Source organism: Caretta caretta, chromosome 17 (genome assembly GCF_965140235.1).
Source record: "Caretta caretta isolate rCarCar2 chromosome 17, rCarCar1.hap1, whole genome shotgun sequence".
Taxonomy (NCBI): Eukaryota; Metazoa; Chordata; order Testudines; family Cheloniidae; genus Caretta; species Caretta caretta.
This window is the reverse complement of record NC_134222.1, coordinates 16,516,696-16,746,121: the sequence shown is the minus strand read 5'-3', so window position 1 is coordinate 16,746,121 and position 229,426 is coordinate 16,516,696. Positions and strand designations below refer to the sequence as shown.

At 45.7% G+C, this 229,426-nt stretch overlaps 1 protein-coding gene across 9 annotated transcripts; it reads left to right on the top strand.

Annotated features, from left to right (window-relative positions):
• The first annotated feature begins 38,578 nt into the window (after positions 1-38,578).
• GTF2IRD1 (GTF2I repeat domain containing 1) lies at positions 38,579-212,932 on the top strand. Of its 9 annotated transcripts, XM_075120866.1 has the most exons (30): positions 38,579-38,834; positions 73,834-73,931; positions 110,903-111,031; positions 119,714-119,855; positions 132,579-132,725; positions 140,552-140,735; positions 142,530-142,840; positions 144,206-144,295; positions 145,526-145,609; positions 146,846-147,029; positions 150,858-150,883; positions 154,043-154,163; positions 161,146-161,183; positions 162,599-162,679; positions 166,545-166,634; positions 168,029-168,082; positions 170,804-170,869; positions 173,520-173,703; positions 175,829-175,887; positions 176,130-176,192; positions 178,378-178,461; positions 179,796-179,979; positions 181,437-181,465; positions 188,149-188,169; positions 197,048-197,095; positions 201,803-201,880; positions 207,832-208,024; positions 210,340-210,377; positions 211,319-211,455; positions 212,687-212,932. In XM_075120866.1, exons 3-30 carry the CDS (start codon positions 110,909-110,911, stop codon positions 212,753-212,755), a joined length of 2,928 nt encoding a protein of 975 aa, XP_074976967.1. In that variant the 5' UTR covers positions 38,579-38,834; positions 73,834-73,931; positions 110,903-110,908; the 3' UTR covers positions 212,756-212,932. The 9 variants fall into 9 exon arrangements, with proteins under 9 accessions (XP_074976967.1, XP_074976966.1, XP_074976968.1 ...); XM_075120865.1 differs by lacking the exon at positions 73,834-73,931; XM_075120867.1 differs by lacking the exons at positions 38,579-38,834; positions 73,834-73,931 and adding an exon at positions 38,880-38,981.
• Positions 212,933-229,426: the final 16,494 nt, after the last annotated feature.

Genomic DNA, 229,426 nt, shown 5'->3' with positions numbered 1-229,426 from the left:
GCCCAGCTCCTCCAGTGGGTGTTAGGTGCCTACATACCTTTGAGGGTCTGGGCCGGAGTGACTTTGCTGAGGGGGTAGGGAGTAAAGTCCTAGGTAATAATCAGTTTAACGGGCTGCAAAGATTGTTATTTTAGGTCATTGAAGCTCTGAAATTCTTCTTCTTTATATTCCTGTAGCACCTAGCGGCCCCAAGCAAGACTGGGATCCCATTGTGCTAGGAGCTGCATGCACACCTAGACGAGACAGACAAAGATGAGAGAGGAAACAGGTACACAGAGACGATGTGACTCGGTACCCTGAGTTCACATCAAAGGTCCTGCCCACTGGGCCACAAGCCCAGCTCACGTGGCCAGCTGTGAAAGGGGGACACACATGCTACAGGACGGGGGAGGTGCCCTAGCCGCATTGCTCCCCCGGGTCCGCACTTCTGGACAGGGCCCAGGCATCACCCACAGCAGCAGACTCCCCAAAGAGGGTCTGTAGAAGCCCAGGAGCCATCTCCCCCGATGCAGGGCTGGGCAGGCACACTGCATCTTTGGAAAAGGCCAAATCAGCAGGCCGCAGAGCAATACGTCAGGGTGCCGACCTCAGCACGGGCAGCGATGTAAAGCCATGACTCACCCTGTGGGTTTTGGTGCCAATGGGATTTTTGCAAACAGCCCTCCTGAGCCTCTACAATTGGTTGCAGCACTCCCGCCCATCACCCCCTTGTAGTTGTAGTCAGTGGGCCAAAGAACATGGATAACGCTTTCAAGATTTGGCACTAAAGGGAAGGAAGAGGGGCTTGCCCAGCTTGTGGATTGGTGTGATTGCTGCCAGCTTCTCAGGTGTGTGCATTGGCTCGGTGGTGCGATGCCGCTCACTAGGCAGGCATCTTACTGCAAAAAAACCCAGCTCGTTCTGTTGCGTGACCTCGGAAAGATGATTGGGCTGAGAGACCTGAGTGCCAGTGGGACTTCCTCACCCCATCGGCTTCAATTAACTGGTCTGATGGAACCCCAGGCCGGGCTGGAACAGCTCCCAAAGGATCAGGCTGGCGTTCGCAGAAGGGCTCAGGATGCTGAGCATGGTGGAGCATCGCAATGGAGCTGCCAAAGACCGAGCTCTTCTAACATCTGGCCTCTGCCGTGAGCCCCATGGGCACTGCCTGGGCTCGGGGCTGTGTCACGACGGCGCTCGCGGGAATGCCAAGGGAGGGGAAACGCCCGTGAGCCGTGACAGTCTCTTACGCTCACGGTGAAGAACGAGCCGTCAGCAAAGAACGCCCAGGAGAAAATCTGCTACATTCAAACATCAGCAGCCCCCTCCCCATCTAACCAAAGGCTCGTCAGAGAACCCGGCATCCAGTTGTGACTGAACCTCCTCTGTGCAGCCTAATGCGCCGTTTAGAAACTTGGGCTTGCCAATGCTCTGAATAGCCACTGGGGGGCGCTGTGGCCCTTCATAAACTAGAGCCCTTGTTTTCGAAGGGATAACAGGGCAGCCCCATGTGTAAAATCCCAGCCCTGGGTGATGCTACATGCCGCTATAGCCTTAGAAGGAAGCTGATTAAGTCGTTACTAGCAGAACCTTTCCATACACTTTTAGTTTGAAAAGACTTGCTCTTCCGTTATCTTAATCTCGGAAGGATCCTGGAGCATGTAAACTTCTCTTTGTAAAACAGCTACAGCATGAGAAGAACGGGGGTAACTGCCACCTCGTTACCCTATCTCTCTGCCTCAGCCCTGCGTTGAAACAGCAGCTGGGGCCCCATGGGTGCTCGCCCTCCAGGCCCCATTCAGCCGACGGCTTCTCTGCTGGAGCTGCTGACATGGTGGGTAGGGTTCACTGGAGAATACTGATGGAGATTCTCCATTGTGTGGACAGCTGTCCCCTAGGTAGACTTGACATCACCAATTCCCTCCCCTACCACCCCCCCATCAAACAGCCATCAATGCTCCCCAGAGCAGGGTAGGGCCATTATGTAACCTCCCCAACATCTCTGGATAGATAGGTGTGATCAGGTTTGGCAAACCTACAGCCAGATTTCAGGGGAAAGGACTTCAGGAGGGCAGAATAGCAAAGGGCAAGAATCACCAACACCCTGCTCAGGGGAAGGTGACTTAAAATCTCGTCCTTTATTTAACTCTGCTTTGCAATTCATCAAGTGCCTATTTACCGTTCAGGGCCTGTGCACTTGGCAGTCCTTACGGATAATGCTGTCGCACAAGCCGTTGTTTGCAGACATGCGTTTCAGTGCTGTTAATCGAACAGGGAAGATAAATAAAACATGAGGTTTAAAGATGCCTAAATCACAGTGGAGGAGTAGATAAGCTCCTCAAACAAAAATATTTCATTTTATTTTCATTATAGCATCAAGCCAAGGAGCTCGAGCCTTCTGCCTGTTAAGATAAGTATGGCATTACCCAGTTTAACGATGCAGGGCCCAAGTGCACATGAACAATGGTGCATTCCCATGGCTAGATAGGCTGCAGGATCAGATACTGCGGTGATGGGCAGCAATACAAAATCCTAAGGCAGACGATAGGATTGGGTAGGTGTACGTGGGATGGCTCCTTGCTAGAGAACCACCCTGCTGCAGTGCCTATAAACATTCCCAAACCACCTCTGCTTGGGCACGAGAATGAGGCACAAGTGCTAGCATGCAGGGCCGGGCATGAACAGGGCGTGTTTCGTAATCAGCGTGCCAACCCTCTGTTTAAAGGGCACCTTTTTAAATCATCCCCGCGCAAAGGTACGTTCCTGCCCCTCGTTTAGCAGCCTTCCATGTATACCTTTGCAGGATCAATCCCTTTCGCTTCCGTGCCCCCCAGATCAATCATATTGGTAATGATTATGTCAACCTGCTGGGGAAGGCCAATGGGCCCTCTGACTCTGCTTGGGAATGAGTTTAACACACTGCTAGGATCAGGCTGTAAAGCGTCTGGATCTGGAGCCCAGTTTGTGGTTGAATAGCAGATACGGCTGCTGGGGTAGGGAGAGAGCCATATCCTGCGCCTTCTCAGGGGGCCAGACTCCATAAGCCACTAGGGTTTTCCAACACTCATCTGCAGGATACCATGAAGAAGGAGAGCCTGTAGCTGATAGTCGGATGAACACAAGAAGTCTGATCTGTCCCAACCCTCACTGGCAGTCCCGCTGGGTTGGCGGCTCTGTGCAAAGGCCAGCTCTGGGATTCGCAGGTCCGTTGTTGCTGTCATAGGGTGAAATGGCACAGGCCCTGCTCAGCTGCCATCCACCAGCACCAAACCACCCCAGACTGACTCTGTATTGAGACATTGTTCGGCCCAGAGGGTTGTACAGGAGAGTGTAGGTAAGAGCTGAACTATCGTTACATTAAATAAGGCCCACTAGACCAGCGAGCCGCTAGAGTCCATGGGCTTTTTATGTAACCCCTTTGGGGTTTAGAGAGCATGGCCCCTTTAAATCTTTTTCCAGGGGTGGGGGGCAGTGCTGCTTGTTACAGAAGGAGGAAGTGTTGTGAGACAAAGAGAGAGGGGGGAGACAGGGTGTGTGGCTGGAGCTGCAGACAGAAGGGCTGCAGCAAGCAGGCCCTCACAGGGTGAAGCAGCGAGAACCTGCCCAAAGCCCGGGAGGGACAGAGCGGCAGCCAGGAGGAGCACTGTGCCAGGGAGGAATCGCCTGAGAAGGACAAACCGGAGCTGAAGCCAGTATCACTGCTGCCCAGAGCTGCAGGGGGCTGCCAGTACTGGTGACCTTCATTGGGCAAAAGGAGGGAGGCTGTTAGCTAGTTAAGTGGGGACGTGGTCTCTGGGTGTGGCTTTGCAGAGAGTGGCAGAAGAGGGCACCAGAGGGGTTTGGTGGGGAAAGATGACTGGGAGCACCCAAGACTCACCACCGGACTGGAACTCTGCCCAGGACTCCTGAACTCTGTGTGCAGACACATTGCTCGGTGTCTGCCCTTTCAGACTGCGGTACCACGGGGCCTGTGGGAGCTTGTGTTGAATGCAACCCTGTTCTACTGCTCCCCCTATATATCCCCCTGTTGTTTTTCCCCCTCTCATTCCCCTGTGAATAAATATTTCCCTTTCCCATATTCCTTTTCATAGAATCATAGAATATCAGGGTTGGAAGGGACCTCAGGAGGTCATCTAGTCCAACCCCCTGCTCAAAGCAGGACCAAGCCCCAATTTTTGCCCCAGATCCCTAAATGGCCCCCTCAAGGATTGAACTCACAATCCTGTGTTTAGCAGGGCAATGCTCAAACCACTGAGGTGTGTGTGTGTGTGTTCTGAGGGGTTTGGAACAGGTGCCCCTGGAGTGGAAGAAACTTTCACTCCTGCACGTGCTTTTTCATTTCCAGAGCTGCCTGCAGAGCAGACTCCATCTTGGCCATGACAGCGCTAAAGTTACAGTTAATATACATAGCCTGAATTTTACAGCAAAAATACTATTACCAAAGAGGCAGAGTGATCTAGTGGAGTGAGCACAGGGCTAGTCACCATGAAGTCCCGAGTTCTAATCCCAGCTCTGCTGCTAACTCACTGGATGGCATTTAGGAGTTTAAATCCCATTGACTGCCAATGGGACTTTGGCTCTTAAGTCCCGAAATCCCTTTGGAAAAATGAGATTTTAGGCTCCTAAATCAGGTGTTGCAATGCTGAGTGCAGCAACCCCTAAACACCTTTACAGATCCAGGCCTTAACCCCTCTTTAAAATGGGGACAATGAGCCTGCACTGGGTTTGTTCTCCTTCCCTAGCAGGGTTGCGATAGGTGGCACTGGAGAGAAGATAAAAAGGCAATTGTGATCAACTGCTACTGTGCCTTACTGGAGCTAGAGCTGCCTTAGGGCTTGGTGGGGCGTAAAGACATGGTCTCATCGTCTAGGTTCTTATGTCTGTGATGATGCATCAGAACTTGTCTGCTGCGCATGGGCATTAATATTGCGATTTATTATTGGTGTTGTGGTAACTTCTAGGAGCCCCAACATGGCCCAGGACCCCATTGCGCTAGGCGCTGTACAAATACAGAGCAAAAAGATTGTGCCCACCCCAGACAGTGTCCACGCTAAGTAAATTGTGAGGCTCATGTTTCTGCAGCAGTTTGCGGGTAAGGGGGAAGTATTATTATTAAAATAGTTTAAAGAGACACCTGGCACAAAAAGGGATGATTTGATGCATCTGAAAGCAATGGGCCTAATTCTGATCTCACCCACGCTGGTTTCCCTCAGTGTAACTCTACTGACTGTGGAGTTACTCCTGATCTACACTGGGGTACGTGGGATCAGAATGAGGCCCGGTGTTTCCAAAGAGATGAAACTGGTCAAGTCCCATTCCAGATCCATTAACAGGGCAGCCGCTGCTTTCCCTTCTAACCTGAACTCCCAGGTCCTGCTAGCTGGGAAGCAGCTCCTGTGAAAGGTACCGGTGCCTCCTAGCTGGCAGGGTGAAGTCCTGTTCTGGATGCAAGCTCTATCTGTGTGGGGGTGTTGGCATTCCTCTGAGCCCTGTCAGGCTGGCTTAGCCAAAGTGCCAGGGGCTGCCCTGCCCTCTCTTTCCAGGATACCACTTGGTGACCAAGAGCTGGCTGGCTCAGGCCATGGCAGCGACTCGGACGCTCTCAAACGCACACCAAGCTGTGCTCACCTGGCAAGCCAGGGCTGTCAGTCCGAGTGATGGAGTCACGTTGGCTCAGAGCACAAGGTTCAGGTCGGGACTAGAGGTGGATGTGGAAGTGGTGCGTGAGGTGAAATGGCCTGAATTGGCCATTTGGGGGTGACTACACCTGCCTAGAGAGAGACCTGCTGGGAAGGGGCCGAGAGCATAGACCCAGCAGAGTATGAGGCGCCGCCCCGGGGAGGTGGCAGGGTGTTCGGCTGTCTCCTGTCAGAGGCATGGCACAAGTGTGTGCAAGCAGGACACGTATCCAAACCAACCCAAGAGGCGTTTCCCGCCTGAAACGCACACATGACCCATTGGCAATGCCCTGCCTGTGCACTACGGGGCCGGTGCAAGTGGCATCACATCTTGGAAAGAGCAGGGAATTTAGGGGAGAATATTCCAGGGCGGGGTGTCAAGGGCGTACCCCTTTTTCCATTCAGAAAGCGCTGCTTCAGGATGAACTGCAGCAGCCCCTCAGAGGTCCCTGATACCCTGGCCAGGTCTGTGCCTCTAGGCCGTGAGTCTGTGTCAGGGGTATCAAACATCAGCCTAACTGACAGCCCTCACGAGCTAGCTGGATTCTGCAGAATCTAATTTCAGGGTTGCCAAGAAACCCTTCCAAATGTGACCCAGGCCTAACTGATGCAGTGCGGCCCTACCTACTCAGGGAGTTTTTGCACTGATGTAGCTATGCCAATCTAGCTGCTCCAATGCAAACCTCTAGTGTAGAGGACTTGCACTGTGCAAAAAAGTGACTTGCACAAGTGCCATTTATGTGAGCCACACTGATAATGGTGCTGGTCAAGTCTTATACCTGCACTAGGGGATGCCTGCACAAGGGGTTTGCACTAGTGTAGCTACACCAGTGCAAAGAGCTCCCGGATAGGACCAGGCCTGAGTCTGCAGGCAGCCTGAAGCAATGACTTGCTGAGGTGTGAACTCCCCCCACAACTGTTTATCTCAATAGGGTGTTAACTCTAATAACAGATAACACAAACACAGATGTAGTGACCACAGAAAGGTCATATTCTCCCCTTGATCTTTGAACAGTGCTTCGTTTGGTATGGATAGAGGGTTGTATGAGCCCTAAATATATACCTAGGGCCATGGACCAGAATTAAAAATACAGTTCAGCCCTCTCCACAGACTGAATTTGACATCCCTGGGCTATATATTGAAAACGCAGGGGCTGAGGAGTTTGGATTGATTAAGCACAGCAGAATTTAGGGCCTAATACTTAAATCACAGCGCGAAGAGCTGCCCTCACCATTGTGAGTGTATTTCTTCCCTCGCCCTCCACCACTCTCTAATGAGCATCCGTGCCAAAAGAGCTAATTTCCTTGCAGAACAAAAAAGTTGCCTGAATACATTTGGAAGCTGTGTTGCACTATCAGAGTAATCAGAATTTAATTTGATGTAGTCAGGGCTCCAAAAGATGTTATCAGGGGGAACATCAAAGATAGATTCCTGTGCTTGGAAATGCTGCTGGAATACTTAGTCTGGATTTCTCATTGTATGGAGGACTTCGAAAATATCCCTCTGAATAACAAACAAAAAAAAAGAATATTAAGTGTATTTGCAAATTAATGCCTTTTGTAGCTGAACAAAAGCCACTGTCAAACTACCTGTTTTACATGTCTGGGACTTTCTCTAATTAAACCATAATTATACAGTTTTGTTGTGTCTCATCATTTCTACACTTGGAAGAATTAAAACTGAGATTTATTTCCATGCGTGTTGCACAACTTCAGGCTGGAGGTCTCTGATCCTGCAATGAGAACCTGAGCCCATTTAAGTCCCTGGGGCTCCGAAGGGTATGCAGGGATCTGCCCATGCTGAACTCATTGCAGGAGTGGGGCCTATATTTTTATTTGACATCTTGTTTCTGTGTCATGTCATAGAATCATAGAAATGTAGGGCTGGAAGGGACCTCAAGAAGTCAGCTAGTCTATCCACCTGTGCTGAGGCTGGATTAAGTAAACCTAGACCCAAAGTTCTCAAACTTCATTGCACCGTGATCCCCTTCGGACAACAAAAATTATTACAGGATCCCAGGATGGGGGGACTGAAGCCTGAGCCTGCCCAAGCCAGGGCTGGGGGGGGTTAAAGCCAAAGCCCAAACGCCACCACCCTGGGCAGGGGGACCAAAGCTGAAACCCAAGAGCTTCAGCCCCAGGCGGGAGGCCTGTAATCTGAGCCCCACCACACAGGGCTGAAACACTTGGTCTTCAGCTTCGGCCCAGGGTGGTGGGTTTGGGCTTTGGCCCTGGGCCCCAGCAAATCTAACACCATCCCTGGTGACCTGATTAAAATGGGATCACGATGCAGTTTGGCGTCCTGACCCACAGTTTGAGAATCACTGACCTAGACCATCCCTGACAGGAGTTTGTTTAATCTGCTCTTCAAAACCTCCACTGACAGGGATTTCATGACCTCCCTAGGTTACCTCTTCCAGTGCTTAACTCTCCTTACAGCTAGAAAGTTTTTCCTAATATCCAGCCTACATCTGCCTTGTCGCAAACTGAGCCCATTACCTCCTTGCTGCTATACACCATCAACAGCTCTCATGATATTGGCAGTGAAGCCTCAGTTCCCCTGAACAAATGATTTGATCAGAATCTCAACTTTTGTTTTTTGAAAAAGCAAGTTTCTAGCCCTGGTGGTTGCAGAGAAAGGCTTGGAAACGCGACCCAAGTGCACTCTAATGGCTCAACCTCTTGTTAGATGTAGTCACGGTTTTGTAGTAAAAATAAAAATATAATTGAAAACAAAAATCAGGAAGGAAATCAAACGAGCCCTACATTTATTTGTTTACTTATTGTAAATATTAGGGTTTTTAAGCCAATCTTGTGGCTTCTCTGTAGCCGAACTTCTGCTTCTTGAACACTGGCAGTTGTCAATGCGGTTTATGAGCTTTTTTTAAAGTGCAGTTCTGCCCTGAAAAGTGAAAAGGTAAAAATGGGATCAGTTTACCTCCCTTTATTTGCAAAAACCAATCTGCTTAGAGTTTTTATCCCTTTCATTTCCAGTTAGCCCTGCAAAGCTGACCCAGCTCTGGGTGGCAAAGCTGAGCTCTATTTCTCCTTGTGCTCATCAGCAGAGCTGTTTATTAATTCCTGTCAGGGACAACTGTGCGAACCCAGCAATGGCAAACGGACTGGAAGTGTGTCAGTCAGGGCACCGCTGGGAGATAATGGAGCCCAGGGGTAATCTTTAGGAACAGTGCTGGTGCAGCTAAAGGGAAGAACCCAGTTTGACCACTACAGTCGAGGCTGAGTTCGCAGGCCCAGGCACCTCGTAAAACAGCAACATCCAGGTCCTTTCACTTGCGAACAGAGCGCACTTGCTCTGGACCCATCGGCAGATGATAAACAGGGAACGTTCTAGAACATTTTCTCAGAGCAGACCCGTGCTTGACCCCCTCGCCCTCCCACAGCCTTGATTGTCCCAAGCAGACAGCACTCAGATGCCATGCTTCAAACGGCTGCTTTCCCTGATCTGCCTGGAGCTCCGGGTGTTGTGTGTCAAGATGGCAATGGGAGGGGAGGCTCTGGCTTCTGTGAGGGAAGAGCAGAATAGGTGGCAGGCAGCTTCTGTCTCCTGCGTGCCTGCCGCGGCCGCCCTCTTCCGCTCTCCGTAGGGGTGCCGCAGCCCCTTGTTACAAGGGACATCCCTGATTTTTTCACATCTTTACAACGAGATTGGGAGTTGCTGAGTGCTGGAAAAAGCGCCAAGAAACACCCCTGGCTTGTTGTTTGTTTGTTGAGTAGGGCTTGTTGTTATTGATAATATAGTATCGGGAGGAGGCGTGGGGCGGGGCACTAAGAAAAGTCCCTTATTTTTGAAATACAGTGTTGGCAACTCTACCACGGCCGGGGCTCAGTCCGTGTGGGGCCAGTCAGCTGCCGGTGTAGGTGTGCCAGGCTGCTTGGGTTCTTTTCCTTGCCCTCCAACTTCTCAGCACCCCTAGCTGCTGCTGACTCCCGCCAGCCTCCCTCTGCTCCTGAAACGTAGCCAGCGGTTAGCGGGTTAGCGTGGCAGACAGCAGTGCTTTGGCTCCCGGTCGCCCATGGATTTAAATCTTCTCCCCACCAAAACTAACTCAGTAACAATGAGGGCGGGGCATTTCCTGCTGTGGCAATAGAGAACGGGGCTGGACAGGCATCGGGGCTTCTGCTTTCTCTCCAGCGGTTCTCAGCTGTGTGCTATTCCACTTACCAGGCAGAAGTCAGGGAGGGTTGATGTCTCGTGGTGGGGGAAGGTCAGTCTGCTCAGGGTTTGGGTGCCCTTCTCTGTGTCAGCACGCTTTCTTATTTGTCTTCTGGTGGCACCTAGGAGCCCTAATCATGGCCCGCATTGGTCTCGGCACTGTACAGACCGAGAACACAAAGACGGCCAGCGCCCTGAGGTGCTTGTAGCTTGAGCTGCTTATTCAGGGCCTGCAATGCTAACAATCCCGTTCACTTCAGTAAACTTTGCATCAAGTCCCCGGTGAGGAGCTTCACTGGCACAGGGCCCATCTGGGTCAGATTTTAAAGGCATTTAGGCACCTAAAGGCGGATGGGTGCCCAGGCACTTTTGAAAAATCTCCTGAGGTGTCTAACGCCTGTTGAAACCCACCTGCTTCCTGCCCCAGCCAGATGCAGTAAGGGCAGGGGCACACACTGGAAAACATTCCCCGAACACTGTTTCTTTTAAAAGTTTGGTTCCAGGTTCAGTTAGAGATCAGATTTGGGTGACGGTTCAGGATAAGGGTATAACGCTTTTGGAACAGATCTCCGCTCCCAGCTGGGATTTCTGTGAGGTAAGGAGCATGTCTAATAGTTCAGTCAGGAGAGGGGCAGACCAGAGATTCACATTCTGTTCCTGGCTCTGCCACAAACGTAATGTGTAACCTGGAACAAGTCTTTCAACCACCTTATGCCTCGGTGTCCCCACTCTGTTAAGGGGGGGGTGACAGTTCCCTGGGTCCACAGGCATGTTTGAGAGGTTTACAGAGTTAATATTTGTAGCGAAGCTTGAAATCTTTTGCTGCAAGTTGCTAGAAAAGTGTGACTCACTAAACGTTATTACCAATGTCTATCATAATTCATACCCCACCTTCTGTGTTAGCCCGAGGGCTGCTGCTTCTCCACTGTAAACTGAGACGTGAACATTTTATATTGGGGTTGATATTACTGTATATTATTTCATTGGGTCCTTCATGGAATTACTGCCTTGATCATGAACTACTGAATAAACATAGACTCTGCTCCTTGGAAGGACCTAGTTCCTTTTCCTAAAGTGAAACCTGTAGCGTAGTAACTAACCCAATAAAACAATTCTTAACAGGAGTTCGGCTCAATGCAAGTTAGGAGCCTAAATACTTTTGACCAGCTGGGCCCATCACTCTGCATTCAGGAGCCAGGAGAGCTGGGTTCAGTTTTTGGTTTTGCTATAGAATCACTGTATCACCTTATGTTTGCTGCCTGGTGCCTCAGTTTCCCCACCTCTTAAAACAGGAATATTGATACTAACCTTCTTTTGTAAAGGTTTCAGAGTAGCAGCCATGTTACTCTGTATCCGCAAAAAGAAAAGGAGGACTTGTGGCACCTTAGAGACGAACAAATTTATTTCATCGGATCCAATGAAGTGAGCTGTAGCTCACAAAAGCTTATGCTCAGATAAATTTGTTAGTCTCTAAGGTGCCACAAGTCCTCCTTTGCTTCTTTTGTAAAGTGCTTAGTGAGCGGTGCATGAAAGCACTATGCATGTGCCGAGTATTTGGTCGGACTTTAGCATCTCCTAATTACCCCACCCCCACCCCAAGGTGGATAGATAATGAACTGCTCCTAATTCTAGCTCTTATGCAATCTCTGAACATATGTGGGTGTGGGTAATGTTCTAGCTTCTCCATGTCTGAAGACAAGAAACATTCCTGATGATACCATTCTGAGTGCTTAGAGAGAGAGAGAGAACTGTGCTTTGCTGAGTATGACTAGCTCTGTTCACACAAAGAGATTTTTCACACTTCTTGCTTTGTATTGTCATGCTATTGACTTTCTGATTGTGAAGAGAAGTGTAAAATCCAGATCACACCATGTAGAGAGAGAGTGTGTGTGTGCGTGCGGGGTGGGTGTTGTAAGATACTTATGTTGCTCTAGCCCCCAGAACTGTAGAGGGGAAGCTTTGGGGTAAGTGAGGTTCAGTAGAACTTCCTTAGGGAAATAGCACAGATCTTGTATTTAAACCTTTGAAGTGTTAATTAAAAAGAATTATGCAAAGGAGCCAGGATTTGAAACATTCATTTGAATCTCAATAAGGCATCTATTAAAAATAGCAATGGGATCAACTCGAGATACAGCCATTTTATAATAAAATAAAACCATGGGAAGCACCTTCTCTCTCTCCAGTCGATATAATATACAGCACTGGTGTAGGTAGACTGCCGTGTGCCAGGGAACCCAGGTGGATTGGCAAGACTACATTTTGCCCTCTCCTTTGTGAGACACACAACACAGTTGAAAGTTTTGAAATGCAGCATATTGAGGGTCTGGGAAAAACACTATTCACCCCTAATATTTAAAGAACTTGAAAGCAGTTCATTTAGAAGACCCCGGGGGACTGGATGGGTCATGGAATTAACAGACAGTTGCAAAGGGCTTGGCTCTCTATTCATCACACCCTCTTAGACTAGTGACTCTATTGGAATTACCCTTGATTCTCAGCTGTGTGAGTGGGTGGAGAATGGGGCCTGGACCCTCTCCTCTATAGTTCAAATCTAGCAGAGGTAGAAACTGAAGGCCATTGAGTGGCCTAAGTGAAGTGAGCTGTTGACCTCTAGAAATCTGGCTTCGTGCCCATGGAGTCCGGTTTACCCACAGAACCCTGCTGACCTCAGTGGGATTCTGCCCGCACAGAGCAGCATGCAGTCAGGGTGCCAGTTTCTGCCCTGTTCCTCGAAGGCACCAGCTTTTTTCACATAGGCTGTTCCATCGTGTCCATGTCACAGCTGGCCGTCTCCTCGGGACTGCATGGAGAATGACCTGCCCTCTGGCCCTTGTGGTGTCCTTCCAACGCAAGGCTGAGGTGCATTAGCAGGGCACTGTGGGTAAAGTTCATCAGCTTTTCCATTGGCCTGTGCAAATGGCTCGGTCCAGTCTTACTGCTCTCAATACCTGTGGGGAGAAGACCCAGTCCATGACTTTCGTTGTTTCAAAGAAACCTCAGTATCTAGAGAGCTCCTCTCTGTGAAGGCACCTGCTGGCTGCACGCGGACTGGACTGGCTGCTTCCCGACCCGCATACGGCCGTGCAGAAGGGGACACCCAGTGCATCCCTTGATGTGCTTGCACAGGGCTAGCCACAGTCTCGCACTGGATGCTCTTTAAGCACATGCTCTCTGTAGCCAGCATATTCCTACATGCTGATGGGGCTGGCTATTCATTAAAACACAAGGCATGCCCTAGTCCCATCTCACGCTAATAAAAAGCGTCCAGGGTATTAATTACCAGACTGAGATGATGTAGACATGATTTTTATCTTTGGCATTGTGAAGATCCGATCGGAATATCGATGTGCTACTTTTGAACCATGGCTGCTCAGTACCTATCCCTTTGCAAGGGCGCAAGCAGGGACAGAAATGTCCTTTGGAAGACTTCAAGCAGCTTTTGGCTGGCTGCATAAAGGCTAGTGAAGCCTTTCACCTCGGAGTCACTAGTTCAAGTCCGGCCTAGACCATCACCACCCGATGGACACTTGATGGCCAGTAAGGTGTGCAATGAGCCTCGGGCATGAGTGTCCACATCGAACTGTCACGCTTGCTGGCAGTCATAACACAGAGACCAAAAATTACATGGACCACAGAGAGTGGGGGCGGGACAGGGGGCAAAATAGGGCTTGAGGCATATTGGTGGAGCAACGTGGGGGAAGCGTGTACTGAATGGCCTGTTCTGTCCTGGCTAGGTGGATAAGGAAACCCTGGGAGCTGATCTTCACAGGTGTTGAGTGTCCACAACTCCAGGAGAAGCCAATGGGAGCTGCCAGGGCTCAGCATCTCTGAAAACTTGGCTATTGTTCTCTAAGCCTACTTCTTTCACCAGCACCTAGGGACAGATTGTTTAAAGGTAGTCAGGTGCCTAAGTCCCATTGAAAGCAATGGGCATTTGGTGTCTAATATCTTTAAAATTCTGGCCCAGTCCTGCTGCCTTTGGTTTCATTCATGTTGGGTTAGACCCTGATAACTCAATCCTTTATTCCTGCTGTTAACAATGACCCACAAAATAGAACCTGGTAATTAAAGATCAAAGAAGGGATTTGTTCTCAGGAAAACTAGTAGGGGAAGGAGTAGGAAAGCAGAAGAAATGTTAGGGATGCCCTCCTCATCCTTCTTTGATACCACAGTGTAGAGGGTGCTTCTGTATCTTCCCTATCCAATCTCTAACCTTTTGTGGCAGCTTTAAATAGCACAGAGTCACAAGGAAGCATGTGAATTGTACCTTCATAAATTGCTCCAGTCAGGGGGTAGGAAGGGGAAAGCCCCTGTCTTGTTTACGGTCAATTTTGGCAAATCTCCTGCCTTCCCTCTAGGATGTGGCTGTTAATTACATGGAGATTTTAAAGGAGCGAAGGAAACTTCAGCTGTAACCTTAACTGCAGGCTTTATTAAAAATGTATCAATATCATGCCGACCTTGGGTGCTTTTTTTTTTTTTTTTTTTTAATTCCAGAGCCTCATCATCAAGGCTTTTCCATCTGGAAGTAAAAGCCACCTTCAGCAACAACTTGGCGTCTTTGCTTAAAGCGCCATTTCGAGAAAAATCCCGGCTGCAGCTTCATTCTCTGTTTGTTGTATTTCAAAAGTGTCATACTTTCAAGCTGGGTTTGCGGAGCTAGAATCTTCTCTGCCCCTTCCCCCTCACCTCCAGCTTGCCTGGATTTTTTTTTAGTGGGGCGGTGAGGTAAAGTCTCTGCCTTTAGCCCCACATGCTTCCTTCCTGTTGCAAGACAGCACTGTCCTTGGAATAGCCTCCCATCCCCACCAGAGCTCAGTGGCCTTCTCAACCCCAGGTAGAGGGGTCACTCTCAACCCCAGCTGGTAAGAGTGCCAAGCTCAATTTCTGCTTCCTTAGGATGGCTAAAGAAGGCCTGAAGGGTAAGGTTCCATTAGCAATCCCGGTCTTAGGTCACCTGGAGAACTCCGTGGTGGCTGGAGAACAGGACAAATCAACTTTGCTAGTGACTGTAAGCTGAGTGACAGAGAGGTTTGTCAGACCATTTAAAACTCTTTTGGTTCCTGGTTAATAACGACAGTATTTAACTCTCCCTCTACCACAAACGTGGGAGAAAGGAGGGTCTTTGTTAACAAGAATAAAAGGAGGACTTGTGGCACCTTAGAGACTAACCAATTTATTTGAGTGAACTTTATGCATCCGATGAAGTGAGCTGTAGCTCACGAAAGCTTATGCTCAAATAAATTGGTTAGTCTCTAAGGTGCCACAAGTACTCCTTTTCGTTTTGCGAATACAGACTAACACGGCTGCTACTCTGAAATTTGTTAACAAGTCAAACCTCCCCTCTCCCCGTCCTTTCAATAAAGGTGTGAGAGCTCACAAGCCGCACGCTCTGAAACATCCATGGAAATCTTCCAGCAAAAGTAGGACAAAGCAGACATGATGTTCCTGATACTTAAAGGGGAAATGACCCCCATGCATTCACACCATAAAGAAGCAGAAAAAACCACAGCTCCTGTCCCCCATTCTCCGACACTCACCCCATGTAGACAAGTGCAGCAGGCTACCTGCAGTTAAGCCCAAATTTTCAAAATGCCCACTGAGATGGAGAGCCTCGGTTCTGTTCGGTGTGAGATGCTCTGGGTCTGATCGGAACCCCTGCAGCAGCTATGGAGTGGAGCTGAAGTCACGAGTGCTCAGCGCTTCTGGAAACCAGGCTCAAGTGTCTCAAGTTGGGCACCCAAAATCTGAAGCATTCAAAATTAGAGGCCACTTGCCTCTGCCTCTCCATGCTTTGCTTTCCCTTGGGGACAGGATCTAACGTCTGAGCCGTTGTAAACTCCTTGGAGGTTCTCAGGTGGAAGGTGCTTTAGAAATGTGCAAAGTATTGTAAGTTTGTAAATGCCAAGACTGCTCCCCGCACTGTCTGGCTTTCAGTTTGCCTCTTTCGTCTCACACTGGTATCCTATTTACGGAGTTAGCATCAGGCACCTAATCTGCTCTCCTGCCTTATCCCTCGGAATTACTCTTGTATCTGGGGGATTTAAAGTTGGATAATGATCAACTGCCTTAGTTGTAAGCTGATGTTCCAAAGCATCTCAGGATGCAACTCCCGTGACACCCGGGGCTGGCTCCTCAGGCATGGCAGCACTTTTCTGGCTGGGCCTCGGCAGCTTTTCCTGCAGGTTTATCTGCTTATGTTGAGAAATGGCTCACTCTGAATTATTCACCAGTCTACTTCAAAATGCAGATAATTCATTGCTGGCACCTCACATGGCTCAGGACCATTTTAGATGTTTTCTCTCTCTCTCTCTCTGAGAGAAACGGGCTGCATACAAATGGGTCCTTTGCAGAAGTCCAAGCGAGAAGAATGGGATCCTAGTTACCTGCCAGGACAGACAGAGCTCTGCACAGGATAAATACCTTTCTTTAAAATAATTGCTCGTGCTGGGGTGACAGAATGAGTGCGGCCTGCTTTCTAAGTCCCTGGCAGCAAACAGAGACAGAATCCTCTTGCTTAGAACAGAGGACACCCTCCCTAGTGCCAGATGATGAGCATCTCACTGCATTCCAAAGGTAACATCCAAATGATGGCAACTTTTAAAAAACAACAACAAAAACCCAAAATCTTACTGCTAATGGCACCGTTCTCCATGAATATTTCTTCCTAGGTGACCTAAAGCTGCCGTATTGTTTCTGTAGGAACCTCATTAGCATGGAAATAATTCAGCCAAGTTAATGCAACACAGTGTGGAAGAAAACATTTATCCATAGGAGTAAAACAAACTAACTTTGCGCAGTAGTGTACAAACAGCTGAGCACTGCGACAGGTGGCAGTTGTAGATAGAGATGCCAAGGATTAAATGGAGGCAGCCCAGGAAGGTGGCAGGCAGTGGAATTGAGGGGCCTTTTCTGATCCCTTATTTCTCCGAACTCCCATTGCGTTCAAGAGTGAAGAGCTGTTCTGTTGGGGAGGTTTTTCTTGCTAATTTTTCTTGCTAATCTTTTGGCCCCAAATTATTCTCCTTTTTCTGGGGTTATAAATCACAGCAATGAGGAACCCCAACTGGAGATGTTGACAGCATACAGAAAGCATTGCAAATGTGATCCTGGAAAGAAATATATCCTATCATCTTGACAGACTCAATGCGGTGCATCCAAGCACTCTTTCTTTGTGGACAAGTGCCACGGAGAAAGCACATGTAACGTTAATCACCATTCTGACCTCGGCCCTATCCAAGGCGTAGCATGTATCTGTGTGGCGTTCCACTATAAGAGAGAGAAGAAATTTTCATGACGTTACTTTGACCCCTTCATTGACACACTAAGGCCTCTAGAAAAGCAATGGATAAGATGAGCAAGATGTGAACTGGCATTCTGTTGTATCAACCAGGCAAGGTACTAACAAGCTTCAACAGGACTCTATTTTCAAAGTGGAAACCTCTTTACCAAGCTGCTGCTGCACCCTCTGTAGCTTTCTCCCAGCCTCTCAACTCCTCCCCACTCCTTCCAGTTTCCTGTCCTTTCAGACTCCCAACAGCCAGTGCTCCCAGTTCTAATAATTTCAAGCAACATCTAAACACCACACATTCCAATGCAGGAAGCTAGAGTCACCTCTTCAAATGCAGATGGTGTTAACCTGTCTTTGAACTTTTAAGAGATTGCCAGACCAATCATCTCACCTTTCTGCATGCACACCAAGGCCCCTGGCCTGAAATGAGACAGGCACGTGGTATGAGCCAGCTGCAGAAGAAAGCCAGTGTCTGGACTCTGGATTAGAACCTGGATCACAATGAGCTTTGCCATTGAGTTAAACGTGGTAGGGTCAGGGTGCGAAATGGGAAGAACCTCCATCCCCTCTCCTTCCGGCTGCATCTTGGTTTTGGCGTGCACCCTTGGGACCTCTAGGGGGGAGCATTCTGTAGTGCATAGGTGGCATAACTTTAGCCATCCTGGGCTTAAGCCAATAAGGCAGTGTTGTTTTCACTCTCCAGTGGCATCCACCATGACTGGGGGCCGGAGGCCAGGGCGAGTGAACAGGAGGGAGAGAGAAGCTGCCCAAGGCTGGCTAAGTCCTGACCTTGCTGTAGTAAAAGACAGCATCCCTATCCTAAGCTGCAGGAGTGGAATGGCTGATCCACTCTGTTCAGGTGGGAGTAAAAGCTTGCACTGTGCTTCCTTGGTAAGGAGGCGACTGGTGCTGGAATGCTCTTCAGTGGCCTCTCTTAAGAGAGCCTGTCTCAGCAGTGACTTAAACTGCAGCCAGTGTCCCACCCAACTTCCCTTTAGCTTGAGCATCTCCATTCCCAGGAATGGGCCCCACTTTTCCAGCGAGATGGATACTCTTACAATAACCGGTCTCTAGCCTGCCAGCGTGACAGCTGCGATCCGCATTCTGATATAAGTGATGCGACTGGCCGTAAGGATGGCTTGGAGGGCCCTTGCAGGGTTTTTAAGCATCCTAAGTGCATTAAGGGAAAAAAAAACACAAAAGCATTTCCCTGCATCCACAAACCAAGCTTTGGGAAAGAGACCAAACTCCCTTTTACAAGAGTGCTGTCTGCCAACCTGTACACCTCCCTGGATCTGGCTGAGGGTTCTTCCTGTTTGGTGGTTCAGTTGTAGCCTGGACCAGCATTGATCCAAGTCACTTTAGCCACAAAGATCATTTCGATTTTTTTTCTTCTTTTTATGCAAAAGCAAATCAACCAACACTACACCAGCAAAGCTCTGCTAATCCTGTGTGAAAGTTACAGATTGCTGATCAGATCCCAGTGCCAGCTGGCTGCTTTGTCTAGTGTGTGTTAATGCAGAACACTCCCTGAGGCAGAAGTGGGCAGGTCAGGGGAGGCAGAAATAGTCTCCAGCTTGGTATCTAAATACTATTTTGGGAGCCTGGGGCTATGTTCTTACCATCACTCTTAACTCCTGAGCATGGACAAGTTGAAACCAGATGTGCAGACTTCTGACCGCAGCTCCCTCGATGACGACAGCTGTTGAAGCTGCCGTTATGACTTTCCTTGTCTAGCATAAGGATTACAGGAAGCCGAGTTGCCTGTGGAGTTGAGCGTGGGGCAGGAGCCATGGCCCAGCTAGCCAGTGTTACCAGGCAAGTCAAGGAATGGGATGGCTGGGAGGCAAACCAGCGACAATGTCAACACAGCGTGACGCTCAACAGTGAATTTGGCAGGTGCCTTGCTCTTAAACTGCCTTGTGTATTCAAACCCAGCACAGCCAATTGGTTATAGCCAGGCAAACCAGCTGAGACCACTGAGGATCCTTGGCTGTGACTGAGCGGAGAATCTGGCCCCAAGACACAGCAGAGGAGAGTCTATCAGCCTGAAGTAGGAATTGTTTGGCTCTTGGTGATTTGCATCTTGGCAAGAGAGACTGGAAAAGCCAAATTGGAGCTCCTCCTAAACTCAGCTGGGTTTAGAGCCAAGGTTTATAGCTGGGTCTATCTCTAGTCACAACCTCAGGCAAATTTCTGCCTCTGGGCCTCAGGCCGGATGCCTTTTGGTGTGACACCATGCAATAGCCATATGACAACGATTAAGATATCTCCGTGTTTGTGGGTTAGGGGGAACCTGATTTTCAAAGATACAGAGGAGATGCCGCCATTTTGAAGAAGGACATTTCTTCATGGAATCATCTGAAGAACATGATTCTGCTGAAGGATAAACTTTCAGTTATGGAGAATAACTGGAAAAAGTCCATTAATGAAAATAAACAAAAAAAAAACAATCAAATGTAGCCTGCGCACAAGATTTCAGTGAGTTTTAACTAGCTGGGGAGTTTGAAGAGACTATTCTTTTATTAAGCTCGTTAGCGATAAAAAAGGGTTGACACAGTAGCTAAATTTCTTAAAGGAGCTAATTTTTAATTTTGACTAATAAACTAGCAGCTGTCCTTGTTCATTTTTCAGACAATTCATTCAGTACTCAGGAACTGCTGTAACTTTGGGGGGGATACGTTGCATTTTTTTCATGTGTAACAAGGAGGCTGAATCCCCTGCTTTAAATGCAACACTCAAGTAAGTCTTAGCGATGGAGCTGCAGCTGGTGCCTCTATAATGAACCTGCTACTGCTGCCCGCTAAGGGAGTTATTCCTTCTAGCTCAAGCAATAGCAAGAACCCCGCTGTATCACTGCAAGGGGGCAGGAGCTATTTCCTACTTGTGTCCTTGCTTTTTAGGAATGAAGGTCCTGGGTTCTAACCTCACTGGCAGCCGAAGTGGGGTCAGATATGTATAGGTAGGAATGGCACTTGCAGGCGTTCTATGTGTTAGACCGGCTCACCAGGGAGTGGGATGGCAGGTCTGAGTGGCAGGAAGAGAGGATCTGAGAGGCTCAGTCATTCCCAGCCTCGCCTCCAGGAGGGTTGTGGTCCCCAGCGAGCACTCTGACCCCTTCGCAGACATACATTCCCACCTAAAATGCTTTCAATCTCGCAAAAACTACTGGTCCCAGCTTCCGTGAGTGGCCCAAGAGAAGCTGGTAGAAAATAGCACCTGCCTCCTTGCGCTGGTACAACAGGGGGTTTGCATCCTTCCATGCCCTGGGCAGGGATTTGTGAAGTGACTGATTTGAAATCACATGGCTCCTCCGTGTTTCATTCCACCCTGGCATGCTTTGTTCCGTAAGAACACAGGCGTTGCTCCTGGCGACAGGCCGTTGGCCAATCCTGCCTAGTGTCTTGAGTCTGAGGGGGCTGGCTGCTTCAGAAGATCTTCCAAAAGATCTCCTATTGAGCACTTATCTGTGCTACTGACTAATCCTCACACCTGGGGAGCTAGGTACTCTCTCCAGTAGAAAGACAGGGAAATGTGGGAGGGTAACTTGGCCAAGGCCACAGGGTTGGTTTGTCTCAGAGCCCGGTGACAAACACAGGAGCTCCTGGCTCCTGTTTCTAAACTGTGAATCATTTTGCATTTACTGTTGATGGAGAGTGAATCCTTTCCCGGTCTAAGATCAGCACATCCTGAACTAGGAGGACTGATAGCCCTGGGAATGTAATCCCCTCAGCAAGGAATAACTACACACACTGTTCCTAGTCTCAGAGATCCTGATATTCAAAGGAGACAAGCAGCCAGCAGTTCCCACTGCGATGGCTATGGCTAGACCTTAAAAAGTGTAGAGTATGTTTTTGACAATCTGTCCACGTGTGTTGCAATGGCAGCTGTTTGTATGTCTATATCATGGGGTACGTCAACACTGCAAAGAAGCAGGCCATGGCAGCGAGTCTGAGTCTGCATCAGTTGACTTGGGCTGGAGCTCCGGCGCTAACCTAGCCATGTAGATGTTCCCATTTGGGCTGGACCCCGAGCTCCAAGACCCTTTGCCCCCACCCGGGCTCTGCCCCATGCCTGAATGTCTATGCTGCTATTTTTAGCCCCGTAGCATGAGCCCCACAAGCCTGAGTTGCCTCGAGCTTGGAAACTTGCTGCTGTGGGTCTTTTTTTGCAGTGTAGCTGTCCCCTGTGGGTTTTATTCTGCTGCCTCTGAGCCTCTTCCCTGTGCAAATGGCAGCAATAGCAAAGTCTGCTGAGCTTTAGTGAAAATGTGGCCTTGATCCTGGGTACTGAGCTCTTTGGAAAATGGAGTCCACACTGCAGATCTTGCCTCACTAGTATCCAGTGTGGTGAGGTCCACAGGCCTTTTTAGAAAGGCCTTAATGAGTTTGGTGTATAACTGGAATGCCATTCTGTTTCAAGCTGATGACTTTGGCCAGCAACTTGCTATAGAAAAAGAACACTGCTCCCTTTTATAGAAGAATAAAAACTTCACTATTTTAATTAAATTCCTCATGAACTTACTAACACGTTCCCCCCTATTCCCTGTTCTAAAGAAGCAGTTTTTTTATGATCTCAAACTCCACTGAGAGACAGAATAAATCAGCATATCAGAGAAAACAACTATCCTTGTGATGCCCAGTAGTCGCTAATTAACAAATTGTTTAAAAAAAAAATCTTCATGAAGATATAATTGTTTTCTGGCTATGTTGCTTTTTGTCAGCATTGTGACAAGGAAATTCTTTAATTTTACAGATAGACCAGATGAAGACAGCACTATCAAGCAGAATTTTTCTAGTTCAATGTTTTTGTACGGCTCATTGTTTCAGACTGGTATTTCTCTCTGTAGCTAGTAGAATTGCAAGAGACTGCCTGAGCCACCTAGCACATCTTCCGGGTGTACTGGTTACAAACAGGACATTTAAACAGAGGAAAGATGCTTTTGTGGTTAAGACACCGGCCTGGGACTCAGGACCAGAGCTGGGTGAAGTTTTGGGGGCACACAGTTTATTAGTTGAAAAATGCCGTTTTGGTTGATCCAAAACTATTTGCAAATTTGACACAAATTTGCAAATGGTTTCAACCAAAAAAAAAACCTGGGGACTAAGGTGCCATTCGCAAAATGGTTAGAAGAGGAGGAAGGAGTGGTGCTGTCTGCCCCAAAATGTATTTTTTATGGACTTGTTAAATTCACTGGCATTTTTGTGGGGGAGGGGGAAATATTTGGAATTGGATCAGCCCAAATTGAATTTTTTTCTTTTACCCGAACTGCCAGCAAACTGAAAAATTAGCTGTTTGCCCAGCTCTGGGTTAAACTCCCAGCTCTGCTACAGAGGTCCGGTCTGATCTTGGCCAAGTCACTTAATTTTGCAGGGCCTCAGTTCCGGTGTAATAGTACTTCCCATCTAACTTGTCTATTTAAATTGTTTGTTCCGCAGGGCAGGGACAGTTTTTTACTATGTGTGTATAAAGAGCTTAGCACAACAGGGCCCTGATCTTGACTGAGGCCTCCAGGTTCTGTTGTGATATATAAATAACAAACAATAATAAGGATGTTTTTAACATCTACTTGTCATCTATAGCACCAGAGTCATGAGAAGGCATTTAATGTAATGAATGATTTCAGCACAGCTCTGGGAACAACATTTGCATATTAGTGTCTGTAGCAGAGCCACCAATCGGAGCAAAAAAAAGCACTGATGTCTTTATTTTGTATGGTTTCAACGACTTGTGGTTAGTGGTTTTTCTTCATGTCAGAAATGTAAAGAGCTTCATTATTGAATATTTGTATGAGAGTAGTGCCTAATATCGAGCTCTGATACTGCACTTTTCATCCATGGATCTCAAAACACTTTACAAAGGAGGTCAAGATCTATAGATGGGGAAACTGAGGCACAGAGCAGACAGTGACTCGCCCAAGGTCACCCAGTAGGGAGAGCCTGACAAAAAAACCCTGTCTCATGCACGCTTGTCAAGTACTCTATTCACTAGGCCGCCACACTGCCTCCAAGAGGTGTCAGTCAGGCTCAGGGCTCCTTTTGAACAATGGTGACAAATACATCAGATGACATGGGCCCTGCCCCAAGGAGCTTTCAATCTAAGGCCTCAATTCTGCAATTTCTCCACAGAATCAGGGCATAAGAGGAGTTCACACTGCAGAACAGAACAATTGTAAAGGTAGGTCAAATGTTGGGCCTGTGGCTAAAGTACTGGGTAATGTGGCTTTCTAAATGCTCATGTTCTTAAAAGAACCTCAGAAAAGTGTTGATGCTGCAGGATATTTACACTGATGATGAATCAAATACATATGAGAGTTTGTTTAATAACAAGAATATTGGTACCTTCTTGTTTGTCTAACTAGTATGTAAATGTTTGCTTAGAAATATTTACCTCCTATTGCTAAATGTTCCAGCAATGCTGTTCGTACTAGTGGAGCTAAATTGCTGTTCGGAAGCAAAGGTCGTGCAAACCCATGATGGGACCCAGCAGCACAGATTAAAAACGATGGGTCAGATTTTTCAAAAGCACCTCTAAGTGGCTCAGGAGCACCACTTTCATTACTTCCCTGGCCAACCACTTTCTGTTTTAGGCAGACAGAGCTAAGATGGGACAATTAAGTCACACCAATGTGCTAAGGAGTGTGAACCTCTGAAGCAGTTGAACAATATTAAAGGAATCAATGGAGGAAGTCCAAAACAGGAACAGCGTAAACCACAGCTTTGAAGCCCCTTGCAGATGTCTCTCTGTGTCGTTAGGCTCCCATGTTCTGATGACCTAATTAAATTAAATTTGTTTTTTGCTCTGGCTTTAAGATAATTAGCCAAAAAGATGCCCTGGTTTCTTCCTTCTGAGTAAGATCTTTCATTTCATTATGCAGACACTCGCCTTCATATTGTAATTAGAGCTTATGGGTAGCAGCCATCTTTGTGCTGTACAGTGTTAATCTCCCAGCCTTGTACGTACAATCACACTCCTGGCTTCAGATTTTCTTGTTCTAGGTTGTATACATCATTATAGTCCATTGATTTGAATGGCTATACACCCGTCATGAATTAGTCCCCCTAGATGTGTTCTGTTGTTCCTCTCCCATTCTTGACGCTCTAAAGAGCATTCCAAATTGAGCTAATGAACCTACTTAGTGATCTCATGGGGAGGGAGTTGTTGTAGCAACCAGGCAAGGTACTAACAAACTTCAACAGGACTTTATTTTTAAAGTGGAAATCTCTTAACAAGCGGCTGCTGCACCCTCGGTAGCTCTCACTCCGCTCTCCTCCACTTCCCCCCCCTTCCTGTTTCCTGTCCTTTCAGACTCCTATCAGCCAGTGCTCCCAGTTCTAATAATTATCTAAGCATCATCTAAACACCACATTCCCTTCTCTCTCAAGAAACTCTTCCAATTTAAAATAAACATTGCTGTTCTAACCACAGGAACAAATATGGAACAAGACACTATACTGTTGGCAGTAATATTACATTGAAAACAGTCTCTTGTCCAGACAGGTGGTCGTCTGAGTCTGACAGGCCATGTCTCAAGCCCTGGTTCCAGTGCAATGTTTCGGTGTGTTGATACTATGGTGAAGTCCTCCAATGCAGACTGGGTGTTGGCATAATCTCCTCTTGGTGCATAGGCAAGTGCAAGATAAGAACATTCCAGACCCGCCTATCAGAAAGTCGATAGGTGTAAGGTCCCTTCTTCTTGATGATTTTAAGAGGAGCTGTGAATGTATGGTCCCCTTTGCATAAAATTCTAGGTTTTCGTATTCTAACGAAGGAACTACACTCAAACTTGGATTCCTTAGCACCCCGCCGCTTGTCTGTGAAAGCCTTAGACTTTACTTGGTTCTATTCAACTGTTTTCCTCACATCATCCTCAGTTGGGGCATCAGGTCATACCTCTAACAATCCAGCAATGTTCAGTTTAGTATTCATCTGTTTCCCATGCAGTAATTCTGCGGGTGATCTTTGCACTGTGGCATGTCATGTAGCCCGGTATGCTTGCAAGAACTCAGTAGTGAAGGTTATCTACAGTCGCCCTTCCAGTTTAGCCGTTTGCAAACTCTCTCTTTCAAACTTCTGTTAAATGGTTCGATTTCCCCATTGGCTTGAGGGCAATATAGGGATGACCTTCTGTGTAAAATGTTCTTCTGTGCTAGAAAAGTTTCAAACTCCAGGGAAGTAAATTGACTACTATTATCTGAAACCAGTTCTTTGGGGTTACCTTCCCTGCTAAAAACTGAAGAGAGGAAATTAATTACTGTAGCAGAAGAGATTTGCAATGTAAACGCTACCTCAGGCCATTTACTGAAATAGTCTACTAAAGCGATGGCATAACGGCAGTCACTTGGAGCAGTATCAAAGGGTCCTACAGTGTCAATCGCCACTTTTTCCCATGCAGATTCAGGAAGAGGAACAGGCTGTAATGGAGGGGTACGTGTTACTGCTGTCTTATCATGCATTTGGCAAGTGACACAGGATTTTATGAGTGCTTCAGTTTGAGAGTCCATCCCTGGCCACCAATACAGCTCCCATAGTCGTTGTTTGGTTCTGACAATTCCTTGATGAGTATCGTGTGCCAGTTGTATGAGTTTTGACTGTCATTCTTCTGGCACAAGTAGCCGGTGTATACTTTGTAGCACACAGCCGTCAAGCAAAGAAAGTTCATCCCGAGCTCTAAAATGAGGCAGCAAAATGGGGTTAAGGTTTTTAGGGTGACTGGATCATCTCTTTGTCAGAAATTCCCGTAGTTTTTGTTGAATTGGACACGGCTGAACAAGCAGCTTGAAATTGTTCTTTTGTAACTGTGGTAAGAGCGCTTGTAATAAGCGCAACTACTACACCCTCATCCTCCGGTGGACCATCTGGTGAAGGCAAAGGCAGGCGAGAGAGGCAATCAGCTACCACATTTTGGTTTCCAGGCTTATATTCCAGTTCATAACTGAAAGAGAGTAGTCTTGCAGACCACCGAGCAATACGATCTCCTGCTCTTCCCAGTCCTTTCATGGTGAGCAGCGTCGTCAAAGGAGTGTGGTCTGTGCGCAACTTCAACGTGCAGCCCCATGGGTAAGTTCTCCATTTTTCAGTAGCCCAGACACAAGCAAGTGCTTCTTTTTTGACTGTAGAATATTTCCTCTCAGCATTACTTAGTGCCCTTGAAGCAAATGCAACAGTCCTCTCTGTGTTGTCCTCATGAAGTTGTGTGAGGACAGCCCCAAGTCCATAATCAGAAGCATCAGTAGTTACAATTGTGGGCAATGCAGGACTGAATAGTGCAAGTACTGGACTATGTACAATCAAGTCTTTCACCGTTTTGAAACTAGCTTGTGCATCCATTGTCCACACTAAGGTTGAACTTCTCCGTAGTCATTCTCGTAACGGTTCAATGACAGAAGCATAATTGGGAATGAAGTTGGCATACCAGGAGGTAAGAGTCAAGAAGGAATGTAAGGTTTGCAAATCTGTTGGAGGAGGAGCATTTGAAATTGCCAGGATATGATCTGGATCAGGTTTTAGTCCAGCCTGTGAAATTGTATGCCCCAGAAAGGAGAGTTCAGTTTGTCTAAATTTGCATTTGGACCTATTGAGCTTGAGGCCTGCTTTGCTGATGCAGTTTAGTACAGACTGCAGGTTCTTGTCATGCTCCTCAGAAGTATTTCCAATGATAACATGATAATATCATCCAGATAGCACTGAACTTCATGCTGATTCTTCAGAATCAATGACATCATTTTTTGGAAGGCACTTGGGGCAGATACAAGGCCGTATGGAAGACGTTTAAAATGAAATAGTCCCTCGTGTGTAACAAATGCTGTGAGGTCTCTACAGTCTTCATGCAACATAACCTGGTAGTATGCGGTCTGCAAATAAAGAGTAGAAAATATCTTTGCTCCACGGAGTTCTGCAAATATTTCTTCTATGTGAGGAAGAGGATGGCTGTCAATCGCAATAGCTTTATTTGGCTCCCTTAAGTCCACACAAAGGCGAATGCCTCCACCCTTCTTCTGCGTCACTACTATAGGTGAAACCCATTCCGAGGAGTCAATCTCTTCAATAATGTCCTTTTGAACAAATTTTCTAATTTCCTCTGAAACGGCTTCCCTGACTGAAAATGGTAAGCACCATAACTGCTGTTGTACAGGCATCACATTATTCCGCATTTTAACTTTATGCAGAAACCCATAAGCACAGCTGAGTTTCTCCTCAACCTGGTGTTGGGTCCCAGCTGAAACTGGTGTGTTTACAGCAAGAGTGCTTTGCTGAGGAAGATCAATTCGCCCATTAACTACCCTGAGATTTAAAGCAGCCAATAAATCTCTGCCAAGGATAGGAGTGCCTTTGTGGACAATGTAGAACTCTGCAGTTACACATCAATCACCAAAAGTAACTATTGCTGGCGGGCAGCCATGAACTGGAATATGGTTTTTCAGATAGCACACCAAGTGAAGTTTGGGTTCAGTAAGAGGCACATCTTTAAAGTAATGCAAATAGATGGAATCAGGTAGTATAGATACTGCTGAGCCAGTGTCCAACATTAGCTGCATCGAGTGTGATTTGCTTGAGGGTATGGCGGAAACGTTTACAGTGCACTTTATTTGTTCTGGAATATGTGCAGTAGTGATTTTGTCCACGCTCAGCACAGTAACACCTGGTATTGTAACTGCATGCACCCGTTGATTGAACTGGCTGCTGCGACATACTTTAGCAAAATGCCCAATCTTTTTGCAATGATTGCACTGAGCTACTTTTACCAGACATCCTGTGTCGCTTGCAAGGTGTTGTGGGGATCCACAGCGAAAGCATGCTTTTACTGTATTTTGAATTTGCTGATTCGGTGGTTTTCCATTCGTTTTCCTCTTGTAATCGTTTGTCTGCAGCGATAGTGAACTTTTCTGCAAAGGAGTCACAGCCTGGACTGTGCCTCCTGTACCCAGGCTCATTATTTTGGCTTCAGCTGTAGCTGACTCTATCTGAGTAGCAATGGTTATTGCTTTTTCTAGTGTAAGTTGTGGTTCTAGAAGTAAGCACTCTCTTACACGAAGCATGGTTGTTTTCTCAATGAGCTGGTCTCTAATCATCTCATCTGCCATATTCCCAAAGTCACAAGTTACAATCAGACTCCTCAGGGAAGCAATATGCTGCATTATAGTCTCCCCTGTTTACTGCTCACGCTGGTGAAATCTGGAGCGATTAGCTACTACGTTCACTTCTGGCACAAAAGAGTTCTTTAATGCCATGAGTGCAGTCTCATATTTATCATCTGCAAGTGTATAAAATATACACTGCCCTTCTGCTCCAAGGCAGTGGATTAGCAGAGCATGCTTTCTTACTTCAGAAATCTCTGTAGCACTGATTGCAAGCAGATAAGTCTCAGACATATGGATCCAGGCAGTAAAAGCAATTGGAGGCTCACCTGGGCTTTGCAGAAAGGGTGCAGGTGGGTTCAGAGGCAGAAGATCCATCCTTGTCGCCAAAATGCTGTAGCAACCAGGCAAGGTACTAACAAACTTCAAAGGCCTTTATTTTTAAAGTGGAAACCTCTTTACTAAGCTGCTGCTGCAGCCTCGGTAGCTCTCTCTCCGCCTCTTCCACTCCCCCTCCCTTCCTGTTTCCTGTCCTTTCAGACTCCCAACAGCCTGTGCTCCCAGTTCTAATAATTACAAGCAGCATCTAAACACCACAGGAGTCCGGGGGGTAGAAATGTTGAGGCCAATCCTGCACTGAAGCAAACTCCTGAAGCCTTTGCAGATCCAATTGCAAGAGACTAAGATGGCACAATTTTCAGAAGTGACTCATGATTTTTGGGAGGGTGGAGGGGACCCAACTTGAGACAGCTTAAGGGGCCTTACTTCTAGAAGGCGGGTGCTCAGTCCATTCAGAAAATCAGGACCTTAAAGGTGGCTCAAGCTGGGCACCCAAAATCACAAGTCACTTGTGAAAATCTTGGCCTGAATCATTTTGTCCCTTAAGATCCTGCAGAGTTCTAGTGACTTTAGGGCAGACTTAAGGGTCCATGCAAATTGATCCTGGTTACAAACACTGAATTTCCATCTTCTGAACAGGGTTCCTGGCAATTGTAGTGAAGTAGACCAGCTGGACACAGCTGGTAAGAGATGCCCTGTGGATGAGATATGTCTTCAGAAGTAGTCCTAGTGTGATGTTAAGGAGTGGGAGCAACAGGATTTCCCTTCCTTATGGCATCAGTGATCTGCTGGGTCTGAGAGATTTGCTTTACACTGTTCACAATCCTCACAGGTGATCTCAGGAACCTGACACTTGCTTTTGAATATCTGTCCCTTCCTGGATACAGTATCCCAGTGAACCATCTATCCGTGACAATGACTGGGTTTCCTCGTGGCTTTGTAGCTGATTTGCAATGTCTTTGAAAGACATGTGAGCCGTCAGATGGGATGGAAATGTCACCCATGAAAAGGTCTCTGACCTTGTAGTTTCAAGCTGTGCACTACCTTTATCTGAGCTGTGAATGAAAATCTACGCTTTTACAACTCATGCTGCTGATCTGAAGAGAGTGGAAGGTTTCGGCTATGACTGTAGGAGAGCTGAAGCTGTGTTTTGATGGTAGGATAAAACCCTTAATTTTTTACAGGAATTGCTACCCCTCCTCTGTCTCTTTCACAGATTCTTCTGAAGCAGAACTCACGTGAGCTCACCCATGGGTCTAGAGAAAATGAACATAGGATTATAGGTCAGAATCTCCTATAATATGATCCTGCCTCTGCCACTGACTTGCTGTGTGACCTCAGGCAAGTTCCTTAACCTCTCTGCTCCTTACTTTTCTAATACTGTATGCAAAATAATAATACTGGCTCTGCCAGTGACCTGCTAGGTGACCCTGGGAAAATCACCCTCAGTAGCACCAGTCGTATGCATGGTGCTCTGCTGACAAGACAATGCGTGTGCTGTCAAAGCCCAGCCTTTTGCAATCTAACTTCCGGAGAAAATACAACAGACCTGGGAGGCAGGAAAGGCAGCGAGAAAGCAAGGGAAAAGTGCTTTTGCGAAGGAAATGAATTCCAGGCTCTGTGTCATGCTGTCATTGTTTGCGCTTTTTTTTTTTTAACATGCTAAGGGAGGAGGATGATCCCGAAGCAAAGATTAGCGAGTGAATGCAAGACGAAGGGAGCAAGCATTTTGGGGGGGACATAAAAGGGGCAAAAGGAGAAGCTGTAGGGTGCAGAGGTGGTGTGGAAAAGGCCACCCAAGCAGACTAGCCACACGTGGGCACCAAAGCTGAAAACTCCCTGTATTGATTTGTTATTCTTAACACAGCATCCACTTGAGAATCACATTTCCATCTGAAAATATTGCACCTGCTACACACAACCCCTAAAAATGACCAGAATGGACAGAGCTCAGAGAAAAGCAGACTTCCTCTTTCCCAGTTTCCTCTGAGTAACAGACAGCACTCTGGGAACCATCCGTTTTGCTGATGGCCAACTGTGTTGTCTGTGGGTTGCCCAGGACTCCCGTGGAGAACGTGGAGCAGTACCAGCCATGGCACAGCTGACACTGAAGAAGGAGCCTGTGCACAGAGAGGAGAAGAAGGAGCCTGCACCTGAGTGTGTCTGGTAGTGGTGATCTAGTGCACAACCAGAAAGTCTGGGGAGCAGCAGGGGAGCAGAAAATCCCTTCCTTTGTTTTAGGGAATAAAAACCAAGTGGGACACAACGTTTAAACGATGCTATACCAGAAGTTTGGGTCAGTCAGGATCAGGGCCCTGTTGTGCTCGGGACTGTCCAAACAAAGTTACAGTTGCTGCCTCAGAGCACCTACAGTCTAAGGCCGGGTCTATACTACAATGGCTCGGATGTGAAAAATCCGCCCCTCTAAGCAACGATTGTGCCGACCAAAGCCCCCGTGCAGACAGCGCCGTGTCGCTGGGAGAGCGTCTCCCGGCAATGTGGCTGTCACCTCTTGAGGAGGTGGATTAACTACGCCCACGGGAGACGCTCTCCTATTAGCACAGGAGTGTCTTCACTTAAGCGCTACAGCAGCGCTTAAGTGTAACCTGCCCTAAGAAAAGTGACGTGAAAAGCTGTGGAAGGAGGGATATAATCAAATGGGTACAATTCTCATTTACGTTTCCTTTTTTAAAAAAAGAATTGTAATGTGTAGCACTTTTCACCCACGCATCTCCAGTCACTTTAAAGAAGAGGCAGAAGGCGGCAAAGCGACTTGCTGAAGGTAACACAGCAAATAGTGGCAGAACCCAGGTCTCCTGAGTTATAGTCCTTCACCCTAGCCACTACTCCACACTGCCTCTCATATAGAGACTTTTTCCTATTTTCTTCTCCTGTATCCATACTTTCCTTGACATCTCCCTTCTCCCTGTCCTGTTTCTTGATGGGCCTAAGTTACCCTTCTTGTTTACAATCGTTCTTCATTACTAGGTTGTCCTTGTCTCGGGCTTAGTCCTGCCTAGACGCCATTGTCCTTTTCTAAATGTTATCGATGCCTTTGAGGCCAAAGGGCATAACTTACTCTGACAGCACTAATGGCCACAGTTACCCCTGAAGCAGTATGAAATAAGAGCTGGAATGGCAGGATGGAACCTCACCATATTTCTGCAGAGATCGAGAGAGGCTCAGTTGTGCCAGGCAGGAGACTTATGCAAGAGCTATTGAGCCAGGGAGAATTTGGTTGCCATTTTTGGCTGTTGGGTCCATCTGACAGTACCTCTTAAAGACCCACTTCTGCTGTGCGGCTCACAGTGAATCCAGTTCCACACGGTGACGACCGTTCCCCAGCCACCTACCTTTTGTCTACGTGTCTATCCTTCGGGTCTGAGCTCTATAGTGCGGGGAGAGCACCATCCCTCCTGAAGGCATGCAAAACACCTATCACGTAGCCGCTTGTACCGTAAATAACTGGCTGTCAGATGGGGCATGAATGAAATGGTGCAACTGCTTGAATGATTTTCCTGTTTGAATGGTGACTGTAACTTATTTTTTTGGTAATAAAGAAGCAATTAGCTAAACCATAAGCAACGGATAAGAGATCAAGCAGAGTGTGTTTAAAAAAAATGGAAAAGACTGAGTACAATAAAACAGGGGCAAATGATCCATTATATCGGATCACAGCTCCCTAGGTCTAGAGCACCTTTCATCCTGAAGGATCGCCATGTGTGTGTCTAGCGAGACAGCTTCCCACCTGCACTGAAATGTAGCCATCTCTGGGCAGATTGTCACTAAGTGATCTCTAAAATGGGGCAAACCCAGTGGGAACTCTTGGCTGCTTTGTTCCTCAGCTGTCATGGGCCAGAGGGGATCCTGTACAACCTTGGAAAGGGGGCAGCGTGTATTTTCCCTTGTCTGATGCCAAGAAAACGGGGAGCAATTGCTCTTCCTTACGAGCTTTGGAGAAGTTATTCCCCATGGTAGCCCTTGAGCACTGGGAGTGCAAGGACCATAGCACCTTTATGTGTGGAGGCAGAAATAAGGCTTTCCCTCTTAACAGGCATGCCCTATGTCTATATACATAGAGTAGTGTAGAGTTAGTTAATAGATCAAGCACCATTCACTGGCACCATATGTGAAGCATAGTTCCTAGCATTTGTAGGACCAGTAGATGGCTTCCTTAATGCAGCTCTTAACACTATGCGCCAGGCCTGGGCACTGTGCAGGAGAGCTGTGTGTGCATGACCCTTGCCAGCTTGTCCGGCTGTTTCTATCAGCATGTTGGTCACACTGTGTTAATGGCTGTTTATCGGTGTGTGGTTTTATTCCAGATGACACACAACACCTTCAAAAATCACCTATTCCTTAGGCACTGTGGGCAAATGTCTCAATCATGGTCCTTGTGAACAGCTGTGAATCCTGGCACCTGGATTCACCCTTGGAGCCACAATGAGCCAAGCAGAGAATTGAAAACAACAAAACCACCCTCGCCCAAATCCCCTCCTCTCATCACTCTCCCACACCCAGGAACTACACAGGCATTGCAGCGTGTCCTCGGGGGTCAATAAATAGGGGCTAGTTCAGACCAAGGCGGTGGTAGTGGGCAGGTGAATTCAGGTCCAGGGGGCCTCGAAAATGTCCTCGCATGAGCCACCTTCCTCTGATCCCAACAGCTCTGGCAGCATGGCACAGGGGCAAGGGTGGTCGTCCTGATAGGTGAGTCCCAGGCCAGGCAGGGCGATAGAGCACAAAGCCAACACCAGCACTGCCAACTCTCATGACTTCAGGGGTCCTCCTTAAAGCCCCCACCCCTTGGGGGGCCAGGAGTAGGTGAGAAGTTCAGCCCTCACTTCAAGTGTCTAGACCTCCTGGTTGCAGAGAAAAGTTTGAAATCGTCACCCTCAAGTGTCCTCTATACTTAGGCTCAAAAACCCCAAAGGCAAATCAAAAGGACCAAATGCCTTTTTTTTTTTTTTGTCTCATGATTTTCAAACACTTGGGCTGACAAAACTGCAATCCCACAAACACCCTCCTGAAACCCGTAGGCTGCTGGGGTGGATAAGGGGCCTGATGTGCCTGGCGTCTACACCTGTGCAAAGTGCTGGGCTTTACATGCTCTCTGCGCGGCTCGGAATGAGAAGAATGCAAAGCAGAAGGCGGTCGAGAATCAAAGCTCTTGTGTCGTGCATGTCCTGTCGGATGCCTCTCAAAGCAAGCAGGCTGCTATGTTCCGCACCAGCTTCAGGCTCGGAATGGATCTGAGGTGCGTCTCTGCCCAGAATGTATTGCAGAAGCTTAATGTCAACGTCCTGGCCAGCTGTAGATGGGGATGGTGAGGGGAAAGCCACTTTGCTACTGCTGTACATCAAACAGCAGCTAGGGATCGAACGACTGTAACAGGTAACACACACTCCTCTATACAAGGGCCAGAGAGAATCCTCTCCCTGTCTCTAGGCTGCTCCCCACAAGACAGCAACATCCCTCCCATCTAATCCCACTTCAGATGGACCCTCCACTGGCTCCTCCTGGTGGGAGAGGCTGCTTACTTAATGGCAAAAACCTCTTGAGCATGTTCTGGTAAGTTGCAGAGAGGTTGGATTGCATGGTGCCCCTCTGCCCTGCAGCTCTTGAGGGTTCCTGGTGAAAAATCTTGACTCCCTGGGGTTGCACAGCAAAGCTGTTTGCGTATTCTAGTTGGGTTTGCACAGGGCGAGTGAGGTTGGGTTGCTGGAGTATTTCTCCGAGCTGATGGAACTGCACTCCAGGCAGAGTTGTTAACAGCTTCGTGGAGACTAAAAAAACCTTCCATGCTTCAGAAACGTAAATTCATTTCTCTTAAAATGTTTTTTTCCCTCCCTTTGGCCCTGGAGCACTAGTAAATCATCACGTATTTAAAACAAAATCCAGCTAATGGAGCAGCTGCATAATATACGTTTGGAAGAAAAAAAAGTCAGCAGTTTTTAAACTTGAGAGGTTAAAACACTGTCAATTTATTTTTTTAAATAGTTTTTGATTTGTTTTAACTTCCCATCACTTAATACCCAGTGAGATGCTTGAACATAGTAATTTCCCCCCCAACAGAGAGTCCTTCCCCATTTGGCAAACACTTACTTATTTTTTCTTGTGGGTTTTTTTTTCAAAAGGAACGTGGCATTGGATCAAAGAGGAACTCCGAGGACCTCCTTAGGGCATTACAAAACAAATCACACCTTCCCACTCCTCGCTGATCTGAATAAGCATCACTTAGTAAGAATTAGCAGCTTCCATCCCAAGCCTCTCAATATTTGTACTGCAGGGAGCACCTAGGCGCTGCACACACACACAGCCAGAGAGAGTCCCTGCCTGGAAGAGCATGCAATCTGAATAGACAAGACAAACAAAAAGTGGGAGGGGAACAGAGGTGCAGAGAGGGGACAAGACTTGTCCAGGGTCACCCAGCAGATCAGTGGTAGAGGCAGGTATAGATTCCTAGATTTTAAGGTCAGGAGGGACCATTATGTTCCTATAACCCAGGCCAAAGGACTTCACCCAGTAACTTCTGCAACAAGCCAGTAACTTCCATAGCGTCTCCTTTAGAAATCTACCCAGGCTTGATGTAAAGACTTCAAGTGATGGAGAATTCACCACAGCCCTGAGTAAGTTGTTCCCCTGGTTGATTTCCCCTCACTGTTAAAAATGTCCTGATTTTCTTGTCCTGTGCCCTATCCACTCCCTCCCTAATATGCCACGCTATCCCGGCGGCGGTCGTTTTTCACTTCAAGGAGTCTCTTCTCGTCCAGTCTTAGCCTCTTCCAGCTCCTACTTCCCACAAAGAGGTGACTAGTTGGCATTTTGTTTTCACCTCCCACCATCCCAGCTCCTCCCCGTCTCCGCCAGGTGTGTGTTCCCCTCTGGCACCATAGGATGGTCATGTTTGTGTAATATGACTGCTTATCAGCAGATGGACGCAAGGAACAGACTAACTGATGTTGGCCCCCTACAAAGAGACCTGTAGTGGCTACATGGAGCAATTCATTCTCTGCCTCCCAGCTGCTGGTCGTCCCTATGCTGCTCTTGAGGATTTCACTGTGTCATTATTGTCTCTCTCTCTCCAATGCTAACGATGGGGGTAATTTCAGGTTAGGGCTCGGTTACATTTCTTTCCCCTTGGGTTTTCTGGAGCTCTGTGTGCAGCTGCTCCCTGATCTGGTGGTGTTTCCTTTATAGGTAATGAACCTCTGTCAGTAAACCCCCTAATCTTGGGGGAAGGAACCTGTTTAAGGCACAGGTTTATAGACCCCTCTCTGATTTACCTGTGTAAAACTGAGGGCTGTATCTGAGCAAGATCTCTAGTTACCCACCTTGCTGGAAATGCCTTACTGCTGGTTGGCCAAAGGAGAGATCTGTCATTTGAGACAGAACCCAAGACATCCCAAGGGAGTCAATGATTCTGCCTATTCTGCTCTTGGAAGATAAAAGACTTGTGATCCCATGGTCCCTGAGCTGCGAGAAGGCTAATATCATCCAGGGCACATGGAAGCAGAGAAGTGTAAGCATGCAGAGCTGGAGAACGGCTGTTTGACCTGCTGTGAATATATGAATGGAAGTGTTCCGGGTTGCTTACAGAGTTGCATGGGGGAGCTTTCATGATATGGCATCTTGCCTGCGGGTTTTCAGGCCTTTGCACGCTGGATAACGACACTACAGACTTGGAGTGGACTGTTCTGGTCATCCCTTTGAGCTACAGCGACTAAGAAATGCTACCTTTCCCATGACTGGGAAGCACAGAGGCATCTTTGTTCAACTTGAGGAGCTGGTATATAGGTAGTTAATCTTAGGAAATGACAGGGTGTTTAGTTGTGATGTGATGTTCATGTGAAGCTTGTATCAGCTTTGAAACCAGCAAAGGTTTATTCATGGCCAGTGTCTGACAAGAATAATTCCCTGTAAGGTGCAGAGTTGTTTCCAAGATATATCCCAGCAGTCAAATATATTTGTGCTAGAGTAAACCTTAGATGGATGCTGGGGTCTCCTCTCTGAGTGTGGATCATGCAGGAGTTATTCAAGCCTTTGCTGTAATCCAATCCTCAAATAATACTGTATGGGACTATCCTTCAAGACAACTTGGAAGTTAGGACAGAATGTGACAGCTTGCTTGCTCCAAGGTGTTTCTGGGTGTAATAGAAAGTGACGGCTTGGATCTCAAACACCAAACAACTTTAAGCCCAGGCTACCTGAAATACCTGCCTATCCTCCTTTTCCAGCTGCGGTCAGTTGAACTATTGCTAATGGTTTCTTTTGATACCCCAGTACTGGAGCTGCAGGGCGTTTGGCAGGAGAGCAGGAGCCTCTGGACTTGAAATTGTTTCGGCTGTTAGCCTGGTAGAGCCTGATTTCCTTCGTATGCAAGAACTGTTCAAGGCTTCCCTGTTGACTTATTCTCTCCCTGTTGGACAGAGGAGGCTGTTTGCAGGAGGGATGGAGTACTGAGGGTGTGGGTTTGTGGGGAGATTGCTTCCTGAGGTCTTGCGACGAGTTGCTGTTTCAAGCTAGGAGCCTTATGTGATTTTTAAGGACTGTGTAAATGCACCGAGAGGTGGCGATAGACACACTGTGAAACAATAAATAGATACGTGCATTTGCACCAAAGCACTCTAGCTATAGCTACCCTGCTGTCTGTCACTTCACAGCATCTGCTTTCCCTGCAGAGGCAGGGCTGGCCCAGAGCTGCTTCAGCCCATCGGTGCTGTACAAACCCAGAGCTCGGTGGTCGCTGCTTGGATTCCAGTGCAGGCAGGGCCGCTCCCCCGGGAAAGGGAGGCGAGAGCTGGGAGCATGTTGTGTTCTGGAGCCACTCCCTGTGCCCATACCCTGCAATCTGGAGAAGGGCTGGTATGTCCCCTCGGCGCTGCCCTGCGATCTCTAATCTGGAGGGGCAGCCCTGCTCACAGTGGAGGCACAAGATGTGCGGGCAGAAGAGCTGTGGCCACGACAGTGTCCCTCCAGAGGCCTGGCCGATGCTGCAGAACACCTCTCCTGAGATCCTTTTATACCCGACTGACTCCTTTCCCAGAGGTTAAAGCAGACTGACCAAGGAGATGGGACACACCCCAGCTGCTGGGGATCCCTGCTCCCACAGGTCAGGGAGAGGAGGGGAGCCTGCAATGTGAATCCCTCCCCTCCTGCTGTTGAGGCCGGGTGACTGCATCTCCCTGTTTTCAGGGCCAGCTGGAGGTCCCTGTTGGAGTTACAAGCCACCCCCCCCCGAACACCTGACTGCCTGCAGGAGGGGGCGGCCAGCTGGACTGTTGGCAGTGGCAACACGCTGGCTGAGTGCAGGGGCGCCTCAGGGATCCCTGCCAGCCCCCCTAAAAAGCACTGCCTCCCTAAAGAGCACTGCCCTCCCCCCTAAAACAGTAGGGTGACCCGATTCCCAGAAAACCTGGGAGTCGCAATAGCTGAGCCTGGCTCGAGGCTTATACACAAAGCACCACCCCACTTCTCCCTGTTTCTCTTTGCAAGTCGGTGCACCCCCCCACGCCGCCGGGCTGGGCAAGGGGGAAGAGGCCAGGAGACCAGCAGGCGCCCTTCCAAGGTGCCACAGGCCACCTGCAGCCTCCCGGCGCCCCACCATGTGCTTCTCTGCCATGACTCCCCTCCTCCCCCTGGTGCCCTCAGTCTAGGGCTTCTCACACCTGGGGGGGGGGGGGGGGAGGAGTCGCGAGCTGTCAGCCTCCCAACCCCACTTCCCCTCCAGTGTTTATAATAGCGTTAAATATGAATTAATTCATATTAAATAAAAATTGTGGTTTAAATGCAGAAGGGGGGGTCCACACTCAGCGGCTTGCTGGGGGAAAGGGGGTCCCCAGTACAAAAGTTTGAGACCCGCTGTCCTATTCTCCACCAGGCTCCCCGTGTCGCCTTTCTCCACCATGCCCCTGTTCTCTGCTCCCCGGGGCCCCTCCCCGTGGCGCCGGGCCATGCCCAGGCCCCCCCCCCGGCCGGGCTGGCTAATCCTGTATGTAAATGGCAGCCAATGGATGCTGCTGTTGAGCGGGGCTGGGATTAGCGCCGGGGCGAATGGCTGGCAATCTTACTGGGATTACAGAACAAAGAGCCTCTCTCGGCAGCCCCCGGGAGCAGGGGGCCCCGGCCGGCCCGCCCGCCCAGCCAGGCCGGCAGGGAATTAGCCCTCCCCCACGCTCCGCTCCGCGCGGATTACAGCCAGGGGCGGCAGGAGCCGGGCGGGAGCAGCCGGGCGAGGCTGCGCCCCGCCACCCCGGGCGGGAGGAGCCGGGCTGCGGGCGAGGCTGAGCCCTGCGGTAAGAGAGAAACTTTCCCTGCCCCCCCCCCCCCCAGCCCAGCCGCGGGCTACATTGTATCGGGGCAGGCGGGGATTCGAATCCGCGGGTCGGGCCCCCCCTTCCCCCGTCTCCCCGGGGACGGGACCTGCCGCTGCTGGGAATGAGGTCAGTGACCGGGAGGACAGCGGGGGTTGGGGGGGTTTGCTGGTCCCGCTGCAGACCACTGCCCCCCACCCCCAGTGCTGCTCCCCCGGCTCCTTGCCGCGCCTGCTTCCTCCCCTGCGGTGGGGCGCTAAGGTGACTTTGTCACGCAGGGACCCTTCCCCGTGGAGGGCCGGAGTTGGGGACACAGAATCTCCCGGGGGATCGGCTTTGTTGTTGTTATTTCGGGGTGTGTGTGTGTGTGGGGGGGTGTCGTCTTTGCTCCCGTCTGCTTCGAGCTGGCGTTTACACCGGCTGGCTTGGCGTCTGTCAGAGCTGGGCCTTGAGAGCCGGAGTTCCCACCCGCTGGGGGGGGGGCATGATGGGCAGATGCTGAGGGGACGTCACCTGCCCCAGGTAGGTTTGGCCTCCCCGGCGGTGGCTGGGACTGCTGGGCTTGCCCCGAGAGGAAGCTGCTAAAAATGGACTGACCCGCCCGCGGAGGGCGGCGTTTTTCCCACCCTCCGCGCGGTGGAAGGCAGCCGCAGAGTTTAAACTAACAGTGCCCCCCCCCCCCCCCCCGAGGTTACCTGGCTGGACACGCCAGGCTTTGGCAAAGCCAGGAACCGAACGCAGATACCTGTAGGGAAGAGGCTTTTACCCTTTCCAAGTGAAGCGACCAGTGAGCTCCCTTGGCGCTGCTGCATGAAGGGGGGGCAGTTCTCTCTCTGCATGGGGATCAAGCCAGGTGCGGGACAGAAAAGTGTTGCATGGTGGGGAGGCTTGTGCCCTGTCCCTCCAGTTCCTGGGGATGGCGAGGAATCCACTCAGGATAAGCTGGACATCCGAGTGGTCCCACTGATCGGTCTCGTGCTGGAGCCGGCTGGCTTCATGCGTGGATGGTGGTGACTCTTGCCACTGTTGGAAGTCTCCTGAGTAATTCCCCCTCTGGGTCGAGTTGTTTGTTGGTGGGCGGTGGACTTGCAGTCGGGAAGCACAGAGGTGGCGTTTCTCTGTGGCCGGAAGGCAGGAGCGACCGGAGGATCCAGGAACTGAATGCAAGGTGGATTCATTGTGGAATTGAGAATCTGTGTTGAAGAGGCAATGTGGTCTGGTGGAGAGGGAGTCGGGAGTCTATATCTGGCTCTGCTACTGACCCGCTGCATGACCTCAGATGAGTCCCTTCATCCTTCTGTTCCTTCCTCCTCCATCCCTTGTCTGTCTTTGTCTATTTAGAAAATAAGCTCTACTTCCTCTTAAGATGTCTATACAGCGCCTAGTACAATGAGGTTCCTGAGCTTGGTTGGGGCCTCTAGGTGTGACCATTATGCTCCTACCAGTACTACCAGATGAACCCTATGTAAGTACTCTTGGGGAAACTGACATCTTATTGTACATCATGCCTTTAATCAAAAAGGATCCCAAAACTTTAAAATCTGACCTGTTGTTGCTGGGCCAGTTAGGACAGCTCTTTGACTCATCAAGGTTCCATGTACTCTGTAGCTCTGTGAAATCTGCTGTGGCATTTGCCTTTTGCTACCGAATTGTGCTCCAGATTCTTAGTTTCCATTTTAAAAATGATCCAGAGCCTAATCCTTTATGTTTGGGAAGGAGACCTTCCAGACGAGAGCAGGGTGTCAGATGATGTGGTCTTGTCTTGATGAGTTTTCAGAGAACCTGAAACAATAGCTCTGAGAGTCATGAATTGTCCTGTTTATATCTGTGACATGCTGACTCTGAAGCCTAATGATGGCAACATTGTTACTTATTTCACTGATGAATCTTAGCAAAAACTTTGCTAATGTGTTTGTCCCACAATGTCCAATTACCTCTCATTCCTCTCCAGTTTCTGAAAGCCCTTACCATCCATTATCCAGCTGCCAAAACTTCAGCTGTCTGCTCCTGATCATGTATCTGATACAGTTATGCAGGACATCAATTGCCTCATTAGGGACAATGCAAAGTAAACTTAAGTTAACATGAAATTTAATGCAAGGCATAATGTACGGATTACATTACTGATTCATAGTTTAATTCCAGGAGAACCTCAGTTTTAAAAACTTTGTATAAACCTGCCACAGTGTTTCCTGCATGCTGCCTCAGTTTACCATGGAATACCTCTGAGAAGGGGGAATTTGCCACAGAAAGCTGGCTAAGAGTGCTACACACTGTGTGGGGCTGGAGCTACTGTACATGTTACCTGTTACTTTTCTTTCCCTTCTTCCCTAAGACACTCATTGCTTGGGTCTCAATCCTGCAAAGACCAAGTGTGAGTGTAACTGTATGCCTTGATTTCAGTGAGGCTACTTGTGTGTAATATTGTTTGTGGACTTAAGTCCTTTGCCAACTTGGGGGCCTTAGTGAGAAAATAACTCTTGGGAGATGCCAAAAGTGTTTGAGGCTTGTCACGGGCTAAGTCCTTGCTTATCTGCAAGGTTGAGCCTTTAGTTCTGTTGGTGCAAGGATTCCAGGTGAAATTTAGCTGTGTGGCATTGCTGGGACATCTGAGGTACTGAGCGCCAGGACAGACCTTTCCTGTGTCTTTACACATGACAGGAGCTCCTGGGATGCTCAGCCCACCTGGGGGAAATTTTCCTGGAGAGTCTGAGTGGAACCAGGGTACCCATCTCCAGTTTCAGATGTTCTGTTTCTAGAGTATTGTTTGGTTGTTGAGGGGGGAGTATGGGTAGCCTACTGCTTCATCTTACTATTGATTAAAACAGGAAAGTCTGCAGTGGGGTGATATTTATCCTTGTGAGCAGCAGAATCAATCCCAGAACATTGTTCAATGGGGCTATCGCTGAGAACTCTGGGGAGACTGAGGCACGTAAGAATTGTACCTTTCCTTTCTTTGGGACCTGCCAGGTCGTATCAAGTCAGTGGTCCGGCTAGTCTCCTATCCTGGCTCTGAGAGCTGCCTGTGCCAGTTGCTCTAGAGCAGTGGTTCTCAACCTTTTCCATAATAGGATATCCCCAACTCATCTAGCTTGGATCCTCCTCCATTTAGCACTATTGGAAGGACACTGTGCCTAGAGGATGCTATGTGAGCTGGGCATTGGCTTCCCAGGGGCTAGCACTTATGAGTTCGTTGTGTAAGTAGAAATTCTTGCCCCTTGAAGTTAGACTCCATGACAGAATCGTTTATGGGTCTCCTGCCGTCTTTCAGCTTGGTACAGTTTGCTAATGTTTTTAAATGTCTTGTAGCCTATTTAATATAGTTGAAAATCGTGATCCTACACAGGTTGCATCCCCAGGTTGGAAGATCTGTAACCCTACTTGAGCCTACTGAGGTTTAAAGGAAAAAATGGAATACCTAAATAAAGCACACTCAACCTCCAGACTGCCCTCGACCAGAATGCTTGACCAAGTTTCCCCACAAGATGAGAAGACTAGATGCATTTGTGGATGCAGTCCTTGTCCCCTGGATTCTCATCTTCTCCTCCCCATCCCTCATATTGTCTTCGGGTGCCAGCTTGTCCCTAGAAATAGAGTCCTGTGTTTGTGCCTCCTCTTTTGTCTCCTTTGCTGCCGTCTTCCCTGCTAGGCTTTACCTCCAGTTCAGAGGGTCTCATGCCCGTCTTCACTTAGATTGGCCTAGACTAGAGTCGGAGTAGGAGGGAGGAAACATTTTTAACTCCTCTCCTGGATTTGGAGAAATAAAGAGCTCGGTATGAGTGGAGCTTGATGAAATCGTAGGCTCACCTATGTGCAACACCTTGTGTGATTGGGGCCTTAGACTGAAACCATCTGCTGGTCTATATGATCATGCAATCATCCACTAGAAATAGCTCTGCCACCCTATCTCCCAAGTATCACTGTAGGTTTAATCAAAATTCATACAAACTCTCTTGCAGTCCAGCTATGGGTCAAGAAGAATGAGACCAGATAGGGCTTCTGCAAAAGTGTTTTCTGTGGTCCTCCACCTGTAAGGAATATGCTTGCTGCCTCACCAATAGGACAGGCTCGTGTGTTGCAGCATGAATGCATAAAGTTGCTCTTCCAGTGGAAACGTTTGTCAGATTACACACAGAACTCCATGCTTAGAAAATTTTTTTTTGAAGCTAGCTGCTTATCCTTGAAAGCATCCTATATATATTCATCATATTAATTAAATCTCTTCAAAAGGAGCTGGGGCAAAAATACTATTCAATCTTACCCCTCCTCAGTCTGCCACTTCTTCTGAGCTCTCTGACAATACTATTAATTCTGCACACTTCAGTAGTGCCATACTGACTTGCAAACTTCAGTTCGGCTGGGGGTAATTAGTCCAGTGTAGAGGCTTCTGAACATTTATAGCTACAAAATTGCATTGTCCGGGCTGAACTCTGCATCCAAAGGGAGGAATTCTTTGATGCTGTGCTAAATAATGGTAGCATGAATCCAGATCCAAAGTTTAGTCTAAAACTGTTTGGTTCTCATGCTCCTCCTGATGAGGCAAAGGTTTTTTATTCCACCAGTTTTGCAGCACTGAAAAGACACAGGCCTAGGATTGCTCCTGAATTGACCCCTCAGCCAAATTCCTCATGAAATGTCATTGTTAATATAGCTACTGTTCATTTAAATCTAAACCTCAGTGCTCCAAAAAAAAATTTTTTTTTCTCCATATCCCAACATGCTGTTCCCACAGAAAATAGATAAAAAAATTTTAGGCCCTTATCAATACAGTGTACTTCCTTTGGGAATCTTGTCAGTTGAATCCAGAAAGCCACGTTCTGCTCTGTGACACTGCAGTAAAATCTGGAGAAACTTCATCCAAACCAGTGGATTTACACCAGTGAAACTGAGTACAGACTTGGGCCCAAAGCGTTCACAAAAAGCTTAGTGTTAACAGTGGACAGCTCGGAGATCAGTAGCCAGCGTGTAAAGCAGACACCAAGGTTTTCCATGTCTAAATGAGTTTATTCCCCTTGGTCAGGGAAGATGGTATCCAATCAAACAGTGTGTGGAAATATCGTTGTTACAATTCTTTCTCCAAAGCCGACTGATTATGGGTGTGGAGAAATGCTGATTGCTGTTAGTACACTGGCCCAAGTGTCTTGTGCTACCTTCTGGGATAGGTTCAACCTACAGGTCAGTTGGTTACACCCACGCATACTGCAGTTTAGAAATGTGGCACAGAAGAAAGCCTGTGTGATAGCGGTTGCTACAGGGCCCTGTGTGGGGGTGTGTGAGAGATTTCTGAAGCACCTCTATGTATTAGTGTCCTTTTCCAGTGCTAACCCACTTTCTGAAACTTCTGGGTGAAAAGCAGTATAAAGGTTAGGTTTTCAAGCTACCGAAATTGTCCATGTGACAGATTCCACCAGACAGAATTGTAAGGGAGGGGTGCAGGGGACATGGTTACAAAGCGCTATCTATGTTGGAAGTCTTCGTGTTGAGAACGTGAGGGATGGGGTTTTCAGACGCACTCTGTGTTGGCCTCGCTGTACCCAGTTGAAATCAGTGGGCGTTTTACCGCAAAGTGAAGCCACTGCTTGAAAAATCCCAGATGAAAGCTGTAGAATGGCCTTCAGCTGTTTGTAATGGCCACCAAACAGTTCATAACCCAAAACAACAGGAGCCCATGCCACCCCACAAGGGGGTGTTGAGAAGGGCAGCCTGGCAATAGCACTGTTAGCAGGAAGTGTAAATGCTCTTATAAACTAGACAAAGCGTGACCTGAACTCCATCTTGGTTCCAGATACCACAGTGACAGACACAATATAAATAGCTGGATGAAATTTATAGACCGTGGCTTCCCCTGGTTTCTTTGTCCACCTCACCCAACATATGGGCTCCCTCTGGCTGACTCTATTTGCTTGCAGCCTCAAAAGAGAATTCCAAGTTATTGCAGGAGCAATATGTTTGATGTCTGGGCTGTATCGTGCAGAACCTGCTGAGGTTCTGATCTTTCCTACATTTTACCACCTCGTGCCTGCTCCCAAGCCCGCAAAAGCTCCTATTGACTTCACTAGGCTTTGGCTCGAACTCCTCTTCCTTCGACCTGAGAGCCAGCATTTTCAGAAGGGCTCGTCGCCTGCAGTCAGGCCCAGATTTTCCAGAAGAGCTCTGCCTGTTCTGGCGGTAGGAGTCATTCAGAAAATCAAGCAGGTCGCCCTGGATTGTCCGGCAGTGCCCTCGTACATTGTGGGCACTACTGGAAACACATAAATAATCCATTAGGGTACAGCGCTTTTTTTTTTTTTTTTTTTTGATGGCCTATGGAAGAGCAGGTCTGAACAGCTCAAGTGCCTTTTAGAGCAAGGGCCGCTTGCTTCTACTCCTCCCTCGTGTCTTACAGTAGGATCCACTCCATCCCATCAGCCCTAAGACGTAGCAGTATGGAGACTGGTTAGGCCCTGCAAAACTGGGATAATTCTCATTGGTGTCTAAGACTCTACAGCTCTATATTGTGGTTCTCATTCAGTGGGGTACTTAGGCATGTGCCTCGCTCTGTGTGAATAATCCCATGGCCTGACACTGGACCAGTCACGTGATTGAAGCAGGGTCACTAGCTTAAGTAGCTTGCTAAAGCGCAAATGGAGAGAGAAATGTGTAGCTTATGGTTTGGAAAGTCTTTACATCAGGGTTGTTCTAAGGCCGGAAGTTTCCACTCCCTCTCAAGAGTCGTTGCAGCCATATTTTGAAGAGGACATCCAGATACTGCAGTCATTTCCAAGGGATCTTACAAACTCCACCAGTAAAGATTTTTTTCCCCCTTCGGTACAAATATTACTACTGCAGGAAACACCTTTCCAAAAGCTGGCTGCATCATACTGGGATTTACAGTTATTTCTACAAGCAGTCACTGATCAAACTTTCTTATATTCTATGGTTTTTGTCTCTGCTTGGGGCTAAAATCCTACTATGCCCATTTAAAAAAGAAAATTAACTTCAGCCAGATGAATAGGGGACCACAGGGCACTAAGCACCATTCTCCTGCCTTTGCTAATTCACAAAGGTAAAGTGGTCCTTTATCCAGGACTCACTTCATCAAGGTAATCTGTGCCCTTCACTTGAATCATGAGGCTACTTTCTCTTTATTTTCTCCAGACCCGCAACATCATAAGGATAAAATATCTGTTCACTCACAGGCTTATAAAAACCAGGCAGGGACTGAGTGAGGTGTGTGTGGGTTTTGTTTTTGTTTTTAATAAATATTTAATGAAGACCCCTCAGCAAGTTTTACTGTCTTTGGTCTTCACAATAACCGCTTCACTCTTTCCCACAGAAGGTTATGAAGGACAAAATCAACCTCCCTTTATTTCCTCCTCCTTACCTTGGGTCTTTGTCCAGTTGGGTCTGCCTATGGAATTGGCATTGTCAAGGTTCCTCCCCCACTCTGAACTCTAGGGTACAGATGTGGGGACCTGCATGAAAAAACCCCCTAAGCTTATCTTTACCAGCTTAGGTCAAAACTTCCCCAAGGTACAAAATATTACACCCGTTATCCTTGGAATGGCCGCTACCACCACCAAACTAATACTGGTTACTGGGGAAGAGCTGTTTGGACGCGTCTTTCCCCCCAAAATACTTCCCCAAAACCTTGCACCCCACTTCCTGGACAAGGTTTGGTAAAAAGCCTCACCAATTTGCCTAGGTGACTACAGACCCAGACCCTTGGATCTTAAGAACAATGAACAATCCTCCCAACACTTGCACCCCCCCCTCTCCTGGGAAATGTTGGATAAAAAGCCTCACCAATTTGCATAGGTGACCACAGACCCAAACCCTTGGATCTGAGAACAACGAAAAAGCATTCAGTTTTTTAAAAGAAGACTTTTAATAAAAAATAGCAGTAAATAAAAATAAAGAAATCCCCCCTGTAAAATCAGGATGGTAGATATCTTACAGGGTAATTAGATTCAAAACATAGAGAACCCCTCTAGGCAAAACCTTAAGTTACAAAAAAAGTACACAGACAGAAATAGTTATTCTATTCAGCACAATGCTTTTCTCAGCCATTTAAAGGAATCATAATCTAACACATACCTAGCTAGATTACTTACTAAAAGTTCTAAGACTCCATTCCTGTTCTGTCTCTGGCAAGAGCAGCACACAGACAGACACAGACCCTTTGTTCCTCTCCCTCCTCCCAGCTTTTGAAAGTATCTTGTCTCCTCATTGGTCATTTTGGTCAGGTGCCAGCGAGGTTACCTTTAGCTTCTTAACCCTTTACAGGTGAGAGGAGCTTTCCCCTGGCCAGGAGGGATTTCAAAGGGGTTTACCCTTCCCTTTATATTTATGACAGGCATCATGGGCCAGATTCGCAAAAGAGCTCAATTCCCATTTAGGCCAGATTTTTTTCTTTTTTCTTTTTTTTAAGAAAAGCTCTGTGTGTTGGGTGCATGGGCTCTTCTGAAAATCTGGCCCTTGTTTAGGACAGCTAGAGCTACATTAGTAAGGATTTAAAAACAAAAACAAAAACCCCAAACATCCCTCTCCACCCCCCTCCCCCCTTCAAAAAATGTTTGGAAGGGTTACCAACTCTGATGCTTCAGGGCATAAATCAATCTATAGTAGGTGAAGGTTAGGAAGACACTTTCTCTATGGGCCAATTATTCCATAACTACCTTATACAGTGTTCCTTGCGCCTTTCTTTGTAGCATCTGGTACCAGCTGCTGTCAGAGGCTAGATTGGCCAGGGCACTGTTATGGTCCTGTCTTTCTAGGAAAATAATGCTCCCACTAGAATGCTTGGGAGCAGGGGCTTTCAAAGTTGCAAGATAATTTCTTTTGGGAGAGTACCATCTTTCTGTTCTGTGGTTGTACAGTGTCTTAATGCAGGGAGCCCCTGATCCATGTCCGAGGCTCCTAGGTAGTACAGCACTAGAAATAACTAGCTATGCTCATTTTAACAAATGAGTTCATTTTAAAGAGGCTGAGTCCTATCTGTGAAACAGGAAGGAGAGTTTTGGAGACTGTTTATTCAGCTCCCTACGAAAGGGAGGCAAGAAGAATTTTTCCCCTTATCTCTGATTCTTCCTCCAACAGAGAAAGGGGCAGAGTGGATCTGATTGTAACCGCAAACATCTATTGAAAAAACAAAACAGCATCACACTTCCTCATTCTGTCTCCTAAATAACACTGCTGCAAAGAATGGTGCCCCGAAATGATAAACTCCATTGCAAACTATTTCCACTTAAAAAACCCCCAACCCTACACAAACCCAAACCATTCTGTCTATTAATAATCCTCTGACACCACACCCGTGCACACACGTGCTCTAAAAATCTACCCCTGCCCTACACACGTGTCCACATACTTCAACCTATAACTGGTTTGCGTTGTTTAAAACATCCACTTCTAACTGCTTTCCCCTGGGTCAGAGTTAAAGGTTGTATGTTTTGCGTGGAGAGGAAGGGAAATGTGGCAGGGTCTGTGTGGTTGTGGGTGAGATAATCTGGGGAAGACAATATCATGGTGGTTGTAGATTACAAGGGATACATGAGGACTTTCTGGCTTTGTGGTGGTTGCATTGGGCGTATATGCCAGGGGTGGCCAAATTTACTAATCCTCCAAGCTGCATATGATAATCTTCAGAAGTTCAGGAGCCGGGCTTACCTGCTGGGGCTCGGCACTTCTCACAGGGCAGAAACCCCTAGCCCCACCACCCTGTCACAGGGCAGAAGTCCTGAGCTCACGCCGCCCCAGTCTGGTAGATGGAGAATGCCTCCGTGAGCCACATTTTAACTGTGAAAGATGTGGCTTGCAAGCTGTGGTTTGGCCACCCCAGTATATGCCCTTGAACGATCTTAATAGTTTAAATGGGGGTGGTCTGTGTGTGTCTTGGAAAAACTTTCTTTTAATTATTCATCTCTAGCTATGTTTAATTAGAGGGATCTCTGACCTTACCCAGTGAATTTGCTCTGATGCCACAAATCCATTCATCTTTTTACTGTTTTGTGACCAAGTCCTTCCATTACGTGGAAGACTCACATTGTGATACTGTACGAGTGAACAATCAGTCACTTGTTTGTGGCATCAAAGCTGGTCATTGTAGCATTTAAGGAGTGGCCCTGTAAGCCTTGTCATCACTGGTGAGCACCAAAGTCCGTAACTCAGGAAAGGATCTGTGCTGTTCGCTGTGTGGGAAGATGATTTATGGGAGGGGCCAAAGGTGAGCTGTTTTAGGGTAGTCAAGGGAGTGCTGATCGTGGCTAGGTTTGAGTATTGGTGCAAAGTTATGCACAGATGAAAGATGGAAACAAGGTTTTGTTTCTAATTAATGGTAGCCTTGGATGTCGAAATTATGCCCAGCCAGCTATTAAAGTCCTGTACAAATTTCAGGATATGTAAGGTCCCTTCACCCAGAGACTTCTGAGGTCTTGAGAGCCCATGACACACCGCATTGATGGCTGCATTTAGGAACAGTGATTCCCATCCACTAGTTCACAACTTCAGTGTGTGAGTAGTCCCACTGAAGCCAACAGGACTACTTGTGAGTGTGAAGTTAAGCATGTGCACAAGTCTTTGCAAGGTTGACGCGTATCTTGTAAGCCCTTGGAGCAGGGGCTTTGTCCATTTTTATGCACAATTTCCCCCCCAGTGGTGTTACTTGAATAACAGTGCAACCCTAGCGCCGTTTTTAATGCAGGATTCTCCAGCCCAGGCACAGAATCAACCGGCCTGCTCTTCTGCTATGATGAAATAAGTAATATTTTACATACTTGTCAAAGAAAATTACTTACCCTGGGCGAGTGAGTGGACAGAATTTTGCGAGGTGGTTATAATATTCTGTGGTAAATAACTGGGCAGGGTGGGGGTGGTCTCAGGGATGACAGTGAGTGTAGAAAATAAAAGGTGACATTTCTCTATCTAATTTCTAAGGGCCTGATTCCCATATACACTAAATATACAGTATAAAATCCCTTTATGTTGATCTGGCAGTGTAGTGTGGAAATTACACCCATTATTGCAGTGCTTCCTGGGATCCTCAGTCATGAATCGGGACCCTCCTGTACAAGCACAGAACAAAAAGACAGTCCCTGCCTCCAAGATATTACAGTTTAAATGCACCTACGCGAAGGCCCTGGCCACTGTAATTGAGAAACTCCATGTTTTCATACTATGCTAGCTGACTTGCAGCCTTCTGTGTTTTAGGGCTTAGTGGTGAATGAGGATATAATAGCTCAGTGGTTTGAGCATTGGCCTGCTAAACCCAGGGTTGTGAGTTCAATCCTTGAGGGGGCCATTTAGGGATCTGGGGCAAAAATTGGGGATTGGTCCTGCTTTGAGCAGGGGGTTGGACTAGATGACCTCCTGAGGTCCCTTCCAACTCTGATGTTCGATGTTCTATATATGTAACATTTCAGGGACGTATATAATTCACAAGATTTTTAAAGTTTTAAAATAAAGTAGCTGTGTTAATGTGATCTATACAGGTATAACTTTAAAAAAAACCATCCCTCTCCTGCTGCATCTTATTTGATTTTGGATTGTTGAAGCACAGGAAGTGGCTACTGTCTTTGGAGTTCTGCCTCATACTTGTGAGGTAAATAATGACCCTATAATATACCATCTGTTAAAGCGCTCCTGAACACAGAATTAATACAATCAGTGCACTGAGGGATAGTGATTGGCTATGCTATGCCATTTCTCAATAACGGCTTTGTTTGTGCTAATGAAAAGTAACCAAACTCACTGTGGCGGTCTGGAGACCTGGTGCCTGATCTTGCTTTTACTGGTGTACATTGAGTTAAACCAGCGTACAAATTCTGTAAGAAAAGAGCCCAGGCCCATGGACTTGGGCACACCCAGCTGGCTGTCCAGGATACCTGTTTGACAACATGTGCTGGGGTAGAACTGGGCTTTTCCTGTGGCCATCGGTGAGAACACAAAGCGTGACAGGAATGCTACTATACTGTGTGTTGCATTGAATTTCAGGTCAGAAAGGAGCCTGCAGCTCATCTAGTCTGGCCTCCTACCCATCACAAGCCATTAAACACCACCCAGTTACCCCTTTCAGAGCTATTCTACCACCAGCTGGCGTTGACAATAGGCAGACCTGCACGTTTATTCCTTTACCAATTAAGGGCTTGTCTACCCTTAAAACGCTACAGAAGCACGGCTATGTTGCTGTAGCACTTTTGTGTTGACAGGATGGGGAGGTATTCACTTGTCACTGTTGTAGGTATTCCACCTCCCTGAGAAGTGGGAGCTCTGTCAACCTGGCACTGTCTACACGGGGAATTAGGTCGGCTTAACTACATCACTCGGGGGCGGATTTTTCACACCCCTGACAGATGTTAAACTGACCTAATTTTCTAGTGTGGACCAGGCCTACGTCCTGGTGATCACTGGACAGCAGAATGAGGGGAGAGCTACACCTTTCATTTTGTGGGACAGATAAATCTACTGCTTTACTTATTTAAAGACATGTTTGGCAGATTGGTACAAGAAGAAATCACAATGCAGCAGTGGCCTGGGGTGTGTGCAAGAGGTGCTCATTGATGACAAGCTGACCTATACTATTCTGTATACAAAATCCAGTGGCACAGGGTGCAGTCTTACAATACTGACAGCCAAGGATCTCAAAGATCCTTTTGTGCATTAATGAATGAAGCCTTACAAGCTCCCATGATGCAACGAAGTGGCATTATCCCCATTATATAGAAGGGGAAAACTGGGGCACAGAGGATTTGTCAGAACCTATGAGCACCTGTAGCTCCAACAGAAATCAACGGTGCTCAGTTCCTCTGCAGATCAGGCCCCAAGTGACTTGTCAAAAGTCAGTGAGTCAGTGGCAGAGCCAGGAGTAGAATACAGAGAGGCCGACTCGGCTCTAACCATAAGTCCACGTTCCCTCCCCTATAATTTTGTGTGTTCCTGTATGGGCTATAATGTAACATTAATCCTTTGTAAACCGGTACTCAAGTAGGACCAGAATCAACTTGCATTGTAGTCTATGGAATGATCTGGGAGCTGGATTGCACCCATTTGGTAAATTCTTGGCACGTATGGCAGCTGGTGTAGACAGGAGAGGCTCACAGAGCGATAGGGTGGAAGGGACCATGAGGGTCATCTGGTCTAACCCCCCTGCCAACATGCAGGGTTTGTTGTGTCTAAACATTAATCATCCAAGACAGATGGCTATCCAGCATCTTTCTGAATGCCTCTAGTGAAGGAGCTTCCATGACTTCCTCAGGCAGTTTCTTCCATTGTCCTGCTGTTCCTACGCTTAGGAAGTTTTTCCTGAGATTTAATCTAAAACCGCTATGCTGTAGTTTGAACCCGACGCCTCTTGTCCTGCCCACTGTGGTGAGGGAGAACAACTTTTCTCCCTCTTATGGCAGCTCTTCAAGTATCTGAAGACTGCTATCATATCTCCTTTTTTCCAAACTAAACATACCCAGTTCCTTCAGCCTCTGCTCACGTGGTGTGCATTCCGTTCCGTCGATCATCTTTGTCACTCACCTCTGGATCCTTTCTAGTTTCTCTGCATCCTTTCTATACAGTGGTTGCTTCTCCTTCCCCCATCCTTACCTTGCAGCCCTCGCCACAGAGGGCTGTCAGATGTGTGGATTTCAGTTTCTTGCGATCAAAGTTTCTAGTAAAGCAGGGAAGGGCTGATTTCAAACTCTGCTTTGCCAGCCCTTCTGTTCAGGTTCTGCCTTAGGTTTGGAAATGACTGTCTTCCCCCTAGTTGGGGCCCTCTGTAGTGCTCTTGCATGGTGTATTGAAAATGGGAGCCGCTCTGAGCAAGAGGACAGGGGACTGACTGCCTGACAGACCAGCTGCATCCCAGCATATGGGAGCAGTTCTGAAGGTATCCATCCCTCTTCCAGATAATTACATCAGGTGATGAGCATGTAAGAAAAGACAGGAGGGGAGCCAGTCTGGGATAATAAGGAGCTCTGCGTCCCTACCCTGGCTGAGGCAGATGATATATCCTGCTGAAAGGGCCCTGTTAGAAGCCTGTGTGCCATCACTGGGAGGGAAAAATGGCCTTTCAGTTTGTAAAATATGGGAGGAACTTTAAAGAGCCTTCTGGCATTGGGCTTTTAAATAAACATCCTTATTGGGGCATGGGCTCTGCATCCAGCACAATGCAGATTGGGGGTGTGACTGTATCGGTGCCCTGAGTGCACACATTGACAAGGTTATAGATTAGCTTCATCAGAGGAGGCTTGCTGAAAATAAATTACTCTGTACCCTTTAGGGGGTATCACAAGCTGTAATTTCGTCTTGAGTTTCTGGGGATGAACACCTAGAAAACCCCCTTGATGAAATTACATCCAGCCTCCCTGAAGGGGATGTTTTGTTTTGATGTATATTTTATTATTACTATCCGGTTTTAGTCTTTATCTATAAAACAAGTTGGTTACAGGAATTGGTAGGCACTTGCTACGGCAGTGTTAAAACCACTGTGTAGACTGTGATGCTAAAAGCAGGATTAGTTTGGATTTATTGCTGGTTTTTAGTAAGAATCTGTACGGGCTTATTAACTCTCTAATGCATGCACCAAATAGGCCATCTTTTTTCTTTGTGTCCATGTTAATCTGTATGTTTCCCCTGCCATTGCGCTGACTGGCTGTTTGCCATTGTTCTCCTTGACAGTTTATTATGTAGTGCATTGTGTGTTTCTTCTTTAAATACATCACTTGGGAGAAGTGTATGCCAAACATTTGAAATGCTGATGAAACACAGTTAAAACCAAGTGGCCCATGTGCTATTAATACAAATCTGCAGTGAGAACAGTAGGCGGGCGACCTTTAACAAGACATTAAACATTTATTAAAACCATTAGAATTAGTGTCAGGTTGTATTTATTTTAAAAAGTCAACTCGGCTAGCACAGAAACATGAGTGTGAAATGACAGTCTTGAAAGATGCTTGAATTGGTTTAGTTTATTTCCCTGCCTGCGTCCGATGCACACTGCCGGCATGGCAACTTGCCAATCTCCAGTGGGTAAATTGGCACAGTGCTGGATGGCTTCCAGTTTAATAACGGACCCAATCCTAGAAGAAGCTGAACGCCTCATGAAGACAGTGCTGAGTGTCTCCCTGAAACAAATGGGTACTCAGCGGCACCTCACAGGACTGGGCCCTGCAATTCCATAGGAAAGTGCCATGGCATCAGACCCAAACTGGAGGTGATTATCTTGCTCCTGTCTTTTGACCTTGGAGCATAACTGTCAGAAGGGCAGAGAACCCTAGCTCCAGCTGTCAGTGGTATTGGCAGGCACTCAGCACCTCTGAAAAATTAACTCCACAGTATCTGATGATGATATTGTTCCCCCTTCCCCTCTCCCCCAATTATATTTGCAGAAGGAACATGCTTTTCAGGTGCCACAGCTTCTCAGTGGAAAGGCATGATGGGGAAAACACAACTGAGCTCTGTGAGCTGTGTCCTCTTCACCCCCTTCTGTTGCACAACATTGCTGGCAGTTGGGAGAACTTCCTTCTGCTCTCGACATGGGAGGAGAAAATGCATCAGAACACACGTTGCAGGGAACAGCTTTTCCCTGGCAGGGTGGGGATAGATTTGAAGATGAAGTAGGCCTTGTCCAACTCTGATTTTTGTGTCGGTGCACAGACGTTCTGTAGCAAAACACTGGGCATGACCTGGAATAGGTCAAGGATGCTCAGATCCACTGATCTAGGGCCCGGAGAACTAAACTCCTGTCCCCAGGTCACTGTGCTGCAGCAACCGAAGCTGCTGCACTTGTTTGCTTGGTGCAGTGGCTGGCTCTGCAGGCCTTCCTCTCTGAGATCGCTCTAGCAGTCTGGGCAGTGTTTCTCTGAGCTGGGGGCTGGCTTAGCCTGTTAGATAAGCCCTATACAAATAACACCTGACTTGGTCCCTGCACAATAATACTGAATACCAAAAAATATACTGCCAGTTTAAAATGGCCACACACATTAAGGGAATAAGTATCAGAGGGGTAGCTGTGCATGCATCCGACGAAGTGGGTATTCGCCCGCGAAAGCTTATGCTCCAATACGTCTGTAAGGTGTCACAGGACTCTTTGCCGCTATTAAGGGACTAAATAACACCCTGAGGGCGGAGGTCTTGTGAAAAGCATGACTCATTAACCCACTGTGCTTTCATAGATCAGGTAAATCCTATCTCCCACACTGAATCTGAGCGTGTGGGCTCAGTGCATAAGCACTACAAGATGAGGAGGAGGAGGGAGGCATCTTTCCTCCTGGGTACTCCATGGCCTTTGCTGCATCCTCCAGGATGCAGTAGACGCCACTTGTGTCACAACCCTCCTCCACAGAGAGGAAGTGTCAGTGAATCCACTGACCCGGTCACACCTCGAAGTTCTGCTCTGGGGTGTGGCTGTGGGCTCTTAGGTGGCCTAGTGGATAGAAGACTGTGACTCGGGCGACCTGGGTTCTGCTACTGGCCTGCTGGGTGACCCTGGGCATTTCACCTCTCTGTGCTTCAGGCTCAGTCTGCACTGAGAAGTTACGTCAACATAGCTACTCATGTCAGGGGTGTGACTGTCACACTATGCCGACAGAACCCCAGTGTAGACACGGCTGTGTTGATGGAAGAGGGCTTCCACTGACGTAGCTAATCTCATTCAGGGAGAGGGTGTTCCCACGCTGACTAGGGGGCTGTTCTGGCATAGCTATACCAGTATAATCTCTAGTGTAGACATACTCATCTATCCCATCGATGAAATAGGGATGATAATGACCTACTTTTTGAGACCCACTGATGAAAAGTGCTCTATAAGAGCTAGGGAATGATGTTATATTAAATGCTGGCCTCCCACCCGTGCTTTCCTTACCCACACCGCAGCATTCAGGGCACCTGTTGTGTCCAGGAGGATAGTAGTTCTTTATAAATTAAGAAGCCTACTCTGTGTGCGAAAAGATCTAATCCTTAGTATCCTCAGCCTTACACCAGGTGTCTCTCTGCTCTTTCTAGCAACCATCTCCGTGTTGCCCCACACTTGTGATTTTGTCACGGTACTTGGAGGTTTCTCGTAAAGCCCTAGCTTCAGGAGTCCTGTGAATACGTGACAGTCTCAGCTTTGCTCTGTTTTATTAAGGGTTCTAGCTTTATAGTTGCAGAGAAAAGCTTGCTAGCATGATGTGAGTGTGTCCTAAAGGCTCAGAAACCCCTATTAAAAGCAAATGTATTGATTTGTTTTTTGTAAAATCTCAGGGTTTTTAAGCCCTTTCCTAACTTCGGGAGATGTGACTCCAAGCTCAATTTTGAATGCTTGGGGTTGGCAATGCTGCATCTGCTGGCCAGGCTGTGATAACAAACCAGTCCCATAGCTCTTGACATTGCGGCCCTTAAGGTACAGCTAAACTGCAAAAAAAACCAAACCAAACAAAAACAAAAACCCCACCTGTGGCCGGCCACAAGTCTCTGAGCCCGGGTCTACAGATGTGGGCTCGCACTTCGGTGCTAAAATTGTCCGTGTAGATGTTCCTACTTGGGCTCTGAGACCCAACCCCTCACTGGGTTTCAGAGCCTCAGTGGGAACGTCCATACCGCGAGGTTTAGCGCCATAGCTCAAGCTCCACGAGCCCAAGTCTGTAGGCCCAGGTTATGAGACTTGCTGCCGTGTGGTGTTTTTTTTGCCTGCAGTTTGTGTAGACATACTGAGCTAGCTTGAATCTCCCTGCCTTGGGCACTGCAGCTACTCGCCCAAGTAATTACCCAGCCCACACTAAAAAAACCCATGATTCTCTGGCTTCACTACTCTAGTACCCAAGCCAGCTGGATTAAAGCTAGTTTGGGTCCGTCTCCACTAGCCACGATCACCCCCGTGATTACAGTGTAGGCATACCCGTAGTGGGCCGCACTCAGACGCTGTCTGCATACACTGCTCCTCTGAGGAAGAGGAAATGAGTCTGGACCAAGCAGTGCTTCTCACGTTCTGTGGTCTGTAGAGTACTTGCACGCGGCCCGTGGAGCAATGGCTGGCCACGTGGTGCTGGCTCCTCCTTGCTCCCTGCAGCTCAGTCACATTAAAAACAGCTGAAACGACATGCAGCACTTGGCTCATGGCACTTTTGCCTCACGTAGCCAATGGCTGTCGGTGCAACGGGGATGTCGTGCGATTGGCACAAACTCGCTAAAAGGGAGGGGAAGTGGTTTGCACAAGCCCGAATGCGAGCTGAGTTGTCCAGCAGACAGTCTGTCTAGGAGCCTGTGTTTTCACACTGTGAGAGAGCATGTGAAGCCCTGGACTAGGGGGAGGTGCTCTCTCTTATTATAGGTTAGGTCCAGTTAAGCAGACATTAATTGTATTTTGTTGATCCTGCTTCTGTGCCCTTTGCCTCAGCTAAGCAGACCCCAGATGGAGCTAAAGTCCAGCTCTGAGGGATTACTACTTCACCCCGTGCATTGGCCGTCCCCAGACGGCTAGACTTTGAGTTGGGGTTCCCATCCTTTAGTTGTCTCCTCCTTTGCTGGAATCGAAGAGGGAGAAAAGCAAAAGGCAGCGCCGTGATAGAAAGATCAGCCACAATGTATGAGTCTGTTCAGGGAATCATAATTCCATGGCTATGCCATTGAAAGGCTCAGTGGGTCTGCCCTCCTCCTCCGAAAGGCAGCAGAATGGGAAAGGGCCCAGGAAAGTCATGTAGAGCAAGAAACAACTGCTGACATGCTGTAAAATAACAAGCGCTGATTGAAATGCCTTTTGACTTTACGGGGCTTCTGAGGCGTGAAATACTGAGCCGTTTCCCGGACCCCTCAAATGCATGTTGTGGTTACCCCAGCAATATTTTTCCAACCCTAGGATTGTGTACAAGATGGGGGGGAGATTTGAGAGCATTCCTTGGTCATAGGCAAACTGCCTGCTTCCTTTTTATGCTCTCTGCCATCCGCCTCCTCACAGTCAGTACCGTCCTTTAGGTTCTGATTTACCAGGCAGCTACCCCAAGGATTAAGCGCTCTCTCGAAAAGTCTTTGTTTTCTGATGTTTGCTATTGTAATGTATGTATGATGCTGCTGCTTTTTTGAAAAACAAGGTCTTTATCTCTGTGGGAATTACACCTGCCTAAATATAGAGGTATCAATGGATACACTCGCAAGGCACTTCACGACAAAAGCAGCCTTTGCTGCCATTGCAGGGATACAAAAGTTTACTCTGCCTTAGCTGCCAGCTAGACTGGAGATCTCCTCTACTCCATACTTAGGAGCATACAAATACCTGGCTCTCAAGGGCTCTTTGAAAGCAGATGGGGATGCTTTATTATCTCAATGCAGTTAAGATGTATTTATTTTTTTGTTTACTAGTGGTTCCCCCCCCACCCCCCCAAGATCATTGTTGTTACAACTGGTCAGTATTTTGTTACCAGTTGATTTTATGATTTGGTGGTGGTTTTTTGGTTTGTTTGTTTTTTTGTTTGTTTTTTTTTGCCTGTGTTTGGTGACCTTCCAGGCACACTGCACTAGGCCTCGTTTGATAGGATTTTTGGTGAGCGCTGAGGATACGCATCCCATAACAATGAAGGGGAGGAGAGGAGTGTATTTGTACTCAAAGCAATAAAATCCCAGCATCATTCATCAGTGATGTGTTAGGGCACCTAGAACCTTGGCTAGGCATCTATTTTAAATCTCAATAAATAAATAGAAAATAAATAACCCGACAATCTTAGATCCTTTGGCTGGTCATTGTTTTGATGTGGTGGCAGGCAAGTTTTTCCAAAGAACGCAGATCCAGATTTTCAAAGGTATTTAGGTTCCTAACTTCCACTGAAATCCAATGGGAGTAAGAGCCTACGTACCTTTTGAGGATCTGGGACTCAGCTCCCATTCAGACATAAGTGTCAGGTTTTCCAAAGCACCCACCATCCAGCAGCTCCCTCTGGGCACTCAGGGTCTGTCTATGCTGCACACGCAGCCTGGGTCTGCAGGACCCACACTTGTAGGCTCTGTGCTTGAGTGTCCACACTGCATCCTGGGTCCATGCTCCACCAGGCAGACCTTCTGACTTGGGTCTGCAGCTTCAACTGCATCCACGCTGCAGAATGACAGCGCTTGGATCCTGTTCACTGTGGGACTTGAGCTCTGACCCATCCCCCTAGCTGGGTCCTAGAACCCAGGTCCTGAGTGCTTGCTGATCTTAGACAGGTTTGCGTGTGGACTTACGGAAGAGATTCAAACCTGAGTCTGAGCCCATGCTTCGTGTGCAGCGTAGACACAATCTCATGGGGCAGATTCTCAGAAGAGCTCTGCACCCAACGTTTTATACGCTCAGCACAGGGAGCTCTTTTGAAAATCTAACCCAGTGGTTCTCAACCCATGGTCCCATCAGCATACCGCTGAGGGCCATGTGACGTCCTCAGGGCCAGGCAGGTAGTATATCTATTGTGTGAATGCAGCCCATGTAACAGAGAGCTGCATATGCGACCCACAATGGTAAATACTGCATATCGTGTCTTTTGTCTGGCGAAAAAAAATTCCCTGAAACCTTCTCTTCCCCTCCCCCCCCCTTTACATTAATTCTTATGGGGAAATTGGATTCGCTTTACATCATTTCGCTTCAGGTTCCATTTTTCAGGAACATAACCGCAATGTTAAGCGAGAACCACTGACCCTGCCCCATTTGAGGCCTTTTTTCACAATTCTGGCCATAATGGCTCAAGCCGTCCTCTCCTTTTTAAACTCCATCCCTTTCCCATCAGGGAAGGTGCTTTCACTGATTTGCCGTGCTGCAGTTCTTAATGTGCAGCCCCACCGTGGAGCAAAGCACGGTTATTTTGTTAGGCAGGAAACACTGCGCTCGTGTAGCCAGTTATTCGAGCAGCCGTTCGAGTGTCCATCGGCAATTGGAGGGAGTCGTTTAAAGACTTAAAAGACGCAGCGGAAGGTGGGGGCCGGGCGGGGGGGGAAGAGATTAGAGGAACAGGAAAGAAAATATCTACCGGATGACAGCCACAGAGAGCGGGGGTTGGGGGTGGGAAGCTCCCCTCCTGAAGATCTTGCTGCTGGGAAGAGTGGGGGGGGGGGTCTGGTGCATGAGCGCAGAAGTTAGTATCAGAGGAAACAAAGAACATGCTTGCCTGGCTCCCTGCTTCCCCTGTAGCTAATCAGCAATGGCTGTATCTCATTCAGAAGGGAATGGCAAGACTTAGAGTCTTTGAATGACAAATGTGCGGAGCGTCTGAAGTCCCCTGCCTGTTCCTAGGCCGTAAATTTGTAGCTATATTTCTGAAAAGCCTAACAGCAAATGCAGTTCTTCTTAAACTGCTGTGTGTTGTGGGTGTGTGTTTTTTTTTGTTTGTTTGTTCCCCCCTCCCCCACTAACCTGCTCTTAGCTAGAGATGTTCCAAAAAAGCATTTAAGGCCAGAACGTTCACTTTGGGTATTGATTTTTCTGTCTGGCTTGAATCTGTTGCCCTTGCTCTTCTGCGTGTGTTTGAAAAGGGAATGGGGAGGACTAGACTTTAATGGGTGCTTCTGTATGAGCTGAGTGTTGCTGGACTATGTGTAGTGCTGTCTGGAACGGTGGCTTTGTTCTTTGATTAACCTTGAAAGTTAGTAGTTGGAGCCAGATGTACAAAAAAGCTCAGGGTTAGATATTCCAAGGCTCAGCATCCATAACGGTGGCCAAACTTTTCCAAAATGCTCAGCAGCAGCTACCGTTGTGACTCCTACAGCCAGACTTTCAGAGAGCTGGTCACCCAATTCGGTGAGCTTTTTTTGAAAACCCTGCTGCTTACTTCGGTACCTAAATGGGAACTGAGATGGCTTGAAAATCAGGCCTACAAGTGCTTAATTCTTAGTATAGTGTTGTCAGCAACTGATGTTTGTGGGGGGCAGAGAGACTGGAGGAGGACTGGTCACTGGGGCAGCTTGTGTTTAGGTGTTGATACTTGCAATAGTGTCCTGTCTTCTCGGCTGCCGGGGAAAGGGGAAACCAAAACTCATTTTGTAAAAGCAGAAGAAGAAGAAATAGGACCATGGAGATCTTTCTCTCTCCTCTCCCACCCCCTGAGGTAGATGGGGGGGAATGTAACAGAATGTAGAATGACATTAAACCAAGGAAAATGTAGTCTGAATATCGGGGAAGACCTATTCACAATGACCTCTTTGGATTACAATGGTCCTCCAAGAAAAGTGATGGAGGCCCTGGCACTTGGGCCATTTAAAATTGGGTTGCAGGGAACAGTCCTTCACTGGCAGAGGATCTTCTGCGTCTGTCCCATCAGACCCTAGAGCACCTGTTGCACTAGTAATTAGCAGGGTTCTGCTGTCATATCTGTGAGAATACATTTTTAGTAATAAGTCCTAACCACTGTATTTTGGACTCAATTCAGTTCCAGATCTCTGCTTGGATTCCTGTCCTCTGCCACTATGGAGAGCCTTGGTCTGATCCTTCCCAGGGCAGGGACCCTCCCAACGAAGCACTGACCTGACAAATACAGAGCTCACGTCTGCAATGGACTAGGCTACTTGTTTAAAGGTGCTTTGGTTGTAATTTGAGTTTTGGGCTACTCCCTTGTCTCCCCACCTCCCATCTTTCTAAGGTCAGGTTATTTTACATAAGAACGGCCATAGTGGGTTAGACCAAAGGTCCATCGAGCCCAGTATCCTGTCTTCCAACAATGGCCAATGTCTGGTGCTTCATAGGAAATTAACAGAACGGTAACGATCTAGTGAGCCATCATCTGCTGTCACCCATTCCCAGCTTCCGTAAAACAGAGGCCAGAGACACCATCCCTGCCCTGGCTAATAGCCATTGATGGATCAGGTCAGGTTGTTTAAAACTTGAGCTAACGAAAGCCAGAGATGCAAACAACGAGGTGATGATGCGTGAACGCAAGCCCTGTGTGGGTTTTCACCCAAGGCACATAATAGCAGGACAGCTAGTCGGCTGCCTTGCCTGCTCCTGAGATTTCTAAAGAGGACAAGGTGTTGCAGCTGAGCAGATGAAATAAATGACTCTTTAAATATTTACTTTTACATTATAAAGTAGCTTTGTGTTTACCCACTTTGAGGCTCTGTGTTGTGTGTGTGAAGAGCTTAGCAAAGAGCTCTCTAGCTTCCTTTGGAATGACTCCCTGAGGCTCCCGCTGCAGTATCTTGGGCTTGAAAGCAGATTGGCAACATCGCTGATGGGTGACTCACTCAGATTACCTAATTGCTTGCAACCCATTTAAGGGGAGCTGATTAAGAAATTAATTCACAGTCTTAGGCTACATAGATCCAGATTTGAATGCTTTGATCACAGCGGAATAGGAAGGGATACAGGCAAACATCACTTTCCATCCATCTCTCGGAAGCAAGGGTAATTAAGGTGCTTCTGATGTTTGGATGGTCAAGACTCTGGTGTTCAGATTTACATAGAGAGAGGCAGACACGTTTACATTAAGGTTATCCCTTTTGGACTGGATTCCCTCTAGAAATGGATTGGAGACACCTTCACTTCAAGTTTAGGTGAGCCCTCAGCTCTGCTCTCAATGAAAGATATAATTTGCCACAGTATCTCTGTTCTCCCCTCCACGGCAGCTGTGATTCTTGCCCAAGGTCCAAATCTGATCAGACCGTTGGTAGAGGACATTCTTGGTTAAGGAGTGCCTTCTCTGATATTTTCCAGGTCCTCCTCATTGTTTTAGGTTTCAGAGTAACAGCCGTGTTAGTCTGTATTCACAAAAAGAAAAGGAGTACTTGTGGCACCTTAGAGACTAACCAATTTATTCGAGCATAAGCTTTCGTGAGCTACATCCGATGAAGTGAGCTATAGCTCACGAAAGCTTATGTTCAAATAAATTGGTTAGTCTCTAAGGTGCCACAAGTACTCCTTTTCTCATTATTTTAGAGCCTTTAGGCAAGGTCTTTTCCTTCAGCTCATTGTATCTAACCTAATCTGTCTAATTCCATGCTCCTCACACAGCGCTTGAGTGCCTAATGAAATTTTCATTGCCACAACATAAAGGCCCAAATGTTTGTGCCCTTCTAGGTCCTGTAGAACTTGATAGAAAGTGATAACCTGACTATAGAGCTTTGTACTATTCTGCAGGTTTAACAGAGAGTTATGGCCATGCTCTAGAATTTTATTGGGGATCTTAAAAACCCTATGGAAGGGATCTCTTTGTTTTCTATAAAATTCGATAGGTTTTTGGAATAATTTATATGGTGCCATATCCCATTTCTCTAGAACGCTAATGGTTTCATCTCTCTAAGATTCTGTAGGACTTTCCCATAGGGCTGCTCATGAATGGCCAGAGCCTTGTTTTCTCTGGGACTCTTATTTGTATTACAAACATCCCTCACAGTGTACAGAGGGACTTACTGAGACTAGACCCCCATTGTGCTAGGTGCTGCACAGATGCATAATAAGAGTGTCAAAGAGCTCACAATCTAAATAGACGAGACCAAGAACGGGGAAACAAGGCACTGGGAGGTGAAGCAAGTTGGCGGGGATCACCCAGCAGGTCAGTGGCAGAGCCAGGAATAAAACCCAGGTCTCTGGAGTCCCACTCCAGTGCCTTGTCAGACAGTGCTGCCTGTCAATGCAGCATGTGTGCACATGCGCACATAATAAAATTTAGTACCTCCCACCCATTCTGTGATTTGCCTTTATTGTTACCTTTGGCAAAACTTGGCCTAAACTTGGTCAAAAATATCCTGTCCAAGTCTGTCATTTATGTCAAATGTTCACTGTCTTGGGGTGGGGTTTGGTTTTGTTTTTTTAAACCCTGCTACTTCTGCTGACAAGAATGAGGTAGTTCTGCACAAACAAGCTGTAGACATCCAGCAAATTCAGAATTAAGACTAAAGCAAGAAGAAACCCAAACATTAGAAAGGACGGAAATGCACAGTGCAGGCCCCCAGTCCACCTAAACTCTGCTTCTCTGGTGAGGCACTGAAGGCAAAACAAACAATGAGAGGGGTCCATTGCGAACAATGTAATCTCAGTAGTGACCACAAACACTTGAATGTCTGCTCTTAATCGGTCAGCAGTTGAGCAAACACCAGTCTTTGATGAGCTGGGATTCTATGGATTGAAAGGCGCTATATTCTCAGCGGTTGCATTCTACCCCAATATTGGTTTTGTTCCATTGTGTTAAAAAGGAAGTAAAATGGACTTACCCCTGGTTTAGGGGGAAAGGGGCAGTAAATGGAAAAAATAGGCTTTCTTTTTCTTTTCTATTCTATTCTGCTTGTGTGTACAAAAATAAGGCCAAATTTTTGAAAGGACGGCCTCTCTTGACCATGCAACGTGCGTCGGTAACGTTTGCACTTGCCTTTTCGCATCTGCATTCACAAGTGAATTGTGAGAGCCATTTATATTACGGTAACTGTTATAGGCCCCATTTGCCAGGCATGTGCACGCATGCGCACACACACAGTAAGAGCCGGCCCCGGCCCTGAAGATCTTGCAGTCTAAACATGTGACATACAAAGGGTGGGAGGAGAAACAGAGGCAAAGTGATGTGCCCAAGGTCACCCAGGAGGACAGTGACCGAGCCAGAAACAGAGCCTAGGACTCCTGCCTCCCAGTTCAGTGCCCTGTCCACTAGACTATGCTGCATTCCTGTTTTCAGCATGCTCCATTTAATATATGGTAGTGGGTACTAGTCTGCAATTGACTTGATCTCACCCTGCCCCCTTAAGGAGGCACTGAATTTGAGATGCTGTTTCTGTTTTCACTTTTCAAGAGCCTAAAACGCCCAATTAAAACGGTGCAGTTGCTGCTTAAAAAGAAATGTGCCCCAAGGCAGGTTTGCTTTGCAGGATTAAAAGCAAATAAATATTTATACAATATGCAAATCGGACTCGATAAGATATGCATGTCAGTGAGAATTTGAAGTGGTTTAGTTTTGGGTCCAAGGTTAGGGTGTGTTTGTATCAGTACATTTATATAATTATAAAGTAACGTTTTTCTCCCCAAACGAAACCTAGTCAGTTTTTCGCTTCTTGTGCTCTAGTTTTAGGTTTCCTGATTTACATACTCCCCCATATCTTGGAACAGTGACCTAGATGGATTGATTGGATTGGAAAAAAGAAGCCATAGAGGGAGTAACACAAGCTGCATTTCTTATGCAAATACAACATTGGTGCAGCTCCTAATATTCAGCGTGTTTACACTTAAGTGCAAACAACTGCCGACTTAGTTTCAACAAATACTGTGTTTCACAGTGAGTGAGAATTACATCTGATCTGGAATTTAATGCAACATACGTATGTGTATGGAAATGGCCCACCTTGATTATCATACACATTGTATGGAGAGTGATCACTTTAGATAAGCTATTACCAGCAGGAGGGTGGGGTGGGAGGAGAGAAAACCTTTTGTAGTGATAAACACCCATTTTTTCATGGTTTGTGTGTATAAAAACATCTTATATATTTTCCACAGTATGCATCCAATGAAGTGAGCTGTAGCTCACGAAAGCTTATGCTCAAATAAATTGGTTAGTCTCTAAGATGCCACAAGTACTCCTTTTCTACATATGTGTATGCAGAACCCAAGGCTCAGAGTCAACCTGTCACCTGCCACAGTTACAACTCCCCCACCGCTGCTGCTGTTTGCTAGTGGAAGAATTCCGCAGACGGGGCCTGAATCTCTGTTGTCCTGTGCGATCATTCACACCGGTGTGTAACTCTGCCAAGTCAGAGCTCTAGCACTGGTGTAAATGATGGCACATGGAGAGCCCAGGGCCAGTGGGTAGCTTCCCCCACGACTATGTTTACAGCGATAGAAGCTAATTTAAGTACATGAACCAATGTTCTGCGATTATCAGCCCAGATTAGGTCTGAACCAGTGAACCTGGGGTTCTGGATCCTGTTGCCAGTCCTCTCTGCCATCCATTTGCCCCTTATTGCTGAGGTTTAAGTGCCGGCCTTTGTCTTTGATGACCCAAATTTAGAAAAATGCGGAGGGAAGGTTTAAAACAGCAACAGAAAATTCACGGCAACTCAAAAGAGGGTGGGGAGTTTGACTTCCTAAAGCTCAAGCATTTTCCTGTGTGTGTGCGTGTGAATGTTCTGGATGATTTTTATGATGGGCCTGGAACTCCGTTCCCTTGCACCTTGTGGAGTCATCCAGGGCCTGGTCCCAAAGCCCTTTGGATTCAGTGAGAGTCTTTCTGATCACTCAATTGGGCTTTGGGTCAGAGTTAAGGCTGGGTAGCATTTCACACTCTAGTTGCACAGCTTGATGTCCTTACAAGGTGCAATGCTGGAAGGGGGACCAGGCCTAGTGAGGTTCAAGAAGCTCCACATGAATTTCTCCCTCCCTTTTCTAAAGCTCTCTTTGGGAGCGCGGCAGATCCATGTTCCTGGAAGGGGGGGCTGATATAAACACTTTTGAGCCTCCCTGGGAACATCTATTGTGTAGGACACCATCTACAGGTAGCCTAGAGTGGCTCCATTTGTTTCCCTGTGTGGGACCCAGGGATGTGGCGTTCAGTGATCTCCCATTAGAGTAGAACTTTCCAAATGCAGCATACAAGAGTGTCCAGCCCTAGTGAGTTTGGGACAGCACTAGCATGTGCCAGTCGGGATTTGGGCATGCCCTGGCTGCTTGGGACAGACAGGCATGAGGGCAGCCTGCTCCATTTGTGTGGACGCTGGGTGGCTGTGGGCTGATTCAAGAGGGAACTCTGTTTGGCTTTCTCTGGGCAAGTTGCTAGCCTGATGTGATGTGCAGGAGTCTGAAGGGGGAGACAATGAGGGACAATGGGGTTTCAGTGACGCCCAGCTCTGCACCCTCACCAACAACCAAAAACCTGTATCTACAGGAAGAGGCTGCTTCCTTTCACAACTGTGTTGTACAGTCCTGATTGCCATCCTTCCTTCAACAGCACAGAGGTCACCTTATCTCTTGGGAACAGGGGAGAGCAGAGTTGTCAGGGCACAGGGCTGAATTCCATTTTAGTGGTGGATTATGGGCTTAGGCCTACACACTCCCCTGGATCCACAGCAGGTCTCCCAGTGATTTGCCCAGAGATCAAGCATGGAGTATGGCCTTCTGCAGGAAAAAGGATTAAAGCCTTCTGAGGGATTTGGACACCCAATTTCCTCCTTCAAACCCCTTAGCTGGCTTTGAACATCTCTGCCTAAACAGTTAGTTATCATTGTTTACTATTTACATGCCTTATTGTCTCATTCAGCCGCACTCATAGGGAAAATACACTGACAACTACTGCCATGGCTACTTCTTGGAATTACTTCCTTCCCCACCCTCCATTCTGTTTCTCTCCCTTTGAGTTTCTCCTCCCCCCCACCTTACAATATTACCCCCTGCAGCTTCCCACTGTTCCATGTCTGAACTTCCCTCCTGCCACTTGGACTGCTGATCATTTGAGTAGGTAGGATGAATAAGTAGTCAATGCTGATATTTGAAATGTCCTCTTTAGGCTCTGTCACCAGCCCCATCATGAGATGATTGAGGGCAGGGACACCTCTGAGAGCTGTTGTTTCAGGCAGTGTGTCTGCAGACTCAGGCAGACTGCTATGACATCAGCTTGCACTTGGAAGTTTTTTCTTTGCCGCCACAAGGGCTAGAAACTCAATTTTTGCTTAAATGAAAGCTGAAATTCTGTGTCAGGAGGGTCTGATAATAACAGTAAATGAGTTGGATCTGACTGGTCCATATGGTCTGGTATGAGTTCCTCAGCAGTGCAACTGTTCAGCCATCCTGTGAGGGCAGGCAATAAAGTCTAGGATTCTAAGAAAGGGGGAAAATTTCTCCCAACTGCACTTATGATTTCTGACAAATGATTTCAGATGAAGACAGTGCTACTCCGTATGCATAGGTATTTGTGTCTGACAGGCGTGGGGTGATGGAGACTTCAGTACAGTCAGTGGAAAAAAGGCTGAATTTTTTCATGAGGAATAATAAACTAGCAGATGGTGCTGCTGTGTCCATAAACTGCCTCTGAGCTAGAGGAAAAGAACTGATGATCTTGTCCTATCATGGCTAGTTTGATCCTTTCTCCTTGTTACAGGAGACTTGAGAGATCAATCAGGAGACTGTAAAAGTCTGGTCTACAGTAGGGCAATGTTTCAAAATATTTCCCACTGTTATTAATGCCGTCTCAGCTGTGCCTGTGTTAGGAAAGTGTTGTAGCAACCAGGCAAGATACTAACAAACTTCAACAGGACTTTATTTTTAAAGTGGAAATCTCTTAACAAGCGGCTGCTGCACCCTCGGTAGCTCTCACTCCGCCTCCTCCACTTCACTTCCCCCTGCCTCCTGTTTCCTGTCCTTTCAGACTCCTATCAGCCAGTGCTCCCAGTTCTAATAATTACAAGTATCATCTAAACACCACATTCCCTTCTCTCTTAAGAAACCCTTCCAATTTAAAGTAAACATTGCTGTTCTAACCACAGGAACAAATATGGAACAAGACACTATACTGTTGGCAGAAATATTACACTGAAAACAGTCTCTTGTCCAGACAGGTGGTTGTCTGAGTCTGACAGGCCATGTCTCAAGCCCTGGTTCCAGTGCAATGTCTTGTTGTGTTGATACTACGGTGAAGTCCTCCAATGCAGACTGGGTGTTGGCATAATCTCCTCTTGGTGCATAGGCAAGTGCAAGATAAGAACATTCCATACACGCCCATCAGAAAGTCGATAGGTGTAAGGTCCCTTCTTCTTGATTTTAAGAGGAGCTGTGAATGTATGGTCCCCTTTGCGTAACATTCCAGATTTTCGTATGCTAACAAAGGAACTACACGCAAACTTGAGTTCCTTAGCACCCCGCCGCTTGTCTGTGAAAGCCTTTGACTTTGCTTGGTTCTATTCAACTGTTTTTCTCACATCGTCCTCGGTTGGAGCATCAAGTCATACCTCTAACAATCCAGCAATGTTCAGTTTAGGATTCATCTGTTTCCCATGCAGTAACTCTGCGGGTGATCTTTGCGCTGTGGCATGTCATGTAGCCCGGTATGCTTGCAAGAACTCAGTAGTGAAGGTTATCTACAGTCGCCCTTCCAGTTTAGCCGTTTGCAAACTCTCTCTTTCAAACTTCTGTTAAATGGTTCGATTTCCCCATTGGCTTGAGGGCAATATAGGGATGACCTTCTGTGCAAAATGTTCCTCTGTGCTAGAAAAGTTTCAAACTCCAGGGAAGTAAATTGACTACTATTATCTGAAACCAGTTCTTTGGGGTTACCTTCCCTGCTAAAAACTGAAGAGAGGAAATTAATTACTGTAGCAGAAGAGATTTGCAATGTAAACGCTACCTCAGGCCATTTACTGAAATGGTCTACTAAAGTGATGGCATAACGGCAGTCACTTGGAGCAGTATCAATCGCCACTTTTTCCCATGCAGATTCAGGAAGAGGAACAGGCTGTAATGGAGGGGTACGTGTTACTGCTGTCTTATCATGCATTTGGCAAGTGACACAGGATTTTATGAGTGCTTCAGTTTGAGAGTCCATCCCTGGCCACCAATACAGCTCCCCTAGTCATTGTTTGGTTCTGACAATTCCTTGAGTATCGTGTGCCAGTTGTATGAGTTTTGACTGTCATTCTTCTGGCACAAGTAGCCGGTGTATACTTTGTAGCACACAGCCGTCAAGCAAAGAAAGTTCATCCCGAACTCTAAAATGAGGCAGCAAAATGGGGTTAAGGTTTTTAGGGTGACTGGACCATCTCTTTGTCAGAAATTCCCGTAGTTTTTGTTGAATTGGACACGGCTGAACAAGCAGCTTGAAATTGTTCTTTTGTAACTGTGGTAAGAGCGCTTGTAATAAGCGCAACTACTACACCCTCATCCTCCGGTGGACCATCTGGTGAAGGCAAAGGCAGGCGAGAGAGGCAATCAGCTACCACATTTTGGTTTCCAGGCTTATATTCCAGTTCATAACTGAAAGAGAGTAGTCTTGCAGACCATCTAGCAGTATGATATCCTTCTCTTCCCAGTCCTTTCGTGGTGAGCAGCTTTGTTGAGTTTCTCCTCAACCTGGTGTTGGGTCCCAGCTGAAACTGGTGTGTGTACAGCAAGAGTGCTTTGCTGAGGAAGATCAATTCGCCCATTAACTACCCTGAGATTTAAAGCAGCCAATAAATCTCTGCCAAGGATAGGAGTGCCTTTGTGGACAATGTAGAACTCTGCAGTTACACATCAATCACCAAAAGTAACTATTGCTGGCGGGCAGCCATGTACTGGAATATGGTTTTTCAGATAGCACACTAAGTGAAGTTTGGGCTCAGTAAGAGGCACATCTTTAAAGGAATGCAAATAGATGGAATCAGGTAGTATAGACACTGCTGAGCCAGTTTCCAACATTAGCTGAATAGAGTGTGGTTTGCCTGAGGATATGGCGGAAACGTTTACAGTGCACTTTATTTGTTCTGGAATATGTGCAGTAGTGATTTTGTCCACGCTCAGCACAGTAACATCTGGTATTGTAACTGCATGCACCTGTTGATTGAACTGGCTGCTGCGACATACTTTGGCAAAATGCCCAATCTTTTTGCAATGATTGCACTGAGCTACTTTTGCCAGACATCCTGTGTCGCTTGCAAGGTGTTGTGGGGATCCACAGCGAAAGCATGCTTTTACTGTATTTTGAATTTGCTGATTCGGTGGTTTTCCATTCGTTTTCCTCTTGTAATCGTTTGTCTGCAGCGATAGTGAACTTTTCTGCAAAGGAGTCACAGCCTGGACTGTGCCTCCTGTATCCAGGCTCATTATTTTGGCTTCAGCTGTAGCTGACTCAATCTGAGTAGCAATGGTTATTGCTTTTTCTAGTGTAAGTTGTGGTTCTAGAAGTAAGCATTCTCTTACACGAAGCATGGTTGTTTTCTCAATGAGCTGGTCTCTAATCATCTCATCTGCCATATTCCCAAAGTCACAAGTTACAATCAGACTCCTCAGGGAAGCATTATGCTGCATTATAGTCTCCCCTGTTTTCTGCTCACGCTGGTGAAATCTGGAGCGATTAGCTACTACGTTCACTTTTGGCACAAAAGAGTTCTTTAATGCCATGAGTGCAGTCTCATATTTATCATCTGCAAGCGTATAAAATATACACTGCCCTTCTGCTCCAAGGCAGTGGATTAGCAGAGCACGCTTTCTTACTTCAGAAATCTCTGAGGCACTGATTGCAAGCAGATAAGTCTCAGACATATGGATCCAGGCAGTAAAAGCAATTGGAGGCTCACCTGGGCTTTGCAGAAAGGGTGCAGGTGGGTTCAGAGGCAGAAGATCCATCCTTGTCGCCAAAATGTTGTAGCAACCAGGCAAGATACTAAGAAACTTCAACAGGCCTTTTATTTTTAAAGTGGAAACCTCTTTACTAAGCTGCTGCTGCACCCTCGGTAGCTCTCTCTCCGCCTCCTCCACTCCCCCCCCCCTTCCTGTTTCCTGTCTTTTCAGACTCCCAACAGCCAGTGCTCCTAGTTCTAATAATTACAAGCAGCATCTAAACACCACAGAAATCTTTGAGTCCCTCATGCAGACAGACTGCTGGTGTTTTAAACACTGTCAATTGGGTCTGCTCTGAGTATGGTTGGATGACAGGTGTTTCAAACGCTGGTGGGCTTTCTGCCCAGAGATCCCAGCACTGGAGCTGAACCAGTGTTCATGACTGAAGAGGATGTTTGCAGATGTGTAGACAAGGCTTTAGGCTGGGACTTTCAAACCAGCCTAAAGGAGTTAGGCACTCAACTTCCTTTGAAATTCCAGGGGATTAGGGCACCTTGCTCTCTTTGGGACTTGCCGGCCTTGTAGTATGCACGAAAGAGGCTGTGTCATCCCCGTAGGTGCATCTGAGGACAGATGTGTATATTTTTAATCCAGCTCACTGATCTCAAAACATTGCTCCCCTTTTGGCTTTTCCTTTGGGTCATCAAGAAGCAGATCTCTGCTTCGTAGCAGGAGCTGTCTGGCTTTCTGCCATGCTTGCGGCGTAGCTCAGAGTAAGGCCCTTCCTCTCTGATTTCCATTGGACACGTGGCATTCTGAGCCTTAAGAACAGTTGACCCCCTCACGGCACATTGTAAAGAGGTTAACAACGTTGAGCTATCCTATTGCTTCTGGGGGAGACTTTCAAAGATGCAAAGGATCAGGGAGGTAGGCACCTGACTCTCCTTTTCTGTCTTTGGAAATCTCGCCGTCATTTTGAAAGTGGTTTGGAAACCTTTCTTAGGCCAGGATCCAGCGAGCTTGTGGTTAAGAAGCAATTGGCTGGTTGTGAGCCTCAGAATTAGCACAGTTGCAGCCAGCTGTGTGTCTTGTGACTTGTAAGTCCTGTAAACATTTCTAAATGTCTTGGTGGTGGTTCCCGGGTTGAGTGACCTGTTAAAAACACAGCTGCACCTTTCTCCCATGTCTCTCGAGGTTTGCATATCCTGCCTTTTGGCCAAAGCCACAGCTTCGCGATTCACTTTGGTGCCATATATGTTTCTGGTAGTCCATGCTGGAGCATTGTTTATGCATTTACCTTTCTAGCCTGTCCCTTTAAATAAACTGAGCAGAGAAACATAACAGAAATACACAGAGGGTCAGAGAGATCAAATAAATATTGCTATATTTAATTCACAAACCTTCTGCCAGTTGATATTGGTGGCCAGCTGCCATGAGTTGGGAAGGGCAAAAATGGCAGCACCTACCTTGCCGAGAGAGAGAAATCTGTCCCTTTCTTAAGAGGTGGTGCTGTGAGTGCCTCCTAGATTAACAGACTGTGTTGGGGGCTCCGCCATGCAAGTAGCTGAGGACTTGTGCTTAATTTTAAGCATCTGAATAGTCCAACTGATTTCATAGATGCTGTAGCACACAGCCCTTGAGGGGCCAGCAGGGCTAGTGGTCAGTCTGCAGCCGAACAGTCTCTTCAAGCCTTGAGGTGGCTCTTTTGGGCAGTCTGGGGGCCTGGCAGCCATATCACTGTGTGTTCCAGCCTCCATCCTCCAGCCCTGAGTCCCCTTGGATCTCTCGAGCAGCAAGGGGGAGGAGGGAAGGGTAGCAGGACCCAGGCCCTCCCTCTCTCCGCTTGGGCCCTGGGCAGGACCTGGTGGAGAGACAAGGTGTGGATCAGTGTCTTTTGACTGCTCCTCCAGGTCAGTCTGCCCTGGAGTGCTTCCTGCCTTGCCTTTGGGGTGTGGCCCCAGTCTACTGCTGACAGTCTTGGGAGTTCAGGGCTTCAGCTGAGCATGTGTGAGTGAGGGGGACAGGGAGGAACGGGGGGACAGGGACACTTCCCAGCTCATGCTCAGAGTCCAGTTGCCCCCCCCTTTAATCAAGGAATCCCAGCCGAGTCTTACTCGCATTCTCTGTGTTTCTGCCTCCGTGGCTGCAGTCTGTCCGCCTTTCTGCACTCCATGCGCCCTCTGCCAGAGCTCTCTTTTAAACAGGTCCTCCACAGGGAGCATGCTGCTGAGGGATGGGGTCTTCCTGGCCTGACAGAGTTGCACCACTCCTTGTACCTTTAGTGTGGGGTCTGTAAACCCCATCACACATGCTCAGAGCTAAGCATATGCTTGAGAGTGCTGTTGGATGGGAGTGCTCAGCACCTTGCAAGACTGAACCCATACCAAGGTTCCCAGTGGACTGCATGGAAACTTGAGCTCTTCCTCCTCTCCTGGTTCTAGGGTGCTCGGCTTGGCTTTGGGTTTTGGGGCGAGTTGTTGTCGACATTTATCGTCTGCGTCTGTGGCCAAGCCAAGCATGTTGCTTTTAAATGTGTCCTTTGTGTTACGGTTAGGCTGGCGGCCATGCGTGGGAGCCATGGAGCTGTTCAGCTTTGTTTAATCGCTTTGGAAATCTTTGGATAGAGGGCTTCACGAAGGCTAGAAACAAGGTTCAGTTCCATTAATAGCACTTACCATAACATAGTGATGTCCCAGTATCACATCTACTATGCTGAAACCAGACATATATTAAAGAAAAGATTAAACCATAGTAAAAACATTTAGTAGTGGTTTTTTTTGTTTAGAGACCTCGTTATGCAGCTCTAATTTACCTGGAAAGCACTTGATGATTGATTGATTGATTATTTATTTATTTATATTGCAGTAGTGCCCAGGAACTCCTGTCATGGACCAGGACCATGTTATGCTAGGTGCTGTACAAACACAGACCAAAAAGATTATCCCTGCCCTTAAGAGTTTGCGGTAAGTGCTGTCCTGATTAGTGATGCTCTCCTGAACCGGGGCCTACGCTACGACACTCCTAGTACTATTCAGAAACATCCCTAAGATGGCTGGCTAGATGGCAGTGCAATCATGGTGCTGAGTGCAGTGTTGCCAACATTGTATTTCAAAAATAAGGGACTGTTTTCTTAGCACCCCGGTTCCACCCCACCTCCCAGTATTTATTTATTTATTTATTTTATTTATTAAGCAGTATTCACCTACGTTCGCTGTGATATTTCTTGCTGCTTTTTGCATCACTCAGCAGCTCTCGATCTCATTGTACGGAGATGAAGTACAGGACAGGTAATTTTCTATTTAAATAAGGGACAGCCCTTGTAATACGGGGTTGTTGGTAGCCTTACCTGAGTGGATATAATTATCTAAGAACCAGGCTGTACCACCCATAGTTGTACCCTATTTTCCTATTGATTTCAGTATGAGTAATGGTCCACAACCAATGAGAATTAGGGGGTAAAAAGTCTGGCCTTAATTTGGTGCCTGATTCTGTTATCTATACTCAGACAAAACATATGTTGACTTTGCCTGAATAAAGATTGCAGGATCGGGCCTTAAAGAATTAAATAAGACTAGTGAAGAGAGAAATACTTATAGAATACTGTACTACATCACACCCAATGCAGTGCCATGGAGGGAAAACTGCATTGAGAGGGATATCAGCATGGAAAAGAAAGAGAGATGACAAGTTGGAAGGATGCAGGAAGGATGCTCAGGGGGCAGCAGCTGCAGAGAAAAAGGGACGGGTGCCAGGTGTATGAATGGACAGAGCAGAGCCTGGGAGAGGGGCGTAAAGAGAGAGGGTCTGTGTTACTTTTCTGTACACAGTTGAGAATTATTTTCAGGGCTTTTCCAGTCCCCTGGCCCTTCTCCGGTAACATACAAGCAAATTACATCTTTCTTTTTTTTCTTTTCTTTGTAAATGTAAAGTTTTAAGTCCTTTAAACTAAACTCTGTCCTGGTGAAACTAGAGATGTAATGCAGGTAGGGGCTGGTTGGGAAGAAGGCCCCCCACTTCAGTCTGTGCTTTTGAAGCAGTCTTGATTTTTCTGAAAGGAGGGACAGTTGTACTGGGGTGCCCCGTCCATGGAATTAGAGGTGCATGCGTAGCAGAGGGGAGGGATGAAGGGCTGGGGAATGAGTCCGTGATTTGTTTGGGGGTTTTTTCCCCCAAAGGGGAGATGTACATATTTGTCTTTACTGGTGAAGGAAATTCTCCTTTCAATGCACTTTCTGCCCTTTGTTGTCCCTAAATCTATCCAGCCATCCCAGCAGTGTTCAGCTGGAGTAATTTGCAGAGGGGGATCTGGGCATCTTCTCTAGGAAATTTTAAAAACAAAGGTTTCAGAGTAGCAGCCATGTTAGTCTGTATTCGCAAAAAGAAAAGGAGTACTTGTGGCACCTTGGTGAGCTACAGCTCATGAAAGCTCATGCTCAGATAAATTGGTTAGTCTCTAAGGTGCCACAAGTACTCCTTTTCTTTTTTTTTTTTTTTAAAAACCAAAGCAGAACAAAAAAACCCCATGCTATCTTGCAGAGGCATAGGTCTCCAGCTCATAGAAAACATCTTTATGAGCTGGGGATGACTCTGGAGCCTCCAGAGAGGCGCTGAATTCCTTTAGGGGCAGAGAACTCCCCCTTTCCCCTCCGGCCCCTCAGATCAGTTTGAACAGGATAAACAGAATTTTCAATCCAGGAGACAGTTGCTTCTGCCCTCCTGTTTCTCACACCCTCAGGGAACGGGGTATGTAGCCTAGCTTCAGTTAGAGCAGGTCAGAAAATGGACATTTCATAGAATCACAGAAATGAAGGGCTGGATGGGACCTTAGGGTCCTCTAATCCATCCTCCCTTTGCTGACAGAGGCTTTATTCTACCTAGACCATTCTGACAGGGTTTCTCTAACTTGCTCTTAAACCTTCAATGACAGGGATTCCAGAAACTCCTCAGGTAACCTGTTCAAGTGCTTAATTATCCTTATCATTAGAACGTTTTTCCTAATATCTAACCTGAATCTCCCTTGCTGCAAATGAAGTCGATTATTTCTTGTCCTACCCTTGCTGGTCATGGAGAACAATTGATCACCGTCCTCTTTAACCGTTTTCAAATTTGTAAAAGGTTGTTGTAATGGCCCTCCTCAGCCTTCTCTTCTGTAGACTGAACAGGCCCAGTTCTTTCAACCTTTCTTCCGAAGTCGTTTTCCAAACCTCTTATCACTTTTGTTGCTCTCCTCCAGACGCTCTCATCCAATGAAAGAACACACAAGGTAACATGTGACAACACTGACCAACCACAGCGCATGGTGCATTGAAACCATATTTCCATGTCAAGTTGAAACGAAATGAAAGTCAAAACACAATCAAATGCTCTGTTTCGTTTTCAATTGCTCTTCCACCTCTAAACGTTCTCGTCTGAAATTTTTGTTGTTGAAATTGACACATTGCCACGAAACATTTGCATTTTAACAAAACAGCATTTTTCAACCAGAAACTGTTCCATTTAAAACATTATACCTGTCCTTTAGCTGTCTGATATTGCCTAATATAGAATAGTAGAGTATAATGGTATGCTTTGGACCAGACTGTCCTAGGTTTTACACTCCTGGGGATTGCTGTGACCTGTGGGAATATTAACAGCAATAATAATACATAATTATATAGCACTTTTCCTCAGTAGATCTCAAAGCCCTTTATAAATGAGGTCAGTATCATCTCCATTTTACAGCGGGGGAAACTGAGGCACTGAGCAGGAACAAAAAAGGCCAGTGGTGGAACTGGGCATAGAACCCAGGTTTTCAGAGTCCCAGCCTGGTGCTCTATCCACTAGGTCACAATGCCTCCTGGGGGGTGGGCTGGTCTCAGCCTTTGCTGCTCCCCTTGCAGGCTGTTTCAGCTCAGAGCAGAGAGGAGCTGCAGCAGGCTGGGTGCGTAACTGAGCATTGTGCACCCTCTTCTCTTGCTAAAGGTGTGTGGGTGAGTGAGAGGGTGGGGCAGTTGGCCTGACAAGGTGCCAGCCCTGAGGGGGACAGGGGACGCGCAGAGAAGGGAAAGAGGCAAGCTTAGCAATGCTTCCTCCCACACCATGAGAGCTTTAATCTAGCTCGTGTGGGGAACAATAGCCATGTAGACATGGTAGCACAAGCAACTTGCATACATTCCCGGGGTCCCTGGAGGGCTTGCACTTGGGTGGCTAGCCCATGGATAGCTCAGTGGTTTGAGCATTGGTCTGCTAAACCCAGGGTTGTGAGTTCAATCTTTGAGGGGGCCATTTAGGGATCTGGGGCAAACACTGGGGACTGGTCCTGCTTTGAGCAGGGGGTTGGACTAAATGACCTCTTGAGGTCCCTTCCAACCCTGATATTCTATGGTTCTATGTGTACTGCTGTTACGCTGGCTAGACGAAGCTCGCAGGGGTATGCCTGTCTGGGCTGCAAACACACCTTCCTTTGCAGCGTAGACCCAGCCTGAGACACAAGATTCCTGGGTTCTGTTCCCATTTCTGACACCAAGTTACTATGGGACAAGTCACTTAATTACTCTGTGTGTTGGTTTCCCCTTCTGTAAAACGAGGCTAGTCCTACCATACCCGCTGGCACAGGGGTTGGGAGGTTCAACCCCTTAGTGTCTGTAGAGAGAGGCCTGAGAGATCCTGGGCTGGAAGGTGCTATGCAAGGCAAGTGCTAAGTTGTAGCATTATTTTGTTATGAACTAATAAAACCCCACAGCTGGACAACAGCGTACAATGTCAGGCAGTGTCAGAGCTCATACTTCTTTGAAACACCTCTAAGCTCTGACTAGCAACCATGTTCTTCCCTCCTCCTCCCCCCCCGCCAGTCCCTATAGCTACTGTATTATGATTTCCCAGTAACATTGAGATCTGATACAGCTTCTTCATTTGTAATGCTAGTCACGCTGCAGCATGCAAAATACCTTTTCCTTTTTCTCTGCTAATAGCTTTTGATTGAGTTTTGGATGCAGTTTATAAACCAGTTACTGGTGATTTTTTTCTGCCAGTTCTACCGAGAAACCTATTTTAAACTGTGTCCAGTGCAGCTGTCTGATGTCATTTCAGGGTGCAAAAGGATGAGGGCGGAACAAGCCAAGCTCTGAGGCCTTGGGACACCTGGAAACCAACCTGCTTTGATGATTTGGATCAGGCACAAAAGCATTTCTGCTCACCAGACTTGTTTTTAGCAGGCTGTTAGTAGAGACGTAGCCATCCCTTGTGTGGCTTTTTTGAGGGGGAGGGAGTGGGTGATGGATGTATCTTTTTTTCCCTTTCATCTGGGTGAAAAAAAGCTTTTGTCTGTAATTGTCAGTGTGAGTTCTCCCTGCCTGAGGAACAGATTCTTAAGTTATGTGAATCATGAGTAATTATTTACCTGTAGGGCTTCTGAACATAGACCCCTTTTTAATTTTAAAGAAGTATGTGTAATGGAAAATTGCAGTTAGGATCTCCCTAACTGTGCAGAAAACAAGAAGCTTTTTATGTTGGCTCCTCCTACTAGAAAAGCAGGGTAGAATAAAGATTTACAGTGTTTGGGAGATTAAAGGCCCTTGTTACATTGTTCAAATACCACGAGATTAGTTTCCAAGGAGACAGATACCAGTTGTCATAGGCACCAGGAGGCCAGGAATTAGGATTGCGATTTTTTTTTTTTATCCTGATCACGCAAACAGTAGCTGAATGCTGTTAAAACTCTGGCTTTAAATAACATGAGTGTTAGCTTACATACCAAGAAACCAGACTCTGGAAACTTTTTTTTCCCACCCCCCCGGTTTCTTTTTGAGGAGTCTTGGCTTGAACTCTGCTCCACGAATGTAGTAAATCAACATTTAAAAAATAAAAATAGCCCCCTTTCCCCATGCCACTGAGAGTGTTAATTTCCCTTTTTGGTCTCTGTTGCCAGAAGAGTCACTCACCTTCCTCTTCCCTCCTCCCGTTTGCCTTGGTAAATTAAGAAATACAGCTCCATTTTAGAGCTAAAACACTCCTGATCCTCCTGACCCGCTTTCCCTTGCTCTGTGAACATGAAGTTACATAAATTAGCAGAGAGGTCACCCCTGGGGCATTTTCATTTTGTTCATCAATATGGGGGGTGTGGGCTGGCAAAGAACTTGAGTTTCAAAACTGCACCCCACCTCTGAGCCATTAGCCAGTGTCTGGCTGTAATGCAGCAGAGAGCAGAGGCTTTTATTTTTCAAGCCCTGCAGAAGAGGAGACAAAATTCCTTTGACTGATACCGATGCTAGATACATTTTAATGTGGGACTTCATCCCAAAGGGGAAATAAACTAGAGCAAGAGTTGTCAATCTCGTCTATGACCTCCCATGTAGGCAGGAACTATCTAGGAACTCCTTCCTATTCAGAAATATGAGAAGGGCGGAGGGGTGCTTATCTCTAATTTGAGAACCCCTGAACCAGGAGCATTAGGTCCCAATTCCATAAGGTGCTGGACAGCACCTCAACCCTGACTTCAGTGGCAGTTGAAGGCGCAGGATCAACCCTGGTCTTATTTACAACCAAATTTTGTGTAACAGTAGGCGGAAAAATAAGGGCGGCTGTTGACCCTGGTAAAATATGGTGCCTGTGAGTTTATTACTTAGGGGAGAAGCTGTTATTTCCAAGTGCAGTAGCAGGGTCTTTGTACTCCTGTTAAATACATTATATTACAAACTGTACGTGAGGGATAGGATTTGCTGCATCACTAATACAGAAGCACATTTCTCTGTAACCCACAGCACAATGCATCAAATTCTGCTTTCATTTACATCAATGTAAATCCGTGTCATTTAGCTGAAGCCAGTGGGGTCTTCGGGGATAACACACATGCAGAATTTGGCACTATATTTCTCAAAAAAATCTTTGTTCAAAAATTCCTCTTTCGGGAGCACATGGCTAACAAAAGCTTATCCCTGATGCCGTACAATGAGCTGTTTGATCTGTCTGTGTTTCTGTTGCTGGTCTGTCTAGTTGTGCCTACACAAAACTGAAATACCTACCACTGTTGGTACCCCTGAAAGAGTCCTGTGACTTCTGAGGGTAACTTTTTTTTCTTTTTCATGGTAGGTAGGTAATCATCTCTTGAGCTAGCTAGTGATAAACATTCCTGATTAGTGATCAGAATGGTACAGGGAAAGGCAGCAAACCCACAGGGAGATGGGATTAGTCACTTAGCAAACGCTACTAATTTTAGTCTTCTGGACCCTTGGGTTCTGAGAAGAGTGATTTGAGTCCTTTCATCACTCCCTACTGTCAAACTATTTTTTTTTATTTTTATTTTTATTGCTCTCGTGGTGGAGGGGGCTGTAATACTGGACTTCGGTATTGCTGGCAGTTTCTGTTACTAGGAAATGGGAAATGCCGTATTGTTTCCACCCTTCTAGGAATGACAGAAGAAACGTATCCTCGTTCCTATGATTAAATCTTACGGTTTGTAGATTCATTTTCCCCCTTCCTGGGGTGCATATAGGGTGGGTTAGAAGTGTAGGTGTCGGAAGAGGGAGCTTCGCTACTATTGAACTTCAAAGTCTGGGGTTTATGATCTGAAACCTCCAAGATGTCAAAAGGAGGCAAAACTCTGGGGATTTTTCCTTTGAAATGAAAGGGTCATGTGAATTCCCTGGGTCTGCCAAAAATAAAACCAGAACTCTCCTGCTGCAGAGCGTCTGCCTTTGGATTTTGATGAGGTGATGGAGCTGTGACATGAGAGAAGCCCCAAAGAACCTCTTGAGCAGCACGTATCGCAGGGGAATGAATCACATCGCCTCCTTTGGTGAGAGCTGCAGTAGGAAAGGAGGCCAGGCACTTGCATAAGGAGTGGAGAGATCTCTAAATGAAAGTTGACTCATGAGAGTCAGCGTACTGTGTGTCTGTCGCTGAGGCTCAGCAAAGGCAGAAAGCTTCATTGTAAGAGAGTCCTCCTTGACCCTGAGAGTGCTTCAGGGCTCCAGCTGGTGAGCTGAAGGAGTATTCCTCCCCCCACCCCACCCCACCCCACCCCGGCAGGTGGAACACCAGCAGGATTTGTGTTTGGTACAAAACCCCTTGTCTCTATTAAACCTTGTTACGATCCAGATCGTGGGGGAGGCAAGGGTTGCGCGGGCAATACAAAGTAGGCGTCCCACTGGCTCAAATGTGGCACGAGTATTGTACATACAGATATAAAAGGGCTTTTCTCTGACGAGATTGCTATTCTGCTGTTTATCTTGGCCATGTGGTCTCACGGATAGTGGCAGGACTGGAAGACCTGGTTTCTGTTCCTGGCTCTGCCACTGACCTGCTGTGTGTGACCTTGGGCAAGACACTTCACATCACTTTCTCTTTGCACCCTGTTTATTTAGATTGTAAAGTTTCTGGGGGCAGGAAGTGTCACTGACTGTGTGTGTGTACGTGTATGTAATATATATTACAGCACCTAGTTCAGTGGGGTCCCATTAGAGCCTATAGGCACTGTCACAATGCAAATAATAAGTCTCTTGTTTCCTTCTCAGAAATACTTACCTTTTCCATGTCTGAACTGGAGCTACAGAGAGCCTCCTGTTCTGGTCACCAGGGTGAGTCAGTAGAATGGCTCTACTTCTCCCTACAGCATCCTATAGTCCAACACCTGGTGACACCCAACTTTAAACATTACAGTATCCCTGTGTGTGTTATGAAGGGGGGTGATGATGACATCAATATGTATTGACTGAACGCACAGAAGTGATTGGCCTGTTTCATTTCATTTAATGCTTTAGTCCTTGAGACAGATATTGTAAATTCAAATTTGAGATTGTAAATGATATGATTTTTTTAATCTGCCATGATGGGACTCCCATAGAAGCTAGTCAGCATGGCTACATCTTCTAGCGGCAGTAGTTAGTATTATTAATAAAGGTAGTGCCTAGCAGGGCCTGGTTGTGCCAGCTCTCTGCAGGCACATAATAAGACAGTCCCTGCCTCAAGAGGCAACACAGACAAACAGGGAATGAGAGGCTCAGAGAGGAGATGTGACATGCCCAAGGTCACCCAGCCAATCAGTGGCTGAGCCAGGACTAGACCCTAGATCTCCTGACTCCCAGTCCAGTGCAATATCCTGGGAGCCATGCTGCTTCTCACTGCGGATTGATGGGAAGTGCTTCCTTCTCTCCCAGATTCTACTCCCTGGTTCCGGAAGGCAGGGGTGATTAGGACTCCAGGCTAGGTCTCCAGCGTGGTGTTACTCCTCACTGCTGCGAGGCTGCCATAAAGATCCACTGCTGTCATTTTAAATAGGGTATTGGTTTTGAAGAAAACTCTTAAAAACAGTTGCACCATAATTCAGAATGGTTTTAAAAAAAGTAAACATGTTTGTTTCTTCCTGTGAGCAGTCATTATTTTAATTTTACGTTTTCTACTGGTGGTGTAGCATGAAAACGGTGTAGAATTGGGCAAACACAGTACCTGCTATGTTTTGTGCCATTGTAATAACTCTGGGCAAAGGGTTATAATCTTCTGTGTCACATGCAACCCAATTGGCCTGCAAACATTTATAGTAGCTCCTGATAACCATCTTTTTAAACCCTCCCTGATTACATACATAAATAGGGGCCCAATTTTCAAACAAATCCCAGCCAACAAGAAAGCTCAGCTTCCATTTCTAGGCACCAAAATAAAATGGTTGGATTTTCAACTTTTTTTTTTTTTTTTTTTTAAACCTGGCCATAAGGGCCTCGATGGGTGCTGCGTATTTTTGAAATCTGCCCCTAATATAGGTGCTTAAATGGGAGCTGAGGTATTTATGAAAACCTGGCCCCAGTTGTGGCTGCTGAGCACTTGAAAATCAGACCGTGAGCTCTTTGGAAAATCTGGTGCTTAGACCCTGATTACTTGCAATAGAGTCTCGCGAGCTGGCTATCATGCTGTTCTGTCCTGACCTGGTTACAACACTGTGAAAACCGGTCATGTAGATGGCTATTATTTCAAGCTGTTTGCAGACTCAAGCAGACAAAACTGCATTGGTATATGGTCACTTGATGTTTTGAAGGGTTTTTTTTTTCCTTCCTGAAACCAGAGGGATAAAGTCTCAGCCTCTTTCAAAATGAAGGTTTATAGTCTGGAGTACAGGAGATGGACACCAGGGAAAAGTGATGACTTGCTGAGCTGCTGTCTGCTGGCTCAATTCAGTTCTGATTCAGCCTCTGCTGGTCGTATATATGGATCATCTCGCTTTCATTTTGAAACCTTGCTACTTCAAGGCAGAGTGGGTCAAGTTGTTGAGGTATTGAGTGTCAGGTGTCTCTATTATCTGTTTGAGCTACTAATGTCTTAGCTTTTTTAGATTAATCAGACCTGTAATATTCCTTTTGATTGGTTTTTTTTGTGTGTAGCAGATCTTCTATTGTGCTTTTTATAATAAACCGTGTAACACATGGTTTTTGTGGGTGAATAAACTTGCACATTTTTGCTTCATTATAAAGCAGTGTTTTTTGTGGATAGGAATTTCCATGTATTCCCCCAGGTCAGTTCTTTCCCCCCACGCTGTGCAGTTATCTTCCAGTTTACCTCAACAGATATGCCTGTTTTTTAGAAGTACAGTCTTCCTCCTTAGCTACAAATAGTTATAAACCAGCAGATTCTTATTTCTACACAATTGAAAGATTGGTTTGCAAGTAGCACAGCAAAGCACTTAAGCAGGTGCTTAACTTGAAGTATGTGAGGGCGCCCATTGATGGAAGGTTAGCCACACGCTTAAGTGCTTTGATGCATTGACTCATAGACTTTAAGGTCAGAAGGGACCATTATGATCATCTAGTCTGACCTCCTGCACAACGCAGGCCATAGAATCTCACCCACCAGCTCCTATAACCTATGTCTGAGCTATTGAAGTCCTCAAATCAAGCTATTGAAGTCCTCAAATCACGGTTTAAAGACCTCAAAGTGAAGAAAATCCTCCAGCAAGTGCCCCATGCTGCAGAGGAAGGCAAACCCCCCCCCCCCCCCCCCCAGTGCCTCTGCCAATCTGCCCTGGAGGAAAATTCCTTCCCGACCCCAAATATGGCGATCAGCTAAACCCTGAGCATGCGGGCAAGACTCACCAGCCAGACACCCTGGAAAGAATTCTCTGCAGTAACTCAGATCCCACCCCAACTAACATCCCATCATAGGCCATTGGGCATCTTTAGCGCTAATAGTCAAAGATCAATTTAAATGCCAAAATTAGGTTATCCCATCATACCATCCCTTCCATAAACTTATCAAGCTTTGTCTTGAAGCCAGATATGTCTTTTGCCCCCACTGCTCCCCTTGGAAGGCTGTTCCAGAACTTCACTCCTCTGATGGTTAGAAACCTTTGTCTAATTTCAAGTCTAAACTTCCTGATGGCCAGTTTATATCCATTTGTTCTTGTGTTCACATTGGTACTGAGCTTAAATAATTCCTCTCCCTCCCTGGTATTTATCCCACTGATATATTTGTAGAGAGCAATCATGTTTCCCCTCATTCTTCTTTTGGTTAGGTTAAACAAGCCAAGCTCTTTGAGTCTCCTTTCATGAGACAGGTTTTCCATTCCTCGGATCATCCTAGTAGCCTGTTCCAGTTTAAATTCATCTTTCTTAAACATCAGCAGTTATTCCATTGATGACAACAGGGAATCTACGGGGTTCTGTCCCCTCCAAACAAAATAAGGCCTCACTCATACTAGATGATTGAATAGGATCTAGGCTAATGCTGGTGGTCAGATTTTTACAGTGTGATGGTTAAGAGTTTTTTTTTGCCTTGCCTTGCTCACGCCACGCTGGGCTAGGCTTTTCTGTGAGGCAGAGAGAAATGAGAGAAGGAATTTTCCTTTGTTATGGTTGCATATGTTAATGGGTTGAGACCCCCCCTTTTTTTTTCTTCAAGATAACTTTTTGGAGGAGAGTGGGGGTATAGAGGTAGGAAGTGGAAGGGAGCTGATTTATAATTAGTCTGTAGGCGATGGCTCCTCTCCCTCTCTCGATCCAGGCTCCCCTCCCTCAGCAGTCAGACTCCCGCCAGAACAATGGCATCCTCCCTTCCTTAGCACTGACAGCTATCTCACAGCTTCATGTGTGACAGGTTTCAGAGTGGTAGCTGACTACAAAAGTGATTTCCACCCCTTCTTGTCAACTGTTGAGAATAGCCCACTTCCACCTTAATTAAATTGGCTCGTTAGCGCTGACCTCTTACTTGGTAAGGCAACTTCCATCTTTTCAGATGCTGTGTATTTATACCTGCCTGTGTTTTGCACTCCATGCATCTGATGAAGTGGGTTTTAGCCCATGAAAGCTTATGCCCAAATAAATGTGTTAGTCTGTAAGGTGGCACAAGGACTCCTCGTTGTTTGTGCAGGTACGTGTGTGGGGCTCACAGCAGTATGAAGTGGTTTGAGGTCAGTCTGTTTGCAAGCCACTTGGTTTCTTCAGTCCGCCCTCAGGTCTGCCAAAGCACTTAAGCAAGTTTGCATTAAAGTCAATGGGACTCAAGGACATGCTGAAAGTGGAGCTCAATCCAGGCCTCTGTAGTTATGTCTACACTGCAGGTAGACACCTGTGGCTGGCCCATGTCCAATGACATGGGCTTGCAGGGCTCAGGCTGTGGGGCTGTAAAATTAGGATGTAGACACTTGGGCTCAGACTGGGACCTTGCGAGGGGGGAAGGTCCCTGAAGCCCAGGCTCCAGCCCAAGCTGGAATGTCTACACCACCTCCTGAGCCCTGCGAGCCTGATTCAGCTGACCCGGGCCAGCTGTGGGTGTTTAATTGCAGTGTAGACGTAACCTGTGAGGAGGAAAGATAGGTTGGCCGGTCCTCAGGGTGTGCACACAGCTCTCTCTCCCATTGAGCACAGGTGCAGCACGTGGACGCCATCAGGGCCGACACTAGCCCAAATGGCGCCCCAGGTGAGGAGCGTCTTTGGTGCCCCCTGTCTCCATTTGTTAAACTTTTGAATACCTTATTTTTATTGGATTTGGAGCCCATTTCATGACTTTGATGCACAATTTGCATGCATGATTTATCCCCATCATATAAGATAATAAATTTGCACGCTAGGCTCTGTCAGGCTGTATTTACAGAAAGTCTGGAAGGTTCCACAAGGTTCTACAGAGGTCCAGAACATTCTAGGAGGTTAGTGAAAAATGAATCCAGCTAGGCAATACCGGAAAAACGTTATTTCAAACCTTCTATTTTTCCCCTTTTGCAGCGAACAACAAAAACAGCCCCCAGGCCTGGCGCTCCCCAAGCCCAGCACCCCAGGCGGTCACCTGGGTTGCCTGTCCCTAAATCTGGCCCTTGTCTGTAAAAAGCCCAAGACAAAGAGTGGCCAGGCCTGTGCTGCTGCGCGATCTACGGAGCAAAAACAAAACCCGCAATGGCGAGTCGCGGAGCCCAGGTCTGCGGACTCAGGCTTGCAGGGTTTGTGCTACGGGGCTAAAGATAGCTGTGTAGGTGTCACAGCTCAGGCCAGAGCTCCCACCCCTCCCCTCAGGCTTCGCGGCTGAGCTCCGGCTGGAGCTGGAAAGTCTACATCGCAATTTTTAGTGCGGTAGGTGCATGCCCAAGTCTGTAGGCCTGGGCTCTGAGACTCGCTGCCAGGGGCGGGATTTTTAGCTGTGTAGCGGTACTCAGGTTACTCTGGCCTGGCAGCTAAGATTGATGCCTCACTAGAGAGCAGCTAGTTGAGCTCCTATTTTATGCTTAAGCACATAAAATCTTACCTGGGACATGTCCATTCTCCAACCCTGCCTGTGCCTCTTTTCAACCCTGAGCATTGGTGAGCAAGGGAGTGGGCTTCACCTTCCTGGGTCTCTCTCTCTGGACCCCCTCGTGACAGTATCCGAAGACCTAAGCCATTAGGCGAGGCCTCACGTTTTACGTAGGCCCAGCTGCAGCTGGTAATGGGGCACTGACTCAGTATCCTGCCTGTGCGTTGCTTAGACATGGCTGTGCATCATAAATCCCAGTGTATTCTTGGGATATACTACAGGTATGCTAGGAGTGCAGCATTTTCCACGCACCTTCGAACAATCCTAGACGCCACCTGCACTTCCCCACAACTCGGGTGTGTGCCCAGAACTTTTTAATAACCGGTTTCAGAGGAACAGCCGTGTTAGTCTGTATTCGCAAAAGGGAAAGGAGGACTTGTGGCACCTTAGAGACTAACCAATTTATTTGAGCGTGAGCTTTCGTGAGCTACAGCTACATCCGATGAAGTGAGCTGTAGCTCACCAAAGCTCATGCTCAAATAAATTGGTTAGTCTCTAAGGTGCCACAAGTCCTCCTTTTCTTTTTAATAATAGTTGCCCTTCCCGGACTTATACCCAGGCTTGAGTGCTTGGATTCTGTTGTGATAGGGGTGTTAGAAATACCCGGGCTCAGTGGTGTGCCTAGTTTAAAACAAGTGTTCCTACAAGAAATTGGAGCATTGGATACTGTTTAGTTTGGGTTCCCCTGGACAAAGATATGTGTGGTGTGGCTGGTGTGTCCATTACCACTTTGTGGGATCTGCAGCTCCTAACAGTGAGACGATATGTAAGAACGAGAAATACAGATGCATGGCTCATGAGTGACTGGTCTGCAGCTTTATTGTACAAGAAACTCTTTCTTGATGACAGCAGTTTCCTGTCTGGGATATTCAGAGTATCCTTTCTCTCTGGTAATGGTAGTTACAGTTCCCTATTTTCTTAATCCGTTAAAACCTGGTGGCTGTGTTAACTATCCAGACATTGCAGTGTTAGGCTTTGCTTACACTAGAAAGTTGTACTGCTTTAACTGTCCCAGTAATATTAAAGCAGGTTGTAAGTTCTTTGCAACAGGCAGGGCCTGTCCTTTTGTTCTGTGTCTTTGTGGCGCCTAGCACAATGGGGGCCTGGTTTATGACTAGAGCTCCAACATGCTAAGGTAATACAAATAATAAATGTACAGCTCCCCCAATATGGATGCAGTTATACCAGTATAAAAATGTTTATACCAGCTGATATAAGGCACCTCAGTACAATTATACTGGTAAAAAAGCAGATCCCCCAAGCCAAAATAATTGCACCGGTACAACTGTCAAGCGTAGAGCAGGCTTTAGAAAATGTGGGTAACAAAAGAATATAAAGCGCAAATGTCATCGGAGTTGAAAGGTCCATGGCGTGCTGGGAATTTGCCCATCTTACACAAATAGGGTAGAGTACGGTGAGATTTTTATCTTTTGCAAGAGCACCTGATTTGTTCTTTACTTGTTCTCTAAGTGGGACTAAACTGTGCTGAGTGAGGTTTGAAATGGATTATCTGGAAAAGCAGAACTCTGACTATAATGCCTACGGATATTTTCGTTTTCTCACAAGCATGTAGGTGAGGAACTTTCCAACAGGTGCTTAGGTTTTGTTTGTGCTGTCTGTAAAAGAAAACAAAGATAAGTGTCTTGCTGTTCCGCTGAATATTACCCAGTGAAAAGAACAAAGAGGGGTTGAGGAAAGACCAACCGACTTCAAGAGCCACAAGTTCTGTGACTCAGATCAGTTAGTTTATTCAGTGGTGAATACTCTGAATTAGGCATAAGGGATTGCATAAGGGATTACATTTCAGTTGGAACATCCCAGGAAGGTTCAGGGATCTTTTCGAATCACTGGGCCATGCCAGACCTTTTGTTATCTAACTTGTTCGCAGGTCAGCCCATGAGGGACTGGTAATATTTTCATGTTTTAAAGTCCTTTCACCACAGTCACTGTTTAAAACGATTGTTTAGCCCATGTTGTTCTGCCTCCAGAGAAATGCAATGTGCTCGGCAGGAACTGATGCTGCTGCTTCCTTTGCTGAGCAGCAAAGTAATAGCAACAAGCCGGGGCCAGTTATTTGGTTACCACACTGCTATATCAATGGTGCGCTGTCAACCATCCAGTAACGAATTTCTGTGGCTTGCCTGGGTTGTGGTGTTCCAGCACTTGTTCGTGGAGTCAACTTAAGTTGCATCCATCAGCTTTACTGATACCCACGTTTGCTTAAGTGATTAGAAAAGCCACAACTTGAAATTCAAGTCTGGTCTCCAATACGCCGCTTCTTATTGGTCAATTTTATGTGGTTTCCTCAAGAGACTCCAGTTGGTTTGGTGCCTCATTGTTACATTAGCTAGCTAATCGCCGTATGTGGTCTGTGAAGAATGTATGTTGAAACTTCCAATGATTGGTAGGTGACCTAAAATACATTTAGAATTAATTTAACCCTAGGGGCTAAATTCTTCTTCTCTCTGGGCTTGTGTTCACTGCAGTGTTAACTCAAGGTATAACTTGCGTGTTGTCCTTAACCTTGCTTCCATAGACGCACAAATCTGTGGCTCAGCATAAGTGGTGCTTTAAACTCCGGCGAGCTGGCCCCTGAGTGGGTATGAGTTTGAAGCACCACTGCTCCGAGGACACTGAAGCTAGTACTGCGGTGGGGAAGCAGCTAACACAAGTGCTTCGTGCAGATCCAGCATTTTCCTGCAGTGTGGGTGCTCTCGCTGACGCTCGGCTCACTCAAGAGGCGTTAACTGAAGTGTAGAGAACTCTGCAGTGAAGATGTGCCCCCAGAAGCAAAAAGAACTCAGAATGGGTTATTTTTTAAAAGTGCCTTGATTTTTTTCCTTTAAGTCAGCCTCGAAGACCTGGTTCAGGACTTCTGAAGTTGGCAATGCTGCAGTTACCCAGTCTGGGGCTGACAAGCTGGAAAGTGATGGAGGACCACAAATGATCAGGATCTCCTTTGAAACAAACTGTAAGGCAGGGCTGGATTTAGGGGCAGGTGACTGCCTGGGGTGCCAGGCTTGGGGGGCTGTTTTTGTCATTACCATGAATAAATACAGATTTACAGATCCTAGCGTGCAAATGTATCATCTTATGAGACAAGGATCAATCATGCATCCAAATCATGCATCGAAGTCTTGAAATGGGCTACAAATGCAATACAAAATAAGGTATTTATGAGTTTAACAAATGGAGTTGGGGGTGCTGAAGATGCTCCTCTTGTGGGGCGCCATTTGGTCTAAGGCCGGCCCTGCTGTGAGGCCTTGGGAGTTCGCATTGTCTGTTAGATCACTAAGAAAAGGCCTTTAAAACTGGGACATGCAGATGAGGTGGCAGAGTATGGAACCCTTTACTGTAGCCATAGGGGCGCTTTTACCCACCCCTTTCAAGAATAGATCTCCAAGAACTTGCGAGAGAGGCATGTAGGTCTCCCTGCTGGCAGGCATGCCTCTCTGCGCTGCATAACGTGTGCCTCTACCAGGTGTCAGGGTGGTGGTGGCAAAGCTTTTTTCCAGAAATGGCTTTGGTCTGCACATTGAGCAACAAAAACAACGGAAAATCTGACTGGATGGGAGCACAGGGTGGGTGTGTGTACACATAGACAGACACACAGAGTTTTTGCACTTTGCTTTGTTTTTTTGTCTGTGGCTTGTGGGTCCCCACCCTTTATACATCAACATGAGCAGTAACTAACCCCATCATTTGGAGAGGAAGGGCGTGGTCCTGTGTTTTCAGGCCCCCATCCTGACTCTTTCTTCCACAGCTGCTCTCACCACTACAGCAGTTGGTGTGTGGGGCAGGAGGGTAAACACATAAGAACATCAGAACGGCCATACTGGGTCAGATCAATGGTCCCTCTAGCTCAGTATCCTGTCTTCCAACAGTGGCCAGTCCCAGATGCTTCAGAGAGAATGAACAGAACAGGTAAGCATCAAGTCATCCATCTCCTGTCATCCAGTTCCAGCTTCTGGCAGTTAGAGGCTTAGGGACACCCGGAGCATGGGGCTGCATCTCTGATGATCTTGGCTCAGAGCCATTGATAGGCTTATCTTCCATGAACTTATCTAATTCTCTTTTGAATCCAGTTATAGTTTTTGACCGTGACAACATCCCCCGGCAATGAGTTCCACAGGTTGATTGTGTGTTTGGTGTGAAGCAGTACTTCCTTTTGTTTTTAAACCTGCTGTTGCCTATTCATTCCATTGGATGACCCATGGTTCTTGTGTTACGTGAAGGGATAAATAACACTTTCACTTTCTCCACAACATGCATGATTTTATGGACCTCCATCATACCCCCCTTAGTAGGGTGACCAGATATCCCATTTTTAAAGGGACAGTCCCGTTTTTGGGGACTTTTTCATATATATGCACCAATTACTCCCCACCCCCGTCCCGTTTTTTCACAGTTGCTATCTGGTCACCCTACTCTAAGCCATCTCTTTTCCAAGCTGAAAACAGGAAGGGCCGAGTCAAGGCTGCCTTGGTGTACGGGTGTGTGTGGAAAATGAGGTAGCCTAATGGAGCATGTTCCCAAGAACCTCCAGAGCTGGAGCTGCTCTTGGCACATTCAAGGGTGGGGCTTGTGGCTAGGGCTGTGGTTAGCATTCTCCCTGAGCCAGTTGTCCCACTTTTCTTGGGGCCTCATGGCAAATCCGTGGAAGGACTCCCATTGACATCAGTGGATTTTTGGATCAGGGTTTTGTAGATCGTACCTATTCTTGGTAGGAATGAGGTGTGCAGGGCCTACATTAGCATGCTACTTGGATATATTTTTTGCATGCTCTTCTCTGTGCTGCCCCCCCGCCTTCCCCCCTGCACAAGTATCAAGTTGCTCCTGAAAGTGACCCAAGGTTTCCTTTATGGCTGAAGGCAGCCAGCTTCCAGTTGCACCAAAGGAGGGTTAGAATACAGTGGGGAAACTGGTAAGAAGTAAAGAAATCTGTTAAGTGAAGCCCAATATATTTCATATAACAGGTGCCACTTAAAAGCACAGCTGCAGTGTTCCCAATTTGAACGATATTTGGTGCATGCTTAAAGTCCCAGCTCCTGGAGGCATGTGATTAGGTGAGAATCTCAGCTCTCATTTTTAAAAAAAAGTTTCTAGCCCTCATTGGGAAGAAAATCTTGAAAATGTGACTTGAGTGCCTCTTAAAGGCTCAGAAACCAAAGGCAAATAGAAAGAGCCCAGCGTTTATTATATATTTAAAATCCCAGGATTTCTAAGGCAATCTCAATATTTTATGTGGCCTAACTTATGATTATTTATTTTTTTTTGGCAAGACTACCATTGTTTACAGGAGGAGACTTGTTAAAATTTCGTACCAGAAAGTTTCCCATTCAAGAGTTCATCCTGTCTGTGAATATATTAGAGCTGGTGGGGGAAAAAAGTGAGCAATTTTTCATAGTAAAATTTGTATTTGGAAAATTTCAAGCAACTCAGCTCTACAGAGAGAGCGAGCAATCAGCTCAGAGTTTGCTTTTCAGAAGTGCTGAGCACCCACAGCTCTCCTTAACTGCAAATCAGGCTCTTACAGTTTACAGAGTCCTGTTTAGTTAGACATCAGAAGATTCCACGTTTTGGATGCATCCCCAAGGTTGGGCACTGTACAGCAGAGGACTGGAATCCGGGACTCCTGGCTGTGGAGCTGACTCGCTTTGTGACCTTGGGCAAGTCACTTCACTTCTATGTGCTGCCTCTGTTTGTCCTCCTGCCGTACTCTGTCTTGTCTGTTCAGATTGCAAGCTCTTTGGGGCAGGGACTGTTTCTCACTATATACCTGCACACGTACTACATTATTAGTCATTATCGTCCTCCCTCTTCTGTTCGCTGCTTGTCCTTTTACCTTCCCTCCTTCATGTCACAAGCCCTTTACTTTTGTTGATAAGTCCTGCTCAAGGTCCCTTCCAGCTTGATGGCTGCTCTGTTCCAATCACACTTTCCCGGAGGAGGGCTGGGCTGGGTCAGAGGTGCTCTAGCATGCATTACCTGCTGCTGAACCAAGGGGCGCCTGTGAGCATGTGGGATTTGAACCTGAAAGTGCCGCTGTGATGCACTTTCAGCACTGACAGCTATATGAATCAAGTTCCCAAGCCCCTCTGTAATGCTGCTTTTTGTAAATGTCCCTTTCACGTAGACCCCAGTCCAGCAAGGTATCGAAGCAGATGTCTAACTTTCTAGCATGTGAGCAGTCCCATTGAATTGAGTGCACTCACGTGCATTGTCGAATGTGCCTCTCAGAGACCACAGGGATGGGCACAGTGTAAGAACCTGACTAGACAGATCATTGTGCCTAAAGCATTGTATGTGCTAAGTTCTTAGAGCTTAGGTTGTAATTAGTTGGCTGTGCAGTAACTAAAACCGTGGCATGGTCAACCAATTTAATTTGTAAACAATGCAATGACTGTGGAAAAGAGGACAATCAAACAAAAAAGGAAATTGAGAATGTAAAGTACCCACATACCCTGCATATCTGTTCCCCCTCCGACTCTGAGGTTGTTCTGAAAGATAATTTGATTGCAGTATGATGTGAATTTGTATATGTACACAGAGCTAAGCATACATCTATATTATACGCTGGTATGAAAGTTAATTGCATGCTAGCCATAAACTTGTGCCATTTTGTGGTGGAGACGTGGTGACTGTTCAAAATGGTGGCAACTGCATGTTACTGGTTCCTCAGCTCTCAACAGCTGTGCGGTGAGGGCCAGTTTCTGGCCTCACTGAAATCTATAGGAGTTTTGCTACTGACTACAGCGGGCCCAGGATATGGCCTTTTAACTGCTGCCTTGCTGTACTTCAGAGTTCAAAGGAAGCCTTTGTAATAAGATTTCCATGGTCACTAAATAGAGAATTGACCATTTTTTTAAAGCTTGGTTGAAATTGATTTTTTTCCCTCCTCTTTGATTAACCAGCAACTTGAGCTTGATTTTTAAGACTGAGTTAAAACATGTGGTCTTGTTCTGATTCAGACTGTACTCTCACCTGAGCTATCTCCCTGGAGCTTTCATAGGCTAATGAGCACGAGGGACCAGTTGCTTCCTGCAGAAATATTTCAAAGGGGTCTGCTTTGTATTAGCATTAGAGAAGATCCTTAATGCAGTTAAAATTCCCAGGCAAAAAAATTTAAGATGCAGTTGAATTGGGAAATAGATATCAATTCAATTAAAAATGGCATTATTAAAATTGTAGTGACAGCATTTTAAAAAAAAAAAGGGGGGGGTGAATTTGGAGTTCACTTTCCGCAAAAGGTTTCAGATCCCTGCCTACACCCTCCTTCTCCTGTGATATGTAAGTGAGATCTGGACTTTTATAGACGCATGGTGTACATGAATAGCTTTATATATTTTGGAGGGTGTGCATCTTAGGTACCAATGTGGCCCCCATCATCGCAGTATCTGAGTGCCTTGCAATCATTACTGGCTTTATTATCGCAACGCCCCTTTGTGGTAGGGCAGTGCTATTATCCCCATTTTACAGTTGGGAACTGAGGTCCTTATTGGAGATATCAAGAAGGGATCACTGTTTGGCAGTGTGGTGTTTGGTTTGTTTTATAGGGAAAGAAGTTTGACGTTCTAGCTGGGTAAGAGTTCAGGTTGTTTGACTTTGAATTTCTTGCTTTTGAGATATTTGTTTATATAACTCCAGAGTTCTACTAACTTTGTTGTAATTTAACGGATATCCGTTTACAGTCCTAACTGTATCTTTGAGGAAGTTTTTGGGATGGGAATTTTCTTTGTTTTCTGTTGTTGTTTCTAAATGATTTAAAATATTGACTGTGTGTGTGTGTGTGTGTGTGTGAAAACGTGTAGATGGTTATTTCTGCGAGCAACACTAGTGTGTTCTAGTTATGCACATGGTGTAAAGACGATGCATGCTGTTCGATGAAATGCCAGACTCCCCGCTATTCACATCATCTGGCAGAATTTGTAACTTTAATAATCTGGAGAAGTTTGGGCTATACAAACTCTGAGTGAAATTAACCAGTACAAGGTTAATTTCATCAATATAGAATGTAAGTGGTGATTAATTGGTGGATAGCTCTTATGCTGGCTCTCTGCTTGGGATGGTTTTCATTCTCTGGGACCACAACAGTTCGCCAGTGTAGCTTTGAAGCTCCACCGGGCCATGAGCCAAGTTTATAATCCTTGCCAGACTTTATCAAGTCAGGTGACAAGAGACTGTCTGTTATAGGTTGAAACATCTGTAAGGGATGGACTCCTAACATGTGCACCTTGCCGTCAGAAAAACACTCCGACAGAATTCTCTGGATCTGGCTTAGGATGCAGGAATGCAACCAGCCCAAATCATTTCTGAGGGATAGCTTTAGGGGAGAATAAAAAACTGGGACTTTTTTCCAAAATAAAATGGCAAAGGTTTCAAAGACCTGTATTTCCAAAATGCCCATGTCTGATCAACCTCTAACTTCCTTTTTTTAAAAGGGGGAAAAAGATCAAATCTGCCCTCACTAGATTAACACTTGACAAACTTAAGGCAGAGAAGATTTTTTTCCCCCCCTTGGAAAGTTGGGATAAGGGAGTGGCCACTCTCAGGCTCAGAATGGAAAGCCAAACTGCTGCTATTTATTATTTACGATAGCGCCGAGGAGTCCCAGTCATGGACCAGGCCCCATTGCGCAAGACACGGTACAAACACACAGCAAAGAGATGGCCCCTGTCCCCAGTCTAAGTAAGCGCGACACTTTCCACTGCTTCACTAAAGATGCTGTACAGTTGTAAGCTACAGCCTTAACAATGGAGGGACAGATTCATTGTTACCCCCTTTGATCTGTCTAAGCGGGTGGGAGGAGGCCTCTATGCCAGGAGCAGAGCCACTCTTCTGCCCCTACAGAGGCTTATAGGGGCCATTGCAGCAGTGTGAAAGTAGGATAGCTGTTAGGCTGCCCTAATCTGTGCTGGGGGTCAGATCCACCCCCCAGCATCCCTTGGAGTGAGGATGCTTAAGCCCCTTCTCCCTTGTCCCTGCTCTGGGGCCGTTGCCAGCACCAGGATGAGCTATGGTGCCATGATGATATACTATTCACTTGGTATCTATGCAGTGCCAGCAGCTACTGTCCAGAAGATGGGGAATAAAAGGGGAATAGAGTGGATCAAACTAACAGGAAGAGAGTCCGAATTCCATCCTAGGAAGGACTGGGCTTCTTTGTACATGGCTGCTTTTTTCACTAACTAATGAGTTTTTTATGCAAAAGCTGGAGGAAGTGACCTCCTGTGGTTTAGACCACTGCTGGCCAGAATCTCTCACCTGACAAGACAAGACTTGCCAGGGATATGGAAGAAATATGCAAGTTCCAAAATGAAAAGGCTCATTCCAGTGCTGTGAGGTCTGTGGAGTGATGGTCCCATCCCCATCCCCTATGCTGGTAGTAGATCATTATGGCAAGCTTCATTTATTGCCAAGAAGTCACAAAGCAAAAAAAAAACCATAGTTGACGAGAGATCTAGGAAAATAACTTTTGGCAAGAGGGTGAATGGAACATCACCTTTCTCTGAAAAACTCTGTTCTTAGCTGTTTGTGCTTTCAAACTCTTGAAAATCCTCAGCTGCTGTTGAACCGGGAGGGAAAAGCTGTCTGGAATGGATGGGTGTTTTAAGAGAGTAAACTCACTGAATGTTAAGTCTCACCAAATGAGGGTCAATCCATCCTCATCATTGTATCCACTCATTATACTCCATACCTGAACATAGCCATTATATGAACAAAATACCCTCCTATCTCAATGTGTGTACTTTGCCCCGTTAACCTTTTACCCCCAATTGGGGATATTGCGGATTATGTATTCCTTATGCCATCCGATCTTGAACTGAATTTTGCACCCCTTGATAATCTGTACGTTATTCCCTGATAACCAGAAACTTCCATGCTTAAACTCTGTACTGTTGTTTGTTTTTGTTTTGTTTTTTATTTAAACATCTTAATAAAATTTTTTGTGTGCCTGTTCCTGCTTATCAGGTTCCTGGGGCAGAGCAGCTGGTCACACTTTTGATGAACTGTATACAACTACATCTGTAGATATAGGCCACCAGGGATTTTGGGAACTCCTCTCAGCTCATAAACAGAAGAGATGCAAATAATTCTTAATGGACCCAGAGGGGTTTTATAGGAGGTGGTTGTGCTGCATAACAGATAACAGCAGAGGCAGATCATTCAGAATGGCTGAAGCACGACCTCTAAAGCAGCACAAGACTGTCTCTGAGGAGAGGGACACACCATTAGACCATTTCTGTGGATGGGGACACTTATTCCCAGCTTGTTTTCTAGGGCTGCTGGAATTTTCACAGAGGAGGGGGCAGAAATGAAGGAAGGGTGTAGGATGAAGGGCCAGTTTGTTGCCTTAGGTTTACAATGAATATTTTTCTATAGCTGCTGTCATCCAGAAACAACATACAGACTAGGCGCCTACAGCCTAATGTGTGGGATGGATACACCCATTGGCTTGTCCCTGCTTCAAAGAGCTGACACCCAGCCTTTCAGTCTGATTTAGACTCCTAAATGAATGGAAGTTAGGAGCCAAAATACCTCTGTAGAGCTGTGCCCGACTGTCTTTCTCGAATATGTGCATGCAGAGCCTCGCTCAGTGTGCCCCAATCCCCAGTCAGGTCTCCTAGATGCTTCCACAATGGAAACAACAAATAACCTCTGTAGGAGCAGCGGGGACTCGGCACCTGGGAAAACCGGAACGTTTGTGTAATTGAGAAGCGTGGAGTGTGCTGAATCCAACAGAAAGGCAAAAGGAGGGTGGAGCTGGGAAGTCCTAGGGATGTCGGGGAGCACATTTTTCACTGCAAAACAGGCCTGGGGGAAGTAACTGGTTAATCAGTAAAAAGAAAAGGAGGACCTGTGACACCTTAGAGACTAACAAATTTATTTGAGCATAAGCTTTCGTGAGCTGTAGCTCACTTCATCGGATGCATTCAGTGGAGAATCCAAAAAAGTGAGCTTTAGCTCACGAAAGCTTATGCTCAAATAAATGTGTTAGTCTCTAAGGTGCCACAAGTCCTCCTTTTCTCTTTGCAGATACAGACTAACACGGCTGCTACTCTGAAACCTGGTTAATCAGTGTGTTTTTCATTTTGTTTTTATGGCAAACATATCATATTCTTACAAGGGCAGCAGGCTTGGCAACACCTGGGGAAAAGGGACGGAATTAAACGGTCTTGGGGTATTTGGTTATAAATTCCTGCCTTGCAAAGGCTGTTTCCTTGGAGCTAACCCTAACTAGTGTAAGAATGGTTTACCCCAGTTTTTCCACAGATTACTTTCCCTTTGATTAGACAAACAGCTTCAAGCTGCAAGTCTTAATTTGATTTGGACAAGCCTATCGCCTGCCAGAAAGTTTTTTATTTTTCTTTCTAAATCTGCTGCCAGCGCTATACGTGACCATTCATGATTAAAAGCTTTACGGAGATATAATATTTTTCTTGGGTCATGTTATGATCTTGTTTAAATTATACCCCAATTTCCCATTAGGTAGTCAGGTGAAGGGAATTTGCTTTTGATACGGATCTCCTGTCGAGCCAGAATAACCAAACAATGGTTCTGCTGCTGAGTCTGCTGCCGGTCACCCTGCCAAGGTTGTGTCGTTGTTGTCTTATGCTCCTCTGTGCATCTGCTTGTCTGGATTCCCCCTTTTGTCTTTCGACTTATACTGAGAGTGGAAGCTATTTGGTCCAGCAACCATCTTCTTGTTTTGTACAGCACCTAGCACTGTGGGGTCCTTGGTCCATGACTGGGCCTCCTAGGAGCTAAAGCAATACAAATAAATCCTCCTCCTCTTCCCCCCACCACCACATGGGGGGTTCTGTGCAATCTGTGTGAGAAAGAAGGTAGCAAAATAAGGCCCTGATTCAGGAAAACACTCAAGCATGCGCTTAACTTTGAAGAGGTGCTTAAATCCCTTGGAACACATCCATTCCCGAATTGGAGACTTATCTACATGGGGTGGTAGTGTGCATTACAAATCACATCCCTCTGGTGTGCTCTAACATGCTGCACGCTAACTGCCCCGCATAAACCTTGCTAATGCGCTCTAAAAGGTACCTAGTTTTGTTACTTAGAATGCACCAGCAGGGTTCATACAGCACAGTTAGGCCACAGCACGTTAGTGTGCTTTGCACATCACAGCCATCTGGCATGCTTTGCCCTGCTGTGTAGACAAGTCCTGTATTTCTAACTTTCTGGGACCTGGTCTTGTTCCCATTGAAGTCAGTGGCAAAACTCCCATTAACTTCAGTGGTGTAGGGTCAGGCCCCCAGTGCACTGCCCATTATGACCAGGGTTGTCAATCCTCTGGAAAACTAGACTGTCTTGAGTTTTCTTACTATTTTGAAATAGAGGAGGCATACGGTGCAGTGAATATGGCCAGGGACTGAGAGGCAAAGCATTTGGGCTTAATATCTAGTTCTGCCACTGTCTTGCTGTAAAGTATTATCATTATTGATCTATTATCTAGCTTGAGCCCCAGTCTGGATTTTTTTTTTTTTTCATCAACCAGAACAGGTGCATCTGAACTTTGCCCACATGGTACCAAGTTGCCAGGAGCCCAAAGGCTGTACCTTAATGGCGAGGAATGTTGGTGTGGCCCGTCTACAATGTTCCCCCTTAATTCAAGAGGCCACAAGATAGATGGAGGTGGAACATTGTCTGCTGGGACCTCTGCAAACCTCCCCTCTCTGTTAAAGACAAGGTTGCACAGCAGAGCTGATTTTCCCAGAGATGGAAACAAATCATTTTAATTTTTCATCCTTAATGCTGCCTGCCTGCATGAAAAAGGTTTGACCTTGCCGTTAGGTGCCCTGTACGGACGTGTTCTGGGAAATGGCAGACTTCATTAAGATCACTGGGAACCTGTGGTTCCAGAGTGACAGTGGATGATCCTGACCCAAAAGACTGGCTAGTGTGCTTTGCTAGCCTGGGTCACTGAGATCCTCTGCAGCTCAGCATCAGGGGCATCACCAAGGAGGGTGTTTTTTTTTGTTTTTGTTTTTGTTTTAATTCTTGTTTTATTTTACAAAGTCATTGAGCTAATAAGCGCTTTTCCCAGAGCATCCTGGGGAAAAACAAAACCCAGCCATCGGCTTGCACTGGGCACTCAGCACTGTTAAGAAATGTCAGATGGTTTTAAGAGGATTTTTCTGGGTCAGGGTTGGCATAGCACAACAGAGCTGCTGGAGAAGCCTTGATGATAGCTCTGCCTTCCAAAACGAGGGAGGAAGCTCTTTGCCCTTCCGCCTTGTGCCAGAAAGGCACCATCCTTCTGCCATCCTGTTCGCAGGCATTTCTTCTCTCTCCCTCTGCCGGGAAATCCTTTAACTTTTCAAATGGGGTCATCGATGTTCTGGTCCAATTTCAAGCTGAGTGCAGCTGTTCTTGTGAAACCCAAAGAAAATCCTTTGTTACGAGAGAAAGTGATTCCAAGACACAGTGTCTAATGCTTTCTTTTCCGGGCAACCAGAACAAACCTCTGGCTCTGGAGAGCAAGGGTATCCTTCTATTTAACTGTAGCCCTCTTGAAGTACAGTGAGAGCTGATTCCCAAGAGAGGGGCAGGGTATAGTAGTGTGTCACCACACTGCGAGGTCAGCACTGAAGAATTAAAGTGATTGTTAAGGGTTGTGTAGAGAAGGAATTAAAAAGATCGAATGCTCCCTTCTGCGCTGTGCAGCAGCCGCTTGTGCTGTGGTGGGCCTGATCCCAGCTAGTCAAGTTGCTGCCTCTGGGTGGAATGGATTCACCATTGCTCCAGCTAGCTTCAGACAAAGAATCCCAGCCTGGGGGATATTCTCTTACTGTGACTGCAGTACTGGCAAACAGCCTTGGAGAATGGGAAAGATTCCTGTATGCCTCTTTGCAGAGTGTGGTCAAGATACTGTGTGTGCATTAACAATCCACTTATGGGAAGAGCTGGCATGGAGGTCTCTGCAACAGAATGCAGATGTAATTCATAAAATGCAGTCATTATCTTTTATCTAATAAAGAATTGCTTCCACCCTCATTAACTTATTTCATGCACAAGTAACAGCCAGCCTCTGCATGGCTGAGTGCACGTGCGTCCTTCCTGTGGGATCGTCAGTGACAGAGTAATCCTCCTCTACCACCACGCAGTATGAATTTGCACTTAATCACCAGAGGACTCTCAGGTGTCAATAACCTGACCTCCAATGCCAGACTCTGCTTATGGCTACCTGCTGGCAAATCCAGAATCAGTGAGTTTATTTTGCATTTATACTGGTGTAAACGAGAGTAGAACCTGGACTTTGGTTTTTATCCTCCCTTTCCTGGCCCGTACTTAAACTGTGGATGGCTTCTTCCGTAAACTGCAGCCCCTTCCTTAGTCTTGTGTCAGTGTCTGTTCTCTGATCCTGTGTCTCTCCCCTCCCACCCACCCCCCCAATGTTCTTCCAGCTGGCCCTCTCCCTTTGGAGATAGCTGCCTCCTTTAGAGCTCTCACCAGCTCGCGCGTGCTATCTTGTTCAGACTCTGGATGGATCTGAAATGCAAAGAGCTGGCTGCAGAATTGGGCCAGAGCTCTCTTCAGGGCATGAGATGAAGGCTGGGCTGGTGCCCTCTTGTTTCAGCACCTGAGAATCACACCCAGCCCCTCACAGGTACGAAGGGCCAAATTCATCTTTGTGCCAGTGCGAGGACAAGAAGGAGACAGCCTGTTCTAAGGCTGTGAGAAGCCACTGCAGCCCCTAGCCCTTGCTTTCATGCTACCTATGGCCAGGCAGGGGCATGGTGTTGCCAAGGTGTATGAGTGCCCTGGCTAGAGCATCCTTCCACCCCCTGTTGCACCCCGACCCCCGGAACTCCTGGAGAGGTAGCACAGAGTCGGTGGAGTGGGCCCACTCACTGGTGGTGGCCCAGGGGCTTGGGACTGGCCAGCACCTGCCCTACCACCATTGGTGGGAAAGGGTCATAGCATGACTCTGAATCTGGCCCTACAGCTCCCATCCTTGAGGAGGACTTCCTAGCAGAGGAGTTGGAGTTGATTGGCTCATTGCTGCATGCTAGCCTCCTTTTCTCTTGCAGTTTATTGTAAAGGCCTGGTGCCAGTCAGCAGGCTTTGTGAGGGCTTTCTTGTGCTCTCCCCAAAACTCACGGGCTGCCAGTCCCACCGCGCAGCCATTGCTTGGCTGCAGCAGCTACGTTCCGTGGTGAAAGGCACCTCTTAGTCTTCCCACTGGCTCAGATGTCTGACTGGTCAGTGACTGAGGAGAGGAGCATGTGGAGACAGGTAACGTGGGTTGCTGGCCACTAAGGGCCACTAGACACCTTTCTTGTGGGACGTCTCTCAGGGGGTGTCTGAAACACCATTCTAGCAATGAAAGGCTTTTCCTTCAGTCAGCCCCATCCCAGCACTCCAAACAAGTCTCCTTTTTTTGTCTGTCTTTTTGGTTCCCTTTCAGGGTGAGATTGGTCCCAGGGCCCGCAGGGAAACAATCAGGTTTCTACTGTTGGCTGCCCCCGAGTTCCTGCCTTCTGCGGTTATTGTCTGGGTAGCAAATTGAGTTAAGTACAGCTAGCTTCATTCTTATTCCTCAGGCGGGCGCACCGAGGCTCAGCTGGTTTTCTAATCTTGCTTCATTAGAAATTCTCTGCCCCCCCCTTTATCTGCTTGCAGCTTCAAACACATGATTTACAATCTGGTTTGAATGGCTCAGAATCATTACTGCCTAATTTGCCACCCTTTATTTGTGAAATTAAAGCCCGGAAGCATCTCATTGCCCCATCTGAAAGATTTGGTGGAAGGGCTGTAGCTGACCACACATTTCCTCCACAGGAAACACTATCTACAGTGGTTCCTTAACAGTGGGGAAGGGCCAGCGGAGAGGGGGCTGTGCAGAGAGATGCCGGCCTCAGCATCTTGCTGTGTGAATGAATTGAAGACAAATTCCCTGACCTTTATTTTTGTTTAGGAGGGGTGGGCGTGGACTCCATTTGGACCAGTGAGGGGGTCGGCTGGGACTGGTATGGACAGTAGGAAGACAGAACGCCTTGCTTTGCATGTGAGCCTCGTGCGATATGGCTGTGGTACTATGGAGGGGGTCAGTTGTTTGCAAAGCACTTTGAGACCCTTGCACGAAAGACACTATCAGAATGCATGGTGCTGCGCTTGGTATTGTCTAGCAATCATTGTCGCCAGCACAGGAGTGGAAAGTAGCTGGCTCCAGATGCAGCAGGACTCAGTCCAGGGCATGGCTGGTAGAGATTGAAAGGAGATTTCAAGGGGCTGAGTAGGATTTGAAGGGCTGAGTAGGCTCCTGGCTCTGTGTTGGGGAGGTGTGCCTCGAGGGAAAAGGGGAAGGTTTACAGCAAAGAGCTGTACAGTTTTCAGCAAGTCAGGCTGGAGAGCAAATACTTCAGAAGCACTGGATGCAGCTCCTTTTGCATAGACAGAAGCGTGGGAGGAGAGGGGGAAAGAAGCACAGAAAGATGGAGCGGAGTACAAGGAAGAGCTGAGGTTTTAAAGCAGCGCAGATGCATGCGGTAAATATTCCAGCGAACAAGGCAGGGCAAGGGCCGGAGCAAGGGAGCGGTGTTTAGTGTCAATTGTGATTGATCTATTGATGCATATAAGCAGCGTTTTTCATAAATCAGCATGCCGTTGTATCCTTTTGACAGGCTAGTCCTCCTGTTCTGAGCTACAGCTTTCCAGACGGGAGGAAAATTAGCTAAAGGAAATCACTTGTATTTGGCAAAAACTGACGCTGGCTGAGAAGGGCCAAAAGTTTGTGTGCTACGAGGGTGGGCCTTTGACCTAACGCTGCCGCTACAGGTGTTTCACCGTTGACTCCAGGAGGAGCAGAGAGGCCAGCTGCTGAATGCTTTTGAAAAATCTCCTCTAAATTGGTGTGTTTTGTATTACAGTGGCACCTAAAGACCCAAAACGAGATCGCTAGCCACTGTACATACACATGGCAAGTCTTTGCCCGGCAGAGCTTAAAGCATAAATAGACAAGACAAACAAATGTTGGGAGAAAGGAAGGATTGTTATATTGCTCTGATTTTAAAAAAGCACCTTATGACCTATTTTGTCTGCTCTTTCTATAAATTGTGAATCAAGTATTATTTATTTGTGTCCTGTTGGCACCTGGGATTCCCAGTCATGGCCCAGGACCCCAATGCGCTAGGTGCTGTAGCAACATAGAACAAAAAGAGAAGACCTGCCCCAAAGAATTTACAATCTAAGTGTAAGTCAAGAGACAACAAGTGGCTAAAGGCAGACAAATAAAGGAGCATAGAGTGTGGAGTATCTGCTGAAATACAGTAAGACATGATGCAATTTTTATGTATGGGACCAAATTTTCTGCTGGTATAAATTGGTCCAGTTCTATTGACTTCCATGATGCTAGGCCAGTTTACATCAGCAGAGAATAGAGGTCATATGACTTACAGGTCATTACTGGCAATTTAAGAGTGAATGAAACACTCTCGCATGGCAGAGGAGGTCTCCAGGCGTATCCTGCTTTCTTCCTGTAATAGCTTCCAAATGCTGACCCCCAGAACACCCGTTTCAATAGCACCGCATTTACAGCGTAATAATAGAAGGGAGCTCATAATAGGCTTATAATCACCAGGAGACTTTTTTTTTTTAATAGTTCGGTACTGAAAAGGTAACAAGGGGCCAGGATGAAAAGAAGAGACTTAAAAAGAAAAAGTTCCCGTTGCTGCTTTTCTGATGCCCCTTTTGGGAGAGGAAATGGCTTTGAAATTTTAAACGGCCGCTGAGAGAAGGGGAGAAGGCACGGCAGCCTGGCTGCCATTACAGCACATCCCAGCCACTGTCAGCGCTGAAGGTTTTAGTAGTGTTTCCCCTAGAGCTGCACTTAATTTTGAAAATTCTGTGCTGGGACCATGTGGGTTCAGAAACGTACACGGGACTGAAGGGGAGTCGAGGAGGATGTGAGATGTAAGAACATGTAAAACCAGGCAATCAAGCAGCACTGTGGGGGAATATAGATTTGTGGTTGTGACTTATTCTTGGGGACTTGGTGACAGGAGGAAAGTGCTCCAGTTTGTTCTCTCCTGATTTTTGTGTTACTGCTTCAGTCTCCCTTCTCCCTCTTAGAGCTCCTAGTGGGAACTGCATCTTGAATAAGGAGTGGGTAAATGTGAGTTGTAGAGCTGAAACTCTGTCTGGGATTTTGCTCTCATGATTTGTTGTTACACGTTGCCCAAAGCCCAAGGTGGAATTAATGCCCAGTAGTTCAAAATGTGGTGGCAGTTTTGTATTTATACGTGGCTCAGAGCTCCAGATCTGTCCACTGCCCGGGCCCCTCCATGACTCTCTTGCTCTCCTTCTTTTCCTAATGTGACTTTCCTTCTCTTCCTTCCTGCCCCCAGCTCTGCCATCCGAACCTTTTTACCAGTCTACTGTGGGTTCACTATTCCTTTTCCCTCTGTAACGTTGGGGTGCAAAAGATCTGGAAACTGGCATGACACACACAGGACAGAGGTGAAGCAGCATCTTCATGGTCTTATCAGCTTGGATGTTCTTGAACTTTAAACTAGTGGTGGGCCAACCTCAGAAGCTTGAGAAGTTTGTTTCTGAAAAACACCCAACGATATCAGCTCTTGGGCTTACATATATAGGCTAGAAGAACAGGCCTCTCTTGTGATTTCTGGTCCCTCCTGCTTTTGGTTGTGCCAGAATGACCCAAAGGATTGTCTGTCTGTGGGCATGCATGCGTGGTATTTCAGCTCTTCTGGTGATAGGCTTATCTATTATCCCAAAGTGTTTTAGCCACACGCCAAATAGGTGACTAATGAAAAGAGTTAACTAAATTTTTCTAGACCCCAACTTAGTTTGGTTTGGTTCTGGTGTGGGGTGGAAGCTCAGCAGCCATCTTTTGTTCCCCAAACCAGTGAAGCCACCCCTTCTGTACATGTCCGAGGCCTCCCTGAGAAATTGCGGTGCAAATGGTTGACCTGATTCTTATCTCCCCTTTTCCAGTTTTACACTGGTGTTGCTCCATTGACTCCAACAAAGTCACGACTGATTTATACCAGTGTCAGGGAGAGGAGAATCGGGCCCAATATACCAAATGCTGGTAGTGGAGAAGTACTTCATTTTTATTTTTGCTGCTCTGGAGGAGGGCGTGTTCTCCACTGTTTAGCTTATTGGTGGTGGTGGTGGTTTTTTTTTTTTTAAAGCGGAGCCAGGTGTGTCGGACTATTGGTTTTGCCTACATGGGTAAAAAGAAATGTGTATTTTCATTTGATTCCTATGCAGACACAGTTTAACAACTTTCAGATGGATTGAGTTGGTTGTGTGGTGGCCCAGGTGGGAGCCTTGATTGCAGAACACATCTGATTTGCTTGTGTACTCATGGCCATACGGATTGTATGGAGAGTGTTGCTTCTCTCTGTAATACGGTGCCTATTGCCTCCATGAACTTGTTTGTTTGTATCATCATGGTGCCTAGAAGCTCTAGTCATGGACCAGAACTGCATTGTGCTAGGTGCTGTACAACCACAGAACAAAAAGCCAGTCCCTGTCCCAAAGAGCTTTTAATCTAAGCCTAAAACAAGAGACAACAGATGGATTCAGATAGATGGGGGAGTACAAGGAAACAGTGACACAATACTGTTCAGGATGATAGGCAGCGGTCTCTGCACACCATTGGCCCAACTGCTGGCATGTTTTCGTAGGCATTGTTGTCAAGGAACGTTTCTGAGCAGGATAATGAGGTGGCTTTGGGAATGCTGTCAGGGAGCTCCTCCCAAGCATGCAGGGCAGCATGGGAGAAAGCATGAAGGTCTTGTTAGAGAATGTTCACGAGGGCGATCTGGAGAGGAGTGTTGACATCTGGAGAGCAAATGAGAGCTGACTGGTAGGGTGGAGCGCATAGGTGCTGGAGCTCGGGGTGTGGCGGGTGCTGCCGCACCCCCAGGTTTCCAGTACTCACAGGGTTTACACTTTGGTTCAGTGGCTCTTGGCACCCCCACTATACAGATTTGTTCCAGCACCCCTGGGGTGGAGAGAGGCGTCACTGTTGGATCAGCACTGTACAGCCATCTGGATTTGGATCAAATGTAGGGTGACCTGATGTCCCGTTTTGAAAGGAACAGTCCCATTTTGGGGGACTTTTTCTTATGTAGGCACCTATTACCCTCCCACCCCACCCCTTGTCCTGTTTTTTCACAGTTGCTATCTGTTCACCCTCATCAAGTGACTCTTGAGTTCACAACTGATATAACTTCATATGGATTTTAATCCAAAGTTTGGAAGAAAGAAAACGTTGTATTACAAAAGGGCTTTAAAGTAACTTAAAAATCCCTTCTCTCTCTGTAGCAAAACCTCGCAACTCACACCTGCTTAGGTTGAAAGGGAGGTTAAAATTAGATGTCTGGGTGCTACTGTCTCTGATTTTCAGGGCTGGTTTTGCTGAAGTTGACTAAGGTGAGGTGGATGTTAAATTTGTCTGTGGCTTTATTTGAATAACATCACATGGATATAACTGGAGTTTCTGTGTAGGAAGCATTCTCTAGTAGCTAGTGTGTGACTGACAGACAGGAGTTCAGGGTTCTGGACCCCGTTCTACCGCTGGATTCTTGAGCACAGTACTGTGCTTCAACTTCTGCATCTGTTAAATGGAAGTACAGGTGGGTAATGCAGCCCTACCACCCATTGACGTTGTGAGGCCACGCTGACGAATATTGGCAAAGCAGTGGGTCAGGAGGCCGTATAGAATTATAGAACATTATTATAGCTTGCTAGGTATCTTCTATGGAGCAGGATTTTGTTTGTGTTCCGATCTGCTTCGTCAGCTACCTCTGTCTGACTGGAAGGGGGATGCTGATGATGAGTCTGATAAAGAAAGCCCCTCTTCGTAGCTTGAGACAGACTGTCAAGGGCTCAGCCTACCATAGCCTGTGCCGGATTTTGCCACGGATTTCGCTTCCATTTTAGAGACCCAGATAAGGGCCAGATTTTCCAGAGTGCTCGGCTCAGTGACGGACTGGTTGTCAGAAGTTCTAAGCATCAAGCATGCTGGAAATCCAGCCACGTACTATGGGGCCTAAATAGAAGGTGACCTCTTTTGAAAAATCTGGACCCTATGGTGACCCTCAAGTAGTAACCCCCCAATCTCTGTGCCATCACATTCACTAATGGAACCGAAATAACCAGCCTGGGCTGCTGCTGAAAAGCCAAGCCCATGGCCCCACTGGTGAGTAGAACCGACACCATGTTCCTTTCCCCACGGTGACTGGTGGAGAGGTCTGGTCTTACCGCCCGCCAGAGTTTACACCTGCTTTGCATTTTGCTCATGGAGCTTTCTTGGAGAAAGCAAATTGAATGGAATTCTATTCTAATCAAATCTTGTCACAGTAAAGCCCTGTTTTTAAGGTGGTGACTCTTTTAAGGTGGCATTTTAAAAAAAGAAAATAAAAAGATTTTTCCCTTTCTTTTTGCATGTTCCAGCTGTATTTCAGTACATGATTGTAATTCCCTTTATCCCCTCTCTAATAATGAAAGAACCTTGTTGTATATTGAAATTGGCCTGGCAGTGTGTAATTTATTTCACTGCAAAGTCTCTCTCTATAAGAGCCTCCTTTCTTTGGCAGCAAATGGCACAGAGAGACCTGCTGCTTGGCCCCTCCTCAGGAAAAGCTTATCACATGATGAAGGCAACAGTAGGAAGGAGAAACCAAGTGGCAGCCCAATCCCTACAGGAAGATTCGCTCCCACTGGGAAGCCAGACACTCTCCTCTTGGTGCTAAAATTCAGATTGCTTCATGGTTCTATTTGCCATTATATTTTTATTCCACCCTCTCTTTTCCTTCCTCCCCCGATGAGGTTTTCAGAGCTGTGTATTAACCTAATGATTCACTGAAGGGTTCTCTTAGTTCCATAATTCAATATGGTAATAGTGACTCACCTAGTTAGAAGGATATGTGGGAGGCAACCATTTGTTCCTTAAATCGGTGCAAGAATTGGTATGTCTAAAAGCAAAGTCTAGTGAGAAGATCTGTCCCTCTTTCTCTTTTACGTGTGTTTCCATCACGCCGTTTCATAGCACTCTACATGTTTATCGAGGAATGTTTGGTTACATGGATCCAAGCCTTGATCATGGGTTCTGTTGTTACGTGTTGTATATGTGGGGCAGGCAAGAAGATAGAGGTTCTGCAGCAAATCCTTCACACTTCCCCTCATTTTATGCACCCAGGCCATGCAAAGAGAACCGAGAGTTGCTGCATTCTCCTATTTGGGACTCCCACTGAGTGGTGGAGCACCTGGTAGGTACAGAGCTGGTGTAGCTAGCGATGCACCCAAATCCCTAGTGCAGGGAAAGTGGAGAGAGTCAAAGAGGAGTGCCTGGAGCATAATGTCCTCTGACTATGCTCAGCTGGAAGACTTGCCAGCAGGCAAAGATTAGAGCAGCCCCTAGGTTTCTCTAACCTCTACTGTGGGCTGAGCAGAGAATCCAGGAGCTGTAATCTGGCTTCCTGATATCCATCATGCTCCACTGCAGAAAGGGTGAACTTGATGAAGCAGAGATTCTGGCCTTGTGATGCTGCATTCAGCAGACAATGCAGCAAGTGACGGGAGGTTTTCTCAGTAACTAAGCTTGGTAATGCTGTGTGCCTAGAGGGTGCATCATGTGGGCTTAGGGTTGGATTGTGGTTACAAAATTCTGTGATGATTTTGGTTTTCTGTCTCTGATAGAAGTAAAATAATTTGCATATGGGCATCTTGCCCCATGGGTTGAATTTTCTAATTGCTTCTCTTTTCAGTTTCCCTGCTTACATGCAGTGGTGGCTGGAACTGGTTCTCACCATGTACAGTAAAATAAAATATAGGCTGGTATAGTAAGTCTGGCATGCAGGAAAATAAGACACTGAGCAGGTTTTTAGCAGATGAATGAACTCATGAGGAGTACAGATTTGATTGCCTGACACATTGTACCTCTGCAAGGAGTGAGGTGACCCAGTTTTGCTTGGTTTAACTGACTCATTCAGTTTCATCTGACAGTCTGCATCCCACAATAACAGAACTGCTTGCTAATGCTTTCCACTGGAGGTGATCAGCATTTCTCAATCGAAGTCAGGCTTCTGGATCGCAAATGTTAATCTTCCGCATTTTCTCTCCTCCCCCCCCACCCCATAACTAGTTCTCATGTGTTCTTGACTCAGGCAGGGCAGTATTTCCTTTCCCCACTTGTGCTTTCTGTCATGTGCACAGAGATTCCTTGAGTCCGTTTAATAATAGTAAAACAGCTGTTGAGCACAGCACTGCAATTTTCAGGGATTTCAGGAAACGAGGTTTGCACTGAAAACGAGCACCCAGCTTGCTCATTTCCCGCTGCCTCGCTACAAGGCGGAGTGGCCCGGTGGAGTGGCCCAGCGGAGAGGGCACTGGACTTGACTGGGACTCAGAAGACCTGGATTCTAGTCCTAGGCCTGACACTTACTTGCTGGATGACCTTGGGCAAGTCCCTTCCCTTCTCTTTGCTCCTTTCTACCCTGTTTTCCTGTCTTGTCAATTTAGACTGTAAGCTCTTCAGGCCAGCAATTCTCTGGCTATAGGTCTGTTCAGCACCCAGCCCAATTCAGATTATGAAACCAGAAGGGACCACTGTGATCATCCAGTGGGAGCGCCCCCTCCCCCCAGGGGCTGCAGAGATGTGCTGGCATCCAGCTGCTTTCGGGAGCAGCATGGGGCCACGGCATGCAGGCAGCCTGCCTGAGCCCTGCTGCACTGCCAGCCTGGAGCCGCCTGTGGTAAGCGCCTCCTGGCCGGAGCCTGCACCTTGCACCACCTCCTCCACCCCAACCCCCTGCCCCAGATCAGAATCCCCCTCCTGCACCTAAACTTCCTCCCAAGCCCCAGCCCTGTCCTGCGCCAAACTCCCCCCCCCCCACCCCCCCGAAAAAAGACTTGTATATAGGGGCCCCACAAAATCTAATAGCCGTGGACCCATAGGAGAGTTAATCCGGCCCTGCTGACCAGTATGTGTTACATGTCCCCCTTTGTGCCCAATCCACTGAGGAGGTGAGTGTCTTACAGTGCTCCTCTGTTGACCCTGGCTCTTTAGCTCACTCCTACTTTTCGCTCTGGAGATCCTTGGATCAACCTTGGTGTCAGCCACGTTGATGCAACTGCATCTGCAAAAGTAGTGGGTAAGGTATACATTTGTCTTGTCTTGTTTTTTTTTTTTTTGTTTCAGGTGAATATGGCACTGACGGGGAAGCCCTCCAGTGGGTCCCCCAATAACTCCAGATCGGACCAATGGAATACAGTTTTTCATCAGAAAAATGAAATCATCACCAGTTTAGTTTCTGCCTTAGATTCAATGGTGAGTGAGGCTGCTTGCCAAGGTGGTTTTTGGGGGTGGGGAGGCGGTTACACACTCATAAGGGATTGTTCATGGTTCAGGATAACATTGAAGGATAGGTTCTGAAATCAGATGATACCCATTAGAGCCCTCTCCAATGGGCCACAGGGACCCAAATATGAAATCCAATAATTTATCTAAACAAAGGGGGCATATTCATTTCAAGTGATGATTAACAATGATATTGCAGCAACCTGAGAGGGTTTGACAGCTCCTGAAATCACAGGAAAGGCTCTGGCTCTGAAAGCTTCGCGAGGCCATTCTGCCACCCAGAAGCTCACTTTACATTAGGTTAATTGGGTTGAATAAGAGCTGGATTTAGATGGGAAGGATATTGAGTTCATCAAATTGTACTCTGCTGCAGTAAAGCCAATCGAGCTGTTTGAGCTGTGAAATGAAAATCACATGCCCATCCTGACAGTCAGAGGGGCCAGAAAGTCAGCTCCAGTTAATTTTGCGATGTGTGGTGTTTTCCTATTAATATTTATGTTGGTACCAACTGAATTTATTTTTCTTGATGTTTTACCACTGTTGTTATGAGCTTTTACACAACAAGGGAATGATAACAATGGCTTTATCTCCGAGAACAAAGAAAATAACTCTCGGGAGAAATCTTGCACAAGTCAGTCTTGCTTACATAAACAAGATAACTGGTTAAGTTTCTCAGACCAGAGCTAATCTTATTTTTAACTGAAAAGTGTGTGTATTTACTCACATGTGTAGTAAAATGTGATTAATTAAATATCCCTCCCACGTAACTCCAACTATAGTTAACTTTTATATAAATATGATTGTGTGTGTGTGTGTGTGTGTGTGTGTGTGTGTTTCCCTCCGGAAAATGCTAAATATCCACCTCAAGGCCCCATTAAGACGCAGGTACCCGAAAACCAAGGCCCTCGAAATCACTAGTCACTTTGGGAGCGCTTAGCCATTTATATATATTACACAAAAAACTATGCCTCCTTGTGCATATGCATTAGGCTATTGTCTTTAATTACATGATCACGTACGTGCAAGCATTGCACAAGTAACGTTAATTCTGGCGTTTCCTAACTTTTGAATGCTTGGCTTTGGAATCTTAATAATATTGTTTTAACATAAGCTTTTGAGTGCAATTCTATATATGTTTCATATACAAATTTAAAAAAGAACTTGGAGTTAATTATTATTTGAATTCTTTGTTCATACATATCCATCCCACTCATTGACTGTTTTTTCCTTGACTGTTGTTTAGTTTAGTTGATTGAATGAATTAATGTACCTCTTGCTGTTTTCATGGAAGGGATTTTTTTTTTTTCCAATTAAGCTTTTTCTAGTTTACGGATGGTAAATCATTATCCTACCCTCTTCATGTCTTCCCCCAAAAAGGAATTGTTTCCCATTACTTGGGGTCCATCCACTTTCTTCTGAGAACCAAGTCCAGAGGTGATGTAGAAGGCAATACATGTTGCACATGGATAAGTGGCTGTCTTGGGGCTTGTCTACACTGGCACTTTGCAGTGCGGCAACTTTCTTGCTCATGGGGGTGAAAAAACACCCCCCCCCCCCGAGCGCGGCAAGTTTCAGCACTGTAATGTGCCAGCATAAACAGTGCACCAGTGCTGGAAGCTACGCCCCTCGTGGAGGTGGTTTTTTGGGAACTACACAAGCCGCGGCGGTGCTTTAACGTTGCCAATGAAGACATGCCCTAAGCGTACAAGACTCTTGTTGAGCCTCAGAGTATTTAAGCTTGCATAGTTACATGCTGAGGAGCCGGAAGAAGGTGTTAATTACATTGGGCTTTAGCTTCCTTCTAATGACAGGTTTCAGAGTAACAGCCGTGTTAGTCTGTATTCGCAAAAAGAAAAGGAGGACTTGTGGCACCTTAGAGACTAACCAATTTATTTGAGCATAAGCTTTCGTGAGCTACAGCTCACTTCATCGGATGCATACTGTGGAAACTGCAGAAGACATTATATACACAGAGACCATGAAACAATACCTCCTCCCACCCCACTCTCCTGCTGGTAATAGCTTAACTAAAGTGATCACTCTCCTTACAATGTGTATGATAATCAAGTTGGGCCATTTCCAGCACAAATCCAGGTTTTCTCACCCCCATACACACACAAACTCACTCTCCTGCTGGTAATAGCTCATCCAAACTGACCACTCTCCTTACAATGTGTATGATAATCAAGGTGGGCCATTTCCAGCATAAATCCAAGTTTAACCAGAATGTCGGGGGTGGGGGGGAGGGGTAGGAAAAATCAAGGGGAAATAAGCTACCTTGCATAATGACTTAGCCACTCCCAGTCTCTATTTAAGCCTAAATTAATAGTATCCAATTTGCAAATTAATTCCAATTCAGCAGTTTCTCGCTGGAGTCTGGATTTGAAGTTTTTTTGTTGTAAGATAGTGACCTTCATGTCTGTAACTGCGCGACCAGAGAGATTGAAGTGTTCTCCGACTGGTTTATGAATGTTATAATTCTTGTATTCTTAATTGTAAAGAGAGTGGTCACTTTGGATGGGCTATTACCAGCAGGAGAGTGAGTTTTTGTGGGGGGGGGGGGGAGGGTGAGAAAACCTGGATTTGTGCTGGAAATGGCCCAACTTGATTATCATACACATTGTAAGGAGAGTGATCACTTTAGTTAAGCTATTACCAGCAGGAGAGTGGGGTGGGAGGAGGTATTGTTTCATGGTCTCTGTGTATATAATGTCTTCTGCAGTTTCCACAGTATGCATCCGATGAAGTGAGCTGTAGCTCACGAAAGCTTATGCTCAAATAAATTGGTTAGTCTCTAAGGTGCCACAAGTACTCCTTTTCTTTTAGCTTCCTTCTAGTTGCTTTTCCTGCTACATCCCTGTCTTCCAGCCACTTAGCATGTCAATTCTCCTGTCTTAAAAAATTCCCTAGCCTTGGGCCAAATTCAGAGATGGTGTGAAAGGAGGTTTAAGTGGGTGAGAGTCTCAGGGAGTCTAAATTTGTGTAGCATAAATTGTGTAGCTGAGGAGGAAGGAAGAATGGGTAACCCATTCATTATTTGTATTGCTGTAATGTCTACGGATGTCAGTCAAAGATCAAAGCCACGGTGCTAGGTGCTGTACAGAGACTCAGTAAGAGTTTACAGTCTGTATTATGACAAGATGCAGGGTGGGGAGGGAAGGAGTAGGACGAGGCAACGATAAAGCAATCAAGTTATTGTACTATAAACAGGAGATCTTGGCTCACCACCTGACTAGCCATTGTCAGTGTCAGATGTAAGGCTCCCAAGACCAAAAGCAATCCCTAGAGGAAACTCCTTGGAGTTCAGTGAATATTTCACTGGATTGTGTTTTATCTCCTTAAACTTCCCTCTGAACTCGGTCCCTTAATCTCAAGACAAGGAGGATCTCTCTCCACAGTGGTGGGGCCTCTTAGCTTCTCATATTGGGTTTAGCCTTGATTGTAAAAAATCAAAGATTTCTTCAAGGGTGTGGGGCTCACTTAGGAGACTGTGTGAAGGAGCGTACGTGGTTTATAAATGGCACTAAATAGAGTCAGGAAAGCACCAGATATGTCCCCCATGCACATCTATAGTTTGTGTCGTTACTGGTAGGTGCATGCTCTGTGTCGTAAATTACCTGCCCCTCTGCAGCTCAGTGTCATGGAGATGAGCATGACCCCAGTATTCCACTGAGGTGTACAGTTCAGAGGAAGGCAAGCCAATGTGTGAAATTATTTGTACTGCCTTTTAGCAGGATTTTAAAACAATTTGTTCTAACAAATATTTCCATGTAACTGAACAGGGGCGGTCTAATAAACCGGGAAACCTGGAAGTGCTGTATCTATTCCATTGGTATATTGCAACTGCCTTGCAATCGCATGTGCCATTTTAAATCTATTGTGGCCTGGGTTGTGATTTTTAAATTTATAATGAATGTCCTTCTGAAGCCCCTCTATTCAAGTCACTTCAAAATCCAATAGAGAGAGGCTGGTGTTGGGGAAAGAACTTGGAACAGGAGGGTTCAATTTCTGGCCCTGACACAAAATATCCTGCATGACCTTGAGGAAGTCATTTAGTCTTTCTGTGTCCCAGTTCCCCTCACTGTCGAATGAGGATAATAAAATTTCGGTTCTGCCGCTCTTTGTCTATTTCAGTTGTAAGGTCTTTGGGGGCAGGGGCCATCTGTTGCTATGGATTTATGCAGCACCCAGCGCAATATGATTCTGCTCTCAAAGGGGGTTTCTAGATGCCACAAGAATACAGATAATTAATAACACTGGAAACATATTGTCAGGAACATCGGGTGGATAAGAGACCCTAATAACCCATAATTTCTGTGTTGATTAAATACACAAGGAGAGGGTCTTGACTGATGAAGACTTTGACTGCTAGCCAGCAAATATTTTGTCATTGAAATAAAAGTTCTCTGCAATTTTTTTTTAATTAGAACCGATTTAAAAATGCTAATTATTTTTCACAGGAAATTTTAGCCAATGTTTTTTGTTTTGTTCTGGTCTTCAAGTGCTTGTTCACATCCATTCCAATAGGCGTGTGCGTGCCACATGTCGGAAGGTTTTCCCCTAGCGGTACCCTGGAGTGGCGCCCTCCCTAGATCCCCTCATTGGGGTATGTCTCGGTCTCAGGGGTTTAAATCCTGCCAACGCTGCGGGAAGCCTGTGCCCAAGGGCCTTAAGTGCCTGGGTGAGGGCCAGCAAACAGACGTGCTCCATTTGCAGGAGCGTTAGACCCAGGGCGAAGAGAGAGCGGGGCTATCGCCTCAAACTCCGTTGAGTAAAGGTGGCTCTTCACCCTCACTTGTCACCGGCAGCGGCACCAGCGACATCGGTGTGCGGTGCACAGGCTTTGGCGCGGGATGCCCCGGCACCGAAAAGACTCCTCCAGGGAGCGTCGACACCGCTCCCCGGCTCACAAAGTGGGTTCGAGCATGCAGTCCTGCTCGCAGTCCCTGGTGCCGGTCCCCCGTCAGGAAACGGCACAGGGATCCCAGCGGGGTGTGTCCTCCGACAGGGCACCCACAGCCTCGCCCTCGGATCCCTGCACTGTCGACTCCGGCCCTGCCAGGGGCTCCGTGGAGTCTGGTGCTCGTGGACTCCCTGACTGGGGAGGAGTTGGAGGCTGAGGTTGATCTCCCCTCCACGCCGGGTACCTCTGAGGCCACGTGGGACCTTAGAGCCATGGTGGCACAGTCCCCGGCCCTGCAGGTGCAACCACCAGTGCTGGTCCAGGTGCGGGTGCAAGGCCCAATGGCGCCGCCGCCACGCATTCAACACCGGGGCAAGCCAACGATGCCACAGTGCCGTTCCCCGTCGCTGCGCTACTGTTCTCTGGCGCCGTCGGGCTCCACCCCCCATGCTCTGGCTCAGACTATTCTTCGCACTCCGACAATGAGTTGTTGACCTCCCGACATAGCTGGTACCGGTCTCGGTCCCGGCACCGCAGATCGCGGGACGTGCCCGGCACTGGTGGTATCCTGGCCCCCACAGTGTCAGGAGCCGGTACAGTGGCCCTTTTGGACTCCTTGGGCCTACCATCAGCTCCAGGGCAGGGCTCCAGGGCCGCATCCATGGTGTCCGCGCCCTGTGCTTCTCTTTCAGCCATGTCGGTGCCATGCCGTACTCCCACAGCACCTGAAGACCCCCCACGTGACAAGGACCGTGGGTCTTCGCAAGCGGGTGCAACTCTCGAGCCAGCACCCTGTGTGGGACCAGCGCCACAGTCCCCCCCGAACAGGGCAGACATACCCGAGCCAGCCTCCGGAGAGCCTGAGGGTCAGGAGGACCCAGTCCCACAGGCCACCTCATCCTCTTTGCCGGATAAGGCGGTGGCTGGCACCTCCACCACCACACTCCCTGCGATGGACAATAGGGCGCACAAAGACCTTCTTAGGAGGGTGGCCCAAAACATACACCTCCGGGCTGAGGCGGTGCCAGAAGACTCGGACCCAATGGTGGACATTCTTGCCCCGGAGGGTCCTTCTAGGGTAGCCTTGCCCCTTATAAAGACTATACAAAACACCACAAAGGGGTGGAAAGGTCAAAGGGGTGGAAAGGAGGTATTTTGTGTCGCAGAAGGGGTACGGACACCTTTTTAGGTGGAGCCTGGAACATTAGTAGTGGATGTGGTGAACCACAAAGAGCGGCAAGGTCAACCCCTGGGTCCTGCCCCAAAGTCATGGGAAGCTAAGAAGCTGGACATTTTTGGCTGTAAAGTCTACTCGACCAGGGGGCTCCAGCTTTGCATTGCTAATCAGCAAGCAGTGCTGAGCCACTATGCTTTCAATTCCTGGAGTGCACTAGCCAAGTTCTAGGAATTTCTCCCATCACACTCACGCCTGGACTTCATGGCGCTTCTTGAGGAGGCCAAGGTGGTGTCAAGGACCTCCCTCCAGGCCGCCCCAGCCTCAACTGATCCTGCAGCTTGGACCATGGCCACAGCAATCGCCATGAGACAGAGTGCCTGGTTACAGGTTTCGGGCATACCCCCGGAGGTCCAGAACACCATTCAGGACCTGCCCTTTGACTGTGTGGGCTTGTTTGCCGAGAACATGGACTCCCGCTTGCACAGTCTGAGGGACTCGAGAGTGAGATTGACACTCCCGCACCCCAGAGGAAGCCCTTCAAACCCCAGCCCCCCTCCTACTTCTACTCCAGACCCCAAAGGCAGGACTCAGGCAGGAGAAGGGGCAGGAATAATAGGAGGCGCCAAGCAGTCCTCCTCAGGCTAAGGCCAAGGCTCGTCCAAACAGCCCCCGGGGCCGAAACCTAACTTTTGAAGGTGCGCCCAAGGATTGAGCACCAGGACTCAATCTGGATCCTTACCCTCCCTTTGTGAACCAGCTATCCCACTTCTACCGTGCTTGGTCCCAGATCACAACAGATCGCTGAGTTCTGAGCACAATAGGGGTGGGCTATTCTATCCAGTTCTGTTCCCTCCCACCTTCCCATCCACCTTCCCCGTCCCTCTTCATGAGCAACTCCTTCTCCAGGAGGTGCAGTCGCTCCTTGCTCTGGGGACGATAGAGGAGGTTCTTCAGGACTTCAGGGGCAAGGGATTTTACTCCAGATATTTCCTTATCCCCAAGGCCAAGGGAGGACTGTGACCTATTCTGGATCTGCGAGACCTCAATGCATTCATCAATAAAGCCAGGTTTCACATGGTCTCCCTAGCCTCTATCATTCCTTCCCTGGATCCGGGGGACTGGTGCGCCGCCTTCAACATGCAGGATGTTTACTTCCATATCTCCATTATCCCAGCCCACAGACGGTTTCTTCGCTTTGTGGCCAGCGGCTGGTGCTCCCATTTGGGCTCTTGACGGCCCCCAGATTGTTCACAAAGTGTATGGCAGTCGTGGCAGCCTTCCTCTGTACCTGGACGACTGGCTCATCAAGGCCCAGTTGCAAACACAAGTGGAGGTGCATGTGGCCCTAGCCCACACCACGTTCCTCAGGCTGGATGTGCCAGGGGTTCTGCTCCTTTCTGAACCACAGCCCGGGCTTCACCACAGACGCTTTTCACCTCACGCGTCCGCCGGGACAGGGCTTCGTTGATCCTCACGACGCCGGTGTGGTTTGCCATGCTGTTAAGCCTGTCGGTCAACAAACCAGTAACCCTTCCCTTATGCCCAGACCTCATCGCTCAGGGCCACAGCAAGCTCCAGCAGCCCAACCTGGAGTCCCTCCACCTCACGGTGTGGGAACTCCCATGGTTGAACCCATTGGAGCTCCAGTGTTTTGGACTCTGTGAGAGAAGTTTTCCTGGGAAGTAGGAAACCTTCCACCCGAGCCACGTACCTGGCAAAGTAGAAGTGGTTTTCTATGTGGTCCCTGCAGAAGGGTTTCCTACTGCAGCAAGCGCCAATTCCCCTCGTTTTGGACAACGTACTGGACCTGAAGCAAGAAGGGCTGGCAATATCCTCTATAAAAGTGCACCTGAGCTCCATCTTGGCCTTCCACCAGGGGCAGCGGGTAGATCAGTCTTCGGAAACCCTATGGTGGGCTGATTCCGCAAGGGCTTGGACAGACTTTACCCCCATGTGCGGCAAGAAGGAACTGAGCAGGCGGCGGGTCGGCAGTGTCCTATATACACTGCCATGAGGGCGCCACTCAAGGGGGCTCCACTGCCGACCCGATGGGTGCTGCTAGGGGAACACCTTCCGATGATGATTGTGTATGTGGCGCGCGCATGCACACACCTGTTGGAATGGACATGAGCAACACATCTCGAAGAACAAGAGTTATGAAAGGCAGGTAACCATTGTGGGGTTTTTTTTGTTGTTTTTTCTTTTAATTCCCACTGACATTCTTGGTGTTTTTTTAAAAAAAATAAAAATAAAAATGGTGTTTTAGTTAAAATTTTTTTTTTTTAAAAAAAAGTCCAAACTGAAAATTGTTGCCAAAACAATGTGTTTCTGGGGGTTTGCTGAAAAAACAAAGTTTTAGACTAAAATTAAAATGTTTGTTTTGATTGAAAAGTCATTTTGCACCAAAAAAAATGTTGCATGGAAAGAGTGACTTCCGGCTCCACTTACAATGTGTTTATGGAATGCAGATAACTCCGTAAATACACATTAAATTGACAGATGACCATGTGAAAACATGAGATGCTTCTACATTTTCCCTCTTCTAACCCAACTGCTTTTCCCACCTCCCCAGTGTTCCGCACTTTCCAAACTAAACGCCGAGGTAGCCTGCATTGCAGTTCACGATGAAAGTACCTATGTGGTTGGGACAGAGAAGGGGAGAATCTTTATGAACACAAGGAAAGAACTGCAAATGGATTTTCACAAGTTCTGCAGTAAGTACCCTCCTGGTCCGGGTTAGAATCCAAGTCCACGCTTGGTAACGAAGAGTTTATTTCACGTGATGCTGAGGTGAATGTAGAATGCTAGTGGTAAATTCAAATGATGTATTTGGTTTCCTTGCTACTTTATTGTGCCACATTTATTTTCCATGTGGCAAGGCCACAGATGGATAGCTTGGGCCCCTTTTCTGTAGCCCGCAGAGGCTGACGCTGCTGTTGGTCAAGGCTTTCCTTTCTCCATTGGTGGCTGTAGCGTGAGACTGTAACTTGTTGTAACTCCCTGTGAGATTGATTCTGTTTTACACAATTGCTTCTTTGTGCCATGCTGGCTGTGTAAAGAACCCTTAAAATGGTTCCAGATTACATTTACTCTCTTTGAGGCCCGTTTACACTGCCATAAAGGGCCCTTAGTGTAAAGGAAAATTAGGCCCAGGGTGTTTATTGGTTAGGGGCACTGGCAAAACACTTACCTTGCGTGGCATGAGAACAAATGTTTCTCTTCCCTTTCGATCCCCACCATGACCCTATGCAAATAGGCCTGCGGAGTAGTGAGGTCCCCGGCAGTCGCTCTTGGGCATGCTGTCTTGGTCCCCATCCCAGAGGCTGAGCAAGACACTAGCATCGGCAAGGGGAAACCTGCAGGCAAACGGAGAACCAGGCAAAGAGAGTGGGAGATAAGTGTTACGCCATCTTCCTCTGTCTGTGTTATCTGTGCCAAGGCCCAGCATGTCCTTATAAATCACCCTAGTAACTGAAGAGTTGACATGGACACTGGGGAAGCAGGTGACCCCTCCCAGGCATGAACCAGCAGACCCAGCCACAGCCATCCCCCGCTCCCAGGAGGTCACTAAAGACTCAAATATGTTCCACAGACCTCTCTAGCAGGGTGTAGGTAGCGCTCCTGACGTGTTGTGATTCAGCGCCCGTGGAACTGGTTTCAGGATTGTAAGAAAGACCTTTTTCCTTTCTGTTTGTTTGACACCATGGTAAAATAGAGCTAATCTCACTTTGGGTCCAGAGGTTAAAGAAATGGCAGTCCACTCCAGGCCTGCTCAGTGTAAGGGTTATACCCAAATGTCTCTTCCCAAGTGATCAAGGTCACCATAACACTGAGGTCTGGCTGAGATGGAACTACAGTATATAGGGTGGCCTGAGGTTTCCTGTAAGCTTCTTGCCTTGTCTCCATATGTTTCAAGAGCCGCACTCACATGGTGCAAGGACCTTAGGGAAAGGCTCTGTCCTCAGGACCAGCAAAAGGCATCCTTCTTTGAATGCTGTAAGGTTTGGGGCTAGACTGTGGCTGTTAAATTGCATGTATAGCCCTGGTCTTGGAAAGCCAGCACACGGGCAAAACAGTTGGTGGCAAGCCCATTTCAAGAATGACTAGGAATAGCTTGCAGTGAGCCTGGCTACTTGAATTCATAACTCTGCTAGACACTGAGAATCATGGTCTCAACAGAGACACTGGTTTCATGGCTCATTACAACAATTTGTAACCTCCTAATCCTCCTTTGTCCTCTGATTGCAAAGGTGTTAATTGCCCACTTCATTTGAATTGGTTTCTTGCAACATGTGTTAACCCCTCATGTGTAACATTCTGTTCCCCGTTTTGTTTAGCTGTGACACTCTGGTTACCTTTCCCAGACCTAAAGAAGAGCTCTGTGATTCTAAAGCTTTTCTTCCGCCACCAGAAGGTAGTCCAGGACTCCAGTAAGAGAGATTCCCTCACCGTCCTTGTCTTTAAGAATAGTTTTGTCTGAAGCTACTTGAGCTCGGAGAATTTCTGGGCTAGATGCTGTATGTATCACAAAGCAAGTCTGCGCTTTTCATTCAGACAAAGCAGGATTGAGGACATCACATCCCCCACGCTTGCACCGAAGGTGAGCTCACTGAATCAGAGAATTGTTCTCCTTTCCTTCTTTCTACTCCATGCCAATGCAAGTGAAGAGAAAACCTGGATGTAAATGACAGCCCTAAAGATCTACCTGAATTGGACCAGCGAATTCAGCAAACCAAACTCCCTATTTGCTATCACAAGTTGGAGGGGGGAAAATATTAAGATTTCACAGCTTGATGCTCAGCAGCTGCTTTCTTAGAATCTTATAAGGCAAAGAAATTTGCAATTGGGAACCTTGAAAGCTACAGTATGGTGGTCACAATCTGCTGATGGTAACTTTGATCCGTCAGATGCGACCTTCAGGAGGTGTGTGCTCGTCTTCTGGTGCATGCATGGACTCACTCCTGTGGACAAGCGAGAACAGCATTATGCTCTATTACTATTGTCTTCTTCCTACCAGAATTTTTTTTGTCACTAGTCACATCCCATCAGTGCCAGGTCAGTGGCCATGTCTTAAATCTGAGAGGAAAATTTCTTTTTCTCCGAGATTGCAAGTCCACTGATCCGGATCCATCCTCGGTTTCAGTTTTTGGGTGTTGGCTGCTCCAATTGGAAGAATTGGACATCATGCTTTTAGTTGCATGCCTGGTTTATTACGTTAGTGTTCCACAGTTAATGTTATGACCAGTGCTTTGGCTTTCGGAGGACTCTGGCAAACAGGAAGTTGGCAGGCCAGTAGCAAAGGGCAGCTCGTGACTGATTGCTCTGTACGCCTCTGCACACTGCAGGGAAGGGCCCCAACCTATCCGTGCCAGATCAGTGGATTTACAGTCTCTTAAAAAATAAATGCCAGAGAGAAGATGAAATTGCAATGCCCTGCTGGGCAGTGTAAGTAAAGGAGCAAGGTCAGTGCTTTCCTTTCTCAAGCCAGAGGAGTGCAAGCATATTGCAGGGGACAGTTTGCCAGCTGATCAACTCCCCACATCCTGCCCTCTTTCTCCGGCCATTTCCTGCAGGGGCCTTTTTCAAAACATGGCTGCTCTGTCCTTTACCTGTAGGTGAAATGCTGCTGTAGATGATGCAAAGGGCAAGGATTGTGGAGGGAAGTAGGGTGACCAGACAGCAAGTGCAAAAAATCAGGGGTGGGGAGTAATAGGAGCCTATGTAAGAAAAAGATCCCAAAATCAGGACTGTCCCTATAAAACTGGGACATCGAGAGGGAAGGCAATTTAAAAGAATGTACTGGTGGCCCGCGTCCGCTGCTAGGATGAAAGGCCTATGGAAAGGAAACCTAAATCTCCTTTCTCTGAGCCCATGATCGCTGTGGCGAAGGATGTCTTTGGCACACAAGCCAGTGCTTTACTCTCCCTTTCCCATCTCCTCGCAAGAGCAAGGGAAAATGCCTGGCGGGAAGAGTTCCTGTTGTTTGTGTCTCCTAGGGCAGCCTTACAAGGTAAATAATTGTAAGAGAACAGGCCGCTGTGGAGGCGTCTCTCTGTATAACGCACACCTCGTTAGTCAGCGAGACAAGCCCTCCGGTTGCTGCTCGGGTGGTTTGAGGGCACTCGTTAGAGAGCCGGTCACTCTTCCTCTCCCACAGCTGGGAGAAGATGCCACCACCCACCCTGAATGGTCCAACCCAAGACTGAGACCAGCCATTCCCTCCTGGCTTTCGGTGGCTCAAGGCACAGCCCCATCCTCCTGTTGCCCATCTCCAGGTCCCATGATGCTGCTAGTCTCAGTTGCACTACTTCTGATGCACCCAAAGGCTGATGCTGCCAGGTCCTGCCCTGACGCGACGCTCTGCTCCTTGTGCGATCTTGAGTGTTGAGGCAAGGGAAGGGGCTTGAAACGTGAGGAAATCAGTTCCTACCATCAGCACACAGCTGCTGAACTCAAGCCATTTCATAGAATATCAGGGTTGGAAGGGACCCCAGAAGGTCATCTAGTCCAACCCCCTGCTCGAAGCAGGACCAAATCCCAGTTAAATCATCCCAGCCAGGGCTTTGTCAAGCCTGACCTTAAAAACCTCTAAGGAAGGAGATTCTACCACCTCCCTAGGTAACGCATTCCAGTGTTTCACCACCCTCTTAGTGAAAAAGTTTTTCCTAATATCCAACCTAAATCTCTCCCACTGCAACTTGAGACCATTACTCCTCGTTCTGTCATCTGCTACCATTGAGAACAGTCTAGAGCCATCCTCTTTGGAACTCCCTTTCAGGTAGTTGAAAGCAGCTATCAAATACCCCCCTCATTCTTCTCTTCTGCAGACTAAACAATCCCAGCTCCCTCAGCCTCTCCTCATAAGTCATGTGTTCTAGACCCCTAATCATTTTTGTTGCCCTATTTGTTGCCCTAATCATTTTTGTTGCCACATTTGTCCCTCTGCTGCTGGATTTTTGAAGTAGGACATATCCTGCCTGGGTCTGGAACGAGTGTCTGTGCTGCATCATGGGTAATGATGGTTCCAGAGGGAGATAGGAAGTCAGACACAATAGGAGAGCAGATTTTTTTGCACATGCTGGCTGTACTAAATACTAAAGTCTCGTGTAATAGAAATTAGGTGGCAAAAATAAACTCTGTGTGTGTGTGTGTGCCTGGTGTTGATGGAAACCATATTTGTGCTTAATCCACTGGAGAAATTGCTCAAGAACAGTTCATGCTCGTGAAAATATTAGCCTTATAAAGCTGCCAGGGTCAGCGTCTGCTTGGATTATTCACTGCATCTGTGCTGGCTGTACCAGCAAAGCGTGCCTGGGGTGTAATCTGACTTGTGCACTTGGCTTTGTGGAAGATTTCTCCCTTCCTCTCTTGGTATTCTCTCTTTCTGAGGTGGGGAGGCTGTGATCTGTTTCACTGTGGTTTATTGTAATCTGAGAAATCCATCTTTTGATAACCATCAGTCTCAAGCTTTTTAATTTTGCAAGTGAGCTTCCACCTGGCATGAGTCATTTAGAAAGAGTTGCAAGTGTTTACGGCCCATTTGCACCACGTATGTAGACGGTATAAAAAATAGGATGTTCTATGTGAAAACACCAAAAGGGTCATTCTGCAGTCCCCATTGCCCAAAGGCTGCCAATGAATCTCTCTATCCATCATAGATAATAAACTACTGTTGTATTAGGTCAAACTCAAATCTACTCTATAGAGGCAGCCCAAGGCACATGAAGTTTAATCTAAGCTCTTTCTCCCTTCGGTTAAATTTCCTGTGTTGTAAAAACGGAACCGTAACAATTGGTACGAAATACAAAGTTTTGAGGACGGGGGTCTGACTGCGCAGCAGATGCTTAAGATGGGGCGAAATCTGATAACTGCCTTGAATTTTAAAGGCTTTTCTCCACTAGAGAAAGCTCTTCCAGCTGGCATGCATTGTAAAGCATCCCTGAAAATGCCTCTGATTTATAGTCCAGTTGCCCCTTTAGAAAGGATCTAAAATAATCTAAAGCAGACATCACTGAAAGATATAAGAAGCCTCTTATCTACTGAGCAGCATTTCTGAGCACACAGACCTCACTTGAGCATGCTCATTTAGCACAGCCCTTCCTGAAATACTAAGGGGAATTGGCAATTATAAAGATGAATGTCAATAAAAGAGAATTTGTCTCGTTGGGAGGGGAGAGCCTTAGAAGGGTGTGATCTTTAAATGACTTCAAGGCCTTAGCAGAAAGAACCGAAAACTTTTCAAGCAAGCATCTCCCCTCCACATCCTTCCCCGCCCTAATGAGAAACTGTCTAGAACGTATTGTAAACAAAATGTGTTTCTTGTGTCTCAAGGAGAGCTTCAGGCTGCCAACCCCTTTGGTCATTGCAGGTTGTGCTGTCTAGGGGCACTGGCAGATTCTCTTCCTTATTTCCCATTCTCTCTGCCCTTCAAGATTCTCTGCTGTTCTCTCTCTCCTGCTGAATGCAGACTAAGGTTGTTCATTCCTCAGTGTATGTAAATTGAGTGGTAAATATTGCTGTGGCTATCAGAGGTGGCCAGCACTTGCTAGTGCCAGGACTGAATGCTCCAAGGTATCTTCAACTTCCATTCAAGTCAGCACCTCCCAGAAGGCACTCAGCACCGTCCAGCGTGGGGACGATTGTTTGCCGTGGTTTTGGACAGTTGGATTTGCCCTTCCCGCTTACACCATCCCAGTATCACTTTACTTTAAAGTGCAGAGCAGTTAATAAAAGGCAAATTCCTGCTGAAAAATCAGACAAATACTTCAGAGACCAAAGGAGTTTGAGAAATGTTGCTGGAAGAAACGCATCAAGTGGCCACTTCTCCTCCTGTGTACAGCAATAGAAGCAGGGAATCATCAGTGAGACTACATGCTGGTGAGATCAGAATCAGTCCTGTGGATGAGGCCCTCCCCACTGGGGACTCAGACATGGCCCTTTGCTCTGGGCTTAGCATATGGAAGGGGCACATAGTCACTCACTAGCAGGAGTAAGACTTTAGCGGACCTTGCTTTGTTCAGTATCCACTTCTTTGGCCTGATGGTAACTCTGGCCATGAACTTTCTAGAGCAGAGTTGCTAGACTTCAAAGAAGCTGCCTCTATCCCCCTCCCCACATCCTGGTTGGAAGGAGAGCTATTTTGATGCAAGATCTTGAGTGTGAAGGTAAAGTTCTGGGGCTCAGAGAGGCTCCTTCCCTGCCTATTCTCATGTAGCTCTACTCTCTGAATCTTTGTTTTAAGCAGGCCTTACACCTGCACTATTGATGTCAAGGGGAGTCTTTCCACTGACTTCATTGGAAGTCAAGGCTGTGTTACCACGTCCCCCTGGCTAGGGGCTCCTTGGGTCACTGCTGAAAACAGGCAAAAAGAGAAACCTGCTGATTTACACCTGCTGGGGTTTGGGCCCCAGGTCTTCTGCTTAGCCTGGGATGAGATGGTTGGTTGTGCAAGCTGAATTTCTGGAGCAGTTTTGAGCTGATTGAGATGCGGCTTGCAGGGGAAAAAGAAACAGCAGTGCTTTTGTGGGTGGGGGTATTGTCTGTTCAGTCTGTACGGTGAGCGTGTGCCTCCTGGATTTGTACGGCCGCGTTTCTGTCTGACAGCTTTCTCATGTCAGTAGTTCCTCTGGCAGATAAAAACTGCAGCAGGTGTATTGGGAACAGCAGATAAGACTCCGAAATCTCCTGATCGGTCCGTTCCAAATCCTGGTGTGGAATGTGGAAGCCCAGCATGCATTCTGTGCTCGCTTTTGATGGTGCCGCTGTTAACCCTGGGACGTGGAACTGCAACACCATTCGAAGTCACTGACACCAGCCTAAAAGAAGAGAAGGGCGTAGAAGGAGAGAACCTCTACTCCAGCTTGTGATGAGCAGCTGGAGCATTTCATAGCAGTGAAGCAGGTGCAGTATTTGTCAGCAAAGAAAGGGCAGCCCATGCCTCGGAGGGAAAAACCTCTCAGGGTTGCTGCAAAATTCTCACTGAGCTCAGGAAGGCGGAAGAGACTCAGGCGGACAGTGCAAACAAAACTAGCAGGCACTGACCTGAGGAGCTGGTCTTCCCATGCCCTTCGCTGCGGTACTTTCTGTTGGATTACTTTGGAATTGTGCTTCGCTTCTACAGTGTTTTGAGGCTTGGCACAGCTTGATCGGAGAGATAGCAGACAACCTGAGAGAGCTGTAAAATGCAGCTGGAAACATTAAAGTCTGTTCTAAGTTTAACTTCACAAAAAGCTTCTTTTTTTGAAACAATAAAGGCTTGAACATCAAATACTGAGGAAGACATGAAAAGGTCCTGCTGTCTGTTGGCTTTCTCCCCACACATAGCTCCACATATTCCCCCCTCCTCCCCACTTCCTATTATTCTAGTATCTTCTAAGAAGATGGAAAATTACATTTGTTTTCCTACTAGCTTCATCCTTTTCCCACTTGACAAGTATTGAGTCCTTCTAGGGTGTGTGGATGTATGAGCTCACCCCCATGCTGTTTTTAGGGGAGCAGAGACATTTCTTGTCACCTCTCTTTGTGCATCCATCTCTTGGGTGACAGCACTGGCGAAGGTACTGTGTCATTAGTACTATTTAGTATTTATAGTGTGGTAGCACATACAGGCCCCATTGAGATCAGGGTCCCATTTGTGCCAGGTGTAGACACACATAGTAAGAGATGGTCCCAACCCCGAAGAGCTAGCCTAAGACAAAACATAAGGAAAGGGTGGGAGAAAGGAGGTGTGGAACTGAGGGATGGACAAATGAAGTGACTTGCTAGGGCTTGTCTACATGACCACTTGGTTAGTGGCAAGCTGTGGTGTAAATCTACCCATGCTAGCCCGATGTCTGCTAAATGCCCATGTGGACCCTGTTGCTGTGAAACAAGAGTAGATCCGAGTACCCTAGGGACCTGGGCGGTATAGTCCACATAGACACTGTGCTAGGGTAGATTAATACCCCGGCTTGCCACAAATTAAATGTTTGTGTTGACAAGCCCCTAATCTAACAACACGAACATCCTTCCGCTCCACGGCACGGTTGTGCATTGGCTGAGGAATAGATTAAGTGAGCGTCAAGGTTTTTTTTCCTTCAGTAGCTCTTATTTCTGATCTTGTGTCTGCAGCAATGTGCTCATCTGTGGGAAGAGGCTTATGTTACACTAACGCCCGCTGCAGAGCCGAATAGTGCTCAGGGTGTGTGTGTGTGTATATACCTCCCATTTGTTTCGGTGCACTAAACAAAATGGTGACCATCTCTTACAATCATTTGTTATCGTCTCGTTGCCAGAGTGACGCCTTTTATTAGTTTTCAAATACAGTAAGATCCCCAAACCCACCACTCCAGGCACCCGGCTGCTTTGGCTAGAGTCACAGTCCATAACAGCAGCATGACGCTCCTTGCCGCCAACTCATGTAATGGAGACTAGATGGTTTTCCAAAAGTCTGATGTCCACTCTGACCGTGGTTACTGAAATGAGGAAGTGGCGAGTCCCTTATCCTGTCTGGCTTTATCAGCACTAGCAATCTCCCTCTGTACTGTTACCACCTGGCCTCCTGGCAGGAGCAATGAGGTGAGCACTAGAGCAGTCCAGCGTTCAGTGGCCTTTTTCTCCCTGTGTTGTCTTGACCTGCCTGCGCCAGCTCTCCATTACTGCGTCCTCTGCTGATGCCATCATTGGAGCTGCACTGGGATAATTAATTGGCAGGAGATTTCCCAGAAGTGCAGACACTGCCGAAGTGTCTCAGCACTGCCTCCCCTCCCATCCCATCCTTCCCAGGGCGTTGCAAGGATTATTTAATGTGTCCAAAGTGCTTTGAAATCCTCTAATGAAGAGGTGTCGTATCAGGCCTTGTCTGCACGTGGAAGTTATGCCGGCTCCACTTAAATGGGTTTAAAAACCAATTGAGTTAAATCAGTGCAAGCCTCGTGTGGACAGATTTATATTGGTTAAAATAGATTCTGTTGGCTTGGTATGTCCCTGTACCTGTACTGATGCAAGAAAAGCATGTGTAGTCGAGGCTTAAATTGATAGGAGAGTGGTTCTGGACCAATTGAACCATGTCAATTTAGAATTGCATCTTTAGTTAAACCAGTGTAACTTTTGTGTGTTGACCGGGCCAAAGCATAAATGTATTATTATTATTATTTATTATTGTTCATGATCCATAAGAAAGCAGCACCTCAGATCCTGAGAAGTGTCCTACTCTCTGTTATAGTGATATTCATTGTGTGTACATGGGTCTGATCTCTCTACCTGTCCCATACTCCCCGACTCTTTGTGCTTTGTCGCTTGCGTTGCCTTCCACGTGACACTGAGCATCTGGGACTCTTGGATCGGAAGCAGCACGCTATAACTTGAGCTTCATTTATCAGCATACGTTCTGCTTATTGCCCTGCTGCATTATCCGGCGGGTGTTTAACCACAGCTGGGTTTAAAAAGCAATAACTCAGTTTCCTATTTGCATAGAGGATTGTTTCAGACGAAGGGATCCATCAGTTCCTCCTTAAGCAATCAAACAGCATCCGGGCAGATCACTGGCAAGAGTATGATGAAAGAATTAGTCCTTTGCCACCGAAAATCCCTTGTGAATAGGTTTAGAAAGAATGGCAGTAATGTACTTGTAGTGTTTAATTTTCTGTGCATTTAGAGATGCAAGGAAATTGTTGCTGTAGACATAATTTAGCTGAGGTTTAATGGGGGGAAATTAGCAGGGAATAGCTGGTATTACAGGGCTGTGCAACACTGAGGAGTAAGAAAGCCTTCAAGCAAGGGGGATTTGCTTTTCAGAAAAACTGAGGGCTAAGCAGATTGAACCCAGTGAAAGGAAGTACACTGGCCAATTAATCACAATCGTTTCAATGAAACTGTGTGTGTGAAATCAGGAAAAGGGGTTGGCATATCCGGGATTGGTGCTGGGCGGGTGAGTTCTGGCTCTTTCATGGTTGGAGGGGGAGAACACTGACATTCTGAACCTTGCTCTGTCCTACGGTGGGGGCTGGACTCTTTTCAGGCCTTCTGCTTGGAGTGTGATGGGGCAGGACGTGGGATACGGAATGGATCTAGCAGGAGCGTGGGAGCTGTTTAATAATTGTACGGTGGAAGGTATTGTTTAAATCACTGGCACTGAGAGGCTCTCTGTCTTCTGTGTGTTGGAATTTCTTTGCCTGGCTTCCCATGATCTTGTAACGCCTCCGTGGCTTTCTGGAATTTGCAGGATTTTCTGTCCTTCACAAAAACCCAAACCAATCCATTTGGAGAGAGAATCATTTAAACAAAACCTTAATACAATAAATGAAGGGGGCTATATGGTCTCTGTGACGTAGAAAGCGACATTGAAGGTGCCTTCTTGCAGTCCTGCTTCAAAGTATGATGCTACTGACTGACTGCTGCTGCTTTGGTGGTTTGCAAGGCCTTGTCAACACTTGGTCCCTAATTGTCCATTGGTGGAGGGGCTAATGTAGATAGGACTTAGGTGACCTTACCACTGTGTGCTCTAGACCTGCTCTGAGCGAGGTTATCGAATGGCTGTGTCCTGCTGTGGCACTTTCTTGGGGCTCCCAGGATTGTGGATCACCTTGTTAAACCCCTGCTTCAGCGAGAGAGAGGGGTGCTGGTGCTAAACTGGGGGATGGCTCCCTGTCTCCCCAGTCTGTTAGCTACCCCTGACTAACTTCCCTGAACTCTGCCAGCACTTACTTTGCCTTGCAGGTAACACTCGGGGCATCCCAGGCCCAGAGCCCCCTGGAAGAGCGGTAGCTTGCAGTATCCAGTCCCTGGATACACGTTAATCACCAAGTCTGCTGCCTCCGAAGAGACACTGTACTCACCAGCTTTCTTGCTTCCACTAAGAATTCACACTTCATGATTAAAAAGAAAAGAAGTTTATTTACAAAGATAAGGAGTACTTGTGGCACCTTAGAGACTAACCAATTTATTTGAGCATGAGCTTTCGTGAGCCACAGCTCACTTCATCAGATGTGTACCGTGGAAACTGCAGCAGACTTTATATACACACAGAGAATATGAAACAATACCTCCTCCCACCCCACTGTCCTGCTGGTAATAGCTTATCTAAAGTGATCAACAGGTGGGCCATTTCCAGCACAAATCCAGGTTTTGGTTCAAGTGACACTGAGTAAGAGTAGTAGAAACAGGTCTGATTACAACTAAAGCAAAAGGAAAACATGGTTCTAAGAGACTAAACATCACTTTAGGTGATAGATGTAACTTAGACAAAGATTTCAACCTGCTAAAGTGACCTCGCAACATCTCCAGTCCTCTGGGCCAGGATCCAAAATGCACTGTCTGTTTTGCTCCCTCCGTCATGGACCACCAAGGGGTCCCTTTCCTCCTCCTCCTCCTTATAGTCCAGTCAATCTTTGACATGTATCCCTTTGCTGTGAACCCACAGACAAAGTTCTTCTCTCCTGCTCTGTGTTCTTTGGGGTGCTGATGCCAGATCATCTCACATTCTCCTTTTAACTTGCTTTTCCTTTTGAGTTAATATGCGAATGAAGCTTGCTTCGTGTTGAGTTACACAATCTCTGATTTACACTGGCGAACTAGGCAGACGGGTAAATCAACATCTCTTTGTCTGGGAAAAATGTTTATTTGCCCTGCCTGGTTACATAGCTTAAGCATATTTTTAGTACATACATACTTCTTGCATAACTTGCGTACACGCATCCCACAATGCTTATGGTGGCCAGTAGGCGATAAGCTTTTGACCATCTACATGACATTGTTTATGGATAAATACTATGACAGCAATGTGTTAGGTGTAGTGAGTTTGTCAGGGCTGATAGGAGTTGCTGTAACATGACAGTAAACCCTTTGTCACTGGGCATTGAGAGGCTCTTATGGTCATACGTGTCCACAATAGCATTTCCACCATCACTACTGCTAGCCAGCCAGCACTCCTAGTGCAAAGGTGGGGAAATTTCTCCAAAGCTGGTGTAGGGATTTGGACACTCAATTTTTGTTTCATTAATTTACAGTGGGAGCTGGGTGTCCAAATCCCCTAGGCAGATGGGAAAATCCCACCCTTCATGGGTAACTTATTGTCCCGGGATAGGTGTGGTGCATCTGCATTGTGCCGTCCCTCTGCTCAAGGATAGATTTGACTGCTAAAGCTGGGTTTAAGTGGTGTGCAGGGTCTTGAGCAGCCCTTCTGGACCGGGGACACTGTGGGGCTGAGCAGCTGCAGCCATCATTGGCTTTTGCTGGAATTGTAGGTGCTTTGAGCTTTTGAAAACCAGGCCCCTGTTGTTTTAAAGCGGAGACATTTGGGAGCTCGCTCCAGGATGCTGGACGACCAAAATTACCAGTGACCTTGAATCCAGTTTGAATCATGGTCAATTGAGGGCAATGCGGGGGGGAACCACAGTGACCAAAACCCTCCCCTTCCTCCAGGCACTTCCACTTTCTCTTTCTTTTTTCTTTTCTTGCAGGAGGTCAGCAGAGGAAAGAGCAGGATGCAGACTTCCAGAAGAAGGCAAAGGACTGTGGCCGGAGCATCCCAAGGGTCTCCCCTCATCAAGGATCAGACGTTTACCTACTCAGGAAGATGGTAGAGGAAGTGTTTGATGTGCTTTATAGTAAGAATCTTCACAATTCCATTTGGGTTGTTTTTGAAGGGACTAGTCTCACCAACAGCTGAAGGCACGTTATTACCCTGACATTCTGAGAAACGGGGCCTCTACTTGTGGCTACATCTTTCAACCCTGCTCTGATTTAGCCATTGCATCGTGATCCCTCTTGGCCTCAATCAGCACAGCGCTTAGCACATGCTTCACTTTAACTTTAAGCATGTGCTTAAGTCCGTCCTTGTTTAGCAAAGCACTGACTAATACCCTTAGAAATCTGCCCCTTTAAGCACTTGCTTAAGTCCAATTGACTTAAGTGCTGGGGTGAACAGGGATGGATTTAAACACGAGCTTGAGTGCTTTACTAAAGCTGGCTCTCAAAGCCAAATCCTGTGCCCCACGGAAGTCAATGGCCCTTTTGTCACTGCTTGAGTGCAGGATCAGGCCCTTAAGAGATTATGAAGGGAACTTTATAGCCTTATCGACATGGAGTGTACATCATGTTGACTCCATTGAAATCAATGGGCCTAACTGTTACATTTTCCTCTGCAGAAAGGCCCTTGAAGGGACTGTTCCACGGCTCGTTAACTAAATGTGCCAGTGAATAAATTAACGTGTGTGGGGAGACGTCCTTAGAAATGCTGTCCCTGCAGCATTCTCAGACCAATGCTGTGCTCCCAGCAGAGTTTTTAAAATTTGGTCTTTATCCCTAATGTGGCTTTTAAGGTGGTTTTAGTGCCAAATTTCTTTTTTGAAGGAAAAAGATGATTTTCCTAAGAGCTCTGCAACCTGAGCTCTGAGATACAAGCTCGTTTCATTCCAGCTCATATATCTTCCCCAGTAATAAAGATGCTGCCGTTAAAATGTAACTGAGCACCATGTTGCTGATGTAACCCCCTGTTGACTGTGTGTTACAGGTCTCTCGCTGTGCCCGATCCACAGAGGATAGGCATTGTTACAGCCCTAGCTAGGGAGCTTTAGCTCACGCTGTAGCTGTATGGACTCTGGAGGTCTCGGGTTCAAATCCTACTGTTGGTCAAGATGGCGGCAGTTACACATGCACAAAACCAGACAGGCTTCCAGTTCACCTTTCTAGAATCTGGGTTGGGCCAACTGTAGTGAAAACACATTTGTGTTAGCAAAATGGGTAGACGCACCAGGATATTCCCACAGAGTGAAATTTGCCCCTTGCCAAGGGCCAGTGCAAGGGCTCACACTGCTTTCGTCCCATTTAAGTCCTCAGTCAAGTTGAAATAGTGCCTAAACAGTGTGTTGGCCTTCTGCACAGTGGCAAATTAGGCCAATTGAGAAATAGGTGTCTTCCTGGCAGTAGTCACAGGTTTGAAAGTTCTGGCCCCAGGGGTGACTAGGCAACCACGGCCCACGCAGGGTTAAATGGAATTTGGTTGCTGCACAGGGGATTGCCCAAGTATATACTGAAAACTGATAAATGTATATAGTAAGTATATATTGGAAGCTGAGAGCTTGCAGGGAAGTCCACTAAATCTCTACTCCATTGACTCACTCTGTGTCACTTCACATGCCTTTGAATGCTTGTTTTACAAAGAAAATGCGTTGCTTGCCTGAAGATGAACAGGGGACTGATAGACTGAATATCAGCCCTTAACAGCGAACGTCAGATTTGTTGTGTTTATAACTTGGCATTTCGATGGTGGTTTTGCAGTCCGTTATCTAGAATCAGTTCAGTCTTGTTATTTGTTACTGTGTAGCACTCAAAGAGTGCTAAGTGCTTTGTAGCCAAGTAAAGAGACAAGTTACCTCGGTTCTGTTCCCGGCTTTGCCACTGGTGTGCTGGGATGACCTTGGGCAAGTCATTTTATTGCCCTGTGCCCTATGATTAGAAGTCAAGATTTTAGAAATCACTTAATGGATTTAGATACCATGTCCCATTACAATGGGTGTTCGGATCCTCTCCGTGGCTTTGCAGATCGCAACCCAAATAGACACTGTAGGGAAAGGTATGCAACAAAGACAGATGAACGAGTAGTGAAATTCAGCACTCAGCTTATTAGATCCCCAGGTGAGAAAGAGGGAAGAGGGAGAAAATTAATGTACATAATAAAATGTACCTGTTTGAGGGTCCGTTTGGAGGAAACGTTTTACATTTTCAATCCAGCACCGTGGTGGTGCATGTACACGTGGGGAATGGAGTTTGGCCTAGTGGGACAGGCACTAGACTGGAATTCTAGAGACCTGGGTTCTGTTTCTGCTTCCGGTCTGCTGATGTGACCTTGGACAAGTCGTTTCATTGCTCTGTGCCTCAGTTTTACTATCTGTAGAAATGGGATGATGGTCGTCACCTCCTTGTGTGAAGTACGTAGAGATCTACTGGTGCAAAGCACTGTGTTGGAGCTAGCTGCTATTATTATTTATTTATTTATTATTTTATTTATTAGTGTCTAGGGCAATGGACTGGAAGACTTGGGTTTGATTCCTGGCTGTGTCACTTGGGCAAATCGCTCCCCGCTCTGTGCCCGCTTTCCCCCCCGCCCCACCTTTTGCCTGTCTTGTTTCTTTAGATTGCAAGATCTTTGGGGCAGGGATTGTCCCTGGCTATGTGGTGGTACAGCGCTTAGCCCAGTGAGGTGCCAATTTTAATTGGGGTCTCTAAGTGCTACCACGGTTCCCTCTAAGCTGTGCGCGTGCACGCAGCAAAACACCGCGCGCACAACCATTTACACAGAAGCGCAACAATTTGCACAGAAGAAATTCTTGCGCACACGGCCTGTCAAAAATTAGAGGGAACATTGAGAGCTACCCTAACGCAAATAATGTTTGCCTGATTTTTTTAGTGGTGCGGTGCATCCGGGATGTACAGTGTCTTCAGTGGCAACAACGGCTGCTCTTAAAATCAAGCTCCAGATTTTTGTGTGCATCTCTGGTGCACAGCTGTCTTGCCTGCTAATCATCATGTCCCATGTGACTATCCCTTTCTTCAGACCATAACCAGGGTGTGTCCAGTTCCATATTGACTACAGCCAAGTATGCTGAAGATGGATGCAGAACCTCAGGCTAGCTCTGTATCCTATACCTAGAGGTCTGTTTGAAATTAACAATTCTCTTTCTTCCATTTTTATCCATTAAAGAAAGTTGCCTCCTATCAATGAGGATGAAAAATCACAGAAAACGCTTGCTCAAAAAAAAAATCCCAGATTCTCTCTGGAGCCCGGTAATCTCTTCACCAACAGAATGACTGATTACTATGGAGTTCTATTAATCAGACATTAATGATTATTATTGTCTCTTTTTAGTTAAAGCTTGAGCCTCTGCTGGGTTTGCTGAAGGTCACTTTGAAGGTAGCACATTCCCCACAAAAACTTGCCTAGGCACCTGCAAGCATCTAGCCGATAATTGGTTGCTATCAACATTATTTGCTTCTTTCTCCCTGTCCTGGGGAGGGAGAGGGGGCGATATGGGGAAGAGAAAATCTGCTGCAGCCAGTGCACTGAGGCAGGGAATCAATTAGTACTTTTCAAGCTAGCTGAGAGTGAACTCACAATGTTGTGGTTCAAAGGTTTGTTTTGAAACTTCTGTTATGGAGTTAATGAAAACGTTATCCATCCAAGCTATAAGGAACACTGATTGCTTGGGCAAGTCGCACATCATTAGTTGTTGTTCTTTGAAGCAATGCTCTGTGTTGAAGAAATTACTTTTAATAAGTGCCACCAGGTTTCCAGGATTTTGTAAAATCAGCTCTAGGTTAAAAAACGATTTAAATGAAATCACACACAATCCCATGACTAATTACAGACCCCTGAAGCGGGGTTTCCCCTGCACCAGTGCAGTGACCTGGATTGAAATACCGCGAAGAAGAATGATGAACGAATGTACAGCTGGGCATTACAGGCAGATGTGCTGCATTTGTACATGCATCTGGATGCTGAGTCACTGAGTGATTCAGGTCCTTGCGCTGGTGTCTCTTCTCTCTTGCTTCCTGCAATGAGTGCCTGGTGTATTGGTGTCTGTGGTTTGGGTCAGGCTCAGAATTTAATTTTTTCAGGAGAGAGGGGCTCAAGATTTTTGAGATGCGTTTAGCGATTTTGGGTGCCTCCATTTTATGGGTGCCCAGCTTGAGACACCGTTAAAGGCTCCTGGTTTCCAGACCTTGCTGAGCACTCATCCTTTGAAATCAGGCCCCTGGAAGGCATCTCAGATTGGACACCTGGACTCGCTCGTCACTTTTGAACTTCTTGGTCAAGTTGCCTAAGGCACTGGGTCTTATTAACCTTTCCAGACTACTGTACCCCTTTCAGGAGTCTGATTGGTCTTGCGTATCCCCAAAGTTACACCTCACTTAAAATCTACTTACTTACAAAATCAGACATTAAAATACCAAAGTGTCACAGCACACTATTACTGAAAAATTGCTGACTTTCTCATTTTACCATATATTATCAAATAAATCAATTGGAATATAAATATTGAACTTACATTTCAGTATATACTATATAAAGCAGTATAAACAAGTCATTGTCTGTATGCAATTTTAGTTTGTACTGACTTTGCTTGTGCTTTTTATGTAGCCTGTTGTAAAACTAAGCAAATACATAGATGAGTTGATGTACCTTCTGGAAGACCTGTCGTTCCCCCATGGGTATGTGTACCCCTGGTTGAGAATTTCTGGCCTAAGGTGACTCTTGGGACAGTAGTCTTCTTCCGTTGCCAGAGAAAGAGAGGAGCAATTTGTTCCCTGCTCCCCCCTGAGGCATTGCTGGAAGAGATGCAGTGATATTTGTGTGCAATTCTCTTATTTTGACATTGGCTATTGAAGCAGGAGTCGTGTTGTGGGTAAAGCACAGGAGCAGGATATACAGGTTCCATGTCCACTGCTAATTTGCTAGTCAACGAACCCTTCTGGGCCAACCAGTAAAATGGGGATCATGGTATTTCCTTATGTCACAAGTGGTATTGTGAGGTTCAGTGCATTGACATTTGTAAAACACGTTAAGATTGTTGAGAGAAAGGGGCTAATTCATTTTGATTTTTTTTAATGAGAAACAGACACAAAATGGTGCTAGGCAAAAGAGACACTTTACTTTTTGGCTCAATGTTTATTCATACTTCACCTGCCTGAAAAAGGAATGCTGAGAGTACGTTAATGAATATGCAAATAAAAATAAGTGTAGATCTTTAGTCTCCTGGTCAGATCTTCTCTCCCTTCTTCTAACAAGGTAGAAGTTACTATGGGCCAGAAGCTAGGCTGGTGTAAATGAGCATAGCTCTGCTGAAATCAGGGAGTTTCATTGAGTTACACCAGATCATAGAATCAAAGAAATGTAGGGCTAGAGGGGATCTCCAGAGACCGTCAAGTCTCAGCCCCCTGCACTGAGGCAGGACCAAGTAAACCAAGACCATCCCGGTGCGAGGTTTGGAGGTTTTTAAGAACCTGTGGGACAATTATGGGGATTCCACAGCCTCCCTTGGAAGCCTATTCCACAATTTAACTTACGAGGGTTTTTCCGAATATCTAGCCTAAATCTCCCTTGCTGTAGATTAAGCCCAACTCTTGATCAGCATTCTCTTCATAACAGCCCTTGGCATATTAGGAGACTGTTAGCAGGACCCCCTAAGTCTTCTTTTCTCAAGACTAAACATGACCAGTTTTTTTAATCATTCCTCAGAAGGTTTCAAAACCTTTTCTCATTTTTTTTTGCTCTCCTTCGGATTTTCTCCAATTTATCCACCTCTTTTGTAAAGTGTGGTACCCAGAATTAGACACAGTTCTCCAGCTGAGGCCTCACCAGCGCTGAGTAGAGCGGGAGAAGTACCTCTATATGTCTTACATATGACACTCCAGTTAATATACCCCAGAATGACTTGAGCTTTTTTAGCAACTGCATCAAGCTGTTGACTCATTCAATCCGTGATACACTATAATACCCAGATCCTTTTCAGCAGTGCTACTGCCTAGCCAGTTATTCCCTGTTTTGTAGTTGTACATTTAGTTTTTCCTTCTTAAGTGAAGTACTTTGCACTTGTCTTTTATTGAATTTCATCTTGTTGATTTCAGACCAATTCTCATCCTGTCCACCAAAGTGCTTGCCACCTCTTCCAGCTTGGTGTCATCCACAGATTTTTATAAGCAACTCCAGGTCATTAATGAAAACGTTGAATAGTACCAGATTCAGGACTGACCCCTGCAGAGGCCCAGTAGGAACTCCCTCCTAGTTTGACCACAAACTATTCAGAACTACTCTTTGAGCATGGTCTTTAAAACAGTTGTGCACCCACCTTATAGTAAATTCACATAGACCCCATTTCCCTAGTTTGCTTACAAGAAAATCATGTCAAGACCCTTACTAAAATCAAGATATGTCATGTCTATTGCTTCACCCCATCCAGTGGGATTGTAACCCCATCAGAAAAGGAAATTAGGTCGGTTTGGCATGTTTTTTTTCTTGACAAATCCATGCAGGCTATTCCTTATAATCCTATTATCCTGTAGGTGCTTAAAATTTGGTTGTTTAATAATTTGTTCCAGTATCTTTCTGGGGATCGAAGTTAGGCTGACTGGTCTATAATTCCCTGGGTCCTCTTTGTTCCTCTTTTTAAAGATAGGTTTTTTTGTTTGCTCTTCTCCAGTCCTCTGGGACCTCACCTGTTCTCTGAGATAATTGCTGATGGTTCCAAGATTCCATCAGGTAGTTCCTTGAGTACCCTAGGATGAATTCCATCAGACCCCGCCAACTTGAATACATCTAACTTACCTAAATATTCTTTAACCTATTCTTTCCCCTATTTTGGCTTGCATTCCTTCCACCTTGTTAATATTAACTGTGTTGAGTATCTGATCATCATTAACCTGTCTAGTGAAGACTGAAGCAAAATAGGCATTAAACACCTTAGCCTTCTGATGTCATCAGTTATTAGCTTTCCATCCTCACTAAGTAGATGCTCTACAGTTTTCTTCATCTTTCTCTCGTTCCCAATGTATGTAAAGAACCTCCTCTTACTGCTTTTTATGTCCCTTGCTGGGTGTAACTCACTTTGTGCCTTAGCCTTTCTGATTTTGTCCCTACATGCTTGTGCTCGTCTTTTGTACGCCTTCTTAGCAATTTGTCCGTGTTTCCACTCTTTGTAAGATTCATTTTTGAATTTCAGGTCATTAAAGAGCTCCTGATGGAGTCATATTGGCCTCGTACTATTCTTCCTATCTTTCCTTCTCATTGGAGTAGTTGGCATTTGTGCCTTTAATATTGTCTCCTTGACTAACGGCCAGCTCTCCTGAGCCCCTCCCTTAGATTTTCTTCCCATGGGACCTTACCTACCAGTTCTCTAAGTTTGTTAATCTCCTTTTTTTTGAAGTGCCTTGTCTTTATTCAGCTGCTCTCACTCCTTCCTTTCCTTAGAATCATGAAATCTCTCATTTCATGATCGCTTTCACCCAAATTGCTTTCCACCTTCAGATTCAGAACCAGTTGCTCCCTGTTGCTCATCATGAAATCTAAAATGGGTGTCCCCTTGTTCCTTCATCCATTTTCTGAAACAAAAAGTTGTCCTCAATACATTCCAAGAATTTCTGTGTGTTCCCATATCACTGTTCCTGCTCCTCTTCATTGGGGTTTTGTGAGACTTTATTAATGTTTGTGAAGTGACTGAAGAGCCTTAAATAATAGATACTGCCATAGGTAATGGCCACGTTTTGTTATAACAATATTATGGGTGGGAAGAATTATCCTGACCAGTTCGCACTGGTGTTTGCAGTCTGTCCTGCACTGCATCTCTCCGCTAAAGCCCCGACCAGTTGCAATTGTGAGCAAATTCTGCCTGGAAAAGCCAGTGACTTTATCCAACGTGTAATTGTACCTGTTTCCCAGGTGAAGCCATAGGGAAGAACAGTGTGGTGCCCTTGCCCTATGAGAAGCTGATGAAAGAGCCAGGATTGCTCGCAGTTGCCGGCTTGCCTGAGGGACTTGGCTTCCGGAAGCCCACGGAATACGATGTGAAATCCCTGATGGCGATTTTGGAGCACAGCCACAGTATCCGGTTCAGGCTAAAAAGGTAACTTCACAAACCCTGAGAGGGTGGGAGCAGGGAGTCTTCACTTTGCTTTGCTTCTTGTCCACACTGAGCCACGTCCAGGGAAGGACCCTCCCCTTTGAGTTCAGCGGGCTCTGAACCAGGCCTCTGAAGGGTTTTGTGTGCCAACTGGATCACGTGAGAGGGGGACGCTGCAGAGCCTGGTGCCATTTGTCACATTACACATGGGCTTGGCTGCTTTATGGGGCTCTCTGACAGGCTGAGTTAATTAACAGCTCGATACCACCGCTAATGATCACGTGCCACTGTTTTCCACTCGTCTGCGAGGTGTTCATTAAGTATGGTGTGTTGCTCCCAGCACTGGTTTCTCTTGTGAACCTTGAAATGTAGGTGCAGCCATGTTAAATTGTGGCATACAAAGACTCGGCGTGTGTGAGAGACTAATTTATCACTGTCTGGGGGCCGTGGGATCTTTCCTTAATTATTGAATATCAAGTGAAAACCATATTGAAGTGTTCCTAAATGTAGAAGGTTAACCACGTTCTTCTCCGTGTCATTACATAGGAATTGTGTGTATGATGAGCAGAATGCTCTTACCTCACCAAAGAGAGTTCTAGTATAAACCTCCTAAGCCTCTTTTCCAATCTAGAAAGGGTATTATCCTGTGCGAGGGGGGTCAGGATTTTTGCATTAAGGGGTGATATAGGGGCTAGGCACCCTCCATGCTGCTATTACCACATTTCCAAAAGTGGCCTCTAATTTCGGTTGTGTTAATTTTTGGGCCTGCCAAACTCGAGGCACGTTGGGCCTGATTTTAACAAGTGCCCAGTGCCTACAGCTTCCAGTTTGAAACGAGTTAGACCTCGGGGTGCTCAGCACCTCTGAAATCGCTTGGTATGCCCAGTATGGGCATATAAAATTGGAGGCCCCTTTTGGAAATGGGCAGTTCTCTTCCGACGCGTGTGTAGTTACTCGACGTAAAATTTACCACATTCAGATGGTTAGTACAAGGTGTTACGCACCACCTGAGTTCCCCTGAAGCCTTAGTTTGAGTAGGACCTAAGTGGAGCTTTATCCTCGACCGTGCACGATAGTGAATTCCATCCATAGTTTTGCCCCTAAAGATTGCATTGAGCTGTCTAAGTCGTCTCCCCCACTTGGGATATGGAACTAGGCCAGTTTTCACCAGCTGTGGATCTGGCTCATAAAACGTATTGTAAAGATTCTCTTACCTTTCTGAAGAGAGAAGGGAAAGAGAAGAAAATAGGGAGTTAGCAGAGGGAGAAGTTGGGGCAGGTTTACAGCTCTTTTGACAGCACCCGTAGATTGGAAATGATAAGCGAAGAAGAAGCTGGACCAGTCATTAGAGTGGAGTGGAGATTGTACTTTCCACCCTGCTGGACTGTCTTGAAATGATTGTTTGGAAGCTGTCCTTTCCCTTTCCTCCCCATTGCTTTTTAGCTTGTTTTCCCCGATGTGTGCCATTAAGACGAGTAACATAGACAGCTTGGGAACAAGCCCACCTGTGCAGCTTTAAAGCTGTTGCAAACCACTTTGCCCCCTGGGCTGTATGAGCAAAACCTTTCTTCCTTGCTCCAGGAATCCTTGTGCCCCTGACCTGTAGGGCTGATTCAGCAGACATTTAAGATCAGATGAGACTGAGATTGCATGCAGTGTTGCTGAGCCAAGCGGTGGTTCTCGTAGGTGACGTTGTTAGCTGTATGCAGGCTGGAGCGCGCCGTTCCTATGTCAGATGCCATACGATGGATCTTGAAAGTACCTGTGTTTTCCTCTTCTTTCTTTTTTTCCATTCAGGCCAGCAGACGAGCCGAGCAGAGAGGTGAACCCTAATGTAGAGTTGAATTGTACCTCCCTAGCATCCAAGGGCAGTCGGGATTCCGGTCCAAATAACCAGATCCCTAAACCAGCCAGTCAAGACACTCCATCCACTGTAGCCAGGACCAATTTCTTATATGGTGTCTCGCTGCCTACGCAGATCGCCACGGACCTAAAGCAGGAGATGTCTGCCAGTCTGCACGGGGTGAATGCAGCCAGCGAGATGCTGATGCCCAGGCCCTCAGGAGAGCTGAAGGTGCCTTCCTCACAGGAGTACAGCGACTGCTGTGGTAATAGACTTGCATTTGCTCTCAAAGGAGGGCCTGGCCTAAAGCCCATTGAAGTCGATGGAGAGGCTCTCATTGGCTTTGGGTCTGGCCCAAGATCTGGCTCAAAGAGACAAGGAGTAGTAGTGTTGGGGGTTAGCGCAGTTACTTCTAGGCCTGCCTCAGGTGGCCCGTAGAATTTCACTGCACTCCCGGTCACCTTTGGGTACATTTTAACCTTGGGAGCGGGGGACCATTTGTGGCGTGCCAGAGCCTTTAGTTTAGGGCGTCTGGTGGATCATCGGAGTATAACCGAGGAAAAGTCATTCACTGGGGGGGAGGAGGTGATCCAAAGGCCATCCTTGCCAATGGAAAGGCTTCAACTGATCTGAGGGGACTTTGGATCGGCTAGCCACTTGCTAGTTCTGAAATCCTTAGCACCATAAAGTGCTTTCAACAGGGGCTATTGTGGCTTTCTAATAGCAGCCCACTATATTCCTGTGGGTGTAGGGGGGCAGAATCAGAATCTGAATTTGGGCATCACCCTCATTCCCTGGGAAAACAAAGACTTGCCACGTCCCACCTCCACATGCGCTCCCCTGTGCAGATCTAGAGTTGTACAGTCCTCTCTGCGATGAGGCTTCTCTTCCACAGCTCCAGTGATAGGCTCCTTCCTAAGGCGCAGACCCCAGCCGTTTCAGGAAGCAGAGCAGGGCATGTGTGTGTACTACAGAGAGAACTAACAAACAACATGTGGTGCTTTTTCCCTTTAAAATAACCGGTGCAGAGCCTTATGTACCTGAAATGGGGGAGAGCCCAGTTCTGAGGGGTCAGAGACTCAGCTGAGGGTTTTGAAGGGAATTTTAAGGGCTCTCTTTCCTTTTGCGTAGCTCTGTATTGAAAAACACTGAATGTGACTCTACGGGCTTGCCTTAGAGTAGTAGCAATGCAGTGTACATGGGCCACCAATGCTTTTTTAATCCCTGTGTCTTCTAGGCCTGCTCTGATCAGGGTCAGGCGGTGTGATGGCTGCAGCACCAGCAGCCAGTCTATGCCAGATCACCCCTCCCCTTGCTGTCACAAGCATAAAGGGTCCCCCTGCATTTCGGGATTATACGAATCCCTTCAGCTCACCCTCCCATCCCCAGTCCTTTGCTCACTCAGGGATGAATATTGCCCAGGGAATGGTTCAGTGACTGGCCCAAAGCCATGCAACGAGTCAGTGCCCAAGCTGTGAATAGAATGCAGGAGTCCCTGCTTCCCAGTCCTATGCTGAATCTGGCAGAGTCTAGGCCCTTCTGTGCACACTGGGCCAGGCCTCTTGCCCCTGCTTGTATTAGGTGATAGGGCTCTTATAGTTCCTTTCACCTTGTATTTCCTTGTGTCCAGGACAGAAATCTGCAGTCCCTGGTGGTCCGCTCATCCAGAATGTGCATTCGTCAAAGCGTATCCTCTTCTCCATCGTCCATGACAAAACAGGTGTGATGCTTGCTGGGTCCGGGCAGGGAGGGCACTGCTAGAAAGAGGCAAGGGAAGGGAATGGCTTCTGGCAAAATTCCCAGCCCCTGGCCACTTCTGCTGTTTCCCCACTGCTTGGCGTGGCTGCCGAAGCATTCGGCTCGCAGTGGTTGGTGCCAAGTTCAGTGCTCTGACCATCCCCAAATGTCTCTGGCCCATCCTCCGTGAGGAGCTGCTGGGACTTTTGTCCCCTTCTGCCTTCTGAAGCTGGCTCCATAGAGAGCTCTGGCTCTGCACCCCCTTTAACACAATTTAGCCGTAACTCCGTTGAGGAGGCAGGGTGGAATTTCCTTTTCCCTAGTTGCAGTGTGTCAGCATAGCAGCTGGGACCTCTCTCTGTACCTATCTGTACCCACACCACCCTCCCTTCCTCATCACCCCAGTACTGGAGTGCATCCGAGTCGTCAATTCCTCAGAACACCCCCTGTGAAGTCTGCCCATTTTATAAATGGGGAATTGAGGCACAGTGTAGATTAAAAAGAAAAGGAGTACTTGTGGCACCTTAGAGACTAATAAATTGGTTAGTCTCTAAGGTGCCATAAGTAATCCTTTTCTTTTTGCGAATACAGACTAACACGGCTGTTACTCTGAAACCAGTGTAGATTAAATAACTTGTCCAAAGTCTGTGGCTGACCATCCTTCCTGCCCTGCCTGGCTTTGCAAACAAAAAGGACAGACTAAAATCCCCATCTGGCTCTCTTTTCCACACAGTGGGTGCCCCTGGTGTGCAGGGCAATTTCCAAATGCAGAGGAAAATACCATCCCTGCCCTGGGTAATATGCATTGTAACAAGCAATTAAGCATTCACTCTCCTAGATTTTCAATAGGTGGGCGGGGGGAAGGGAAAGTTGATATGAGATTTTAAAACTTCTTGTAACTATTTTTAAAGGTTGGCTTATGGTTCAGTGTGTTCTGTTCTGAAGGTTCTTTCATTTAAATGTTGAAATGTAGGGTCATTTCCTTCGAGGTCCTTTTCACGCAGGTGCAGCTGCAGAGGAGTACACCTCAGGATGATGGGAGAAGCCTAGACCTTATCAACCAAGCTGCCAGCACTTGCTCAGGAAGGGGATATAATTGTTTATAAGGCAGCCAAGCCTTGTTCCCGATTCTAACACCTCGCCAGCGAAAAGTGCATCTGCTGTCTGTATGCCATATGGAAGTTCCTTATTTCTTATATTTTTGTTTTGATAGATAAATGGGACAGTTTTATAAAAGAAACTGAAGATATCAACACCCTTAGGGAGTGCGTGCAAATTCTGTTTAACAGTAGATATGGTGAGTAGGAGTTAAAATTCCATTATGCATCTGCAGTGCTTGTGGTTTGCATAACATTATGTAGCAATCACTTTTGTTCCCTAACACAACAGCAGAAGCCATATGCTAAACTCCCTTTTCTTTTCAACATGCCTAGCAGCCTCTTGGTCATATTCCAACCTCTTCATGATGACGACGGCACCTCCTTTGTCAGCCTCAGGAACAACTCTGACATCATAATCAAAAAGGCTGACAAAGGAGGTGCTGTCATCATCATGAAGAAGTAGGAATATGAACAAGAGGCTGCTAGGCAGCTCTCTAACTCCACATTCTACAGACCATTATCCTTTGATCCCACGGAGGGTTACCAAAAGAAACTACACCATCTGCTCAAGAAACTCCCTGAAAAAGCACAGGAACAGATCTGTGCAGACACATGCCTAGAACCCCAACCAGGTGTATTCTGTTTGCTACCTGTCTGACATCAGGAATCATAACATTCAAAAACCAGTAGGAGAACACTTCAACCTCTCTGGCCACTCAGTAAAAGACTTAAGGGTGGCAATTTTGCAACAGAAAAGCTTCAAAAACAGACTCCGAGAAACTGCTGAACTTGAATTAATATGCAAACTAGATACCATTAACTTGGGTTTGAATAGAGACTGGGAGTGGCTGGGTCATTACACATATTGAATCTATTTCCCCATGTTAAGTGTCCTCACATCTTCTTGTCAACTGTCTAAGTGGGCCATCTTGATTATCACTACAAAAGTTTTTTTTCTCCTGCTGATAACGCATCTTAATTAATTAGCCTCTTACTCCACCTTTTCATGTTCTCTGTGTATATATATATGTGTGTGTGTGTGTGTGTGTGTATATATATATATATATCTTCTTACTATATGTTCCATTCTATGCATCTGATGAAGTGGGCTACAGCCCACTTCAGCTTATGCTCAAATAAATTTGTTAGCCTCTAAGGTGCCACAAGTACTCCTGTTCTTTTTGTGGATATGGACTAACACGGCTGCTACTCTGAAATTTCTCCCTTAGGAGTAACTTTCGGCAGTGACAAGGGATAAGTTAAGCTTGGAGCCCAGGGCTCTGTTGCTGGGAAAAAGGAGGATAGTAGGACAGCAGACGTGTATCTGTTTTGCAGATCTACTTGAATTATGTTGTCTTCACCTTCTCTTTGTCGTCTTTAAAAAAAACCCCAAAAATCCGCGTGGAAATTAAAACCATCTGTTAATCTTTCAGCTGAAGCTTTGGGTTTGGACCACATGGTTCCTGTGCCATACCGGAAGATTGCCTGTGACCCAGAGGCAGTAGAAATAATTGGGATCCCTGACAAAATACCATTCAAACGACCCTGTACCTATGGTGTCCCCAAGCTCAAACGAATCCTGGAGGAAAGGCACAACATCCACTTTGTCATTAAAAGGTACACGGCTAATCAGAGATACTTCAGAGAGGTGACATGGATGACATTTTAGCCTACCTATTTTGTGTGAGCATGCAGGTAGTGTTCTGTTCTAAATGTAGTCCCAAAATCGTAACCAGAAAATTTATATTCTGATTTTGGTTTTTTTAATTACATAATAGCAGCAAATATTGGATCACTTTTTCTATTCGCCCACTCTGTGTTTGAAACAAACTTCCACGCAGAAGTATAGTCAAATGTGCAGATGAGGTACCTCAGGAATGTTTCCACCGGAGGCAGAGAGATGGGTTCCCTTGAATCAATTTGGGAATGAAAGAGTAGTAAGCACATTGGGCAGATTCAACACCTGGAAAAGATTTTTTCCAATATAGTTTTACAGAGGGTTCTTTTTTTTTTTAACTAACTGTGATGGTTAATAGACCTAAAACTTGACTTACCACATGCTATATAAATAATTAATTACTTTGTTTTTGCAAACAGATGTGTGGGTTTTGATATTCTCCCCCCCGCCATCATTGTTTTTCCAGCTCTTTCAATTTTTTTAGCTTTTAACAAAACCAAACCAATGCCAGTTGCCCGGTATTTATAATCATCCCTACAATAACAAACCACGAATGTTATCTCAAATGCCTCAGTGACAATGGCTCTAGATCATCCTAAACATTTCAAGAGTTTTATCTGCCTGCTTATTAAGTAGGCTGTCAAAATGACACATGACATATTCAAATTGTGCCAGCTGAGTGCATATTGAGATATATGGTCATTTCCCCCCTACCTGTATTTGCCTGATAGCCACAGGTATGTTGTGTTTTTTATAGTGGTTTCTGTTTTTTGCACTAGAATAGGAATAGGGTGGAAAGCTGCACAATTATTTCTTCATTTTTGGTGTATATAATCCCTCCTCATCTCTCCAGCAGGGACACCAACATTTCCTATCTGCCTCTGTCAGCTTATGTGGCCCTCATCATCATAGTACTCAGCACCTCGGAATCATTATGTGTATCATGCCCGTGGAACAGGGCAGTGCTGTTTATCCCCATTGTACATATGGGGAACTGAGGCGCAGATGGATTTGCCCAAGGTTTATGGTGGAGCAAGTTTCAGGCTGATGCCCTAACAATCCTTCCTCTCCTCATCATTTTGTGAAGTTCCCTCCCCAATGTGCCTTTTTTTTGTTTTCCCCCTTCTTGGGCTCATCTGAAACAGACAATTTCTTAACATAATTTTCATCCTTACTCAGAGCTGTTGATTTGTGTCGTCAACAAAAGCTCCCTTTATTGGGGGAGGGAGACAAAAACCGCATCTTTCATTACAAGTTCTTTAGAGAAAACTCAATAATTCCCTTAGTAAAGTCTTTGCTAGCACCTGCAAAATGCAGTGTTATTACATTAGTGTTCTTTATAGTGTCCAAAGGCAACTATCAGGGCTGGAATCCCTTGGTGGTAGGGCTAAAAAAACATAGAAGAAATAGGACATCAGTGCCAGATCTGAATTTCTAGACACCTACTGCCACTCAATTTTCAGCTGAAAAATCAGTGAATCCAGTCATGAATTCTACACTTTCCCTTTAATAAACTGGCACAATGACTCCTGTTTATTTTATGTCAAGGAAAATTGTTCTTATATAGGATGAGAGGGTGTAGATGAGGCAAGATTAGTCGCTTTGAGAGAGGCCTCATGGCAGCCCCTCTAGAAAAATCCACATCTGAATTATGCAGCTTGGATTCATCCCATTCTTTTGCAGCGCACATAGCTGCAGTTTATTAATCTCGTGGCCCATTGTGCTTCCTTTAGAAAATGGATATGCTCAAGTGCACTGGCTCTCTCCCTATCAATAGACACAGTGAATGATGGTGCCCCAGTTTAAAGTAGTATGTCCACTTGTTGTCACTAGATCTGTGCTGAGGACAGAGGTTCTGCTTCACTACGGATTTTTAGATTCCAAGATGTGGCTTCATGCTGAAGTGGAATGGAAACTGAAAATTGTGATATGCTTCCCGAAGAACAATTCAGAAAATATTTTTGTTTCAAGTCAATGAGAACATTTGGTTTTTGACAAAATTTTAATTTTCAGTTTTGACTTCTTTGAATTCTGTATTGTATAATTGACCAAATTTCAAAAAAATAGACCAAGTTGGAGTGCTTCATTCTGAAAATATCAGAACGGGACATTTCAATGTGGTTGGAACTTCTTCCTGGTTTTCTTTCAAAACAAAACCTCGGAGAAATAGAGCTGATTTTTGCACTGTTTTGGTGTTGGTGGGTCTGCATATTCTGATTAAAATAATGTTCCTTCAAAGTTTCTCCAGCCAGCTCTAATCGTAACACTTCATTATAAGCGAAGGCCGGAACTTTCCACTACATTGGTAGAAGGTTGAAAGAATTACAGAAAGTGAAGCCAAGGCTATTGAACATTAGAGCAAGAAGGAAAAACAAAACCACACATCCCTGACTCAACAAAGTACTTAAACACATGCCTAACTTTCAGTGTGTGTGTGTAATCCCATGGAGTCAAGGGGCCTGTTTCTCCATTGCCTTGCACCTCATAGTCATTTACACTAATGCAAAATGAGTGCAAATGGGGTGTAAAACACTGCTAAGTCAGGCCCCAATCCAGCAAGGCTGCTATTATTATTTGTTATTATCCTTTATTATTTGTGTTGTAATAGTGCCCAGGAGCCCCAGCCACGGAGCAGGACCCCACTGTGCAAGATGCTGTACAAACCGAGAATAAAAAGACAGTTCCTGCCCCCAAAGAGTTTCCAATCTAAGACAGGAGACAGCAGATGGCTACAGATGGATGGGAGAGTATAAGGAAAAAATGGCACCATATTAGTCAGCATGCTAGGTAGTGGTCCCAGCACACCAGTGGCCTAACCTTTGTTAGGTTTTTTTGTAGGTATCCTGACAAAGAAGAGTTTGAAAGAGGGATTTGAACGAGGATTGGGAGGTGGCTTTGCAGATGTTTTTGGGGAGCTGCTCCAAAGTGTGAGGGGTAGCCTGGGACAAAGCATGAAGGTGCTTGTTTGGAAATATAACAGGTGGGCAATGGAGGCTGGCATTGTTGGCTTAAAGTTAAGCACATGCTTAGGTACTTTGTTGGATCAGAGCCTTAGAACAAAGAATCAGGCCCAGTGCAACTACTCATGTGCTTAAAGTTATGCACGATATTAAATGATTTGCCAGGACAGCATCTTAGTGTTCAGAGAGAAACCTAAGTTCTTTTAGGTCGTGGGCATAAGATGAATTGCAGACAGTGAGAAACTCTTCCGTCCTAAATTTAGTCATTTAGTGGTCTATTGATAGCTGCTCCTGTGCAAGTCTCCTTCTTTCTGCTCACATAAGAGCTGTTGGACTGAGCAGCTTAGTGAACACTTTCTTAAGGTAACTCTTAAGATAAGTTTTTATAGGAAACTTAACAATGGTCCCGAAATTGCATATGTACAAAAGATGGACAAGATTGCAAATATTCCTGCCATAATGGTAAATGAGCTAGACTGAACAGCAGAATTAAAAGCCATCTTGAACTGTCTTGGCCCCATAGCCCTCTGCTAATGCCAGAAAGTAACAGCTTTATTTAATACAGTTAATGAAATGGAGGGCATGACTTAGAAGCAGATGTTAAGGTGCTTTAGATGAAAGACACTTGTTGTTAGTTGTTGGATTTGTACAAGAAAATACAGGGATTTTTTTTGTTTTTGTTTTTTTTTTTTTCCTCAAGGAAAAGGAATGAATAAACTCAACATGATTCTTACTCAATATATTGTTAAACGATATCTGAAATTCATTCACTAGATGCTCCTGTTTCGTTTCTTTTTCCTCTTCTAGGATGTTTGATGAGAGAATTTTTACAGGTACGTTAATAACTGTCTTTGATTTATTGTCTCTGAAGTGAAAGAGAACACAGAGAAATAGAGTTACAATGATGTAATCTATGAACAGCCATAAGTGAAGGGCATATGTAGTTGTGTTCACAAAGGATAAAATCTTATCTACATAATATACACAAGTATAAGAAAATTCACTCCATGCATAGGACCTATGCACCACTTAAATCTAAGTTTAGCCCTTGAAATAGGGCTGAAGTGAGACTTAAGTCGTGCATAGGCCATGAGCTGACTTTGTGCACAGGGTAAATTTCACCCCTAGAAAGCCATGGAATATTTAAACTGTACTTACAAGGGAGAAGACGCATTGTGGATTTCCATTTATAAGTTATTCTCTCTCCCTTGCATATAAAGTGCTAACATGACTCTGTTTTTCTGTTTGTTTGTTTATTTAACAAAAAACAAAAATCCCCAACTAGTTCAATTTAACTGCTTAGCTTTGTCTTTTGGTCCTTTTTACTTGTACTGTGAGCAATGTAATATGAAAGAGATGTCATTTCAAGCAACTTTTAGCAAATAAAACCAGGCATATATTAGTAAGATCTGAGTGCTCCTTTTGAATACTATGAAAAGACACCCAAAATATTGCTCCAGTGGCTTTTTCCTATCTTAAACTGATGTATATATGAAAAGTTACTGTAAAAATTGCACCATCTGGTCATGTGTTTGTCTGCCAATGATTTCAGACCCAATGGGCTCAATTTACAAGTAAAATCTTATTTTCTCTAAGTGCTTTGCAAATTTAGGCTGGAATCTGAGAGTCAAGCTGGGTGCTTTTATCGCCAGTTATAAAGGTTCTACAAGCCACATTAACCCTTCAATGGCACCTGTACAAACTTGTTATGTTGCTGGTAAGCCCTCACTAGCACCCACGCAACCCCTTTGCCTACAATGGGGTTTGTGCAAGTGTAACTGACTGGAAATTAGGAAACAATTCCGTTGTTGTTGCACAGGATTGGAACACATTCCAGCTTACTCTCTGCTAGCTGTGTGGTCTCTGCAGGGCTAACAGAAGCAGAAAGCAGTAAAGACTTAGTTTTTGACTCCAGTCAGCAGATCTGAATACACAGAAGAACTGGGTCTGCTGAGTAAGGAGGTGCAATTTTTACTTTACACTTTGTCAGAGTGGCGCTGCACTTTAAGTTGCCATCGACAAAGTATCCCAAGGTTTCCACTGCAGTTTTGCTCACCATTTAATTAAAAACCCACCGCGCCTAGGAAACCTATTTTTGCTGCTCCCTGGGCGGGTGCTTAAGTCAGGCTTCATTGTTGCAAGATCAAGATTTTGGTACATGGAAAAAGTACGTTAGAAGGACCCAGTTGAACTGTGAGAAGATAAATAGCATCTTTTGTGATCCCTGCTGCTTCATGTTCCCATTGCGAAGCCTTGCCCTCTTTTACATGCCGGTGACTAAAGGAAAAGGGACTTTACATGGCCACAGATTGTACACACTTCAAAAGGAGGTAGCTGCAGTGTGGCTTCGAGCTGAGTAAAGTTCGAGTATTACAGATGATAACGAGATACCTGCCTTGTTTGTGCAGCTTGTCAGAATAATTCTGCTTCCTCCTTCCCCCAGGTCTGGCTAATCTTTCAGTGTCCGTTCACCTGCTCTCTAGCACCTCATTTTCCTTTCCTTTGCTGTCTTCATAGGGCTCTTTTCATCTCTAAGATCATGGCTGGAGCTTGATTACTGAGGAGCAGGGGAAGGGCAAAGAGAAGGTTTTCATGGCTGCTAAATGCTTATTCGTCTCCTTGTCTCAATTTTGTCACGCCCCCTTCTCTCTCACACACACACAAGGGGCAGATTTTATATGCTCAGGCCATGGTGCTGACACCTCTCCCACTCGCCGCACCACATACAGATTCGAAAACACTTGTATTCGAAGTAGAATGTGATGCCTTTGGCCAAGCAGCAGCCTACAGGATACCACTGGCCTCCACGTCAATTTGTGTGGCAGGTGGTTGCTCTGAGCCTTGCCTCCCTACCTCAAACTGCATTGCCCAGGGCACCCTCTTGTATCTGTGCTAAGCTCTGAACTGGCTATACCGCATCAGATTGTTCAACGCAGTGCACACCGGGCCCCTCCCAATCTGACTCCTGTGCTCAGGAATTCAGGCCGCCTGAGGCTACGCAACAATAATATCAAACCGGGAAGGGAACAGGGTGGAGCCTGGCATACCGGCACCTGGGAACTGAATTCATCTTTTAGGTACTTGCCCCCAGAGAAGTGAGGAATCATGGTGACTTGAGAGAGGAGACATGGAGGACCAAAACCAGTAGGAAGGGCTGGTAAAAGAAAATCCATCGAGAGAGAGGCATGTGTAAACGACAGTCATCCTCAATGCAGTCCCCGGACTCCCCGCCACCGGAACCCTCCTGCTCCTGACCCTCCTGGCCAACACTTGTGCAACTGCCTCTGTAACACGTTTCCTGAGGATTTTGCCCCTCAAGCCTTTCACTGCGTTCAGTAATATTACTCTAATATTAATATTACTCGCACATCCCTGTGCGAGGAGGTCTGACTCAAATGCAAAGGTGCCCATCTCCCAGGAGGTCCTGCATCTCTTCTTGCTGGAAGGACCTTTCTCTTAGAATGGTGTGAAGGCAATTGCCAAGCAGAATTTCCTGTGCTAGATCATACTTTTGCTGCAGTGTACCCAAGAGAAGGTGTCCTCGTATCTTTGGATTGTCTGTACTGCAGTCACAGGGTGACTGCTGCTTGAGTAGGCCCACCTGAGCTCATTTTAATCTAGCCCGTTCAGGTCCAGGAGCAGGGAAACCCCAGGAGCACTTGCTTCAGTGCAGGCTAGCCCTGTGAGTAATTACCCAGGGTTCCAGACAGGCTTGTACGGCCCACACTGAAGTGCCCTCTGCTCCGGGACCCAAGCTAGCTTAAAGCTAGCTCGTTATGTCTTTCACACCCTCAGATTGGTGTATTGACATACCCTTTATGTGTAACCCAGACACTCACTCTTTATGCATCACAAGCTGCTGACTGGCTTTGTAAATGCAGGAGAGGAACATCAAGTAGTCTAGTGAGCTATGCTGCTAGCATTCGAATTCTTCTGTGGTTAATTCTGGTTTTGCTTTTCATTATAAAACCTTGCTGCGGAACTGGGACCAGGAAGTAAATTTACCAAAGATCCTACCAAGCTGGAGCCCTCCAGCCCATCGGGGGAAATCTCTCCAGAACCACACAGAATGGCACTGCTAGACCTGGCAGGGACTTCTCAGGCTAATAACAGGTATGTGGCTTTCATCTCCACCGAAGCAGTTTCCTCCATAAAGACTAGAGGCTAGATTGTGACTCCCTCAGCCCACATGCAGCCCCACTGGGGTCCGCTTGAGCCGCTGGTGGAGTGAGATTCTGCATCCGATAGTGAGCTGTAGCTCACGAAAGCTCATGCTCAAATAAATTGGTTAGTCTCTAAGGTGCCACAAGTACTCCTTTTCTTTTTGCTTACAATGAGTGTGAGAGTCTTGCTCCGTGGAAGCACTGATCATAGCGCGCCTCTGACATATACTGTGTCTTTTGTTGGTTTCAAATGCTATGCAGCAAGGGAGCTGGAAACCTTCCCATTTCAAATGCGTATGGTTTTTGTTTTTTTGTTTTTTTTTTTAACCTGATGCAGTCGGGTTGACGTTACTAGTAAAGCTGTAAGAGAGAACAAGTCTAATCAGCCTTCATTTGTCAGACTTTTAACGCACGAGGCTAGTGAGGGAGTCACTGTTAGTCACAGTAATGCTGAGAAATCTGGAAGGGGAATGTGTAAAACAAAAAGTGGAAAGTATGCGCTCAATTAGCCCAAGCTCTTTCATGCATGTGTCTGTGTAAGAGAGATGTTTTGATATCACTTACGGTACACTCTCAGGGCTAGATGGGGGAGTCAAAGGAAGTGACTTTTTTGCCTGAGTGAAAGCCGAGTAAGAACTTCAGGATTTGCCCCAAATGTCTGAGCCTTACAGTGTGGTGTTGTGTCCAGTTTTTGCTGCCTGTCTGTTTAGACTGCAAACCTCCTCAGGGCAGGGACTGTATCATCTTTTGTCACTTGGGCAGTGCTGAGCATACTGTTGGTACTGGAAAGATTATTTCCAAAGATGCAGTTGCTGCAAGTGGAAGCAATATTTTGTTTGTCATCCTGAGAGTTTGGAACATGCTCTGCAATCCTCTGTTGGCAGCCATCTGAAATCAGGAAAGACCTGAGTAAGGGGAGTGAGATGGAAGTCACTGAATGCTGTTGCTAATAATGTGGTAACTGTAAGTGCTTTGTTTTAGCACAATAATGAAAACCTCAGGGCTCATTTTTCACCTTTGATGGTGTGCCCACCGTAGCTGCCATTAGCAAACCACTAGAGAAATCAGATCATCCTGCTATTGTGAGCTGATACAAAAAAAAAAAAAAGATCAAAACCACTGAGTTTGAACAAAAGGGATCGGGTCACTACTGTGTGCAAACAAGGTAGGAGAAGATTTCCTTCCTGAATTATCTGAGATGCCTAAAGTAGGTCTACAAATTCACCATCAGACTGCAGTCTAACAGGTCACGCTTTATAAGAAGGGTACATTCATAACTGATTGATAGGTGTTTTGACAAATGCCTAATCAAATTCACAGAGGCCAACAGGTGATGGGACATGAGATGAGGAGGACTCTGAGAATTCTTTCCCAGGTGTCTGGGTGTTGAGTCTTTTCCACATACTCAGGATCCAACTGATTGCCGTATTTGGGGTTGGGAAGGAAGTTTCCCCCCAAGTCAGATGGGCAGAGACCCTGGGGATTTTTTGCCTTCCTCGGTAGCATGGGGCACGGGTCACTTTCAAGTTTAAACTAGTGTAAATGGTGGATTCTCTGTGACTTGAAGTTTTTAAATCACGATCTGAGGACTTGCAACTCAGCCAGAGGCAGGGGTCTATTATAGGAGTGGGTGGGCAAGCATCTGTGGTCTACAGTGTGCAGGAGGTCAGATTAGATGATCACGGTGGTTCATTCTGTCCTTAAAGTCTGTGAGGTCAATAGGTTATAACCATCAAGCCTTCAAGTGATGCATGTATAACCACATGTAACACACATTACGCGTGACCTGTTATATATTCTTATAACACCTATTGATTATGTATTAACTCTGTATGAACTACATGTAAATGTAGTGACATGTGAGTACAGACGGCAGGGGGGGAGATGTTCTGGTGTGTGACCAGCTTCATGCTGCTGAGACCCAATGTACATGGCGGTATGTGGCTGCAGCTCTGTGTGAAGAGCAGCGCTCTGGGTGCTGGTGTTACCCCAGAGAGGTGTGATTCCTTCCACAGCCCCCAGGGTGTGCCAGGGGATAGGGGCTATTCTGTGACACTTCCCTCCTCCCACATGCTCAACCAGCTTTGCTGGGTGAAATCCTGGTCCCAGTGAAGCCCAGGGCAAAACTCGCATGGTGTTCTGGGGCTAACCCCAGGTCTGTGGGAGCTGGGCTGGTGGTCTTGAGGCTTCCAGCTGCACCGTAAACCTGGCTTTACAGTTGGTAGACCCAGGACTCAGAGCCGTGCCAACACATTCATACTTCACCACGCCGACCTCCTGACTTGGGTCTGCAGCTTGAGCTGCAGACTGATTTGTGTGTGCATGGAAGGGGCGCTTGGGGTCAAACCTGAGCTTAGTGTGTGGTGTAGACGTACCCATTGAGGTTAATAACATTCTAGCCCTAAAGGCCTTGGGGTGTTTGGCACTGGTTGCAGCATCCTGTTTAATTTTGTGATGGATCGTGAATCCCACAGGAAAAAGGTCTTTACAAATATCCTGAGATGACTACAACTGAGGGCAGGGACTGGCTCTGCCTGTGAATTGCTGTGTCACAAGTAACAAAAGTGATGCCCTGTACAAGACACACACGGCTCGGCTAGCGGGTGCTGCTTGGTGTGCTTAGGGCATGCCAAGTTCATCCAATTTAACTGAAAGTGGGATTTTAAAATCTTATTCACTTAAACTGGTCCTCCGCAAGGCTGTTGTGTCCACATTCTCATTTTAGTTTAAACCAGGCTTATTTAAATACAAGAGCTAGGTGGTATTATGTTTTTATTTACTAAAGTTGATTAGGAACAGATGAAAATTTAAGATACTTTTAAAACAGAGAGAAGAGACACGGCCTTTTGCATTGTTTTAACTAAACTGTGTAATGTGACCCATTTGCTTGTATGTGTTACAGATTCACAAATAATGACTCTCTTACAGCCCCCAGCTACAGAGCCTTGGCTTTTTAGCTCCATCAGTTGCAGCTCATGCTTTAGCCCAGCAGGTCCCTGGTTCAGCCCCAGGTGCATTGGTCAAACTGACAGCCATCGGATGCGAACGAGGCCGTGCTTTCCAAGAATGGATAAACTTGTTGCTTTGGCGAGGGCCTAACGGGGAAATAAGTAAACATGTGGAACACGTGGCCAAAAGGGCTGCTGTTGAATCTATTCCTCTTTGTCCAGCACTTGCTGTCACATGCTGAGCAGCGAACCTATCACAGAGTATTTTAGCACAGGGAACGTACTGACCCAAAATTCTTAACATCTGACAGTCACGTTCTCCGTATTCTCTGGCGCCCAAGACAAGGACGAGATTTGTGTGATGATATTGACTTCACGGCAATAAGCGCTGGGAAGCGGACAGAACTTAGAGTGGAATTTGGCTCATGCTCTGTATGGTGCCATTTCACATATGTTTGTGGGATGGGAACTCTCCTAAGTCTCTTGCTTGGCTGAGACTCGTGTAAGAGTCTCTGGCGCAAGAGGGAGTCTTCAAAACCTGTGAAAATGGTCAGGTCCTTGCTTTCGTTCAAGTGCTCGAGCTTGCAAAGGAGTCCTCTTCTTTGACTGCCGCCTTAGGTTTAAGGAATGTGCAAAGGGTTGCCTCTTACAAGCAGAATCCAACATCGCGATGTCACAGTGTTTTGGCAAGGGTTCATCAAGGTATATAGGCACGTGCTGAACTTTAAGCATGGAAGCACTCATTTTCCTCTTCAGCAAAACACTTAAACATATGCTTAAGAAGCGTTTTGCTGAATCAGGTCTCAGATGAATAATTGTAACTGGGGAGTCTGTAATTTCAAGTGTGGTATTGGATTGCACAAAGTATGTATCCTGCTAAAGGAAGTAATACGCTGCATGAATTGATTATACTGGTAATAAGTTGTTGAAATTCAGAATTGATATATAAATATGGGGCTCACTCATTAAAGTCAATGAAAGGGTTTCATTAACTTCAATGGGCATTGGATTGGACCTTTTCTTATATTGGTATACTATTATATAGGTATATTGTATAGGTAGATATATTGCATAGATGGAAGAGCTCTATTGTCTACTTGACTGTGCATAATCTTTGCTAAATGAGAGCATAATGAGCAGTACAAATTAGGACCTGATCCTGCACCGCTGATGTTAATCAGAGTTTTTCTGTTCTGTCTAGATAGATACTTACGCAGCCCTCATGATCATAGTACCTGAAGTTGTTACTGTGTTCATTTTCGCAACACCCCCAGGAGGCAGGATAGTGCTGCTTTCCCCATTTTACAGATGGGGACCTGAGACACCGAGGCACTAAGTGATTTGACGGAGGTCACATAGGAAGTCTGTTACAGAGCAGGAATTGAACCCAGGTCTCTGGAGTCCCAAGCAAGTGCCTTAACTACAAAGCTATACTTCAGTTAGCCAACCAGTCATTGACTTCTATGGGTGTGTGATCAGGCTTCAGGTGTTTAGGCTGGATCTTCAAAGCTGCTGAGCACCCACTGCTCCTGTTGACTTCAAAAGGGGCTTTTTAAATGCTCAGCACCCCTGAAAATCATCCTTTGTATGTCAATATCTGTAAACATATCACTTCCTCTTGCTTGATTTTTCTCTTCAGTTAGTACACTTTATTCTCTCCCCCCAACCCCCAAATATAAAAATACAGTTAAATCGACCTGAAGACAAACAGGCAGGCAGAATAGTGACAAGATGATAGGGATGTGAAGCTAATTAGCTAATCTGCCCCTAAGAAATTTTGCTTAGAATACTCAGTGGTAGATTTTTTTTTATCAGACTGTGCAACAGTATCCAAGTCAGTAAAAGGTCTGGAATTTGCATTCTCAACGTGCAAATGAATCTGGGGGCTTCCTGTCCATATTGAACACCTTCTAATATTGAATTGTCTTCACCTTCATCCCTACTGTGCTCTGACTGTTTCTAGTAGTGAGTCAGGATTGCACATTCTGGTAAAATAGCTTTAGAAAATCTTAGAGAAAAATAATGTTTTTTTTTTCTGGAGCAGAGTTGGGCAGTGGTTCTAAGTGGAATTTAATGATTGTGAGGGATACCAACCAGAGCAGGATTTCGAGTTTTTAGTTTGTTTTCATTGCAGCGTAATCATTCGGCTATTTGTACCGAACCTTATTCTGATCTGACTTCCTTGGTTTTACCCGAATATAAATCCCAGATTTATTGAACCAGATTCAGCACTCAGTTATACCAGTGAAACACTACCACAAATTCAGTGAAGTCAGGGGGTCACTCTGGATTTACAGGGATCTAACTGACTAGCCCATTGAGTTCAACTGGGCTACTGTTGACTTACACTGGTCTCAGTGAGAACATAATCCGGCCATGTATGTTGAATTCACAGGCTATGTGAATTATAGCCCACTTGGGTTAATTCAGCATGTTGTATAGGAAATCCTAAATTACAGTGGAGATGAAAAACTTGCCTTGATCATACAGACCCTCCTTCTCCTCCCCCCCCCCCCATGTTTTGGTAATGTATATTTCTAAATAAAATATACATTTATTTTATTTTTTTTTTTAAGAAGAAGTCCATATTCGTGTGTAGAGTACGTACAGAGACTTGTGCTCCCCTGTTAGGAACATAGACTAGTCATCCAGCTAGTCCAATACCATGTCTCTGACATTTGGTAACCCCAGATGCTTTAGAGGAAGGTGCAAAAAACACTGCACTGGACAATTATGGGATAATCTGCCCCAGGGAAGGTTTCCTCTGAAGAGCCATTAGTTACAGGTTGCCTAATGCTCTGAAGCACGGGGGTTTACATCCCTTCCAAAAACTCTTGTTTGCTTTTTCTAATATTTGGCATGTATTCTAGTAGCTGTGGATAGCCTTGATCTCCATATAAATCCTTACATCCTTAGAAAGGGATTTTAAAACCATTCCTGGCTGGCTGAACTCTGTTCCCCTGGAAATCAATGGTAACAAGTCCCATTGGCTTTGGTGGGTGCAGATTCAGCCAAACAATGAGTTTTTGGCAGAAGACAGCACTCTCTTCCATCAGCTTAAAGCGTCTTCACCAGAAGCACTAACGGGGACAGCTGCGCTGATGCGAGTTTGCAGTGTAGACCTGAGGTTTGTTGTTAAAACTCAGTGAGATTTTCCTCTTTCTTTACACAGAGGTTACTCCATTGATGTCTGTGGATTTACCCCTGGTTTGCACTGATGTGGCTGAGTGGGGACTCAGAACCCAGTGGGCTTGGTTGCTAAAAACCCCAAGACAACCCATGATTTAGCCTCCAGTAGGTCACTGGCTAGAAGATTTATCTCATTTGTGGCAATGCTTGAAATGTTTGCAGGGTTTCAGATGTGCAGGAGATACCTGAATCCTTCCAGAAGTTCATATATAAAAAAGCACTGTTAAAGGGGGGAAACTGAGCTTGATTTGAGACCCATCCGTCTTAAGAACGTTTTCAAACCTTTCCTTTGCAGTAGCAACACCAATGTAATTACCGCAGTGCAAACCTCTACTGCAGAAACCCCACACTGCTGTAAAGCAAGGTTTACACTGGTAAGTTAAAAGTGACATTGCCCATCCAAAGCTCATGCCGGAGAAACCTTCTGTGCCATCCTGCGGTATCTCTCTTACTCCCTTATGAAAATGTGTTATCATGATCTATTTGCTGACGAGTTGTATAAGCTTTAAAGAAAGGAATTTGCCATGGTTTACTGACCCCAGAAACCCTGAGAGCTGTCATGAGTTCTTTCAACTGGAGCCCTGGAGTGCTCTGCTGCTAGGATCGTCAGTGTGGGATCTTTATTTTTTCCTTACGCAGAGGAAGTATTGAAGTCAGAGCTAGTTTTTTTTTCCCCCCTCAGTCCCTTGAAAATGTGCCTTTAGTCTATTTAATGCACTGTACATAAGCATGTGTTTTTTAAGCGATCCATTGATAGTTCCTTTACTGTGTCCCATGTCTGCTTCTCCTTGTCAGGTCTGAGAAGAGTAGTGTTTCTGAAGACTGTGAACCAGGTGAGCAAGAAATAATGGCTGCTTTCTACTGAGAAAGCGTAATGGTGAGGGACATAAAAAAGGCTAGGGTACTGTCTAATAAATAACAGATTTCCCCAGGAAGCAGATAAACTCTCCAGTTCTTTGGCTGAGATGATGACATGCCACGTGAAATGTATTTGCTGAGTGCATACTCTCCCAGCAATGTGCTGCAGTTATGGCTATTGTAATGAAACATTTCTATACAAACGACAAAAGTGTAGCAAACATTGCTGCTTATCACCGCTCCCCGTAGTGTACTATGCTTTCCATTGTGTGGGGCTTGGAATCTCTGTATGCTTCTGTTGAATAGCTTATAGGAAGAGATATATCATGGGGAGGACAATGCCTTCTATATTGTATATTTTGATGGGTAATAAAGCATTCTGTGACTATCTGTATGAGGGATATTGTGTGTGTGTGTGTGTGTTGTGTTTACATGCTCCCTCTTTAAAATGAGCCCATCTGAGTGGGAATGCATCATTATTTAAAAACAAATACAAAAGATAATAACAAGAATACCTACCCAGGAGAGTAAGCTGAATAATGGCGGGGGGGAAAGCCTGAGAAAATAGACTAAACTCATTCTGGGCCCTGACGGCCTACAGACTGCCGCTCTGTCATACTAGTGGCAAGAGTGAATTACAGTCAAGGATCCTTTCTAGAGAACTTCCTTTAGACACATCTCTGAAACTTTTTTGACATGAATTGATTGTCACAATATCCCTCGGAGGCAAATAAATGAGTAAGTATTTTTCCCATTTCACAGACAGGGATGCAGAGATACTTGTCCTATGGCCTCTTGGGCAGGCCTTGATTCGACAGAACACTTTGACAATAATGAGACTTAAACACATGCTTAAATGTGCTGCTGAATCGGAACCGTATTTACTGAGGCCTTCTCTACCGGAAGAAGTTGCCCGAGTTTGTTTCTGGTAGAATTTTAAACCAGAATATTTAAACTGGTACAACAGGCTGTGAGCACTCTCTTATTGTGGTTTTAAACCAGGCTTACTTCAGTTTGGTTTAAATTGATTAGGAATCGGTTTAAGATGAAGTGAAATAAGTCATTCTTAAACTACATCCGCATAGGGGTGTGATCATTTAACTAAATCAGTGTAGAAAGTGATTTAAATTAAACCAGTGCGGTTTTCTCATATAGACAAAGCCTTATCCTTTCTCTGCCTCAGTTTTCCTGTCTGTACAGTGGAGTTAGTGATGGTAACCTACATGTGCAATGTGCTTTGAGACCTATAGGTGAAGTGCTGAGCGTTGTTATGAGGAACCGGTCACTGTATAGAATCGAACATGCTGGCAGTGAGGATTTTTCCTTCCCGGGCATGGATAATTAGTGGCCAATTGTCTTTCATGCATCCGATTAATTATTTTCCTGCTAGGTACCTCAGCAGAACTGAGTGGGATCAGACCTATCAAAATAGAGCCAGATGAGCTGGACATCATTCAAATAACCGTTCCAGGTAAAATATAAAACTTTGGAATTGCTCAGAAATATCTAGGCAAAGAACGTTGGCCTCCGACTGCACTGCGTGAAGATTTTGCTTTTGGAAAGGCAGGTTGCAGGAAATTGGGATTTCTCCTCATCTCACTGTCTCTTAGGATGAATTTTGCCCCCCAGTCCCTTTCTCTTTCGAAAGTAAAGTTCCAGTTGTGCATCAGAAGTTAGTTGATTTCTTTGGAAGGCCTTTGGGATAACACATGGCTTTGTTTTTTCAAGGGCTTGGTCTGTGTCAGTTCATTTTTTGCCTTTCACCGTCTCCCTGTCCCTGTCCCATCTCTGGCCAGGCAGGCTGGGAGCGGACTCTTCTGGAGCAGATGCTAACACTGCTCTTTCAGTGATAAGGAAGAAGTACTGAGGTAGTAGGTGACCATTGCCTTCCTTTATCCCTGTGCTCTCCACCCGAGCCCCAGTGAGTATCCCTGAGGTGGGAACTGAGAGACAGAAAGTTAAATTATTTGTCCCAAGTCACATGTCAAATCCATGGCAGGACTGAGAGTAGAATCCAGATTTTCTGACTCCCAGCCCAGTACAAAGAAAGCCATAGACATTCTTGCTTTTAGAAGGAGCAAATTGGAAACAGTGGTTGCAGCCTGTTGGGGAAGAATATGGAGTGGGTCTGGAAGGGATTTTAAAGTGACTTCACTTTAAGTTGTATCTGTTGATTTATTCTGGAGATGAACACCTATGGGGTGGATGCACCCGTGTGGGAAAATGCTGTGTTAGGCGGATCCCTTTAAATTGTGGCCTCCGCGTTTCTATAGCACTGTGCGTTGGCTCCTAAGGGTGTAATTGAGCCTATTGAAAGCTGGTGTTCTATCGTCACTTCTGTCTCTCATTAGCTGATATGCCCTGTAGGACCACTGGTGACGTCTCTGCAGCTTGCATCTGGCTAGGGCTTATCATTATACAAGTGGATAAATAGTAGCTCCCAGCAACCAGTTCTAAGGCTACCAAGCTGCCAGTGAGCAATCAGTGGTGCACATATGCTAGATAGTCTTGTTTCTCTCACACACACACACACACACACGCCCCTAAAAGTAGCAGGGGCTAGAATTGTTCTCACTCACATTGGTAGGGTGGACCACACATTTGCTGCCCCCTGTCGTGGCATGACCCACCCTAAGAAGGTGTCCTGCTGGAGGGAAGAGCAATGACTTCAGCTCTCCAGGGATTGCCTAGAGTGGGTTCCCCAGTTAGAACCAGTGAGACTTGGTCCTCTGGAACTTAGCAGGGCTGACAGCAGGCCGAGGTCAATGAGGGCCCATCAGGCCAGATAAAAAAGGCTGGCAGCTTTTACAAGGGGCCAGTTCTGGAGGAAGCCCAGGACAGGGAACGCTCACTCTCCTTGCCCTAACCCAAGTAACCTGGCCTGATCAGGCCTCTCACCTTGGTAGGATTTGCTTTGGCTCTCTGTGAAGATATAGTTATGGTCTTTAATGCCCAAGTGGCTGTTTCGAGTTCAGATGTAGCTTCTTTTCTGTTCATGCCAGAAGGGGACTAGATGGAGAGCTGATCTGGCCAGAGGGCTGGGCCACAGAAGTGCCAGACCATTGTGGTGCTAGACTGGAAGAAACCCTGAAAAGCTGTGTCCTGACACAAGGGGGCAATCTGGTATGCTGATAGAATTCCAGATTAAACCTTTGTCTTTAGGGGGGTTACCATGGATTTATAGCTGTGGAACTGAGAGCAGAATGTGGTCCCCCGTCTTTTCTTTCGCCCTGGTGTTTGGCTATCCCAGCCCATTGAGTGTTGTTGGTTTGCGGAATGTGTGAAGGAGTGAATTAGATTGATCAGTTGGATCAGGGGAAGGGACAGGTAGACCATGCAGGTAGACCATGCATCCAGCGCAATAAGCATGTGGTTTTGGAGTAGACCGCGGAGAAGGGGCTGAAAGGATACGTGCAGGATTGGGCCCAGAGTGCATTCATGAGCCATGGACCTTTGGGGAGATGATCGCCCTGAAAAGCTGCTGGGCTAACAGTCCGTGTTGGGATCCTCTACAGCAAAGTAGGTAAATAGTTTCTGAAGGCAAGACCACAAAAACCACCTAATTTGTTTCCTGTCTGTTGTATAAGGTTGGCAGATCTCAAACCTCAAGTGTTTATATTCCTGACCAGGGCACCGGTTCAGGAAAGCATCCCTGTTCAGGAAGGGTGGCTAAGCATGTGCTTGAATCCCACTGAAATCACTAGGACCTAAGCACTTACCCAAGGTCCAGATCCTAGGCACCCAACGCTGATTAATTTCAGTGGAAGATAGGCACCTTTCAAGTATCTCTGAGTATCGGGGCCCAAGTCCTTTCTTGCATTGGGTCCTAGAGTTGTTGAGGAGCCAGTGGTCGCAGGCCATAATGGGGACAGCAGCGTTGAAAACAGTAGGTTCTGGAGAGTAAAGAGGGGAGATTAGGAGTTTCCCTCAGGAAGACCATTCCTTGGGCTGGTATTTATAGGGTTGTTACCTTAGCTCGGTAGTGCACCAAATGGTAGGAACATCTTAAGGGGTGATTAGTAAGGTGCATTTCCAATGTGTTTTACAAGCATTAACTACAGAGTAACCTTGATGGAATTAGAGCAAGAGCGTGACTTTGAGTGTGTCCCACTGCGGGGTGACACTCTTGGGTAGAAATAGTGCCCACGCCAGCTGCAGTTCAGATGATTCTGAATTAGAGCCACTTATGTTAGTCTGATGCAACTCCATTGAAGTCAGGGGAGTCCCTCTGGATTTTACACCATTTTGATGAGAGCGGACTTCCTTCCCATAGTTAATATAGAGGAAGGAAAAAGGATCCAGGTATATTGCTAGATCAAACATTTTCATTTTCGGCTCGCCATGTAACGGGAGAGAAGAAGGCTAATGGCTGGCGTTAATAGGTGTATTTTATACAAGTTTAAGGAAGCTGAGTTATCATAGTTTTTGAGCCCTGATTAGATGACACTTGGAGTTCAGAGTCCACATAAGGCAATGGAAGGCCAGTATAGTTAAATTAGAGGGAGTACAGCTTAGGGCAAGGAAGATTAATAAAATGGAGGTGTTCACATATGAGGAGACCTTGATGAAATTTGGATTACTTATCCTTAGAGAAGGTGATTAAGTAGTGACCTGATTGAAGTATTTAAAGTAGCTAAAGGTTTATTTTAAAATTAAATTTTGAGATCTCTTTGAGGGCATTGGAGAGGCCAGCATTAGAGGAGACAGGTTTAAATTAAGAGGGCATATATCTAAGAAAAATTTAAGGAGGCATTCTTTTATGGAGTGAGGCAGCGAGTGGGTGGAATGGTCTTCCTGAGGAGCGGGCGATGGAGTCAAGCAGCATTAATGTTTTTAAGCCAAAATTGGATGTCTAGATATTAAGTCGTCATGAAGCCATTTTTTGGCCTTCAACCTTTGTGAGGCTTATAAGGAAACTTTTGCAGATGATGCTATCTTCACCAATTTGGGAAGGTGGAGTGGGTTTTATAGATGTGTTTCTGATGTCCTCTTTCAAGTGTTAGTGTATAGGAGAAAGGTAGCAGAGTTGCCATCAAAACATTCCAGACACAGTGGCCCAGATCCTCAAAGATATATTTAGGTGCTTAACTCCCATTTCAATGGGAATTAGATGCCTAAATACTTTTGAGGATGTGGACCAGTGTGAGTAGTCCTGCTTCTGGTCCTACGTGCCCTTGTGACTGTGTAAGTGCATCCTTTATCAAAGCAACATGCAGAGGCTCATATTGGGTAGGTTAGTTTTTCATGAATTCTTGTGGATGACCATAAGGCTCTGAAGTCTGCTTCCAGGGACAGTGGCTGGGCTGTCAGAACTGTCTTTGGTGCTTTGTTCACAGACCGATCCCCCGGTTCCGATGAAATGCACGACCCAGTGACCAGCCGCATGACTTCAGACGATTCCAACTACATGCTAGAAACAGTAACAGGTAATTAAAAAAAAATAAATCCAATAAAAATAATGGAATTAGAAAGCTCAGAAATTCTACAAACATCAGAAAGAAATGGAGTAGAAATTTCCCGCCAAGATTTTCAATAATAGGAGCCTGAAGTTAGGATCCTAATTCCACAATTTTACTCACCTGTAAGTGTTCTAACCTTTCAAAATTGCCAAGCACCCAGCAGCTCCTATTGACCCAGAACTGCTGGGTGGTCAGCACTGCTGAAATTGGGTCACTCATTCGGGAGCACAAATATGGAAATGGGAGCCTAAGAGGCTCCTGTCACTTAGTCTTGGCCTAAACATGTAGCCTTGTTGCCCTGAAGCTGCCTTAACTGTGTCCAATAGAAAACATGTTTGAGAATCCAGAGGCGAAGTGTGTCAAATATTTGTTTGTTTTTTCCCCATGGCACATTTAAATATTGTCTGTTATTATTTGCATTACAATAATGCCAAGACTGGGATTCCATTGTGCCTGGCTGCTGCAGATAGTAAGGGACAGTTCCTGCCCCGTGGACTCATCTAAAAATAGATGTAAACTCTTTGGGGCAGGGAGTATGTTTTTTGTAGTGTTTGTACAGCACCTAGCACTATGGGGCTCCTAGGTGCTGCAATAATACCAATAATAAATAACCGTAATAACGAAATAGGCCACAGGTGGATGGGAATCGGAGGGACAGGGGGAAGTGACTTTGTTCAAGGACATTCCACAGGGGCGAAATGAATGTAAGATACCATCGTAATGAGCACCATGTGAAAGGCAAAATAAGATGGGGAAGCAGTCGAATAAAAAGCACAGTCAGCAAGGACCTTTCCTTGAGAGTTAATGTTTGTAACAAGAAAGCAGAATCGTTTAATGTAATCGAGGGAGACGAACGAGAAAAGGTTTTTGCCCGGATTCAACCTAGTCCTTTTCTGACCTTCCCCAAAGGCAGCTCCCCACCTTCCTACAGCCTAAGTAGCCCCCCTTATAGCCTTTGCTCTGGGGACCTGTGAAAGGGGATGTGAATCTGAGCCGAGGTAAACCCCTTGCTTGCTAGGGACCAGACAGTGCCCTTACAGACTGTCAGAAAGATGGATCAGAAGGCGTGTCCTGTGTCACTCAGCTTTGTGCTCTGTTGACTGAAGCGGGGGTTTGGGGGCAGTCCCCAAACTTCTCTGCTTAGTGCTGTTCTGTTATCTGGGAAATGCTGGCTATACACGGGACTGTTTTTCCCCAGCATAGGAGGAATATATTCCTTTTACAGCCAGATGCTCTAGCTAGCTATCTTCATCCCTCATTCTAGCCTCAAGCAAATTCTCATGCCTGCTCCTTGAGCTGTCTTGGGGAACATTGACTGATTTATGCAAGAGAAACTGCTAAACCTTTTGCTTTCCTTCCAGTTTCAGATAAAGAGCCCAGCCAGGACTTAAGACACGAAGAAAAGCCGATGGAAGGTAAGAGTGAATTTGTAATAAAAGCAGGCCAGCTTATCCTCTGATAATCTCAGGTTTGTTTAAAGCCTGATTAAAACAGCTCTCTTTTATTTTATTATTGATTTGTATTATCAAAGGGCCCAGTCATGGACCGGGACCCTATTTTGCTAGGGCTGAACAAACACAGAACAAAAAGACAGTCCCTTCCCCAGTGAGCTCCCAATTGGAGTATAAAACAAGAGAAAACAGATGGCTGTAGACAGACTGCATTGGATGGACCTTCTAAATCCTTGGCAAGGTAATTAGCTTCCCAACTACCTTGTTCAGAAGCACATCTCTGTATTTCAATGACCAGATCGTCAGATCTGGCCTGATTGATTGTATATCAACGTCACTCCATTGACATTAGTGAAATCCCTCCAGTTTGTGCCAGCTGAGAATCGATCCCAGCAAATCTACTTGCCACAACAGTGGTGTCAGTTGCAGGTTTGGGGGTTATTTTTTAAGTATAAATTGCAGTGATGCCCTGTCTGATTCAATCATTTACTATTGTAGTCTGTCGCCAGTCATGTCACTAAGAGCTTGATTGTGTGCTCACTGAGGTTAGTAGCAAAGCTCCTGGTGACTTATATGATGCAGGAGCAAGCCCTGAATTAGCAGAGGCTGTACAGCTCCCCAAAGTGAGAAATATTGGCCATCCCAATCAGCTGCTCATCTGGCCACAGAGTAGCGTGGAGGTTCGTTGTGAAGGCGGGAAATGCCTTCCTGACTGGACCAGAGACTAACTGAACAACAAAAACGGAAACAACTCTTCAGGGTTTGGAGCACAAATTCTCAGTGTTTCAGTGTTGTGTCGTAGGCCTGTTTATCTCTAAGTGGTCCAAGAGTGAAGAATGAGTCCTGTGCTGTGTTGGCGTGAAGGGAGAGAGATTGAAAATGGAGAGGTTACAATGTGAGAATGTTGTGAACTTTGATTCAAGTCACATCGGCCTTGTATCGAAGGTCACCCCTTTTTATTTTTCTGAAAAAATGTTAATTCTTGAGGACTTGAGTACACACCTATCTCAGATAATTATCCATACAGTTTATTCTAGTCTATATAAGAACATTATTTGTCAGAGAGACAGCATGGTCTAGTAGGTACAGCACTGATGTGTGAGTCAGGAGACCTGTGCTCTAATCCCGGATCTGCCCTGATTTACTGTGTAACCTTGGGCAAACCACTTCCCCTCCCTGCCTCTGCTTCGCCTCCCACCCTTTGTCTTCTCTGTTTAGATTGTAAACATGCTGGGACAGAGACTGTCTGCTCTGTGTATGTACAGCACCTAGCACACGGGTGCCCTGATCTAAGTTGGGACCTGTAATACAAATTAGAATAATAAATATAGGTTCACTGTGGGTTTATTTTGATCCCATTGTTCCTTTCTACTCTCCAAAACTGATGTTTTCCTGCAGAAGAACAGCCACGCTGGGTCAGAGCAATGGTCCATGTAGCCCAGTAGCGTATCGTTTGACAGTGGCCTGTGACAGATGCTTCAGATGGAATGAACAGAATAGGACAATTTTGAGTGATCCATCCCTTGTTGTCCAGTCACTGCTTCCGGAAGTTAGCGGTTTAGGGGCCCCTGGAGCATGGGGTTGCATCCCTGACCATCTTGGCTAATAGCCACTGTTGGATCTATCCTCCATGAGCTTATCTAATTCTTTTTTTAATCCAGTTATGCTTTTCATCCTATAGGAATGAGTGCCATAGGTTGACTGTGTGGACTATATGACTAAAAATTAAAGGACAGAGCGCATCTTTTGACCTCTCTCAAATAGTTAAATTGTTGGTGACTTTTATCTGAATTTTTAATTTTAATGTTTTTATTTTTAACCTGTTACTGTGTGGATGAGACCTTTTTAAACAAACAATTACCAGTGTTTGTGCCTGCGCTTATGGTACTTTTGTTCTGCTGCCATTAGTCCGCAAGAGGATCTCTGCTTAACAAACAGTATTGGGCTGAGTGAATAACAGCAAGAAATCCTGTTGCCATAAATACGATGAGATCGACTAGTAGCATGTACAGAAGTAAATAAGGCATTTTAAAACAACAACATACTTGTGAAAATAGAGAGACAATATGAATGAAAATCATGGCACTTCCCACTGGCTGTGACACTGTCCTACGGTTTAACAGGAAGGTAAAAGGATATCAATATATAATCATCAGTAGATAAATAAAACCGCATGGGAGAAATAAATTATATAACCGTCAAGAATGAGACAGATGCAAAACAATGGGATTGAGGAATCCTTCCTACCCCTCTGTGGTTCCATTCACATCACGCAGTCCATGCTCTGATCTGACACAGCGCTGCTACCTCTGAAAAACACCTGTCCCGTCAACCTATAGTGCCTTGTCAGGAGTCTGCGATGTTGCCCTAGGGCTAAAGGAGACTGGGAAAACCCATCTTGCCTGGGAGCTCAGATCAGCTTCACTAGTCACAAGAGCCACTTGACCTTTTGTCAGCTGTGAGGCCTTGCCAGTGACTCTTCGTGATGTCACTCCCCCATCCCTGGTGCGGATGGAGTTTGGCGGTAGCTGCTGCAAGGAATGGCACTGACTTTAAAGGAGCGGAGGCAAAGGGTTAAGAGTGCCTCTCCAGGTCAGTGTAGAATAGGGCTGTCCCAACAGCTTTGTTGTAAGTCTCTGGAGTTAGAAGTGGTTTATTTGTCAGTGTGTTTCTCTTGTTTTCCAGATGGCCTAGGTGACGTTATAAGTCATTTGAGGAAGCAAGTTGAAACTCTGTTCAACACGCGCTATGGTAAGATGTTCCTTAACAATTGTTCTTAATGCCGAGCGTGGGTCGCTGACTCAGGGAGCTGAGAACTTAGTTAATTGTTCAGAGTTATTACCTGCTGTTTCCAAACCGGTTGTTGACTGAACATGAAGTCTAATTTGTTCATTTGCTATCTGCTGGGCTTACAAATGCATTGGGATTCTCACTGGACCTTGCTATTGCAACTCTTCCTCTTGATTTCCTGAAAAAAAACGTCTAGGCTGGCTACTACCTGCCCATGAATTGCCTCAGTGACCCACAAACTTTCTACCACAGTGGAAAAGGGCTGGAGTATTTTCCTTTTCTGTTTGGAAAATTTCAGGAAGCCTTTTCAATAAGATTGCTCTGGAGTGTGCCAAGGTATTGGGGGGAGTATAAAAGGTCACCAGTGCAGTGCAGCAACGTGGTCCAGTGGATAGAGCATTGGACTGGGAGCCAGGAAACCTGGGTTCTATTCTTACACCATGTATCCTTGAGAAACTCATTTGGGTCCAGATTTTCAAAAGTGCTTCCCACTTCTCCTGAGAAAATGCCATTCTCTTCCACAGTGTCCTCAGTAAAATAGGACTCTGGTCTGCCCATTTTAGCAAAGCAAGTAAAGATCTCTGGGTAAAAAGCGCTATAAAAAGCTGCTAAGCATTGTTGTGTATTTTTATCACCGTGCAGGAGTTGGTAGCGGATCTTGATTGAGTTCAGGACGAACGTGGGGGCACACTTTTTGTTTGAGCTGAAATGTACTTAAAAACTAAACACACACACACACACACGTTAACCACTGAACAGAATACAAGGGACTTGGAAAATTACAAGAATCTTTTGAGAATAAAAAAGTTTTCTGGGCCTGTCACAACCAGAATTCAAGGTTCTGTGTTTCTCCCACAAGGGCTGATGTCACAAACACCAGAAGCAGAGCAGGGGAGCTGCAACCCTTAAGCTGCTTTAGCTGATATGGGCAAGTTTTGCTGGAGAAACACCCTCCACTGAGCTGAGGTCTTGACTGTTAAAAGAAAGAGGAAATGGGTTTTCAAATGTGTTTAAAAATGTACTCATTTGTCATGTTAAGCCTAACCCTTCCATTCTGTGGATTGAATTAGGATCTTAAATTGGGTTGGTGGGTGATAGTGGGGTTATGGGGTTTTTGTATGTATTTAGAAAGCATTTCAGTTCCACGTTAAGTGTGGGCAGCTTTCGATCAGAAGGAATCTTTAAAACAGGAAGAGCTTTCTAGGATGGTCAAAATAAATTGGTTTGCCATTGTTCTGCAAGACTGAAATGATCTGCAGAGAAGTTCTGTTCCTGGTGACGCTAGTTTATTAAAGAGCTTTAGCCTTAACAATAGGTTTCCGGTTGGAACTGGATTACTCCCAGGTTTGGCAATCAGTGGAGCCTGTCAACTCCAAATTGCTAGGTCATGTTTCAGCCCAGGGTTTTATTTTTTTTTTTCTTTTTGACCAAAAGCGTTTGCTCTGTGATGGCTATTCAGCTGCCTATTGGCTGGATTTTCAAAAGAGCTGGGCTCCCAATGAACGCAATGGAGCAATCCCCACTTTCTCCCCAGAGCTGCTGTGAGCCAAGCGCTTTTGAAACTTGAGCCATGTGTGAAATGAGCTTGTGTCCTCAGTCCAGTTCCTAGTGGATGAGAGTCCTCATCACAAAACCATTGCATGCGTTGTCACTGGCTACCACCCTTGGTGCTAGCCTCAATGGAGTGGCCGGGGCCTGAATGTGTTCTGGAGCTCCTCTCTTGCCTGTCAAAGTTGTCTCTCCGCATCAAAGTTAAGGCGTGTTGGTGCGGCATGTTTAACATACACAGAAGATTCCAGTCACCAGGCCTGTCAGTCCAGTGCCTTTCACCAGCATTAAGTTCTCCCAGATCACCTCTGTGACAGTAGAAAGTTTCCTAAGACCACTCTAGAACTTGGTTCTTGGCTGTGTATAGCCATGGCTTGGCTTGTGTAACCCGTTGGTGAGTGCATGTGATATGGTTAGCTCTGTGCTGATCTGCAGAGGATAGGAGTCTGTGACAGCCCCAGCTGGGGAGCTTGAGCTCTTTAGCTCAAGTTGTAGCAGTTTGTGCATTTAGCTGTGGAGGTCCGAAGTTCAAAAGCTGTGTGTTGGTCAAGATGGCCCAGAGGAAGGCCTGTAACACACTCCACCAGCGGGCTACATTTGCACTACAGAACTGTCACAATATGGTGATTCCGGGTGCAATTCCCCCTTCTGTTCCAGAAATCGGGCAATTGCAGAGAGAGAGGGAGCTCTATGTGGATACAGACATGGGGGTCCCTGTTGCTTTAAGAGAATGTCTGCCAACATTTCCAGGAAACCCCGTTTGACAAGTGCATTGTTGAGAGGCAGGTTACACATTACATTTAACAAGCAAATTCAGAAGACGACCCAGGATAGTTTTTGTAGATTTTTCTCTTCTTTCCATAGGATGTTCTACAGTCTGTATGAGTCAGGTTCATAAAGAAGTGTGTGTGTGTGTGTGTGTGTGTGTGTAAAAAACCTACCCCCAAAATATAGGGTGTGATGTCAGTTTTGAACCTCCCCCCAAAATATAGGGTGTGATGTCAGTTTTACTTGAGCCCAACTTGAAGGCCAAATGAACTAATCAGACTTGATCCTTACTCAGCTAAAGCCATAGGAATTTCGGAGCCTGTCAAAGTCCCCTACGCCAAGTTCCTGATGTACCCAGAAGACCTGTTTGTGGTGGGTTTGCCTGAAGGCATCTTACTCCGGCGTCCTAACTGCTTTGGGATTGCGAAGCTGAAAAAGATACTGCAAGCTAGCAACAGCATCCAGTTTGTCATTAAGAGGTAAGGCAAGTCTGGTTAACCTCTGATTGGTACAGTATCTGCAAACCTGCTGGGGAGGCTGCACCTTATGCTACTGTTTGTGCTTTTACTTCTAAAGAAGAGACCTTGTGTCCCATAAACTACCTGGAACACGTCCAGAGCTTGATCTTCTTCAATAAATGTTCCCTACGAAAGCAATCAAATGGTTACTTTGAACAGTTTCTCAAAGGAAGGGATGATATTGTTGCTCTCCTCCTCATGTGCTTTGCAGGGGGGAGGCGTGGCATGGCACTGTTTGGCTCAAAGGATTTGTAGTAGGATACAAAGCCTGTGACCTTCAAGTACTACTTAAGTCATTGCTCTTGGAGTCCAAAGTCATTGCCTGGAGGGAAGAGCTGACTGCAGAACTTTACTGGAAGTGTGGATTGATGCATTTGAATTTGCAGGATAAGAGGCTATGTGACAGTCTTGTGTTTATATAAGGCCTTTCCTCCAGAGTAAGAACAAAGCCGTGTGCAGACTGATTATATAAAACTTTGTATATATGTATAACCTGCTGGCTGAGTATGTTAGGTCTCCATCTAGTGGCTAGTGTATATAGAGGATTAAGGCCTGCTGTTGCTGCCAGCTGATGGAGTTGTTTCTTTGGCTCCAACAGTAGAAGACGGTGCTTTTAGTGGTGAACATCCCAGGTTCCATCTCCACTAGTAACAAGGATGTGTTTGAGCGTGGGGGGACTGTGACTTACACATGCATCGGTTTTTAGCCTCAACTAAAATAGAGTAACTGTTAAAGCAGCCAACAGCAAGACGACACAACAGCATAGATCAAGAAGGAGAGAAGAATCCTGTATCCAGTAGAAACTGCAGTTATAATTTGTCCATAAGTGCTGAGGAAAGCACCACAGGATAGTCCATGACCACAAATGGGCAGAGGCTTGGTTTTACATCTCTCGCGACAGGCCACACCTCCAGCAATTGAATGGTCCATAACGCCATGCCAGGACATTATAGCCATGTGGAATTAAATGGAGGAAATCATTTTACTGCATGAGCAGCAAAACTTCCTGCAGCACCGAGGGGAATTAGATTTTATAATCCCCCATTCATTTCAATGGCAGGCTGGCATCTAACTCCCCTAGGTGGTCTCCCATCCAATTCCTTGGAGGTCTCCCATTGAAATGCTAATCCAGCCTAGTTTTTCTTATCTTAGATGACCTGATTTAATCACGGCCATAGATGGCATAATTGCAGGCCTTTAGCTTTGTAGAAATCCAGTTTGAGATTGTGTTTAATTTCCCCAACCAGATGAAATAAATTGATAAGACATCTAAGCTTGACTGGATGAGAGGGGGCATAGAGGAGATGTTGGAACACGTTCTCTGGTCCTGCCCAGTGACAGGCTTTTAGGGTCAGAGTTCTAGAGATGTCTGGTATTTATGCCTCAAACACCTTTTACTGTCTCTTTCGGAACGATTCCAAACTCTGGATTGTCTGGCTTGCTGAGGAGGTGCTGTTAGTGCTCATGTTCTGGCTGCTAGCAATGTGTTAATCTGCTCTTGGGCACAACCTCTCCCTCGCAGATGAGGGGAATAGTGGAGGCAAGCCCAATGACAGCTGACATGGAAAGTAAAAGTTGGGCGCAGAATTTGGTTGGCATCCAACCAGTACTTGATCTGTAAACTGACAGCAGGTTTGGGATTTGTGGTTTCTCTTCTTACCTGTCCCACTCCTTTAAATCTAGTTCTCTGTAGTATAACTTTGAACACCTGTATGTGGGGTTTGTAACAGGTAGCAGTGTCCTATCCTGGTTCATTTTTATCATAAAAAATTTTCTGCGCTGTATGGTCTATGGAGGGGAACTGCATTGTACTTGCATGCAATATAAGATGCTCAGCAGCTCTGAACTTAATTTTATCCCATAGGGTGTTACACTGGCTCTCTGAAGACTCTTCTGGCATGAAAATGATTTTGCAAGCTTACCCTATTGTACTGCAGGAGGTTTAAAATTGCGTTAGCCAGATGTGTATGTTGGGTTTGTGGGCACAGGAGTGTTCTCCTAAGTGACAGATTGTAGCAGTAGGAACTTGAAGGATTACAGGAATGGATCCTCACTCACTCTTCATCTGATTTTCAATGTTTTCCAGACCAGAGCTTCTTGCGGAGGGAGTGAAGGAGACTACCTCTGACAGCCCAGGAGCTATGGGTAGGATTCTGAAACTTTCAGATAACCCCGGGAACCCATAATGAAGCATGAAAGGAATCAAAACCGTTTCCAGAGCACTGCATTCCTTCTCCTTCCTCTGTAGTCTTTTAGGCCTGATTTCTCAGAGTGCTGTGAACAGTCAGTGCACTGGGAGCTGCGGACGAAAATTAGGGCCTTGTTTGTTGTTGCTTCAGTTGCACAGGTGGCCCTAACGCTGCTTGCCGTGTCCCTTGTCTTTGCAGCCAGCGAGAGAGACTCCAGTGACTCCCTTGTTGATGAAGCTGTGAAGAGACAGGGCTTTCAAGGTAAGAGTGGGCAGCATCTGGGAAGATCTCCAGTGAGTCTGAAGTGCATTTAAAAGAGCTTTTCCATGCCAGTCTTCTATAAAACCATATGGGGGTTGGAACGTACTTGGCTGTGGTAAGAGAGGAGAGATGAGAGGGCAGTACTCGACCTCTCATTCAGCTCTTGTTAACATATCTGTGTGTAGTGGCATTTACAGCATGAGAGCCAGTCCCTGTCTGTCTAGGTACTAGTATGACCCCCATCAGCACAGTGTTGGTGCATGCCACAGTCACTACTGTGTATATATCTGCACAGCACTGCTGGGGGGGAGGGAAGTGTTATCACCCCATTTCCCAGATGTGGAAAATGAGGCCCAGACATAACAATGACTTGTCAGACACGCAGTGGGGCAGAGAACTGAATCCCAGGGTGGAACCTTCACCACAAGAGCATTCTTCCTCCTGGCTGCCCTGGTGAGCACTAGTGATCTGTCCCGCAGAAGACAACACGCGGTTCATGTAATGGCATGGAAGTACTGTCGTTGAGGAGATGAATTAGCAAAGGCTCCAGGCAGCAGTGTGGTTTAAAGGCTTGGCAGGCAAGTGGAAGAAGGGCCCAAAGCTGATGCTAGGGGGAGAAGACAGAGGAAGCAGTATGGCGACAGGACAGGAAGGATCAAAAGGAGGGACGAGGCAAAGTCTGGGCAAGCTCTGAACACAGAGGGTTTGAGAGACATTCAGGAATATACCATAGTTGCACGACTTAATTATCTCTCAATCTGACCTTGCAAGGCACAAAATTAAAAGTCTGAGCCTTGGGGTTTGCATTTTGGGGGCTTTTCAACCCTGCTGATATTTACGTACGTACCGTTCAGCTCTACAGTGCTCGCCAGAACGGCACTGCACTTGCTGCCAAGTCTCGTGCACACAGGCCTTCTCACAGACCAGAGTTGGCTTTTTCTTCCCAGTATGTCCAGCCTCTGATGGCACTGTCATGGCATCCCCACGACTGTAAAGGAGAAACAGCTGTGCTTTTAAAACCACGCCGTATAGCCAGAGCCTTGAGAAAGGCAAGCGTTGAGAGCTATTCAAGTGCCACGCTGTGTACGTTATTTCTCGGCAAAGCGCACGGACCTTCGCAGCTGAAGGGCCAGATCCAGGGCTTGTTGAAATCAGTGGAGACACCCCCATTGACTGTGGAGCAGACCTAGAATGAACAATTACTTGGAATTAGCTACTCACGCGGCCAAATTTAAACCCAGGGTAAGCAAGTGGTGCGCCCATTTGCCTTTCCTAGACAAAGTGCCAAACGTTCATGTCCCCTAACATGCCGTCTGAATCTTTCGTGCCAATCTGAATTCCGACTTGGTATAAGGCGGGGCATGCATTCGTGGGGTAGTCTGAGTGTGGCCCTAGGGCACCCAAGGTGCTCATCGAGCCAGCATGAGTATAAATAGCCCTGCTGCTGCGGTAACCTGTGTCATGGCAGTGAAGGCATTGCTTTAGCTGTGCTGAGTACGTACCTCAGCCGTGCCTCAGCGGCTGCTACCTGTGTTATCGCAACCACGCTGCTCTTTATGGTTGCATTCGCTTGATGAGAGCTAGTCTGAGTATATGTGTGCGTGAGCAGGAGAATCACGCCCCTAGCTCACAGCAGAGACGCAGCCTGGGCAGCCCTCACAAAGGAACTGTTTGTGGTGGTGCTGGGACTTTCTGAGTTTTTCCCTGTGGCTGACTTATCACTGCTCTGGTCTAAACAGAGTCAACCCAGAGTCAGAGTTGTCCACAATATTCCTGCCTCCTTGGTTAGCTAATTCCTGAGCACCAGGGCTGACTGCAGTAACCAGGTCCCTGACTTCTTCGGGATCTCTTCTGCAGAACCATCCCTTAGAGCACTAGTTCAGAATGCTTCCTGCCTTTTGCAGAGCGTGGCTTGAGGTTGGTTATTTTGTGTAATGTCAGTAATTACGATGACTGAATCCCAGATTTAATGCAGTTCTTGCTCAGCGTTCTTCGAGACCAGGAGAAAAATATCAATTTCTCTTGAAACTATTTTGGTTTCTAAGGACTGTGAATGGCCTACTCTAGGAACTGGTTAATTGCTAGATGAAGACTTTCCTATAATTAGAAAATTGTATTACTTAAAAGTCATGGAGTGCCTTTTAATTGAACATCCAAAGTCCATAATTGTTTTTTTACTTTACAGAAAATTATGACGCCAGGCTTTCGAGAATAGATATTGCTAACACTCTAAGGGAGCAAGTCCAAGATCTCTTCAATAAGAAATATGGTGAGAGATCAGGGTGATTTTCTTTTTTCCCTGAATCTTTACCTTCTCTGTGTCTTCTCCCTTTCCTATCTCCCTGTTCCTCTGAATTTCTGTTTTGATAACTTCTCCCTGGGTGGTTTCATCCGTCTTCCCCCTTTCCATTTAGAGCAGTTGTTGTTCTGAGGGTCACATGTGGGACATGGCACTTGAGCATGGATTAAAACAGAATGGTGTTTCTGTTCTCTGAGGAGGGAAATAAGTGGCTTTTGTTGAAGGCTTTGGTAGTGTAGGTGCTCTTACTTAGCAGGAAAGATTCTTGTTATAGGGAGCATGCATCATTTGTTAATGCTACTTGCAGTTCAGACAGATTTCCCCCCCCACCCCCCCTTGAAGGATGAAGATGATAATTTCATTAGCAGAGCATTGTAGAGTCAGGAAGATGCGTCTGAACTCCTGGTGCTAGGGGTGGAGGGAAAGAGTGTGGAGGGGAGGGGAGGACTGGAATGAGTATAAACAAAGAGTATCAGCCACTGAGTAGGGCATTTCGGAGGCAGGTCCTTTCTGTCTGCCTGTGTGTTTCCTTGGGGATGTGACTGTGACACTTACTGAGCACCACCCCCAACACCTCTGTGCTATTCTCTATAGATCGGGAACTGAGACAGAGGAGTATGTGATCCAAGCTCACACAGGAGATCTCTGGTGGAGCAGAGACCTGAACAGAGGTCTCCCAAGTGGCAGGCTAGTGCCCTAACCATTGGACCTTCCTCCCTCCCTTAGAGCATAGTCCAAGGAGCGTAGGGAGTCTACCCAATGTAGCCGCACTCTCCCATCCAACATGTGATTGCATTTTCTCAGGCGGAAGCTGCTGGCCTTACTCCTGCGGATGGACATTGGGGAAGGAAAATGGAATGGAAATTGTCCCAAATAATGTCCCAAAGTGAACAGCACTTACCTTTCCATCCTTCCTACTGTACTGTATGATCACCAGCTTGGGATACCCTTTATCTTTTTTCCTTTTTTTTTTTTTAATGTAGCTTTAGCTCCCTAATTGTCTCTCCTTTGCTTCATCAGCTCTTCACTGCGGCTCTGTGCATTCACTTCTTGCCTCAGGACCATTCCATTCTGATCGTCCCCATGGTGATGGCCTGAAAATGCTGGTCCTTGATCTAAAGATTGACATGCTCCATTAAGCAGCTCGCACATTTGGTTCTGTACTCGATCATGCACTTTGGGTGGGGGAAGGTGGGGAGATTTTGCACATGTGTGGAATAACAGGAGTTGAGGCCGGACCTGATACCTGAAATCCTGCTTGAATCCTAAACATGAGATGCATGTATGGCTTGTTTTTCTTCTAGGCGAGGCCTTGGGAATCAAATACCCAGTGCAAGTGCCGTACAAACGGATTAAAAGCAACCCAGGGTCTGTGATTATAGAGGGGCTCCCCCCTGGAATTCCGTTCAGGAAACCATGCACTTTTGGCTCTCAGAACCTGGAGAGAATATTAGCCGTGGCTGACAAAATCAAGTTCACAGTAACAAGGTGAGGACTGTTTGCCATGCAGCCTGGGGGCGGGGGCAGGGGGGGATGACCCACAACATGGTCCCAGTGCCGGTGACCACTGCATGTGCCTGCACTTAAGTCTCTGAGGCTAAATCCATCACATGTGCTGCCAGTCCCCCTCAAGGGAAAGGCTATAAATACACTCTAATGACACCGGCTTCCATCCTGCTGAGAGACAACAATTAAGCTGGCAGTTAACAATTTGACGGAAAGAAGTGAGCTATAAAATCTAGGTTTCCCCTCCCTTTCCTCTTCTTCCTTTTTGTTTAGTTGCTGCCTGCCCGAGGGGGCCAGCTCATATTAAAAATAAGTACCTGGGTAAATATCACAGGAATGAAAAAGTCACCCTTTGTCTCCCATCACTGCAGGGTGCCAAGTCTCTAACGAGGAAGCACTGAGGAGTGCTCCCTGTTAAGTGTGTGTGTGTGACGGGGGTGGGGGAGGATTACAACAAGCTACGCTGGGTCAGTTGGGTTATGTGTCACTCCAGCCGTGTGGCTTCCAGGAAATCAGGCAATCAGCAATGGCTGGATTTAGTGGCAGCTTCGGGAAGGGTATAACCGAATGTGTGTGTGTTTGTTCCTTTTTTTTTTTTTTTAAACAACAAAATCTCTCAGATGAGTTGGAACAGTCAGACGCTGTGCAACAAGGGCCTGATCCAAAGCCTGCAGAGAACAATGGAAAGATTAACATTGGCTTCAGTGGGCTGTGGCTCAGAACCCTGCTAACTCCTGAGAGTGCAGACAGGGTGGCTTAATGACTAGGGCATTGGACTGGGACTGGGGAGACCCTGGGTTCTTTTCCCCGCTCTGTCACTAGGGGACCTTGCATAAGTTGTTTCGCCTCCCTTTGTCTCAGTTTCCCCATCTGCAAAGTGGAGATACTGATGCTGACCTCCCTTGTGAAGCTCTTCGAGATGTATGGATGAAAAATGCTACCCAGGAGAGTCGTGCCCAGAAGCCCAACTGAGATACCAGGGTCCCATTGTGCTGGGTCCTGCACATACACATACTGAGAGACGGGCCTGGCCCTGATGAGTTCAGTGTCTAAAAAGACAAGACAGACACAGAGAGGGAATGGAAAGAGAGCCAGGAAGCAGCTTGTCCGGGGTCCCGCAGTACGTCAGTAACAGAGCTGGGAAGAGCATCCAACTTCCGGAATCCCAGCCCAGTGCTTTCTTTTCCCCTATTGGACCAGCTGCCTCTCTTGCATGGTGCTTCAGATTAAGTATAAGCTCATCAGAGCAGGGACCATGTCTTCATACCTTTGAACAGCATCCATCGCAATGGGGCCTGATCATGATCGGTGCCTCGTCACTAACTTACAAATAATGACTAACAAGTATCACTGCTGTTCACAACAATCGCCAGTCGTAGGCATGCCTGCTTTCTGCCTTGGCTTCATTCTAAGTATTCTTTTCTCCTTGTATTTTCCAGGCCTTTTCAAGGACTCATCCCCAAACCTGGTAAGAGGAGATGCCTATTTGCCTAAGCAGAGCAATGACTAAGTATGTATTGTCAGTCAGGAAGTTACATAGCTCTAATGATGCACTCACTTTACCAGTGTGGGGAAAGTTGCCGTTGCCCTAATTTCTCATTTAATGTGGTCCAAGCCTTGCTTGTTTGGTGAATCGGGTGGAGTTCCATGGCACCTGAATGAGGACAGCTGGCTCCTAATTCACACATTTATCCTGGCGGTATTTCCTTGAAACTTCCCGCATTTTTAAAATGCTAATCTAGGACCCTCTTAAATATCTGTTACTTTTAGCTCACAGATGCAGTAGAGAAGAAAGTTGCTTGGATGGGAGTGAATGATCATTGCTGCTTGATAAACACAGGGTCTGTCATAAAAACAAGAGAGGAGTCATAGATTCCTCTGTGGGTTGCTTGTGTGTTCTGAAGGTCTGTTATCTACTTGCAGCAAAAAGGAAATGGAGCATCCCTTGCTCATGGACACATACATGGAGTAACTGTGTGTCTGGTGGAGGAATACCACAAACGACTGGAACTTAATATAATGAGTATTGCCCAGAGTTCCAGTTTCTCCCACTCTAATCACCGCAAGTAAATACCCAGTTGACTCGGGCTTGCAGAGCTTGGGCTAAGGGACTGAGCCTGAACATCTGCACCGCAATTAAACTGTCCCTTAGCCCAAGCTCTGCACGCTCCAGTCAGCTGGCACTCCCATCCAAGAAACTTTCTTCTCTACTCCAACTGGGCTTTGTCACAGCTGAGGGCTAGGTCTCTCAAGTGCCACCCTTGAGAGAACGACACCCAGTTGTTCCGAGAGAACAACTGAAAAGAAACAGAGGGGCCATCTTGAAGGTGGATCTTGTATTTTTTTAAATGCTATTTAAAAAAAAAAAAAGAAGAGAGTACACAGACCTATTGAGGAGTCCGGTGATAAGAGTGAAATACCCCCGCTGCACTCATTCCGATTTACAGCTGGAACAAGGAGCAGATCTGCCATAGAATCTGCTCCATTCCTGACAGATGGTCCCTGGTTTTGAGGTTCAAAGCTCCTCAAACTCTTTCCATCATGGATGCCTAGGGATTTTTATAATGTGCGCACAGAAAGGGACAAATAAGCTTGGTTTCCAAGTTTAACGATCCCTTCATATGGGATTTCCTGTGGTCTGTTTGTTTCTATTTTTCCTTTCAAGTGTCATGCCAAATAAAAGCAAAAACTGACAAAAAGTGGTGGGTGGGAGGTAAGCTCTTTCTGGTGCTACGACATCATCTCCTAGACTTGTTAAACCAGCTAGTATTTTATCAAACTAGAAGAGTTACACTTTGTATTCAGCCAGGACAGCACCACCTAGGGTATGTCTATACTGCAATTAGACACCCGTGGCTGGCCTGTGCCAGCTGGTTCAGGCTCATGGGGCTAAGGGGCTGTTTAATTGCAAGGTAGCCATTTGGGCTCTGGGATCCTCCCATCTTGCAGGGATAATCTGTACTGGTGAAAAAACCCCAAGTGTACAGAAGGAAAGCTGCAGTTTGTACTGGTTGAGCTTACACTGGCTTCAAGCAGCAGTGAGCCCAGATGGTGTAAAATAGGTCTTTCCAAGCCTGCACTTGCAGATTGGTGTGGCTGCATTGCCTCAATTGCAGGCCATCACTTGCTAAATCATAGACAAGACCTCTCCTAAGGATCAATCAGCCCATTACCTCTCCTAAAAGAGTGACATTTGGGGATTCTTGGTTCCAAACTTCTGTCCTTACTGAAGTGAAGCATTGTAATCTGCCCAAAGACCTGGCTGAACTTGGGAACAAACATTCAACATTCACTGCAGATCTCTTTAATTTCTGGCTACCTACTTACTCCCTTCTTTGCAGTACATAGTCCCAACTCTTCTTTACAGTGGTGTGGGAAATGGATGAATGCAAAGCAATGGGTAGGTAGTTCAAACATCTTGGAGTCTGTGTTCCAATTAGAATGACATCCAGCTAGGGGAATTATATACTGAAGAATGTGTTGGTGTTTTTCCTCCATGAAGCTGTTTTGTAAGTAGCTAGAATGTGTCAAAGGAAAGTATGGACAGACATCAAACTATATCTTTGAAGGAGAATGAAAAGAGGTGAGATTTGTTTTGCTGTATGTGCAATTAAAGATCCTCTGGAGCTCTATCTGGAAATTCTCTCAGTAGCTTCTTGTAACACAGAGATTACGCTTTATTGATTTTAAGTCATCAGCTGTATTCAGTCTTTCAGAATTTAATCCACCGTCCCAAACAAAGTTCGTTGCTTTTCTCTGTTTGAACCTGTAATGAATTAATACCCACATGGGCTCGCCTGTGAAATTCCTATCTCAGCCTTGCCTGTATCTTGATTTAGAACAAGTTGATTTCCCATCCTCCTGTCTTTTCAAGGTCAGCCCTGGACTTCTCCTCAGCCCCTCATCTCTGGTGTCAACACCTGCTAGCGGTGACGTAGGAAATATGATAGCCTCTTGGCCATAGGTGGGCCCGTTGGAGACCAGCTTTGTTTTAGTTGTGACAAACTTTCAGACGTCAAAGCCCACATGTAAAAGCACTTGGGAGGTGGTATCACAGGAAATATCTTGCAGGGCTTTCTCCCAATCCTTTACAGTTCACTATTAGAATAGTTCAGTCTCCTGCCCAGTTTTTAAACTACCAACAGTTCAGAGAAGTAGGAGAAAGACATAGTTTGCAGTTAAACACACAGCTACTTTATTTTTAAAAAAGTATTTACAACTGGTGATCGGCCATGCATGGAAATAACCAAATGCTGCCTCCTTTGTTTACTGCTTTCTGTCTGCTTGGCCAGCATTGCTTGTGGATGGCATGCTTTAGGGATGGCAAATGCAATAGATAGGAAAACATTTAGGGACCCTTGATGGGAGTTGCCAGGAGGTGAGAAACTTGCATATGAGTTTAACGACTGATGTAGCTGGGTGAAATACACCCTTGTACAGAGGTCAAGCACAAGCTTGTGCAATACTGAAGACCCTCTTAATCCTATAGAGCCAAAGCTATGGCCCATTTAAGTCAATGGAAAGGCTACAATTGACTTCCATAGCCTTTCCATCAGGCCTTAGATTAATTGAAAAGTGTGTCACTTATAAAGCACTCTCTCCACCAGAGTAACAGACACTGAGTTCATAGACCGGTCATGTCGCTGTATCTGGTGAAACAGGTCTTCATTTCAATGAAGTTGCATGGACATAAAATTGGAGTGACACTGGAGGGGCGAATCCTGGCCAATATTTCTTTACACTGTAAATTAATGGAAAATCTATATATTTACAGTTAGGTGAACAGCTCTGACTCAGATCAGGCCATTAGTGGGGAGCAGATCAGAGCTCAAGTATTAACAGTTCAACTTGCCAGCCACATTGGAAATGCTACATAATCTGTAGATTCATAGATTCATAGATATTTAGGTCAGAAGGGACCATTATGATCATCTAGTCCGACCCCCTGCACAACGCAGGCCACAGAACTTCACCCACCACTCCTACAAAAAAAAACAACCTCACACCTATATCTGTGCTATTGAAGTCCTCAAATCGTAGTTTAAAGACTTCAAGGAGCAGAGAATCCTCCAGCAAGTGACCCGTGCCCCATGCTACAGAGGAAGGCGAAAAACCTCCAGGGCCTTCCAATCTGCCCTGGAGGAAAATTCCTTCCCGACCCCAAATATGGCGATCAGCTAAACCCTGAGCATATGGGCAAGATTCATCAGCCAGATACTACAGAAAATTCTTTCCTGGGTAACTCAGATCTTACCCCATCTAATAACCCATCACAGGCCATTGGGCCTGTTTACCATGAATATTTAATTACCAAAACCATGTTATCCCATCATACCATCTCCTCCATAAACTTATCGAGTTTAATCTTAAAGCCAGATAGATCTTTTGCCCCCACTGCTTCCCTTGGAAGGCTATTCCAAAACTTCACTCCTCTGATGGTTAGAAACCTTCGTCTAATTTCTAATCTAAATTTCCTAGTGGCCAGTTTATATCCATTTGTTCTTGTGTCCATATTGGTACTGAGTTTAAATAATTCCTCTCCCTCTCTGGTATTTATACCTCTGATATATTTATCGAGAGCAATCATATCTCCCCTCAACCTTCTTTTAGTAAAGCTTGGGGAGAGGGGGGAAGAAAGTGTTAGTTTCCTTGAAAAACAATTTTAATTATTGTCTGACTTTGTAGTAGAATGTTTTGTGCTTTTATCAAAAACACAGGGCAGTGGGGGGAAAATCTGGTTATTTCAACAACCTGAAAATTTTTGACAAAAATGCAAGTTTTCTCACTAAAATATCTTTCATCAAAAAGACCATTTTTTATAAAGAAAAATGTATTTTCGCACAAGCTGTAATAATCTTTATTTGGTTATCCCTTTTATTACACATACATACACACACATTTGCATATTCATTGCTTTTGCTTTAATCATCTTTCATCTGTCATAATAAAATTGGAAACTTTTTTTAAAAAAAACAAAAAATTAAAATTCAAGGGATGCTGTCATGTTCATTTAACCTCAGCTTCTTATAAAAAAAAAAACCCCAAGTTTTATTAAAAGCTAAGAACAGAATGTTTCCTTGACATTTAAAAAAAAAATCAATCCGTTTTTCTTTTGCTTTTAATTAAACGTTCTTTTTCAGTGTTTGTTCCCCAAACACAACAGCATTGGAGAAGTGCCTGAGAGCTAGGAAGTCCAGTGAAATGGTCTCTAAACAGAAGAGAAACTGAGAGCTTGTCTTCACTACCAGAGGATCGACAGTGCTGCAGTCGATTGAACAGGTGTCGATTTAGTGGGTCTAGTGAAGACCCACTAAATCGACAGCTGAGCACTCTCCAGTTGACTCCAGTACTCGAGCTCCATGAGAAGAATAAAGGAAGTCAACCGGAAAGCGTCTCCCATTGACGCAGTGCAGTGAAGACACCGGGATAAGTCGACCCAAGCTACGTAACTTAGGTCGACTTACCCCTGTAGTGAAGACAAGCCGTGAGTAGCCTGTTTTCATCATCCAGCTGAGATGAAGGGCATACATTAAATAAAGGCTATAAATGGTTGGTGGAAGCCAATATCTAAAATTATTTCTTTATTGAATAGTTTCAGGTCACAGTAGTAACAGGACATACAATTTCTAGACAGCATAAATGACTGCTTCTTGGAGCACTTGGGTCTGAACCCGGGTTCAATTCTCTGCTCTACCCCAGAGTCCTGTGTTACCTTGGCAAGTCGCTTTACCTCAGTTCCCCATCTACACAATGGGGATATTAGCACTGCCCTGCCCACAGGGGTGTGTAAAGATAAATACATTAAAGATTTGGGAGTGCTCAGCTACTCTGGTAATGGGGTCAACTAAATACTGTAGCTAGACTGGCCTAACTCTGCTCCCGCAGAAGTTCATTGTCAAACTCTCAGTGACTTCAAGGGGAGCAAAGTCAGACCAGCTCTTTTGAAAATCTTACCTCAAACAGGGTGAAGTCTTCTACCGCCACTGAGGTAGAGAGACACCGGCTGAATCTCTTGTATCCTCACTTTTAACTGTGTGTCTGCACAAATCTTTTATACACTACTTAACTCTCAAGTAAGCCATCAGAATAAGGCTTCAGTATCAGCAGTAGGCTGTGGTATCCCGGAAAGGAATCCCATCTAGCTGGATATAGCCCTATGGGCAGCACCTCAAAATAAGTATTTAATAACCAACTTTACTTTCAGGTTTTTAATTTTAATTTTCTGATTGTTTTTCAATCCGCCGATGTTATCTGTTCAGAGAAAAGTCCTTTGGAATCCTTTTTAGACTGGAATGATCTTTCAGTATTAAAATAAAAGGAGATGGAAGAGGTGGGGGTTGAAATTCCAGTGCTATAAATACTATAAATTCTTTCTTTTCTTCTTTCCTGAGGCACAGAGATACAAAACAGACTTAATTCGAGCCTTTGAAAAAAAAATCAAGCATAAGTAGTCTAGCAAAAAAAAAAAAAACAACCAAAAAACCCGTCTTTCTGTATGTTGATTTTTATGTGCTTTGATTGAAAATGCACACCAGCCCCATCTGTCCTATTCCCCAGACTCCCCACCACACGGACAGATTATTTCCCATATTCCAATTAATAAAGTAGGGCAGGCAGTGTTCTTTAATTAAAAAAAAAACCACACATCCAGGCATCCTTCTTCCTTTTTTTTTTTTTAAATCACAAGAACACAATCCTCCACCAGACTTTGATGTGGCACATCTCCCATTTGAAACTCCTAATAAACAGGGAAAAGCACTTGATCTCACGTTGACCCAACCATAACATATTTCAGGGACATTCATTTCTATTTCTCCCTTTGCCTTCTGAAGTTCAGACCCAAGTGCTCTATCTTACCCTCCCGGTCCTAGTACCGAATGGGAAGAGTAGCAGGAGGATGATTATTCTTTCTTATCTTAACTCTTTTTTTTTCTCCCCACAAGATGAAATATATATATATATATATATATATATATAAAATGTTAAAGCTATTACTGTTATAATCTGAAAGTGGAAAATCAAACAGTTAATGTAAATTGTTGTGCAACTTCAAAGACTTTTTTAAACATCAAGTCGTCATCCTAGCCAGTTGAACTTGTCTTTTCTTTTGCCTTTGTTGTTTTTCCTTTTCTCTTTCACTTGCATGTGCAGTGGCCTCACAAGTATCAGAAGGTAATTATGTGATTACCAGCTAACTTCCTTCGTTAATTTTTTTCTTTAGTCTGGTTTCAATGATCACCTCCCCTTTTCCTTGCCAGAATCTCATATTCTGCCATGTTCTTCAGAGAACACAAATCCTCCAATAATTTCCAGAGTGACAGCATTATCACTGGTCACCCTGCAGCAAATATTCTTTCGCCTAGGTCCCAGTCCTGCAAGCATTTACACACGTGCTTACCTTCAAATAATCAAGGCGGTAAATGGTGCAAAGGGAGAAGAGCTTGCTAAAGAACAATGTTGGCACAAGAATAAATGGGTATGAACTGGTTATGAATGAATTCAGGCTGGAAATTAGAAGAAGGTTTCTAACCATCAGAGGAGTGAGGTTCTGCAACAGCCTGCCATTAGAAGTAGTGGGGCCATACAACCTAACTAGTTTTAAGAAGGAGTTTGATAAATTTTTGAATCAGATTGTATAATGGGATTGCCTGCAATAACAACAGGCTGGATTTGATGAGCCAGGAGATCCCTTTGGGTTGTATGTTCATGTGTTTTAAGAGCAGTTGCATTGACTTCAGTGAGATGACTCAAATGCTTGAAGTTCAGCATATGTGTTTGTAGGACCGGGACCTTAATTATCTTTTAATCAAGCTTTCAGATCCAACAAACAAAAAATGAAGTGTTCATTGGAAATGTTGGAAGTGTCTTTGGCTGGTTTCCTTTCCACCAAACAAATACTTCCTCCTCTTATGTTTCTTTGAAATCAGTACTCCTAAAAAGCTGGATACTTGCAGAGTCCATGCTACATTCTCTGAATAACATGCTTTAAATGTTTCCCCTAAATGTAACTTGCCAGTTTGCATTGCTGTAACATTTAACTTTGGAATATTATGTCCGTCTGCTCAGTGCCTTCCAGCTTATTCTGCTGTATGTTGTAGAACACATGTTCTTCCCTTTCTCAAATGGCTGTTGCTACCTAATCAGCAAGGGTTAGAATGCCTCAAATATACATTCCACCATGGTAAGATTATTGATAGTATTGGTTACATACTCATGGTGTCTCTGATGCTATGCAAGATAGAGATGAAGTCACCATCTTAAAGGAACTTAATCTGTGCAGATGTACAATGCAGAAAAAGGATCTACTGTGGAGCTTTAAGACCTGGACTTGAAGGGGTCTTCTCTTTTGTGCCTGCCAATAACTGTGAGCACAGAGGAGGGTATGTAGACATCCAGCTACCTGTCTTGTGGGCATAGTCATGCAGCTGGACAGCTCCATACCTCGATGCAGAGTCGAAATGCACTGCCTTCCTGGAGTTTTGATTTGTTAATGAAAGAGTTCAGCAATAAACAAAGTTTAGCTCAAGGCTTCTCACCAGGGTTGGCTGCTCTTACAGGCTCCTCCCTCAGAAGTGTTCAGTCCACACCCTAGATCCTCTCTCCCTCCGAAAGTCACTCCCAGCTACCTTTTATGCAGGTGGACCAGTGAGTCATCTGCCTTGTTCAGTCAGAAGAATCCACAGAACACTTTTGTCAGCTGGCTGAAGATCCGCTAACAGGTTGGGGTGTTTCAGGCAAACACTTCTAGCCTGTTATAGGCCCTCACTTGTGCCTGTAAATTCGCACCAGAGGGCAAAACTGTGAGGCTGGCATTTAGATTATGATGGGTGACTTTTGTAGGACCTGGCACGTGAGGCTCTTCCTTGAGTTAGTGCAGTGAGGAAAGCTCAATAAGCAGAAAATCACAACCGAGGGGCAAATCAAATTTGTAACTGTTCAGAAACCAAGGGTTGGTGGGCAAGGAATAATTAACATTCTACACTCGCCTTTCAAATGGACTGGGAGTATTAGCCAGGGAACCATTGCTTAGTTTCCAAGGCTGAACATCAGCTGCTCATGATTAAGTGTCTCTGTCATAACTTTCATGCTTTAATGGTTTACATGAATTGTTGAATTAAGATTCAGTGCTCAGAATAGCTAAACTCATTTCCACTAGCATCTATGTTGCACTGGCCTAGTTTATTAAAAGTGGGGATGCTCTGCTCCCCTGATGAGGGGCCTCTGTGAGGTAAGGTATCCATTCACGTCCAAGGTGGGAAAACACTTGTATATTTCTCCATATTAGTTCCTATCTAAACCACCTGTGATCCAAACGACTGGTTACCTTCAACTATGGAGGTTAAGCCTGGTCCCTTGGCCAATTACCTTGACTGATTGGCAGTTGCACAAGTAACTTGGCCTGTACCATGTTCATTCCCCTCTTTAATGTTTGCTTTCTTGGTAGAATTTGAAAGCTTTGTCCCCTCTTTTTCTCATTGCTCTGCTTATTTGCACTCTAATTCTTGCAAAGTTTTCTCAAGGTCACCTCTGTACACGTACTGGGCCAAATGCAGCCCTGGTGTAAGCAGATCTAACTCCCATGGAAACCTCTGGGCCAGACTTAGTGGTGAAGTTAGACAGTGGGATGAGCTGGTCTGAAAGCCATGTAAATTGGGTGTTCAAACCAAGTGTGATTATTATGCTGAGCAGGGGGAGAGGAGGTGCAGCAGGAATAGCAGGACGGTTCAAGATAAAGACATATAGGAGAGAGACTACTTAATCTTCCACCTTTTGTTGATCTCCTTGTGTCTCAGTTCCCATCTGTAAAATGGGGGTGCAGATCCTCCCTTCCACCCATACTTTGTCTTGTCTCGTTATATGGTACGATCTTCGGAGCGGGAACTTACTTGTCTCTTATTTTCTGCATGCACAGCACTTGGCACCATAAACACAGTGGTGCATCGGTCTCATCTGGGGCTTCAAAGTGTGGTTGTGATGCCATTAATAAACAACGGCCATTAGTAACACTGAGAAGGCTCGAGGAGGGGGTGATCAGTAGCAAATTATATTGGAGGAATATAGGAATCTCATAGGTAAGAACAGGGAGTTAGTAATGCCTCTTGATACGACCTCGGGTAAACCACACTTTGAGCTGTGTCAATTGGGGGCTTGTCATTATTAGAAAAGAGAGAGTCCAAATAAGATATCCAGCGATTAGAGAATATAATTCGTGAAAAGAGGTTATGTGTTGCAAACCTTGTACAGCCTAGAGAAATATGTAAACAGGAAGTATAGAGTCAGTGACCTGAATTCTGTTTTCGGTTACACCAATGAAAATGTGGGGTAACTCCAGTACAGTTACTTCAGATTTACACTGGGGTCATGAGATCGGAATCTGACCTTGCCCATACAAATGCAATGAGCCATGTAGGGCACAGAAAGCATCGTTCGTAGGGGAGAAGTGAAAAGGGAACTTGCTGGATGGAACCCCATTTAGTTTAACTTAGTTTTTCTGCTGAGCAACACAAATGAGTAAAAGTCTCGAAAACATGACCTGTGAGGGAAGACTGAAAAAACTGGGTTTGTTTAATCTGGAGAAGAGGAAACTGAGAGGGACATAATGATTTTCAAGTACATAAAAGGTTGTTACAAAGAGGAGGGAGAAAAAATGTTCCTCAAACTCTGAGGATAGGACAAGAAGCAAGGGGCTTAAATTGCAGCAAGGGTGGGTTAGGTTTGACATTGGGAAAAACTTCCTAACTGTCAGGGTGGTTAAGCTCTGGAATAAATTGCCTACGGAGGTTGTGGAATCTCTGCCATTGGAGATTTTTAAGAGCAGGTTGGACAAACACCTGTCAGGGTGGTCTAGATAATACTTAGTCCTGCCATGAGTGCTGGGAACTGGACTAGATGACCTCTCGAGGTCACTTCCAGCCCTACGATTCTATGATGTAATACCACTCTTTACATATTCATGATAGGGGCAGCAGCAACAAGGAGTTATTTAAACTCGTTAATGGAGCAAAACACTAAGTAGTGGTTTGGAATTAAAACGGGGGACAAAATGAAGGACCAGAGTGTGAACCTATTATTTACACTGAGGAGTAGCACCTTGCTTTTCAGTGTATAGCACCAGGTAACATAAACACGGATATTCCTAGGGGATAAATGATCTTGGGCCCCAGCTATGCCACCCTTACTACACTGACTACTACACACAGAGTAAGGGTTCCACAATTTGGGAGTGTAATAGTTTGCCAAGGGAGGAGATGGGTGAGGAGGCAACACAAGAGGTGCTGAAGAGCAGACTAGGTTAAACTTTTAGGAGGTTGGTGTGTAGAAGCCAGATCCTCAGTTGGTGTAAATTGTCACAGCTCCATTGAGTTCAGCTGAGCAATGACAATTTACACAAGGTGAGGATTTTACCCTCAGAGAGGATGGGTACTGGTTGTATGGTCATGGATGACAGGACCCTAGAGAGCCTTCCCAGCCCCCTCTGTAATTCTAGGGTGGTGGAATTTGCTTTTCAGCTCCCTCCCTGCCAGCAGAAAGCTTTTACTGTTGCCTCAGGCATCTTTGGCAGAAACTCTGTCTGGTTCTAGGATGGTAAATAACAGCACCATAGTAACATGCAAATCGCAATACCGTAACCTCTGCACGCTTACAGACAAAAGCATCTGATTTCTCCATAATCGGCAAAAGTGAACATGGAGTCCGCTGCTTCACGTCCAACTGAGACATTCTGCACAGAAATGTTGTGATTTTCATTGGCTGGTTACAAAGCCCAAGCTGATTCTTCGAGTGATTGCTCATATCCATTCTAATTAGGTGTGCGCGCGCCATGTGCACTGTCATTGGAAAGTTTTTTTTCTCCTAGCAGCACCCGTCCGATCAGCTGTGGACCCCCCTGGAGTGGTGTTTCCATAGCGCTCTATATATGACCCTGCCGATCTGGCACCTCCTCAGTTCCTTCTTACTGCCAGTGACAGTCCTTGGAACTGCGACATCTTGCTCAGCAAGCTCTCCACGTTCCCCTAGCTCTATTTACTTAGTATTTGTTCTCCTCAGTTAGTTTAGTTCATTATTAGTTAGTGCAGTGTTAATAGTTTGCTGTCGGGCGTGCGGGTTCCACTTCAACCTGGGGACTCAGGGCATGCCCTAAGTCCCATGGGGTTCAAACCCTCCAAGTCCTGCAACAAGCCTATGCCAACGGACGACCCCCACGATGCTTGCTTAAAGTGTCCGGGGGAAGCTCATCAGGCGGATAAGTGCAGGATTTGCAATGGGTTTTGCCCGAGAATGAAGAAGGAGCGGGACTTTAGATTGAAGCAGCTCCTCATGGAGGCGGCACTTAGACCGCAACGAGCATCGGTGCAGCAGGACCTGGCACCAAGCGCATCGGTGCCTGGTGTCCCGGCAATGGCAGAGATGGCACCGCGAAAGGACTCCGGAAGAGACCCGCGGCACCGCCGCTCTCCGGTGCGGAAACAGTCGGAGACGACTTGGCACAGGTCCCTAGTCCCAGATAACATCGGACTGCTGGGTCCTTCGCACGGGAGAAGTGGGATATTCTCTCCAGTTCTGCTTCTCCCTTCCCTCTTCAGGAGTCCTTCTCATGAGCAACTCCTTACCCAGGAGGTGCAGTCACTTCTTGGCATAGGAGCGGTGGAGGAGGTTCCTTAGGAGCTCAGGGGCAAGGGATTCTATTCCTGATATTTTCTAATCCCCAAGGCAAAGTGGGGGGTCTCCGACGCATTCTAGAGCTCTAAGCACTCAACAAATTCATTGTGAAGTTGAAGTTCTGTATGGTCTCCCTGAGCACGATTATCCCTTCCCTGGATCCGGGAGACTGGTCCTCCGCCCTCGACATGAAAGACACGTGCTTCCACATAGCCATTTGCTCCACGCACAGGCGATTTTTAAGGTTTGAGGTCAACCACAAACACTATCAGTTCATGGTCCTCCCATTTGGTCTGTCGACAGCCCCCTGACTTTTCATCAAGTGCATGTCGGTCATAGCAGCCTCCCTTCGCAAGAGACGGGTGCGGGTATACTGCTACGTCGACGACTGGCTGCTCAGGGGATGCACCAGGGAGCAGGTGGAATCTCGGGTCTGGTTCATCAGATCCCCTTTCGAGAGACTAGGCCTCCTCCTCAACCTTGTCTCCGACCCAGAGAATAGAGTTCATCGGGGCAGTGCTGGACTCGGTGCAGGCAAGAGCTTTTCTTCCAGAGACACGATTCCAAGCCATGTTAGACATCATTCAAGGCCTCAGGCGATTCCCGGCCACTACTGCAAGGGGTTGCCCGCATCTCCTCCACCACATGGCAGCCTGGACTTATGTGGTCCGGCATGCCAGGCTGACGCTCAGATGCCCGGGACGTGACAACCTGGACTTTGTAGTGATGGTAACAGAATACATACTCGAGTCCCTCCACTGGTGGCTCGACCCTTGGACAGTGTGCGAAGGAGTCCCGTTCCACAGCCCTCCTTGTCCCTGGTAACAGACATGATGGCTCTGTGTTGGGGTGCGCATTTGGGCGATCTACAAACACAGGGCCTATGGTCTCAGGACAAGCTCTCCCATCATATCAATATCAAAGGAGCTCAGGGCAGTACAGTTAGCATGCCAAACTTTTTGGGTCCAGCTGCAAGGCTAGTGAAGGCAGTGAGGAGGACAACACCACTGCCATGTTTTACATCAACAAGCAGGGTGGAGCCTAGCCCTCCCCGTTGTGTTGAGAAGCCCTCCGGCTGTGGGAGTTCTGCATAGGATGCTTCCAGGTGAATGGAGGGGGCTATCTACCAGGGGCCCAGAACGATCTGGCAGACCACTTAGCAGGTCCTTCCGCATGCCTAGGTAAGGCTTGGGAGTCACCTAATTGGAATTTAATATGAGCAATCACTCGAAGAAGAAAGAACCGTTACTCACCTTCTTGTAACTGTTGTTGTTCTTTGAGATGTGTTGCTCATATCCATTCCAAACCCGCCCCCCTTTCCCTCTGTCGGAGTAGCCTGCAAGAAGGAACTGAGGAGGTGCTGGGTCGGCAGGGTTATATATAGAGCTCCATGACAGCGCCACTCCAGGGGGCTCCACAGCCAACCTGACGGGTGCTGCTAGGAGGAAAATTTTCTGATGACTCTGCACACGGCACACACACACCTAATTGGAATGGACATGAGCAACACATCTCGAAGAACAACAGTTATGAGAAGGTGAGTCACCGTTCTTTTTCTGTTTGATTTGACTCCACTGAGCTAAATAAGAGTCTCTATTGCAGATGCCTGGGCACGAGATTATAGACTTATGCATTCAGTATAAGGAACATAAAAATATTTTTGTTCTGTTTTATCTCATTTATTTCAGTGCACGTTCTCTTAAGCTTTAGTTTGAAATGTTTGCTTTTATGTATAATCTAACAGACTATTTGTATCTCCATTTAGTGAATTCTCTCTCTGTGTGTCTCTCCTCCCGCCCCCCACAATTCTTCAGTGCCCAGAATGCTGCTCTTTCTCTGTAACCGTATTCACGCTGGGTACTTTTCTATCCATCTCCAGTCACCATCACCTCCAGCCTCTATCATTACCATAGCTTGCTCAGACTTTCCTCCTCATTAGCTTGTTTGCCACGGCACCTCACTTTCCTCTCCCCTTGGAACTGTCAGCTTTATCATTATGATCCTTTTCATTTTTGTTTGGACCGTAATGCAAATTCTGGTCCTAGCTCTGTTGCTGTTGGTTTTCCCCAGGAAATTCATTCCTTTTTGATATCACTTGTCATTTCATAGATGGTGACTAGAGCCAGCATCTCCTTAGGGGTCCCTTTTTCACTGTTTTCCTCCCCATTGCTACAGAACTAACACAATTATCCTGTTTACTTTTCATCTGCTTTAGCCTTAGAATTTTCCTCGCTGCAATCTCCACTGCTATTTCAGTAGTCAGCTTCAGGTCTCGCTCTCACCCCACCACCTAATAAATGCACTGCAGAGTCCCTTTCTCTAGCAAGGTACAACGTTTGCCCCCTTTATCCTGCTCTTTTCTCCCTGCTGCATCCTGGAAGCTGAGTCTGGCAAGAAATCAAAGCTCATGCAGGACTGTAATCTCTCTATTATACTCTTCACAGCACGGGCTAAGAGAGGCAGTTCTCAGAATCTTCCTTTCACCCTTATCCTTTGCCTATATAATTTCCCTATGACATTTATTCTCCTTTTTTAGTCATATTTACATGTAAGGACTTTGGACATTCTGCTCCCCATATGGGGAGATTTCTGTTTCCTCTGTGTATGTGTTTCACATGATGTCACATATACTTCAGAGGTGATTATGTGGCATGTTTGCAGGTGATTGAGTGGTTTGCAATATCTCCCCTGAATGCCTGTGGTAGGCTTCCCTGGAATATAAATGAGTCCTTCCATCCTGGCTAAGCTTGGAAAGAGAACGAGCAAATAAAGGTGCTGTGCACCCAGTGTGTAATTCAGCCCTGTGCAGTTCTTGGCACCATTTCTCACCCAAGACCACAAGCTAAGGTTGAGGAGCATAGCCCTTGGGGTGGCCCTCCGCACAGGGGTGAATTTCACTCCATGTGTATTCAGCCTAATGAAATATATGTTTAATGTTAAAGTTAATTGCATCCTGGGTTAGAGGGCTTCTTCCTTCAGCACAACCAGCAGTGTATCAAAACAACTGAAACATGTTGAGAAAGAAGTCCTGTAATCAACACAGCGCAAATTCCAACAATGCCTTTAAGAATGTGCTTCGCTTCATGCAGTTGAGTAGTTCTGTTGGAGGCAATGGGACTATTCACGTGCTTAAATACTGTGCTGAACTGGGGCCTGTTTTATGTCCCCTGATCATGTTTATGAAGCTCTTATAGCAATATTTAACTGCTGATGAGATCTTTCCACCAATGAGATTAGAGACCAGGGGAGGTTCATATTGTCATTTACAATGCTGTACTGGGATTTGTGCTGTTTTTGAATATTGTGCAACGGAACTAATAAGAAACAGCACTCATTGCGCTCTCTCTCTCTCTCTCTCTCTTTCTTTCTCTCCTTTTAACTTGTGCTGTAGCCCCTAGACGGATAACATCACTGGAAAAAGCTTACGCTGCTTTGAATGGTACGTAGCTCAGTTGATGCATTGTAGATGGTAGCAGACAAGAAATGTATTTGTGTTTTTTAGTAAGGGATCGAAACTGTCCAAACACCACAAAGTTGCAGGCGTTTTTTCCCTCCCTTTCACTCTGTTTCCCCCATGGCACCAAGAGCTGAATGAATTCAAGATGCATTTAACAATATTTTGTAATTATGATATATATTTCCAAACACCAGTTACTGTAGTTTCTAGGTATCCATGCCAGTTCTGCTCTAGGCAAACAGACCTGGCTTATCTATGCTTAGCTCATTGATGCTGTCCAAGTGATTAATTATTGAGAAGTCTTATTGTGCAGTTCACACAAATTATGCTAGATCTTATTTACTTAAATAAAGTATTGTATATGCTGGGCCGTATCCTCAGATGGTATAAATCGGCATAGCTCCATTGACTTAATGTATGTGATAATTTACTAACATAAACAAGGACTTGCATCATTTTTGTGTATGATACAGTAAGGCATTTCTCAATGGGCATCAGTGGAGCCACATTCCTTTCCCGAGTGGGAATCTGGCCCCATGCATCTACATGTTAATTACATGCGCCTACATATTTATAATTGCACTCAGGAAACATATGTAGAGCCTTTTAAGTACCATTGGTTTGTTAATTTGGGCCTAATGAAGCTTGCCAGCAGATTCCACTTACCCTGGTGGTATTGTGTTGATAATTGACTCAGTTCACATAGGTATTCTTTGTGTTCTCGACTTTTTTCCCTTCCTTTTTTGGGTGCATTTAGTGCAGGAATAAGGTGCTAGATTAACACCACTTCACGGAAAGACCTGTTTCTCCACAGACAGATTAAAAAGCAGCAGGACAAGCTTCTCCCTCCGCCCCGACCAGAAGGGACCACCTGTAGGCGTGTGAGAGGAAGTTCATTCTCCCTCCCAGGTTCAGTCCTCTGTTGTGCCTACCAAGCAGGATACTCATTGTGGAGGTTTCATTTGTAAATAACGTAGACATTTGCACACCAGGAACTGGACCAGAACTGATCAACTCACTTTATGTAGGGCAGCAAACAACCATTCGGCGGTACTCACTGCTAACCTGGGTTGAATTCAAGTCAAGTGGAGGTGAAAGGCTCCCTCACGTATTACATTACCCTCCCCTGAGCTACTCTATCCGGTCAGCTAAACTAAAACTCTCCCCTGGGGAATTAGACTCTCCGTGTCTGCACATGGGCCAAATCAACAAAGCATCATGAAGCTGGATAACCTCTTTATTTCAGTGCCTGCCTGCAGATTTGGAATCCTAACCTTAGGCACCCACTCGAGGAACGAAATATTTTGGCCACCATCTTTATTTGCTTTATTTTTTAAAAGTCCATTAAGAATGATAGGACAGCGCTGTGCCATGAAGGTTTGTATAACAATGCTTTGCTGTACAGGATCGGTACATCAGAGTGTGTTGCTAGTGGTTTTCTTGAGTCAATTATATTACAATATCAAATATGTAAAAAGCCAAATCCATGTTCTCTCCTGCCCAGTTACACCTAGAGAATGAACATTGTGCCCTGAAAAATGTCTGGTTAGAGCCATCTGCAGACCTGAATGAGAAACAGAGTGATTGCTTCCAAGCCCAGTGCCGGTGACTCTGTGTTGTAAGAAGAAAGCACAGTTTAGTGAAAGCCCTGCATTCTTCTATACTTCCTCTCTGGCTTCTCTGTTGTGCATGCTCAGTTTGAATTTCACCAACTTGTGGTAGTCTAGTTTGAGTCACCTGGTACCAACTTAGGAGCCTCACACCATTCCAAAGCAGCCCCGGGATAGATAACAAGTTCAGATCTTTTTCATTTGATAGTCACTTGGAGTATTAGTGAAAGGGCAAAACCTTCAGCATTTTAAATCCCAGAGAAATCAAAATGCTGTAAAGATAGACAGCAACAAAAAACCACTTGATTTTGATATTTCTTTCTTTGTCTGCTACCATCTATACATCCGTATGCCCAGGAAACAGCATAAATAACAGGAAAGTCGCAGAGGGAGTAGAAAGGGATGTGCAGGTGTTACAGTTGATGAGCCCACTACAGCCCTGGCTAAAACACATGCCTACTGTAATTGGAGAGCAAAAGAGAAATTCTTATTTTCTTTCTTGAAATCAGTTCCTTGTGGCCAATTTTTGGCATGTTCCTTTCAGGTGTCTTCATTGTGGTCGCTAAATACGAGCTGCTACTTGGCGTCAGGCTTCTTTTAAAATGAACTCTTGCTTTCTGAGTTCAGTGTGTGGCATACAGAGCTATTGTCTTCCAATCTCACCAGCTCAGAGAAGCTTTTATGAGGCTATGCCCTGACGCTTTAGGTTATGTGCATGAGGTAGTCAGGAATGAGGATGCTGTATTGCTACCTCTTATGATTCTCTTGCGAATCTCACACTTCTTTCTGTTTTGCTTAAAGCCCCAACTCCTGGCGGCATGAGAATCTCAGCTTTCATTTAAAAAGTACATTTCTAACCCTCCTGATTTTAGAGAGAATCTTGGAAATGTGACCTGAAGTGCATCCTAAAGGTGCAGAAACCTAAGACACAGAAAAAGAACCAAATAAAATAAAATCAAATCTCATGGTGGTTAAATGAATCTCCTGCCTTTTGGGGGCCTAACTCAGGATTTTTGAATGTCTGGTATTGGCAGTATTGAAGACAGCAACTCTGAGGTGGTCGGCAAACAAACTGTTAGAAAGCCAAGCACACTGGACAATAGTTCTACAAGAACAAAACCCAGGGCTCTGAAGATGATGCTAAAGCAACTCAGGCCCTGATTCAACAAATCACTTCAACATGTGCTGAAATGCTTTCCTGAATTGAGGCTGCGAGCAAATTGCTGCTGAAGTTAAACAAACAGTAGTGATCAAACAAACTGTCAATATCTGTGCACCACGGCTGTGTCGTCAGATGAATATGTCCTGGATGTAACCTGCCAATGTACATGTGCAGTACACAATATGCTTTCCTTTCAATGCTGTATTTATTTCCTACCCAGAGTATTAAATCTTTCAGACTCTAACTGGAAGCTGACTCTCCTCGCTTAAATTTTAAGGCCAATTCCCAATCTTAATTGCTAATAAGGAAGAGTCTGTCTGTTTAAAAAAGCTGTTAATGGTGGGAGATAACAGGGAACAGGGTCCTCTGATATTGTTCCCTTCCCTGCAGCCCCACATTGAGCTGGATTAGCCAGAAAGGACTGCCTGAGAGGAGTACTTTAAACGAGCTTCCCATTTCTGTGGTCCAGGGAAATGAAGGGTTGAGCAAACTCCGCCCACTCTTTGTAACAGCAGGCCGTTGGGCTGCTCCTATATCTCGGGGTCAGCCCAGAGTGTATTCTAGTCCTATTTGCAAATGTACTGTTTCTCTTTGGATACTGCTGAACGACCCTGTCCCAACTTATCAACTCTAGACAAACACAGCCTAGTGTAAAGTACCATAACCAAAAACATATTTGACAATCCAGTAATGATGCTAAAATGTGCATTAAATATTACCTCAACCAGAACAATGGGACTCGGGGAGAGGGGATATGAAGATGGCCCTGTGGCCACTTCTGTGTTAACAGAGTGTCTCTTATTGTTTTTGAAATGAGCCCCCTTCCTACTTCAGCTCCCTGGACCACTTGGACCTATCACATGCCCAGATCACCGTATCCTACTCTGAATCGTTAACCGTGTTAGAAACAGAAAGGATGGTTCATACACAAGCAGGCTTTGTGTGTGTGGAAATGTATGTTCCACTGATCCACATTCATCCAGCCTTGTGACCCCCAACTGCCCTCCCCTCAAGTTCTGTACTTGTCAAGTCAGCAAGTGCCTTCCAGGAGTAATTTAACTGTGGACAGACAGCGAAGTTAATTTCAAGAGGATGACTCTCTATTAGGAATACTGGACTGTGCTTTCCACTAGGTAGCCAGCAATTATGCAGCTGAAGTAAATGACAATGTAATCTTAACAGATACCCAGCCCCGGTTGTTGATCTGGGTTTTAGAGCTGCAAGAACTATCTTCTGATTTTGTGTGGGGGGGAAGAGAGTGTGTTTGAAACTATTCACGGTTTGAATTATAGAGAAGAATGGAAAAGACTGTTGATTTATCACCAGGATCTGTAAGTCTCAGGGCTGGGAAAGCATTGCAGAGATCATGTTCTGGATGCAACTGTGTTTTTTTGAACCTCCCTAAGGATGCTGAATAGCAGCAAAAAGTCTAAATAAGTGACTGTCAATAAAATGAAAGAATAAAGAAAAATGAAGTTTGGCATGATGATAATTTAAAAAGGCTAGAAAGGCCAGTGTGATTGTATGACGTATTTATAAAACAACCCTGTACTTAGAAGCCTGGTTATCAAAGTGCTCTCACTCTTTTATATCACTTCTGGGAGTACTTGGGACTCTGTGGGCCTGCATCTCCATTGCTTTGCTTACTGTGTTGTCATTTACAGCCTTGCATAGTGGACGTAAAATGCTATTGTTCATGTAAGTGTGTGGCAAATACAGATTTGACAGCATTTTATACCCACTGCACAGGTATAAAAGATAACACAAGGTGTAAGGCAAGGAACAGTGCAGTTTGAAATCTGTTACATTTTGGATGTGGCAGTTAGATTACATGTTCTCTGTACCTTTCTTTGTTGTTGATTATGCTGGCGGGGGGAACTAAGTGGGCTATTTGATCCCTGTATGCTCTCTTTACAGACGAGGACGATGCAAACAGGCTTGGCGAAAAGGTGATTCTCAGAGAGCAAGTGAAAGAGCTTTTCAATGAAAAATACGGTGAGTTGCCTCCTTGCAGTTTCTTACTGAGAGCAGCTCTGGTTAAAATTAATGAGGCTGAAGTGCTCTATTTATGGACCGAGCACATGGCAGCTTGCTGGGGCACAGGTTTCTTCTCACTGCTCCATGTTTCAGCTCCTCTCTAGAGACATTCCTCGTCTCACCAGTGACTGACAGCTGGGACTGTGACCTTCTTGTCTACATCTCCGTCTTTAAGGGGGGAGAGAAACTTCTCCGGGCCATAGAACTTCTTTAGTCTTACATCAGCCACTGATGCATTTTTAAGATGTGACAAGTTGGAATAAACAGTGGTGTGCTCAGCAAATGCACCTGCCTCCTAACTCCTAGGAGCGTGACATGGACCCCACCTTTGCCTGCTCTTTGCTGCACAGCAAGGCTCAATCACGATGTGTCCAAACTCCAGACACAAGGCACGTTTTGGGAAAACATGCTTGGAACAGTGGCAAAGAAGTAGGCCATGGAGCTGAAGGAAGGTGGTATTTGAAAATACGGTTTGCAGGCTGTCTGTGTGTCCCGTTATCCATGTACTTCCATCTCAATTCCTTGCAAATGTGCAGTAGGGAAAAAAAAAACCCCAAACCCTGCAGCTTCCCCTACAACATTCAGCAGTGTAATTGTCTCAGAGCAGGGATGTAATACAGTTACTGGTACATAGCTGTGAATAGTTGTTCCCCCATTGTGGTTCTGGATGTCTGATTTGCATAAACACTGTACAGTTATTTCTCAAACACCATGCAAGTCCCTGAACGCTGTATTGGGGGGGGGGGGGGTCAACTTTTTCGCCTATCAGAGTGCAGGGATTTACAGAATCGCACTATGGTGATTTCTCAACTACTGTGCTGTGATCAAGCAAATAGATCTTCTGTCTGTCTGCTCTGATAGCTTGAAAACTCTGTCCAGTAGCCTGTTTGCCAGCAACAAAAATGCTGTTTCCACTTTCTGCTCTGGAACAGACTATCCCTGCCTCCCTTCCACCCCCCTGAAAGAGAAACAAAAATAGCAGCAATGCCAAGAAAGTGCGAGTGCCAAGCAGCAGAAAGGGCAAGGGTTAATTGCCTGAAACACACTTCCCCCTTTTGGTGCTCTTCCTGCCCTACAGATCAGGAAAGCCAGAATTATCCAGTGTTTTGGGTTTACATTGGGAATACCTTGGCTCTTCCCTTCCAATTTGGTTTTGAAGTTCAATGTAAACAAAAATTCAATCCGTCTGTTCAGAGAAGAAATCTTCAGATCCATACGAGGGGGCCAAAAGGGCCTTCAAGTTTGATAGAGCAATGTGTCTCGCAGCAGTCAAACAGCCCATGTAGTTGGAGTGTTTAATTTAAAATGTCAGGAGGACGCGTGTCACAGCCCTGATCATGCTCCCCCTGGTGGGCACTTACCAAGCTGCTGTGTTTGGGCCCATGTGTTTTTGAGCAGCCCTTGGTCACTGGATAAGCTTCAGACACAAACTCTGGTTCCTACCTCTCTGGCATGCTCCTTAGGGACAGACTCTGTCTGATATCCCTCCTGGATGAGGGACCCTGTGACCTAGCTGTGACCCCCAGGACAAGTGCTGACCCCCCCACCTCTGTGAGCCTCCTGTAGCTTAGGCATACCCTTTCTTAGATCTCCACTCTTGTGAGCATTCTGGTTGATTGTTTACCCCTCCAGGGACACACAATAGTTGAAGCAAACAGGCACGGGCTTGGCAAAGGGCTTACTGAAAAAACAATCACTGTGACAAGAGGTATACAGATCTAAGATATACAGATCTGAAATTCCATGCCTGAGTTTCCTCACCACTCTTCAGTGTTCTTTGGGATTTGGTCAGTCCCCTCTCCTGGACTAGTTTCAGAGTAGCAGCCGTGTTAGTCTGTATCCACAAAAAGAAAAGGAGGACTTGTGGCACCTTAGAGACTAACAAATGTATTTGAACATAAGCTTTCGTGAGCTACAGCTCACTTCATCGGATGCATGCAGTGGAAAATACAGGGGGGAGATTTTATATACACAGAGAACATGAAACAATGGGTGTTACCATACACACTGTAACCAGAGTGATCAGGTAAGGTGAGATAGTACCAGCAGGAGAGAAAAAACAACAACCTTTTGTAGTGATAATCAAGGTGGGCCATTTCCAGCAGTTGACAAGAACATGTGAGGAACAGTGCGAGGGTGGGGGGGGATAAACATGGGGAAATAGTTTTACTTTGTGTAATGACACCTCCACTCCCAGTCTTTATTCAAGCCTAATGTAGTGGTGTCCAGTTTGCAAATTAATTCCAATTCAGCAAATCCTGGACTACGCTCCTCTACCCCATGCTTCTTTTCCTATTCCGGTCCGTGAGAGAAAGTTGCTGCCTTTGACTTAGCAGACCTGCTCCTTTTATAACTTCCTGTCTCCTTTCCCATGTGACTCTCTTGTCACCTGCCGCCCCTCATGCCCCTCTCAGGGGATCCCTTGCTTGATCACCACCCCTCTGGTGCCAAGACTTGAAAAACTGGTTTGCCCTGGGTGGTAGTCAGCTCTTTGTCCAAGAGTGCTTCCATTTGAATAGGACATCATCAAGGTTTAACGACCCTCCATTGTTAGCCCCATCACCACCCCTTGAAGTTAGAGAAGGCACAGGGCAGCCTTATAGTCCAAATGGAGTTTGTAGTTTGACACCCCTTATCCCCTTTTGTATCCTAGTTGATGCTGATTGGATACACCTGTGTGCATGACTCAGCTGTAATTACCCTGACTATGAAGGCAGGATGTTAACACTTGTGTGTAGGGCAGAAGAAGAGCCCTGTATTTCCATACAGAGCCTTAGAGTTATACTTGGAAATAACCATGGCCTGGGTTAACACGTTCCCTGGCTTTCAGACTGTTTATCTTCTGTAAATATGTAGAAGTGACTTGACTTTCAGTGGGGCTTGTGATCCTAAACCTCTTAGACACTTCTGATAATTGCTTCCCCTCTGTCTGTTAACCACATCCTGGACTGAATACATGTTGAGGCTATTAGGAGTAATTATAATACTTTCATCGCATTCTATTTATTCCTTATGCATGAAACAACAAGTATTGCTGTAACTGATGCGGGCATAAAGCAGCTTGGAAAAGCCACGTTGCAATGGGCCGTGCTCCGGGGTAGCTATCAATCTGCAGGAGCCACAGATAGTCTCAGCCAGCAGAGCTAATGACCGCGTCTGCTTTAGGTGTCGAGTTCCTGACTGGAACGGTTACGCACCCAAGTGACCAAGCTGTACAGGTCGTTGGCCGGATGGGGAACTGTAGCTTGGCCAATGGTATGAAGGCAGAGTGCTTCATCTGCCACTCTGCAAACTGCTCAACATCAAGCTCAGAAGCTGTTCTAATCCAGGCAAGGAATAAAGAACCTGTGGCAGATGTTCCCTGCAGAGGAAAATATTATGTTACTGAGTCAGTCTGTTGGTTTCCAGCAGGAAGAGCCAGCTATTGAACAACAGCTGCACAGAAGGGTTGGGAAAAAAATGTGATCCTTACTGAGTCATGGGAGGGAGAGGGAGCATAGAGGTTCCTATTACAAATGCTCCAGCCTCTTGTGAAAAAGAGAATGCAAGGGGGACTCTTCTCTCTTTGCAATAGCTGTGGGTGATCCCCCATTCTGCTCCCTCCCCCCCTCCCTCTCTCTCTCTCATGCACACAGTCTGGCTGTTGCTGGATAAGTTCCAGACGTAAAACCAACACTTGTTTGCTAAAGAAGTACTGTTCCACTGTATAGCAGGGGTGCTGGAACTATTTTGATTGTCGGGGTGCTAGGAGCCACTGAACCAAACAATAAACCCCGTATATAATGGAAGCTGCTTCAAGCCAGAGGGTGCGGTAACATCCCAATTTCCAGGACCTGTGCTGTATAGTTGTTGCTCCTCGTCCATTTGTGTAGTATGCTTATTGGATGAATTAGACCAAGAGACCGAGGGCTTGACTCTCCTCTCAGCTGCATAAAGTGTCAATCCAGGAGTAACTCCACAAGAGGCGGTGGGAATATGCTGGTGTACCACTGTTGTATGTGGGATCAGAATCAGGGCCAGAGTGTCCAAAGTCCGGTTTTGGTTTGTATTACCCAGTTCCAGCCACAAAATGGTGCGTAGCCCCAGATTACCAGGTTATTCCATAGCTGTCCACTCTGGTGTGTTACACCTTCCTCTGACGCATCCAGGACAAAACACGGTACTGGATGGATCTTGGGTCTAAGCCGGTGTAACTGAGTCCCTTCAATACAGGAGCTAGAAAATGAGCAGTGCATTCCCTGAACAGGCCTTACCCAACAGCGAACGTCAGGTGGGACTTGGAACGGTTGGTAAAGATGATCTCCATGAAAAGAAAAGAAAACTTCAACCTGCAGCGCTTGCATCGTCAAAGCATAGCCAGCGCTCCTCTCTGACCACTTCGTATCTCTGGAGATGGAGGAGATATCAGAGGGATCATCGGTAAATGCTGATGAGGTGGCATATATTGCAACCGTGGGCTGTCACTTTTCACATAACTTGATCAGGAGCAGAACACCTTACCCACACTCTTTGAGGGTGTGGGCTTCCCTGGTGCATCAGGTTATGTTATGACCGTGAGTATTTAGGTGATACCTACAGATACAGATATGGGATGTGTATGTGAATGCTCGATTACATGTATTGCATAATAGCCCCCAACTATGCCTTATAGCAAGATTGCTTAACAGGGACCACGGAAACTGACAATAAACAGGACAGACAGACATGAAGCAATTTCATCATCTCGTAAGGAATTAGTATCCCTTACTAGGGCTGGGCTAGTGAAAAGAAAAGGGGGTTTCACAAAAAGAAAAGGAGGACTTGTGACACCTTAGAGACTAATCAATTTATTTGAGCATAAGCTTTCGTGAGCTACAGCTCACTTCATTGGATGCATCAAAGCTTATCCTCAAATAAATGTGTTAGTCTCTAAGGTTCCACTAGTACTCCTTTTCTTTTTGCGAATACAGCTAACACGGCTGCTACTCTAAAAGGGAGTTTGTAACTTAATCTGACAGAGCCGAGAAATGTTTTTTCTCTCCTTGCAAGAAGTTTGAGTGCAGATATTCAGAAGTATGACTTATCCAAGAGCTCATTTAAAGCAATATCCTAGTAATGTTGAAATCCCATAGTGAAGCCAATCTTCTTGACTTCCAAAACTCTAGGCACTACCATTGTAATGTGCCTCTGACTCTTGAACCAGCAACTGATTGGCTTGGACAATGAGCCCTGAAAAAGGCCCTGGGGTGTATTTTCCTTGTGTGAATTCCTGACTTCTAGGGAAAGAGCTGAGCCATCGCTATGCTTGCAAAGATTTGATTTTTATCAATAAACATTGATTTCATCACACACACAAGAAAAAATATTTCCATCAATAGTAATCAAAATGTACAGATAGGCAAAGTAAGAAAAAGGCTGCTTGATAACTTATTCAGGTTTGATTGAAGGATCTTTATTTTGTATATTTTGACATGTAATATTGATAATTTGTGTTTTAATGGTTATAAAGCTTTAACCTTTTGAATCTCAGTATTTACTGTCATTAAAGAATTGTTGTCTGATACCCACCATAATTTCAAAGTGAGCATGTAAATCAATACAAATCTTAAAATGCTTAAAAACAAACATTTTTATTATGCATCAAATTATAAAAAATAAAAATTGAATTCTGCCAATACTAGACATTGGAAAGCTTTTAAAATTCAACTAGGGGATCTTTTCCTTCCTTGAATAGCAAATCCATTCTCTTCAGTAAGTGGTTTGGTACTTACACTTTGAAAACAGTTTATTAAGCAAAATATGAAATGTCTAGGAAAATTGCATTGAGTACAGTGAAAATGTATAATTTTGGTGTTGAAATACTACCTCAGGGTTCAAAGGCCTCCACTTAATGTTCACTTGTCACATTGGCCTCTATTGTGCTGTTGCAGGAGAGGCTTTGGGATTGAACCGGCCAGTCTTGGTGCCATACAAATTGATCAGGGATAGTCCTGATGCTGTTGAAGTTACTGGTCTGCCAGATGATATCCCTTTTAGAAATCCCAACACCTATGACATCCACCGGCTGGAGAAGATCCTGAAAGCACGAGAGCACATTCGGATAGTGATTATAAACCAACTCCAGTAAGTCTCAATAGCTTCTCTACTTCCGGGGTCTTTTCTAAACATGTACGGCCAGAATCCCCATCTGGTGTAAATTGGCATAGTTCCATGGGTTGCAGTGGAGCTGCACCAGTTTACACTGGCTGAGGATCTGGTCCATAGTATCTTCTGGTTTACATTTGTAAGAATTCTCAGGGCCGGGGAGGGGGGTGTCTTTCAGCTATGTGAGGAATCCTGTCAGGCTAGGAAAGGTTGGGATCCAATTCATATTCTTAGGAAACAAGATAAGGCAGCGTGTCCTTCTCTCTAGCAAACAACTGGCTAAATGTCAGGGGAGCGATGCCAATTAACACGAACTGATGATCTGGCCCAATGAATGTACTGCTGCTGATTTCATTAGGCAGTTGATCACCTTGCTAAGGAACTTTCAACTGAAAAGTAACCTGGGGTTGCTGCCCCTGAGCAATGAGACTATTGTAATGTATAAAGAACACTTTGTTAACGAAAAGCTTTGTTACGGTGATATGGCCTCTCTGCACTGAGCTAGAAGGATGCTTCCGAGGGGTATTCAGGGTTGTGAGGCCTCTCACCACCACCTGCCCCTAGTGTGAGGAAGTGTTGTCTGTGCCTGCCTGGGATCAGCTCCCTGAAACCACCAGCTTCTGGCAACACAGGCCTCGCCCTCTCTGTACAGGTTAGCAATAGGCACACGCCAACCGCTGAGTCCTCTGAGCATCCCTCTGGAGTGTTCAGCCCCGTTCCTCTAAACTCTCACAGAACTCTGATTCGCCACTCCCAAAGGAAGAGCACACACCAGCTTGTAAGAGTCAGCGCAGGATCACCCTCTACTTAACACACTGTGCTTAGTTCTACAGAAAGTGAAAACCAGAATAAGTTGATGATTAAAGAACAGAGATTCAAATGATAGAGAGTGAGACTACGGGAGATGTGGTTATGTATAAAACAAAATTATAACCTGCTTTCTAGAGCCTTGGCTTACCTATCAAGGTATTCCACTATCTTTTAGAAGACAACTTGCCTCAAGTCTTTTTCCCAGTGTTTTCAACCAGTCTGGCTGAGATCCCATCTCGGAAGACCAAGCACGCTGGTGGGTTATCCAGACAGACTGAAGGAATTTCTGGGGTTCAGCTGCACCCCAGATAGAGTTTCAAAAGTTCATTGTCGTACTCCAGAACAGGATAACTCCTGTTGGTTTTGTTTTTGCCTCCAGTCTCCTCTACCTATTGATTAGCATTTTGCCCAGGTAGTAAATGGGCATCCATTGTGAACCATACAATACTCAATTTGCATATGACCAGCCAGAGTGAGATACACGTCTCTTTTCCCCCCCTGCTTGCCTGGAGTATGTGGACCACCCTTTGGTGACCTACCTTAACTCACAAACCTAGACAAACTAATTTTTAGTATATACTGTATATAACTCCTTACATATTTCCCATACATACATCTCTCAATGATTATGATGACCAATGTAACCCAGGATTTCATTAGAGATGTTATATGTCCCCTTTGGGTGAACATAGGGGATCCCTGTGCCCCTGCCAGTTGGCATCAAGAAGTCTTGGGTCACAGCAAGAAGATGAGGGTTATATTTTGTTCATGTTCTCGTAGCTAAAGATTGTCTGAGGCACTGAAAATGCTTTGGGCTGGTCCATTTAGAATCAGCTGATATTGTCTCAGATTTGCAGCCCTACCATATATCTAAAACTCAAAAGAACTCAGTATGCCAATGTTGCAATTTTACTCAGAGTCGTTAGAGTGGATTCTCATTCTGATCAACCATTTGATGTACAATCTGTGCTAAACGTACCATAGGTTGAGCACCACTGGTCTACATGAAATATGTATCCTGGAGGAATTTTGGAGCCTGTTTCTAATATGTGTCTATATTCTTACCTGCTAATTTCTTTTCTTGAACCCTTCAAACCCAACATTCTTGCAGTGAACTTTGCTTTGTCTCTGTGGTGCTTGGGAGGCATGCCACACCTTGGACTCTGAGACCTCAGACTTTTCTGACTGTCTCTGGTTCTGGAGTGGTTTCAAGTTGGATGTGTAGAGTACTAAGCTCTTTCTTTTCCTAAGGCTAATAACACTCCATGCAGAGGACTCGGTCTGCTGTGTGCTCTGCCCTAGATGGGCAGGCTGCCAGAGGAGACCGTCCCATGCTCTAGTACAATCTCAAAGGTCTGCTCTGCCTCCAAACACACACAAGACAGAGGAAACCCCACTAGGAGATGGTTAGATATGCAAGGGATAAAGAACATCTGTGCCCTAACCGTTCACAATTGCTAATCTCCACCTTGTTTCTCACACAGACCGTTTGCTGAAATATGCACTGAGGCCAAACAAACAGGTAAGCTCTGTGCTAAACCTCTCCTTCCAGTGGAGCAAACTACAAAGCAAAACGTACAGATTGCTGCACAAAATACACAGGAGGCCAGACTCCGGGGCTCAAAAGAAAATAGAGCAGGCTAGTTAGGTTGATGTTTGTCATCTTAATCCTCTCCATCTCGTCATCCAGCTGGGGTCTGAGACAAAGTCTGGGATCTATCCAGGAAGGAAATCTCGCAGGGTTGGCTTCGCTTCTGCAGTTTTCCTGAGGCTGTGTGTGAAAGGGAAACAGAGGCTGTAGTTTTAGACTAAGATTTTCAGTGGCCTAGGGGATTTGAATGCCCTTCCCATTAATTTTAATGGCTGTTGCTGAATAAATCCCTCAAGATGGCTTTGAAAATCTGAGCCCTAGTACTGTTTTTTACTCTGCAAAGATGAAATCATGTACTGTGCTTGAGAGGAGTCTGTGCTCGCAATCCAAGTCCTACTGGATGCGGCTCCATTTCACTTAAGTCACCAACGCGACCGGCACTCGTTAGCTGCCAGGTTGGCAATCTCTCAGCAGGAAGGCAATGGATCAGAGGGGCACAGTGACCTAAATGACTTCTCTATTCACAGGATACTTCTTAGGGCATTAGAACTCAAGTCTGACCATGACAAGGTGAGGCAGCAGCCTGGAAAAGGTTACAGGTCTCTGCCTATCACAGGGCTGAGCAGGATATATAAGAAAGAGGAAGCTAGGCCCAGCGGGCAGAGGGAAAGGGTGTGTTCTCTTTCCCTGGCTGGTGGAAGCAAGGGAAAAGCCTCTGGAGAGACTTTTATTTTGCGTTATGACTTTTGTGTGAAACCAGTATGCCCTACGCCCAGGGCCTTGAAAGGGACTGGGTGTGGTGTTTGCTTCCATTCCTAAGCTGGAGAATCAGCCGTTCAGATAACCCATTTCATTCCCATCCTCCCCTTCAGAAAAAGACAACAGTGTTCCCAAACGAAAGCGGAAGAGGATCTCTGAAGGGAACTTGATATCCTCCTCATCGTCGTCTTCCTCTTCCTCCTCTTCCAATATGGAGTCCACATCTTCAACAAATCAGATCTCACTTGTGGTAAAGACTTCTAAACGTCAACCAACTTACTGCATCTCTGTCTAGCTCAGGGTTCTTCCCCTACCACTCTTCATCTCTTTCCTTCACTGGCCCTAGAAATGCTATAAACCCCTAACTTAGATGGCGACACCAGGTCTGGTAAAGAAGGGGAACGCTCGCTTTTGAGCCTCTGTCCCTCTGTTGCCACTGGGAAGAGCTGCCTTATCAGCAGAGAGGCCACTCGGCATCTCCCCTGCACCAGTCCAGCATGCTCTGCAGGGCTGCCATGGGCTGGCCTCTGCCAGTGTCCATCAGTGAAGCCTCCTCTGTGATACACTAATGCTGCTGAGGGGAAGGTAGTGGTGGCCAGGGCAGGAATGACTTAGTGTCCTGCCCTGAGTGGGGAACACGCCACAGAGAGCAGCCATTCCAAGGCCTGACCCTCCTTGCAACCGCCTAGAGCTCTCTGTTGGCATTGTCACATTGGTGACTCAATCCTGTAAGGTGCAGAGCACCCTCAGCCCTTTCGGCTGCAATAGACTTGATGCACTTTCCAGGATCTGCCTCTGGGAGAGTCAAGTTATTATGTAGTCACCTTTCTCCCTTGCACGTGCCCCACACCCTTCTACTCCCGTCAGCACTACGCAAGGAGCACTGTGTGGCAAGGTTATGTCACGGAGTGCAGGATTCTCAGCCTGTGAAGATACTTCACAGGTTTCAGACACAAATCTGAAGGATCTAAAGTCCCCAACGCATAACCAGCTGCATTATTTCATAAACCAGCCTGTCAAACTCAGGGAAGCGCTATTAACATGCTCCAGCTTTCCATGTGCTTTGGCCATTGTTGTATGATGGTTCTTGGTTTTGTTTTTTATATGTATGAAAAGGTGAATGTTTTGGGAGTGGGGTGAAGCTAAAATGTCCTTGAAGTAGAAAATCAAAGATGTAAAAATAAGAACCGACATCAAGGGAGATTCATGGATCTATTCTAGCTAAGGAACTGGCCTTAGTTATTTATTAGCAATTATTATTTCAAGCAAAATTTTTTTTAAAAAAGCAAAAATATTAATACATTTAGAAGTTATTTGGGGTAGGTTTTCTGGTGTTTTATTTTCTTATTTAAAAAGAAAATCTGACTTGGAAAATGGAAGACTTGCCCTGTGTGGGAGCGTGACAGAAACTTGATGAATGCACGTTTTTGTAGAGTATTTTGTCTTAACAGCATTTTTCCTTCTCTCTCTCTCTCTTTCAGCAATGGCCCATGTACATGTTAGACTACGGTGGTCTAAATGTCCAGATTCCAGGACCTATTAACTATTAGACCTCAGTACTGAATCAGAACCTCAACAGACAGAATAAATAAATAAATGTAATTTATGTAAAAAGTGTATATTCTAATATGTATCGATGCCTTTTAGTTTTTCCAATGATTTTTACACTATATTCCTGCCATCAAGGCCTTTTTAAATAAAAATAAAAAGTGTTGCCTTGCTCTTAACATTTATTTATTTTATTTTTTGTATTATTGATGAAATCCATGATAGGTAAAAATCAATACAGAGGAGCACCTTCTGATGTACATCAGCATACCTCATCATGCCTTACTTCCAAAATAAAATGGGTAAGGTCTAGAGTTTGAACCCCAGATTTTTGACACATGGTTGTCATGCTTCATTTGCCATTGGGGTCTTCAGACGTCAGTCAACAGTTTAAAAAAAATCTTTTCTTGATATTGAAACATCAGCACAAAGTTACAACGTGAAGTATGGATGAATAAACACTTGACAGAAACAAAGGACGGGGCCTAGATTCCAATTTATGCTCAGGCCCATTTACACCACTCTAGCAGCATACAGGGGCTTTCAGGTGCATAGAAGATTACATGTAAGCCCACTTTAAGGATTCTTTAGCCCACCAGAGCAGGTTAAAGGGGTCTTATTTTGTATGAACATCGGTCCCTGGATTACTACCTCGACAACATTTCCTCAGCTGTCTCACGTGCTTGTCATTTGCACTTGTCTGTTGTCTCTTAAATCGGAGAGAAATTCTTCTCAGAGTTCATGGAATTCCTCAATTTAATCATCCTGGATGAATTGCATCTCTGGGCAGAAAGCCTGTCTATGGCCCTGGCTTAAGCCAAATTTTGGGATTTGAGAGGTGCATAGGATTGGTGCTGGCCTTCTGCAACAAGAGTGAATTCCACCCTCAGCTCACAAATAAGATGAAGCCATTTCTGCTGTATAAATTTACCAATCTTTTAAAACCATAAAAGCTTATTCATAAGGATCAATTTCTCAATAAAGGCGATTGTAATCCATTTTTTAAAAGCTTTGGAGTCTCATGGATTGAAGAAAACTCAGGTAGGTAGGTATAGTTTTGCTGCATCTAGTGACACATGATTCTAGACTATTTGTATAACCTTTGAATAAAAAGTTCTTCTATGAGGACACTTAGTTGGGGATTGGTCCTGCTTTGAGCAGGAGGTTGGACTAGATGACCTCCTGAGGTCCCTTCCAACCCTGATTTCAAGTAATGTGTCCGATTACTACCTTGCTTCTCATTCTTCCAGCACACGTCATTGTGCAGTTGGCAGTAAACTCCAGCAAATAATTTAAATTGCTGCAATCTCATTTGCAGATTACTGTTGTACACTCTAATATAGCTGACCAATGTGTCTCATCAAAGCACTTAGTTAACATGTTTCAGAGGAACAGCCGTGTTAGTCTGTATTCGCAAAAAGAAAAGGAGTACTTGTGGCACCTTAGAGACTAACCAATTTATTTGAGCATGAGCTTTCGTGAGCTACAGCTCACTTCATCAGATGTTTACCGTGGAAACTGCAGCAGACTTTATATACACACAGAGAATATGAAACAATACCTCCTCCCACCCCACTGTCCTGCTGGTAACATGTAGGTGAGAGATTGAAAAGCACAAGTAGGATATGATAGTCAAGATAGGTCAGGTGCTCAGATAATACAGCAATGAGGGCTGTATAATAAACTGAGTAGACTAGAATCATTAAAGATGGCTTTGAGATTAGCCAAGAGGAAGATGCAAGCTGTAATACTGAAAGAAGATGGCTCAAGTGCTCTAGTTAAACATGAATGCAGATAACTTGATGCTCTGTGAAATCTCAGCTGTTGATTGCTTGTCAAGTTAAAAACCATTTGGAAACAATGATAGCAGGTCCTTCAGATATAGATCCTCCACAGACACATCCCCATTCCTCCCAATAAAGGAAACTAACCCCCAGTTTGTTTTTAGTATAGTTCCAGACTGAAGAATTAAGGGTTAATTTTGGAAAACCATTGCTCAGTGTTGGTGCTCCTACCCAGACATCCTTGCTATACTTCGCTATTGGGTTAGCCATCTTTTTCCACCGGTGCAGGTTGGTGGCATTGAATTCAAGAAGGTGCATTTCTAGAGCTTCTAAATGTATCTAAGTGTATTCCAAGAAGAGAAGCCAGTTGTGAATACTCTTTTACAATATAATATGCTTCTGTATTTGGAAGACCTAAGACACCTTTTTGTAGTAAGGGCTTCACATCTTTCTACTTTAATACTGGTCTTTTCCTTTCCCACAGAGGCATTTTTGATCATACCTTGAATTGTTTGAAAGCTCTTGGGATTTTATATCAATTTCCTTGACCTCCAGTCACTGCTGAGTTAGATGCAAATAATAACAAGAAACAACCTCCTCCACTACCAACTCAAGAAAAGACACAAAGCCAACAGTGAAAGGAAGGGCAAAGAGCTGTCTCACTGAGCTCAGTTAGAAGTTCAGCTTCACATCAGAAGAGCTGACACCTACATTTCAAGTCTTCCATCCGGCTGCCACCCAAACCCAGAATATCGCCAATTTTAGAAAAAATAATTTCACGCACAAGATCATTTCCTTTTCTGAAATTTATTGTTGAATCAAACCAAGCCATCTAGGTGTCTGCTAATAAAGATGGATTCATTACATTGTGAGTCTTTAATTTTAAAAATTCAATTCAGTAAAACTAAAGATTACTGCATCTTTGTAATAAAGTAAGCTTTACTGCATCGTTCCAAGTTTCCCATAGATTTCTTTGCTGTTCTTTTGCATACGTGGGGTGGTGCTGTTTGCAGAATTTTAGGTCTAATGTACTGCATAGTTCATAAAAAGAACAAGAGTACCTGTGGCACCTCAGAGACTGACAAATTTATTTGAGTATAAGCTTGTGTGGGCTACAGCCCACTTCATCAAATGCATGCAGTGGAAAATACAGTAGGATGATTTTATATACACAGAGAACATGAAACAATGGGTGTTCATGGGGCCTTAATTGTATTAAAAGGCAAGGGTTAAACTGAGTCAGTGGAGTTAAATTAGGATAAACGGATGTCAGAGTTACACTAGGGATGAATTTGGTCCAAAAACTGTGGTGGAATCATAAAGGCTTGAAAGGGGAAAAGCCTCTCGATTACCAGGGAGGAGTCACACAGGGAATCAGGAAATGGCCGTGTCATGGGCCGATCTCCAATCAACCTTATGGCCATGCCTCACCTCCTTGTCTGTTCAGAATTACACCACAGCAGTGCTTCTAAAAAGGGACCCCTCATAACCCAGGGCCATGATTCAAATACTTCTGTTTGTCCCCGGAGGTCTAACATCCACCAGAATGGATGCACTTACTGTAATAATGTGCCAGAGGTGAAAAGGGAAAAAGATGACTGACAATAAAGACCCTGCGTTATCTCTTTTACCCGGGCTACAAGGAAGGAACAAAACAATTTTACCAGTAATTTCTGCCCAGGACCCAAGGGCCTGATCCTGGGATGTGCTTAGTCATATGTTCAGACGCTTAGTGTGCACTTATCCTATCGTAGATTATTCAGAAGCTGAAAAGCCGGTGGTGAAGCTGCTGCCCTCTTTCAGCTTCCAAACTCTATCCTTTCAGAATTGCTCCCTGTGGAAGTGCCTCTCTGAAGGAGTTCTTCATGTTAAATACATTTTAAATGGACAATTCCTACCTTTTTTATCTCCACCAACATTTCTTTTCCCCTGTTACTTTCTATTTCACTTCTCTTTCACTTGATTAGATAGAAGGAAATACAAGAATAACACAGATGTGCATTAGTAGGCTATTGGACCAATAATTTTTAACTTGGGTACCAAAAACTGGGCGCCTGACTCCCTATTTAGGAACCTCGAAATAAAAGTGGCTTGCTGGGAGGAAGAATGGTTTTGTGGTTCAGGCACTGGACTGGGACCCAGGAGGTCTGGGCTCAGTTCCATGATTTTTCACAATTCCCTTTGTGACCCTGGCCACATCACTTGCTCTTTCTCAGCCTCAGTTCCTGGTCTTTAAAACGAGGACAGTATAAGAATGTCTGTCTTGTCTATTTAGACTGTAGTCTCTTTGGAACAAAGACTGACATCTTACTATGAGTATGTACAGCTCCCAGCGCAAAGAGGTCCTGATCTTGGTTGAGGCTTATTAGCTGCTAGTGTGATATATTACTACTAACTTTATTTTTAGAAGTGATGAACACCAATAATTTCCAATGAAGTCTACAGGATCTCAGTCCCACTGAAAATATGCCTCACTTAGAAAACTTCCATCATTATGCAGTGTGTTATTTTGAAACATGGAGGCATTTGAAAAGTGAATTCTAACCTTTCCCCTTTTGAAAAGTGATGATGATTGCTTTATTGGTGTTTACAGTCGGATATAATTCCAGCAATTTCCATAATCTTGATCTTTTCATTTGTGGTGTATTTTTACACACAGCTTTTATCTGTACATGATGACCTACCGAATGGAATCTCTTCCATTGCAATTAGAACACTGAAGATGTGGATCCTAACGCTTCCACCACGTTTCTCATTTTTTACTTTTGAAAGAGTCTGGTGATTTTGTGTGTATGTGTGTCTACAAATCCAATAAGAATCCTCATTAAGAATTGCAAAACATGAAACCATTTTGATCTCAGACAGATGGCAGCTAAATGAAGTTTAATTAAAGAATGAGAGCTTTGATTCAAATCATTTTTAAAATATAGCACACTGAGATGCTGGAGAAGCAGCATAAACAGCATCTGGGCTTGTATTCAGAACCCAGAATCCATTTGTGAGGAAACACTTTGCAAAACATTTCAGTGAAATGAGTTTGTCAACAACCTCTTAAGAGACTCGAGCCGCTGGCCAGATGCAGCGTGGAAATCTTGTTTTCTCTCTGAGATAATGTGACAAATACTTAAGAAACTGCTAAGGAACCAATGCGAATTTTCAGTTGGCTGGATTATTAGAACTGAGTGAGTCTTGTTCCTTCAGTTTTCTTGAAGAATTAAACTAACTCAGAAGAGAGTAAGTTTTGATGTAAGTCACAATTGCTGTCAAAATCTATTCTGTTCTGCATAGCTTCTTCTATAAGTAGTATCTGAGCACCTTCCAGTAGCATATTAAGCAAGGTGACTAACATCTGTTGCATGTTACTCACTAGCATGTCGGTTCTAACGTAGATTGTAATGGTCTAAGCTGCGTCAAGTGGAAGCCTAGGTTTTAACTCCACCAGTTTAGTACGGGTTCAAGGCACGGTGCCTTGTCTACAATGAACTTGCTGGAAGTGTTGGTTAGCTTGTGTCAGCTAACATATAGTTACATCACCCACTAAACCCTCATCTGGACCTGGCTTGAGGCACAGACTGCTGTATTGGGGCAGCCTACACACCACTCCTTGCTTAAGGCTATGCTTAAAGTCTGAATCTAGCCAGTTATTCCACAGCAACCTGCAGTGCTATTGTAAAACAGAGGTTTGTGACTTCAAGTGATAAGCAGCAGGGACAGGTGAATGATTATGAAATATAGGCCCAGATCCTGAAAGGTATTTAGGTACCTAACACTGATTGCAATGGGAGTTAGGTGCCTAATACCGGTGAGGATCTTGGACCATAGAGCCTGATTCTCCATTTATGCCGTGTTGTGTGTCTATTTAAACCAGCACCAACTGGGTGTAAATTGCTTCTCTGGTTGGGTGATGACATTTTACACCCACACGGCCCAGATGCAAATGCTGCACAATGTGGAAGACTTTGGGGTGTCAGGCAGCTTGTTTTCCTCTCTCGGGTGAGTTGTCTCAGTCATTAACCTGATGATGAACATGCTTATTAAATATCATCTGTAACAAGGTACCAATGGAGAATGCTGCGAATTACAAGGGATTGGCATCCACATGCTGAAACTTTGAGGTATGTTCCCCTTTGAGGGGTGGGTGTGTGTGTGTGTGTGTGTGTGTGTATATATATATATATATATATACACACACTTCCATTTTATGTTAATGGGTTGTATCTGTACAGCAAGGAGCGTGGAGAAGAAGCCTTCTGCAGAGACCAGCACAATGTTAATATATATGCATCATTCCTAGTTCTACCCTTTTTCTTTGGCTCCTCAGCATTGCCTTGTATTAAGGGTGGGCTGGGCTTCACAGTTCACTTTCTCTAAATCTGAGAAAATGGTTTCAGCAACAAACCTGGTTCGACTGCAGCAGGTGATGATGTACGTATGTAATCAGACGGGGTTTTCTTTTTCAGTATCCCATGAGGACACTACCAGTGGAGCATCTAAATCATTTCTTACGTGAATATATTAAACAGCTGCCTCTGTTCAAATTAACAGATCCACGGGGTATGAAGGCAGAGTGATGTAGCTGAATGAAACTGGCACACTTTAATACCAACCTTCTAAAACCATTGGCGCAGGTATTTTTTGTGACCTTGAACAATGGAATGTAGCTGTGTGACCCACCATAGAAGTATTTTGGATAGGGTTTAATAAGATGAGACTGGCACTCCTGAAAAAGATAGGCAACAACCCTTGTTGTTAGGCTTGTGTAGGCTGCTCTCCTCTTCCTAGCCCTGGGGTCAGCACAGAGGTGGCTGTGTGCGGCGGTGATGGGTACCCTGCTCCTGCCAGCCTCTGGCCTGTGCTTTGCTCGGTGTGTGCTGCAGAGTGAGAGGCACTGGGTCTCCTCGGGACACTCACTCCACAGTGCAATGAGGCGGTGGCCGGCAGGCACAGAGCACAGAGCCATTGTAGCGTGGACCCTATGGGCAGGAGCAGAAGAGCTGACTGAGCCCAATGGGGTCCATTTTTATTCCCAGCCACTGCTTCTGGTTAGGTTGTAGGGTTTTAGCCCATGTGTCCCAAGCTGGTTCGGAAAGCCTAGGCCAGATTTTTAAAATGGGCTCCCTCCCCAGGTGGTCAGTTATTGGGCTTGCAATGGATGTTGCTTGGATAGCTAGGTACCTAATTAACTTGAAAGTTTGTCTCTCTCACCAACAGAAGGTGGGACAATAAAAGCTTACCTCACCTGGCTTGTCTCTCTAGGTATCTGATTGGCAAGCAGCACAACCCTTAAGCAGGCCTGCAGTAACTAGAAGGGAATAATTCCCCTTTTGCACTGGAATTTTAGTAGCACTGATCTGTCTTAGGTACGTATCTAGAAAATCACAGGAACACCACTGCGACCCACATAGGCTAAGCAAGGCGCCTTGGCTCCCTATACAATGAATGGGGTGAGAGAGATGCCTTCGAGTGCAAGCTGCCAAAGCCACCATGCTAGGTGGGGAGCTGCCTACGCTAGCCAATGGGAGATGCCGAGAACAGGGGTGTCTGCTAAGCCCTGCCCCTCTCTGAGATAGGTGCGTAAGACCCGGCTGCAGAGAGGCACCTAGCTCTGCTGCAGATCCACAAACAGGAATGATTTACGTTTTTATCCACAGTGGAACAGTCACTGGGGCAGAGAGAGGAGAGTGAGTGTGGGAATAAGAATGACTGTGGTCAGTGATTAGGGTGGAAGAATCCGGGTCCAGTCCCCTGGCTCCAGTCACTCTGTCATCATTTCTCCACAGTGGAACAGCTTCAACAGGAGGGACTGAGGGAGCCCTCTGCATCAGAACTCCAATCCATCAGTGGGCAGAGCATGCTCCTGAGAGGTGGAAGACCTTTGTTTAAATCCCAGCTCCCCCTCTGGCAGAGAGCGGGGAACTGAAAGCTGGGTCTCCCTCATCCCAGGTGAGTGCTCTAACTCTTGGGGTAAAAGTTATAAGGTGAGCACTGGCTTCAGCAGTCAGATTTGGAATGGGATCCAGTCCAGCAGACAGCCTCTTAGCAAGCCTACCCCATTGAGCGCCACGCGCGACTTAGGCAGCCTAATATCTGTCTTCCCTGGGACTCAGGTCAGGGATAAGTGCCCAGACACCTAGAGCGACGCAGTGGTGCGCATGCCCAGTGGCAGAAACTTAGGTGCCAAGGGAACTTTTACCCTGAAAATTTAGGCACGGAGTGAAGTTAGGCACCTACAGGGTTCATCAGGAATTTTGTAGATCACAATGTAGCCAAACCTGGGTTTTACACACCTAAATCTGTGGTTTAGGCACCTAACTACCTTAGTACCTGAGCCAAAGAAGCTAAAGCACAGAGTGAAATCAATGGGAGTTTGGCACCTCAATACCTTTTGAAGATGTGGGCTAAGTGACTTGTCTGTGCTTATGCAAGATGTCTGTGGTAGAGCAAGGAACTGAACCTGCATCTCCCAAGTCCCAGCTATCCCCTTAACAGGACCTTCTATTAATGGCATGGAAAGTCCCCCCTCCTCTCATAAAGCCTGAGTAAGTGGGACTCCTATGGAGGCCATAGGGGATGGAGTTCACCCTCTGTGGCAGCTATTCTAGCTTATGGGATGGACCGTATGCCTCGTTAGGGGCTGAAATAGTAGAGACAACTCTCTCAACTCCTACCCGTAACAGCAACCCTTGCCAATGCATTCAGAGCTATCACTGAGCCCCACATTGCAGAGCACTGGGGGTGGGTGTGTGTGTGAAGGGACTCTACACTGCCCATCCTGTGCCCATCCTCAGTTAGTCTCTAAGATGCCACAAGTACTCCTTTTCTTTTTGTGAATACAGACTAACATGGCTGCTACTCTGAAACCTGCCTTGTACCGGTCGTCTCTAAGTAGATGAATTACACCCCACCTCTTGGATGCAGATTGTAACGGTTTTACTATGTTGCGGGAAGGCAGTGAGTTTTGGAAATGTCTAAAAATATTCAACTAAGAATACGGTGTTTATACTGGAGTGAAATGAGACACATCCCAAATAAATGCGTTTTTAACTGGCACTCCTAGAGCATAGTCCCTCCAAGAATGTCAGAACACTTTGAAAAGCCTAACACGCTAAGCTTCTCGACATTCCTGGGAGCTAAAGTATTATTTATTATTGCCCTTTAAGAGAGGAGGAAACTGAGGCACAGGGCATGTAACTGCCTACCCCATGGGTACAAACTAAGTTCATGGCAGAACTGGAAATACAACCCAAGTGTCTCAACTCCCAGGCCCATGCCACACTTGACTCCCTTTCTCTATATGTCTCATTGATTTACAGACCCAAAGACCTTCGGGGAACAAACAAAAGCTTCACATCTCCAACTGCTAGATTTTTTGCATCTGGAACTCTGAATTAACGGAAAGATGTGTAAAAGAAATCCTTTAGCTAACCAGTTCCCTACTGGCTTTCCAGCTGAGAAGGCTCAGAAGCATTAATTAGTAGGGCTGTCAAGCGATTAAAAAATTAATTTAAATATTTTTAGATGTTTTCTTTTTCAAATATATTGATTTCAATTATAACAGAATACAAAGTGTACAGTGCTCACTTTATATTTTTATTACAAATATTTACACTGTAAAAATGAGAAAAGAAACGGTATTTTTCAGTTCTCCTCATACAAGTAGTGTAGGGCAATCTATTGTGAAAGTGCAATTTACAAGTGTAGATTTTTTTTTTTTTTGGTTACATAACTGCACTCAAAAACAAAAGTGCCATGCAAATGCCTGTTCTCACTTTCTGGTGATTTTGTAAATAAGAAGTGGGCAGCATTATCTCTTGTAAATGTAAACAAACTTGTTTGTCTTAGTGATTGGCTGAACAAGAAGTAGGACTAAGTGTACTTGTAGGCTCTAAAGTTTTGCATTGTTTTGTCTTTGAGTGCAGTTATGTTAGCAAAAAAATCTACATTTGTAAGTTGCACTTTCACAATAGAGATTGCCCTATAGTACTTGTATGAAGTGAATTGAAACACTGTTTCTTTTCTCCTTTTTACAGTGCAAATATTTGTAATCAATAATAGAAATATAAAGTGAGCACTGTACACTTTATTCTGTATTGTAATTGAAATCCATATATTTTAAAATGTAGAAAAACTTCCAAAATATTTAATAAATTTCAATTGATATTTTATTGTTTAACAATGCGATTAAAACTGTGATTAATCGTGATTAATTTTTTTAATCACGATTAATTTTTTTGAGTTAGTCGTCTGAGTTAACTGCGATTAATCGACAGCTTTAATTAGCCAAGGAAGTGAAGAGAATAAAATACTCATGAAATTTGCCCTGATACTCCCATTTCAGATGCCATAATAGGAATAATTGGCATGGAGGGCTCAAGGCTCAAACACTGAGGATCATTGAGTATGAACACATCAGCCATGGGTCTGGCTTCACATGCTGTTGAGAAGGAAGGCAGAGGCCTGTTGTGGTAACAGTTTTGCCTCGAAGACACTCTCATTTTTTGGTGACAATGGACACGTGGATCTGAATATGCAGTGGTATTGTAGCCGGATCTGTCCCAGGAATCACATGGATCTGAGGACAGAACCAAGTTTTCTGTTTGTAGTGAAGCTCTTGGCCTCTCCTCGTTCAAATCTCCCCCCGTGAGGTCTATCTGTGAAAACCTCCTACCCTAAAGCCCTATGACCCATTAAAAAACACTGTAGAATAATGAAGAAAACACCCCCCCCCCCATTCCAGCTAGGTCAATGCTCCACTACTGGGTGCTTTTTATAAAAGATGTTGGCCCAGATTTTTAAAGGTAGTTAGGCATTGCTCTGCTCAGAATTGCAACGCATAACTGAATTAGAAGCCTATGGTCTTGTCTACATGAATAATTAATCTGCGGCAAGCTGGGGTGAGAATCTATCTTGCAGTAGCCTGCTGCGATCTAAGTGTCCATGTGCATTCTGCTGATGCGTGTTAACAGTTCATTAATGCGCTTTAATCTAGTCCTGTTTCAAAGAGGACTAAATGCATTAAAGAGGGTTAAAGCACATTAACACTTAGGAAAGAAAAATTAAATGCACAACTACAAAATGAGGAATAACTGGGTAGGCGGTAGTACTACCGGAAAGGATCTGGGGTTTATAGTGGATCATAAATGGAATATGAGTCAACAGTGTGATGCAGTTACTAAAAAGGCTATTAATAGGAGTGTCTTCTGTAAGACACATGTAAGATTACAATTGTACTGTTCTACATAGTACTGGTGAGGCCTCATCTCGAGTACGGTGTCTAGTTTTGGGTGCCATACTTTAGGAATTATGTGGATAAACTAGAGACTCTAGAGGCAAGCAACAATAATTATAAAAGGTTTAGAAAATGTGACCTATGAGGAAAGGTTAAAGAAACTGGACGTGTTTTGTCTTGAGACCTGGTGACTGGTGGAGACCTAATAAGTCTTCAAATATGTTAAGGGCTGATATAAAGAGGATGGTGCTCAATTGTTCACCATGTCCACTGAAGATATCACAAAAAATAATCAGCTTAATGTGCAGCAAGGGAGACTTAGGTTAGCTATTGGGGGAAATTTTCTAACTGTAAGGGTACTTTAGCTCTAGAACAGGCTTCCAAGGGAGGTTGTGGAATCTCCATCATTGGAGGTTTTTAAGCAAAGGTTAGACAAATACCTGTTAGGGATGATCTAGGTTTTCTTGGTCCACCTTCAGTGCAGGGGGTGGACCAGATGACCTCTCAAGGTCCCTTCCAGCCCTACATTTCTATGATTCTATGAAAGATAAAACACCCTCAGGGCCAGGAGTATCTGAAAATTGTGAATCTGTCCAGAAAAGGGTAGACACACTTCTCACTAGATGAGCACTTTCAGCCCTCACTTCCTCTGTAGCTCACGAAAGCTCATGCTCAAATAAATTGGTTAGTCTCTAAGGTGCCACAAGTACTCTTTTTCTTTTTCCTCTAGTTAATCACCTCTGCCAACCTGCATCACCTTTGCCTTTTCTGAGCAGAATTTCTGCCCCAATCTCAGCCAGCATTGGTAAGGCACGGAAACTGCAGTTTTGGATAGGATTTGATTTTAAAAATGATTTAATACATTTGTCTCCTTAGTGACATACAACTGGGTCTTAATCTTAATAGTTAAAACAGTTTAATTTTTTTGTCAACCAGATGAAATAATCCCAGATTAGTAAAACAGATGAGTAACAATGGTGTTTGCTTTAGAATGTGTTTGTTTATATTTCAGTATTTACTAAAACAATCCTCTAATGAATATCATGTAAAATATTTCCCTCTAAAATGTAGAGCGATTTTAATGGAAAGGAATAACCATGATGGCTTGGATAAAGTTGTGGGCCAGTGTGGCAGGGATTTGGAGCTGAACCAAAACAATGAATGATTGGTAGAAATTTGCAGTATGAATAACCTAGTGATAGATGGAACAATATTTCCTCATAAAGAAATCCATAAAGTGACATAGAACTCCCCAGATTGTATTACAAAGAACCATATGGATCTCACTTCTGCATTTCAAGAATGTTTTGCAGCTTGTTGGCAGATGTACGTGTGTACAGGGAAGCAGATGTTGGCAGTGACCATAATCTTTGTATTGCTCAGCTTTGTATGATCAAGTTAAAGAAGACCATGCACCAACACCGCACCATTAAGAGCCCTAAACCAAAAGTGCATTTCAGCTTCAGCTACTGAACAGGTTCAGTGTTCTAATAGCGTTAACTGAAGAAAACCAAGACATTGATACTCTGTGGGAAAACATCAGAAAGTGCTATCTGAAAAGTGCAAAGACAGTGCTAACAACAACAAAATCTAAAAGGGAAAAATAGGTTAGTGATGCTACTTGTCAGGTAATGAAAAAGAGAAAAAGTGTAAAGCAAAAGCACATGAATGCTAAGACATGAAGATTTCAGAGTAACAGCCATGTTAGTCTGTATTCGCAAAAAGAAAAGGAGTACTTGTGGCACCTTAGAGACTAACCAATTTATTTGAGCATAAGCTTTCGTGAGCTACAGCTCACTTCATCGGATGCATACTGTAGAAACTGCAGAAGACATTATATACACAGAGACCATGAAACAATACCTCCTCCCACCCCACTCTCCTGCTGGTAATAGCTTATCTAAAGTGATCACTCTCCTTACAATGTGTATGAAAATCAAGGTGGGCCATTTCCAGCACAAATCCAGGTTTTCTCACCCCCCCCTCCTTTTTTTTTCCCAAAAACCACACACACAAACTCACTCTCCTGCTGGTAATAGCTTATCCAAAGTGACCACTCTCCTTACAATGTGTATGAAAATCAAAGTGGGCCATTTCCAGCACAAATCCAGGTTTTCTCAACACCCCCCTCTCCCCCCCCAAAACACACACACAAACTCACTCTCCTGCTGGTAATAGTTCATCCAAACTGACCACTCTCCTTACAATGTGTATGATAATCAAGGTGGGCCATTTCCAGCATAAATCCAAATTTAACCAGCACGTCTGGGGGACGGGGGGGGGGGGGGGTAGGAAAAAACAAGGGGAAATAGGCTACCTTGCATAATGACTTAGCCACTCCCAGTCTCTATTTAAGCCTAAATTAATAGTATCCAATTTGCAAATGAATTCCAATTCAGCAGTTTCTCGCTGGAGTCTGGATTTGAAGTGTTTTTGTTTTAAGATAGCGACCTTCATGTCTGTAATTGCGTGACCAGAGAGATTGAAGTGTTCTCCGACTGGTTTATGAATGTTATAATTCTTGACATTGTAAGGAGAGTGGTCACTTTGGATAAGCTATTACCAGCAGGAGAGTGAGTTTGTGTGTGTGGTTTTTGGAAAAAACCTGGATTTGTGCTGGAAATGGCCCACCTTGATTATCATACAGATTGTAAGGAGAGTGATCACTTTAGATAAGCTATTACCAGCAGGAGAGTGGGGTGGGAGGAGGTATTGTTTCATGGTCTCTGTGTATATAATGTCTTCTGCAGTTTCCACAGTATGCATCCGATGAAGTGAGCTGTAGCTCACGAAAGCTTATGCTCAAATAAATTGGTTAGTCTCTAAGGTGCCACAAGTCCTCCTTTTCTTTTTGCGAAGACATGAAGAGACAAGCAAGTGGCAAGACGAATACACAGAGCTCTAGACAGAAAGGTAAAAAAGTGCTAGAAGAGATAAAAGGAGCTATACTGATTAAAAAATGTCCAGTGGCTGAAGATGCTAGCCAAAAAGGTGACCTTGCAAACTTGTACGAGACAATCAAACAGCTAACAGGAAACTTCAGCAATACAGTAGGCCTAATTAAAGATGCAATGGAAAGACTCTTAGTATAGAAGAACATAGGAAAAGACTAGCAGAACATTTTTGGGCTGTAAATAGACCAAGCCCAAGTGAACTACTAGAAATATGTGATGAAGACCTATTGATTGATAGTGATTTAGGAGCTATTACAATGGAAGAATTTAGAAAAGCCATTGGTAAAATAAAAAATGGGAAAGCAGCTGGAGAGGATAACTTTATTGGGGAGCTGCTTAAAGCAAATAACGAAACAGCCCTCCACCCTCTCCTTGTGTTTTTGGATAGAATATGGAATGAAGAAGAGAACCCGACACAGTGCAATAGAGGCCTTAGAGTCAACCTGCCAAAGAAGGTTGACTTACCAACTGCAATAACTGGAAAAGAATCTCATTACTCTGTGCATCATCATCCTAGAACATATCAAGAAACAAATACACCTTCACCACAGGGAGAACCAAGCAGGTTTTAGACCATTGAGATAATGTACAGACCATATTGTTGTTGCTATACATATTATAGAACAAAGTGTGGAGTGGCAAGCATCTCTTGTGACAAACGTTATAGACTTCCAGGAGGGTTTTGACAGTGTACACCGAGACAGTCTTTGGAAAATTATGGCATATTATGGAATACAGGCAAAAATAATTAGAATCAACAACCCAAAATGATATCCTAGGTCTTGAACCCAGGCCAGTGAGTTCCTAGACAGCGTTTATAGCCTGGCCTCCACCCAATGTCTGTTGAAACTTGTGGGGGCTGAGAAGCTAGTAGGACTATAGCCTCAGCCAAGGTATTGTCCACAGGAGCCCTGATTGGAGGATCACCCAGCTCCACCAATTGGTCCAGCTACACTATTTAAATCAGAAGAAGGCTGCAGCAAGTTGACTGAGCAACTAGATGATCCCCTGTTGTGGCTGCATTTCACCCCTGCTTCCTGCACCCAACCCTGTTTCTACTCTGCTCCTTGCTGCTGTCACCCCTGCCTTCACTCCTGTTCCCACGGTGTTCCTGCTCTGCACCTGATCCTTGCCTCTCCTCCAGTTTCTGTGCCTCCAACCATCAGTTACCAGTCCTGGCTCCAACTCCTAATTCTGGCTTGATTCCTGGTTCTGGTAATTAGCAGTTGACTCTGGTGCTAATCCTCAGCTTCGTTCCCCAACCTGGATTCCTGCCCTGCCCACTAGATCTGACTCCTGCTCTGATTACTGTAGAAGACAATGGACATTTAGGACATGCTTTACGGCTGCCACCAACATGATTTTCACAGCAAGATGTCGCCTGGGAAGAGAAAGAGGGTAATCTAGAGAAACATTATGAAAAACAATAAAGAAGCCGAAGCCTGAACAGACTAACACAAGATCGAAATAAATGGTGGAAACTGGTAGATGTCCATGCCCTTGAGAGCGTGGGAAGATAAAGAAGAAAAAAAGCTATGCAGTGGTTACTACAGCAAAACCACCATGAAAAATAGGCAACATTTAGCAAAATCCCCTCAACCTGACTGGAAGACAAGGCTATAACAGGGAAAGACTACTCAACAAGTAGTATTAGGATCTGGTGAAGTCTGGAGCAATGGCCAGTGAAGCACAGTGTCCTGCACGAAGCGCCTTCTCTAATCACAGTTAAAAAATTAACTGGAACATTGAGAGGAGAGCATTTATATCAGTAAGGAGTCTGGTTGCATTCTACCCAGTAATGCAGTCTTCAAGCATAACTCATCTCTTCTCCCATACCCCTTCTGAAATAACCCTCCCCAACAAAACCCTTAAGATCTTGGGGAGTTTAGTCAGACCTGTGCTAAAGAGATAAGAACCAGAAGTGAAAATTCTACACAGATGGTGTATTTAGATTTACAGAGAAAATCTAAGTACCATGTTAATTACACATACCCTAATTATGTTTAGTTTTGTGGTTCTTAAATATGACTCATTGCATGTATTGGTACAAAGCTTTCTAGTAAAGTCACCCTAACGTTTACACAATTCCAAGGCAAAAATTACATATTTTTAAGGAGGAAGTAATACCCACCAGACTTTTGAAGAGTAAAACTGTAAGTGAAAAGAAGGAAGTATTTTCAAATATTTTGTTTAAAATTGTTTTCAAAGACACAACATCAACTTGAAATCTAGTTAGTTTAAAATAAAGAGAGTTGAAAGGTAGGGCTGGAAAGGTCCTTATTAGATCAAGTCCAGCCCCCTGCAATGAGGCAGGGCCAAATAAACCTAGACCATGCCTGACCAGTGTTTGTCTAACCTGTTCTTAAAAACCTTCAATGATGGGAATTCCAAAACCTCCCTTGGAAGCCTATTCCAGTGCTTAACTATCCTTACAGTTAGCAAGTTTTTCCTAATATTTAACCTAAATCTCCCTTGCTGCAGATTAAGCCCATTACTACTAGTGCTACCTTCAGAGGACACAGTGAACAAGTGGTCCCGGTCTTCTTTAGAACAGCCCATACCATAAGATATTAAAAATAGATGATCATGTTGATGTGCAAGAAGCTGCCACTGTTTTCAGCTAGCATCCCCATCCTGCCACCATGTTGTGCAGCAAAAGCATCCCAGTTTTGCTGTCAGGGACACTTCATATCTGCAGAGGCAAGG

Bases quoted from the DNA above. Each gene is read 5' to 3' on its own strand.
- GTF2IRD1 (XM_075120864.1), top strand. The intron at 144,296-145,525 runs GTGTGATGCTTG...TTGTTTTGATAG, and splicing joins CATCGTCCATGACAAAACAG to ATAAATGGGACAGTTTTATA. The intron at 166,635-168,028 runs GTAATTAAAAAA...CTTTCCTTCCAG, and splicing joins CATGCTAGAAACAGTAACAG to TTTCAGATAAAGAGCCCAGC.